This window comes from Heterodontus francisci, chromosome 29, assembly GCF_036365525.1.
Source record: "Heterodontus francisci isolate sHetFra1 chromosome 29, sHetFra1.hap1, whole genome shotgun sequence".
NCBI classification, from domain to species: domain Eukaryota; kingdom Metazoa; phylum Chordata; class Chondrichthyes; order Heterodontiformes; family Heterodontidae; genus Heterodontus; species Heterodontus francisci.
In genome coordinates, this window is record NC_090399.1 from 63,942,777 (window position 1) to 64,192,723 (window position 249,947).

At 46.2% G+C, this 249,947-nt stretch overlaps 1 protein-coding gene and 1 long non-coding RNA gene across 7 annotated transcripts; both read left to right on the plus strand.

Annotated features, from left to right (window-relative positions):
* Nucleotides 1-19,314: 19,314 nt before the first annotated feature.
* Nucleotides 19,315-175,706, plus strand: LOC137345661 (uncharacterized). Of its 6 annotated transcripts, XM_068008914.1 has the most exons (9): nt 66,427-66,571; nt 84,483-84,584; nt 89,464-89,714; nt 106,343-106,460; nt 107,731-107,783; nt 114,647-114,760; nt 120,365-120,421; nt 137,632-137,718; nt 142,284-148,582. In XM_068008914.1, exons 3-9 carry the CDS (start codon nt 89,478-89,480, stop codon nt 142,398-142,400), a joined length of 783 nt encoding a protein of 260 aa, XP_067865015.1. In that variant the 5' UTR covers nt 66,427-66,571; nt 84,483-84,584; nt 89,464-89,477; the 3' UTR covers nt 142,401-148,582. The 6 variants fall into 6 exon arrangements, with proteins under 6 accessions (XP_067865016.1, XP_067865015.1, XP_067865020.1 ...); XM_068008915.1 differs by lacking the exons at nt 66,427-66,571; nt 84,483-84,584 and adding an exon at nt 19,315-19,373; XM_068008919.1 differs by lacking the exons at nt 84,483-84,584; nt 142,284-148,582 and adding an exon at nt 175,461-175,706.
* A 6,956-nt stretch (nt 175,707-182,662) lies between these two features.
* Nucleotides 182,663-222,924, plus strand: LOC137346053 (uncharacterized). Its single transcript, XR_010968648.1, has 3 exons — nt 182,663-182,843; nt 184,412-184,484; nt 220,513-222,924. It is a non-coding gene; the product is annotated as an uncharacterized lncRNA (long non-coding RNA).
* Nucleotides 222,925-249,947: the final 27,023 nt, after the last annotated feature.

Genomic DNA, 249,947 nt, shown 5'->3' on the forward strand with positions numbered 1-249,947 from the left:
TTTGAACCAGGTCTCTGTAATCACCACAAACATCATATTTTCACATGGCAATCTGCGGATGCAGCTCACCAATCTTACCACACTCCGCGCAGTCACATACGTGCACAGTAACCCTAATTTAGACTTTATTACGTTCCCTCTTACTCTGACCCCATCTAATATTTTACTATTTCTTAGTGCAATCTGCCTCTCCCAATTCTCTGTGCACCTTGTTGTTCCTCTATTGTATTATCTCCTGGTTCCCACACCCCTGCCAGGTTAGTTTAACCCCTCCCCAATAGCACTAGCAAATTGCCCCACAAGGAACATTGTCCCAGCTCTGTTCAGGTGCAACCTGTCCCACCTGTATAGGTCCCATCACCCCAGAACTAATCCCAGTGTTCCAGGAATGTAAAGTCCCCTGCCCAACCCCGGCCGGCTCCTGCACTATCTTTCCAGCCACATAATCATCTGCTTTATCCTCCTATTTCTATACACACTTGCGTGTGATACCAGGATATCTGGAGATTACTACTTTTGAGGTCCTGCTTGCCAATTTCTCACCTACTTCCCTAAATTCTGACTGCAGGTCCACATCTCTTTTCCTACCTGTGCCATTGGTATCAATGTGGACCATGACCACTAACTTTCACCCTCCCCTTTGGGGTGCTGTGCAGCCATTCAGTGACATCCTTGACCCTGGCACCAGCGAGGCAACACACCATCCTTGATTCCCATCTGTGGCCACAGAAGCGCCTGTCTATTCCTCTAACTATTGAATCTCCGACCACTATTGCTCTTCCAGTCTTTGTGCCCCCCCTGTGCAGCTGAGCCTGCTGTGGTGCCATGGACTTCGCTCTGACCGCACTCCCCAGATATACCATCACTTTCCTCAGTATTCAGAACTGTCCACTCCAGGGACACCTGCCCTACCTGTTTCTTCTTGGCTGCCTGACAGTCACCTATTGTGTCTCTCCCTTCATACTCTTAAGCTGTGGGGTGATCACATCTATAAATGTGCTACACACGAAATTCTCAAACTCACGGATGCACTGCAGTGATGCCAGCTGCTGCTCAAGTTCTGAAACCCGAAGCTCAAGCTGCAGCAACTGATGACACTTACTGCTCATATGGTTTTCCAGGACACGGGAAATATCCTAGAGATCCCATACAGCACAGGATGTGCATTCCAGAGGATGGAGCAGCACTGCCATTCCTCTATCTATTAGATAACAAACCTTGCTACTACTAATAAACCTTACCACTACTAATAAACATTGCTACCACTAATAAATGCCTGGGTTTCGAGAGAGAAAGGAGAAAAAAGTTGGAAAAAAGAGAAGCTTTTATTAGTAGGGGGATCGAGTTTCGGAGCCACGAGGTCATGCTGCAACGGTACAAAACTCTGGTGCGGCCGCACCTGGAGTATTGCGTGCAGTTCTGGTCACCGCATTATAGGAAGGATGTGGAAGCTTTGGAAAGGGTGCAGAGGAGATTTACTAGGATGTTGCCTGGTATGGAGGGAAGGTCTTACGAGGAAAGGCTGAGGGACTTGAGGTTGTTTTCGTTAGAGAGAAGGAGGAGGAGAGGTGACTTAATAGAGACATATAAGATAATCAGAGGATTAGATAGGGTGGATAGTGAGAGTCTTTTTCCTCGGATGGTGATGGCAAACACGAGGGGACATAGCTTTAAGTTAAGGGGTGATAGATGTAGGACAGATGTCAGAGGTAGTTTCTTTACTCAGAGAGTAGTAGGGACGTGGAACGCCCTGCCTACAACAGTAGTAGACTCGCCAACTTTAAGGGCATTTAAGTGGTCATTGGAGAGACATATGGATGAAAATGGAATAGTTTAGGTTAGATGGTTTCACAGGTCGGCGCAACTTCAAGGGCCAAAGGGCCTGTACTGTGCTGTAATGTTCTATGAAACAAAAAACTCATAAGCAGTCATTTACCTGCTTCTCAGTAATGCCACACTTGATTTTCTTTAGATTGCTGTGGCCAGTTCCGAACCCAAACAGTGTCCTGCACAGGCCCCACGCTGTTAAACTCCATTGCTCTGGCTCTGCTCCCTCACAGGCCCCACTCTGTTAAACCCCACTGCTCTGGCTCTGCTCCCTCGCAGGCCCCACTCTGTTAAACCCCACTGCTTTGGCTCTGTTCCCGCACAGGCCCCACTCTGTCAAACCCCATGGCTCTGGCTCTGCTCCTGCACAGGCCTCACTCTTTTAAACTCCACCGCCCTGGCCCTGTTGCCTCACAGGCCCCACTCTTTTAAACTCCACCACCCTGGCTCTGCTCCCTCACAGGCCCCTGCTCTTTTAAACTCCACCGCCCTGGCTCTGCTCCCTCACAGGCCTCAGGCTTTCAAACTCCACTGCCCTGGCTCTGCTCCCTCACAGGCCCTGCTCTTTTAAACGTCACCGCCCTGGCTCTGCTCCCTCACAGGCCCTGCTCTTTTAAACTCCACTGCCCTGGCTCAGCTCCCTCACAGGCCCCGCTCTTTTAAACTCCACTACCCTGGCTCTGCTCCCTCACAGGCCCCGCTCTTTTAAACTCCACCGCTCTGGCTCTGCTCCCTCACAGGCCCCAGGCTTTTAAACTCCACTGCCCTGACTCAATTCCCACACAGGCCCCGCTCTTTTAAACTCCACAGCCCTGGCTCGGCTCCCTCACAGGCTCCAGGCTTTCAAACTCCACTACCCTGACTCTGCTCCCTCACAGGCCCTGCTCTTTTAAACTCCACAGCCCTGGCTCGGCTCCCTCACAGGCCCCAGGCTTTTAAACTCCACAGCCCTGGCTCGGCTCCCTCACAGGCCCCTCTCTTTTAAACTCCACTACCCTGGCTCTGCTCCCTCACAGGCCTCAGGCTTTTAAACTCCACTGCCCTGTCTCTGCTCCCTCACAGGCCCCGCTCTTTTAAACTCCACCGCTCTGGCTCTGCTCCCTCACAGGCCCTGCTCTTTTAAACTCCACCACCCTGTCTCTGCTCCCTCACAGGCACCGCTGTTTTAAACTCCACCACCTGGGCCCTGCTGCCTCACAGGCCCCAGGCTTTTAAACTCCACTGCCCTGACTCTGCTCCCTCACAGGCCCCGCTCTTTTAAACTCCACTACCCTGACTCTGCTCCCTCACAGGCCTCAGGGTTTTAAACTCCACTGCCCTGTCTCTGCTCCCTCACAGGCCCCGCTCTTTTAAACTCCACCGCTCTGGCTCTGCTCCCTCACAGGCCCCGCTGTTTTAAACTCCACCGCCTGGGCCCTGCTACCTCACAGGCCCCAGGCTTTTAAACTCTACGGCCCTGACTCTGCTCCCTCACAGGCCCCGCTCTTTTAAACTCCACAGCCCTGGCCTGGCTCCCTCACAGGCCTCAGGCTTTTAAACACCACTGCCCTGTCTCTGCTCCCTCACAGGCCCCGCTCTTTTATACTCCACTGCCCTGGCTCTGCTCCCTCACAGACCCCAAGCTTCTAAACTCCACTGCCTTGGCTCTGTTCCCTCACAGGCCCTGCTCTTTTAAACTCCACAGCCCTGGCCTGGCTCCCTCACAGGCCCCAGGCTTTTAAACTCCACAGCCCTGGCTCGGCTCCCTCACAGGCCCCAGGCTTTTAAACTCCATTACCCTGGCTCTTCTCCCTCACAGGCCTCAGGCTTTTAAACACCACTGCCCTGTCGCTGCTCCCTCACGGCCCCGCTCTTTTATACTCCACTGCCCTGGCTCTGCTCCCTCACAGACCCCAGGCTTCTAAACACCACTGCCCTGTCTCTGCTCCCTCACAGGCCCCGCTCTTTTATACTCCACAGCCCTGGCTCGGCTCCCTCACAGGCTCCAGGCTTTCAAACTCCACTACCCTGACTCTGCTCCCTCACAGGCTCTGCTCTTTTAAACTCCACAGCCCTGGCCTGGCTCCCTCACAGGCCCCAGGCTTTTAAACTCCACTGCCCTGACTCTGCTCCCTCACAGGCCCCGCTCTTTTAAACTCCACTACCCTGGCTCTGCTCCCTCACAGGCCTCAGGGTTTTAAACTCCACTGCCCTGTCTCTGCTCCCTCACAGGCCCCGCTCTTTTAAACTCCACCGCTCTGGCTCTGCTCCCTCACAGGCCCCGCTGTTTTAAACTCCACCGCCTGGGCCCTGCTGCCTCACAGGCCCCAGGCTTTTAAACTCCACTGCCCTGACTCTGCTCCCTCACAGGCCCCGCTCTTTTATACTCCACTGCCCTGGCTCTGCTCCCTCACAGACCCCGCTCTTTTATACTCCACTGCCCTGGCTCTGCTCCCTCACAGACCCCAGGCTTCCAAACTCCACTGCCTTGGCTCTGTTCCCTCACAGGCCCCATTCCTTTAAACTCTACTGCCCTGGCTCTGCTCCCTCACAGGCCCCACTCTTTTAAACTCCACAGCCCTGGCTCGGCTCCCTCACAGACTCCAGGCTTTCAAACTCCACCACCCTGACTCTGCTCCCTCACAGGACCTGCTCTTTTAAACTCCACAGCCCTGGCTTGGCTCCCTCACAGGCCTCAGGCTTTTAAACTCCACTGCCCTGTCTCTGCTCCCTCACAGGCCCCGCTCTTTTATACTCCACTGCCCTGGCTCTGCTCCCTCACAGACCCCAGGCTTCTAAACGCCACAGCCTTGGCTCTGCTCCCCCACAGGCCTTGCTCTTTTAAACTCCACTCCCCTGGCTCTGCTCCCTCACAGGCTCCAGGCTTTCAAACTCCACTACCCTGACTCTGCTCCCTCACAGGCCCTGCTCTTTTAAACTCCACAGCCCTGGCTCGGCTCCCTCACAGGCCCCAGGCTTTTAAACTCCACTGCCCTGTCTCTGCTCCCTCACAGGCCCCGCTCTTTTATACTCCACTGCCCTGGCTCTGCTCCCTCACAGACCCCGTTCCTTTAAACTCTACTGCCCTGGCTCTGCTCCCTCACAGGCCCCACTCTTTTAAACTCCACTGCCCTGACTCTGTTCCCTCATAGGCCCCATTCCTTTAAACTCTACTGCCTTGGCTCTGCTCCCTCACAGGCCCTGCTCTTTTAAGCCCCACCATCCAGGCTCGTGCTCAGCCGCACTCTCACGCTGGTCCTTGGTTTGTAGCTCCGAGATGTTTGCTGGATGTGCTGCCATGCCATGTTTAAATTATGTTGAAGATGCCATTGGTCATGCGTGTCTTTGCACATACCATGGAGGAGTCCATGCAAGCCATGATGTCTGCCATGTCCCAGGCGTTTGCACGTAATGCTTCCTCAGCAGTGAGTTTTGGCGAGCTCTGTTCGTCTGTCTGATAGACCACTCAACCAGATACGATCTGAACTGCAGAGTCTAAGCGAGAGGGGATGAGGAACCTGGATCTTCCACCAGGTGCTCCTTCCCCTCAGGGAGACAGGCAGGTGCCATCGTGGACACAGATGGAGGAGGAGCACGTGCCAGCTACCCCAGGGCCTTCCTCTCAGGACACCCCCAGGGTAAGCGCCGTCTCGTCCATCCACCCGATATTGAGCCCCTTACCTCAAGCTAGCGAGCACATGGCGGGTACTCAATCACCATTGCTGCAGACCCCCAGGAGGATGGAGCCATCAAGGCCCCGTTCCTCCTGAGGACACCTGCCATGGTCATCCACAGCAATGGGGCAGCACACTGAGCAGACTGTCTGCAACTCAGCTACTATTGTCGGGGTAGCACCTCGACCTAGTGGGAGAGGAAGGAAATTGAAACAGTTTTGATCATGAAGGTGGCATGGGTGCAGTACAAATTGTGACAATTGTAAAGATTTATTCATACATTTTCAGCTCATGCAAAATTTGATCCACTCTCTCTGTAATGTTTTGCTCGGTTACAGTTGGATCCAGAAAGATTTTTTGTAGGCCTAAGGCAGGAATCCGATGACGTTTGCCAAGAATCTCAGGAAATTTCCAGTGTCCATATCTCATTGGAATTTGAGCCTTCAATCTTCAGTGATGGCTGTTTTCCTGTTGATAATTAATACATTTTACCAATACTGTCATGCCTTACTTTTGTTTTCTAAGGTCATAACTTAGCAGTGATGTCTCATTCATCGTAGCCCATGGATGATTTCAAATGCCAATCACATGAAAGTGCAGCCAATCTTCGCTAATTTACAGCGATGAATAAGACCTCATACAAAAGGGAATTTCTGTGGGAATTGTTACGTTTCTCCTCCCAATGTTCCTTGATGACGTGGCTTATTGTTGGCTGAAACGCGCATAAATAGGGTTCTCCCTGATGTCCCCTGCCCGTCTCTTCATGGCCCTCATACTTATGATGGTGTCATTGTCATTGCTGTCCTCCTCCTCACCCTCTTCATTGTCATCCTCATCTGAGGAGGACTGGTGTTCCTCCTGTTCCTCTGCCTGTAGAATATTGTCATGTCTAATTGCAAGGTTGTGCAAGGCACAGCAGACAATGATTAGTTGTGACACCCTCTGTGCTGCATACTGAAGAGCCCCTCCAGACTGGTCAAGGCAATGGGATCGCATTTTCTGTATGCCAATGGTGTGTTCAGTGATGGCTCTGGTGGATGTGTGAGCAACATTGTACCTCTCTTCAGCAGAACTTTGCAAATGATGTACTGGTGTCATCAACCAGGTAAAAAGGGGGTAGCCCTCGTCACTCAGGATTCATCCATCCGCATTGGCTGGTTCCCCAAAAGCTGCTGGCAGCTGGGAGTTCTTCGAAATGTAGGAGTTATGAGAGCTCCCTGGAAAACACGCACAAACATGCATGATTCATCTCCTGTGGTCACAAACCAGTTACACATTTAAAGAGTGGTCGTATTTACAATTAACAAAGATAGCAGGCTGGTCCCAGCGAGCTCTAATGGCCACATGAGTACAGTCAATCACCACTTGCACTGTAGGGTACCCAGCGATGGTGCCGCAGGTGGCAGACCTTGCTGCCTGTCTGTCCTCATCTACAGATAAGTAGATGAAATCATTGGCAGGCCGAAAAAGGGCATTGGCCACCCCTTTGATGCACCTGTGGATCGCAGACTGTGAGATACATATCACCCGTGGATCCCTGGAAGAAGCCGCTGGAGAAAAAAGTCAATGCAGACGTCAACTTGAGGGCAACTGGCATGGGATTCCCACCGAAGCCCAGCGGCTGCAGGTCATGCTGCAGGATACTACAAATTTCTGTGACCATTTCATGTGACATCTCTTAGGCATCTCTGACATTGGCTCTCTGACATTTGGAGGTAATTCGTCCTTGCCCTGAGGATGCGATGATGTGCCAGTGCCCGTCTTCGATAAGGCTGTTTCTGGATGTTATCATTCCGAGCATTCTCACCTTCCTGTTCTGCCTTTTTCTGGCACTCAGGCATCATGAGTTGAAGGAAAAGAGCACTCCTTAGTGTCTCTTTTTGTTCTTCCCGTGGTACTGGACAAATTTGGGTGTCTGAGACCCATGTCGCTGCGGCTTTTCTGAACAATAAATAGGCAGAGCATGGCGATTCAGCCCTCTGTTGCTAGTGAGCTGAAACATCGAGGCAATGAACAGCTCCCTTGTATCTGGCCTCAAATTGCAGCCAGGTAGAACAAGTAAAATGGGAAAGATAGCCAAACTATGGCTGACAAGGAAATTAGAGATAGCATTAGATCCAAGGAAGAGGCATATAAATTAGCCAGAAATAACAACAGACCTGAGGATTGGGAGCAGTTTAGAATTCAGCAAAGGAGGACCAAGGGATTGATTAAGAAGGGGAAAACAGAGTACGAGGGCAAGCTTGCGGGGAACATAAAAACTGACTGTAAACGTTTCTATAGGTATGTGAAGAGAAAAAGATTGGTGAAGACAGTCAGAAACAGTTGAATTTATGATGGGAATAAAGAAATGGCTAACCAACTAAATGCATACTTTGGTTCTGTCTTCACAAAGGAGGACACAAATATCAGACAAGAAACGTTGGGGAACACAGGGCTTAGGGAGAGAGAGGAACTGAAGGAAATCAGCATTAGTAGAGAAATGGTGTTGGGGAAATTGATGGGATTGAAGGCTGATAAATCCCCAGGGCCTGATGGTGTGCATCCCAGAGTACTTAAGGAAGTGACCCTAGAAATAGTGCATTGGTGGTCATCTTCCAAGATTCTATAGACTCTGGAACAGTTCCTACAGATTGGAGGGTAGCTAATGTAACCCCACTATTTAAAAAGGGAGGTAGAAAGAAAGCAGGGAATTATAGACCAGTCAGCCTGACGTTGGTAGTGGGAAAATTCTAGAGTCCATTATCAAAGATTTTATAGCAGAGCACTTGGAGAACTGTGGTAGAAATGGGCAGAGTTAGCATGGATTTAGGAAAGGGAAATCATGCTTGACAAATCCACTAGAATTCTTCGAGGATGTAACTAGTAGAGTTGATGAGGGGGAGCCAGTGGATGTGGTTTATTTGGACTTTCAGAAGGCTTCCGACAAAGTCCCACAGAAGAGATTAGCATGTAAAATTAAAGCGCATGGGATTGGGGGTAGTGTATTGCGAGGGATAGAAAATTGGTTGGCAGACAGGAAACAAAGAGTAGGGATAAATGGGTCTTTTTCCGAATGGCAGACAGTGACTAGTGGGGTACCGCAGGGATCGGTGCTAGGACCCCAGCTACTCACAATATATACTAATGATTTAGATGAGGGAACTAAATGTAATATCTCCAAATTTTCAGATGACACCAAACTGGGTGGGACAGTGAGTTGCGAGGAGGATGCAGAGAGGCTTCAGGGTGATTTGGACAAGTTGAGTGAGTGGGCTAATGCATGGCAGATGCAGTATAATGTGGATAAATGTGAGGTTATCCACTTTGGTAGCAAAAACAGGAAGGCTTATTATTATCTGAATGGCTATAAACTGAGAGAGGGGAATATGCAACGAGACGTGGGTGTTCTCATACACCAGTCGCTGAAGGTAAGCGTGCAGGTGCAACAGGCAGTAAAAAAGGCGAATGGTATGTTGGCCTTCATAGCGAGAGGATTCAAGTACAGGAGCAGGGATGTCTTGCTGCAATTATACAGGGCCTTGGTGAGGCCACACCTGAAATATTGTGTGCAGTTTTGGTCTCCTTATCCGAGGAAGGATGTTCTTGCTATAGAAGGAGTGCAGCAAAGGTTTACCAGACTGATTCCTGGGATGGTGGGACTGACGTATGAGGAGAGATTGAGTCAGTTAGGATTATATTCGCTGGAGTTCAGAAGAGTGAGGGGGGATCTCATAGAAACCTATTAAATTCTAACAGGACTTGACAGAGTAAATGCAGGAAGGATGTTCCCGATGGTGGGGGAGTCCAGAACCAGGGGTCATAGTCTAAGGATACGGGGTAAAGCTTTCAGGACTGAGATGAGGAGAAATTACTTCACTCAGAGAGTGGTGAGCCTGTGGAATTCGCTACCACAGAAAGCAGTTGAGGCCAAAACATTGTATGTTTTCAAGAAGGAGTTAGATGTAGCTCTTGGGTGCAAAAGGATCAAAGGGTATGGGGTGAAAGCGGGAACAGGTTACTGAGTTGGCTGATCAGCCATGATCATAATGAATGGCGGAGCAGACTTGAAAGGCCGAACGGCCTACTCCTGCTCCTATTTTCGATGTTTCTATGTTTCTAGCCACTGTCGTTTGCCTCCTGCCACTCTCCTTACAATCTGTGAGTGTCCATGTTGTTTCCATTATCATTGGAGAAGATGGTGCATGTGGAATTTAGGGCAAGTCTCCCACCTTCCAGCCTCCTCCTGCAACCTTCCAGCTTGATCCCATCACCCTTGACCCACCCAATGTTACCGTTACCCTTCCCTCCATTACTATTGATCCTCCACACATTACCATGCACAGTGTAATCTTCAATGTATTCATGCCATCCCTCCCCTCATTCCTCGTCCCATTACTATCAAAATGCTGACTCTTACCCTTGACCATTATCACATTGAGCTGATCATTGTTGCCGAGTCCCGTTCTCCTCTATATGAAGCTGTCGAATACCCACCCATTAGTCTTGACCATCCCCCCTGCAGAATCCATTTGCCCCCATTGACTGTGATCATTCCCTCTGAGAGCTAATACCCTCAATTTGCCCCACAGCTCCCCGATGTCAACAGTACTCGTCGCTCCCTTTAGGCCCTTGCCAAATATCTTCACACAAATACTAAAATAATACACCCAGCACCCCCAAAACCGACATCATGTGTCTTAACCATCAACATCAGCCATTCAACAACCTTGTGCTCCACTCCACCCTCCTCTCTTCCTCGGTGCATCGATCAGCACTACCCTTCCCTCCCCGACCACCCTCCCTTGCTCCTCCATGTTGCCTCCGCCCATGCCTTCTTCACCACCCCCCGAGAAGATTCACCCTTGCTGGTGCCGAACCAGGAGGCAAACATCCATTCCAATGCTGGCGTTACTTTAGCGGATGAGTTAAAGAGAGAAGAGCACAGACGTGAGACTCATTGACGCAAATCCAACTGCTGCACACAACTTTGAAACGTTCCTGAATCTGGTGGCATGGGAATGTTGCTCGTCCTTAGTATAAATGGGTGGTTGTTGGTCGGCACAGACTTGGTGGGTCGAAGGGCCTGTTTCAGTGCTGTATCTCTAAATAAAAATAAATAAAATTGGCTTAATGCCAGAAACAGCGAGTCACAATAAATGATTGCTTGTCAGACTGGAAGATTGTAGTGGGGTTCCCCAAGGGTCAGTGCTGGGACGAGTGGCTTTTTCTGCGATGTCTCAATGGTGTGGATCTTGGAATACAGAGTAGAATCTCAAAATTTTCTGATGACACCAAACTTGGAGGTGTGGCGAATAGGGAGGACGATATGAACCGCCTGCAACAGGACACAGATAGGCTAGCAGAATGGATGGAGGTAGCAGATGGAATTTAATATTGACAAGTGTGAGGTGATGCATTTTGGCAGAAGGAATAAGGGGAGTCAATATATACATAATGACACAGTTCAAAAGAGTGTGCAGGAGCAGAGGGACCTAGGAGTGCATGTGCATCGATCTTTGAAGTGGCAGAACATATTGAGCGAGTAGTTAGTAAAGCATATGGGATCTTGGGCTTCATAAATAGAGGCATTGAGTACAAAAGCAGGGATGTTATACTGAACCTTTATAAAGCTCTGGTTAGGCCCCAACTGGAGAATTGCATCCAGTTCTGGTCACCACACTTCAGGAAGGATGTGAGGGTCCTTGAGAAGGTGCAGAGGAGATTTACCAGAATGGTTCCAGGGATAGAGGAATTTAGTTGCAAGGTTAGGTTGGAAAAGCTGGGTTTGTTCTCCTTAGAGCAAAGGAGATTGAGGGGAGATTTAATAGAGGTGTACAAGATTATGACAGGTTTAGATAAGTTAGACGAGGAAAATCTTCCCATTGGCAAATAGTACTAAGACAAGGGGATACAGATTGAAAGTTTTGGGCAAAAGATGCAGAGGGAATATGAGGAAGCTCTTTTTTACACAATGGGTGGTAAAGATCTGGAACTCACTGCCCATGAGGGTGATGGAAGTGAAAACAATCAATGACTTCAAGAGGAGGTTGGATGGCCACTGAGAGAAAGATGCTTATAGGGCTATGGGGATCAATACTCCCTTCCTTGGGAAAGTGCAGGAGAGAAATGAAGGTTGCTGGGAAGCAGAAATTTTAGTCGAGAAAATAAAACCAACTTCAAGTTAGATACAGGAAGAGCACTTTCTACGCTATCCAACAAAGCATCATAGCTGAGGAAGGAAAGGCTTAGGAAAACCAACAAGAAATTATGCAGGCCGGGAGAAATTCAATTGAGGGATGTAGGAGAAATATAAACAGCCTGAACACACAAGAATAACACCATTACAGAAACTCTAGATGTTATAAAGAACCAAGCCTGTTCGCGAATTAGTAAGAAAATTTGTCTGGCTTAACAGTTGTCGTACAGGGTGAAAGAGATCAAGGGACAAGAGAAACAGCTCAATGATTTTAGAGCTGATTCCCCAAATTATTTCCGAAGAAGGGTCACTGACCCGAAACGTTAACTCTGCTTCTCTTTCCACAGATGCTGCCAGACCTGCTGAGTGGTTCCAGCATTTCTTGTTTTTATTCCCCAAATTATTTGAAGGATTGGGAAAATTAAAAACAGGGCATCACATTACTGTTAACAAAGAGACGGAACTGATATGTTTGTTCACACCGAGAAAGCTTCCACACCCACTCCTGGGAAAGGTTCAGAAGGAAATTGATACCCTGCTAAACCAAGGAGTTATTTCTGCAGTAACTAAACCCACTAGATGGTGCTCTGGAATGGTTGCAGTAAAGAAACCAAATGGGTCTATTTGGACTTATGTGGACCTTACCCAAGTCAATAAAGCTGTAGAGAGGGAAAGAGAGAGATTCATCCGATAGCCAAATTGGGAAAAAGCTTCATATTCACTAAATTTGGCGTAAATAATGGATTTTGGCAGTTGCCTTTAGACGAAGAGTTGAAATTGTTAACTACCTTTATTACACCCTTTGGAAGATTCTATTTCTACAGAATGTCATTTGGTATTGTGCTAACACCAGAGATATTCCGGCCAACGATGTCAAGAATCCTGGAAGGCTTAGAAGGGATCATCTGCCACATGGAACAAAGAACAAGAACAAAGAAAATTACAGCACAGGAACAGGCCCTTCGGCCCTCCAAGCCTGCGCCGATCCAGATCCTCTACCTAAACATGTCGCCTATTTTCTAAGGGTCTGTATCTCTTTGCTTCCTGCCCATTCATGTATCTGTCTAGATACATCTTAAAAGACGCTATCGTGTTCGCATCTACCACCTCCGCTGGCAACGCGTTCCAGGCACCCACCACCCTCTGCGTAAAGAACTTTCCACGCATATCCCCCCTAAACATTTCCCCTCTCACTTTGAACTCGTGACCCCAAGTATTTGAATCCCCCACTCTGGGAAAAAGCTTCTTGCTATCCACCCTGTCTATACCTCTCATATTTTGTACACCTCAATCAGGTCCCCCCTCAACCTCCGCCTTTCTAATGAAAATAATCCTAATCTACTCAACCTCTCTTCATAGCTAGTGCCCTCCATTCCAGGCAACATCCTGGTGAACCTCTTCTGCACCCTCTCCAAAGCATCCACATCCTTTTGGTAATGTGGCGACCAGAACTGCACGCAGTATTCCAAATGTGGCCGAACCAAAGTCCTATACAACTGTAACAAGACCTGCCAACTCTTGTACTCAATACCCCGTCCGATGAAGGAAAGCATGCCGTATGCCTTCTTGACCACTCTATTGACCTGCGTTGCCACCTTCAGGGAACAATGGACCTGAACACCCAAATCTCTCTGGACATCAATTTTCCCCAGGACTTTTCCATTTACTGTATAGTTCACTCTTGAATTGGATCTTCCAAAATGCATCACCTCGCATTTACCCTGATTGAACTCCATCTGCCATTTCTCTGCCCAACTCTCCAATCTATCTATATTCTGCTGTATTCTCTGACAGTCCCCTTCACTATCTGCTACTCCACCAATCTTAGTGTCGTCTGCAAACTTGCTAATCAGACCACCTATACTTTCCTCCAAATCATTTATGTATATCACAAACAACAGTGGTCCCAGCACGGATCCCTGTGGAACACCACTGGTCACACGTCTCCATTTTGAGAAACTCCCTTCCACTGCTACTCTCTGTCTCCTGTTGCCCAGCCAGTTCTTTATCCATCTAGCTAGTACACCCTGGACCCCATGCGACTTCACTTTCTCCATCAGCCTACCATGGGGAACCTTATCAAACGCCTTACTGAAGTCCACGTATATGACATCTACAGCCCTTCCCTCATCAATCAACTTTGTCACTTCCTCAAAGAATTCTATTAAGTTGGTAAGACATGACCTTCCCTGCACAAAACCATGTTGCCTATTACTGATAAGCCCATTTTCTTCCAAATGGGAATAGATCCTATCCCTCAGTATCTTCTCCAGAAGCTTCCCTACCACTGACGTCAGGCTCACCGGTCTATAATTACCTGGATTATCCCTGCTACCCTTCTTAAACAAGGGGACAACATTAGCAATTCTCCAGTCCTCCGGGACCTCACCCGTGTTTAAGGATGCTGCAAAGATATCTGTTGAGGCCCCAGCTATTTCCTCTCTCACTTCCCTCAGTAACCTGGGATAGATCCCATCCGGACCTGGGGACCGATCCACCTTAATGCCTTTTAGAATACCCAACACTTCCTCCTTCCTTATGCCGACTTGACCTAGAGTAATCAAACATCTGTCCCTAACCTCAACATCCGTCATGTCCCTCTCCTCGGTGAATACCGATGCAAAGTACTCGTTCAGAATCTCACCCATTTTCTCTGACTCCATGCATAATTTTCCTCCTTTGTCCTTGAGTGGGCCAATCCTTTCTCTAGTTACCCTCTTGCTCCTTATATATGAATAAAAGGCTTTGGGATTTTCCTTAACCCTGTTTGCTGAAGATATTTCATGACCCCTTTTAGCCCTCTTAATACCTCGTTTCAGATTGGTCCTACATTCCCGATATTCTTCCAAAGCTTCGTCTTTCTTCAGCCGCCTAGACCTTATGTATGCTTCCTTTTTCCTCTTAGCTAGTCTCACAATTTCACCTGTCATCCATGGTTCCCTAATCTTGCCATTTCTATCCCTCATTTTCACAGGAACATGTCTCTCCTGCACGCTAATCAACCTCTCTTTAAAAGCCTCCCACATATCAAATGTGGATTTACCTTCAAACCACTGCTCCCAATCTACATTCCCCAGCTCCTGCCGAATTTTGGTATAGTTGGCCTTCCCCCAATTTAGCACTCTTCCTTTAGGACCACTCTCGTCTTTGACCATGAGTATTCTAAAACTTACGGAATTGTGATCACTATTCCCAAAAGTAGTCCCCTACTGAAACTTCAACCACCTGGCTGGGCTCATTCCCCAACACCAGGTCCAGTATGGCCCCTTCCCGAGTTGGACTATTTACATACTGCTCTAGAAAACCCTCCTGGATGCTCCTTACAAATTCTGCTCCATCTAGACCTCGAACATTCAGTGAATCCCAGTCAATGTTGGGAAAATTAAAATCTCCTATCACCACCACCCTGTTGCTCCTACATCTTTCCATAATCTGTTTACATATTTGTACCTCTATCTCACGCTCACTGTTGGGAGGCCTGTAGTACAGCCCCAACATTGTTACCGCACCCTTCCTACTTCTGAGTTCTGCCCATATTGCCTCACAGCTCGAGTCCTCCATAGTGCCCTCCTTCAGCACAGCTGTGATATCCTCTTTGACCAGTAATGCAACTCCTCCACCCCTTTTACCTCCCTCTCTATCCCGCCTGAAGCATCAATATCCTGGGATATTTAGTTGCCAATCTTGCCCTTCCCTTAACCAAGTTTCAGTAATAGCAATAACATCATACTCCCAGGTACTAATCCAAGCCCTAAGTTCATCTGCCTTACCTACTACACTTCTTGCATTAAAACAAATGCACCTCAGACCACCAGTCCCTTTGCTTTCATCATCTGCCTACTCTTTCCCTTAGTCACGCTGACTTCATTTTCTAGTTCCTTACAGGCTTTAGTTACTACCTCCTTACTGTCCACTGACCTCCTCATTTGGTTCCCAACCCCCTGCCACATTAGTTTAAACCCTCCCCAACAGCGTTAGCAAAAGCACCCCCAAGGACATTGGTTCCAGTCCGGCCCAGGTGTAGACCGTCCAATTTGTAATAGTCCCACCTCCCCCAGAACCGGTCCCAATGTCCCAAAAATCTGAACCCCTCCCTCCTGCACTATCTCTCAAGCCACACATTCATCCTGACTATTCTTTCATTTCTACTCTGACTATCACGTGGCACTGGTAGCAATCCTGAGATTACTACCTCTGAGGTCCTACTTTTTAACTTGGCTCCTAACTCCCTAAATTCTGCTTGTAGGACCTCATCCCATTTTTTACCTATATCATTGGTACCTATGTGCACAACAACAACTGGCTGTTCACCCTCCCCCTTCAGAATGTTCTGCAGCCGATCTGAGACATCCCTGACCCGTGCACCTGGGAGGCAACATACCATTCGGGAGTCTCGTTTTCGACCACAGAACCACCTATCTACTCCCCTTACAATCGAATCCCCTATGACTATAGCCCTTCCACTCTTTTTGCCACCCTTCTGAACAGCAGACCCAGCCACGGTGCCATGAATCTGGCTACTGCTGCCTTCCCCTGGTGAGCCATCTCCCTCAACAGTATCCAAAACGGTATACCTGTTGTGGAGGGAGATGACCGCAGGGGACACCTGCGCTGCCTTCCTGCTCTTTCTCTGCCTTTTGGTCACCCATTCCCTTTCTCCCTCAGCAATCCTAATCTGCGGTGTGACCAATTCGCTAAACGTGCTATCCACGACCTCCTCAGCATCGCGGATGCTCCAAAGTGAGTCCATCCGCAGCTCCAGAGCCGTCATGTGGTCTAACAAGAGCTGCAGCTGGACACACTTCCTGCACGTGAAGGAGTCAGGGACATCAGCCGTGTCCCTGAGCTCCCACATTGAGCAAGAAGAGCATAACACGGGTCTGAGATCTCCTGCCATTTTTAATTTTAAGCTTAACTTAGTCTGAAACTTAGATAAATGAAAAAGGAATGAAAAGTATTTACCAATCACACGATAAAAAAAAAGTAGAAAAAGCCTTACCTTATCTACACACCACTGAGTCCTTTTTTTTTTGGTTAGAGGAGGAGGGCGGGTGGGAGATACTACCTGTGTAGCTTCTCAGGTTCAGAAAAGGCCCAAATATATCGGGTTTTACTTACCCAGCAGCCCCTTGGTCCGCTGAAAACAAAAGGGAATTAAGTTTAAGCTGAAACTGACCTTCCCAGCTGCTCACTCGCTCGCACTCTCTGCTCCCGAATAAGCTGCTGCAATGAAAACAATGGATGATGTTCTGATTCATGGAGCAATCCACGAAGACAATACAAGATTTCCCAGAGCCAAAGAACATAACGGATTCACAGTGATTCATGGGTATAGTTCACCAGGTAGGGAAATTCCTACCAAATCTAACCACTATTAATGAGCCTTCACAACAACTGCTAAAGAGAAGCAATGACTGATGCTGGGGAGACAGCCAGAATATTTCTTTTGAGAAGATCAGGAAATGTTAACTTCATCAGAAGTATTAGCACATTATAATCCAGAGTTAATGACCATTATTACAGCAGACGCATCGGCAACAGGATTAGGTGCAGACCTGTTTCAGATTCAAAAAGATGGATGACGCAGGCCTGTGTACTTTGTCTCTCATTCATTGAAACGGAACAAAGGTACGCAGTGATTGAAAAGGAAGCATTGGCAGCAACATGGGCATGCGAGAAATGTTCGGACTACGTTCTGGGCCTCAAGGTCAAGATCGAAACTGACCACAAGACAGTCGTGACGTTGCTTAATTCAAAGGAATTAGCAAATTTACCGCCAAGGGTGCAGAGATTTCGACTACAACTGATGAGATATGACACAACAACTGAATATGTGCCAGGGAAACGTCAGGTGATGCTGATGTGCTATTAAAAGCATCAATTGCTAGAGCCGAAGTGGGAGATGTCTCATTCCTGGAGGAAGTGGAAGTCTTTGGTTTAGCTCGAATCAAAGATTTGTTGGCAGCTGCTCAAAGAATTAGAATTAGAATTAGAACATTACAGCGCAGTACAGGCCCTTTGGCCCTCGATGTTGCGCCGACCTGTGAAACCATCTGACCTACACTATTCCATTTTCATCCATATGTCTATCCAATGACCACTGAAATGCCCTTAAAGTTGGCGAGTCTACTACTGTTGCAGGCAGGGCGTTCCACGCCCCTACTACTCTCTGAGTAAAGAAACTACCTCTAACATCTGTCCTATATCTATCACCCCTCAACTTAAAGCTATGTCCCCTCGTGTTTGCCATCACCATCCGAGGAAAAAGACTCTCACTATCCACCCTATCTAATCCTCTGATTATCTTATATGTCTCTATTAAGTCACCTCTCCTCCTCCTTCTCTCCAATGAAAACAACCTCAAGTCCCTCAGCCTTTCCTCGTAAGACCTTCCCTCCATACCAGGCAACATCCTAGTAAATCTCCTCTGCACCCTTTCCATAGCTTCCACAAAGATTACAGCAAATTAGAAACCTACAGGAAGAGGACGAAGTCTGCAAAAAAGTGAAATGGTTTTGCCAAGAAGGATGGCCAGAATGTATGCCTAATAACCCATTTTTAAGAAAATATCATGTGCAAAGGCGCCATCTTACTATTATAGATGACTTACTAGCCTACGATTAAAGGCCTGTTAGTCCAAGGGCTTTAAGGTTGGACATTCAAGAGAAACTACACCAACGGCACTTAGGAATCACCAAGTGCAGATCAAGAGTGAAAAACTCATTATAGTGCCCGAGGGTTTCCAAGGAGATCGAAGAGATAATTTCCAGGTGTATCACATGATCTACTACCAGACAAGGCACGAGAGAGCCACTGATGTTGTCTTCATTTCCATCCAGGCCATGGGAGTGCCTGGCAATGGGCCTATTTGAACATAATGGGAAGATTTCCCTAATTGTCGTCGACTATTACTCCAGATGGGTTGAAGTCGAATCAATACATGGTCAGAATTCTGAAGCCATAATCAAATCAGTAAAAGAAATGCTCGCCACACATGGCATTCCGGACCTAGTGATCAATGTTAATGGTCCACAATATGGGGTGGCACAGTGGTGCACTGGTTCACACCACAGCCTCACAGCTCCAGTGACCTGGGTTCAGTTCTGGGTACTGCCTGTGTGGAGTTTGCAAGTTCTCCCTATGACTGCGTGGGTTTCTACTCGGTGCTCTGGTTTCCTCCCACAGCCAAAGACTTGCAGGTTGATAGGCAAATTGGCCATTGTAAATTGCTCCTAGTGTAGGTAGGTGGAAGGAGAATTGTGGGGATGTGGTAAGGAATATGGGATCAATGTAGGATTAGTATAAATGGGTGGTTGATGGTCAGCACAGACTCGGTGGGCCAAAGGGCCTGTTTCAGTGCTGTCTCTCTCTATGACTCTAATTCACGAATGAAGCCTTCAAAGATTTCACAGAAACATATGGGTTTGGCCATGTTACAAGTTCACCGAGGTAACCCCAGGGTAATGGAGAAGTGGAGAGAGGCGTTCGAGCCATGAAAATACTATCGAAGCAGAATGAGGATTTTCAGCAGGCACAAAAGCAGACAGTCTGAGTCATCTGGTAGTTCCACTCACCCACAGGAAAGTGAGGAAGCAGAACCGAAAGACCCAACAGCCCAAACAAGAACATGCTGTGACAGAGTTGTGAGAACCTCCCAATGTTACAGACCTGAAGAATGAAGTCAGAGACTTGAGGGGAGATGTAGTATACTGTAGGTAAGCTGTTGCTGGGTAGATTAAGTATATAGCCCTTAAGCATCATCACAGGGTTGTGATGTCACAAGTCTGAACCAGGTGTGGCTCAGTGTTACCATAGATGCCTTAAAGATAAGCATACTGTAAAACTTTGACCCAAAGTCTACTATCCACAATTAATACTGACGGCACACTGACCAATTTGGTACACGATCACAGGTTCAGTACTGAGGCAGTGCTGCACTATCACAGGTTCACTATGAGGTTGTTCTGCACTATCACAGGTTCAGTACTCGGGGGATTTAAGATAAAAGTTTACTTTCAATTTTGATGGATATTCTAAGATATTTTGCTGTAACATTAGCAAGTTTAAACTTTGGATTCTATGTTAGAAATAAGATTATGTTACATCTTTTAGTAATATTTGATATTGTGATATACTTATCCACTTCGAAGTCCATTGCATGCTAAATTCTTTAAAAATCTAAAAATGTTAATGAATCGTCTCATGTAGTATTCTGTATACAACTACAAGAATCCCCCCTCTGTGTCTCTTTAAGTGGAGAGATAGGTATTGAAGAGAGTTCCCAGCCCCTTGCTTCGGTGCAAAGGGATCTAGGTGTCCTCATGCATGAATCGCAGAAAACTAGTTTGCAGGTACAGCAGATGATAAGGAAGGCAGATGTAATTTTGGCATTTATTGCTAAAGGAATAGAATCTCAAAGTAGGGAAGAGTTGCTGCAACTGTACAAGGCATTAGTGAGATCGCACCTGGAGTATTGCATACAGTTTTGGTCCCCTTACTTGAGGAGGGATGTAGTTGCATTTGAGGCAGTTCAGAGGAGGTTCACTAGATTGATTCTAGAGATGAGGGGTTTGTCTTATGAAGAGAGAAGAATGAGAGGAGATTTAATTGAGGTATTGTTGGAGAATATTCTGAGCTTTGCTAATTATTACTTAACTTTGTAGAAATAGAAAAACAGGACGCAGCTTGTAGCTAACCTAACCAATGGTCAGGAAATGTAGACAGAGCAACTGACCACAATCATCTGGCTTAGGAAGGGACAGAGCTCATGATGGATTTTGGGGAAGTGAACGCAGACTGTTCGTTACTGACTCGTCCGCTTTTATCATGTTTGTGCAACCTAGCCAGAAGTAACGGCCAAATATAGTACCTGGAGTGTGTACGTTAAATAGGGAACAAGAGCTTGTTATGCTCGAACTAATGCTCTACTGACCTCGGACTTTGCAAAGGGCACAGAGCTGCAGGTGGTCTTGTGGTTATCCTGTGGTTTATGCTTAATTGTGAAACTGCTAGCTCTGCTTCTTTTATACTATATAAGTCCACGGCAATTTGTAGCTCGGGGGGGGAGCACTGGACTGCCTTTAGGTAAGGTGTGCTCCCCCATGATATCATGCAATAAAGTGTTTGTTCTCAACGTCTGAGTCCGGAGAATTTGTTCAACAATTGGGCACAATCTGGATTTTCTCCAACAGGTATATAAGATGATTAAGGGGATTGACAAAGTAGACGTAGAGAGGATGTTTCCTCTGGTGTGGCAATCTCGAACGAGAGGTCATAGTTTTAGGATAAGGGGTAGCAGATTTAAAACAGAGGTGAGGAGAAATTACTTCTCTCAAAGGGTGGTGAGTCTGTGGAATTCACTATCCCAGAGTGCGGTGGATGCCGGGACGTTGAGTAAATTTAAGGAGGAGATAGACAGATTTTTAATCAGTAATGGGTTGAAGGGTTATGGAGAACGGGCAGGAAAGTGGAGTTGAGGCTGAGATGAGATCAGTCATGATCGTATTGAATGGCGGAGCAGGCTTGAAGGGCTGAATTGCCTACTCCTGCTCCTAGTTCTTTTGTGCTTATAATATCTGGGATAGTTATGACTTAGCCATAATATTAATAACAGGCTATCCGAAAGATGATAGTATTCTCTGTTGGTTTCCTTTCTTTGAGGGAAAGCTCATTCATTCTTTGAACCCAAATAAGAGTCTATTAGAATTTGTCTGGTTTGAACTTGATTAAATGTGATTCATAGGGATGTGCTCCTGATTTGGTTTCGTCCCGATAAGGGGTTAAAGTCATAAATCACTTCAGTTGGTTCCCAAAAATGTGGTCTTGTTGTTAACAGAATCCTGTACTGATATGTTAGTCTTGAGTATATTTTAGATTTGTAAATACAGAAGGAGTGTTTACTGTCAGTGGTATTAAGCCCCTGATTTAAGAATCTAGAGATGGCAAACGCTTGATCACGGTTTGTGGATCTTAAATCAGAACTCCCTCATTCTACTTTTGAGGATTGGAAATTTCCTTTAAAAGTTCCCTTTAAATCCCAGTTGAGATTAGGTCCTGACACAGTTTAAGTACGCTGAAGCTGCAACATGATGGTATGCTTGAGAAAAGGCGGAAACTATTCAGCCCGCATTAATTTGTACAGATAGTGACTATTGTAAACGGGCTTACAACCAAGACCTTGTGTTCTGGGAAGAAACTGGTTTTGCCAATCATAAAGATAAACCCATAAAACACACACCATTTTGGGAAGATTTTTGAAAGGAGAAACATAATTGTAAGGTAATTCATGGACTTGGGAATCCCACTGGTTCAGTACATTCAAAGGGCAACATGACAGGCAAAACATTAACACTGGGAGTGCATGACACCCCCTCGAGAGGGGCCTGACACAGTTAATGTAATCACTAGGGCAGAATAGGCAGCTAATCAGGATGAGGAACTGATTCAGCTGTTAGACCCGATGAAAGAGAATCCAAAAGAATATCCATCAAAGTGCTTCTATTCAGCGACCCCGACTGGTATTGTACTGGTTAAGTTGCACAAGGGTGCCTCAGTACTGCCCCTCCGATAGTGCAGCATTGCTTCAGTACTGCCCCTCCGATAGTGCAGCATTGCTTCAGTACTGCCCCTCCGATAGTGCAGCATTGCTTCAGTACTGAACCTTTGATAGTGCAGCATTGCTTCAGTACTGAACCTTTGATAGTGCAGCATTGCTTCAGTACTGAACCTTTGATAGTGCAGCATTGCTTCAGTACTGAACCTTCGATAGTGCAGCATTGCTTCAGTACTGAACCTTTGATAGTGCAGCACTGCCTCAGTACTGAACCTTCGATAGTGCAGCATTGCTTCAGTACTGAACCTTTGATAGTGCAGCATTGCTTCAGGACTGAACCTTCTATAGTGCAGCATTACTTCAGGACTGAACCTTCGATAGTGCAGCATTGCTTCAGTACTGAACCTTCGATAGTGCAGCATTGCTTCAGTACTGCCCGTCTGATAGTGCAGCATTGCTTCAGTACTGCCCGTCTGATAGTGCAGCATTGCTTCAGTACTGAACCTTCGATAGTGCAGCATTGCTTCAGGACTGAACCTTCGATAGTGCAGCATTACTTCAGGACTGAACCTTCGATAGTGCAGCATTGCTTCAGTACTGAACCTTCGATAGTGCAGCACTGCTTCAGTACTGAACCTTCGATAGTGCAGCATTGCTTCAGTACTGAACCTTTGATAGTGCAGCACTGCTTCAGTACTGAACCTTCGATAGTGCAGCATTGCCTCAGTACTGAACCTGCGATAGTGCAGCATTGCTTCAGTACTGAACCTTCGATAGTGCAGCATTGCTTCAGTACTGCTCCTCTGATAGTGCAGCACTGCTTCAGTACTGAACCTTCGATAGTGCAGCATTGCTTCAGTACTGAACCTTCGATAGTGCAGCATGGCCTCAGTACTGAACCTTCGATAGTGCAGCATTGCTTCAGTACTGAACCTTCGATAGTGCAGCATTGCTTCAGTACTGAACCTTCGATAGTGCAGCATTGCTTCAGTACTGAACCTTCGATAGTGCAGCATTGCCTCAGTACTGAACCTTCGATAGTGCAGCATTGCTTCAGTACTGAACCTTTGATCGTGCAGCATTGCTTCAGTACTGCTCCTCTGATAGTGCAGCATTGCTTCAGTACTGAACCTTCGATAGTGCAGCATTGCTTCAGTACTGAACCTTCGATAGTGCAGCATGGCCTCAGTACTGAACCTTCGATAGTGCAGCATTGCTTCAGTACTGAACCTTCGATAGTGCAGCATTGCTTCAGTACTGAACCTTCGATAGTGCAGCATTGCTTCAGTACTGAACCTTCGATAGTGCAGCATTGCCTCAGTACTGAACCTTCGATAGTGCAGCATTGCTTCAGTACTGAACCTTTGATCGTGCAGCATTGCTTCAGTACTGCTCCTCTGATAGTGCAGCATTGCTTCAGTACTGCTCCTCTGATAGTGCAGCATTGCTTCAGTACTGCTCCTCTGATAGTGCAGCACTGCTTCAGTACTGAACCTTCGATAGTGCAGCATTGCTTCAGTACTGCTCCTCTGATAGTGCAGCATTGCTTCAGTACTGAACCTTCGATAGTGCAGCATTGCCTCAGTACTGAACCTGCGATAGTGCAGCATTGCTTCAGTACTGAACCTTCGATAGTGCAGCATTGCTTCAGTACTGCTCCTCTGATAGTGCAGCACTGCTTCAGTACTGAACCTTCGATAGTGCAGCATTGCTTCAGTACTGCTCCTCTGATAGTGCAGCATTGCTTCAGTACTGAACCTTCGATAGTGCAGCATTGCTTCAGTACTGAACCTACGATAGTGCAGCATTGCCTCAGTACTGAACCTTCGATAGTGCAGCATTGCTTCAGTACTGAACCTTCGATAGTGCAGCATTGCTTCAGTACTGAACCTTCGATAGTGCAGCATTGCCTCAGTACTGAACCTTCGATAGTGCAGCATTGCTTCAGTACTGAACCTTTGATCGTGCAGCATTGCTTCAGTACTGCTCCTCTGATAGTGCAGCATTGCTTCAGTACTGCTCCTCTGATAGTGCAGCATTGCTTCAGTACTGCTACTCTGATAGTGCAGCACTGCTTCAGTACTGAACGTTCGATAGTGCAGCATTGCTTCAGTACTGCTCCTCTGATAGTGCAGCATTGCTTCAGTACTGAACCTTCGATAGTGCAGCATTGCTTCAGTACTGAACCTTCGATAGTGCAGTATTTCTTCAGTACTGAACCTTCGATAGTGCAGCATTGCTTCAGTACTGAACCTTCGATAGTGCAGCATTTCTGCAGTACTGAACCTTTGATAGTGCAGCATTGCTTCAGTACTGAACCTTCGAGAGTGCAGCATTGCTTCAGGACTGAACCTTCAATAGTGCAGCATTTCTTCAGTGCTGAACCTTCGATAGTGCAGCATTGCTTCAGTACTGAACCTTCGATAGTGCAGCACTGCTTCAGTACTGAACCTTCGATAGTGCAGCACTGCTTCAGTACTGAACCTTCGAAAGTGCAGCATTGCTTCAGTACTGAACCTTCGATAGTGCAGCATTGCTTCAGTACTGCCCGTCTGATAGTGCAGCATTGCTTCAGTACTGAACCTTTGATAGTGCAGCATTGCTTCAGTACTGAACCTTCGATAGTGCAGCATTGCTTCAGTACTGAACCTTCGATAGTGCAGCACTGCTTCAGTGCTGAATCTTCGATAGTGCAGCATTGCTTCAGTACTGAACCTTTGATAGTGCAGCATTGCTTCAGTACTGAACCTTTGATCGTGCAGCATTGCTTCAGTACTGAACCTTCGATAGTGCAGCATTGCTTCGGTACTGAACCTTTGATAGTGCAGCACTGCTTCAGTACTGCCCCTCCGATAGTGCAGCATTGCTTCAGTACTGAAACTTTGATAGTGCAGCATTGCTTCAGTACTGAACCTTTGATCGTGCAGCATTGCTTCAGTACTGAACCTTCGATAGTGCAGCATTGCTTCAGTACTGAACCTTTGATCGTGCAGCATTGCTTCGGTACTGAACCTTTGATCGTGCAGCATTGCTTCAGTACTGAACCTTCGATAGTGCAGCACCGCTTCAGTACTGAACCTTTGATAGTGCAGCATTGCTTCAGTACTGAACCTTTGATCGTGCAGCATTGCTTCAGTACTGAACCTTCGATAGTGCAGCATTGCTTCAGTACTGAACCTTTGATAGTGCAGCACTGCTTCAGTACTGCCCCTCCGATAGTGCAGCATTGCTTCAGTACTGAAACTTTGATAGTGCAGCATTGCTTCAGTACTGAACCTTTGATCGTGCAGCATTGCTTCAGTACTGAACCTTCGATAGTGCAGCATTGCTTCAGTACTGAACCTTTGATCGTGCAGCATTGCTTCAGTACTGAACCTTTGATAGTGCAGCACTGCTTCAGTACTGCCCCTCCGATAGTGCAGCATTGCTTCAGTACTGAACCTTTGATCGTGCAGCATTGCTTCAGTACTGAACCTTTGATAGTGCAGCATTGCTTCAGTACTGAACCTTTCATCGTGCAGCATTTCTTCAGTACTGCCTGTTTGATAGTGCAGCATTGCTTCAGTACTGAACCTTCGATAGTGCAGCATTGCTTCAGTACTGAACCTTTGATCGTGCAGCACTGCCTCAGTACTGCCTGTCTGATAGTGCAGCATTGCTTCAGTACTGAACCTTCGATAGTGCAGCACTGCCTCAGTACTGCTCCTCTGATAGTGCAGCATTTCTTCAGTACTGAACCTTTGATAGTGCAGCATTGCTTCAGTACTGAACCTTTGATCGTGCAGCACTGCTTCAGTACTGAACCTTCGATAGTGCAGCACTGCCTCAGTACTGAACCTTTGATAGTGCAGCATTGCTTCAGTACTGAACCTTTGATCGTGCAGCATTGCTTCAGTACTGAACCTTTGAGAGTGCAGCATTGCTTCAGTACTGAACCTTTGATCGTGCAGCACTGCCTCAGTACTGAACCTTTGATAGTGCAGCATTGCTTCAGTACTGAACCTTTGATCGTGCAGCATTGCTTCAGTACTGAACCTTCGATAGTGCAGCATTGCTTCAGTACTGAACCTTTGATCGTGCAGCATTGCTTCGGTACTGAACCTTTGATCGTGCAGCATTGCTTCAGTACTGAACCTTTGATAGTGCAGCATTGCTTCAGTACTGAACCTTTCATCGTGCAGCATTTCTTCAGTACTGCCTGTCTGATAGTGCAGCATTGCTTCAGTACTGAACCTTCGATAGTGCAGCATTGCTTCAGTACTGAACCTTTGATCGTGCAGCACTGCCTCAGTACTGCCTGTCTGATAGTGCAGCATTGCTTCAGTACTGAACCTTCGATAGTGCAGCACTGCCTCAGTACTGCTCCTCTGATAGTGCAGCATTTCTTCAGTACTGAACCTTTGATAGTGCAGCATTGCTTCAGTACTGAACCTTTGATCGTGCAGCACTGCTTCAGTACTGAACCTTCGATAGTGCAGCACTGCCTCAGTACTGAACCTTTGATAGTGCAGCATTGCTTCAGTACTGAACCTTTGATCGTGCAGCATTGCTTCAGTACTGAACCTTTGAGAGTGCAGCATTGCTTCAGTACTGAACCTTTGATCGTGCAGCACTGCCTCAGTACTGCCTGTCTGATAGTGCAGCATTGCTTCAGTACTGAACCTTCGATAGTGCAGCACTGCCTCAGTACTGCTCCTCTGATAGTGCAGCATTGCTTCAGTACTGAACCTTTGATCGTGCAGCACTGCCTCAGTACTGCCTGTCTGATAGTGCAGCATTGCTTCAGTACTGAACCTTCGATAGTGCAGCACTGCCTCAGTACTGCTCCTCTGATAGTGCAGCATTTCTTCAGTACTGAACCTTTGATAGTGCAGCATTGCTTCAGTACTGAACCTTTGATCGTGCAGCATTGCTTCAGTACTGAACCTTTGATAGTGCAGCATTGCTTCAGTACTGAACCTTTGATCGTGCAGCACTGCTTCAGTACTGAACCTTCGATAGTGCAGCACTGCCTCAGTACTGCTCCTCTGATAGTGCAGCATTTCTTCAGTACTGAACCTTTGATAGTGCAGCATTGCTTCAGTACTGAACCTTTGATCGTGCAGCACTGCTTCAGTACTGAACCTTTGATAGTGCAGCATTGCTTCAGTACTGAACCTTTGATCGTGCAGCATTGCTTCAGTACTGAACCTTTGAGAGTGCAGCATTGCTTCAGTACTGCCCGTCTTATAGTGCAGCATTGCTTCAGTACTGAACCTTTGATAGTGCAGCATTGCTTCAGTACTGAACCTTTGATCGTGCAGCATTGCTTCAGTACTGAACCTTTGAGAGTGCAGCATTGCTTCAGTACTGCCCGTCTTATAGTGCAGCATTGCTTCAGTACTGAACCTTTGATAGTGCAGCATTGCTTCAGTACTGAACCTTTGATAGTTCAGCATTGCTTCAGGACTGAACCTTCGATAGTGCAGCATTGCTTCAGTACTGAACCTTTGATAGTGCAGCATTGCTTCAGTACTGAACCTTGAATCGTGCAGCATTGCTTCAGTACTGCCCGTCTGATAGTGCAGCATTGCTTCAGTACTGAACCTTCGATAGTGCAGCATTGCTTCAGTACTGAACCTTCGATAGTGCAGCATTGCTTCAGGACTGAACCTTCAATAGTGCAGCACTGCTTCAGTACTGAACCTCTGATAGTGCAGCATTGCTTCAGGACTGAACCTTCAATAGTGCAGCACTGCTTCAGTACTGAACCGTCAATAGTGCAGCATTGCTTCAGTACTGCTCCTCTGATAGTGCAGCATTGCTTCAGTACTGAACCATCGATAGTGCAGCATTGCTTCAGTACTGAACCTTCGATAGTGCAGCATTGCTTCAGAACTGAACCTTCGATAGTGCAGCATTGCTTCAGGACTGAACCTTCAATAGTGCAGCATTGGTTCAGTACTGAACCTTCGATAGTGCAGCATTGCTTCAGTACTGAACCTTCGATAGTGCAGCATTTCTTCAGTACTGAACCTTCGATAGTGCAGCACTGCCTCAGTACTGAACCTTCGATAGTGCAGCGTTGCTTCAGTGCTGAACCTTTGATAGTGCAGCATTGCTTCAGTACTGCCCGTCTGATAGTGCAGCACTGCCTCAGTACTGAACCTTCGATAGTGCAGCATTTCTTCAGTACTTAACCTTTGATAGTGCAGCATTGCTTCAGTACTGAACCTTTGATAGTGCAGCATTGCTTCAGTACTGAACCTTCGATAGTGCAGCATTTCTTCAGTACTGCCCATCTGATAGTGCAGCATTGCTTCAGTACTGCTCCTCTGATAGTGCAGCACTGCCTCAGTACTGAACCTTCGATAGTGCAGCATTTCTTCAGTACTGAACCTTCGATAGTGCAGCATTGCTTCAGTACTGAACCTTCGATAGTGCAGCATTGCTTCAGTACTGCTCCTCTGATAGAGCAGCATTGCTTCAGTACTGAACCTTCGATGGTGCAGCACTGCCTCAGTACTGAACCTTCGATTGTGCAGCATTGCTTCAGTACTGAACCTTCGATAGTGCAGCATTGCTTCAGTACTGCTCCTCTGATAGTGCAGCATTGCTTCAGTACTGAACCTTCGATGGTGCAGCACTGCCTCAGTACTGAACCTTCGATTGTGCAGCATTGCTTCAGTACTGAACCTTCGATAGTGCAGCATTGCTTCAGTACTGAACCTTCGATAGTGCAGCATTGCTTCAGTACTGAACCTTCGATAGTGCAGCATTGCTTCAGTACTGCTCCTCTGATAGTGCAGCATTGCTTCAGTACTGAACCTTCGATAGTGCAGCATTGCTTCCGTACTGAACCTTCGATAGTGCGGCATTGCTTCAGTACTGAACCTTCGATAGTGCAGCATTTCTTCAGTACTGAACCTTCGATAGTGCTGCATTGCCTCAGTACTGAACCTTTGATAGTGCAGCACTGATTCAGTACTGAACCTTCGATAGTGCAGCATTTCTTCAGTACTGAACCTTCGATAGTGCAGCATTGCTTCAGTACTGAACCTTCGATAGTGCAGCACTGCTTCAGTACTGAACCTTCGATAGTGCAGCATTTCTTCAGTACTGAACCTTCGATAGTGCAGCATTGCTTCAGTACTGAACCTTTGATAGTGCAGCACTGATTCAGTACTGAACCTTCGATAGTGCAGCATTTCTTCAGTACTGAACCTTCGATAGTGCAGCATTGCTTCAGTACTGAACCTTCGATAGTGCAGCATTTCTTCAGTACTGAACCTTCGATAGTGCAGCATTGCTTCAGTACTGAACCTTTGATAGTGCAGCACTGCTTCAGTACTGAACCTTCGATAGTGCAGCATTGCTTCAGTACTGAACCTTCGATAGTGCAGCACTGCCTCAGTACTGCTCCTCTGATAGTGCAGCATTGCTTCAGTACTGAACCTTCGATAGTGCAGCATTGCTTCAGTACTGCTCCTCTGATAGTGCAGCACTGCCTCAGTACTGAACCTTCGATAGTGCAGCATTGCTTCAGTACTGAACCTTCGATAGTGCAGCACTGCCTCAGTACTGAACCTTCGATAGTGCTGCATTGCTTCAGTACTGAACCTTTGATCGTGCAGCATTGCTTCAGTACTGAACCTTTGATAGTGCAGCACTGCCTCAGTACTGAACCTTCGATAGTGCAGCATTGCCTCAGTACTGCTCCTTTGATATTGCAGCACTGCTTCAGTACTGAACCTTCGATAGTGCAGCACTGCCTCAGTACTGCTCCTCTGATAGTGCAGCATTGCTTCAGTACTGAACCTTCGATAGTGCAGCACCTCCTCAGTACTGAACCTTCGATAGTGCAGCATTGCTTCAGTACTGAACCTTTGATAGTGCAGCATTGCTTCAGTACTGAACCTTTGATAGTGCAGCACTGCTTCAGTACTGAACCTCTGATAGTGCAGCACTGCTTCAGTACTGAACCTTCGATAGTGCAGCATTGCTTCAGTACTGAACCTTCGATAGTGCAGCATTGCTTCAGTACTGAACCTTCGATAGTGCAGCATTGCTTCAGTACTGAACCTTCGATAGTGCAGCATTGCTTCAGTACTGAACCTTCGATAGTGCAGCATTGCTTCAGTACTGAACCTTTGATAGTGCAGCACTGCTTCAGTACTGAACCTTTGATAGTGCAGCATTGCTTCAGTACTGAACCTTCGATAGTGCAGCATTGCTTCAGTACTGAACCTTCGATAGTGCAGCATTGCTTCAGTACTGAACCTTTGATAGTGCAGCACTGCTTCAGTACTGAACCTTTGATAGTGCAGCATTGCTTCAGTACTGAACCTTCGATAGTGCAGCATTGCTTCAGTACTGAACCTTCGATAGTGCAGCATTGCTTCAGTACTGAACCTTTGATAGTGCAGCACTGCTTCAGTACTGAACCTTCGATAGTGCAGCATTGCTTCAGTACTGAACCTCTGATAGTGCAGCATTGCTTCAGTACTGAACCTTTGATAGTGCAGCACTGCTTCAGTACTGAACCTTCGATAGTGCAGCACTGCCTCAGTACTGCTCCTCTCATAGTGCAGCATTGCTTCAGTACTGAACCTTCGATAGTGCAGCACTGCCTCAGTACTGAACCTTCGATAGTGCAGCATTGCTTCAGTACTGAACCTTTGATCGTGCAGCATTGCTTCAGTACTGAACCTTCGATAGTGCAGCATTGCTTCAGTACTGAACCTTTGATAGTGCAGCACAGCTTCAGTACTGAACCTTTGATAGTGCAGCACTGCCTCAGTACTGAACCTTCGATAGTGCAGCATTGCTTCAGTACTGAACCTCTGATAGTGCAGCACTGCCTCAGTACTGAACCTTCGATAGTGCAGCATTGCTTCAGTACTGAACCTCTGATAGTGCAGCACTGCCTCAGTACTGAACCTTCGATAGTGCAGCATTTCTTCAGTACTGAACCTTCGATAGTGCAGCATTGCCTCAGTACTGCTCCTTTGATAGTGCAGCACTGCTTCAGTACTGAACCTTTGATAGTGCAGCACTGCCTCAGTCCTGAACCTTCGATAGTGCAGCATTGCTTCAGTACTGCTCCTCTGATAGAGCAGCATTGCTTCAGTACTGAACCTTCGATGGTGCAGCACTGCCTCAGTACTGAACCTTCGATTGTGCAGCATTGCTTCAGTACTGAACCTTTGATAGTGCAGCATTGCTTCAGTACTGCTCCTCTGATAGTGCAGCATTGCTTCAGTACTGAACCTTCGATGGTGCAGCACTGCCTCAGTACTGAACCTTCGATTGTGCAGCATTGCTTCAGTACTGAACCTTCGATAGTGCAGCATTGCTTCAGTACTGCTCCTCTGATAGTGCAGCATTGCTTCAGTACTGAACCTTCGATGGTGCAGCACTGCCTCAGTACTGAACCTTCGATTGTGCAGCATTGCTTCAGTACTGAACCTTCGATAGTGCAGCATTGCTTCAGTACTGAACCTTCGATAGTGCAGCATTGCTTCAGTACTGAACCTTCGATAGTGCAGCATTGCTTCAGTACTGCTCCTCTGATAGTGCAGCATTGCTTCAGTACTGAACCTTCGATAGTGCAGCATTGCTTCCGTACTGAACCTTCGATAGTGCGGCATTGCTTCAGTACTGAACCTTCGATAGTGCAGCATTTCTTCAGTACTGAACCTTCGATAGTGCTGCATTGCCTCAGTACTGAACCTTTGATAGTGCAGCACTGATTCAGTACTGAACCTTCGATAGTGCAGCATTTCTTCAGTACTGAACCTTCGATAGTGCAGCATTGCTTCAGTACTGAACCTTCGATAGTGCAGCACTGCTTCAGTACTGAACCTTCGATAGTGCAGCATTTCTTCAGTACTGAACCTTCGATAGTGCAGCATTGCTTCAGTACTGAACCTTTGATAGTGCAGCACTGATTCAGTACTGAACCTTCGATAGTGCAGCATTGCTTCAGTACTGAACCTTCGATAGTGCAGCATTGCTTCAGTACTGAACCTTCGATAGTGCAGCATTTCTTCAGTACTGAACCTTCGATAGTGCAGCATTGCTTCAGTACTGAACCTTTGATAGTGCAGCACTGCTTCAGTACTGAACCTTCGATAGTGCAGCATTGCTTCAGTACTGAACCTTCGATAGTGCAGCACTGCCTCAGTACTGCTCCTCTGATAGTGCAGCATTGCTTCAGTACTGAACCTTCGATAGTGCAGCATTGCTTCAGTACTGCTCCTCTGATAGTGCAGCACTGCCTCAGTACTGAACCTTCAATAGTGCAGCATTGCTTCAGTACTGAACCTTCGATAGTGCAGCACTGCCTCAGTACTGCTCCTCTGATAGTGCAGCATTGCTTCAGTACTGAACCTTCGATAGTGCAGCACTGCCTCAGTACTGAACCTTCGATAGTGCAGCATTGCTTCAGTACTGAACCTTTGATCGTGCAGCATTGCTTCAGTACTGAACCTTTGATAGTGCAGCACTGCCTCAGTACTGAACCTTCGATAGTGCAGCATTGCTTCAGTACTGAACCTTTGATAGTGCAGCATTGCTTCAGTACTGAACCTTTGATAGTGCAGCACTGCTTCAGTACTGAACCTCTGATAGTGCAGCACTGCTTCAGTACTGAACCTTCGATAGTGCAGCACTGCCTCAGTACTGAACCTTCGATAGTGCAGCATTGCTTCAGTACTGAACCTTTGATAGTGCAGCATTGCTTCAGTACTGAACCTTTGATAGTGCAGCACTGCTTCAGTACTGAACCTCTGATAGTGCAGCACTGCTTCAGTACTGAACCTTCGATAGTGCAGCATTGCTTCAGTACTGAACCTTTGATAGTGCAGCATTGCTTCAGTACTGAACCTTTGATAGTGCAGCATTGCTTCAGTACTGCTCCTCTGATAGTGCAGCATTGCTTCAGTACTGAACCTTCGATAGTGCAGCATTGCTTCAGTACTGAACCTTCGATATTGCAGCATTGCTTCAGTACTGAACCTTCGATAGTGCAGCATTGCTTCAGTACTGAACCTTCGATAGTGCAGCATTGCTTCAGTACTGAACCTTCGATAGTGCAGCATTGCTTCAGTACTGAACCTTTGATAGTGCAGCACTGCTTCAGTACTGAACCTTTGATAGTGCAGCATTGCTTCAGTACTGAACCTTCGATAGTGCAGCATTGCTTCAGTACTGAACCTTCGATAGTGCAGCATTGCTTCAGTACTGAACCTTTGATAGTGCAGCACTGCTTCAGTACTGAACCTTTGATAGTGCAGCATTGCTTCAGTACTGAACCTTCGATAGTGCAGCATTGCTTCAGTACTGAACCTTCGATAGTGCAGCATTGCTTCAGTATCTGAACCTTTGATAGTGCAGCACTGCTTCAGTACTGAACCTTCGATAGTGCAGCATTGCTTCAGTACTGAACCTCTGATAGTGCAGCACTGCCTCAGTACTGAACCTTCGATAGTGCAGCATTTCTTCAGTACTGAACCTTCGATAGTGCAGCATTGCCTCAGTACTGCTCCTTTGATAGTGCAGCACTGCTTCAGTACTGAACCTTTGATAGTGCAGCACTGCCTCAGTACTGAACCTTCGATAGTGCAGCATTGCTTCAGTACTGCTCCTCTGATAGTGCAGCATTGCTTCAGTACTGAACCTTCGATAGTGCAGCACTGCCTCAGTACTGAACCTTCGATAGTGCAGCATTGCTTCAGTACTGAACCTTTGATCGTGCAGCATTGCTTCAGTACTGAACCTTTGATAGTGCAGCACTGCCTCAGTACTGAACCTTCGATAGTGCAGCATTGCCTCAGTACTGCTCCTTTGATAGTGCAGCACTGCTTCAGTACTGAACCTTCGATAGTGCAGCACTGCCTCAGTACTGCTCCTCTGATAGTGCAGCATTGCTTCAGTACTGAACCTTCGATAGTGCAGCACTGCCTCAGTACTGAACCTTCGATAGTGCAGCATTGCTTCAGTACTGAACCTTTGATAGTGCAGCATTGCTTCAGTACTGAACCTTCGATAGTGCAGCATTGCTTCAGTACTGCCCGTCTGATAGTGCAGCATTGCTTCAGTACTGAACCTCTGATAGTGCAGCATTGCTTCAGTACTGCTCCTCTGATAGTGCAGCATTGCTTCAGTACTGCTCCTCTGATAGTGCAGCATTGCTTCAGTACTGAACCTTTGATAGTGCAGCACTGCTTCAGTACTGAACCGCTGATAGTGCAGCACTGCTTCAGTACTGAACCTTCGATAGTGCAGCATTGCTTCAGTACTGAACCTTTGATAGTGCAGCATTGCTTCAGTACTGAACCTTCGATAGTGCAGCATTGCTTCAGTACTGAACCTTCGATAGTGCAGCATTGCTTCAGTACTGAACCTTTGATAGTGCAGCATTGCTTCAGTACTGAACCTTCGATAGTGCAGCATTGCTTCAGTACTGCTCCTCTGATAGTGCAGCATTGCTTCAGTACTGAACCATCGATAGTGCAGCATTGCTTCAGTACTGAACCTTCGATAGTGCAGCATTGCTTCAGTACTGAACCTTCGATAGTGCAGCATTGCTTCAGGACTGAACCTTCAATAGTGCAGCATTGGTTCAGTACTGAACCTTCGATAGTGCAGCATTGCTTCATTACTGAACCTTCGATAGTGCAGCATTTCTTCAGTACTGAACCTTCGATAGTGCAGCACTGCCTCAGTACTGAACCTTCGATATTGCAGCGTTGCTTCAGTGCTGAACCTTTGATAGTGCAGCATTGCTTCAGTACTGCCCGTCTGATAGTGCAGCACTGCCTCAGTACTGAACCTTCGATAGTGCAGCATTTCTTCAGTACTTAACCTTTGATAGTGCAGCATTGCTTCAGTACTGAACCTTCGATAGTGCAGCATTGCTTCAGTACTGAACCTTCGATAGTGCAGCATTGCTTCAGTACTTCTCCTCTGATAGTGCAGCATTGCTTCAGTACTGAACCTTCGATGGTGCAGCACTGCCTCAGTACTGAACCTTCGATTGTGCAGCATTGCTTCAGTACTGAACCTTCGATAGTGCAGCATTGCTTCAGTACTGCTCCTCTGATAGTGCAGCATTGCTTCAGTACTGAACCTTCGATGGTGCAGCACTGCCTCAGTACTGAACCTTCGATTGTGCAGCATTGCTTCAGTACTGAACCTTCGATAGTGCAGCATTGCTTCAGTACTGAACCTTCGATAGTGCAGCATTGCTTCAGTACTGAACCTTCGATAGTGCAGCATTGCTTCAGTACTGCTCCTCTGATAGTGCAGCATTGCTTCAGTACTGAACCTTCGATAGTGCAGCATTGCTTCAGTACTGAACCTTCGATAGTGCGGCATTGCTTCAGTACTGAACCTTCGATAGTGCAGCATTTCTTCAGTACTGAACCTTCGATAGTGCTGCATTGCCTCAGTACTGAACCTTTGATAGTGCAGCACTGATTCAGTACTGAACCTTCGATAGTGCAGCATTTCTTCAGTACTGAACCTTCGATAGTGCAGCATTGCTTCAGTACTGAACCTTCGATAGTGCAGCACTGCTTCAGTACTGAACCTTCGATAGTGCAGCATTTCTTCAGTACTGAACCTTCGATAGTGCAGCATTGCTTCAGTACTGAACCTTTGATAGTGCAGCACTGATTCAGTACTGAACCTTCGATAGTGCAGCATTTCTTCAGTACTGAACCTTCGATAGTGCAGCATTGCTTCAGTACTGAACCTTCGATAGTGCAGCATTTCTTCAGTACTGAACCTTCGATAGTGCAGCATTGCTTCAGTACTGAACCTTTGATAGTGCAGCACTGATTCAGTACTGAACCTTCGATAGTGCAGCATTTCTTCAGTACTGAACCTTCGATAGTGCAGCATTGCTTCAGTACTGAACCTTCGATAGTGCAGCATTGCTTCAGTACTGAACCTTTGATAGTGCAGCACTGCTTCAGTACTGAACCTTCGATAGTGCAGCATTGCTTCAGTACTGAACCTTTGATAGTGCAGCACTGCTTCAGTACTGAACCTTTGATAGTGCAGCATTGCTTCAGTACTGAACCTTCGATAGTGCAGCATTGCTTCAGTACTGAACCTTCGATAGTGCAGCATTGCTTCAGTACTGAACCTTTGATAGTGCAGCACTGCTTCAGTACTGAACCTTCGATAGTGCAGCACTGCCTCAGTACTGAACCTTCGATAGTGCAGCATTGCTTCAGTACTGCTCCTCTGATAGTGCAGCATTGCTTCAGTACTGAACCTTCGATAGTGCAGCACTGCCTCAGTACTGAACCTTCGATAGTGCAGCATTGCTTCAGTACTGAACCTTCGATAGTGCAGCACTGCCTCAGTACTGAACCTTCGATAGTGCAGCATTGCTTCAGTACTGAACCTTTGATCGTGCAGCATTGCTTCAGTACTGAACCTTCGATAGTGCAGCATTGCTTCAGTACTGAACCTTTGATAGTGCAGCACTGCTTCAGTACTGAACCTTTGATAGTGCAGCACTGCCTCAGTACTGAACCTTCGATAGTGCAGCATTGCTTCAGTACTGAACCTCTGATAGTGCAGCACTGCCTCAGTACTGAACCTTCGATAGTGCAGCATTGCTTCAGTACTGAACCTCTGATAGTGCAGCACTGCCTCAGTACTGAACCTTCGATAGTGCAGCATTGCTTCAGTACTGAACCTTCGATAGTGCAGAATTTCTTCAGTACTGAACCTTCAATAGTGCAGCATTGCTTCAGTACTGCCCGTCTGATAGTGCTGCACTGCCTCAGTACTGAACCTTCGATAGTGCAGCATTGCTTCAGTACTGCTCCTCTGATAGTGCAGCATTGCTTCAGTACTGAACCTTCGATAGTGCAGCACTGCCTCAGTACTGAACCTTCGATAGTGCAGCATTGCTTCAGCACTGAACCTTTGATCGTGCAGCATTGCTTCAGTACTGAACCTTTGATAGTGCAGCACTGCCTCAGTACTGAACCTTCGATAGTGCAGCATTGCCTCAGTACTGCTCCTTTGATAGTGCAGCACTGCTTCAGTACTGAACCTTCGATAGTGCAGCACTGCCTCAGTACTGCTCCTCTGATAGTGCAGCATTGCTTCAGTACTGAACCTTCGATAGTGCAGCACTGCCTCAGTACTGAACCTTCGATAGTGCAGCATTGCTTCAGTACTGAACCTTTGATAGTGCAGCATTGCTTCAGTACTGAACCTTCGATAGTGCAGCATTGCTTCAGTACTGCCCGTCTGATAGTGCAGCATTGCTTCAGTACTGAACCTCTGATAGTGCAGCATTGCTTCAGTACTGCTCCTCTGATAGTGCAGCATTGCTTCAGTACTGCTCCTCTGATAGTGCAGCATTGCTTCAGTACTGAACCTTCGATAGTGCAGCATTTCTTCAGTACTGAACCTTCGATAGTGCAGCATTGCTTCAGTACTGAACCTTCGATAGTGCAGCATTGCTTCAGTACTTCTCCTCTGATAGTGCAGCATTGCTTCAGTACTGAACCTTCGATGGTGCAGCACTGCCTCAGTACTGAACCTTCGATTGTGCAGCATTGCTTCAGTACTGAACCTTTGATAGTGCAGCATTGCTTCAGTACTGCTCCTCTGATAGTGCAGCATTGCTTCAGTACTGAACCTTCGATGGTGCAGCACTGCCTCAGTACTGAACCTTCGATTGTGCAGCATTGCTTCAGTACTGAACCTTCGATAGTGCAGCATTGCTTCAGTACTGCTCCTCTGATAGTGCAGCATTGCTTCAGTACTGAACCTTCGATGGTGCAGCACTGCCTCAGTACTGAACCTTCGATTGTGCAGCATTGCTTTAGTACTGAACCTTCGATAGTGCAGCATTGCTTCAGTACTGAACCTTCGATAGTGCAGCATTGCTTCAGTACTGAACCTTCGATAGTGCAGCATTGCTTCAGTACTGCTCCTCTGATAGTGCAGCATTGCTTCAGTACTGAACCTTCGATAGTGCAGCATTGCTTCAGTACTGAACCTTCGATAGTGCGGCATTGCTTCAGTACTGAACCTTCGATAGTGCAGCATTTCTTCAGTACTGAACCTTCGATAGTGCTGCATTGCCTCAGTACTGAACCTTTGATAGTGCAGCACTGATTCAGTACTGAACCTTCGATAGTGCAGCATTTCTTCAGTACTGAACCTTCGATAGTGCAGCATTGCTTCAGTACTGAACCTTCGATAGTGCAGCACTGCTTCAGTACTGAACCTTCGATAGTGCAGCATTTCTTCAGTACTGAACCTTCGATAGTGCAGCATTGCTTCAGTACTGAACCTTTGATAGTGCAGCACTGATTCAGTACTGAACCTTCGATAGTGCAGCATTTCTTCAGTACTGAACCTTCGATAGTGCAGCATTGCTTCAGTACTGAACCTTCGATAGTGCAGCATTTCTTCAGTACTGAACCTTCGATAGTGCAGCATTGCTTCAGTACTGAACCTTCGATAGTGCAGCATTGCTTCAGTACTGAACCTTCGATAGTGCAGCATTGCTTCAGTACTGAACCTTCGATAGTGCAGCATTGCTTCAGTACTGAACCTTTGATAGTGCAGCACTGCTTCAGTACTGAACCTTCGATAGTGCAGCATTGCTTCAGTACTGAACCTTTGATAGTGCAGCACTGCTTCAGTACTGAACCTTTGATAGTGCAGCATTGCTTCAGTACTGAACCTTCGATAGTGCAGCATTGCTTCAGTACTGAACCTTCGATAGTGCAGCATTGCTTCAGTACTGAACCTTTGATAGTGCAGCACTGCTTCAGTACTGAACCTTCGATAGTGCAGCACTGCCTCAGTACTGCTCCTCTGATAGTGCAGCATTGCTTCAGTACTGAACCTTCGATAGTGCAGCACTGCCTCAGTACTGCCCGTCTGATAGTGCAGCATTGCTTCAGTACTGAACCTTCGATAGTGCAGCATTGCTTCAGTACTGAACCTTTGATCGTGCAGCATTGCTTCAGTACTGAACCTTCGATAGTGCAGCATTGCTTCAGTACTGAACCTTTGATAGTGCAGCACTGCTTCAGTACTGAACCTTTGATAGTGCAGCACTGCCTCAGTACTGAACCTTCGATAGTGCAGCATTGCTTCAGTACTGAACCTCTGATAGTGCAGCACTGCCTCAGTACTGAACCTTCGATAGTGCAGCATTGCTTCAGTACTGAACCTCTGATAGTGCAGCACTGCCTCAGTACTGAACCTTCGATAGTGCAGAATTTCTTCAGTACTGAACCTTCAATAGTGCAGCATTGCTTCAGTACTGCCCGTCTGATAGTGCTGCACTGCCTCAGTACTGAACCTTCGATAGTGCAGCATTGCCTCAGTACTGCTCCTTTGATAGTGCAGCACTGCTTCAGTACTGAACCTTTGATAGTGCAGCACTGCCTCAGTACTGAACCTTCGATAGTGCAGCATTGCTTCAGTACTGCTCCTCTGATAGTGCAGCATTGCTTCAGTACTGAACCTTCGATAGTGCAGCACTTCCTCAGTACTGAACCTTCGATAGTGCAGCATTGCTTCAGTACTGAACCTTTGATCGTGCAGCATTGCTTCAGTACTGAACCTTTGATAGTGCAGCACTGCCTCAGTACTGAACCTTCGATAGTGCAGCATTGCCTCAGTACTGCTCCTTTGATAGTGCAGCACTGCTTCAGTACTGAACCTTCGATAGTGCAGCACTGCCTCAGTACTGCTCCTCTGATAGTGCAGCATTGCTTCAGTACTGAACCTTCGATAGTGCAGCACTGCCTCAGTACTGAACCTTCGATAGTGCAGCATTGCTTCAGTACTGAACCTTTGATAGTGCAGCATTGCTTTAGTACTGAACCTTCGATAGTGCAGCATTGCTTCAGTACTGCCCGTCTGATAGTGCAGCATTGCTTCAGTACTGAACCTCTGATAGTGCAGCATTGCTTCAGTACTGCTCCTCTGATAGTGCAGCATTGCTTCAGTACTGCTCCTCTGATAGTGCAGCATTGCTTCAGTACTGAACCTTTGATAGTGCAGCACTGCTTCAGTACTGAACCGCTGATAGTGCAGCACTGCTTCAGTACTGAACCTTCGATAGTGCAGCATTGCTTCAGTACTGAACCTTTGATAGTGCAGCATTGCTTCAGTACTGAACCTTTGATAGTGCAGCATTGCTTCAGTACTGAACCTTCGATAGTGCAGCATTGCTTCAGTACTGAACCTTCGATAGTGCAGCATTGCTTCAGTACTGAACCTTTGATAGTGCAGCATTGCTTCAGTACTGAACCTTTGATAGTGCAGCATTGCTTCAGTACTGAACCTTCGATAGTGCAGCATTGCTTCAGTACTGAACCTTCGATAGTGCAGCATTGCTTCAGTACTGAACCTTCGATAGTGCAGCATTGCTTCAGTACTGAACCTTTGATAGTGCAGCATTGCTTCAGTACTGAACCTTCGATAGTGCAGCATTGCTTCAGTACTGAACCGCTGATAGTGCAGCACTGCTTCAGTACTGAACCTTCGATAGTGCAGCATTGCTTCAGTACTGAACCTTTGATAGTGCAGCATTGCTTCAGTACTGAACCTTCGATAGTGCAGCACTGCCTCAGTACTGAACCTTTGATAGTGCAGCATTGCTTCAGTACTGAACCTTCGATAGTGCAGCATTGCTTCAGTACTGAGCCTTCGATAGTGCAGCATTGCTTCAGTACTGAACCTTTGATAGTGCAGCACTGCTTCAGTACTGAACCTTCGATAGTGCAGCATTTCTTCAGTACTGAACCTTTGATAGTGCAGCACTGCCTCAGTACTGAACCTTCGATAGTGCAGCATTGCTTCAGTACTGAACCTTAGATAGTGCAGCATTTCTTCAGTACTGAACCTTCGAAAGTGCAGCATTGCTTCAGTACTGCCCGTCTGATAGTGCAGCATTGCTTCAGAACTGAACCTTCGATAGTGCAGCATTGCTTCAGTACTGAACCTTTGATAGTGCAGCATTGCTTCAGTACTGAACCTTCGATAGTGCAGCATTGCTTCAGTACTGAACCTTCGATAGTGCAGCATTGCTTCAGTACTGAACCTTTGATAGTGCAGCACTGCTTCAGTACTGAACCTTCGATAGTGCAGCATTGCTTCAGTACTGAACCTTCGATAGTGCAGCACTGCCTCAGTACTGCTCCTCTGATAGTGCAGCATTGCTTCAGTACTGAACCTTCGATAGTGCAGCATTGCTTCAGTACTGCTCCTCCGATAGTGCAGCACTGCCTCAGTACTGAACCTTCGATAGTGCAGCATTGCTTCAGTACTGAACCTTCGATAGTGCAGCACTGCCTCAGTACTGCTCCTCTGATAGTGCAGCATTGCTTCAGTACTGAACCTTCGATAGTGCAGCACTGCCTCAGTACTGAACCTTCGATAGTGCAGCATTGCTTCAGTACTGCTCCTCCGATAGTGCAGCACTGCCTCAGTACTGAACCTTCGATAGTGCAGCATTGCTACAGTACTGAACCTTCGATAGTGCAGCATTGCTTCAGTACTGCCCGTCTGATAGTGCAGCATTGCTTCAGTACTGAACCTCTGATAGTGCAGCATTGCTTCAGTACTGCTCCTCTGATAGTGCAGCATTGCTTCAGTACTGCTCCTCTGATAGTGCAGCATTGCTTCAGTACTGAACCTTTGATAGTGCAGCACTGCTTCAGTACTGAACCGCTGATAGTGCAGCACTGCTTCAGTACTGAACCTTCGATAGTGCAGCATTGCTTCAGTACTGAACCTTTGATAGTGCAGCATTGCTTCAGTACTGAACCTTCGATAGTGCAGCATTGCTTCAGTACTGAACCTTCGATAGTGCAGCATGGCTTCAGTACTGAACCTTTGATAGTGCAGCATTGCTTCAGTACTGAACCTTCGATAGTGCAGCATTGCTTCAGTACTGAACCGCTGATAGTGCAGCACTGCTTCAGTACTGAACCTTCGATAGTGCAGCATTGCTTCAGTACTGAACCTTTGATAGTGCAGCATTGCTTCAGTACTGAACCTTCGATAGTGCAGCATTGCTTCAGTACTGAACCTTTGATAGTGCAGCACTGCTTCAGTACTGAACCTTCAATAGTGCAGCATTTCTTCAGTACTGAACCTTCGATAGTGCAGCACTGCCTCAGTACTGAACCTTTGATAGTGCAGCATTGCTTCAGTACTGAACCTTCGATAGTGCAGCATTGCTTCAGTACTGAGCCTTCGATAGTGCAGCATTGCTTCAGTACTGAACCTTTGATAGTGCAGCACTGCTTCAGTACTGAACCTTCGATAGTGCAGCATTTCTTCAGTACTGAACCTTTGATAGTGCAGCACTGCCTCAGTACTGAACCTTCGATAGTGCAGCATTGCTTCAGTACTGAACCTTAGATAGTGCAGCATTTCTTCAGTACTGAACCTTCGAAAGTGCAGCATTGCTTCAGTACTGCCCGTCTGATAGTGCAGCATTGCTTCAGAACTGAACCTTCGATAGTGCAGCATTGCTTCAGTACTGAACCTTTGATAGTGCAGCATTGCTTCAGTACTGAACCTTCGATAGTGCAGCATTGCTTCAGTACTGAACCTTCGATAGTGCAGCATTGCTTCAGTACTGAACCTTTGATAGTGCAGCACTGCTTCAGTACTGAACCTTCGATAGTGCAGCATTGCTTCAGTACTGAACCTTCGATAGTGCAGCACTGCCTCAGTACTGCTCCTCTGATAGTGCAGCATTGCTTCAGTACTGAACCTTCGATAGTGCAGCATTGCTTCAGTACTGCTCCTCCGATAGTGCAGCACTGCCTCAGTACTGAACCTTCGATAGTGCAGCATTGCTTCAGTACTGAACCTTCGATAGTGCAGCACTGCCTCAGTACTGCTCCTCTGATAGTGCAGCATTGCTTCAGTACTGAACCTTCGATAGTGCAGCACTGCCTCAGTACTGAACCTTCGATAGTGCAGCATTGCTTCAGTACTGCTCCTCCGATAGTGCAGCACTGCCTCAGTACTGAACCTTCGATAGTGCAGCATTGCTTCAGTACTGAACCTTCGATAGTGCAGCACTGCCTCAGTACTGCTCCTCTGATAGTGCAGCATTGCTTCAGTACTGAACCTTTGATCGTGCAGCATTGCTTCAGTACTGAACCTTTGATAGTGCAGCACTGCCTCAGTACTGAACCTTCGATAGTGCAGTATTGCCTCAGTACTGCTCCTTTGATAGTGCAGCACTGCTTCAGTACTGAACCTTCGATAGTGCAGCAATGCCTCAGTACTGCTCCTCTGATAGTGCAGCATTGCTTCAGTACTGAACCTTCGATAGTGCAGCACTGCCTCAGTACTGAACCTTCGATAGTGCAGCATTGCTTCAGTACTGAACCTTTGATAGTGCAGCATTGCTTCAGTACTGAACCTTTGATAGTGCAGCACTGCTTCAGTACTGAACCTCTGATAGTGCAGCACTGCTTCAGTACTGAACCTTCGATAGTGCAGCATTGCTTCAGTACTGAACCTTCGATAGTGCAGCATTGCTTCAGTACTGAACCTTCGATAGTGCAGCATTGCTTCAGTACTGAACCTTCGATAGTGCAGCATTGCTTCAGTACTGAACCTTTGATAGTGCAGCATTGCTTCAATACTGAACCTTCGATAGTGCAGCATTGCTTCAGTACTGCCCGTCTGATAGTGCAGCATTGCTTCAGTACTGCTCCTCTGATAGTGCAGCATTTCTTCAGTACTGAACCTTCGATAGTGCAGCATTGCTTCAGTACTGAACCTTCGATAGTGCAGCATTGCTTCAGTACTGAACCTTTGATAGTGCAGCACTGCTTCAGTACTGAACCTTTGATAGTGCAGCACTGCTTCAGTACTGAACCTTTGATAGTGCAGCATTGCTTCAGTACTGAACCTTCGATAGTGCAGCACTGCCTCAGTACTGCTCCTCTGATAGTGCAGCATTGCTTCAGTACTGAACCTTCGATAGTGCAGCACTGCCTCAGTACTGCTCCTCTGATAGTGCAGCATTGCTTCAGTACTGAACCTTCGATAGTGCAGCATTGCTTCAGTACTGCTCCTCCGATAGTGCAGCACTGCCTCAGTACTGAACCTTCGATAGTGCAGCATTGCTTCAGTACTGAACCTTCGATAGTGCAGCACTGCCTCAGTACTGCTCCTCTGATAGTGCAGCATTGCTTCAGTACTGAACCTTCGATAGTGCAGCACTGCCTCAGTACTGAACCTTCGATAGTGCAGCATTGCTTCAGTACTGAACCTTTGATAGTGCAGCATTGCTTCAGTACTGAACCTTCGATAGTGCAGCATTGCTTCAGTACTGCCCGTCTGATAGTGCAGCATTGCTTCAGTACTGAACCTCTGATAGTGCAGCATTGCTTCAGTACTGCTCCTCTGATAGTGCAGCATTGCTTCAGTACTGAACCTTCGATAGTGCAGCATTGCTTCAGTACTGAACCTCTGATAGTGCAGCATTGCTTCAGTATCTGAACCTTTGATAGTGCAGCACTGCTTCAGTACTGAACCGCTGATAGTGCAGCATTTCTTCAGTACTGAACATTCGATAGTGCAGCATTGCTTCAGTACTGAACCTCTGATAGTGCAGCACTGCCTCAGTACTGAACCTTCGATAGTGCAGCATTGCTTCAGTACTGAACCTTAGATAGTGCAGCATTTCTTCAGTACTGAACCTTCGAAAGTGCAGCATTGCTTCAGTACTGCCCGTCTGATAGTGCAGCATTGCTTCAGAACTGAACCTTCGATAGTGCAGCATTGCTTCAGTACTGAACCTTTGATAGTGCAGCATTGCTTCAGTACTGAACCTTCGATAGTGCAGCATTGCTTCAGTACTGAACCTTCGATAGTGCAGCATTGCTTCAGTACTGAACCTTTGATAGTGCAGCATTGCTTCAGTACTGAACCTTCGATTGTGCAGCATTGCTTCAGTACTGAACCTTCGATAGTGCAGCATTTCTTCAGTACTGAACCTTTGATAGTGCAGCATTGCTTCAGTACTGAACCTTCGATAGTGCAGCATTTCTTCAGTACTGAACCTTCGATAGTGCAGCATTTCTTCAGTACTGAACCTTCGATAGTGCAGCATTTCTTCAGTACTGAACCTCTGATAGTGCAGCATTGCTTCAGTACTGAACCTTCGATAGTGCAGCACTGCCTCAGTACTGAACCTTTGATAGTGCAGCATTGCTTCAGTACTGAACCTTTGATAGTGCAGCATTGCTTCAGTACTGAACCTTCGATAGTGCAGCATTGCTTCAGTACTGAACCTCTGATAGTGCAGCACTGCCTCAGTACTGAACCTTCGATAGTGCAGCATTTCTTCAGTACTGAACCTTCAATAGTGCAGCATTGCTTCAGTACTGCTCCTCTGATAGTGCAGCACTGCCTCAGTACTGAACCTTCGATAGTGCAGCATTGCCTCAGTACTGCTCCTTTGATAGTGCAGCACTGCTTCAGTACTGAACCTTCGATAGTGCAGCACTGCCTCAGTACTGCTCCTCTGATAGTGCAGCATTGCTTCAGTACTGAACCTTCGATAGTGCAGCACTGCCTCAGTACTGAACCTTCGATAGTGCAGCATTGCTTCAGTACTGAACCTTTGATCGTGCAGCATTGCTTCAGTACTGAACCTTTGATAGTGCAGCACTGCCTCAGTACTGAACCTTCGATAGTGCAGCATTGCCTCAGTACTGCTCCTTTGATAGTGCAGCACTGCTTCAGTACTGAACCTTCGATAGTGCAGCACTGCCTCAGTACTGAACCTTTGATAGTGCAGCATTGCTTCAGTACTGAACCTTCGATAGTGCAGCACTGCCTCAGTACTGCTCCTCTGATAGTGCAGCATTGCTTCAGTACTGAACCTTCGATAGTGCAGCACTGCCTCAGTACTGAACCTTCGATAGTGCAGCATTGCTTCAGTACTGAACCTTTGATCGTGCAGCATTGCTTCAATACTGAACCTTCGATAGTGCAGCATTGCTTCAGTACTGAACCTCTGATAGTGCAGCATTGCTTCAGTACTGCTCCTCTGATAGTGCAGCATTGCTTCAGTACTGAACCTTTGATACTGCAGCACTGCTTCAGTACTGAACCGCTGATAGTGCAGCATTTCTTCAGTACTGAACCTTCGATAGTGCAGCATTGCTTCAGTACTGAACCTTCGATAGTGCAGCATTGCTTCAGTACTGAACCTTTGATAGTGCAGCATTGCTTCAGTACTGAACCTTCGATTGTGCAGCATTGCTTCAGTACTGAACCTTCGATAGTGCAGCATTTCTTCAGTACTGAACCTTTGATAGTGCAGCATTGCTTCAGTACTGAACCTTCGATAGTGCAGCATTTCTTCAGTACTGAACCTTCGATAGTGCAGCATTTCTTCAGTACTGAACCTTCGATAGTGCAGCATTTCTTCAGTACTGAACCTCTGATAGTGCAGCATTGCTTCAGTACTGAACCTTCGATAGTGCAGCACTGCCTCAGTACTGAACCTTTGATAGTGCAGCATTGCTTCAGTACTGAACCTTTGATAGTGCAGCATTGCTTCAGTACTGAACCTTTGATAGTGCAGCACTGCTTCAGTACTGAACCTTCGATAGTGCAGCATTGCTTCAGTTCTGAACCTCTGATAGTGCAGCACTGCCTCAGTACTGAACCTTCGATAGTGCAGCATTTCTTCAGTACTGAACCTTCAATAGTGCAGCATTGCTTCAGTACTGCTCCTCTGATAGTGCAGCACTGCCTCAGTACTGAACCTTCGATAGTGCAGCATTGCCTCAGTACTGCTCCTTTGATAGTGCAGCACTGCTTCAGTACTGAACCTTCGATAGTGCAGCACTGCCTCAGTACTGCTCCTCTGATAGTGCAGCATTGCTTCAGTACTGAACCTTCGATAGTGCAGCACTGCCTCAGTACTGAACCTTCGATAGTGCAGCATTGCTTCAGTACTGAACCTTTGATCGTGCAGCATTGCTTCAGTACTGAACCTTTGATAGTGCAGCACTGCCTCAGTACTGAACCTTCGATAGTGCAGCATTGCCTCAGTACTGCTCCTTTGATAGTGCAGCACTGCTTCAGTACTGAACCTTCGATAGTGCAGCACTGCCTCAGTACTGAACCTTTGATAGTGCAGCATTGCTTCAGTACTGAACCTTCGATAGTGCAGCACTGCCTCAGTACTGCTCCTCTGATAGTGCAGCATTGCTTCAGTACTGAACCTTCGATAGTGCAGCACTGCCTCAGTACTGAACCTTCGATAGTGCAGCATTGCTTCAGTACTGAACCTTTGATCGTGCAGCATTGCTTCAATACTGAACCTTCGATAGTGCAGCATTGCTTCAGTACTGAACCTCTGATAGTGCAGCATTGCTTCAGTACTGCTCCTCTGATAGTGCAGCATTGCTTCAGTACTGAACCTTTGATACTGCAGCACTGCTTCAGTACTGAACCGCTGATAGTGCAGCATTTCTTCAGTACTGAACCTTCGATAGTGCAGCATTGCTTCAGTCCTAAACCTTCGATAGTGCAGCATTGCTTCAGTACTGAACCTTTGATAGTGCAGCACTGCTTCAGTACTGAACCTTCGATAGTGCAGCATTTCTTCAGTACTGAACCTTCGATAGTGCAGCACTGCCTCAGTACTGAACCTTTGATAGTGCAGCATTGCTTCAGTACTGAACCTTCGATAGTGCAGCATTGCTTCAGTACTGAACCTTTGATAGTGCAGCACTGCTTCAGTACTGAACCTTTGATAGTGCAGCACTGCTTCAGTACTGAACCTTTGATAGTGCAGCACTGCTTCAGTACTGAACCTTCGATAGTGCAGCATTGCTTCAGTACTGAACCTCTGATAGTGCAGCATTGCTTCAGTACTGAACCTTCGATAGTGCAGCACTGCCTCAGTACTGAACCTTCGATAGTGCAGCATTGCTTCAGTACTGAACCTTTGATAGTGCAGCACTGCTTCAGTACTGAACCTCTGATAGTGCAGCACTGCTTCAGTACTGAACCTTCGATAGTGCAGCATTGCTTCAGTACTGAACCTTTGATAGTGCAGCACTGCCTCAGTACTGAACCTTCGATAGTGCAGCATTGCTTCAGTACTGAACCTCTGATAGTGCAGCACTGCCTCAGTACTGAACCTTCGATAGTGCAGCATTGCTTCAGTACTGAACCTTCGATAGTGCAGCATTTCTTCAGTACTGAACCTTCGATAGTGCAGCATTGCTTCAGTACTGCCCGTCTGATAGTGCAGCATTGCTTCAGTACTGAACCTTCAATAGTGCAGCATTGCTTCAGTACTGCTCCTCTGATAGTGCAGCACTGCCTCAGTACTGAACCTTCGATAGTGCAGCATTGCCTCAGTCCTGCTCCTTTGATAGTGCAGCACTGCTTCAGTACTGAACCTTCGATAGTGCAGCACTGCCTCAGTACTGCTCCTCTGATAGTGCAGCATTGCTTCAGTACTGAACCTTCGATAGTGCAGCACTGCCTCAGTACTGAACCTTCGATAGTGCAGCATTGCTTCAGTACTGAACCTTTGATCGTGCAGCATTGCTTCAGTACTGAACCTTTGATAGTGCAGCACTGCCTCAGTACTGAACCTTCGATAGTGCAGCATTGCCTCAGTACTGCTCCTTTGATAGTGCAGCACTGCTTCAGTACTGAACCTTCGATAGTGCAGCACTGCTTCAGTACTGAACCTTTGATAGTGCAGCATTGCTTCAGTACTGAACCTTCGATAGTGCAGCACTGCCTCAGTACTGCTCCTCTGATAGTGCAGCATTGCTTCAGTACTGAACCTTCGATAGTGCAGCACTGCCTCAGTACTGAACCTTCGATAGTGCAGCATTGCTTCAGTACTGAACCTTTGATAGTGCAGCATTGCTTCAGTACTGAACCTTCGATAGTGCAGCATTGCTTCAGTACTGCCCGTCTGATAGTGCAGCATTGCTTCAGTACTGAACCTCTGATAGTGCAGCATTGCTTCAGTACTGCTCCTCTGATAGTGCAGCATTGCTTCAGTACTGAACCTTCGATAGTGCAGCATTGCTTCAGTACTGAACCTCTGATAGTGCAGCATTGCTTCAGTACTGCTCCTCTGATAGTGCAGCATTGCTTCAGTACTGAACCTTCGATAGTGCAGCATTGCTTCAGTACTGAACCTTCGATAGTGCAGCATTGCTTCAGTACTGAACCTTCGATAGTGCAGCATTGCTTCAGTACTGAACCTTTGATAGTGCAGCATTGCTACAGTACTGAACCTTCGATAGTGCAGCACTGCCTCAGTACTGAACCTTCGATAGTGCAGCATTGCTTCAGTCCTGAACCTTTGATAGTGCAGCACTGCTTCAGTACTGAACCTCTGATAGTGCAGCACTGCTTCAGTACTGAACCTTCGATAGTGCAGCATTGCTTCAGTACTGAACCTTTGATAGTGCAGCACTGCTTCAGTACTGAACCTTCGATAGTGCAGCATTGCTTCAGTACTGAACCTCTGATAGTGCAGCACTGCCTCAGTACTGAACCTTCGATAGTGCAGCATTGCTTCAGTACTGAACATTCGATAGTGCAGCATTTCTTCAGTACTGAACCTTCGATAGTGCAGCATTGCTTCAGTACTGAACCTCTGATAGTGCAGCATTGCTTCAGTACTGAACCTTCAATAGTGCAGCATTGCTTCAGTACTGCTCCTCTGATAGTGCAGCACTGCCTCAGTACTGAACCTTCGATAGTGCAGCATTGCCTCAGTACTGCTCCTTTGATAGTGCAGCACTGCTTCAGTACTGAACCTTCGATAGCGCAGCACTGCCTCAGTACTGCTCCTCTGATAGTGCAGCATTGCTTCAGTACTGAACCTTCGATATTGCAGCACTGCCTCAGTACTGAACCTTCGATAGTGCAGCATTGCTTCAGTACTGAACCTTTGATCGTGCAGCATTGCTTCAGTACTGAACCTTTGATAGTGCAGCACTGCCTCAGTACTGAACCTTCGATAGTGCAGCATTGCCTCAGTACTGCTCCTTTGATAGTGCAGCACTGCTTCAGTACTGAACCTTCGATAGTGCAGCACTGCCTCAGTACTGAACCTTTGATAGTGCAGCACTGCTTCAGTACTGAACCTTTGATAGTGCAGCATTGCTTCAGTACTGAACCTTCGATAGTGCAGCACTGCCTCAGTACTGCTCCTCTGATAGTGCAGCATTGCTTCAGTACTGAACCTTCGATAGTGCAGCACTGCCTCAGTACTGAACCTTCGATAGTGCAGCATTGCTTCAGTACTGAACCTTTGATAGTGCAGCATTGCTTCAGTACTGAACCTTCGATAGTGCAGCATTGCTTCAGTACTGCCCGTCTGATAGTGCAGCATTGCTTCAGTACTGAACCTCTGATAGTGCAGCATTGCTTCAGTACTGCTCCTCTGATAGTGCAGCATTGCTTCAGTACTGAACCTTCGATAGTGCAGCATTGCTTCAGTACTGCCCGTCTGATAGTGCAGCATTGCTTCAGTACTGAACCTTTGATAGTGCAGCACTGCTTCAGTACTGAACCGCTGATAGTGCAGCATTTCTTCAGTACTGAACATTCGATAGTGCAGCATTGCTTCAGTACTGAACCTCTGATAGTGCAGCACTGCCTCAGTACTGAACCTTCGATAGTGCAGCATTGCTTCAGTACTGAACCTTAGATAGTGCAGCATTTCTTCAGTACTGAACCTTCGAAAGTGCAGCATTGCTTCAGTACTGCCCGTCTGATAGTGCAGCATTGCTTCAGAACTGAACCTTCGATAGTGCAGCATTGCTTCAGTACTGAACCTTTGATAGTGCAGCATTGCTTCAGTACTGAACCTTCGATAGTGCAGCATTGCTTCAGTACTGAACCTTCGATAGTGCAGCATTGCTTCAGTACTGAACCTTTGATAGTGCAGCATTGCTTCAGTACTGAACCTTCGATTGTGCAGCATTGCTTCAGTACTGAACCTTCGATAGTGCAGCATTTCTTCAGTACTGAACCTTTGATAGTGCAGCATTGCTTCAGTACTGAACCTTCGATAGTGCAGCATTTCTTCAGTACTGAACCTTCGATAGTGCAGCATTTCTTCAGTACTGAACCTTCGATAGTGCAGCATTTCTTCAGTACTGAACCTCTGATAGTGCAGCATTGCTTCAGTACTGAACCTTCGATAGTGCAGCACTGCCTCAGTACTGAACCTTTGATAGTGCAGCATTGCTTCAGTACTGAACCTTTGATAGTGCAGCATTGCTTCAGTACTGAACCTTTGATAGTGCAGCACTGCTTCAGTACTGAACCTTCGATAGTGCAGCATTGCTTCAGTACTGAACCTCTGATAGTGCAGCACTGCCTCAGTACTGAACCTTCGATAGTGCAGCATTTCTTCAGTACTGAACCTTCAATAGTGCAGCATTGCTTCAGTACTGCTCCTCTGATAGTGCAGCACTGCCTCAGTACTGAACCTTCGATAGTGCAGCATTGCCTCAGTACTGCTCCTTTGATAGTGCAGCACTGCTTCAGTACTGAACCTTCGATAGTGCAGCACTGCCTCAGTACTGCTCCTCTGATAGTGCAGCATTGCTTCAGTACTGAACCTTCGATAGTGCAGCACTGCCTCAGTACTGAACCTTCGATAGTGCAGCATTGCTTCAGTACTGAACCTTTGATCGTGCAGCATTGCTTCAGTACTGAACCTTTGATAGTGCAGCACTGCCTCAGTACTGAACCTTCGATAGTGCAGCATTGCCTCAGTACTGCTCCTTTGATAGTGCAGCACTGCTTCATTACTGAACCTTCGATAGTGCAGCACTGCCTCAGTACTGAACCTTTGATAGTGCAGCATTGCTTCAGTACTGAACCTTCGATAGTGCAGCACTGCCTCAGTACTGCTCCTCTGATAGTGCAGCATTGCTTCAGTACTGAACCTTCGATAGTGCAGCACTGCCTCAGTACTGAACCTTCGATAGTGCAGCATTGCTTCAGTACTGAACCTTTGATCGTGCAGCATTGCTTCAATACTGAACCTTCGATAGTGCAGCATTGCTTCAGTACTGAACCTCTGATAGTGCAGCATTGCTTCAGTACTGCTCCTCTGATAGTGCAGCATTGCTTCAGTACTGAACCTTTGATACTGCAGCACTGCTTCAGTACTGAACCGCTGATAGTGCAGCATTTCTTCAGTACTGAACCTTCGATAGAGCAGCATTGCTTCAGTCCTAAACCTTCGATAGTGCAGCATTGCTTCAGTACTGAACCTTTGATAGTGCAGCACTGCTTCAGTACTGAACCTTCGATAGTGCAGCATTTCTTCAGTACTGAACCTTCGATAGTGCAGCACTGCCTCAGTACTGAACCTTTGATAGTGCAGCATTGCTTCAGTACTGAACCTTCGATAGTGCAGCATTGCTTCAGTACTGAACCTTTGATAGTGCAGCACTGCTTCAGTACTGAACCTTTGATAGTGCAGCACTGCTTCAGTACTGAACCTTTGATAGTGCAGCACTGCTTCAGTACTGAACCTTCGATAGTGCAGCATTGCTTCAGTACTGAACCTCTGATAGTGCAGCATTGCTTCAGTACTGAACCTTCGATAGTGCAGCACTGCCTCAGTACTGAACCTTCGATAGTGCAGCATTGCTTCAGTACTGAACCTTTGATAGTGCAGCACTGCTTCAGTACTGAACCTCTGATAGTGCAGCACTGCTTCAGTACTGAACCTTCGATAGTGCAGCATTGCTTCAGTACTGAACCTTTGATAGTGCAGCACTGCCTCAGTACTGAACCTTCGATAGTGCAGCATTGCTTCAGTACTGAACCTCTGATAGTGCAGCACTGCCTCAGTACTGAACCTTCGATAGTGCAGCATTGCTTCAGTACTGAACCTTCGATAGTGCAGCATTTCTTCAGTACTGAACCTTCGATAGTGCAGCATTGCTTCAGTACTGCCCGTCTGATAGTGCAGCATTGCTTCAGTACTGAACCTTCAATAGTGCAGCATTGCTTCAGTACTGCTCCTCTGATAGTGCAGCACTGCCTCAGTACTGAACCTTCGATAGTGCAGCATTGCCTCAGTCCTGCTCCTTTGATAGTGCAGCACTGCTTCAGTACTGAACCTTCGATAGTGCAGCACTGCCTCAGTACTGCTCCTCTGATAGTGCAGCATTGCTTCAGTACTGAACCTTCGATAGTGCAGCACTGCCTCAGTACTGAACCTTCGATAGTGCAGCATTGCTTCAGTACTGAACCTTTGATCGTGCAGCATTGCTTCAGTACTGAACCTTTGATAGTGCAGCACTGCCTCAGTACTGAACCTTCGATAGTGCAGCATTGCCTCAGTACTGCTCCTTTGATAGTGCAGCACTGCTTCAGTACTGAACCTTCGATAGTGCAGCACTGCTTCAGTACTGAACCTTTGATAGTGCAGCATTGCTTCAGTACTGAACCTTCGATAGTGCAGCACTGCCTCAGTACTGCTCCTCTGATAGTGCAGCATTGCTTCAGTACTGAACCTTCGATAGTGCAGCACTGCCTCAGTACTGAACCTTCGATAGTGCAGCATTGCTTCAGTACTGAACCTTTGATAGTGCAGCATTGCTTCAGTACTGAACCTTCGATAGTGCAGCATTGCTTCAGTACTGCCCGTCTGATAGTGCAGCATTGCTTCAGTACTGAACCTCTGATAGTGCAGCATTGCTTCAGTACTGCTCCTCTGATAGTGCAGCATTGCTTCAGTACTGAACCTTCGATAGTGCAGCATTGCTTCAGTACTGAACCTCTGATAGTGCAGCATTGCTTCAGTACTGCTCCTCTGATAGTGCAGCATTGCTTCAGTACTGAACCTTCGATAGTGCAGCATTGCTTCAGTACTGAACCTTCGATAGTGCAGCATTGCTTCAGTACTGAACCTTCGATAGTGCAGCATTGCTTCAGTACTGAACCTTTGATAGTGCAGCACTGCTTCAGTACTGAACCTTTGATAGTGCAGCACTGCTTCAGTACTGAACCTTCGATAGTGCAGCATTGCTTCAGTACTGAACCTCTGATAGTGCTGCATTTATTCAGTACTGAACCTTCGATAGTGCAGCACTGCCTCAGTACTGAACCTTCGATAGTGCAGCATTGCTTCAGTACTGAACCTTTGATAGTGCAGCACTGCTTCAGTACTGAACCTCTGATAGTGCAGCACTGCTTCAGTACTGAACCTTCGATAGTGCAGCATTGCTTCAGTACTGAACCTTTGATAGTGCAGCACTGCTTCAGTACTGAACCTTCGATAGTGCAGCATTTCTTCAGTACTGAACCTTCGATAGTGCAGCACTGCCTCAGTACTGAACCTTCGATAGTGCAGCATTGCTTCAGTACTGAACCTCTGATAGTGCAGCACTGCCTCAGTACTGAACCTTCGATAGTGCAGCATTGCTTCTGTACTGAACCTTCGATAGTGCAGCATTTCTTCAGTACTGAACCTTCGATAGTGCAGCATTGCTTCAGTACTGCCCGTCTGATAGTGCAGCATTGCTTCAGTACTGAACCTTCAATAATGCAGCATTGCTTCAGTACTGCTCCTCTGATAGTGCAGCACTGCCTCAGTACTGAACCTTCGATAGTGCAGCATTGCCTCAGTACTGCTCCTTTGATAGTGCAGCACTGCTTCAGTACTGAACCTTCGATAGTGCAGCACTGCCTCAGTACTGCTCCTCTGATAGTGCAGCATTGCTTCAGTACTGAACCTTCGATAGTGCAGCACTGCCTCAGTACTGAACCTTCGATAGTGCAGCATTGCTTCAGTACTGAACCTTTGATAGTGCAGCACTGCCTCAGTACTGAACCTTCGATAGTGCAGCATTGCCTCAGTACTGCTCCTTTGATAGTGCAGCACTGCTTCAGTACTGAACCTTCGATAGTGCAGCACTGCCTCAGTACTGAACCTTTGATAGTGCAGCACTGCTTCAGTACTGAACCTTTGATAGTGCAGCATTGCTTCAGTACTGAACCTTCGATAGTGCAGCACTGCCTCAGTACTGCTCCTCTGATAGTGCAGCATTGCTTCAGTACTGAACCTTCGATAGTGCAGCACTGCCTCAGAACTGAACCTTCGATAGTGCAGCATTGCTTCAGTACTGAACCTTTGTTAGTGCAGCATTGCTTCAATACTGAACCTTCGATAGTGCAGCATTGCTTCAGTACTGCCCGTCTGATACTGCAGCATTGCTTCAGTACTGAACCTCTGATAGTGCAGCATTGCTTCAGTACTGAACCTTCGATAGTGCAGCATTGCTTCAGTACTGCCCGTCTGATAGTGCAGCATTGCGTCAGTACTGAACCTTCGATAGTGCAGCACTGCCTCAGTACTGCTCCTCTGATAGTGCAGCATTGCTTCAGTACTGAACCTTCGATAGTGCAGCACTGCCTCAGTACTGAACCTTCGATAGTGCAGCATTGCTTCAGTACTGAACCTTTGATAGTGCAGCATTGCTTCAAGACTGAACCTTCGATAGTGCAGCATTACTTCAGTACTGCCCGTCTGATAGTGCAGCATTGCTTCAGTACTGAACCTTTGATAGTGCAGCATTGCTTCAGTACTGAACCTCTGATAGTGCAGCATTGCTTCAGTACTGTTCCTCTGATAGTGCAGCATTGCTTCAGTACTGAACCTTTGATAGTGCAGCACTGCTTCAGTACTGAACCGCTGATAGTGCAGCATTTCTTCAGTACTGAACCTTCGATAGTGCAGCATTGCTTCAGTACTGAACCTTCGATAGTGCAGCATTGCTTCAGTACTGAACCTTTGATAGTGCAGCACTGCTTCAGTACTGAACCTTCGATAGTGCAGCATTTCTTCAGTACTGAACCTTCGATAGTGCAGCACTGCCTCAGTACTGAACCTTTGATAGTGCAGCATTGCTTCAGTACTGAACCTTCGATAGTGCAGCATTGCTTCAGTACTGAACCTTCGATAGTGCAGCATTGCTTCAGTACTGAACCTTTGATAGTGCAGCACTGCTTCAGTACTGAACCTTTGATAGTGCAGCACTGCTTCAGTACTGAACCTTTGATAGTGCAGCACTGCTTCAGTACTGAACCTTCGATAGTGCAGCATTGCTTCAGTACTGAACCTCTGATAGTGCAGCATTGCTTCAGTACTGAACCTTCGATAGTGCAGCACTGCCTCAGTACTGAACCTTCGATAGTGCAGCATTGCTTCAGTACTGAACCTTTGATAGTGCAGCACTGCTTCAGTACTGAACCTCTGATAGTGCAGCACTGCTTCAGTACTGAACCTTCGATAGTGCAGCATTGCTTCAGTACTGAACCTTTGATAGTGCAGCACTGCCTCAGTACTGAACCTTCGATAGTGCAGCATTGCTTCAGTACTGAACCTCTGATAGTGCAGCACTGCCTCAGTACTGAACCTTCGATAGTGCAGCATTGCTTCAGTACTGAACCTTCGATAGTGCAGCATTTCTTCAGTACTGAACCTTCGATAGTGCAGCATTGCTTCAGTACTGCCCGTCTGATAGTGCAGCATTGCTTCAGTACTGAACCTTCGATAGTGCAGCATTGCTTCAGTACTGCTCCTCTGATAGTGCAGCACTACCTCAGTACTGAACCTTCGATAGTGCAGCATTGCCTCAGTTCTGCTCCTTTGATAGTGCAGCACTGCTTCAGTACTGAACCTTCGATAGTGCAGCACTGCCTCAGTACTGCTCCTCTGATAGTGCAGCATTGCTTCTGTACTGAACCTTCGATAGTGCAGCACTGCCTCAGTACTGAACCTTCGATAGTGCAGCATTGCTTCAGTACTGAACCTTTGATCGTGCAGCATTGCTTCAGTACTGAACCTTTGATAGTGCAGCACTGCCTCAGTACTGAACCTTCGATAGTGCAGCATTGCCTCAGTACTGCTCCTTTGATAGTGCAGCACTGCTTCAGTACTGAACCTTCGATAGTGCAGCACTGCCTCAGTACTGAACCGTTGATAGTGCAGCACTGCTTCAGTACTGAACCTTTGATAGTGCAGCATTGCTTCAGTACTGAACCTTCGATAGTGCAGCACTGCCTCAGTACTGCTCCTCTGATAGTGCAGCATTGCTTCAGTACTGAACCTTCGATAGTGCAGCACTGCCTCAGTACTGAACCTTCGATAGTGCAGCATTGCTTCAGTACTGAACCTTTGATAGTGCAGCATTGCTTCAGTACTGAACCTTCGATAGTGCAGCATTGCTTCAGTACTGCCCGTCTGATAGTGCAGCATTGCTTCAGTACTGAACCTCTGATAGTGCAGCATTGCTTCAGTACTGCTCCTCTGATAGTGCAGCATTGCTTCAGTACTGAACCTTCGATAGTGCAGCATTGCTTCAGTACTGAACCTCTGATAGTGCAGCATTGCTTCAGTACTCCTCCTCTGATAGTGCAGCATTGCTTCAGTACTGAACCTTCGATAGTGCAGCATTGCTTCAGTACTGAACCTTCGATAGTGCAGCATTGCTTCAGTACTGAACCTTCGATAGTGCAGCATTGCTTCAGTACTGAACCTTTGATAGTGCAGCACTGCTTCAGTACTGAACCTTTGATAGTGCAGCACTGCTTCAGTACTGAACCTTCGATAGTGCAGCATTGCTTCAGTACTGAACCTCTGATAGTGCTGCATTGCTTCAGTACTGAACCTTCGATAGTGCAGCACTGCCTCAGTACTGAACCTTCGATAGTGCAGCATTGCTTCAGTACTGAACCTTTGATAGTGCAGCACTGCTTCAGTACTGAACCTCTGATAGTGCAGCACTGCTTCAGTACTGAACCTTCGATAGTGCAGCATTGCTTCAGTACTGAACCTTTGATAGTGCAGCACTGCTTCAGTACTGAACCTTCGATAGTGCAGCATTTCTTCAGTACTGAACCTTCGATAGTGCAGCACTGCCTCAGTACTGAACCTTCGATAGTGCAGCATTGCTTCAGTACTGAACCTCTGATAGTGCAGCACTGCCTCAGTACTGAACCTTCGATAGTGCAGCATTGCTTCTGTACTGAACCTTCGATAGTGCAGCATTTCTTCAGTACTGAACCTTCGATAGTGCAGCATTGCTTCAGTACTGCCCGTCTGATAGTGCAGCATTGCTTCAGTACTGAACCTTCAATAGTGCAGCATTGCTTCAGTACTGCTCCTCTGATAGTGCAGCACTGCCTCAGTACTGAACCTTCGATAGTGCAGCATTGCCTCAGTACTGATCCTTTGATAGTGCAGCACTGCTTCAGTACTGAACCTTCGATAGTGCAGCACTGCCTCAGTACTGCTCCTCTGATAGTGCAGCATTGCTTCAGTACTGAACCTTCGATAGTGCAGCACTGCCTCAGTACTGAACCTTCGATAGTGCAGCATTGCTTCAGTACTGAACCTTTGATCGTGCAGCATTGCTTCAGTACTGAACCTTTGATAGTGCAGCATTGCTTCAGTACTGAACCTTCGATAGTGCAGCATTGCTTCAGTACTGAACCTTTGATCGTGCAGCATTGCTTCAGTACTGAACCTTTGATCGTGCAGCATTGCTTCAGTACTGAACCTTCGATAGTGCAGCATTGCCTCAGTACTGCTCCTTTGATAGTGCAGCACTGCTTCAGTACTGAACCTTCGATAGTGCAGCACTGCCTCAGTACTGAACCTTTGATAGTGCAGCACTGCTTCAGTACTGAACCTTTGATAGTGCAGCATTGCTTCAGTACTGAACCTTCGATAGTGCAGCATTGCTTCAGTACTGAACCTTCGATAGTGCAGCATTGCTTCAGTACTGAACCTTCGATAGTGCAGCATTGCTTCAGTACTGAACCTTTGATAGTGCAGCACTGCTTCAGTACTGAACCTTTGATAGTGCAGCACTGCTTCAGTACTGAACCTTCGATAGTGCAGCATTGCTTCAGTACTGAACCTCTGATAGTGCTGCATTGCTTCAGTACTGAACCTTCGATAGTGCAGCACTGCCTCAGTACTGAACCTTCGATAGTGCAGCATTGCTTCAGTACTGAACCTTTGATAGTGCAGCACTGCTTCAGTACTGAACCTCTGATAGTGCAGCACTGCTTCAGTACTGAACCTTCGATAGTGCAGCATTGCTTCAGTACTGAACCTTTGATAGTGCAGCACTGCTTCAGTACTGAACCTTCGATAGTGCAGCATTTCTTCAGTACTGAACCTTCGATAGTGCAGCACTGCCTCAGTACTGAACCTTCGATAGTGCAGCATTGCTTCAGTACTGAACCTCTGATAGTGCAGCACTGCCTCAGTACTGAACCTTCGATAGTGCAGCATTGCTTCTGTACTGAACCTTCGATAGTGCAGCATTTCTTCAGTACTGAACCTTCGATAGTGCAGCATTGCTTCAGTACTGCCCGTCTGATAGTGCAGCATTGCTTCAGTACTGAACCTTCAATAGTGCAGCATTGCTTCAGTACTGCTCCTCTGATAGTGCAGCACTGCCTCAGTACTGAACCTTCGATAGTGCAGCATTGCCTCAGTACTGCTCCTTTGATAGTGCAGCACTGCTTCAGTACTGAACCTTCGATAGTGCAGCACTGCCTCAGTACTGCTCCTCTGATAGTGCAGCATTGCTTCAGTACTGAACCTTCGATAGTGCAGCACTGCCTCAGTACTGAACCTTCGATAGTGCAGCATTGCTTCAGTACTGCACCTTTGATCGTGCAGCATTGCTTCAGTACTGAACCTTTGATAGTGCAGCATTGCTTCAGTACTGAACCTTCGATAGTGCAGCATTGCTTCAGTACTGAACCTTTGATCGTGCAGCATTGCTTCAGTACTGAACCTTTGATCGTGCAGCATTGCTTCAGTACTGCTCCTTTGATAGTGCAGCATTGCTTCAGTACTGAACCTTCGATAGTGCAGCATTGCCTCAGTACTGCTCCTTTGATAGTGCAGCACTGCTTCAGTACTGAACCTTCGATAGTGCAGCACTGCCTCAGTACTGAACCTTTGATAGTGCAGCACTGCTTCAGTACTGAACCTTTGATAGTGCAGCATTGCTTCAGTACTGCTCCTCTGATAGTGCAGCATTGCTTCAGTACTGAACCTTCGATAGTGCAGCATTGCTTCAGTACTGAACCTCTGATAGTGCAGCATTGCTTCAGTACTCCTCCTCTGATAGTGCAGCATTGCTTCAGTACTGAACCTTCGATAGTGCAGCATTGCTTCAGTACTGAACCTTCGATAGTGCAGCATTGCTTCAGTACTGAACCTTCGATAGTGCAGCATTGCTTCAGTACTGAACCTTTGATAGTGCAGCACTGCTTCAGTACTGAACCTTTGATAGTGCAGCACTGCTTCAGTACTGAACCTTCGATAGTGCAGCATTGCTTCAGTACTGAACCTCTGATAGTGCTGCATTGCTTCAGTACTGAACCTTCGATAGTGCAGCACTGCCTCAGTACTGAACCTTCGATAGTGCAGCATTGCTTCAGTACTGAACCTTTGATAGTGCAGCACTGCTTCAGTACTGAACCTCTGATAGTGCAGCACTGCTTCAGTACTGAACCTTCGATAGTGCAGCATTGCTTCAGTACTGAACCTTTGATAGTGCAGCACTGCTTCAGTACTGAACCTTCGATAGTGCAGCATTTCTTCAGTACTGAACCTTCGATAGTGCAGCACTGCCTCAGTACTGAACCTTCGATAGTGCAGCATTGCTTCAGTACTGAACCTCTGATAGTGCAGCACTGCCTCAGTACTGAACCTTCGATAGTGCAGCATTGCTTCTGTACTGAACCTTCGATAGTGCAGCATTGCTTCAGTACTGAACCTTCAATAGTGCAGCATTGCTTCAGTACTGCTCCTCTGATAGTGCAGCACTGCCTCAGTACTGAACCTTCGATAGTGCAGCATTGCCTCAGTACTGATCCTTTGATAGTGCAGCACTGCTTCAGTACTGAACCTTCGATAGTGCAGCACTGCCTCAGTACTGCTCCTCTGATAGTGCAGCATTGCTTCAGTACTGAACCTTCGATAGTGCAGCACTGCCTCAGTACTGAACCTTCGATAGTGCAGCATTGCTTCAGTACTGAACCTTTGATCGTGCAGCATTGCTTCAGTACTGAACCTTTGATAGTGCAGCATTGCTTCAGTACTGAACCTTCGATAGTGCAGCATTGCTTCAGTACTGAACCTTTGATCGTGCAGCATTGCTTCAGTACTGAACCTTTGATCGTGCAGCATTGCTTCAGTACTGCTCCTTTGATAGTGCAGCATTGCTTCAGTACTGAACCTTCGATAGTGCAGCATTGCCTCAGTACTGCTCCTTTGATAGTGCAGCACTGCTTCAGTACTGAACCTTCGATAGTGCAGCACTGCCTCAGTACTGAACCTTTGATAGTGCAGCACTGCTTCAGTACTGAACCTTTGATAGTGCAGCATTGCTTCAGTACTGAACCTTCGATAGTGCAGCATTGCTTCAGTACTGAACCTTCGATAGTGCAGCATTGCTTCAGTACTGAACCTTCGATAGTGCAGCATTGCTTCAGTACTGAACCTTTGATAGTGCAGCACTGCTTCAGTACTGAACCTTTGATAGTGCAGCACTGCTTCAGTACTGAACCTTCGATAGTGCAGCATTGCTTCAGTACTGAACCTCTGATAGTGCTGCATTGCTTCAGTACTGAACCTTCGATAGTGCAGCACTGCCTCAGTACTGAACCTTCGATAGTGCAGCATTGCTTCAGTACTGAACCTTTGATAGTGCAGCACTGCTTCAGTACTGAACCTCTGATAGTGCAGCACTGCTTCAGTACTGAACCTTCGATAGTGCAGCATTGCTTCAGTACTGAACCTTTGATAGTGCAGCACTGCTTCAGTACTGAACCTTCGATAGTGCAGCATTTCTTCAGTACTGAACCTTCGATAGTGCAGCACTGCCTCAGTACTGAACCTTCGATAGTGCAGCATTGCTTCAGTACTGAACCTCTGATAGTGCAGCACTGCCTCAGTACTGAACCTTCGATAGTGCAGCATTGCTTCTGTACTGAACCTTCGATAGTGCAGCATTTCTTCAGTACTGAACCTTCGATAGTGCAGCATTGCTTCAGTACTGCCCGTCTGATAGTGCAGCATTGCTTCAGTACTGAACCTTCAATAGTGCAGCATTGCTTCAGTACTGCTCCTCTGATAGTGCAGCACTGCCTCAGTACTGAACCTTCGATAGTGCAGCATTGCCTCAGTACTGCTCCTTTGATAGTGCAGCACTGCTTCAGTACTGAACCTTCGATAGTGCAGCACTGCCTCAGTACTGCTCCTCTGATAGTGCAGCATTGCTTCAGTACTGAACCTTCGATAGTGCAGCACTGCCTCAGTACTGAACCTTCGATAGTGCAGCATTGCTTCAGTACTGCACCTTTGATCGTGCAGCATTGCTTCAGTACTGAACCTTTGATAGTGCAGCATTGCTTCAGTACTGAACCTTCGATAGTGCAGCATTGCTTCAGTACTGAACCTTTGATCGTGCAGCATTGCTTCAGTACTGAACCTTTGATCGTGCAGCATTGCTTCAGTACTGCTCCTTTGATAGTGCAGCATTGCTTCAGTACTGAACCTTCGATAGTGCAGCATTGCCTCAGTACTGCTCCTTTGATAGTGCAGCACTGCTTCAGTACTGAACCTTCGATAGTGCAGCACTGCCTCAGTACTGAACCTTTGATAGTGCAGCACTGCTTCAGTACTGAACCTTTGATAGTGCAGCATTGCTTCAGTACTGAACCTTCGATAGTGCAGCACTGCCTCAGTACTGCTCCTCTGATAGTGCAGCATTGCTTCAGTACTGAACCTTCGATAGTGCAGCACTGCCTCAGTACTGAACCTTCGATAGTGCAGCATTGCTTCAGTACTGAACCTTTGATAGTGCAGCATTGCTTCAATACTGAACCTTCGATAGTGCAGCATTGCTTCAGTACTGCCCGTCTGATAGTGCAGCATTGCTTCAGTACTGAACCTCTGATAGTGCAGCATTGCTTCAGTACTGCTCCTCTGATAGTGCAGCATTGCTTCAGTACTGAACCTTTGATAGTGCAGCACTGCTTCAGTACTGAACCTTCGATAGTGCAGCATTTCTTCAGTACTGAACCTTCGATAGTGCAGCACTGCCTCAGTACTGAACCTTTGATAGTGCAGCATTGCTTCAGTACTGAACCTTTGATAGTGCAGCACTGCTTCAGTACTGAACCTTCGATAGTGCAGCATTTCTTCAGTACTGAACCTTCGATAGTGCAGCACTGCCTCAGTACTGAACCTTTGATAGTGCAGCATTGCTTCAGTACTGAACCTTCGATAGTGCAGCACTGCCTCAGTACTGAACCTTCGATAGTGCAGCATTGCTTCAGTACTGAACCTTTGATAGTGCAGCACAGCTTCAGTACTGAACCTTTGATAGTGCAGCACCGCTTCAGTACTGAACCTTCGATAGTGCAGCATTTCTTCAGTACTGAACCTCTGATAGTGCAGCACTGCCTCAGTACTGAACCTTTGATAGTGCAGCATTGCTTCAGTACTGAACCTTCGATAGTGCAGCATTGCTTCAGTACTGAACCTTCGATAGTGCAGCATTGCTTCAGTACTGAACCTTCGATAGTGCAGCATTGCTTCAGTACTGAACCTTTGATAGTGCAGCACTGCTTCAGTACTGAACCTTTGATAGTGCAGCACTGCTTCAGTACTGAACCTTTGATAGTGCAGCACTGCCTCAGTACTGAACCTTCGATAGTGCAGCATTGCTTCAGTACTGAACCTTCGATAGTGCAGCATTTCTTCAGTACTGAACCTTCGATAGTGCAGCATTGCTTCAGTACTGCCCGTCTGATAGTGCAGCATTGCTTCAGAACTGAACCTTCGATAGTGCAGCATTGCTTCAGTACTGAACCTTTGATAGTGCAGCATTGCTTCAGTACTGAACCTTCGATAGTGCAGCATTGCTTCAGTACTGAACCTTCGATAGTGCAGCATTGCTTCAGTACTGAACCTTTGATAGTGCAGCATTGCTTCAGTACTGAACCTTCGATTGTGCAGCATTGCTTCAGTACTGAACCTTCGATAGTGCAGCATTTCTTCAGTACTGAACCTTCGATAGTGCAGCATTTCTTCAGTACTGAACCTTTGATAGTGCAGCATTGCTTCAGTACTGAACCTTCGATTGTGCAGCATTGCTTCAGTACTGAACCTTCGATAGTGCAGCATTTCTTCAGTACTGAACCTTCGATAGTGCAGCATTGCTTCAGTACTGCCCATCTGATAGTGCAGCATTGCTTCAGAACTGAACCTTCGATAGTGCAGCACTGCCTCAGTACTGAACCTTCGATAATGCAGCATTGCTTCAGTACTGCCCCTCCGATAGTGCAGCATTGCTTCAGTACTGCCCCTCCGATAGTGCAGCACTGCATCAGTACGGCCCCTCCGACAGTGCAGCACTACCTCAGTATTGCCCCTCCGATAGTCCAGCACTGCTTCAGTACTGCTCCTCTTATGGTGCAGCACTGCCTTATTACTGCCCCTCGAACAGTGCAGCAGTCCCTCAGTGTTCATACTGGGAGTGCAGGCTTAGATTTTGTGCTCAAGTATACAGGTCAGACTGGAAAAGACAACCTGAGTCAGAGGTGATAATACTGCCATAGTACTTTCATATGCAAATAATGACACTCTGTATGCAATAAGCATATGCATGAAGGGATGATTTGATGTTCAAACTGCTGCAGATCAGGCCTACATCCTTCTCTACAGAAGACTCGTGCTCTAAGCTATCCAGGGTTTAAAACCTTAATTGAATTTTTTGTTCTTGAGCCATAAATCCACTCAATGTTGATCATTGCATTTCTTTGAACTATACAATGATACAGTGAAGGAGGCCATTCAGCCCATTGTGCCTGTGCTGTCTCTCTGAAAGAGCTATCTAATTAGTCCTTTCTCTTAAGCCCTGCAAATTAATTCCCTTCAAGTATTTAATTTGATTTGAAAGTAATTGTTGATTGTGTTTCAAGCACCCTTTCAGGCAGCCCATACCAGAACGTGACAACTCACTGCATAAAAATAAAATCCTCATGTTGCATCTGGTTCTTTTGCCAATCACCTTGGATCAGTGTTCCTTGGTTATTGTAACTTCTGCAAGAAGAAACACTTATTTCCTTATTTACTTGATCAAAAACATCCATGATTTTGAACACGGGCATCAAATCTCCTCTTAACCCTCTCTCCACCAAAGACAGCAACACTAGCTTCTTCACTCTATTCACATAACTGAGGTCTCTCACCCTGGTACCAATCTGGTAAATTTACTCTGATCCCTGTCCAACGCCTTATCCTGCATCCTGGAATTGAACACAATTCTCCAGCTGAGGCCGCACCAATGTTTCTGAAGGTTTAGCATATTTGCTTGCGCACTCAGTTCCTCTGTTATTAAAGCCATGCACCTTACATGCTTTTCCAGCAGCTTTCTAAACTTCACCGCCAGATTGCTCTTTTCCTACTCCTCCTTTGAAACGGCACCGTTTAGTTTATGTTGTCGTTCCTCATTCTTCCCACCAAAATGTGCGACTTAACACTTCACTGCATTCAATTTCATCTGCTACGTGTCAGCCCAATTGACCAATCTTACTTTCTCCTGAAGTATCTTCCTGCCCTCCTGTTGGTTAACTACATTCCCACATTCGTGTCATCAGCAAACAGTGAAATTGTGTCCTGTATACTGAAGCTTATTTCATTAATATAGATCACAAACAGCAGTGGTCCCATCATTATTATTTGTCGGCACCACCGTGTGCTCCCTGAAGTCTGAAAAAAAATCACCATTTATGCCATGGGCTTTACTTACAAATCTATTGTGTGGTACATTGTCAAACGTCTTTTGAAAGTCTATGTGCACAACATCAAGCACGCTGCCCTTATCAACTTTCTATGTTGCTTCATCAAAGAAGTCGAGCAAGTTAGTCTAACACAGTTTTCCTTTAATAAAATGTGCTGAATTTCATTTATTAGCCCACAATTCTCCAAGTGCCAATTCATTTTATCCGGGATCTTTAAAGGTTTCTCCACCACCGACATAAAATTGACTGAATTCTGATTGGTGAGTTTATCCCTCTCCTCTTTTTTTTAACAGTGGTGTAACATTTGCAATCGTCCAGTCACTTCAGAGAATAGCATAGACTTTGTTTCTAAATGACTGAGACTGTGCGACTTCTCACTTCACCCACAGCTGGATTGTTCAATGCATTTTGCAAGCTTGTAAAACAACTTTCCCCCTTTTCACCAGCTGAAGAAGTTTTGTTCTCCGGGTTGAGGTAAGAATCTGCCTTCATTTTGGTGCTGTTATAGCAAATTTCAATTCGGAAGCTTTGGAAAGAACAAAATGCAACCAAACAATGCGTAATTTATTTTTGTAAAAAAATTTTGGAATTGAATGGTTTCTCTGTCTGGGCAGCACACTTTAGGAAGGATATCGAGGCTTTAGAGAGGGTACAAAGGAGATTTACTCAAATGGTACCGGGGTTGAAGCACTTCACTTACATGGGGAGACAAGAGAAACTGGAGTTGTTCTCCTTACAGCACAGACCATGAAGGGAAGTTTTAACAGACTGTTCAAAACATTGAGCAGTTTTGATAGGGCAAATAAGGAAAAACTGTTTTCAATGTCTGAAGGTCAGTAACCAGAGCACATAGATTTAAAAGAAATGACAAAAGAACCAGAGGCAAAATGATGAGTTTTTTTTTGTTGTTACTCAGTGAGTTGCCATTCTCTGGAATGGACTGTCTGAAAGGTTTGTGGCAGCAGATTCAATAATAACTTTCAAAAGACAATTGCACAGCAAGTTGAAGCAGAATAAAGTCACTGTTGTGCGGAAAGCGAAGAGGAGTGGAACTAATTGGATGACCCTTTCAAAGAGCCAGCACAGAAGCGATGAATATAATTGCCTCCTTCTGCGCTGTATGTTTCCATGATTCTATGGTCTGTAACTTGGCTCCTCCTCACGGGAATGATGTCCTGAATTTGACACAGAGGGCAAATATCCTCTCGACTAACACCTCTACTTCAGCACAACCCAAACTGGCCGTTGCTTATTTTGTCAGACTCACATTTGCATCCGTTCCATTTTGGCTCTCCTTGCCAGTGAAAACACTTTTTTTTTTGTTGTCATTCCTCATTAATTGTTCGTGACCCTTTAACTGCTGTTTAGCAGAATGTTTCTCTCCCTGCCCCCACAACAGTCTTGGATTTGCAGCTGTAGTTCTGAAATTTACATTTAAAGGGAGATTGAGAATGATTTTAACTTTGAGCTCTGATGTTCCTTTCCATTGACTTTATAAATCCATATCGCCCAATTAATGTAATCAGCTGAACTTAAAATGAGCCCCATTGAGATAGATTTTGCCTTTGTGCAATGCTGTAAAAATAAAAATAAAAACCTGCATTTGTAATGCATATTTGATGAGGACAAGACTTCCCAAAGCACTCTATAGCCAATAAAGAGCCGAAGTCAATTGTTTAGAAACAGCAGGATTCATTTGGAGGGGAACAAAATCAAACCAACTTGAGTTAGAATGCATGTGTGTAAATGTGAGGAGTGTTGCAAAAATGCTGATAAGTTGCAGACATCAACTACCACATGGGGTTATGAATGATTGGCTATAACGAAGAACTGGTTTATCTATGGGCAGGAATGGGAACTAAACATTCCTGACTGTAATCTATTCAGGAGAGGCCGGGAAGAAAAAAAGACAGGATGATGTGGTGACCCTGATCAATTTTACAATTCTACAGAGGCACAATATACCAGAGAGATCAAAGACTGAATTTATTGGCTGCAAGTTAAAGAAAAGAAAATCAGCTGTTGTATTATTGGGTGCTTATTATAGACGCCCAAATAGTAAGAAGAGATAGAGGAGCAAATATGCAGTCAAAGTTTTAGCGAAATATAGAAAAAATAGTTCAGTAATGACAGGGGACTTCAGTTGATCTAATAAACTTTGGTTAAAACCAGAGTAAAGGACAAGGAGAGCGAATAATTCTGAAAAAGTGCAGAGGCAAAACTACCTTCATCAGTATTGTGATGGAGTCTGCAGTCAATGAGACCAGTGGAGGAGTGTGTGCAGTCTGTTGTCAGAACAGATGACATGTTGAATTCTGTTAGGTGCACTGGCTCTGGCTTCAAAGTTTGTTTGTTTTGAGAATGAACTTAACGTAAACGTGAAACTAAAATCTTCAGGTTGCAGGGGAATTTGAATCCACAAGGTCTATCTTTGTTGAATCTGATAATTGACATGTAATCTGTAAACTGTATATATTGACAGTGATTTATTTGTTATTTCATGCTTAATTTATGCTATTTTTAGTTTGATTGTTAGAGAGGTGAAAGTGACTGCCCTTGACATCAAGGCAGCATTTGGCTAAGTATGGCATCAAAGAGCCCTAGCAAAACTGAAGTCAATGGACATCGGTGGGGGGGGGGGGGGTGGGGATCTCTCCGCTGGTTGGAGTCATACCTAGCTTAAAGGAAGATGGTTGTGGTTGTTACAGGGCAATCATCTCAGCTCCGGGTCATCACTGCAGGAGTTCCTCAGGGTCGTACCCTAGGCTCAACCATCTTCAGCTGCTTCATCAATGACCTTCCCTCCATCATAAGGTCAGAAGTGGGGATGTTCACTGAGGATTGCACAATGTTCAGCACCATTCATGACACATAGAAACATAGAAAATAGGAGCAGGAGTAGGCCATTCGGCCCTTCAGGCCTGTTCCACCATTCAAAAAATATCATGGCTGATCGTCTAATTCAGTACCCTGTTCTACTTTCTCCCCATATCCCTTGATCCCTTTGGCATTAAGACATATATCTCTCTCCTTCTTGAATATATTTAGTGATTTGGCCTCCACTGCCTTCTGCGGTAGAGAATTCTACAGGTTCACCACCCTCTGAGTGAAGAAATTTCTCCTCATCTCGGTTCTAAATGGCATACTCCATATCCCGAGACTGTGACCCCTGGTTCTGGACTCCTCAGCCATCAGGAACATCCTCCCTGTAGCTAGTCTGTCTAGTCCTGATAGAAAGTTATAGGTTTCTATGAGAGCCCCTCTCATTCTTCTAAACGCTAGTGAACGTTGGCCTAGTTGACCCAATCTCTCCTTATATGTCAATCCTGCCATCCCTGGAATCAGCCTAGTAAATCATCTTTGTACTCTCTCCACGGCAAGAACATCCTTCTTTAGACAAGGAGCCCAAAACTGCGCACACTACTCCAAATGTGGTTTCACCAAGGCCCTGTATAACTGCAGTAAGACATCCTTGCTCCTGTACTCAAATCCTCTTGCAATGAAGGCCAACATACCATTAGCCTTCCTAACTGCATGCTGCACCTGAATGCTTGCTTTCAGTGACTGGTGTACAAGGACACCCAGGTCTCGTTGTACCTCCCCCTTTCCCAATTTATCACCATTCAGATAATAATCTGCCTTTCTGTTTTTACAAAGTGGATAACCTCACATTTATCCACGTTATACTGTATCTGCCATGCATTTGCCCACTCACCCAACTTGTCCAATTCACATTGGGTGATACTGATACAGATGCTGAAGTTATCCGTGTAGAAATGCAGCAAGTCCTGGACAATATTCAGCCTTGAGTTGATAAATGGCAAGTAACATTTGCGCCACACAAGTGCCAGGTAATGACTATCTAAAACAAGGGAGAATCTAACCATCTCCTCTTGACTTTCAATGGCATGACGACCACTGAATCCCCCACTATCAACATCCTAGAGGTGACCATTTACCAGAAACTGAACTGGAGTAGCCATATAAATACCATGGCTACAAGAGCATTGTTCCCTGTTACCTAACCAATCATCTATCGCTGCCAAAATGTTATCCCCTACAACATGAGCTTTTATTTTCCACAATAACGTTTGATGTGCCACCTTATCAAATGCCTTCTGGAAATCTAAGTACAGTGCATCCACCGGTTCCTCTTTATCCACAGCACATGTTACTTCAAGTAAAACTTGAATAAATTGGTTAAACATGATTTCCCTTCCACAAAACCATATTGACTCTGCCGGATTACCTTGAATTTTTCTAAGTGCCCTGCTATAAAATCTTTTTTAATAGCTTCTAACATTTTCCCTGCGACAGATGTTAAGCTAGCTGGCCTGTGGTTTCCTGCCTTCTGTCTCCCTCCCTTTTTGAATAAAAGAGTTAAATCGTCTATTTTACAATCTAATGGAACCCTCCCCCATTTTAGGGAATTTTGGAAAATCAAAAGCAACGCGCCAACTATGAACTATTATCAATTATATTGAAGTGCAATGCTGAGAAATGTGAAGTGCTCCATTTTGGTAGTAAGGGCATGGAGAGATGATATAAAATAAAGGGTACAATTCTAAAGGAGGTGCAGGAGTATACGTACATAAGCCATTAAAGATGGCAGGACAGGTTGAGCGAGTGGTTAATAAAGCAGACTTTATTAATAGGAGCAGAGAGTACAAGAACAAGGAGGTTCTGTTGAACTTGTGTTTTATTTTATTCATTCATGGGATGTGGGCGTCGCTGGCCAGGCATCCCCACTTCTGACCTTATGATTGAAGGAAGGTCATTGATGAAGCAGCTGAAGATGGTTGGGCCTAGGACACTACCCTGAGGAACTCCTGCACTGATGTCCTGGAGCTCAGATGGTTGACCTCCACAACCACAACCATCTTCCTTTGCACTAGGTATGACTCCAACCAGCGGAGGGTTTTCCCCCTGATTCCCATTGACCTCAGTTTTGCTAGGGCACCTTGATGCCATACTCGGTCAAATGCTGCCTTGATGTCAAGGGCAGTCACTCTCACCTCACCTGTAATACCAGTGCTTAGCTGGAATAATGTTCCCAGTTCTGGGCGCCACATTTCAGGAAAGACTTGAGGGCATTGGAGAGACTACAGAAAATATTCATGAAAATGGTTCCAGGGATGAGGAATTTCAGTGATGAAGATGGATTGGAAAAGTTGGGACTGTTTTCCTTGGAGAAGAGAAGGATGAGACTTGGTTTGATAGAGGTACCTAAAATCATGAGGCGTCTGGACAGAGTAGATAGAGAGAAACTGTTCTACTCGTGAAAGGATTGTGAACAAAATGGCACAGATTGGGGCATTAATTAATCAGGGCATTCAGGAGGGAATTGGGTTATTATGTGAAAAAGAAAATGTGCACGGCCACGGGGTGAAGGCAGGGGAGTGGCACGAGATGAATTGCTTATTCATTGAGCTCGTGCAAACACAATGGGCCAAATGGCTTCCTTCTGTGCTGTGACAATTCCATGATTCTGTGATCTTTCATTTTAGTGTACGGTATTCATCATTAATGTAGCAGTCTGCTCTGCACTGGGAAGACTGAATGCAGCTGGGGTGACCACGTGCGGAATATCTCCATGTACTGTGTTAAGGTGACCCCGATCTCTTGGCTGCCTGTAATTTTAATTCGCCACCTTGCTGTCATGCTGACCACTCTGTTCTCGGCCTCCTGTAATATTCCAATGAAGCGCAGTGCAGTTTCGAGTACCAGCACCTCATCTTCGATTCGCCAATTTACAGTCTTCTGGGCTCAACATTGAGTTGAACAATTTCACACTGTAACCTTTTCCCCCATCTTGTTTCCTTTTTTGTTCCCCTCCACCACCGCGCAGAGTGGCAGCAGTGTGTAACATCTACAGGGTGCACTGCAGCAAGGCACCAAGGCTCCTTAGACAGCACCTTCCAATGCTGTGACCTCTGCCACCTAGAAAGACAAGGGCAGCAGATGTATGGGAGCACCCTTCTTCTTTGGCCTCCTTATCTCGAGAGACAATGGGTAAGTGCCTGGAGGTGGTCAGTGGTTTGTGAAGCAGCGCCTGGTGTGGCTATAAAGGCCAATTCTAGAGTGACAGACTCTTCCACAGGTGCTGCAGAGAAATTTGTTTGTCGGGGCTGTTGCACAGTTGGCTCTCCCCTTGCGCCTCTGTCTTTTTTCCTGCCAACTACTAAGTCTCTTTGACTCGCCACATTTTAGCCCCGTCTTTATGGTTGCCCACCAGCTCTGGCGAATGCTGGCAACTGACTCCCAACACGTGTGATCAATGTCACAGGATTTCATGTCGCGTTTACAGACGTCTTTAAAGCGGAGACATGGACGGCCAGTGGGTCTGATACCAGTGGCGAGCTCGCTGCACAATGTGTCTTTGGGGATCCTGCCATCTTCCATACGGCTCACATGGCCAAGCCATCTCAAGCGCCGCTGACTCAGTAGTGTGTACAAGCTGGGGATGTTGGCCGCCTCGAGGACTTCTGTGTTGGAGATACGGTCCTGCCACCTGATGCCAAGGATTCTCCGGAGGCAGCGAAGATGGAATGAATTGAGACGTCGCTCTTGGCTGACATACGTTGTCCAGGCCTCGCTGCCATAGAGCAAGGTACTGAGGACACAGGCCTGATACGCTCAGACTTTTGTGTTCCGTGTCAGTGCGCCATTTTCCCACACTCTCTTGGTCAGTCTGGACATAGCAGTGGAAGCCTTTCCCATGTGCTTGTTGATTTCTGCATCTAGAGACAGGTTACTGGTGATAGTTGAGCCTAGGTAGGTGAACTCTTGAACCACTTCCAGAGCGTGGTCGCCAATATTGATGGATGGAGCATTTCTGACATCCTGCCCCATGATGTTTGTTTTCTTGAAGCTGATGGTTAGGACAAATTCATTGCAGGCAGCTGCAAACCTGTCAATGAGACTCTGCAGGCACTCTTCAGTGTGAGATGTTAAAGCAGCATCGTCAGCAAAGAGGAGTTCCCTGATGAGGACTTTCCATACTTTGGACTTCGCTCTTAGACGGGCAAGGTTGAACAACCTGCCCCCTGATCTTTTGTGGAGGAAAATTCCTTCTTCAGAGGACTTGAACACATGTGAAAGCAGCAAGGAGAAGAAAATCCCAAAAAGTGTGGGTGCGAGAACACAGCCCTGTTTCACGCCACTCAGGATAGGAAAGGGCTCTGATGAGGAGCCACCATGTTGAATTGTGCCTTTCATATTGTCATGGAATGAGGTGGTGATACTTAGTAGCTTTGGTGGGCATCCAATCTTTTCAAGTAATCTGAAGAGACCACGTCTGCTGACGAGGTTTGGCGAGATCAATGAAAGCAATGCAGAGGGGCATCTGTTGTTCACGGCATTTCTCCTGTATCTGATGAAGGGAGAACAGCATGTCAACGGTCGATCTCTCTGCACGAAAGCCACACTGTGCCTCAGGGTAGACGCCCTCGGCCAGCTTCTGGAGCCTGTTCAGAGCGACTCGAGCAAAGACTTTCCCCACTATGCTGAGCAGGGAGATTCCACGGTAATTGTTGCAGTCACCACCTGCAATTTCCCCTCCAAGCCACACACCATCCTGACTCGGAACTATATCACCGTTCCTTCACTGTCGCTGGGTCAAAATCCTAGAACTCCCTTCTGAACAGAGCTGTGTTGTAACTAGCCACATGGACTGCAGCAGTTCGAGAAGGCAGCTCACCACCACCTTATCAAGGGCAACTAAGATGGGCAATAAATGCTGACCTAGTCAGCGTTGCCCACATCTCACATATGAATAAAAAAGTAAAAGTTATAAAAGTGAAATCTTGTCTCTTTGGATTTTTTATTGGGGTTGTTCAGTAAATTCTGTTATCTTTGTTTGTTGACCTTCACGGAGATCATAACAAAATTGGGAACTCGTCTAGAATTGATCCAAATTATGTTGTGAAACTGGTTCACTGATATTTTTCAGATTTTAAACAATCAAAGATTTCACATTTACACTAGCTGTATTCAATGGGAAAACAACGTGAATACTATTATAAGATCATAATAAATAGGAGCTACAGTAGGCCATTCGCCCCTTCGAACCTTCTCCAACATTCAATAAAATCATGGTTGACCTGATTTTGGCTTTAACTCCACTTTCCTGCCTGCCCCCATAACCGATGACTCCCTTGGCAATCAAAAATGTGTTTCACCCAGCCTGGAATATACTCAGTGACCCAGCCTCCACTGCTCTCTGTGGAAGAGAATTCCAAAGGTTAACAACACTCTGAGAGAAGAAATCCTTCTGCATTCCTGTCTTAAAAGGAAAACCCCTTATTGTGAAACTGTGCCACCTGGATCTGGATTCCTCCACGAGGGCAAATATCCTCTCAGCCTCTACCCTGACAAGCCCCCTCAGGATCTTATATGTTTCAATAAGACCACCTCTCATTTTGATAACCTCCCGTGAGTATAGGCCCAACCTGATCAACCTTTCCTTATAAAACAAATCTTCATCCCAAGAATCAGCCTAGCAACCCTTCCCTGAACTGCTTCTAATGCAAGTATATCCCTTCTTAAGTAAGGAGACCAAAACTGTACACAGTACTCTAGGTGTGGTATTACCAATGCCCTATACAGTTGTAGCAAGACATCCCTACTTTTGTACTTCACCCTCCCTTGTAAGAAACACTAACATTCTATTTGCCTTCTTAATTACTTGTCGTACTTGCATACTAACGTTTTCCGACTCATGTACAAGTACACCCAGATCCCTGTGTACCACAGCATTCTGCAGTCTCTCTCCAGAATGATGTTTATGCATTTGTTAAGAGAGATTTGTCTCTCAGTACACTGCAACAGTTGAAAATTTTGATTTGACTCTTAAAGCAAAGCCTGTGGTGTTCGTGTTAGCTCACGTGCTCGGGAAGCAGAGATCGTCCAGGAATTAGCTCCTCGCTTGAAGCTGGACAGGGAAAATCATTTTTCTGCCAGTGCTCAGGTGGAACTATCCAAAATTGCATCCGAAAGAGTAGAGAAAAAGAATGAGAAATGTGAGAATTTGATTAAAGAGTTAGAAAGAGATAGGATGAAATACAAATGAGAAAGAGAAATGGAGAAGTTGGAAAGAAAAAGAGTAATCAAAAGCCTTGATTTAGAAAGAGAAATTAAAAAAAACATGAATTAGAAAGTGAAAAGGAGAATTTAGAAAGGGAGATATTAGAATTAGAGAGAGAAATTTGCAAAGTTTGCACATGTGCATGGGAGGTGAAAGGTGAGGATGACACAGAGCAAATGCTCGCAGTTTTGATTTGGCAAAGAATATTCGCTTGGCACCTAAATTTAGCAAACAGGGTGTCGAAAAGTATTTTGTATCATTTGAGAAAAGTGCCGTGAATCTGGTTTGCCCGAAATCATCTTGGCCACTGCTCCTACAGAGTGTTTTCATAGGGAATGTTTTGGAGGTGTATTCATCTCTTTCAGATGTTCACTCACGTTACTATGACAGAGTAAAGACTACTGTTCTCAATGCCTATGACTTGGCACCAGAGACCCACAGACAGAAATTCAGAACTGTAAAAAGAAAACAGGGCAATATATATGTGGAATTCGCTAGAGAGAAGGAAATTGTGTTTGATAGGTGGTATAGATTGATGAATGTCGCACAAGACTTTGAGAGCCTTAGGGAAATGATTCTGCCGGAAAATACCAAAAATAGTGTTCCTTCGGGAATAAGGTCCCACTCGGAAGAACATAAAGTTTATAAATTAAGGAAGTCACAGGAGTGACAGATGCTTATGAATAAATTCACAAGAACAGGAGTAGCAGGTCACAATTCGGAAACTTTCAGAGAAATTGGAGAGTTCGGAAGTTTGATAATGAAAAGAGATCTGGTGCTATTGAAAAGATCGCAAAGGTAAGTCATAGAGTCATAGAGTTATACAGCACAGAAACAAGTACTTCGGCCCATCGTGTCCATGCCAGCTATCAAGCACCTATCTATTCTCATCCCATTTTCCAGCCCTTGGCCCATAGCCCTGTATGCTATAGCGTTTCAAGTGCTCATCTAAATACTTCTTAAATGTTGTGAGGGTCCCTGCCTCTACCATCCCTTCAGGCAGTGTGTTCCAGATTCCGACCATCCTCTGGGTGAAATTTTTTTCCTCAAATCCCCTCTAAACCTCCTGCCCCTTACCTTAACTCTACACCCCTTGGTTATTGACACCTCTGCTAAGGGAAAAAGTTTCTTCCTATCTACCCTATCTATTCCCCTCATAATTTTGTATACCTCAATCAGGTCCCCCCTCAGCCTTCTCTGCTCTAAGGAAAACAACCCTAGCCTATCCAGTCTCTCTTCATAGCTGAAATGCTCCAGCCCAGGCAACATCCTGGTGAATCTCCTCTGCACCCTCTCCAGTGCAATCACATCCTTCCTAGAATGTGGCGACCAGAAATGTACGGACACACATCAGGTTTGTAAAAGAGAAAGTCTGGAGGACAAGTTTCGTTTGAGGGGACCAACAAGCTATTTATGTCAAAAAAGGGCATGTGAAGGCTGAGTGTTGGAAGTGGAAAATAAAGTCTATTGCATGTGTACAGTCACATGGTGTGGCCTCAGAAAGTACTGTCCTAATGGGTAATGTTCATGACAAGCAGGTAGTTACTCCCATGTTCACTGATAGAGTGAACCAGGTTGCAGAAAACTAGAAGTTTTCTATTTGACGGCGAAATGTCCCCACTTTTGTCGGGTGAGGCAGCCAGCCAGTTATCCTTGGAGATACAGGAACAGCATAGTCACTGATGTTGGTTGGTGACATGAACGTTTTCCCTGGTAGTTTGCTAAATGTGAAGGTGTTAATTCAGGGTATTGATGGAACCTATTTACTCATTCCCTTATGTAAGGTTGATGTTTTCATTTGAATTAGTGACCCTTGGTGTCATTCCTAGTTTGTCTATTGAGGGTGTAGATTTTCTGCTAGGAAATGACTTGACTGGCGATAAGGTATTAGTGTCTCCAGTGATTTCGGAGAAGCCAACTGAGGCTGCTGAAACAGGTTTTGCAGGAAGAATTTCCTGGAATATTCCCAGATTGTACTGTGACTAGATCCCAGACTGATAGGGTTAAACTAGATGAGATAGATGCAGGTGTTGTGGAGGAATATTCAGGTGTTTGGTTGTCTGAAACCTTTTACAAGGATTTGGATAGGGATGTTGATGGTAAAGACTCGAAGGTTAACAATGGTGGATTGTTTAGCAGACCTTTCTTGACTGAGGCATAACAGGCAGACTCTGATTTGTGAAACTTGGCTCAGATGGCGTGTTCTGAGGCACAAGCTGACACAGTCTCTGAGTGTTATTATGTCAAGAATGACATTGTGATGAGGAAGTGGAGACCTCCTCAGAGGCCTGTTGATGAGGATCGGGCTGTAGTGCATAAAATGGTTTTCTCTCCTTGCTACCACAGTGACATTTTGAGAATTCCCCATAGAATTCCAATCACAGGTCATTTGAGTATTCGAAGGACTCAGACTAGGGTAATGGTGCATTTTTACTGGCTGAAACTGCACAGGGATGTGGTTGATTTCTGTATGACATGTCACACATTTTTAAAATAAAAAATAAAATAAAAAAAGTATGATAAGGGCATATTGTTTTGAGTATCCCCAGGATAAAGGGATATCATGTTTTTATTCACAACAAGTGTTACGACCGAGGTGGGGGGAGTGCACTGTTTATTCTCGTTCCACTTCTCCGTGGGTCACACCATATAATTATTTTTTCCCCACTTACAGATACGGTCAATCATGGACTCTATTTTTATCCCAGAATATAACACACAAACAAGGTATCTTTAATAAACAACAAGATTATCAGTTTATTATAAAACAGGTCTTAACCAGAAATCAAGTAAAGCATAAACACACAGATTGAAAAATTAAAGTTCCCTCTTTACCTTTGCACCTCACACTCACACACACACATATACCAGTTAACTGGAAAACTGAAGGGGATTTTTGTTTTTAGAGCTCTATTACAGAAATAAAAAAAACACTTGGGCTGAATTCTTGGAGAAACTGTAGATGAAATATGTTGTGTTCCAAAACTGGCATACAATCAGGCCTCCAAGTACACTTAGGTGGGTCACTTGGATCTTTTAGAACAGTTAATTTCAGGCGGCATTGAAAATTAATTTAACAGGCTTTCCTTCAGGACAGCAGACGATGTGAGTTGACAGTATGGACTTCTCAGGGTCTTTTACAGAGGTGATTGAAAGGTGAGCTGGGTTGTGGTCTTCTCTACTTGGATGTTCTCCTCTCTTGATACAGTTCAACCCCAATTCAAAACAATTCAAAAGTGAAACTGACAACTGGCGGTCAACCTTTTAACCTCCATCAATCTTGGCCAGTCACTTCTTTATAAACAACTTCTCCAGGTGTCCAAAGTTCTCTGTTGTTTACTGAGCTGGAAGTCAGGTGGTTTCCTGGAAAGGCTTGATTTCCTCACAAGACCTCGCAGTACCCCTTTTAAAAACATTTCCAGGGACCGTTTTTCAAAGTCAAGTAGCCTTTACATGACCCCCTTTGAAAACCCCAAAGTTTAACATTTCTTCAATCTTTCAAAAAGGAATCCTCAAAAATATATTTAACAAAACACAGAGGCACTTTCATAACATGAGGGACACACCACTGGTTTCAGTCCCTTCATATTGGTATATGGGCATGAGATTAGAACCCGCCCCACTATAACACATTAAAGAGAGAATTGTTGCATAGGAGGAAGAAACTACTCTCTTAGACTATGTGTCAAAGTTCTGAGAAAGGTTCAGAAATACATCAGCAGATTGAACAGCTAAGACATGTAGATTTCAACCAGGAGGATAAGGTGCTAGACTTGTTTCCTTTGCCTGGTGAACCACTGAAAGCTAGGCTACTGTATCAAAAGGAAAATCAGTGATGTGAACTATGTCATTAGTACCCCAGACAGACGATAGAGTCAAAGGGTGTGTCATGTGAATATAGTGAAGATGTACTATGATTGTGAGCATAGTCAGCCAGTAGGTGCAGCACAAGTGGAAGAGAATGTAGATAGTGAACCTGGTGTACGTGTTGAACCCGATGATGAGTTTGAGGCTGAGTGTTCCTAGATTGATCCTCCTGCAGTGAAGCTGGTGAGCGCTGAGGTTTTGGAGGGTCTGGGGGAGGTGCTACAATATCTAACTGAACAACAGAGGAAAGACATAGCTGACCTATTGAGGGAATATAAGCCGATATGCACAGATAAGCCAGGTTGCACTTCTCTAGATATTCATGGGATTGATGTAGGGGAAGCTAAACCAATTAAAAACAAAACCCCTACAGTCTCAATCCCAGTAAATTGGCCAAAGACAGGGAGGAGGTTCCATACATGTTAATTAATTATAATTAACTCAGTCAAAATAGATAGAGTTCTCCTGTAGTACTGGTAACAAAACCAGGCAGTTCTCAAAGATTCTGCATTGATTATTGAAAGGTTAATGCAGTAACTAAGACAGACTCCTATCCGATCCCAAGGTTTGAGGATTGTATTGATAGGGTGGGGAGCTTGGCCTTTGTTAGCAAGATTGATTAGCTTAAAGGATATTGGCAAATCCCCTTTGACCAACCAAGACAAAGAAATTTCTGCTTTTCTGACACCAGATGGTCTGTCCAAATGTAAAGTCATGCCATTTGATATGATATGCCTTTTCAAAGATTAACCAATCAATTGATTGCCAGGTTGAGCAATTGTGTTCGATGTCCTTTTAGTGTATAGCGACACTTGGAGTGATCATGTAAGGCATTTGAGTGCTCTATTTGACAGGTTGGACAAAGCTAAATTTGTCAGAAACCTGGCAAAGAGCGAGTTTGCTTAAGGCCAAAATTACTTATTTAGGACATATTGCGGACCAAGGTCAAGTGTTACTGTGAGAGATCAAGGTTCAGGTGATAATAGACTTTATTGTACCCAAGACAAAGGAAGAAGTGTTACAATTTCTGGGCATGTGTGGGTTCGACAGGAAATTTGTCCCGAATTTCAGCACAGTAATTACCCCATTGACAATATGTAGATAGTCCAACGAGGGATGGGGCCGTACTGGAGCTGGTATTGGGGAATGAGCCCGGCCAGGTGGTCAAAGTTTCAGTCGGGGTGCATTTCGGGAACAGTGACTATAATTCCGTAAGTTTTAAGGTACTTGTGGATAAGGATAAGAGTAGTCCTCGGGTGAAGGTGCTAAACTGGGGGAAGGCTAATTATAACTATATTAGGCAGGAACTGAAGAATTTAGATTGGGGGCGGCTGTTTGAGGGAAAATCAACATCCGACATGTGGGAGTCTTTCAAACGTCAGTTGATTAGAATCCAGGTCCGGCATGTTCCTGTGAGGAAGAAGGATAAGTTTGGCAAGTTTCGGGAACCTTGGATAACGAGGGATATTGTGAGCCTCGTCAAAAAGAGAAAGGAAGCATTCATAAGGGCTAGAAGGCTGGGAACAGACGAAGCCCTTGAGGAATATAAAGACAGTAGGAAGGAACATCAGCAAGGAGTCAGGAGGGCTAAAAGGGGTCATGAAAAGTCATTGGCAAACAGGATTAAGGAGAATCCCAAGGCTTTTTATCCGTATATAAAGAGCAAGAGGGCAACCAGGGAAAGGGTTGGCCCACTCAAGGACAGAGGAGGGAATCTATGTGTGCAGCCACAGGAAATCGACGAGGTACTAAATGAGCACTTTGCATCAGTATTCACCAAAGAGAAGGACTTGGTGGATGATGAGTCTAGGGAAGGGAGTGTAGATAGTCTGGGTCATGTCGTTACCAAAAAGGAGGAAATGTTGGGTGTCTTGCAAAGCATTAAGGTAGATAAGACCCCAGGGTCTGATGGGATCTACCCCAGAATACTGATGGAGGCAAGGGAAGAAATTGCTGGGGCCTTGACAGAAATCTTTGTATCCTCATTGGCTACAGGTGAGGTCCCAGAGGACTGGAGAATAACCAATGTTGTTCCTTTGTTTAAGAAGGGTAGCAAGGATAATCTAGGAAATTATAGGCCGGTGAGCCTGATGTCAGTGGTTGGGAAATTATTAGAGAGGATTCTTCGGGACAGGATTTACTGCCATTTGGAAACAAATGAACTTATTAGTGAGAGGCAGCATGGTTTTGTGAAGGGGAGGTCGTGTCTCACTAACTTGATTGAGTTTTTTGAGGAAGTGACGAAGATGATTGATGAAGGAAGGGCAGTGGATGTTGTCTATATGGACTTCAGTAAAGCCTTTGACAAGATCCCTCATGGCAGACTGGTACAAAAGGTGAAGTCACATGTGATCAGAGGTGAGCTGGCAAGGTGGATACAGAACTGGCTTGGTCATAGAAGACAGAGGGTAGCAGTGGAAGGGTGCTTTTCTGAATGGAGGGCTGTGACTAGTGGTGTTCCGCAGGGATGAGTGCTGGGACCTTTGCTGTTTGTAGTATATATAAATGATTTGGAGGAAAATGTAGCTGGTCTGATTAGTAAGTTTGCGGACGACACAAAGATTGGTGGAGTTGCGGATAGTGATGAGGATTGTCAGAGGATACAGCAGGATATAGATCGGTTGGAGATTTGGGCGGAAAAATGGCAGATGGAGTTTAATCCGGACAAATGTGAGGTAATGCATTTTGGAAGATCTAATACAGGTGGGAAGTATATACTAAATGGCAGAACCCTTAGGAGTATTGATAGGCAGAGAGATCTGGCTGTACAGGTCCACAGGTCACTGAAAGTGGCAACGCAGGTGGATCAGGTAGTCAAGAAGGCATACGGCATGCTTGCCTTCATCAGTCAGGGCATAGAGTATCAAAATTGGCAAGTCATTCTGCAGCTGTACACAACTTTAGTGAGGCCACACTGAGAATATTGCGTGCAATTCTGGTCGCCACACTACCAGAAGGACGTGGAGGCTTTGGAGAGGGTACAGAAGAGGTTTACCGGGATGTTGCCTGGTCTGGAGGGCATTAGCTATGAGGAGAGGTTGGATAAACTCGGATTGTTTTCACTGGAACGACGGAGGTGGGGTGGCGACATGATAGAGGTTTACAAAGTTATGAGTGGCATGGACAGAGTGGATAGTCAGAAGCTTTTTCCCAGAGTGGAAGTCCGTTACTAGGGGACATAGGTTTATGGTGCGAAGGGCAAAGTTTAGAGGGGATGTGCGAGGCAAGTTCTTTGCACAGAGGGTGGTGAGTGCCTGGAGCTTGCTGCCGGGGGAGGTAGTGGAAGCAGGTACGATAGCGACGTTTAAGAGGCATCTTGACAAATACATGAATAGGATGGGAAAAGAGGGATACGGACCCCGGAAGTGCAGAAGGTTTTAGTTTAGACAGGCATCAAGATCGGCGCAGGCTTGGAGGGCCAAATGGCCTGTTCCTGTGCTGTACTGTTCTTTGTTCTTTGACTAATTTGTCAAAGAAAAACGTGAATTTCGAATGGTCAGGTTCATGCCAAACGGTATTTCAGAAGTGGAAGGCTGTTTTGATTAAGGAATCAGTTCTTGCAGCTCTAGATTTTAGTAAGTCATTCAAGCTGGCTATTAACACGAGTGATGTCGAGGTAGGGATGGGCCTGCTCCAGGATGATGATGAAACAGCCCAGTAAGTACTTCTCTTGGAGGCTAAATATACATCATAGGAAGTACTCAAACATCAAGAAAGAGGCCTCTACAACAGTTTGAGGGATGTGTAACCAAGTCAGGGAAAAATACTACTCTTTGCAGACGACAACCCACTTGTGCTTCTAGAAAAGTTTGGAACAAAGAACCTCAGGCTTTCTCGCTGCAGTTTGTTGTTGCAGCCATTTCCACTAAAAATTCTGTATGCTGCAAGAAAAAGCTATGTAATTGCTGATGCTCTACCCTGAGTTAAAAGGGGTTTAAGAGAGAAAGAAAGCTGTGAATTATCATTTTATGATGTTTGAAACCCTGCTAATCCTAACTGTTGCATTTATTTAGTTTTGTTAGTGGTTCCGCCCTTATAATTTTATAAACATATGTATAATAGTGGAACGTGAAAATGTTACGTGTGGCAGTATGTACTGAGGTATTTATTAAAATCTTTATCATGTTAATAACCTGCCATATGTCTGAACTATTGTAAAGAAAATTGTACTACAGATAACCTTTATTTTTCCCAAGTGTTAGGACAGCACAGGACAAAGCCCCCAGTTAAAGTATATGACTCTAATCATGAGCAACACACTGTTAATTCAGTCCTGCCTCTCCACAGCTCACAACATATTTCTTTAAGCTTTCAAAATCGGAAAAATTGAACACTCCAGTAACCCCCCCAATGAAGGTATCTTTAGGTAACAGCAAATTAACAATTTATTTTAAAAAACTAAAATCTTAAACACTACCAAGATAAACCAATGTCTAAAGACCTTATAACTTTTTATTTTAAAAGGTCTACCTCCTGCATCCGTATATATATGCTCAAATTAACAATAATTCAGTTTTCAATTAGCTGACCTAAAACATAAACATAAAGTCTTTGCAAGTTACGTTCCTGAGGAATGGAGTCTTCCAATGTAGAAACAGTCTTCATAGTCGTCTGATGGAAAAAAAGGTCCTTCAAAGATAAGAATTAAGCAGTTCAGCTGTTCTGGCATAAACTGCCCCTTCAGTGATAAACACAGCAATACCGATACTTTGTTAAGAAAGTAAAGCTTTTCTTATTTTTCCTTAGGAATTAATTTGGCTTGTTGCTTGGTAGAATCTTGAGAGAGAAAACACAGCTTTGATTTGGATCTCAGAACTCTGTCTGCTCCAGCCAGTCTGTGCCAGAAAGTTTTCAAAAGTCAAATTGCCATTGAATCATGTAACCTCTTGCTTGCTGCTTTTGCTTGGCAACCGGAATGCACTCTCTGAAACTTTCTATCTTAAAGGTGCACTGATCTTTTTACAGTCTTAAAGGCACACACAATATTTTCGTGGCAGAAAAAAACAAGACTGTGACATTTCTGTCCCCGCGAAATGAAAAGCCATTTCTGAAATGCATTTTATTACAAGGCAAAAAAAAATAGAAATTGGAAAAACACAAGCAACTTTGCCCCGCATGTACGCACCATTCACTCTACTAATAATTTACAGTGTTTTCTTTATACCATCGCCATCTATATGAGTTAACATGGTTAAATCCGTGACAAAGCATTGGCGATAACATTATTTTTCCCCAAAATATGTACAACCCTTAGAGGATAAGGCTGTAACAACAAACTCCATCTAAAGATTCTAGCATTTCGGTTTTTAAACTTTTTCACAGACATTAATGGGTTATGGTCAGTGTATATTAATATTTGTTTACAGTCCTGGCAGACATATATCTGAAAATGTTTGAGAGCCAGCAAAAGTCCCAATATTTCTTTTTCCACAGAGGAAAACTGTTTTTGATGACAACTTAGTTTTCTGGAAAAGTACCCTACTGGCTTCTCTGTGCCCGATTCGTCAACTTGCAAGAGGACTGCACCAAACCCAGGTCATTAGCATCAATCGCTATTTTAAGGGGTTGAGCGAAATTTGAAGCAGCCAACACTGCTTCATTAGTTCGGAGTATCTAGCTTTTCAAATGCTGTCTGGCATTCGTCTGACCATGCTACTTTGTTTTTCTTTTTATGTCGCAAGTCGGTTAACGGAGCAGCCACAGTACGAAAATCTTGTACAAATATCTGATAAAACCTGCACATCCCTAAAAACCTCATTATTTCCCATTTAGATTTATGGATAGGGAACTTCAGTAACGCTTGTACCTTTGCCGTTTTTGGCAATACCTGACCTTGCCCCACTATGTGTCCGAGGTAAGTTACTCTTGCTTTTCCGAATTCGCTTTTTTCCAGAGTTATCACTAAGTCTACTGCTTGCAGATTTTTAAACAAAACTTTCAGCTGGTTTAAGTGTTCTTGCCAAGTGCTACTGTATATTAGTATATCATCAAGATACACTACACAGTTGGGAACACTGGCTACCATCTGATTCATTAATCTTTGAAACGTGGCTGGGGCATTTTTTAGCCCAAATGGCATCTCCCGACACTGATAAAGACCATCAGTTGTTACAAAAGCTGATATCTCTTTGGCTCGAGGAGTCAAAAGAAATTGCCAGTATCCCTTTAACAAGTCAATCTTGGTAAGATCTGCTGTCATTATCCCCTTCCTCAAAAAAAGCAAGATTGACCCGATGTGCTTGCTCACTATCACCTCAAATCCAACCTACCATTCCCCTCCAAAGTTCAGGGATGCGATGCTAATACAAAAGTAAAATACTGCAGATACTGGAAATCTGAAATCAAAACCGAAAATTCTGGAAATACACAGCAGGTCTGACAGTGAAGAGAGAAAAACAAATTTAATGTTTCAGGTCGATGACTTTTCATCAGACTCTGTTTCTCTCTTCACAGATGCTGCCAGACATGCTGCGTATTTCCAGCATTTCTGTTTTTATCTCACGGATGTGCTGTTGTCTCCCAAATCTACGCCCATCTTTCCAGCAGCATTATGATTGAACTGCGTCAATCAGGTGTCTCTCCCTGTAATGGCACTGAAACGGCCCTAATTAAGGTCACAACTGGAAACCTATGTGACTTTCCTTGTGGTAAACTGTCCTTTCTCGTCTTTTCCAACCTGTTTTCAGCTTTCAGCACGGTTGACCGCGGCATTCTCTTCCATCTTCTCTCCTCCATCATCCAGCTGCTTGGGACTACTCATGCCTCATAATTTTCTTATCTATTCAGTCGCACCCAGAGAATCATCGACAAGGACTACAACACCGTTACCGCTGAGGGACCCAAAGATCTATCCTTGACCCACTCCTATTTTTTTTTTTATTCATTCATGGGATGTGGGCGTCAGTGACAGCGACAGTGAAGGAACGCCAATATAGTTCCAAGTCAGGATGGTGTGTGACTTGGAGGGGAACTTGCAGGTGGTGGTGTTCCCATGTATTTGCTGCCCTTGTCCTTCTAGTTGGTAGAGGTCGTGGGTTTGGAAGGTGCTGTCTAAGGAGCCTTGGTGCGTTGCTGCAGTGCATCTTGTAGATGGTACACACTGCTGCCACTGTGCGTCGGTGTTGGAGAGAGTGAATGTTTGTAGTGGGGTGCCAATCAAGCGGGCTGCTTTGTCCTGGATGGTGTCGAGCTTCTTGAGTGTTGTTGGAGCTGCACCCATCCAGGTAAGTGGAGAGTATTCCATCACACACCCGACCTGTGCCTTGTAGATGGTGGATAGGCTTTGGGGAGTCAGGAGGTGAGTTACCTGCCTCGGGATTCCTAGCCTCTGACCTGCTCTTGTAGCCAGGGTATTTATATGGCTACTCCAGTTCAGTTTCTGGTCAATGGTAGCCCCTAGGATGTTGATAGTGGGGGATTCAGTGATGGTAATGCCATTGAATGTCAAGGGGAGATGGTGAGATTCTCTCTTGTTGGAGATGGTTATTGCCTGGCACTTGTGTGGCGCGAATGTTACTTGCCACTCATCAGCCCAAGCCTGGATATTGTCCAGGTCTTGCTGCATTTCAACATGGACTGCTTCAGTATCTGAGGAGTCACTAATGGTGCTGAACATTGTGCAATCATCAGCGAACATCCCCACTTCTGACCTTATGATTGTAGGAAGGTCATTGATGAAGCAGCTGAAGATGTTTGGGCCCAGGACACTACCCTGAGGAACTCCTGCAGTGATGTCCTGGAGTTCAGATAATTGACCTCCAACAACCACAACCATCTTCCTTTGCGCTAGGTATGACTCCAGCCAGCGGAGGGTATTCCCCCTGATTCCCATTGACCTCAGTTTTGCTAGGGCTCCTTGATGCCATACTCGGTAAAATTCTGCCTTGATGTCAAGGGCAGTCACTCTCACCTCACCTCTTGAGTTCAACTCTTTTGTCCATGTTTGAACCAAGGCTGTAATGAGGTCAGGAGCTGAGTGGCCCTGGCGGAACCCAAACTGAGCGTCAGTGAGCAGGTTATTGCTAAGCAAGTGCCGCTTGATGGCACTGTTGATGACACTTTACATCACTTTACTGATGATTGAAAGTAGGCTGATGGGCTAGTAATTGGATGGGTTGGACTTGTCCTGCTTTTTGTGTACAGGACATACCTGGGTAATTTTCCACATTGCAGGGTAGATGCCAGTGTTGTAGCTGTACTGGAACAGTTTGGCTAGGGGCGCGGCAAGTTCTGGAGCACAGGTCTTCAGTACTGTTGCCGGAATATTGTCAGGGCCCATAGCTTTTGCAGTATCCAGTGCCTTCAGTCATTTCTTGATATCACGCAGAGTGAATCGAATTGGCTGAAGTCTGGCATCTGTGATGCTGGGGACTTCAGGAGGAGGCCGAGATGGATCATCAACTCGGCACATCTGGCTGAAGACTGTTGCAAATGCTTCAGCCTTATCTTTCGCACTGATGTGCTGGATCATTGAGGATGGGGATATTTGTGGAGCCCCCCCCCCCAGTTAGTTGTTTAATTGTCCACCACCATTCACGGCTGGATGTGGCAGGACTGCAGAGCTTAGATCTGATCCGTTGGTTATGGGATCGCTTAGCTCTGTCTATCGCATGCTGCTTACGCAGTTTGGCATACAGGTAGTCCTGGGTTGTAGCTTCACCAGGTTGACACCTCATTTTGAGGTATCCCTGGTGCTGCTACTGGCATGCTCTCCTGCACTCTTCATTGAACCAGGGTTGGTCTCCTGGATTGATGGTAATGATAGAGTGGGGGATATGCCGGGCCACGAGGTTACAGATTGTGGTTGAGTACAATTCTGCTGCTGCTGATGGCCCACAGCGCCTCATGGATGCCCAATTTTGCATTGCTAGATGTGTTCGAAATCTCTCCCATTTAGCACGGTGATAGTGCCACACAACACGATGGACGGTATCCTCAATGTGAAGACAGGACTTCGTCTCCACAAGGACTGTGTGGTGATCACTCCTACCAATGCAGTCATGGACAGAAGCATCTGCGACAGGCAGATTGGTGAGGACGAGGTCAATTATGTTTTTCCTGCTTGTTGGTTCCCCCACCACCTGCCGCAGACCCAATCTAGCAGATATGTCCTATGGGACTCGACCAGCTTTTGAAGTATCCAGTGCCTTCAGTCGTTTCTTGATGTCACGCGGAGTGAATCGAATTGGCTGAAGTCCCCCCACCCAGAGTACATTTTGTGCCCTTGCCACCCTCAGTGCTTCATCCAAGTGGTGTTCAACATGGAGGAGTACTGAGTCATCAGCTGAGGGTGGGCGGTCGGTGGTAATCAGCAGGAGGTTACCTTGCCCATGTTTGACTTGATGCCATGAGACTTCATGAGGTCCGGAGTCGATGTTGAGGACTACCAGGGCAACTCCCTCCCTACTGTATACCACTGTGCCACCACCTCTGGTGGGTCTGCCCTGCCGGTGGGACAGGACATACCCGGGGATGGTGATGGTAATGTCTGGGACATTGTCTGTAAGGTATGATTCCGTGAGTATGACTATGTCAGGCTGTTGCTTGACTAGTCTGTGGGACAGCTCTCCCAACTTTGGCACAAGCCCCCGGATGTTAGTAAGGAGGGCTTTGCAGGGTCGACAGGGCTGGGTTTGCCGTTGTCGTTTCCGGTGCCTAGGTCGATGCCGGTTGGTCCGTCCGGTTTCATTTCTTTTTCATCCCCATGCAGAGTTTTTCCTGCTTCCACACTCAGTCCCCATCAGAAGGAGGATCCTATTATCCTCTCTGTCTCCAGATCTCAAAGGGTGAAGTTAGATTGTTTGAGTCATCCAGCCTCCCATCCGAGAGAGGAGCACTTCATTTCCTCCACCTGGTGCTTGATCCGACCCCAGGTCTCAGAGGATGAAAAGTCAAGTTCTGATCCACCTAGTCTTTGTTCATGTAATGCAGATTTCCACGATTAATGAGTGTTCACAATGCAACACAGCCGAGGGCTGTAACTGAGCATTTCTACTGTATGAAGTACAAAATGTGAACTGCTAATTACAGTCTCAAAGTCTCAGGTTGAATTGTTGACCATTTAGGATGGAGAGGAGGTGAAATTCCTTCATTCTGGGGGTTGAGAAACTTTGGAATTATCAACCACTGTGGTTGGGAACTGTGGTTGCTCGCTCCATAGAACTCATTGAATATATTCAGTACTGAGATTGATAGCTTTTAGAAACAAAAGTAATGAAGAGATAGGAGGAGACGGAGTTAAAGTAGAGCGGAGGAAGAAGATCAGCCATGATCTCACTGAATGGCGGAGGAGGAGCCACAAGTTCTACTCCCGCTCCTAGGTTTTAACCTTATTTATGAAAATGCCACTGTATCATATACCAGAAACATAATGAGGCAGCACAACACATCACTATTTCTTTTGCATTTCCACTAGATTATCAGGAAGTTATGGATAAAGTTGAATTCATTCTCGAGGAGCTGTCAGTGGATGATCTGAAAAAGTTCAAGCACATATTGCAAGATAACGGAATCCCGGCTGGGAAACTCGAGAACGCTGACACTTGCACAGTGGTGGATCTGATCAAGAAAAAATTTCTGCATGAAGCAGAAGGTTTAAAAGTGGTTCAGACTGCTCTGGAGAACATTCCGCGCATGGATTTAGTGAGGAGGTTGAATAATCTTAAGGTATTTTGCATCTTCATCTTTGCCAATTCTTTCACTGTCTTCGTATCACAACAAAGAATTGAGAATTCCAAATCCTAGGCTTTGGAATGGTTAACTGTATAGGATAACAAGTTTCGCAAGGTTGAGTTAAAATGTAAGAATAATACCAAATTTCATGTTTATAAATAGAATTCTCATGATATGAGCATCGTTAGCAAGATCTTTATTTATTGACACTCCCTAATTTCCCTTGAGAAGTTGGTAGTTTGCCCACTTCTTGTATCGCTGCAGTTCATGTGGTATAGGTACACACCCAATGCTGTCAGAAGGGGGAGTTGCAGGATTTGAACTAGTCTCTTGGCACTTCTTCAATGGATGAAAATTTTGGGAAGGTTGTACTCATTGTTTGCAGGCCCGCTGGTGGCTAGTCAGGCCTCTCCATGAGCGGCAGATTCTCCCACAGCAAGTGTAAGTGCAGGTGTAGTCACTGCTGGGGGCAATTGGATCTATCCTTCTCTTCCTTTTCTCTTTCATGCTGGTTCTTCACTCAGTCTCAAAGGTGTCTGTCACTCTCCTGATGTAACACCTCCAGGCATCACGATCTATGGCCTGTGCTTCCCACTGGTGATGGTCGATGTGGTACACAGGAGAGGGACTTCTTCAGGGAGTCCTTGAAACATTTGCATGGGGTCCCTCTGTTCCTTTTACCCCTAGTCAGCTCTCCATATAACACGATCTTGGGCAGGTGACAGTCATCCATCCAGGCAACGAGACCCGCCCAACGCAGTTGGCTTTACAGGAGGATGGCCTCAATGCTGGTGGTGTTGGCTGTTTCCAGGACTTCAATGTATGTGATGTGGTCCTGCCAGCAGATCTTGAGGATGCTGGGGAGGCAGCGCTGATGGAAGTGTGCTAGAAGGCGTACATGACGGCGGTACAGGACCCATGACTCGGCATCATACAGAAGGATGGTGAGGACTATGGTTTTGTACATTTTGAGTTTGATCTGTGCTCTGAGTTTGTAGTTGCTCCACACACGTTTGTAGAGTCTGCCGAATATACTGTTTATTTTTGAGAGCCTGTTGTCCACTTCCTTGTCTATGATGTCATCAAACGAGATGATGCTCCCCAAATGAGTAAATTGCTTGACAGCATTCAGCTCGGTTCTCCCGGTGACCATGCTTGGTGGTCTATATTCTTCTTGGGGTGCATGCTGATGCAAGACTTCAGTTTTCTTTAAACTGATTTTTAGTCTGAAGTGATAATGAAGGAACAGCGATATAGTCCCAAGTCAGGATGGTTTGCAACTTGAAGGGGAACTTGGAGGTGATAGTACCCGTGTGTCTGCTGCCCTTACCATTTGAATTGGTAGTGTTTGTAGATTTTTTGGATGCTGTCGAAGAGTCCTTCGCGATTTAATGCACTGCATCTTGCAGATGATAAAAACAGGTGGTGAAGATAGTGAATGGTTAAGGTGGTGGATGAGGCACCTATCAAACAGACTATTCTGTTCTTAGTGCTGTCAAGCTTCTTAAGTTGTTGATACAGCTGCACCCATCCAGGCAAGTGGAGAATATTCCATCACCTTCCTGACTTGTGCTTTTTAGATGGTGGACAGGCTTTGGGGAGTCAGGATTTGAGGCACTCCCCACTGAATGAACAGCTGCTGGCCTGCCCTAGCAACATGGCATTTATGTGTCTGGTGAAGTCGAGTTTCTGGCCAACATTGACCGCAGAGTTTTGAAGGTGGGGAAATTGGGCAGTGGTAAAACCATTGAATGTCAAGGACAGTTGGCTTGGCTCTCGATTATTGGAGATGGCCATTGCCCGGCATTTATGCTGTGCCACCAAATGATGCTTGGCATGGCTTGTTGCTGGCAATGCCAGTATTAGAATCATAAGGCCCTCTGGGCAGTTAGGAATTGGTAATAACTACTGCCCCTCCAATGTCACCACATTTCAAGAGCAAATAAAACCAATGACCTTGAGTAACCACCAGGCATTCATAGGCTAAGACCTCTCACCAAAAAAAATCAAGTTGGTTGCTCTGAAAGGCTTGTCTGAACAAATTGGATTCCCCTAAAATTACTGAGTGAATCCCAGAGGTATTTCTTAAAGCAAAGAAGTCTAAGAGAAGGTTAACATATTTGAACAGAGGTGTTCAAAATTATGATGGGCTTTGATGAAGTAAAAAAAGCAACGCTTTCAGTTATGTGCTGTCATTCACAACCTCTGGGCATCCCAATGTGCTTGGTAGGCAATGAAGTATTTATGAAGTGCAGTCACTGTTGTTGGGATGTAGGGCATGTGGCAGACATTTTGCGCATCAGAAGGACAAGAACGCAAAAATTAGGAGTGGGAGTAGGCCATTCGGCCCCTTGAGACTGCTTAGCCATTCGATAAGATTATGGCTGAATGATAGTGGTCATAACTCCACTTTCCTGTCTGACCCCCATATCCCTTGACTCCCTCGTTGATTAAAAATCTATCTCACTCAGCCTTGAATAAATTCAATGACCCAGCCTCCACTGATCTCTGGGGAAGAGAATTCCATAGACTAAAGACCCTCTGGGAGAAAAAAAAATCCTCATCTCCATCTTAAATGGGAGACCCTAACTTTTAAACTGTGTCCCTTAGTTCCAGAGTCCCCATTACAGGAAACATCCTCTCAGCATCTATCCAGCATCAAGCAGAGATTGACAGATTACTAAATACCAATGACATAAGGGGATATGACGATAATGTGGGAAAAAGGCACTGAAGTGGACTATCAGCCATGATCATATTGAATGGTGGGGCAGGCTCGATGGGCTGAATGGCCTACTCCTGCTTCTATGTTCCTATGTCAAGTCCCCTCAGGATCGTATATATTTCAATAAGATCACATTTCATTCTTCTACACTCCAATGGATACAGGCCCAACCTGCTCAACCTTTACTCATAAGATAATGCCTACATTCATGATTCATTTAATCATACATTAATGATTTAGATGTGAATTTAGGAGGTATGATCAGTAAGTTCGCAGATGACACGAAAAATGGTGGTGTTGTAAATAGTGAGGAGGAAATCCTTAGATTACGGGACGATATAGTTGGGCTGGTAAGATGGGCGGAGCAGTGGCAAATGGAATTTAATGCTGAGAAGTGTGAGGTAATGCATTTTGGGAGGACTAACAAGGCAAGGGAATATACAATGGATGGTAGGACCCTAGGAAGTACAGAAAGTCAGAAGTACCTTGGTGTACTTGTCCATAGATCACTGAAGGCAGCAGCACGGGTAGATAAGGTGGTTAGGAAGGCATATGGAATACTTGCCTTTATCAGCCAAGGGATAGAATATAAGAGCAGGGAGGTTATGATGGAGCTGAATAAAATGTTAGTTAGGCCACAGCTGGAGTACAGTGTACAGTTCTGGTCACCACACTATAGGAAGGATGTGATTGCACTGGAGAGGGTGCAGAGGAGATTCACTAGGATGTTGCCTGGGCTGGAGCATTTCAGCTATGAAGAGAGACTGAAAAGGCTAGGGTTGTTTTCCTTGGGGCAGAGAAGGCTGAGTGGGGACATGATTGATGTGTACAAGATTATGAGGGGCATTGATAGGTTAGATAGGAGGAAACTTTTTCCCTGAGCGGAGGGGTCAAGAACGAGGGGGCATAGATTTAGGATAAGGGGCAGGAGGTTTGGGGAGATTTGAGGAAACATTTTTTTACCTGGAGGGTGGTTGGAATCTGGAACGCACAGCCTGAAGAGGTGGTGGAGGCAGGAAACCTCACAACATTTAAGAAGTATCTAGATGAGCACTTGAAACGCCATAGCATACAGGGCTACGGGCCAAGTGCAGGAAAATGTGATTAGAATAGTTGGGTGCTGTATGGCCGGCACAAACACGATGGGCCGAAGGGCCTGTTTCTGTGCTGTATAACTCTATGACTCTATGACATTCCAGGAATCAGTCGAGTGAAAGTTCTCTGAATTGATTCAAATGCAATTGTATCTTTCCTTAGGTAAGGAGACCAAAACGAGCACAGTACTCCATAAAAGGTCTAACAAGGCTCTGTACAGCTGTAGCAACACTTCTTGACATTTATACTTAATTCCCCTTGCAATAAACGACAATAATTCATTTGCCTTCCTGATCACTTGCTGTAGCTGCATACTAATTTTTTGTGATTCTTGTCCCAGTACACCCAGATACCTCTGTACCATAGAGTTCTGCAATCTCGCTCCATTCAAGTAATATGCTGCTTCTCTATTTTTCCTGCAAAAGTGGACAAGTTCACATTTTTCCACATTATACTCCATCTGCCAATTTTTTGCCCACTCACTTAACCTATCTAACTCTCTTTGTAGACTCTTTATGTCTCTTGACAGCTTATTTTCCTTCCTATCTTTGTGTCATCAGCAAATTTAGCAACCATTCATTCGGTCCCTTCATCCAAGTAACTGATGTAGATAATAAATAGTTGAGGCACCAGCACTGATCCCTGTGGCACTCCACTAGCGACAGCTTGACAACCTGAAAATGTCCCATTTATCCTTACTCTGTCCTTCCTGTTAGCTAAACAATCCTGTGCTCTTATTTTGTGTCGTAACCTTTGATGTGGCACATTAACGAATACCTTTTGGAAATCCAAGTACACCACATCTACAGTTCCCCTCTATCCCCCTTGCTTGTTACATCCTCAAAGAACTCTACTAAATTAGTTAAACACGATTTCCCTTTCACAAAACCATGTTGATTTTGCCAGGATGAATTATGATTTCCAGATGTCCTATTACCTCCTAAATAATGAATTCCAGCATTTTCTCTATGACAGATGTTAGGCTAGCTGACCTATAGCTTCCTGCTTTCTGTCTCCCACCTTTTTTGAAAGCAAATGTTACATTTGTGATTTTTTCAATCCACTGGGACCTTTGCAGAATCTAGAGAATTTTGGAAGATCACAACCTACATCTACTACCTTTGCAGCCACTTCTTTTAAGACCCTAGGATGCAGGCTATCAGGTCCAGTGGACTTGCTAGCCTTTAGTCCCATTAGTTTTCCCTAGAGATTGTGATTATTTCAAGTTCCTCCCTCCTTTTTAACTCTTGGGTTTCAAGTATTCTGGGATTTTAGATTTCGGTGGAGATGGATAAAAAAACCTGTTCAGTGCTTTCCCCTATTTTCTTGTTTCCCATTATTAATTCCCCAGACTCACCCTCCAAGGGATCAACTCTCACTTTGGTTACTCTTTTCCTTTTTAAATACTTGTAGAAATGCTTACTATCTGTTTTTTTAATATTTCCAGCTAGCTTTCTCTCATATTTTAATTTCTATCTTATTATTTTAGTCGTTCTTTGCTGATTTCTGAAATTTGTCCAATTTTCTGACTAATCACTAACCTTTGCAATATTGTATGCTTTTCTTTAAACTATCCTTAACTTCCATAGCTAGCCACGCATGGTACATCCTTCTCATAGAGTCTTTCTTTCTCAATGCAATATATCTTTGTTGAGTTATGAACTATCTCTCTAAATGTCTGCCACTGCTTCTCTATCATCTTACCTTTTAACCTATTTTCACATTTCACTTTAGCCAACTCTGTCCTCATACCCTTGTAATTGCCTTTATTTAAGTTTAAGACTTAGACCCACATTTCTCACCCTCAAACTGAATGTGAAATTCTATCATGTTATGATCACTGTTGCCTAGATGCTCCTTTACTATGAGGCCATTAATTAATCCTGTCTCATTGCACATTACCAGGTCTAAAATAACCCGCTCCCTGGTTGGCACTAGAAAGTAATGTTCTATGAAATTGTCCTGAATACCACTCTATCAACTCATCTTCCGGGTACCTTTGCCAATCTGATTCGTCCAGTTTATATGAAGATGAAAATCAGCCATGCTTATTGTAGTACCTTTCTTACAAGCTCCCATTATTCCTTCTTGCATACTCTGTCCTACAGTGTAGCTACTGTTACGGAGCCTATAAACTACTCCCAAAAGTGACTTCTTAAGTTTGTTATTTCTTGTCTCTACCCAAACTGATTCACATATTGATCTTCTGAACTAAGGTCAGCTCTCACTACTGTGCTAATGACATCCTTAATTAACAGAGCTACCACAACACCTTTTTTTCAAATTTAGCTCCTAGCAGCTCATATTCCCTAAGCAAAAGATCTTTCCTAGTCCTGTGTATGTCAGTGATACCCACCTCCAAGGAACCAAAGTTTTCTTTAGCTACTCTCCTCATTTTCATATTCTTATAAAAGCACTTAAAATCTATTTTTATTTTCATGGCTAGTTTACTCTCATATTCTACTCTTTCCCTTTTAATCAACATTTTGCTCTCCCTTTGCTGGTTTCTAAAACTCTCCCAATCCTCAGGCTTACAACTTCACAACTTTTAATCTAATGCTATCCCTAACTTCCCTCGTGAGCCACGGATGCAACTTTCTCCTTGAGTTTCTTTTTTTTTTGTTATTTTTATTGGAACAATTTTTTTTCGACATTTCAAAATATTTCTTTAAATGTTTTCTACTGTTTGCTGACTACTGTAGTCCACAAACCCGTTCAACCTTAGCCAACTCTCTTCTCATACCTATGGAATTGTTTTTGTTTAAGCATACATATATTGTTTTGGACTCGAGTATGTCACTATTGAATTTAATATGTAATTCAGTTGTATTATGATCACTGTTTCCCAGAGGATCATTTACTATGAGATTACTAATTGATCCTGCCTTACTACACAATACTGGATCCAATATAGCTTGATCCTTAAGTAGTTCCACAATGTATTGTTCCATGAAACTGTCGCAAAAGCATTCTACAAATCTACTTTCCAGAATACCTTTGCCCATTTGATTTGAAATTGCATACAATGCTCCAAGTCTGGCATCACCAATGCCCGTATAACTGTTGGAAGATTTATTTACTCTTAAACTACATTAAACCTTTGTCAAAAAAAAAGCTTTCACCATTCGCTTTCTTCATTGCTTGCTGTACCTGCATGTTAACCTTTTCTTATTCATGTACAATGAAACCCATGTCCTTCTAAATGCAAGCATTTCCCCGTCTCTCCCATTCAAAAAAAATACTATTTTTATTTTTCCCTCCCAAAGTGGATTACTTCACAATTCGTCACATTGTATTCCAGCTGGAATATTCTTGCCCACTCACCCAACCCATGTATATCCCTTTACAACCTCTTTGCTTCCTCCTTGACAGCTTACAGTCCCAGTAACTTTGTATCATCAGTAAAGCTGGACAGGTTGCATGCAGTTGCCATCATCTAAGTCATTAATATAGATTGTAAAGAGCTGAAACCCAAGTATAAATGTTTTTGGGACGTCATTAGTTACAGCGAGCCAACCCGAAACTGCCAGTTATTCCTACTCTTTTTCTTCTGTCCATTACCCAATACACAATTCAATAAGTCCAGTTTTGTCAACTAACCCTCTCATGTGGCACCTTATCAAATGTTTTTTTGTTTCAAAATCTAAATACCATACATCCATACTGATTTCCCCCCTCCCCATCCATGCCAATAGTTACATCCTCAAAAAGCTCTAATAGATTTTTCAAACACATTTTCCCTTGCATAAATTCGTGCTGAATGTGCTTTATCATATCATCATTTTCTAAGTGCCCTGTTACCACATCCCTAGGAATAGATTTTAACATTTTCCCAGAAACTGATGTTGGGCTAACTCGGCTACAGGTCCACATTTTCTCATTTCCTCTTTTCTTAAATATCAGGGCCGATTTGTTGCCACATAGTCCCATTAATTTCTCCATGACTATATCAATCCTTACACTCATTCCTTTAAGTTCTCTATTCTCGCTAGATTCTTTGTTCCCCGTTATTTGCAGAAAACATTTTGTGTCTTCCGCCACAAAGACAGTGATGAAGTAGTTGTTTAATGTCTCTGCCAATTCCTCACTTCCCATTATAGCTTCAACTTAGGGGAGGGTAACATACCGGCAATCTTAGGTGTTGAGTAATCCAGAGACCTGCACTGACGCACCGGAAACCTGAGAAATTGCTTTCAACTAATTAATGTGAAATAAAAAGCTGGTCTCAGTCATGACAAACATGAAACTGCCAGATTGTCGTAAAAACCCAACTTCTTCACGAATGTCCTTTCGGGAAGGAAATCAGCTGTCCTCGCTGGTTTGGCCTTCATGTGACTCCAGACCTTTAAGAATCTAGTCGACTCATACCTGTCCTCTGAAGTGCCCTAGCAAGCCACTCAGCTGTATCAAACAACTACAAACATCGATCTAGGCACCCAAAATCTTTGCTAACATCTGTGGAATTGTGCCAAAATTTACAGAGCTTGATATACCCACTGAATACTTCACAGCCAAATCCCAGACTGCTGCATCGCAATCTCTGGGTATGCACTGAGGGTATCAAAGGCACAAAATGTACTCTGGGTGTGAGACTCCAATGTCCATCATCAAGAGTGGCTAGCGAGTTCAATTTCTGACAGAGTTGGCCTGCGGCAGAATGGGCCTGCGGCAGGTATTGAGAGAACCAATAAGAGAAAACCTTCCTGACCTGGTTGTCACCCATTTGTGCATGACAGTATTGGTCGGGGTCACCACTGCAGAATCCTTGTGGAGACGAATTCCAGTCTCCACACCAAGGGCGCCCTTCATCGTGTTGCATGGTATTCCTACTATATGAAATGGAATAGATTCAGAACAGATCTAGCAGTTCAATACTGGGCAGCCACGAGGCACTGTAGGCCATCAGCAACAACAGAATTGTATTCAACAACAATCTGTAACCCTATTGCCTGGCATATCCCTCACTCTACAGTTACCATCAAGCTACGGAACGAACCCTGACTCAATGAGGAGTATGGGAGAGCAGGCCAGGGGCAGCAGCAGTCATAACTAAAAATCAGACATTTGACAGCATTACCATCCTTGAATCCCCCACCAGCAACATCCTGGGGGATGGGAGGGGTGGGGTACCATGACCAGAAACTTAACCAGATCTGCCATAGAAATACTAAAGCTGCAGTAGTCAATGATCAGAGGCTGGGAATGCTCCGGCGAGTTAACTCACCTCTTGGGCTGAATTAAGTCGAGCCAGCGGGGGTCCCAATGACGGGTCAAAAAGGTGAGGGGATCACAGCCTCAGCCCTTTGAACATACATATATACAAATTAAGAACAGGAGTAGGCCAATTGGTCCCTTGAGGCTGCTCCACCATTCAACAAGATCATGGCGAGTCTGATTGTGGCCTTAACTCCATTTTCCAGTCTGCCCCCATAACATTTGACTTCCTTGTCGATCAAGAATCAATCTAATTCAGCCTTGAATATATTCAATAACTACTGTTCTCTGAGGAAGCAATTCCACAAACTAATGACTCTCTGAGAGATAAAAAAGCTCCTCATCTCCATCTTACATGGGAGACCCCTTACTTTTAAACTGTGTCACTTAGTTCTCGTCCAACCCATAAGTGGAAACGTCCTTTCAACATCCTCCCTGTCAAGTCCCCTCAGGATCTTAGATGTTTGAATAAGACCACCTCTCATTCTTCGAAACTGCAATGAGTATCGGCCCAACCTTTTAAACCTTTCTTCATAAGATAACCCCTTCATCCCAGGAATCAGTCAAGTGAACCTTGTCTGAACTACTTCTAATGCAATTATATCTTTCTTAAGTAAGGAGACCAAAAGTGTACGCAGTACTCCAGATGTGGTCTCACCAAGGCCCTGTACCAAGCTGCAGCAATAGTTACTCCGTCTCAATTTAACAGCACCCGGGCAATTAACTGCCCCATGCCACGGTCCCTGTCCTATTCAGGGTGGGGACCCTGCTTCCCAGAGCTGCCAGCCAATCAGAGGGCTGGCAGCTCAGTAGTATCGGCAGCAACAATGGGAGTGAAGGCCACTGCTGGTACTACAGGAGGCCTGGGACCAGACCCATTGCTGGAGCCCCAGACCTCAGGTATGTGAGGCGGGGTTGATGGGCCCTGCCCAGCAGGCCCAAGCGAGTAGGTTGTCTTTATGAGCAGGGGTAGTTAGTGGAGGGGCATTAGCGATAGCTCCCGTAAGCCACAAAATACTGCCTTGTTTGACCAGTGACCTCCCTCCTTCCCCCAACTTCCCCTACCCCCTGTTCCCCCCTTGCTCCCACTGGTTAAATTCCAATGCCATGGGAAGAAGACCTTAAGTGGTTATTAATTGGTCCCTTAAGGGCCTCAATTAGCCTCAGGGTGGGAAGGCCATCCTCGGCCTTTCCCATCCCCGGCTTAATTGTGGGGCGAGGGGAAGGTGATGGGTACTCTGCCCCCATCCTCTGTTACTGTGTTGTGGGTCTCCCCACCTCCCCTCCGGTCTCCCAGGGGCCCATAAAATTCTGCCCCTTATCTCCTTAAGGCCTGTCCACCTTCTACAAGGCAAATGTCAGGACTGTACTGGAATAGGTGCAACTTTCCCAGATGAGTATTGCTCCATCACCACTCAATACGTTTGATACCATCCAGGTCAAAGCAATCTGCATGATCAGCATTCACTTCCTTCACCACCGACACACAGTGGCTGCACTGTGTACCATATACCAAGATGCACCGCAGCAACTCACCAAGGCTCTTTAACAGTGTGTTCTAAATCTGTGACCTCTACCATGCAATAGAATGAGAGCAACAAACACAGGGCAACATCACCACCTGCAAGTTCCCCTCCAAGCCACACACCATCCTGACTTGGAACGATATCGCTGTTCCTTCACTGTCACTCGGTCAAAATCCTGGAAATCCCTCCAAAACTGCACTGTGGGTGTACCTACCCCACATGGACTGCATTGGGTAAAGAATGGCTATGAGGGATGGGCAATAAATGCTGGCCTTGCCAATGATGCTCACATCCCATGAAAAAAAACTGTCTCTGCTTCTACTGACCCCACATTACTTTCACTAACATCTTCCCTTTTACCTACAGGTAGAAATGTTTATAATATGTTTTCTATCTCTTGCTAATCGACTCTCAAATTCCCACCTCACCTCCCATATCAATTTTTTTGGTCTTCCTTTGGTGAATTGTAAAATCCTTCAAAGTTTTAGGCTAACTACTTATTTCGTCAGAAGTGTCAACGTTGTCATTTAATCTACTCGTAACCTTTACTCCTCTTGTTAGCTACCATTGGGCCACTTTCCAGTGGTGTTTTGTGCTTCAATGGAATGTACAATTTTTGTAACTTATATATGAATTCTTTAGATGCTAGCCATTGTTTGTCTAATGTGATATCTTTTAATGTCGTTTCCCAATCTACCGGAGCCAACTCGCCCAACATTCCTACTTACTTTGGTTAGATTTAAGACCCCAGTTTCAGACTTAACTAAACAGTTTGTGAACTCATTATAAAATTCTGAGCCATGGCTGACCATTGGAGTGAATATAGAGAAACTTTTGTAACCGAAAGTGACAGATTTAAGGTAATTGGTAAAAGACCCAGAGGGGGAGGTGAGGAGGTGGGTGGGGGGGGTGTTGTTTTTACACGGTGAGTTGTTACCTCCGAGAATGCACTACCTGAAAGGATGGTGGGAATATACTTAAGAGTAACTTTCGGAAGGGGATTGGATAAATACTTCAAAATGAAAAAAGCAGTAAGTGCTGGTCCCGCATGGCAGACTGGTACAAAAGGTGAAGTCACATGGGATCAGAGGTGAGCTGGCAAGATGGATACACAACTGGCTCGGTCATAGAAGACAGAGGGTAACAGTGGATGGGTGTTTTTCTGAATGGAGGGATGTGACTAGTGGTGTTCCGCAGGGATCAGTGCTGGGACCTTTGCTGTTTGTAGTATATATAAATGATTTGGAGGAAAATGTAGCTGGTCTGATTAGTAAGTTTGCGGACGACACAAAGGTTGGTGGAGTTGCGGATAGTGATGAGGATTGTCAGAGGATACAGCAGGATTTAGATCGGTTGGAGACTTGGGCAGAAAAATGGCAGATGGAGTTTAATCCGGACAAATGTGAGGTAATGCATTTTGGAAGGTCTAATACAGGTGGGAGGTATATCGGGAAAGAGGCAGGGGAATAGGTCTAATTGGACAGCTCTTTCAAATGGCCTCCTTATGTCCTGTATTCTATGATGACCCTCGATGTTCTGATTTGTCAATTGAGAATATTGTTTTGCTGTAATAAATTTCTAACAGTTTTTTTAAAACATCAATGAAATGTGATTTAAATTATCCTGATTCTAGTCCAGGATACGGCCCTGTCATTCCTTCAGTCTTACAAATCGGGATAAGTGAAAACAATGGGATAGGTTGTAGTTTTGGTGCTGGGAATTGGCCATCACTGAGCTGAAAAGGTTGATGCTGCAAAGAACAAGCTCACTGGGACACACCGCATGCAGGGAATAGGCTGGTTGCAGTTTCGCCCTTGCTTAACCCTTGCAGGTTGACTTCCCATTGCACAGAATGAGTCCACAACTCAGCAGAGAGCAGCAGGTCCGGGAGTTAGGATAGTGCAAGCAATGAGGTCAGTACATGGGTTTTGGTCCAGTTTACTGTGTGCATTGACAAGGGAGGTTAGTTAATCGGGTCTGTTCGCTACTTAGCTGGACCTCTGAAACAAACAGTGCTGAATGTGTAAATTCCTGGCAAAATAGACTTCTCAGCATGGTAGGTATTTTCAATTGCGACATCCTCCCAAGTGCTTGGTGGCGGGGATGGATTTTACTGTGAGCAACGATGTAAAATGGGTGATATCGTATTAACGATCTTCCTATGGAAAGGAAAATCCAGCGAGGCCATAACTTGTGGCCAATCGTACATCACCCACTTTGTACAATCCGCCTAAAGTCAGAATGAGCCTGTTTTGTTCATGAGAAGGTGTGGAGGGTGAATGGGCCTCCTTTGCTTTGCCTCAGTCTTGGGGCTCTGCTTACACTAATCTTATTTAGCATTGGGCAGAGAATGATTATCGTGGGGTGCTGACTGATTCACTGCTCTGTTTGTTTAGCTATCTCCAGTGCTCCTTCAAGCAGTCTCCAATAGTGTGTTTTATTATTTGCAATCATTTGATATTCTAGTGCTAAGCGCACAACCCAGAGGTTATATATGCTGAACACAAGCAAAATGCTTGTGGTGCTGCAAATCAGAAATAAAAACAGAAAATAGTGGAAGTGCTCAGTCAGTCAAGCAGTGTTTGTGGGGAGGGAAACAGAGTTCAATTTTTTCAGGTCAATAATGATCGCCAGAACGAGAAGTTGTTATATATTTAACAACCTTTAACCAAGTACAGCGGCAGCTAAGAGGAGACAAGAGCACAAGAATTAGGAGAAAGAGTGGGCCATTCGGCTCCTCACGCCTGCTCTGCCATTCGATAAGATCATGGTTGATCTGATTGTGGCCTCAACTCCACTTTCCTGTCTGACTCCACCCCCCCATCCCCAACCCTTGACCATCAAAAATCTATCAAACTCATCCTTGAATATATTCAATGACCCAGATTCCACTAATCTCTGTGGAAGAGAGTTCCACAGACTAACAACCCTCTGAGAGAAAAAAAATTCTCCTCATCTCAGTCTTAAACAGGAGACCCCTTTATAAATGGCTGTGTTTGCGCATGTGCTATTACTGCACCACCTAGTGCTTGCATTGTCAGCAAACACAGCCTCTTCCACTGAAATCTCATTGTCTGCCTCATTTCAGTCAGTTGCCAGGATTAAAGATGGCGCTGCTCAATTTATCACAAAAAACAAATTCATCCCAAACTCCCCTCAACGGCTACCATCTCCGCCTCCATCCCACCCCCTGGAGTCCCCCACTCCCTCCTGCTATTGCACTTCTCTTTGCTGTTCCCTCCTGAGCCTGTCTTCTCGTCGCTGGCTACTCGCTACCTTCCCTTAGCCACTCGCTCCAGGCCTCCCAGCTTCCTCCGTCTCAGCCATTTACTCCCGCCCGTGACGCTTTCTCCCTTCCCCCCCTCCTCCCCACCGGTCGTTCACCCCCCCACACCAGCCGCTCACTCCAGACCTCGCCACTGCCCCCCCCACCGTCAGCCGATCATAGCCTGCTCCCCGTTTCCACTCCCCCCATCCAGCCATTGGCTCCGATCGATCTTTCTCTGCTGCACTGCCTGAAGAAGTAAGGTGGGCCGCAAGGGGTGATGGGGCAACATAGGAGCAAGAGGCCCAAAGAAGGGAAGCAATGCGACCTGGAGCTAGCGGCTGGAGGGGGGAAGTAGGGAGCGAGCGACCGGAGAGGGGAGTTGTGGTGGTGGGGGGGGGGGGGGGTGAAAAGCAAGGAGCGGGGAAGCAATGAGTGGGGAACCATCGGCCCAGGGGAGAGGGGAGCAGTGACGAGGTCTGGAGTGAACGGCTGAGGGGGGGAATGGCCAGTGGGGAGGAGCGGGGTGGAGAAAGTATCAAGGACGGGAGTGAATGGCTGAGAGGGGGGAAGCTGGGAGGCCTGGAGCAAGTGGCCGAGGGTAGAGTGGCCAGTGGGGAGGGAGCAAGTAGCTGAGGGGGTGAAGCGGGAGGGAGGAGCGAGTGGCTGAAGGAAGGCAGCAGCATGGCAGGTGGAGCAGGGTACTGTTCGGATGAATGGAGATAGGTGAATATTGACGGGTGAATGACATCATTGCGTGATGATGTCATTGCATGGTGACGTCATGCGTGCGCCTGCGCACATTCATACTGACAAGTTGGCAAATGTTCACACGCATTGATGACATCCGTGATCGCTCTGTTCATGTTCTGCGTTGTCAGGAGTCACTTTGTTTATAAACTGTATCGCCTCGTTCTAGACTCTCCCACAAGGGGAAATATTCTTTCAGTATCCACCCTGTCAAGCCCCCTCAGGATCTTCTATGTTTCAATAAGATCACCTCTCATTCTTCGAAACTCCAGTGGATACACGCCCAACCTGCTCAACCTTTTCTCGTAAGATAACCCCTGCATCCCAGGAATCAGTCAAGTTAACCTTATCTGAACTGCTTCTAATGCAATGATATCCTTTCTTAAGAAAGGAGATCAAAACAGTACACAGTGTATTCCAGATGTAGTCTCACCAAGGCCCTGTACAGCTGTAGCAAAACTTCCCTACTTTTATACTCGATTCCCCTGACAATAAACAACAACATTCCATTTTCCTTCCTAATCACTTGCTGTATCTGCATCCTAAAATTTTTGTGATTCATGTCCCAGGAAACCGGCTGTACCATAGAGTTCTGCAGTCGCTCTCCTTCCAAATAAAATGCTGCTTTTCTACTCTTTCGGCCAAAGTGGACAAGTACACAAATTCTCACACTTTCATCTGCCAAATTTTAATCACTCATTTAACCTATCTAAATCCCTTTGTAGACTCTTTATGTCCTCTTGACAACTTACTTCCCGACTGATCTTTGTGTCATCAGCAAATTTAGCAACCACACATATTTCCCTTCATCCAAATCATTGATATTGATTGAAATTAGTTCATGTCCCAGCACTGATCCCTGTGACACTCCACTTGTAACAGCTTGCCAATGCAAAAATGACCCATTTATCCTACTCCCTGCTCCTGTTTGCGAACCAATCCTCTAGCCATGCTCATCACCTTGCTTGTTAATTCCTCTTAATTGTTTAAGTTCCCCGCCCCCCTCCCCTTCCTTTAACATCTTTATTTCAAGTATTCTTGGGATGCTTTTTGTGTATTCTACAGTGAAGGATCGTTGCTCTTTGAAAGTTCTATGTCTGAGTCTGACTCTTAATCTAAATTTAAATTGGGAAGAACTTACCACGTGAACCAAATTCCTGACTTCGCACTCAATCTATGTCAATCAGGCTTTGTAATCTCTCCTTGCGTCCCCTCACAATGAATAGAATGAAGTATGAACAATGCTGATCTGACATCTACCAGTGCTGACGAAAGGCCATCGACTTGAACCATTGACACTGTGTCTCTCTCCACAGAGGCTGCTTCACCTGCTGAGTATCTCCAGCAATTTCTCTTTTTATGCCATGAGTTCGGTAACCCACCACGAAAAGTTGTGATAAGAATAAGAAAAATCAGCAAAAACACTATTTCAAAGCAAAGTAACTGACAATCTCACCTGTATTGACCCTTCCAGTGTCTTCTGCACAACATCTGGGATGTGTAAACTTATAATCAGTTCAAACTCTCCGTTCCTTCAAATCTGACCTCTTGTGCACCCCCACTACCTTTTCCCTATAATTGGCAGCTAGGCCTTCTACTGCCTTGGTCCCAGGCTCTGAAATTCCCTCAGTTATCCTCTCCACATATCTCTTACTTCCTCCTCCTTTAACACACTCCTTTTCTCCTTCTGAGATCAGTGTTCTTGATGGACGCTTCTTTGGCTATGAGCCATTTTTGGTTCGGTCCACTTCTGTGAAGCCTGTTGGGCTCTTTATAGGAGGTTGAAGGTGCAATACAAATGAAAGTTGTTGCTACTCCAAGTTGGAAGAGTTGATGCTCAGATGTGTCAAGGAAGCGCCTGAGATAATGGTACTCAGCGAGCCAACATCATAGATTCTATCCCCGCGACGGGATAGAATAACTACAGGTGGAGGAAAAATGGATTACAGTCTGGGAATCTCAGCATTGGTTCAGAAACTTACACTGTGCAGATGTCACAATCCCCGAGGCACTTTGCAGAGCTTTACCATTAGCGTTATCTTTGCAGGTTCATGATGTGCCTGATGGAAATGAAATCCGAATTGCAGGCTTCAGGGCCGAAGCAGACCCAGCATTGATACAGCCAACGGTGGTGGAAAATTCAACAGAGAATTACCCTCGTTCAGGTGAGTACTCCAAGATTATGTTGAATCCTCCTCTACTAGAACTTTCACGCACTCAGAACTCAGTCATTACCTAGTACACATTAAAGCCAAGTGGAGGCAGAGATAGAGCGAGAGGATGTTCACCGTGGTGGCTGGGCTGCTGATCAAGTGGATTGCTGTGTCTGAGACCGTGCTGAGTTGCAGCAGCACCAATCCAGGCAAGTGGAAATGTTTCCATCAAACTCCTGATTTGTTTCCTGGAGTTGGTGGTGAGGCATCTGGTGATTCAGGGATAAGCTACTCACTGCATAATAACCAGCATCTGACCTACTCTCATAACCACAGCATGTATGTGGCTGGTGCAGCTTAGTTTCTGGTAAATGGGAATCTCTTCCAAAGTGATGACGAGGGATTCAGTGATTGTAATGCCGTTATTTTTCGCGAGCTGGTGGTTATGGTCTCTTATGTTGGTAAAAGGCCAGCATTACACCCTTAAAGCCCTTGTGGCATCAAGGGGGAGGCAATAAATACTGCCCTTCCAATATTGTCACACACAAAGAGCAAATAAAAATAAGGATCATGAGTTGCATTCCTTCTCATGGATAGATAGATAGCTGGACATACAGACAGATAGACAGATAGATGATGGATGGATGGACAGCGAGACAGATAGATAGATAGTTGGTTAGACTAACAGACAGGTGGACCGATAGATAGATAGATAGATAGATAGATAGATAGATAGATAGATAGATAGATAGATAGGCAGATGGACGGACAGAAAGACACAGAGGAATGGATGGATGGATGGCTATATGGATGGGGGGGTTTGATAAATCTGTGATATAAATAAAAGCTAAACACTGCGGATACTGGAAATCTGAAATAAAAGCAGAAAGTGCGGGAAACACTCAGCAGGTCTGGCAGCATCTGTGAAGAGAGAAGCAGAGTTAACGTTTCAGGTCAGTGACCCTTCATCAGATCTGTTCTGATGAGATGTCACCAACCTGAAACATTAACTCTGCTTTTCTCTCCACACATGCTGCCTGACCTGCTGATAAATCGGTGGTTTGACGGTTTATGGATTAATGGATATGTGGATGGATAGATCAGATAAATAGATCACTAGATAATAATTCAGATATATTATGTTAATATTCTAGTTCTTCACACACTGGAAAGGTTTTGAATAAAACCACATGCATCATTGCTGATAGAAATATTACTGCCCTAATCAACCTTTTTGTGGTGAAATGCGGAATTATTTTCAATTCTTTGAAAATTTGTTTAGGTAAAAGAAAATCCAAAGACTATGGTCTTGATGGAAAGCTACGGTATTCCTCTGTGAGTATTCCAAAAAATCATGTTCTGTTGTGGCTCAGTGAGTATTTAGAGACATTGTGTTTCGATGTTCCATTTGTTTACATTATTTCACAAGGAATTGAGACAACAGTACAAAATCAACACATCAGGAGCTTAATTGGTGTCATAAACATCTGACATGTCATAAATTTTAATATTTTCTGGAAAGCAAGCAGGTTTATGTGAAGATATGAGAGAGGACACAATCTCTGGAATTCCCTCTATAAGCTATTCTGCCACTCTACCCATTACACAGTTCATTATAATCCATCTCTTTGACCAAGCTCGTGCTGACAGACTGCGAAAATCACTTTCTTTAGCTTGTGTCTATTTCTTTTCACTGTGCCTGGTGAAATATTTTGGAACAAATATTTTATACTAAAGACATTTTATCATCACAAGTTGCTGTTCTTCCTTACTCTGAATATTTAATATTACACAATGTACTGCATATTTCAGTATCCATTCATATATCAGCACTATAAATTAATGGTATGTTGCTGTGTCCATTCTTAGTAATAAAGCACTGAAACAGGCCCTTCAACCCACTGAGTCTGTGCTGACGAACAACTACCCATTTATACTAATCCTACAGTAATCCCATATTCCCTACCACCTCCCTACGCTAGGGGGAATTTACCTATCAACCTGCAAGTATTTGGCTGGGAGAGGAAACCAGAGCACCTGGTGGAAACTCACATGGTCACAGGGAGAACTTGCAAACTCCACACAGGCAGTACCCAGAATCGAACCTGGGTCACTGGAGCTGTGAGGCTGTGGTGCTAACCACTGTGCCACTGTGCTGTCTGTTAGTGTTATTTTGGTTCATACTAATACTTTGTGTCTGTTTTCACAAAAGCGAGGGATGTTACAGACATTGCAGTTAGGGAGGAGGCGTGTGAAATATTAGATGAAAAGGAAGGATTAAGCGGTTTAACATCTTTGAAAGGGCACCTTGCAAACCCGAACCACTAGCACCTAGAAGGACAAGGGCAGCAGATGCATGGGACCACCACCACCTGCACGTTCCCCTTTAAGCCACACACCAGCCTGACTTGGAACTATATCTCCGTTCCTTCACCGTTGCTGGGTCAAATTCCTGGAACTCCCTCATAACAGCATTGTTGGTGCACCTACACCCCAAGGACTGTAGTGGTTCAAGAAGGCAACTGACTACCACTGTCTCAAGGGCAATTAGGGATTGGCGATAAATGTCGGTCTAGCCAGTGACACCAACATCCCATGAATGAATAAAAAGAAATTCGTCTTGAATGTACACAGTCTGGATAAGAAATTTGCAGACAATACAAACATTGGCCATGGAGTTGAGAATGTAGAAGGAAGCTGTAGATTGCAGGAAGATATCAATGGACTGGTCAGGTGGGCTAAATAGTTGTAAATGGAGTTCAGTCTGGAGAAGTGGGAGGTAAAGGATTTGGGGAAGGTCAACAGGCAAGGAATACCCAATAAATGGTAGGATACTGAGAGGTTTGGAGGAACTGAAGGATCTTGGAGTGCATGTCCACAGACCCCTGAAGGCATTGGACAGGTAGATAAGGCATATGGGATATTTTCCTTATAAGACCAGGCACAGAATATGGGAGCAGGTAGGTTCTGCTGGAACTGTATAAAACACTAATTAGACCACAAATGGTGTACTGAGCGCAGTCCTGGTCACTTCATTATCGAAAAAAATGTGATTGCACTAGAGAGTACAGAGGAGATTTATGAAGATGTTGGCTGAGGAAAGATTGGATAGGTTAGGTTTGTTTTCTGTAGAGTGGAACAGGCTGAAAGGACACAAATTGAGTTGTTGAAATTATTTAGGATCTGAACAGACTGGATATGAAGGCCCAAATCCCCTTGGTTGAGGGGTCCCTAACTAGGGAGCACAGACTTAGGATAAGAGGTATGAAGTTTAGAGGGGGTTAGAGGGGAAATGTTTTGCCTTGAGGGTGTTAGGGATCTGGAACTGACTACTTGAAGGATGGTCGAGGCAGAAACCTTCTTAGCATTTAAAAAAAATTCTTTCGATAAGTACATGAAGTGTCTTAACCTACAAGGATACGGATCAAGAGCTGGAAAGTGAGATTAGACTGAGTGGCAACTTGTTGACTGGGACAGACACAATGGAATGAATGCCATTCTTCAATGCTGTAAATTTCTATGATTCTATGATTACCATGCAAACATTATCAATCCATTTTATCAGTAAATGTTCATTCCGATATAAACATTATCAATGCATTCTACATTTTGGTTTCTACACCTACACAAATGCTGTCAATATATCGTAGATTTCAGTGCCCATTCATACATACCAGTTATCAATTTAATTGTATATTTCAGTGCCATTCCTTAACAAATGCTAGCAGGCCATTGTATATTTCGTTGTCCACTCTTACATGAACGTTATCAATCATTTGTGAATTAAATCTCCATTCCTATTTAAGTTAACTCATTACAAAATAAAGAGACTTCAGCACAGGAGAAGCATCTGATTGATGAGTAGCTGGTGAGTCTTCATTTATTTAAGTAGTAAGTTTAATCATTTAATAAATAGAGGCATGGCAGGGCATCTCAGACCCATGGAGTTCACGTCCTCTTCCATGTGGGAACTCCAGATCGCTTCTCGTGTCCTGGACAACCACGTGCGCAGGAAGCGGCATCAGTTTTGGAGCTTTAGCAGCTTTTGGAGTCATTACAGTGTATCCACGAGGCTCAGAGCTACGTTGATAGCATATTTTTCGAAGGAAGGTAGTGAAAGAGTCGCTGGAGGGTATCTCACTTAACAATCAATATTCAATTCTGAATATTTGTGAGAGTGATGGTTCTCTGGGCAATTCAGCCAGGCATCATGGCTGGTTCAGCTATACAGGAGGATAAGATGATAATTAGAAAAACAATATTGAGAGGGGTTTCGATAGTTCGGCGAATGGACATGTGTTTCTTCAGCCACAAACGTGAATTCAGGCTGGTATGTTTCCTCCCCAGAGCCAGGATCAAGGATGCCATTGAGCAGCTGCAGAGAGCAATGTCCAGCTTTCTTTCAGCCATTTCATCTGTTTAGCTATTTTTTCAAAAGATATGAAAAATGCCTCTACATACCTTTCCTCGAACTTAGGAAGAGCCTGTATAAATTTAAACAACTTCTCATTGGGTCCTGATCTAAATTCAGATTCATCCTGACCCTTTTGTCTTAGTTCTATCTCTTTTAGCCTAAATTCCCTCTCTTTCTCCCTGTCTTCCAATTCAAGTATTTAAAATTCTTTTTCTGCCTCACGTTTTTTGATTTCTAACTGAATCCTAGCCAATTCCACTGCATAACTCTGGGACCTACTACCTTCATGTCTCTCATATTCCCTTTCTTGTTCCTCATGTTGCCCTTCATCTGTATCATCATCATCATCTTCTTCTAATTCCAGATGTTCGGCTATTATGTCAATTATCTCTGCTTTTTTGTCTCCTGATTTCAATTCCAACCCCAAATTTGCTGCCAATTCTTTTAATTTGTCCTTAGTTAAAGTTATCAAGTCACTCAGGGAAACATTCTGCTTTCCCAAAAACGCTGCCGCCATAACACTTATGCCATAACAATGGTATCGACTGTACCTTATTATACAAGAATCCTGGTTCTTTTAATTTCTTTGTAATTGGCTTTAGATTTAGATCCCAACAATCAAGTTTCCAATGGATATGATTCCAGACTTGAGAGCAATTAATATGATGCCAAACACAGGAGCCCAATTTAAATATGTTACCCCAGATAGAGGTAATTACTATGATTCCAACTGCGAGCCCTCCAAATTAGTCTGATTCTGATCCCATATGTGAGCCACTGAATTAAATATCATCCAACTGCGAGCGAGCCCCCAATTAAGATATGATTCAAAACCATGAAAACCAATTAATATATGATTCAAATCCTGGACGAGCCCCCAATTAATATGTTACGACCAACCACTCCAGTCAAAGCCGCCAATCAAAATATACGATTCTGATTGTGGTGGGAGAAATGCACTTTTAATTCAATCCTGTCCCTCCGCAGATTGCCTTACATATCATTTTAAACTTTCCAAATTTAAGAAAGACCCAGCCGGATTGTACCATCTATTAACCCCTGAATGAGGCTGACCAAACCAGGTGTCTTTAAATCAACAAATTAACTGTTTAATTTGGAAAACTCAACACGACTGAGACATAAACAACATTTAAAATAGAAAAAATAGCGACCTTGCAGGTTTATGCTCCTGCCGGATGTGGAACAGTCCAATGTTGCTTGAAGTCCTCACAGCTGTCCGATGGGGAAAATAGGTTCTTCAACAGTAGAATAGTCTGCAATCTAATTCCGGCTGGAAGTGATGCTTTCCTTCTCCAGTGATGAATCTCAACAATTAACAACTTGCAAACATTTTCTAAATGAATCAATTTGGCTTTAGAGTTTTTGAGGGATAGAAGATTGTCACAGTCTAACTTCCCTTCCTTCGATTTAAATTATCAGAGATCTCTGTTTTGGCTTTATTTTTTTTAGAATTTTGAGAATTAATAATAAATAAAGACTACATTGCCTTCCTTCAGTTGAAATGATCTGAGAGCTCTCCTTTCAGGTGCTAACACACAGCTGCCTGTCTGTGTCCCCTGTTAGAACAGGCTGTTTGCACTATAAGCCAGTTCAAAATTAAATTGTAACAAATGTATCTCTCGATGTTCAGTCTGAGTGGCTGTATCCAAGGTAACGAGAATGCACCTTTTGAATTGCAGTCTCCGAATGGCTGTATCCAAGGCATTTATATATGAATGGAGATTTTATGATTCATTCTTTAGAGCTTGTTGCCTTAAAGCAGTATGGCTCTTTTTCCAGCCTTAAAGGCACACCGCATTCTTCCCGGAAAAAAAAGACAGAATCATAACACTATTTCAATGTCCATTCCTGTATAAATGTCAGCAATCCATTGTATATTTCAGTGTCGACTACTGTATAAATTGTAGTTTTCACTTTCCATTCCATTTAAACGTTATCAATCCATGGCAGATTACAGTGTCCATTCCTATAGAAACACTATCAATCCATTTCATATTTCAGTATACATTCTTATATAAACGTCAGCAATCCGTCGTATATTTCAGTATCAATTCCAATCTAAACATTATCAATCCGTTGCAGTTTGCAGTGTCCATTCCTATATCAACCCTCTCAATGTATTTAGAATTAATGTCCATTCCTATATCAAAGTTACCAATCCATTTTCAAGTGTAGGTTCCATTCTTATCTGAACATTATCAATCCATTATTGTGTTCAGTGTCCATTCTGATATAAACACTATAACTCCATTGTATATTTCAGTGCCCATTCCCAAATAAACACTATCAATACATTACACATTTCACAGTCCATACTTTCATAAACACTCGCAACTAATTGTAGAATTTCATGACCATTCCTGTATAAACTACATGAATCCATTGTAAATTTCAGAATCTATTCCTATATAAATGCTTTCAATCCATTGTAGTTTTCAGTGTCTGTTGCTATATCAAACCTACAAATCCACTGAACAAGTAAATCTCTATTTCTCTCTAAACGCTATCAAGCCATGGTATATTCCAGTGTCCCTTACTATATAAAAGTATTAATACATTCTAGAATTAAATGTCTATTTCTATATGGATGCTATCACTCCATGGTATATTTTAGTTTAAACGCTAGCTATCCATTGTAGATCTCGATGTCCATTTCGATATAACTGCTATAAATCCATTGAAGATTTAAATGTCTATTTCTATAGAAAGACCAGCAATCCATTATAGATTTACATTTTCATTCCTATCGGATATATTTCAATCTTTTGTAGATGTATATATCCATCTCTTTCTGCTTATTGTCAATCCACTGTAAACTAATGTCCATTCCTTTATAATTGTTATTAATTCATTGTTGATTTCAGAGCCCGTTCCTTGTAGACCTTATCAATTCGTTGTAGATTTAGTTGTCCATTCCTATGTCAATATTATCAATGCATTGTAATTTAATGGACTAATTTCTATATGAATTATATGAATTCATGGCCGATTTATGTGTCTTTTCCTGGATAATTGTTATCAATCCATTGTATCTTATGTGTCGCTTCCTAAATAAATTGTGTTAATCCATTGTAGATGTATGTGTTGGTTTCAATATAATTGTTATCAATCCATTGAAGATTTATTTGTGGTTTCCAAGATAAATAGAATTGATCAATGGTAGATTTATATATAGATTGGTCGATAAATGCTGTCAACCCATTGTAGGCTTACCTATAGATTCCAAGATATATGCTATTAATCCATTACTGATTAACATGTAGATTCCTGTATAAATGTCATAAACACATTGTACATTTCTGCATTTATTGCTAGATAAATGTTATCAACCCATTGTACATTGATGTGTCCATCATATATAATTATAATCTAATTTCCCATTCCTGTGTAAATGTTTTCAATCCATTGTAGATTTCAATGCTAATTCCTATATAAACATTTCCAATCCACTGCAGATTTAATTTCCATTCACTAAGGTTTAGAGAGCAAGATTCCTTGCTGCAATCAATTCATCACGTGATTAGTTTTCATCTCCCATTTTTGGAGGGAGTCCGGTTTATGTTAATCCACCGCACATTCACCGTGCACTCAACCACAACAGTTTCTCCCCGCCACTGACTCCCACCCTGCCCTCGATTCCTGCAAGCGGATGCCCACTTCAGCTGCCCAATGCCCTCTTTAACCATTGAGAGTCTGTTATTCAACTCAACTCTTGGCCCGTTCATTATTGATTCTCCTGATTAGTTTTGTTTCTCATCCGCAGATTTTGCAAATTGTTTTAGGTTTGGTGATCATCATCTTGGCCACGACCTCAGCGATCATTGAGCCCCATCAACGGTTCTTACCATTACGCATTCCGTGGTGGTCAGGGCTTCTGGTAAGATTCTTCAATGTGGCTTAGAGTTGCCTTAAACACAAGCAAGAAATGCTGGAAATACTCAGCAGGTCTGGCAGCATCTGTGGAGAGAGAAACAGAGTTAACGTTTCAGTTCAGAACTGTTCTGATGAAGGGTCACTGACCTGAAACATTAACTCTGCTTCTCTCTCCACAGATCCTGCCAGACCTGCTGAGTATTTCCAGCATTTCTTGTTTGTGTTTCAGATTTCCAGCATCTGCAGTATTTTGCTTTTATTCTAGAGTTGCCTTAGTTGTGTTTGCTTACAATGATGATGGATGCTGTTCGTCTTTGCCTTTTAAATCCTATATCAGTAAGATTAGCGGACACCGCAATGAAAAATATTAACAAACATTGCAAGTTCCAAAACAGTTTACTTCATCCTCCGGGGCAGCCCAACATTTCAGAAAACACAAGAGTTTACTAATCCTCGAGATCGACAGCAGGAGAGACAGAGAGAGAGAGAGAGGAAGTGGAATTAATTTGGAATCAATACAGAGTATAGGAAAAACGTGTCATTGGGATTTATTAGCAATTGATACAGGGCTGTGGGGAGAGAGCAGGGATAGTGTTATTAGTTAGGGATTGTTACAGGCCTATGGGAAGTGCAGGGCAGTGGGATTACTTTGAGTTTGATAGAGGGCTATTGGGAGAGCTGAGGCAGTGGCTTTACTTTGGGACTGGTAAAGCGCTGTGAGGACAGAGTGCAGCAGCGGGATTAGTTAATGACTGATACAGGGTGATGGGAGAGAGCGAAGAAATGGGATTCGGTTCACCTTGATACAGGAATAGGGGAGGGAACAGGACAGTGGCTTTAATTTGGGATTGACTCAGAGCTAATGGGAGAGAGTGGGACACTGGGTTCAGTTTGGGATTGACTCGGAGCTCATGGGAGATGGTGGGAGATGGGGTATATTTGAGATGATTCAGAGCTAATGGGAGAAAGCGGGACAGTGTTTCTTGCCTGGGATTGATATAGGGATAATGGGAGGGAGCGGAACAGTTGATTTAGTTAGGGATTGATTCAGAGCTAATGAGAGAGAGTGGGATAGTGGGTTTATTCTGGGATTGATAAAGGGATGTTGGAAAGAGTGGGGCCGAGGGTTTAGTTAGGGATTGATTCAGAGCTAATGAGAGAGAGTGGGATAGTGGGTTTATTCTGGGATTGATAAAGGGATGTTGGAAAGAGTGGGGCCGAGGGTTTAGTTTGGGATTGATTCAAGGCTTATGCGAGAGAGTGGGAGAGTGGACATATTTGAGATGTTTCAGAACTAATGGGAGACAGTGGGACAGTGGGTTTATTTTGGGATTCATTCAGAGATAAAGGGAGAGAGTGGAACGGTGGGTTTACTTTGGGATTGATTCAGGGCTAAAGGGAAAGAGTGGGACAGTAGGTTTAGTTTGGGATTGATTCAGAGCTAATAGGAGAGAGTGGGACAGTAGGTTTAGTTTGGGATTGATTCAGAGCTAATAGGAGAGAGTGGGACAGTAGGTTTAGTTTGGGATTGATTCAGGGCTATGAGTCGAAGAGACTTAGCAGTTGGCAGGATAAAAGACAAAAGCGCAAGGGGAGAGCCAAATGTGTAACAGCCCCGACAAACAAATTTTTCTGCAGCACCTGTGACCACCAGACAGAGTAGTAGGTGCAGGCAGGTAGTGCAGGAGTCCCCTGTGGCCATCCCCCTCTCAAACAGATATACTGCTTTGAATACTGTTGGGGGGGAATGGCCTCCCAGGGGAAAGCAGCAACAGCCAAGCTCGTGGCACCAGCAGGGGGGAAAAGGACTGGAAGAGCCATCGTGATAGGAGATTCAGTTGGAAAGGGAATAGGCAGGAGTTTCTGTGGCCGCAAACGAGATGACAGGATAGTATGTTGCCTCCCTGGTGCTAGGGTCAAGGATGTCTTGGAGCAGTTGCAGGACATTCTGAAGGTAAAGGGAGAACAGCCAGTGATAGTGGTACATGTCGGTACAACGACATAGGTAGAAAAAGGGATGAGGTCCTGCAAGATGAATTTAAGGAGTTAGGAGCTAAATTAAAAAGCAGGACCTCAAAGGTAGTAATCTCAGGATTACTTCCTGTGCCATGTGTTAGTGAGTACTGGAACAGGAGAACAGACCAGATGAATGCGTGGCTGGAGAAATGGTGCAGGAGGGAGGGATTTCGAATCCTGGGACATCGGGACCCGTTCTGGGGAAGGTGGGACCTGTACAAGCGAGATGGGTTACACCCAGACAGGACCAAGGATGGGAACAGAACATCCAAGGATATTCAATATTTAGAAAGGACAGGCAAAAAGGGAAAGGAGGTGGAGTAGCTTTGTTAGTAAAAGACGAAAACAATACAATAGTGAGGAAAGATATTAGCTCAGAGAATCCTGATGCGGAATCTGTATGGGTAGAGCTAAGAAACAACAAGGGGCAGAAAACCTTGGTGGGGGATGTGTATAGACCCCCATACAGCAGTGGTGATGTAAAGGATGGAATTAAACAGGAAATTAGTGATGCATGCAATAAGGGGGCAACTGTAATTATGGGTGACCTTAATCTACACATAGATTGGGCAAACCAAATTAGCAATAATACTGTAGAGGAGGAATTCCTGGAGTGTGTATGTGATGGTTTTTTTGGACCAATACATTGAGGAGCCAACTGGAGAACGGGCCATCCTAGACTGGGTATTGTATAATGAGAAATGATTAGTTAACAATCTTATTGTGCTGGGTTCCTTGGGGAAGAGGGACCATAACGTGATAGAAATCTTCATTAAGATGGAGAGTGAGAGAGTCGATTCTGAGACTAGGGTCCTGAATCTAAATAAAGGAAACTATGAAAGTATGATGCGTGAGTTGGCTATGATAGATTGGGGAACGATACTTAAAGGGTTGGCAATGGATAGGCAATGGCTAGCATTGAAAGAGCACACGGATGAATTACAACAATTGTTCATTCCTATCTGGCACAAAAATAAAACAGGAAGTGTGGCTCAACCTTGGCTTACAAAAGAAACTCGGGATAGTATTAGATCCAAGGAGGAGAAATATAAAATGGCCAGAACAAGCAGCAAACTTGAGGATTGGGAGCAGTTTAGAATTCAGCAAAGGAGGACAAAGGGATTGATTAAGAAGGGGAAATAGAGTATGAGAGTAAGCCTGCAGAGAACATAATAACTGACTGTAAGAGCTTCTATCGATATGTGAAGAGAAAAAGATTAGTGAAGACAAATGTGGGTCCCTTACAATCAGAAGCGGGGGAATTTATAATGGGGAACAAAGAAATGGCAGACCAATTAAATACATACTTTGGTTCTGTCTTCGCAAAGGAGGACACAAATTACCTCCCAGAAATGTTGGGGAACATAGGGTCTTGTGAGAAGGAGGAACTGTATGGAATCAGTATTTGTAGGGAAATGGTGTTAGGGAAATTGATGGGATTGAAGGCCGATAAATCCCCAAGGCCTGATAATCTACATTCCAGAGTACTTAAGAAAGTGGCCCTCGAAATAGTAGATGCATTACTGGTCATTTTGCAAAATTCTATAGACTCTGGAACAGTTCCAACAGATTGGAGGGTAGCTAATGTAACCCCGCTATTTAAAAAACATCCTTCCTGCATCTAGTCTGACCAGTCCTGTTAGAATTTTGTAGGTTTCTCTGAGATCCCCTCTCATTCTTCGAAACTCTCGTGAATACAATCCTAATCCACCCAACCTCTCTTCATACGTCAATCCTGCCATCCCAGGAATCAGTCTGGTGAACCTGTCATAGTAGAGAGAAAACAGGGAATTATAGACCGGTTAGCTTGACATCATTCGAGGCGAATGGAGAGAGTGGGAGAGTGCAAATATTTGAGATGATACAGAGCGAATGGGAGGGAGTGGGACAGTGGATGTTGTCTAGGACTGATATAGGGATAATGGGAGAAAATGGAACTGTGGGCTTTGTTAAGGGTTGATTCGGGGCTATTGGCAGAGTGTGAGACAATGGGCTTCATTTGGGATTGATTCAGAGCTAATGGCAGAGAATTGGGTAATGAGTTTAGTTTGGGATTGATTCAAAGCTAACGGGAGAAAGTGGGACAGTGGGTTTAGTTTGGTATTGATTTAGAGCTAATTGGAGAAAGTGGGATAATGGGTTTAGTTTTTGATTGATTCAGAGGAGTGGGAGTGAGTGGGATCGTGGCTTCATTCTGGGATTGATAAAGGGTATTAGTAAAGAGTGGGTTTCGTTTGGGATTGATTCAGAGCGAATGGGAGATAGTGAGACAGTGACTTTAATCTGGGATTGATAAAGGGTTATTAGAAAAGAATGGGACAGTGGGTTTAGTTTGGGATTGATTCAAGGCGAATGGGAGAGAGTGGGACAATGGGTTTCATTTGGGATTGATTCAGGGATAACAGGAGTGCGGAACAGTGTGTTTACTTTGGGTTTGATTCAGGACTAAAGGGAAAGTGTGGGACAGTATGATTTTTTTGTGATTGATTCAGGACTAATGGGAAAGAGTGAGACAGTGGATTTAGTTTGGTATTGACTCAGGGCTCATGGGAGAGAGTAGGATAATGGATTTAGTTTGGGAATGATTCAGAGCTAATGGGAGAGAGTGGGATGGTGAATTTATTCTGGGATTGATAAAGGGCTGTTCGGAAACAGTAGGACAGTAGGTATAGTTTAGAATTGGTACAAAGGAGAGCAGGAGGGACAGTCTGTTTACTCCGGGATTGCTTCAAGGCTAATGGGAGAAAGTGGGACAGTGGGTTTAGTTTGGGATTGATTCAGGGCTAATGCGAGAGACTGGGACAGTGGTTTTTTTCTGGAATTGATTTTTGGCTCATGGGAGAGTTCAGGACAGTTGGTTTCGTATGGGATTAATTCATAGCTAATGGGGGAGTGCAGGACAGAGGCTTTATTCCCGAATTGATACAGGGCGAATGTTAAAGAGTGCGACATCGGGTTTTGTTTGGAATTGATACAGGATGATGGGAGGCAGCAGGATTGTGGGTTTATTCTGGGATTGATGTATGGATAATGGGAGAGATTGGGACATTGGTTTTAGTTTTGGATTGATAAAGGACAATGGGAGACAGCAGGACTGTTGGTTTATTGTGGGTTGATTCAGGGGCAGAGAGAATGGGCAGTGGGATATGTTTGGTCTTTATACAGGACTATGGGAGTGAGCAGGGCAGTGGGTTTAGTCTGGCTTTGGGTTACGGTGAATGGAAGAAAGCGAGGTGATAGGATTTTTTTGGGTTTGTGCTGGTAAAGAGCTGCCATAAGCAACAGCAGCTGAATGACTTCCATCTGTGCAGTTCTCTTCTATAACTGTGTAATGGACTGGAATATCCTGCGAAACTGGAAACTTCACCTTAGCTCTACATTCAGCTCCTGATGCAGGAGGCTTAATTCGGGAACTCTAAATGGGAAGAGGTTTCTGTTTTCGGAAATGTCATACCTCCATCAGAATAGCGCAAAATAATGGAACAACCTCCATAGCTTTATCAACTGATATTGTTTGAACTGGATCGTGTTTTAATCTGATACACAGGAGATCACGGAATGAATTTATCATTTTCTTTCTGCTTTTTTGCAGTTTTCTGTTGTCGGAATTATTCCCTTATTGCCTCTCAAGAAGTCTGAAAAATGCAAGGTACAGTATCCTTGATGTTGGGCTGGCTACTATTATTTTATACAAATCCCATGCATGAAAATGGAAATTTGTAAAGGTTAAAATCTCCTTTCAACGTATTAGTTGTCATTGTGGATCCATCCCGTCCAGTCCTGGTGGCTGAAAAACATTAATTACCTCTTCATCAATTTTTAGCCTATCCAGTATCTGAACGAGCTCCTCTTTCACTATGACTTTGGAAGCATCTTCTTCCATGGTAAAAGCAGATGTAAAATACTCATTTAGTGCTCAGCCATGCCTTCTGACTCGATGTATTGGTAGGAGTGACCACCGCACAGTCCTTGTGGAGATGAAGTCCCACCTTCACATTGAGGATACCCTCCATTGTGTTGTGGGGCACGACCACCATGCTAAATTGGATAGATTTCGAACAGATCTAGCAATGCAAAACTGGGCATCCATGAGGCGCTGTGGGCCATCAGCAACAGCAGAATTGTACTCAAGCACTGTAACTTCATGGCCCGGCATATCCCCCACTCTACCATTACCATCAAGCCGGGGGACCAACCCTGGTTCAATGAAGAGTGCTGGAGGATATGCCAGGAGCAGCACCAGGCATACCTCAAAATGAGGTGTCAAGCTGGTGAAGCAACAACACAGGACTACTGACCTGCCAAACTGTATAAGCAGCATACGATAGAGCTAAGCGATCCCATAACCAATGGATCAGATCTAAGCTCTGCAGTCCTGCCACATCCAGCTGTGAATGGTGGTGGACAATTACACAACTAACTGGAGGAGGTGGCTCCATAAATATCCCCATCCTCAATGATGGGGGAGCCCAGCACATCAGTGCAAAAGATAAGGCTGAAGCATTTGCAACAATCTTCAGCCAGAAGTGCCGAGTTGATGATCCATCTCGGCCTCCTCCTGAAGTCCCCAGCATTACAGATGCCAGATTTCAGCCAATTCGATTCACTCTGCGTGAAATCAAGAAATGACTGAAGGCACTGGATACTGCAAAGGCTATGGGTCCTGACAATATTCCAGCAATAGTACTGAAGACCTGTGCTCCAGAACTTGCCATGCCCCTAGCCAAGCTGTTCCAGTACAGCTACAACATTGGCATCTACCCTGCAATATGGAAATTTGCCCAGGTATATCCAACCCGGCCAAATACCACTCCATCAATCTATTCTCAATTATCAGTAAAGTGATGGAAGGTGTCATCAACAGTGTCAAGCGGCACTTGCTTAGCAATAACCTGCTCAGTGATGCTCAGTTTGGGTTCCACCAGGGCCACTCAGCTCCTGACCTCATTACAGCCTTGGTTTAAAGATGGACAAAAGAGCTGAACTCAAGAGGTGAGGTGAGAGTGATTGCCCTTGACATCAAGACAGCATTTTACCGAGTATGGCATCAAGGAGCCCTAGCAAAACTGAAGTCAATGGGAATCAAGGGGAAAACTCTTCGCTGGTTGAAGTCATACCGAGGGCAAAGGAAGATGGTTGTGGTTGTTGGAAGCAATCATCTCAGTTCCAGGCCATCACTGCAGGAGTTCCTCAGGGTAGTGTTCTAGGCCCAACCATCTTCAGCTGCTTCATCAATGACCTTCCTTCAGTCATAAGGTCAGAAGTGGGGATGTTCGCTGATGATTGCACAATGTTCAGCACCCATTCACAACTCCTCAGATACTGAAGCAGTCCATGTAGAAATGCAGCAAGACCTGGACAATATCCAGGCTTGGGCTGATAAATGGCAAGTTACATTCGCATCACACAATTGCCGGGCAATGACCATCTCCAACTAGAGAGAATCTAACCATCTCCACTTGACAGTCAATGGCATTACCATCGCTGAATCGCTTACTATCAACATCCAAGGAGTGGCCATTGACCAGAAACTGAACTGGAGGAGCCATATAAATACCGTGGCTAAAAGAGCCAGCCAGAGGTTAGGAATCCTGTGGCAGGTAACTCACCTCCTGACTCCCCAAAGCATGTACACAATCTACAAGGCACAAGTCAGGAGTGTGATGGAATACTCTCCACTTGCCTGGATGGGTGCAGCTCCAACAACACTCAAGAAGCTCAACACCATCCAGGATAAAGCAGCACGCTTGATTGGCACCCCATCCACAACCATTCACTCCCTCCACCACCGATGCACAGTGGCAGGAGTGTGTAACATCGACAAGATGCACTGCAGCAATGCACCAAGGCTCCTTAGACAGCACCTTCCAAACCCATGACCTCTACCAACTGGAAGGACAAGGGCAGCAAATGCATGGGAACACCACCACCTGCAAGTTCCCCTCCAAGTCACACATCATCCTGACTTGGAACTATATCACTGTTCCTTCACTGTCACTGCGTCAAAATCCTGGAACTCCCTTCCTAACAGCACTGTGGGTGTCCCTACCCCACATGTACTGCAGCGGTTCAAGAAGGCAGCTCATCACCACCTTCTCAAGGGCAATTAGGGGTGGGCAATAAATGCTGGCCTGGCCAGCGACGCCCACATCCCGTGAATGAATTTTTAAAAAATGCATTGGTCTGCTTTTTCCTCCCTAATCTACTGCATCCCTCCTCTTAATACCATTATACTATTTATATGCCTTTCGAAGATATTTACATTTCCTTTTATGTTCGCTGCCAGTCTCATCTCATGCTTTCTCCTTTTCTCTCTGATTGCCTTTTTCACTGTCTCTGCAAACTCTCTCTATTCTGCCTGGTTCTCTCTTGCATTATCAACCTGACATCTGTCATAGCACCCCTTTTCTCTGGTTCATCTTACTCTATCTCTTTCTTCATCCAGAAAACTCCTGATTTGGTTGCCCTACTTTTTCCCCTTGTTAAGATTCCTTGATTGTACCCGAACCATCTCCTCTTTAAAGGCAGTTCATTGTTGGATTACAGTTTTGTCAATCTTTAATTCTTATTAACCCGGGACAGATCCATTCTCAACCCACTGAAATTGGTGCTCCACTTTTCCCTAAATGTTCCCCTACTAACACTTGATCCACTTCACCCACTTGACCCACCTTATTCCCAGAACAGGATTCAGCAATGCTTCCAGTCTCATTGGCCGGAAGCAACTGATCAAGAAAATTCTCCTGGGCACACTTCAGAAACTCTTCATCATTTCTTCCCTTTACACTATTACTACCCAATCTATATTAGCATAATTCAAGTCCCCCATTATCATTCCTCTGTAGTTCTTGCATTTCTCTGCAGTTTCCCTGCAGATTTGGTCCTCTGTACCTTTCCCACTCGATGTTGGCCTTTAGAATACAGCCAGTAATGTAATGGTATATCTTGTTGTTTCTTCATTCGAACTAAATATATTCAAACCATGATCCATCCAGGACATCTCTCTTTGGCACTGTAATATTCTCCTTAATCATTACAGCCACCCCTCTTCCTTTCTTTCCTTCCCTATCATTCCTGAATACCTTGTATCCAGGAATATTTAGTACTCAGACTCGCCATTACTTGAGCCATGTTTACATGATCATCGTGACATCATATTCCTATGAGGCTATTTGCACATGCAGCTCACCAATATGAATTGCCAAGGTTCATGTTTACATACATGCTCTGTAAATAAATGCAGACCTTGTTGTATTCCCTCCTAGTTTGTTGCCACCTGACTATTTCTTAGTCTAGTGCTGTCTGCTTCTCTCAGTCCTTTGTGTGCATTGTTTATCCTTCCTTATGCTGTAAACGGGTTCCCTTCTCCCTGCCAGGTTGGTTTCAGTTTTAAATTATTTCAATACTTACTCTCGATCGCAGTCTTATTTCTTTCAGGTTCTGCCACTCCTTCCTGTCTGTCCTGATTTTGACCTCACTCTGACACCCACTCCTTGGTGCCTCTGTGGAGTTGCTGTCACTCAGCTGTGTCTCCTCTGCTCCAGATGAGTTCTCCCCAATGCCCTGTATAACTGAAGCATAACCTCCCTACTTTTGTATTCAATTCCGCTTGCAATAACCACTAACATTCTCGGAGCTTTCCTAATTACTTGCTGTTCCTGCAGACGAATCTTTTGTGATTCATGCACTAGGACACCCAAATCCCTCTGCATCTCAGAGCTCTGCAATCTCTCACCGTTTAGATAATATGCTTCTTTTTTATTCTTCCTGCCAAAATGGACAATTTCACATTTTCCCACATTATATTCCATTTGCTAGATCTTTGCCCATCACTTAACCTATCTATAGCCCTTTGTAGCCACCTTATGTCCTCTTCACAACTTACTTTCCTACCTATCTTTGTGTCATCAGCAAATTTAGCAACCATACCTTCGGTCCCTTCATCCAAGTCATTTATATAAATTGTAAAACGTTGAGGCCCCAGCACTGGTCCCTGTGGCACACCACTTGTTACATCTTGCCAACTAGAAAATTGCCCATTTATGCCTACTCTCTGTTTACTGTTTGCTAACCAATCTTCTATCCATGCCAATATGTTACCCCTGACATCATGAGCTTTTATTTTCCACAATAACCTTTGATGTGGCAACTTATCAAATGCCTTCTGGAAATCTAAGTACAGTAGATCCACTGGTTCCCCTTTATCCACGGCAGATGTCTCTTCTTCAAAGAACGACAATAATTTGGTTAAACATGATTTCCCTTGCACAAAACCATGTTGACTCTGCCTGATTACCTTGAATTTGTCTAAGTGTCCTGCTATGACATCTCTAATAATAGCTGCTCCAGCTCAGACTTCTACTCAGCGAGTGTTTAACAACAAAGACCTCCACAAGTCAACAAATGTCCTCGTGTACAGAGCAGTTGTCACCACACTCCGATACTGCAGTGAGACCTGGACTGTGAATCAGCGATACATAAGAACGCTAGAGAAATTTCATCAGCAATGTCTCCGTCACATCTCCGGATTCAATGGGAGGGATGTCGAAAAACTCTAGTATCCTTCTTGAAGCCATCTCCACAAGCATTCAGGCAAATCTCTAAGCAAAACCAACTTTGATGGACTGGACACAGTATCCAGATGGCCAAGCCTCCCCCGCCAAGTCCTGTTTTCCTGACTCTCAGATGGCTGGCGTTCCAAGGGAGGACAAGGAAAACAGTTCAAAGACACTCTGAAACTCTCTCTGAAGTGCGGCAACATTGAAATTGATGACTAGGAAGAGCTTGTTACCATTCATTCTAATTGGTGACAAGTTGTCCATCAGCTGCATCATGCTTTGAGTCCAAATGCCTTAATGATGAGGCAGAGCGGCAGCAGAGAAGGAAAGAAAAGGAAGAAAATCCTGCACACCGGATCCCACTGCCTCGTGGGACGTCCTGCTCCGTGTGTCCAAAGATCTGCAGGTCGAGAATCAGCCGGTTCACTCACCTGAAGATACACAGCAGAAACATGCGACCTTGAGTAGACGTCATCCTCAAATCGAGGGACAGCCAACAGATGACAATGGCATGACTGCAACAGAGTCATAAAGATACATGAGGCGATTCTACCCATCGAGTCCATACTGGCTCTCTGCAGAGCAATCCAATCAGACCCATTCGCCGGCTCCACCCCCACAGTGGATGTGGTTTATTTGGACTTTCAGAAGGCTTTCGACAAAGTCCCACTTAAGAGATTAGCGTGTAAAATTAAATGCATTGGATTGGGGGTAGTGTATTGTGATGGATAGAAAATTGGTTGGCAGACAGGAAACAAAGAGCAGGGAGAAATGGGTCTTTTTCCGAATGGCAGACAGTGACTAGTGGGGTACCGCAGGGATCGATGCGTGGACCCCAGCCATTCACAATATATATCAATGATATAGATAAGGGAACTAAATGTAATCTCTCCAAATTTGCAGATGACACAAAACTGAGTGGGAGGGTGAGTTGTGAGGAGGATGCAGAGAGGCTTCAGGGTGATTTGGACAAGTTGAGTGAGTGGGCTAATGCATGGCTGATGCAGTATAATGTGGATAAATGTGAGGTTATCCACTTTGGTAGCAAAAGCAGGAAGGCAGATTATTATCTGAATGGCTATAAACTGAGAGAGGGGAATATGCAACGAAACCCAGGTATTCTCGTACACCAGTCGCTGAAGGGAAGCATGCAGGTGCAACAGGCGGTAAAAAAGACAAATGGTATGTTGGCCTTCATAGCGAGAGGATTCGAGTACAGGAGCAGGGATAACTTGCTGCAATTATACAGGGCCTTGGTGAGGCCACACCTGGTATGCAGTTTTGGTCTCCTTATCTGAGGAAGGAGGTTCTTGCTATAGAGGGAGTGCAGCGAAGGTTTACCAGACTGATTCCTGGGATGGCAGGACTGACGGATGAGGAGAAATTGAGTCAATTAGGATTATATTCGCTGGAGTTCAGGAGAGTGAGGGGGGATCTCATAGAAACCTATAAAATTCTAACAGGACTTGATAGGGTAGATGCAGGAAGGATGTTCCCGATGGTGGGGGAGTCCAGAACCAGGGGTCATAGTCTAAGGATATGGGGTAAACCTTTCAGGACTGAGATGAGGAGAAATTTCTTCACCCAGAGAGTGGTGAGCCTGTGGAATTCGCTGCCACAGAAAGCAGTTGACGCCAAAACATTGTATGTTTTCAAGAAGGATATAGCTCTTGGGTCTGAAGGGATCAAAGGGTATGGGGCGAAAGCGGGAACAGGTTACTGAGTTGGATGATCAGCCATGATCATAATGAATGGCGGAGCAGGCTCAAAGGGCCGAATGGCCTACTCCTGCTCCTATTTTCTATGTTGCTATGTTTCTGTGTTCTGTAACTTTATTTCCCGAACACACCCATCTAATTTCCTTTTGAAATCATTCACCATAACAATTTCCGTCATTCTGGTCGGCAGCGAGTTCCAGGTCAATATCATTTACTGTGTAAAAAGTTCTTCACATCGAACAGGTTTGCGAGAGAGAGGACTGCATGGTGGATGAGCAAACTTAGCATAGCACTGTGGGACAGGGAGCAACTCCAGGAGATAGTACAGTCAGGAGGATAGACACCATTCTCTGCAGCCAAGAGCAAGAGTCCAGAGCCTTGTGTTGCCTGCCCGGTGCCAGGATTTGGGTCACATGCTCAGGGCTGGAGAGGAACTTTCAGTGGGAGGGATACCAACGACATAGATAGGACTAGGAAAGTGGTTCTGCATAGAGCATATGAGCAGCTATTGGCTAAATTATAAAAGCAGAACCTCTCTGGATTATTACCTGATCCACGAGCAAATTGGTGTAGGGTAATTAAGATCAGAGAGTTAAATGCATAGCTCAAAGATTAGTGTGGGTGAAGTGGGTTTTGATTCAAAGGGCTCTGGTGCCAGTAATGGAGAAAGTGGGAACTGTACCATTGGGACGCTCTTCACCTGAACTGTGCTGGGCCCAGTATTCTGCCAAGTCGTATAACTAGGACAGTGAGAGGTCTTCAAGCTAAATAGTGGGATGAGTGATCAAGTGAGGGAAGATGTGATAATTTAGAGAGAGAGGAGAAGGCAAGATAGCAATAAGAGAATTAATAATCTGATTGTGGGAGGAAAGGAAGATTGGAGGGAAGCAAAATGGGTAAGATGAAATAGAATAGTAAGTGACATGAGAAGACAGACAAAGAGAAAGCAAGCATCAAATAGGATCAGAATGTGGAATAATGTTAAAAAAGACAAAGTTAAGGGCGCTCTATCTGAATGCATGCAGCATTTGCAACAAGGTAGATTATTTGAAGACACACATAGAGGTCAATGGTTCTGATTTAATTGCCATTACACAGACATGGTTACAGGGTGACCAAGAATGGGAACTGAATATTCAACGATATTCGTCATTCCGGAAGGATAGGCAAGAAGGAAAAGGAGATGAGGTAGCATTCTTAATCAGGGTCGAGATCAGTACATTCATGAGAGAGCATCTTAGACCAAAGGATCAAGACACAGAATCAATTTGGTTGAAGCTAAGAAACATCAAGGGGCAGCAATCATTGGTGGGAATCGGCTTCAGTTGGAGTATTGCATCCAATTCTGGGCACCGCACTTGAGGAAAGATATGCGGGCATTTAAGAGAGTACAAAAAAGATTCACGAGAATGGTTCCAAGGATGAGGAATTTCAGTTATGAAGATAGATTGGAGAAGTTAGGACTGTCTTCCTTGGAGAAGAGAAGGCTGAGAGGTGATTTGATAGAGGTATTCAAAATCATGAGGGGTCTGGACAGAGTACATAAAGAGAAACTATTCCCACTTGTGAAAGGATTGAGAACAAGAGGGTACAGGTTAAAAGTATTTGGTAAGAGAAGCAAAATTGACTTGAGGAAAAACTTTTTTACACAGCGAGTGTTTCAGGTCTGGAATGCGCTGCCTAAGAATGTGGTGGAGGCAGGTTCAACTGAAGCATTCAAAAGGGAATTAGAGAGTTATATGAAAAGGAAGAAGGTGCATGGTTATGGGGAGAAGGCAGGGGAATGGAACTGAGGGAATTGTTCTTTCAGAGAGCCGGTGCGGACGCGATGGTCTGAATGGCCTCCTTCTGCACTGTAATGATTCTGGAATAGTTTATAGGCCACCAAACAGTAGTGGTAATGTTGAGCATGGTACAAATCAGGAAATTAGAGTTGCATGAATAATACAGAATGAATGGGCGGCTTCAATTTACAGATAGGCTGGACAAATGTAATAAGCACCAATGCTGTGGAGGATGAATTCCTGGAGTGTGTATGAGATGGGTTTCTGGAGCAGTACATTGTAGAGTCAACTAGGAATCGCAATATTTTAGATTTCGTATAATATAATGAGAAAGGGCTAATTAATAACCTTGCTGTAAATGAGACTTTGGGAAATAGTGATCATAATATGCAGGAATTTTACATTAAGTTTGAAAGTGATATAGTTCATTCTGAAACTAGGGTATTAAATCTGAACAAAGGAAACTATGAAGGTATGAGGGGCAAGTTGGCTATGGTGGATTGGGGCAATGCATGAAAAGATTTGATGGTAGACAGGCAATGGCTAGTACTTAAAGAAATATTAGGTGGTCAACAACAAATATAGATTCTTCTAAGGCACAAAATCCCAACAGGAATGATGAATCAACCGTGGCTGACAAAAGAAGTTAAAGATTGCAGTAGATCAAAGGAAGTGGTTCAGAAGGTTGCCAGAAAAAATGGTAAGCCCGAGGATTGGGAGCAATTTGGAATCCAGCCAAGGATGACCAAGGGAAAAGCGAATATGAATGCAAGCAAACGGGAAACATAAAGGTGGACTGTAAAACATTCTTGTGGTATCTGAAAAGGAAATGATGAGCAAGGACAAATGTGAGTCCATTACAGCTGGAGACAGAGAATTTATATTGGAGAATAGGGAAATGGCGGAGAAACTAAACAATTATGTTCTGCCTGTCTTCACAGAGGAAGATGCAGAAAATCTGCCAAAAATACTAGGGAGCCAAGGAACTTGTGAAAACGTGAAACTGAAAGAAATTAGTATTAATAAAGATGTATGTGAAAGACTTGTGAAATTAACTGGATTGAAGGTTGAGAAATCCCCTGGACCACATGAACTGCATCCCAGAGTGTTGAAGGAGGTGGCTATAGAGATAATGGATGCAATGGTGGTTATCTTTCAAAAATTCAGGATTCCTAGCCTCTGACCTGCTCTTTATTTATATGGCTAATCCAGTTCAGTTTCTGGTCAATCGTAGCCCCTAGGATGTTGACAGTGAGAGATTCAGTGATAAGAATGCCATTGAATGTCAGGGGGATATGGTTAGATTCTCTCTTGTTGGAGATGGTCATTGCCTGGCACTTGTGTGGCGCGAATGTTACTTGCCACTTATCAGCCCATGCCTGGATTTTGTAAGCATGCTGCTTACAAAGTTTGGCACACAGGTAGTCCTGTGTTGAGGTATGCCTGGTACTGCTCCTGGCATGCCCTCCTGCACTCTTCATTGAACCAGGGTTGGTCTCCTGGCTTGATGGTAGTGGTGGCGTGGGCAATATGCCAGGCCATGAGGTTACAGCTTGTGGTTGAGTACAATTCTGCTGCTGCTGATGGCCCACAGCACCTCATGGATGTCCAGTTTTGCATTGCGAGATCTGTTCGAAATCTATCCCATTTAGCATGGTGGTACTGCCACACCACACGATGGAGGGTATCCTCAATGTGAAGGCGGGATCTCCTCTCCACAAGGACTGTGTGGTGGACACTCCTACCAATACTGTGATGGACAGATGCATCTGTGGCAGGCAGATTGGTGAGGACAAGGTCAGGTATGTTCTTCCCTCTTGTTGGTTCCCTCACCACCTGCCGCATACCCAGTCGAGCAGATATGTCCTTTGGGACTCGTCCAGCTCGGTCAGTAGTGGTGCTGCTGAGCCACTCTTGGTGATAGACATTGAAGTCTCCCACCCAGAGTACATTCTGCGCCCTTGAGAAAGTAGCTAATGAAGCTGATGGGATCCTGGGCTTTATAGATAAGGGCATCGAGAACAAAAACAAGGAAGTTATGGTAATCCTAAATAAAACACTGGTTCGACCTCAATTGGAGTATTGTGTCCAGTTCTGGGCACCACACTTCCATCAGGATGTTAAGACATTAGAGAGGGTGCAGAATAGATGCATGAGAATGGTTCCTGGGATGAGGAACTTCAGTTACATGGATAGGTTGGAGAAGCTTAGCCTGTTTTCCTCGGAGAAGAGAAGGTTAAGAGGAGATTTGATAGAGGTGTTCAAAATCATGAGGAATCTGGACAGAGTAGATGTGGAGAAGCTGTTCCCATTGGTCAAATGATCTGGAACCAGAGGATACCAATTGAAGGTGATTGACAAAAGAAGCAACAGCAACATGAGGAAAACTTTCTTTTTTACACAGTAAGTGTTTCGAATCTGGAATGCACTGCCTGACAGTGTGGTGGAGGGAGATTCAACTGAGGCCTTCAAATGAGAATTGGATAACTATCCGAAGAGGAAAAAGTGCAGGGCTATGGGAAAAAGGCAGGGATGTGGGACTAGGTGAGTTGCTCTTGCAGAGAGCCAGCACAGGCACGACAGGCCGAATGTCCTCCTTCTGTACTGTAACTATTCTATGATTCATTCTACAATTCTAAAAAAACAAAATATATGTTCATCAATTCTACGATTCTAAAAAAACAAAATATATGTTCGACTTGATGGCCTCGGGTTCGAAAAGATGTGGCTGCAAAGATAGTGAATGCATTCAGTGTATTCTTCCAAAACTTCACAGATGCTGAATGGCCCCAGTGGATTGGAAGTTCACAAATTTAACATTGAAATTCAAGCAAGAGGGGAGAGATAAAACAAGAAATTACAGACTAGTTCGTGTGACCTCTGTCGTCGGGCAATTGTGGAGTTCCATTAAGGAAGTGTTAACACTTAGAAAATCAAATTATGATTCGGCAGAGTCAAAAATGTTTTACAAAAGGAAAATTGTATCTGATCTGATTGTTAGTGTTTTGGAGGATGTAACTAACAAGGTAGATTAAGGGGAACTGCTGAATATAGTATATTTGGATTTCCAAAAGGCGTTCATCAAGGTTCGAAATCAAAGATTATTACTCAAAACAAGGACTCATGGGGTTGATGTATTATATTAACCTGGATAGAGGATTGGTTCATGGACAGAAAGCAGAGAGTAGGGATAAACGGGGCATTTTCAAGGTATTGCAAGGATTAGTGCTGGAGTCTCAGCTATTTCCGATTTATATTAAAGGCTTAAATGAGGGTAGCGGGAGCAAGTGTTCAGGTTTACTGATGATACAAAGCTCGGTGGGAATATAAACTGTGAGGATGAGACGAAGTGGATGCAAGATGAAATAGACAGATTAACTGAGCGGGCAACAAGGTGACAGAGGAAGTGTCATGTGATATGTGAGGTTATTCACTTTGGTAGTTCAGAATAGAAAAGCAGAATATTTTAAACGGTGAGGAATTTCTAAAACAAAATCAGAATGTTCTGGAATACTCAGGTCTGCCAGCATCTGTGGAGAGAGAAACAAAGTTAACGTTTCAGGCCCGTGACCTTTCATCAGAACTTCTCAATATTGACATTCAGAAAGATTTGCATGTTCTTGTACAAGAAGCACAGAAAGTTAACATGCAGGTGCTGCAAGCAATTAGGATGTCAAATGGCATACTGGCCTTTAATGCAAGGAGGTCGGATTGGAAGAGTAAGGAAAGCGTGCTACAATTCTACAGGTTTGTGGGGAGACCATACCTCATGTACTGTGTACTATAATGATCTCCATATCTAAGGAAGGATATAATTTCCTTGGAGGTGGTGCAGTGAAGGTACACTCGATTGGTTCCAGTGATGAGAGGGCTGTCCCAAATTGATAGGTTGAGTAGAATGGGACATATACTCTCTGGAGCTTAAAGAAATGAGAGTGGATCTCATTGAAATATCTAAGGTTTGGGAAGAGGTTGACAGGGTAGATGCTGAGAGGCTGTTTCCCTTGGCTGGAAAGTCTATATCTAGGGGCCATACTCTCAGAATAAGGGGTCAGCTATTTTGAACTGAGATATGAAGAAACGTCTTCACTCAGAGGCTTGAGAATCTTTGGAATTCTCTACCCAGGGAAATGTGAATGCTTAGTCATTGAATATATTCAAGGCTGAGATAGGTAAACGTGTGGGGGTAGAAAATCATCTCTGGAGGTGCCAGGAAATGGGCAGTATTGGATTAGCCATCTGTTATATGCAGTGCCCGATAGTCAGTTCGTCAACTCCATCCGATATTCAGTTCCTCAACTCCATCCGATATTCAGTTCCTCAATTCCATCCGATATTCAGTTCCTCAATTCCATCCGATATTCAGTTCCTCAATTCCATCCGATATTCAGTTCCTCAACTCCATCCGATATTCAGTTCCTCAACTCCATCCGATATTCAGTTCCTCAACTCCATCCGATATTCAGTTCCTCAATTCCATCCGATATTCAGTTCCTGAACTCCATCTGATATTCAGTTCCTCAACTCCATCCGATATTCAGTTCCTCAACTCCATCCGATATTCAGTTCCTCAATTCCATCCGATATTCAGTTCCTCAATTCCATCCGATATTCAGTCCCTCAATTCCATCCGATATTCAGTTCCTCAATTCCATCCGATATTCAGTTCGTCAATTCCATCCGATATTCAGTTCCTCAACTCCATCCGATATTCAGTTCCTCAATTCCATCCGATATTCAGTTCCTCAATTGCATCCGATATTCAGTTCCTCAATTCCATCCGATATTCAGTTCCTCAATTCCATCCGATATTCAATTCCTCAATTCCATCCGATATTCAGTTCCTCAACTCCATCCGATATTCAGTTCCTCAACTCCATCCGATATTCAGTTCCTCAACTCCATCCGATATTCAGTTCCTCAATTCCATCCGATATTCAGTTCCTCAATTCCATCCGATATTCAATTCCTCAATTCCATCCGATATTCAGTTCCTCAACTCCATCCGATATTCAGTTCCTCAACTCCATCCGATATTCCGTTCCTCAATTCCATCCGATATTCAGTTCCTCAACTCCATCCGATATTCAGTTCCTCAACTCCATCCGATATTCAGTTCCTCAATTCCATCCGATATTCAGTTCCTCAACTCCATCCGATATTCAGTTCCTCAACTCCATCCGATATTCCGTTCCTCAATTCCATCCGATATTCAATTCCTCAACTCCATCCGATATTCAGTTCCTCAACTCCATCCGATATTCAGTCCCTCAACTCCATCCGATATTCAGTCCCTCAACTCCATCCGATATTCAGTTCCTCAACTCCATCCGATATTCAGTTCCTCAACTCCATCCGATATTCAGTTCCTCAACTCCATCCGATATTCAGTTCCTCAACTCCATCCGATATTCAGTTCCTCAATTCCATCCGATATTCAGTTCCTCAATTCCATCCGATATTCAGTTCCTCAATTCCATCCGATATTCAGTTCCTCAACTCCATCCGATATTCAGTTCCTCAACTCCATCCGATATTCAGTCCCTCAATTCCATCCGATATTCAGTTCCTCAATTCCATCCGATATTCAGTTCCTCAATTCCATCCGATATTCAGTTCCTCAACTCCATCCGATATTCAGTTCCTCAACTCCATCCGATATTCAGTTCCTCAATTACATCCGATATTCAGTTCCTCAACTCCATCCGATATTCAGTTCCTCAACTCCATCCGATATTCAGTTCCTCAATTCCATCCGATATTCAGTTCCTCAATTCCATCCGATATTCAGTTCCTCAACTCCATCCGATATTCAGTTCCTCAATTCCATCCGATATTCAGTTCCTCAATTCCATCCGATATTCAGTTCCTCAACTCCATCCGATATTCAGTCCCTCAACTCCATCCGATATTCAGTTCCTCAATTCCATCCGATATTCAGTTCCTCAACTCCATCCGATATTCAGTTCCTCAATTCCATCCGATATTCAGTTCCTCAACTCCATCCGATATTCAGTTCCTCAATTCCATCTGATATTCAGTTCCTCAATTCCATCCGATATTCAGTTCCTCAATTCCATCCGATATTCATTTCCTCAACTCCATCCGATGTTCAGTTCCTCAACTCCATCCGATATTCAGTTCCTCAACTCCATCCGATATTCAGTTCCTCAACTCCATCCGATATTCAGTTCCTCAATTCCATCCGATATTCAGTTCCTCAATTCCATCCGATATTCAGTTCCTCAACTCCATCCGATATTCAGTTCCTCAATTCCATCCGATATTCAGTTCCTCAATTCCATCCGATATTCAGTTCCTCAACTCCATCCGATATTCAGTTCCTCAATTCCATCCGATATTCAGTTCCTCAATTCCATCCGATATTCAGTTCCTCAATTCCATCCGATATTCAGTTCCTCAACTCCATCCGATATTCAGTTCCTCAACTCCATCCGATATTCAGTTCCTCAATTCCATCCGATATTCAGTTCCTCAATTCCATCCGATATTCAGTTCCTCAATTCCATCCGATATTCAGTTCCTCAATTCCATCCGATATTCAGTTCCTCAACTCCATCCGATATTCAGTTCCTCAATTCCATCCGATATTCAGTTCCTCAATTCCATCCGATATTCAGTTCCTCAATTCCATCCGATATTCAGTTCCTCAACTCCATCCGATATTCAATTCCTCAACTCCATCCGATATTCAGTTCCTCAACTCCATCCGATATTCAGTTCCTCAACTCCATCCGATATTCAATTCCTCAACTCCATCCGATATTCAGTTCCTCAACTCCATCCGATATTCAATTCCTCAACTCCATCCGATATTCAGTTCCTCAACTCCATCCGATATTCAGTTCCTCAACTCCATCCGATATTCAGTTCCTCAACTCCATCCGATATTCAATTCCACAACTCCATCCGATATTCAGTTCCTCAACTCCATCCGATATTCAGTTCCTCAACTCCATCCGATATTCAGTTCCTCAACTCCATCCGATATTCAATTCCTCAACTCCATCGGATATTCAGTTCCTCAATTCCATCCGATATTCAGTTCCTCAATTCCATCCGATATTCAGTTCCTCAACTCCATCCGATATTCAGTTCCTCAATTCCATCCGATATTCAGTTCCTCAATTCCATCCGATATTCAGTTCCTCAATTCCATCCGATATTCAGTTCCTCAATTCCATCCGATATTCAGTTCCTCAACTCCATCCGATATTCAGTTCCTCAACTCCATCCGATATTCAATTCCTCAACTCCATCCGATATTCAGTTCCTCAACTCCATCCGATATTCAGTTCCTCAACTCCATCCGATATTCAGTTCCTCAACTCCATCCGATATTCAGTTCCTCAACTCCATCCGATATTCAATTCCTCAACTCCATCCGATATTCAGTTCCTCAATTCCATCCGATATTCAGTTCCTCAATTCCATCCGATATTCAGTTCCTCAACTCCATCCGATATTCAGTTCCTCAATTCCATCCGATATTCAGTTCCTCAATCCCATCCGATATTCAGTTCCTCAATTCCATCCGATATTCAGTTCCTCAATTCCATCCGATATTCAGTTCCTCAATTCCATCCGATATTCAGTTCCTCAATTCCATCCGATATTCAATTCCTCAACTCCATCCGATATTCAGTTCCTCAATTCCATCCGATATTCAGTTCCTCAACTCCATCCGATATTCAGTTCCTCAACTCCATCCGATATTCAGTTCCTCAACTCCATCCGATATTCAGTTCCTCAACTCCATCCGATATTCAGTTCCTCAATTCCATCCGATATTCAGTTCCTCAACTCCATCCGATATTCAGTTCCTCAATTCCATCCGATATTCAGTTCCTCAACTCCATCCGATATTCAATTCCTCAACTCCATCCGATATTCAATTCCTCAACTCCATCCGATATTCAGTTCCTCAATTCCATCCGATATTCAATTCCTCAACTCCATCCGATATTCAGTTCCTCAACTCCATCCGATATTCAATTCCTCAACTCCATCCGATTTTCAATTCCTCAACTCCATCCGATATTCAGTTCCTCAAATCCATTGCAGTCTATTGCGGTCAATGTAACTAAATATCAGGCACTGTGGATAATAGGCAGCCAATATTATACCACTTGTTTTCTGCCACCACCAGGTAAAGGCCTGTTACCCAACCCGAACCTGACGGGACCTGACGACATGTGTCAGGTTCAGGTTGGGTCGGGTCACTGTTCCGGGTCCAGCCTTCGGGCTGGTCTCGGGTCCGGCCCGGGTCCGGGTCAGACACACAGCAATGTGAGTGTTAAAAGCTAAAAACTTGCCTGAGCTGCGAGTCCAGGACATTAAGCAGAGAAACTCTGAATCTGCGCAGTGTGAGCGTTTCTATGATGTCATCACACTCATGCTGCAGCTTCCTGAAGATTGGGAGTCGGGAGGTAAGTGAAGGGAACATTGTGGCGGTCGGGTTGGGCTCGGATCGGGCTCGGGGGGAAAATGGAGGGACTCAGGCCGGGTTGGGCTCTGGTCCCATTGGTTCCATTGGGTTCAGGTCAGGGTTTCTTTTTATCACTTGAGCATACCTTTACAATCAGGGACTAATTTTTACCTTTCGGACTGTAACGGACACAAGGGATATGGTGATCAGGCAAAAACATAAAATTGAAGGCAAAAATCATCCGTGATCGTAATGAGTGGCAGAAGAGGGGCTCTGGAGCCTATTCCTCCACAGATTTTTCATGTTATTTTCCTCTTGTGTTAACCAATGATTAACCATCTCTTTTTCAGTTGATTGTTGTACTTGTCTCAAACGGACTTGGTGGGCTCTTTGCTCTAACAGCTTCGGGATTATCAATCTGGAATGATAATCTTCAGGTGAGTAAAGTCTGTTTCCTCATTGATTGAATTTACCCAAAGTGGGAATTTCAGTTTTTATTTGTTTTTGATTGAACAAATAAACATAATTTAAAATCATTTAATTGACTGCTTTAGACAGTAATGGCAGATATTTTTAAGGAATTAATTTGTGACAGGAAATATATTAAATGACCTCCATTGACTCCTGGTATACCAATACCTTGAATCTAAAATTGTCAATCTCGGCCTTCAAACCCTCCATTAGCCTCACTGTCCCTATATCAATAACCTCCTCTAGCCCGACAAACCTCTGAAATCTCTGCACCCTTTCAACACTGCTAGCTCTGATCACCTCACCATTAACCCGGGTGTGTTCAGCTGTCCAGGCCCCGAGATTCCCTCCTTAAACCTCTCCACCTCTCCCTTTTGCATGAAGATTCTCTTTACCATTGTTGACAAAGTTTATCTTCCCCTCTCCGAATATCTCCTTATGTTTCTTGGTGCCAGCTTCTTTCTGATATCTGCTACATTGGAAGACCTGGCAAAGTTTTCCTTTGTTGAAGGTGCTATGTAAAGGCAGGCTGTTGTTATTGTCCAATCACATTAATCGGATGATAGCGAGTCTGCAGCCCAGTTTCTGAGCTGAATTTTCGCCATGGAGGTGGGAAACAGGAGCCCCGTCTGCCTGATGAGGGAGAAAAACTGATTAAATACGGATTGTAGGGTGTGGGGGGAGGCACTTAATTGGTATGGAGACGGGCTTCCTGCCTGCTTAGAGCCAATGGGAATAGGAATGGGGTGGGGGAAGGGGGGGGTGTCACATTATTTTTTTGGGTCTCATTAAGACTCCCATGGCAGAGGCTGCTGGTTGTCCTGAGGGAGAGATCTGCAGTTTGTGCTAAAGCTTCCATAGTACCTGAGGGAAGCGAGATGTCACAGGGAAGACAGAGGCCTGGCATGCAGGGGAAAGGCAGACCCTCACTTCATCAATATCGACCTGGATATAATGCTGAAAGCCATGAGGGGGAGGAGGAAGGTCCTCTTCCTGGAAGGTGGCAGGAAGAGGCCATCTCGTCGAGGAGCAGGGACACCTCTCCATTCAGCATCATCTCCTTCCAACTCCAAAACCTCCTCCTCTCTTACCTCAGCTCCTGCTCATCCCCCAGTGAGCTGTCTCCTTCCAGGGCCTAATTCTCCTCAAGGTCCATGCCTCTCTGGAGAGCCATGTTACTGAGAGCATAGAAGACCACCAGGATAACCTAGAATCTTGCAGGAGGGTATTGGAAGGTGCTATCTGGCTGGTCCAGGCACCAGATTCACATCTTCAGAACTCTTTGGCCTGCTCAAGTTGTCACAGGGGACTGAGCTTGTGGCATTGGTTGTGTTGCCTTGTGCCTTTGGTCAGGAGTTCCTGCTGAGAGGTCAGTAGCCAACTCTTCAAGGGATATCCCTTGTCCCCCAGGATCCATTCACGAACCTTGGGGCCAGGAGTGAAGATCTGAGGCAGCCTGGACTGGCAGAGGATGAAGGATTCATGGCAGCCACCAGGAAAGAAAGCGCACACATGGAGGAAACTCTTGATGTGGTCGCAGACCAGTTAGACGTTGAATCAGTTTCAATGCCCTCTGTCCGTGCAAGGTTGGTCTGACGTGAAATGAATGTGCTGCCCAGCTCTGACAAGGAGGGTATCCATGACCAGCGAGATGCAGTGGTGTCCAGGCAGTTTATGAGATGCCACTAAGGCCTGCAGCTTATCCTTGGAAGGAGCCAAAATCAAAGACATTCAAGGCCACAGTGACCTTGACAGCCACCGGCAGGGTGTGGTGACCAGTGTTGTGAGGTGCGAGGTCTGTGGTGACGAGGGAACAGATGTCTGTGACCATCTGTCTGGAGAGTCCCAGTCTCCCTCAACATTGGTTCTCGGTCATCTCAAGGTACCTCTGTCTTCGGTGGTAGATCCTGTGCTGAGGATTTCACCTCCGTGTCCATCCTGTCCCTCTTTCATCTACCATGCCCTTCTGATGCCCAGGGGTCTGCCATTCCTGTGGAAGGTATTGCCCTTTATCACCAATGGGCCTAAAATCTGACAGTCGTGCCACCATTGCCAGCCTGAGCCTTCCTTCTGTGCACGCAGTTGCCCAATTGTCCTTGGCAGCCTTGGTGCCTGCCCTTCTGCTCCCATGATGCTGGGACGGAGGGTGTGGCAATCCCATCTAAATCCGAGGAGATGATTGATCACTTTCCCTGTCATCTGTGCAGTGCCAAGGTCATCCTGTTGCCCAGTGACAGTCCCCATTTGCCCTGCTGGCCCTCTTATGGGGCTGTGGTGATGCGCTAACACTGTCCCTACTCTGTACCCACCTCCCTTCAAATGATCTCTTCCTGAAGGTGCTGGTAACCTATCTGCTCCTTTTAAAATTTGGCCTCAATTGGAAGGACAGTGGGATTCGTACCCTGACCCCCACCTGCCCTGCTGATTATTGCCAGCACCGGAAACCATTGAAATTGGCACACTGCCCAGCACTGTGATATTTGGGCCCTTCTGTCTCTGTTCCTACCTTTTGAGGCCTGAAAATTCAGCGCAACATCTGTCTCCATGTTGGTTTCCATTGAAGTCAGGGAGAGAAGAAAAAGGGATAGTTGACTCGCTATCACTTGTCTTACAACATGACATAATGTCAAGAATATAAGAACAGAAGAAATAGAAGTAGGAAGATTCCATTCGGCCCCTCGAGCCTGCTACATCATTCCGTAAGATCATGGTCGATCTTATCATGGCCTCAATTCCACTTTGCTGCCTGCTCCTCTGAACCCTTGACCCCATATAGTAATCTGTCTATCTCACCCGTGACTATATTCAGTGACCCAGCCTCCACAGCTCTCTGAGGTAGAGAATTCCCAAGATTTATGACGCTCTGAGAGAATCGATTCCTCATCATTGCCATCTTAAATAGATGACCCATTTTTGTGAAACTATAGCCCCTGGTTCTAGATTCCTCCACAAGGATAAACATCCTATCAGTATCTTCCATGTCAGCCCCCTTCAGAATATATGTTTCAATCAGCAAACCCCTCATTCTTCGAAATTCCAAAGAAAATGGTCCTAACCTGCTCAACCTTTCCCCATAAGACAAGTCCCTTATTCCAGGAATCAAAGTAATGAAACTTCTCTTAACTGCCTCCAATGCTGGTAAAGTCACTGGACTAGTAACCCAGAGACCCATCTGGGGACATGGGTTCGAAACCCACCACAGCAGAAGGTGGAATTTGAATTCAATTAATAAATCTGGAATTTAAAGCTAGTCTAGTGATGGCCATGAAATCTTTGTCGATTGTTGTAAAAACCCATCTGGTTCACTAATGTCCTTTAGGAAAGGAAATCTGCTGTCCTTACCTGGTCTGGCCTACATGTGACTCCTGATCCACAGCAATGTGGTTAACTCTTACATGCCCTCTGAAATGGCCCAGCAAGCCACTCAGTTCAAGGGCAATTAGGGATGGGCAATAAATGCTGGCCAGGCCTGCGACGCCCACATCCCATGAATGAATTTTTAAAAATCCCTCCTTAAATAAGGAGATCAAAACCATATGCAGTACTCCAGGTGCATTATCACCAATGCCCTGGACAGATGTAGGAAGGCTTCCCTACCTTTATACTCCAATTCCTTTACAAAAAAGGCCAATGTTCAATTTGTCTTCCTAATTATTCCTAGTACCTGCATGCTAACTTATTGTGTTCCATGTACGACACACCCAGATCCCTCTGTACCACACCATTCTGTCATCTTTCTCTATTTAAATATCTGCTTTTCTGTCCTTTCCACCAAAGTGGATAAATTCGCATTTTCCCACATTATGTCCCATCTGCCATTTTTTTGCCCACTCTCTTAATCTACCTATGTCCCTTTACAGACTCTTGGTGTCCTTCTCAGGACTTGTTTTCCCACCTATCTTTGTATTGTCAGCAAATTTGGCTACAATGCACCTGGACCCTTCATCCAAATCATTCCTATAGACTGTAAATAGTTGAGGCCCCAGCACTCATCCCTGTGCCACTCCATGACTTGCAGTTCGTTAAGGTAAAAATGACCATTTATCCAAACTCGCTGTTATCTGTTAATTGGCCAATCATGTATCGATGCTAATATATTGCCTCTAACACCATGAGCTCTTAGCTTGTGCAGTAACCTTATATGTGATCTATTCCACTGTAAATTAACAATGTAGGGTGGCGAAAATGACTAGCACACAAAAGAACTGGCGGAGGTTGATCCCCAGTGTTGTCTAAAGCTCTATCTAAAACCATCGCCCAATTTTCCCTTAATCAAAGTCAACCGAAAGAAAAATCGAGATTCGTGTACAGACGATGGCCGATCTGATATAGTCTGCTGTAAAACATCAACAAATGTAAAACTCTTCCCTTTCTCGGCAGTTGTTCCCCAATGAAGACAGTCATTCAGCCTTGTATATCAGTGGTTTTCCCCACTAAGTTCATATTAAACAGGTCTAATTTTACTGACTTAACTTGTTTTCTAGTGGGAAATACTCAGCCCATTCAGGGCAATATTTCTGCTCCCTTACAGAAAGCCGACTGCAGCTATCATTGGCTGATACTTTTATTCAATATCCTGGAACTGATTTTCTCTCTCTGGAACATCTGCATCACGAGCTTCTGGTTGAAAAAGGAATGCAGGGCTTGAACTTGTCTGCATCAGCGAGTCACTGGAAGTGCTCCAATAACATAACTTTGCAACGAATGTGCTTCAAGATATACTTGTTCTCCCGAAAAGTCATCAGCCTGAAATGTTATCTCTGTTTCTATCTCCAGAGATGTTGCCTGACCTTCTGATTATTATCCAGAATGTCCTCTTTTTATTTCAGGTTTCCAGGATCAGCAGTATTATGCAATGAAGTATCTCATTGATTAACATTGAGACTCCACTGCTCCAATAACTCAGTTACAGTCTGGTCCCATGAGCCATATCTGTTGTCAGATCTTCTGTTGAAATCAGGGACTCTCTTTTTGCACTATAACATCCCCTGTCTCGTCAATTATAGAGTCATAGAGTCCTACAGCAGAGAAACAGGCCCTTTGGCCCACTGCGTCCATGCCGACCATAATGCCTATCCATACTAATCCCACCTGCCTGCATTAATTCCATATCCCTCTATGCCTTGCTCATTCAAGTACCTGTCCAGATGCCTCTTAAATGTTGCTACTGTTCCTGCATCCACCACCTCCTCAGGCAGCTCATTCCAGATACTCACTATTCTTTGTGTGAAAAATTTACTCCTTTGATCCCCTTTAAACCTCCTCCCTCTTACCTTAAATCTATGCTCTCTAGTTTTAGTCACCCCTACCATGGGAAACAGACTCTGGCTATCTATCCTATCTATGCCTTTCATAATTTTATATACCTCTATCATGTCCCCTCTCAGCCTCCTTCGCTCCAGGGAAAACAGACCCAGCCTATCCAATCTCTCTTTATAACTCAAGCCCTCCATACCAGGCAACATCCTTGTGAATCTTTTCTGCACCCTCCCCAGCTTAATCACATCTTTCCTGTCGTGTGGCGACCAGAACCGCACACAGTACTCCAAATGCGGCCTAACCAACATTATGTACAACTGTAACATGACGTCCCAACTCTTGTACTCAATGCCTCGGCCGATGAAGGCAAGCATGCCATACACCTTCTTCACCACCCTGTCTACCTGTGTTGCCACTTTCAGGGAGCTATGTACTTGCATGCCAAGGTCTCTCTGCTCAAGAACACTCCCCAGGGCCCTGCCATTCACTGTATATGTCCTGCCCTAGTTTAACTTCCCAAAATGCATCACTTCACACTTCTCTGCGTTAAATTCCATTTGCCACTCCCTTTGTTATCCTTTGTTACTTTCAGACTTGTTCCAATGGCCTTCTAATCGGCCTCTTATTGGCACTCTTCATAAAGTTGAGATCATCCGAACCTCTATTGCCTGTATCCTAACTCTCAACAAGTCTTGTTGGCGCATCAACTTGTGCTGGTTGCCCTACATTGCCTTCTGGTCCAGCAATGCCTCGATTCTCATTTTCAAATCTCTCCATGGCCTCACCCTCCCTATCTCTGTACACTCTTCCACCCCTGCCTCACTCCGAGATCTCTGCACTCCTTCAATTCTGGCCTCTTGTAATCCCTGATTTCAATTACTTCGCCATTGACCATGCACTCAACTGCCTAGTCACTAAACTGTGGAATTGTCTCCCTACCGTTCGCTTCTCGATCTTTCTCTCCTTCTTGATAATGTATCTATTTGTCCAAGCTTTTCATCACCTATTCTAATATCCCTCCTCATCCTTCTCAACCTGACTGCAGCCTTTGACACAGTCGATCACAGTATCTTCCTCCAGAACCTTTCCACCATCATACAGCTAAGTGGACTGTACTCACCTGGTTCCATTTTTATTTTTCTTATCGTAGCCAGACAATGCCCATCAGTGGCTCCCCTTCCCACCTCTGGTGTCTCCCAAGCAGATATCCTTGGCCCCCTCCTATTTCTCATCCCTTTGTTGACATCATCCTGAAAACACAGCGTCAGTTTCCATATTTCTGTTAACAACACCCAGGTTTCCCCATTACCACAAACTTCACGGTCTCAGGCTGCTTGTCTGACATCCAGTACTGGATAAGCAGGAATGTCCTCCAATTAAACATTGGGAAGACTGAAGCCATTGCCTTCAGTTCCCACCACAAACTCTGCTCCCGAACCACTGATTCCATCCCTCTCCCTGCTAACTGTCTGAGGCTGAACCACACTGTTCGCAAGCTCAGTGTCATTTTGAACCCTGAGACCAGCTTTAACCCATATATCCATGTTGTCACTAAGATGGCCTATTTCAATCTCCATATCATCAGCCAACCTGCCCTGTCTCAGTTCATCTGCGACTGAAATCCTTATCCATGTCTTTGTTACCTCTAGACTTGAGTATTCTCATGTCCTTCTGGCTGACCTCCCTCTTTCTACTCTCCATAAATTTGAGGTCATTCAAAACACTGCTGCCCATGTCCCAACCCGCACCAAATCCCGTTCACCTTTCAGCTCTGTGATCACTGACCTTTCTCCTGATTAAACAATGCCTCGAGTCGAAAATTTTCACTCTTGTTTTCAAATTCTTCCATGGCCTGATCACTTGCTATCTCTGTAATCTCCTCCAGTCCTACAAGCCTTCAAGATACCTCCACTCCTCTATCTCTGGCACCTTGATCATACTGGATTTTAATCCGTCCACCATTGGTGGTGGTCGAGTCTTCAGATGCCTCGTCCTGAAGCTCTGGAATATCTGCCCTTCCCCTCTCTGCCTCTCTGCCTTGCTTCCCTCCTTTAAGACACTATTTAAAACCAACTTCTTTGACCCAGCTTTTGGTCATGTGACCTAATATTTCTTTATGTGCCCTTGTGTCATATTTTGTTGCCTAGTTCCCCTGTGAAGCACCTTGGGACTTTTTATTGCTTGTAAGACCCTATATATCTATGCAAGTTGTTGTTTTTGTTATTAGAGCTCCCTTTAATCTTCACTGCTATGAGGAGTCATTCATTTCTGTGTGGTGCAAAAATAAAACTAGAAAGGTGGCTCAACCATGGCCTACAAAATAAATTAGGGATAGTATTAGATCCAAAGAGGATTGTCTGAGGATTGGGAGCAGTTTAGAATTCAGCAAAGGAGGACAAAGAGTTTGATTAAGCAGGGGAAAATAGAGTATGAGAGTAAACTTGCGGGGAACATAAAAACTGACAGGGAACAAAGAAATGGCAGAACAATTCAACACATACGTTGGTTCTGTCTTCACAAGCGAGGACACAAATAACCTCCCAGAAATGTTAGGGAACCAAGGGTCTAATGAGAGGGAGGAACCCAAGGAAATCAGTATTGGTATAAAAAATAGTGCTAGGGAAATTAATGGGGTTAAAGGCTGACAAATCCCCAGGGCCTGATAATCTATATCCCAGAGTACTAAAGGAAATGGCCCTGGAAATAGTGGATGCATTGGTGGTCATCTTCCAAATTTCTATAGACTCGAGAGTAGTTCCTGCAGATTGGAGGGTGGCAAATGTAACCCCACTATTTAAAAAAGGAGGGAGAGAAAAAACAGGTAATTACAGACCAGTGAGACTTACATCAGTGGTGGGGAAAATGCTAGAGTCTATTATAAAGGATGTGATAGCAGAACACCTGGAAAGCATAAACGGGATTGGGCAAAGTCAGCATGGGTTTACGAAAGGGAAACATGCTTAACAAATCTACTGGAGTTTTTTGAGGATGTAACTAGTAGAATAGATAAGGGAGAACCAGTGGATGTGGTGTATTTGGATTTTCAGAAGGTTTTTGATAAGGTCCCACATAAGAGGTTAGCGTACCAAATTAAAGCACATGCCATATACTGGCATGGATTGAGAACTGGTTGACAGACAAGAAACAGAGAGTAGGAATAAAAGGGTCTTTTTCCGGGTGGCAGGCAGTGACAGGTAGGGTACCACAGGGAACAGTGCTTGGGCCCCAGATATTCACAATGTATATTAATGACTTGGGTGAGGGAACGAAATGTAACATTTCCAAGTTTGCAGCTGGTACAAAGCTGGGGAGGAATATGAGCTGTGAGGAGGATACGAAGAGGCTGCAATGTGATTTGGACAAGTTGGGTGAGTGGGCAAATGCAAGGCAGATGTAGTATAACGTGGAATGGTGATAGATTGGGAAAAGGGGAGGTGCAAAGAGACCTGGGTGTCCTTGTGTACACAAGTCACTGAAAGCAAGCATTCGGGTGCAGCAAGCAGTTAGGAACGTGAATGGTATGTTGGCCTTCATTGCAAGAGGATTTGAGTACAGGAGCAAGGATGTCTTACTGCAGTTATACAGGGCCTTGGTGAGACCATATCTGGAGTATTGCGTGCAGTTTTGGTCTCTTTATCTGAGGAAGGATGTTCTTGCCATGGAAGGAGTGCAAAGAAGATTTACTAGGCTGATTCCTGGGATGGCAGGATTGACGTATGAGGAGAGATTGGGTCGACTAGGCCAATATTCACTGGATTTTAGAAGAATGAGAACTGAGATGAGGAGAAATTTCTCACTAAGAGGGTGGTGAACCTATGGAATTCTCTACCACAGAAGGCAGTGGAGGCCAAGTCATTAAAGATAGGCAAGAAGAAGATAGATATATTTCTCAATGCCAAAGGGATCAAGGGATATGGGGAGAAAGTGGGAACAGGGTACTGAATTAGACAATCAGCCATGATCTTTTTTGAATGTTGGAGCAGGGCCGAATGGGCTACTCCTGCTCCTATTTTTATATGTTTCTGAGTCCACTCCACACATACTGCCTCCGAGATCAATTGGTCTCCAATGTGTCTGTTGAATGATTGCATCAGTAAATTTAAGCCACTAACCTTTTTGGAGGCTGCTGTGAGTTATTTTAGTGTATAGCAGCTGTCTGCCTAATTACACCTTTAATTGATCACAATTTGTTTCAGTATGTTTCCACATAATCCAGTCGGTCTAGAGATCTTCCCAAATTGCAATCAGTAAAATTATGTACCATTTCTCTTAGCATTGCATGATAAAACTCTATACACGTTTGATTAAATATATTGGAAGGCAAGGATACAGTTTAAAGATTGAACAATGTAGGACATATCTCAGTGTGCAGTTCATTATACAAAGAGTCCAGCTCCAGCTGGACATTTACAGCTCATTCCAGACAATTGGCCATTGAACCTAGTTTCCTTTTCGGTCTCCCAGATCAGAATTTCATTGGAGCCCCCATCTGTCACCTGTGGCATAACCTGCCTCAAAAGTGTACAGTAACTACTTTCAGAATGGCTAAAGCATCACAAGGATGAGTCGGAATCACTTCTCCCTCAGGCAACATTCACAATGCAGAAGATGGTACTCAGGGTACTCCTGTACCACCGCCAATGGCACGTTCCTGAAAACCAGGGTCACCTGTAATAAAGAACAGATCATCTATAGTGACGCTTCTGGAGAGCTCAGCATAGGTCAAGCTGCATGACAGCATTTATCAATATTTATAGTACATATCACATATAATTAGATAGAATTTAGAGCAGGGTAACATTCAGCTCAACTTGTCTTTGCTGGTGTTTCTTCTGCACACAGGCTTTCTCCCATTCCACTTCATCGAACATTATCAGCTAACCTTCTGAGCATTTCTCCCCATGCACGTACCCAGCTTCCCTTTGAATGCTATTTTCTTAGCTACTCCTTATGCGAGTGAGTCCCACATTGTCACTGTCCTGATACTGTTTTTTGGGGGGAAATATGCCATATGTCTAAGACAGCAAAGGATCGGTACTCCTTTAAGACAGCCAGCAAGGAAAGTGCATCTTGGTTGCCCCAGATACAGCTAATCAGAGACCAGAGCAGGATATACAATGTTGCCATTGACATTTTGAAACTCGATGAAAAACTGGCTTTTGAGAGAAACAGACAGACTATTCTGCCAGCATGTACTGCAGGAAATAGGAGAGCTCTCCCTCAGTTTATTTAAACCCTATTATACTCTCAGAATTCTGAAACGTCAAGCCAGATTAATTATTTTTTAAAGAAAAAACAAATTGTTAATTGGTGTTCATCATTGGAAACGGAAGAGTGACACTTCGGCTGCTGAACTGGACTGCTGGGTTTCCAATGGTTGGGGAACTTCTTTTTTTTCCCATCGGATGGCTACAAGGACTTCAAGCGACCTTGGACTGTTCCACATTGGAAGATTCCACTTCAGTAGGAGTGTAAATCTGCAAGGAATTTGTTACTTTAAAAAAAAATGTTTATATCTTAATGTTTAAGAATTTAATTTTCTTCAATAAACAGTTAATTTGTTGATCTAAAGATACCTGGTTTGGTTAGCCTCATTCAGGGTTTAATTCGGCTGTGGCTTCCTTTAATTTGGAAAGTTTAAAGTGATATGTTAGGTGACCTGCGGAGTGATGGAATTGAATTGACAGTGCGTTGCTCCCACCACAATCAGAATCATATAATTTGATTGGGGGATTTGTCTTGAGCTGTTATGTCATAACATATTAATTGGGGGCTCAACTGGGATTGAATCATATTAATTTCTCGTCTTTGGGATAACATATTTAAATTGGGGTCTTATGTCTGCTATCATGTTTAATTTCTCTCGCATTTGGTATCATATCAATTGGAAACTCAATTGTTGGGATCTAAATCTAACGCCAACGACAAAGAAATAAAAAGAACCAGGTCTCTTGTAGAATAAGGTACAGTCTGTACAATTATAATGGCATTAGCGGTTGCAGCAAAGTTTTTGGGAAAGCAGAATGTTTCCCTGAGTGGCCTGATAACTTTAACTTAGAACAAATTCAAAGGATTGGCAGCAAAATTGGGGTTGGAATTGAAATCAGGTGCCAAAAAGCAGAAATAATTAACATACTAGCCAAACATCTGGAATTAGTAGAAGATGATGATGATGATAATGATGAAGGGGAATATGAGGAAAAAGAAAGTAGTAGGCACGAGAGTGATAGAACAAAGAACAAAGAACAAAGAAAATTACAGCACAGGAACAGGCCCTTCGGCCCTCCAAGCCTACGCCGATCCAAATCCTCTATCTAAACCTGTCGCCTATTTTCTAAGGGTCTGTATCTCTCTGCTTCCTGCCCATTCATGTATCTGTCTAGATACATCTTAAAAGACGCTATCGTGCCCGCATCTACCACCTGCGCTGGTAATGCGTTTCATGCACCCACCACCCTCTGCGTAAAGAACTTTCCACGCATATCCCCCCTAAACATTTCCCCTTTCACTTTGAACTCATGTCCCCTTGTAATTGAATCCCCCACTCTGGGAAAAAGCTTCTTGCTATCCACCCTGTCTATACCTCTCATGATTTTGTACACCTCAATCAGGTCCCCCCTCAACCTCCGTCTTTCTAATGAAAATAATCCTAATCTACTCAACCTCTCTTCATAGCTAGCGCCCTCCATACCAGGCAACATCCTGGTGAACCTCCTCTGCACCCTCTCCAAAACATCCACATCCTTTTGGTAATGTGGCGACCAGAACTGCACGCAGTATTCCAATTGTGGCTGAACCAAAGTCTTATACAACAGTAACATGACCTGCCAACCCTGATACTCAATGAAGGAAAGCATGCCGTATGCCTTCTTGACCACTCTATTGACCTGCGTTGCCACCTTCAGGGAACAATGGACCTGAAAACCCAAATCTCTCTGTACATCAATTTTCCCCAGGACTTTTCCAGTGGTGGTATTGCAGTGGTATTGGCTAGGATTCAGTTAGAACCAGAAAAAACTTGATGTGGAAAAAGAAGTAAGAATACTTGAATTGGAAAAAAAGAGGAAAGGGAGAAAGAGAGGGAATTTAAGTTAAAAGAAATGGAACCAAGACAAAAAGGTAGTCTTCAATCCAGGGAAAATTCAGGTCAGGAAGAATCTCAATTTAGCTCAGGTCCCAGCGCAAAGTTGTTTAAATTTATACAGGCTCTTCCTAAGTTTGAGGAAAGGGATTTAGAGGCATTTATCATATCTTTTGAAAAATAGCTGAACAGATGAAATGGCAGAAAGAAAGTTGGACACTGATTATGCAGGGCCCGTTGGTGGGCAGAGCTCATGAAGCTTATGCCATGCTTCCTGAGGTTGCTTCTGCAGATTGAGATGGCAAAAAAGGCTATTCTCACTGTGTATGAGTTAGTCCCGGAAGCTTACCGTCAGAAGTTTAGGAATTTACGGAGATTGACTGGGCAGACATATTTAGAATTTGAGAGGGTGAAGCAAGTTACTTTTAACCGTTGGATATGGGCATTAAAGTTAGAAACTACATATGAGAACCTTCCAGAATTAACTCACTTACAAGTGTTTAAAAACTCCATTGCTTCAGTAGTGAGAGACTACCTTTTTGTCTTCAGTAGTGACAGGGAGAGCACGAAGGTGCTGTGCTCACCATAGAGTGTACCACCAAAGAATCAACTTCCTGGACAAGTCGGAGCACTGGTGGCACCAGAAGTCACATTTTCTTCTTTCATGGGATGTGGGCGGCACTGGCAAGGCCAGCATTTGTTGCCCATCCCTAATTGTCCTTGACAACTGGGTGGCTTGCTAGGCCATTTCAGAGGGCAGTTAAGAGGCAACAACATTGCTGTGGGTCAGGAGTCACATGTAGGCCAGACCAGATAAGGACAGCAGATTTCCTTCGCTAAAGGGCATTAGTGAACCTGATGGTTTTTTTGTGACAATCAATGTTAGTTTGATGGCACCATTCCTGAGACTCCAGATTTCAATTCAAGATTTTATTAATTTATTGAATTTATTAATTAACCTTAAATTCCACCAGCTGTTTTCTAGAGGTGTGATCAAGGTTTCCTGGCAGTTGCCAGGGCGGCACAGTGGCGCAGTGGTTAGCACTGCAGCCTCACAGCTCCAGGGACCCGGGTTCGATTCTGGGTACTGCCTGTGTGGAGTTTGCAAGTTCTCCCTGTGTCTGCGTGGGTTTCCTCCGGGTGCTCCGGTTTCCTCCCACAAGCCAAAAGACTTGCAGGTTGGTAGGTAAATTGACCATTATAAATTGTCACTAGTATAGGTAGGAGGTAGGGAAATGTAGGGACAGGTGGGGATGTTTGGTAGGAATATGGGATTAGTGTAGGATTAGTATAAATGGGTGGTTGATGTTCGGCACAGACTCGGTGGGCCGAAGGGCCTGTTTCAGTGCTGTATCTCTAATCTAATCTAAACTAATCTAATCTAATCTTGCCATGACAGCTTCATCCTGAGGCATTTGCAGGTGCCACAACTATTCATGTTACCAGAGAGACGATGTGAATGGATCCGAGGGGACTAGGGCTTTCCATTGAGAAAATGGCTGTTGACACCTGTGCACAATGTTACAATGGAGGGACAGTGCTGTTAGAGCCACTGCCACCTCAGCACAAGGGCTAGCATCGAACAGGCCATCAAACTCCTGAAGATGTGGTTGTAGTGACAACTGGTCAGGGGCTCCCTCCAGTACACTCCCTCAAGAATTTCTCACATGAGGGTGGTATGCTGCTGTCTGTTCAACATGCCCCCAGCCCTCCAGAGATGGATCAATTTTGAGGAGGAAGACGTAAGGGAACAGCACCACATCTTCAGAGAAGGAGGATGAGGAGGAGATGGAGGAAGACGTGGTGGAGCACGATGATCCTACATTGTAAGACCTTCCAGAGGTTCGGCTGAGCTGTTAGACCACTGACCAGGATCACAGAGAAACTCAGGCTGCACGAATCCAGGCATGCTTCTTCTGAAGAGAGCTCATCCTGCATGGCATTTGGCCCAATATTACACTCTTCCCACAAGGTGCGGCCACATCCAGGATGTGTACCACACTGAGACTATTCCCACTATTGAAAGGATTGAAAATTAGATTTAAAGTAATTGGCAAAAGAAACAAAAGTGACACGAGGAAAATCTTTTTCACGCAGCGAGTGGTCAAGGTCTGGAATGCACTGCCTGAGAGTATGTTGGAGGCAGATACAATCGAGGCATTCAAAAGAGAATTGGATAATTATCTGAAAAGGAATAATCTGCAGAGTTATGGAGAGAAGGCAGGAAAATTGCAAAGATGAATTGCTCATTCAGAGAGCTGGTGCAGACACGATGGGCCGAATGGTCTCCTTCTGTGCTGTAACAATTATTTGATTCTGTAATCTCCTGTTTCCCTGCAATGCCTGGAAGATACATTGCCACTGGCCACACAGTGTCCCTGAGCATCCACCTTTGCCTCACTCAGACACTTCAACCTGCTGGTGCCTTAATGCCCTCAAAACAATGGGATCACCCAATTCAGGGTGCGATCACTAACCATTTCATTACATTGATGCTTAATCAATGAACAAAGCATTACAAAAGACACCCAGGTGACCCACAAAGTGAAACTACCAACATGGCACCATCCTCATGTGGCCACTCCTAAGGGGTGCTCCCCCTGTGGCTGAGGAAGATGTTTTTGCCTGTAGCTGAGATGCCTGTGGTAACTTCCTCAGTGTTGTGGTGTGAGAGGGGGCACTACCCCAGGCTGTCATGTCTGTACTGATACAGAGGCAGCCTCGATCATGGGGGCTTGTTCTATCGATGGTGCCTCAGACAGAGGGCCAAGGGGACGGTCAATGATGAAGATGCCCAGTGAAGGATGGCCCCTCGACATCATTCCTGCCTGTCCCAGCACTTTTTTGGTCCACGTGCACGTCAGAGGGAGTCAGCAGCTGGAGCACATCTAATATCCCATCCATGCATTTTTGTGCCATCAGTGCAACTTGTTTCATGGATCCAAGCCAAACAGTGAAGAATGAAGATAGAGGCATATCATTTATTTGGTAGTCAGCTTATTCACAGAAAGCAGCATTACACACCTCTGCCTCTATTCACCAACAGCATGTGCCAGCAGGCACTTAAATCCTTCATTAAACAATGTACTTCAGCTGTTTACCTTGAACAACTTTTTTTATTCGTTCATGGGATATGGGCATCGTTGGCCAGGACAACATTTTTTGCCCATCCCTAATTGCCCTTGAGAAGGTGGGGGTGAGCTACCTTCTTGCGCTTGTGTCACACAAATGTTACTTTCCACTTCTTAGCCCAAGCATCGATGTTGTCCAGATCTTGCTGCATATGGACAGGGGCTGCTTCTGTATCTGAGGAGTAGCGAATGGTGTTCAACATTGTGCAATCATCAGCAAACATCCCCACTTCTGACCTTATGATTGAAGGAAGGTCATTGATGAAGATGGTTGGGCCTCGGACTCTACCCTAAGGGACTCCTGCTGGAATGTCCTGAGATGATTGACCTCCAACAACCACAACCATTTTCCTTTGTGCTAGGTATGACTCCAACCAGCAGAGATCTTTTCCCCTGATTCCCATTGACTTCAGTTTTTGCTCGGGCTCCTTGATGCCATACTCTGTCAAATGCTGCCTTGATATCAAGGGCAGTCACTCTCACCTCACATCTGGAGTTCAGCTCTTTTGTCCATGTTTGGATGAAGGCTTAATTAGGTCAGCAGCTGAGTGGTCCTGGTGGAACCCAAACTGAGCGCAAGTGAGCAGGTTATTTCAGAGCAAGTGCCACTTGATAGCACTGTCGATGACTCCTTCCATCACCTTGCTGATGATCGAGAATAGACTGGTATTTGGTATTTGGTCAGGTTGGATTTGTCCTGCTTTTTGTGCAAAGGACATACCTGGAAAACTTTCTACATTGCAGGGTAGATGCTCGTGTTGTAGCTGTACTGGAACAGCTTGGGTAGGGGCATGACCTGGAGCACAGGTCTTCAGTATGATTGCTGGAATATTGTCAGGGCCCATAGCCTTTGCAGTATCCAGTGCCTTCAGCCTTTTCTTGATATCACGTGGAGTGAATTGAATTGGCTGAAGTCTGGCATCTGTCTTGCTGGGGAGTTCAGGAGAAGGCTGAGATGGATCATTAACTCGGCACTTCTGGCTGAAGATTGTTGCAAATGCTTCAGCCTTGTCTTTCGCACTGATGCTCTGGGCTCCTCCATCATTGAGGATGGGTATATTTGTGGATCTTCTTATTTCTGTTGGTTGTTTAATTGTCCACCTCAATTCACAACTGGATGTGACAGGACTGCAGAGCTTTGATCTGATCTGTTGCTTATGGGATCGCTTAGCCCTGTCTATTGCATTCTGCTTCCGCTGTTTGGCACGTAGATAGTCCTGGGTTGTCGCTTCACCAGGCTGATACCTCATTTTGAGGTATGCCTTGTGCTGCTCCTGACATGTCCTACTGCACTCTTCGTTGAACCAGGGTTGATCCCTGGTTAAATATTCACCCTTTCTTTAAAACAAACTTAAATATTACAAAGCAAAAAAAATGATTTTCTATTTTTTGCGCAACTCATATTACAAGGTGTCCCTCTTCTAGAACCTCCAACAACTTGTTGGAACAAGCATTCCTTTTTGTAAACAATCCAATAATTGGTGACTTGTGTCAACACATTTTATCGTTGAGATTTCTTTAGATAAGTAAATTCCATATCTTTTGTATCTCGAGAACGAGAGTGCACAGATTTAAAGTATTTGGTAAGAGAAGCAAAAGTGACATGAGGAAAAACGTTTTCACGCAGCGAGTAGTTAAGGTCTGGAATGCGCTGCCTGAGAATGTGGTGGAGGCAAGTTCAAAAGGGAACCAGACAGTTTTATGAAAAGAAAGAATGTGCAGGGTTATGGGGAGAAGGCAGGGGAATGGAACTGAGGGAATTCCTCTTTCAGAGAGCCAGTGCGGACATGATGGGCTGAATAGCCTCCTCCTGTGCTATAACAATTCTGTGATACTATCCCAGGTGTTTCTCCAGCTAGAGTGCTTTTAACTCATTTTGATTTATTTTCTTTGCTTCCCAAGCCAAGGGACAACGCTTTCCATTTTTCTCACGCAAATATGATAAACCCTGCTCTACTTGAAAAAAACATCTGGAAGATTGGCATGAGAATCGTGACGAAAAATGACTAATTTCATGTCTTTGGATTACCCACTATGCATCTCTCCAAAGTTAATTTTTTTGATTTTTTATTTGCCCTCAAAACCTCCTCAATTGTAGCGTGTTTCGTCATATGGGTACTAAGTTCCAATACGTCATAACTGGCTTCAGGCCTTGTCTGAGTATTAAACTAGCTGAACAGTCCAATCAGGCTTCTTATCAGCTCTGTTGATCCTTTGGACACAAGATAATCTTTCTTTGATGACCTTGTCTGATTTCCTGGAATACGATTAACACTTTCCAGGTTTGATTGCTGATTCAAGGTTATTCCTGACCTTTTCAGGTCAATGTCTAACCCTATATACTTAAAAGCCCCCGAAGTCTGGCTTCCAATATAAAACTTCCTTTTTAATGTATCTACAACCTACTGCTCAAATTCCACAGAACATCCACATAGAAAATCATCGACATGTATCACAAAGATATCTGTGAATTTCTCTTTGTGATACCAAGATCTGCTTTCAGCTGAATATAGCCTACGTTCAGCAAGGCAAGCTTAACCAAACATACCATACTCTCGACACATCATTCAATCTACAAACACATTTGCTTCATTTTCAGTTTCCCTTCTACAAAAGAACATCAGAACACAACAAATAAGAACAGGAATAGGCAATTCAGCCCCTCGAGCCTGCTCCACCATTCAATACGATCATGGCTGATCTCATCTCGACCTCAACTCCACATTCCTGCCCATTCTCCATAACCCTTCAACCCATTACGAATTAAAAATCTGTCTATCTCCTCCTTAAATTTACTCAATGTCCCGGTATCCACCGCACTCTGGGGTAGTGAATTCTATAGACTCACGACCCTTTGAGAGAAGTAATTTCTCCTCATCTCTGTTTTAAATCTGCTACCCCTTATCCTCTTGTTCCAGATTGCCCCACCAGAGTAAACATCCTGCCTACGTCTACTTTGTCAATCCCCTTAATCATCTTATATACCTCAATTAGATCTCCTCTCATTCTTCTAACATTACCCGCTTCTTTAGATAGTTTCAAGAACACTTGTCTTTGAGATGTTTCACCCTGTAAAAATGCTGCTTTTGTATCATTTGACATGAGTATTTGCAGTATTTCGCGAAAGAGCTGAGAAAATTTTCAAGATCACTTTTCTTGCAGTGGGGGAGTCGACTCTAAAATCTTGATCACTAAGTCTCTCTTTGAAACCCCTAATCTTGCTTTAGCCTTATATGCTGGATCTGGGAGTAAATTTCCCATGCACAACCATCTGTGTGATAAGACTGGCTGCCCCTATCTTGCACTTCAGAATAGACATCAAATTCTTTCCAACTTTCCAACTCTTTTTGTTTTGCCTCTCATCAATTTTTCTTCTAATTTATTTGCAGGCACCACATCTTTCCAATCATAACGACTTCTACTTCCAGTAGAGTTCCTAAATTGTTCGATTGTCCTTGTTCTAGTTCAAGCTTTGGCCTCTACTTGGTGTCTTACCTCTTTCTGGACTCCTGCTACAGGATCTTTTCCTCCCATGATCAAAGATTCTGTCACCAGTACGTGACCATTTCCTCGTGCTGTAGTCACTTCCAGATCCACTATATAAACCTGTTCTGTATTTACTTGCTGTTCACCTTTTCACCTCATTTTGCCAATCCATAGATTATACCTCTTATTCCTCATCTTTGATGTAAAAACAAGAAATGCTGGAAATACTCAGCAGGTCTGGCAGCATCTGTGGAGGGAGAAGCAGAGTTAACGTTTCAGGTCAGTGACCCTTCATCAGACTAATGCTGTACCTACAATGGTCACATCCTTCCATTCAGTGAACCCTTCTGGTATGTTTGTTACCATAGGCTGTGTCCTTTGGGGAAAATAGCCCTATCCTGTCCACTACTATAACTTTGTCTTTCATTCAACCCCTTATCTACCATATTCTGCCCCTCATAACTGTCAAACATGTGTATGTGAGATACAGGCTGTCTCATCACATTCCATGAATTGTTCAGATTCTGCAGGTTTATAATCAATCCCTATTAACCTAGATGAATGGGCCCTAATAGTTTGACTACCATGTTGGAGAATCACTGTCTTCTTGTCACACCCTATCACTTTAACCAGACCTTTCCTCTACTTCGGACCCTCTCTTTCATATGATATGAAATCCCCAGGATTAAAGTTTATCTCTGATGGTCTTATGCAATGTTGTAAGGATTGCAAATTCTCTCTGAAACTTCTGCCTTAATGAATGTCCTTCTCCCTGCATGTAGGCCATTCAAGTGCTCAGAGAAGATGGAATGAATTGTAGTCCCTTCTAAAGCCAGGGAATGATCACACTGCAGTATTTTGGGATTCCTCCCAAAGATCAACCGATAGGGAATATAGCCGCCAACCAATTGGAGAAGATACTTCACATGGACATCGCAAGCCGGGGCAGATGTTAGCTTGCAGTTTAGTTGATCTGTTATGATTTTATGGAGCATCACATCAATCACTGCATGATTTCTTTCACAAAGTCCATTACTGAGAGGATGTGTGGCTGAAGTGTTCATCACTACAAAATATTTTTGCACATGTTTCTAAACTTGTCATTGGAAAATCCCCCCTCCCCCCAACCCCCCCATTGCCAGTCAGGAATTTCGCCAGTGCCCCCCAGTACAGTAGGTATCCATTTTTTCCATGACTTTATCTACAATTATCTTTTTGTCTTTATCACGTGTTACTGTAAGAAGACCGAATCTTGTTGCCATGTCTATAAAATGCAAAATGAAAATGTTCTTGTCCATATCCCACAACTTTAAGTCCATAGCTACTACTTTATTAACATCCCTTGCTAATGGAAGACATACAATAGTCCGTGATGGCATCTCCTGATACTTTTTGTACATCATTTATTTCACTAATCCCTTCAATAAGCTTTGTGTACACATCATCAACCAGCCCTGCATCCTTTAGTAGGATTCTTAATCTGTGACAAGACGGATGAGCAAATTGTCGATGCAACTTTAAGACAATTTGCTTTTTGTCTCTCAAACTCCGATCACCTGATGCCATTATAACTCTTTAACATTCAGATTAGAGATGCTAGTTTCTGTTAAAGGGATGCAATAACGTCCTGATTGGCTAAATTTCAAATCTACTGACTTTGCAAAGAAAATTGCTTTATCATGTTCCATGTCCAATTTCATTTGTGCTTTTTCATGGAAGGCTTGCTCTGCAGCAAGGGTATCTCACTAGATACCACATCGGTGCTAATAAAGTGGCTTACTCCAGCTATTTTTGAAAGGAATCACCACCCTTCTCAGTGACTTTAATGTGTTGTCAGCCCTGAACCTGAGGCAAGTAGAACTTTCATATTCCATGACCTTACTTCAATCCTTACTACTTAGTGAATCGAAATGAAATTTCAACCAATCTGTTCCACATACCATGGATGCGCAATCACTGTCCAACACAGCACACTTAAATGAATCCATTACTGGTGCACTCATTACCAGACTGAAGCTTCTTGTGACCAGTACAATTCCCTCAGACTGATCAATATTATTGTCTTCCACTTCCAAACCTTCCATATCAAGCGTCACCTCAAAAACCTCGTTGTTCCATTTTGGACAGTTTACCGCACAATGATATTTTGAATTACATCTGAAAATCATGTTAATAATTCCCTGGGTATTCCTGAGCTTCATTTGTCTGTTGTTGTCACTCCATTCCTGTCGTCTGCCAGACCTGCTTAAAAAAATCCCCATCTTCATTTATTTTGTCCATGATTCTCCTGCTGCCTGTGTCCCATGCCTGAATGATATCGAAATACTGCGACATAGAGTCCTCTATTCTCAGACACCGTCGAATGTCCCATTTGTGCCACAAAGGATGCTGGAAGTGTCTGCTTTTCCAGGATTTTTTAAAAGAATCAGATGTCTGATTTAAACGTGTGTCTCCTTCTGAGAATCTAACTCCAATTAAGACCAGGAGCCTATTCATGTGCAACACTTTCGCACCAATGTAAATTGGCCATTGTAAAAATTGCCCCTAGTGTAGGTAGGTGGTAGGAGAATTGAGGGAAGCTGGGGATGTGAGAGGGAAAATGGGATTAATGTAGGATTAATATAAATGGGTAGTTGATGGTCGGCGCGGACTCGGTGGGCCGAAGGGCCTGTTTCGGTGCTGGATGACTCGATAACTATGATTCTATGACTCTATGAATGTAGTAGTGCTAGGGGACAATATAGTCATGGGAATAGATACTGTTCTCTGCAGCCATAACTGGGAGTTACAAAGGTCATGTTACCTGTCCCACAGTACGATTGGAGAGGAACTTGGAAAGGTGGAGGAAAAGAGACATATCAAGGTCCACATAGGAACTAACAACCTAGTTAGAACTAGATATTATGTTCTGCTGTGACAGTTTGAGAAGTTAGGGTTCAAAGTAAAACCATATCAAAGATAATAGATAGAGTTACCAGAGCCACACACCAATTGACATAGGGTCAAGCAGATTTGACAAGTTAATGCATGGTTCAAAGACTGGTGTGTGAAGAATGGGTTTGATTGATGGGGCACTGGCACCGGTACTGGGAATGAGATGTTCCATTGAGATGGGCTCCACTTAAACTGGGGTGACATCAGCATCTTGGTGAATCATATAACTAAGGATTTGAATCGGGCTTTAAACTAAAAGGGCGGTGGGGGGAGGGGGTTATGTGAAGGGACATTTAGAAGTCTAAAGAAAAATATCAAGGTAATAACGCAAGGCAGCAATCTGGGTAAAAACAAGTAGAGTGTGATAGGAAGGGGGCAAAAAGTTTTACACTAATGGTGCATTAGCAAATAAGGTCCATACAAATAATAATGACTAAAAAATAAAATTAAAGTTTCTCAAGAATACATGAAGCATTCGAAACAAGGTAGATGAACTCACAGCACAAATAGAGATTTGATATCAATTTCATTGCAGAGAGATGGTTGCAAAGTAATCAAGTTTGAGAAATAAATATTACGAGGTGCTTAACATTTCGATAAAAAAGGAAGAATGCAAAAAGAGGAGGTTATTAAAAGACGACATAATGACAGTAGTAAGAAAGGATCGTGGCTCAGAAAATCAGGAAGTAGAATCAGTATGGATGGAGATTAGGAATAACAAGGGCCAGAAAACCCTGATGGGAGTAACTTAGAAGGTCCCGAATAGTAGCTGTACCATTAAGCAAGAAACAATTGAAGCTTGTAACAAACGCAATGTCAGTTTATAGAATGCTGTTGTGACATTTTCCTGGAATAATATATTTTGGTACCAATTCAGGAAGAAGCTCTTTGAGATTTTTGTATTGTACAATGAGACAGGGTTAATTATTGATCTCATAGTAAAAGATCCTCTGGCAAAAAGTGATCATAATACAAAGGAATTCCATATAGTATAAAAGCAAAATACTGCAGATGTTAAAAATCTGAAATAAAAACAAGAAATGCTGGAAATACTCAGCAGGTCTGACAGCATCAGTGGAGAGAGAAGGAGGAATTCCATATTAAATTTCAGAACGACATACTCGATTTCAAATCTTAAACACAAACAAAGCCAACTACATGGGTATGAGGGGAACGCTGGCTCAGATTGATTGGTTAAATGTATTAAAAGGTTGGTGGTAAATAAACAGTAGGAGACAGTTAAATAAATGACTCAAAATTTACAACAAAAATACGTTCCATTAAAAAACAAAAAACACTAGGAGAAAGATCCATCCAGGCTTACGAGGGAAATTAAGGATAATATTAGATTAAAAGAAGAACTCCCTTCCAAACATCACTGTGGGTGTCCCTACCCCACATGGACTGCAGCGGCTCATGAAGGCAGCTCATCTCCACCTTCTCAAAGGCAATTAGGGATGGGCAATACATTCTGGTCTAGCCAGCGATGCCCACATCTCATGAATGAATAAAACAAAGAGCCTGAACACTTTGCAATGAATAACTGCAAGCCTAAGGGGAGGTGATGGCGTACTGGTGTTGCCACTGGACTAATAACCCAGAAACCCAAGTTTTTCTCTGGGGACATTGGTTTGAATCCCACCACAGCAGAAGGTGGAATTTGAATTCAATTAATAAACAAAAAAATCTGGAATTAAAAGCTAGTCTAATGATGGCCATGAAACCTTTGTCAATTGTTGTAAAAACCCATCTGGTTCACTAATGTCCTTTAGGGAAGGAAATCTGCTGTCCTTACCTGGTCTGGCCTACATGTGACTGCAGACCCACAGCAATGTGGTTGACTCTTACATGCCCTTGAAATGGCCTAGCAAACCACTCAGTTCAAAGGCAATTTGGGATGGACAATAAAATGCTGGCCTAGCCTGCGACGCCCACGTCTCATGAAAGAATAAAAAAAAGGATTGGGAAAGTTTTCGAAATCAGTAAAAGAAAGCCAAAGAGTTGCTAAAAAGGGAGAAAGTGGCATATTTGAGCAAACTAGCCAGGAATATATCAGCCGATTGTAAGAGCTTTGCAGATATATAAAAAGGAGTAGAGTAGATAACGTAAATGTCAGCTTCTTCGAGGCAGGGACAGAAGCAATTACCATGGGGAATGAGGAAATGACAGACATTGAACAAATATGTTTTATATGTCTTCACAGTCGAAGGCAGAAATTATATTCCAGAAATAGAGGATAACCAAGGTGATAGTAAGAGTGAGGAACTGAAAGTAATGAATAGCATCTGATAAAAAATATTAGATGAGCTTAAAGGACTAAAAGCTGACACATCCTGAGGACCCGATAGCCTCGATCCTCGTGTTCTAAAAGAGGTGGCTGAAGAGATAGACGAGATGCTGATTAAGATCTTTCAATATTTTCTAGATTCCAGAATTGAATTGAAAATTAGAAAATGTAACAGTACTATTCAAGAAAGCAGAGAGAGAGAATTCAGGGAATAGGCCAGTTCACCTGAGATCAGTCATCGGGAAAATGCTGGAATCTATTATTTATGAAGTCTTAACAATATACTTAGAAAATTATAGTATGATCAGACAGATTCAACTCGGTTTTGATGAAGGGAAATCGTGTTTGACAAATTTATGAGAGTTTTTTGAGATTGTAACGAGTAGGGAAGATAAAGGAGAGCTAGGAGATGTAGTATTGGTGGATTTCCAAAAAAACATTCAATAAGGAGCCACACAACAGGTTAATACGCAAGAAAAGATCTTGTGACATTGGGGTAATCTATTTGCATGGATGGAAAATTGGTTAACAGATAGGAAGCAGGAAGTAGGGTTAATTGGGCAGTTTCAAGTTGGCATGCTGTGACTAGTGTGGTACCACAAGGATCAGTACTGGGGCCCTAGATATTTACAATCTATATTAATGATAAACAGACCGAGAGCAATGTATCCAACTATGCTGATGACACAAAGCTAGATGGGAATGTCAGCTGTAAAGAGCACAAAGTGCGATTTCAGGGCTAAAGACGGGTTATGTGAATGGGCAAAAAGTTGACAGATGGAGTAAAACGTGGGGAAGTGTGAAGATATTCACTTCCTTCGGAGGAATAGAAAAGGAGAATATGTTTTAAGAGGCATGACACTTTTAAATGTTGACATTAAGAGAGACTTGGTGTACTTGTACAAGGAACAGCGAAAGCATAAAGGGACCACAAACAATTTGGAAGGCAAATGACATGTTGGCCTTTATTTCAAGGGTTCTGAAGTATATGAATAAGGAAGTCTTGCTACTATGATATAATGCTTTGATAAGGCTGGAGTACCGTACACAAGTTGTAGTGTCCATATCAAATGAAGGATATACTTGCCTTGGAGGTGGTTCACTAGATTGATTCTTGGGATGAGAGGGTTGCCTTCTGATGAGTGGCTGAGTAAATTGAGTCTATATGTTCTGTAGTTCAGAAGAATGAGAGATAATATCATTGAAACGTGCAAGATGCAAAGGAGCTGAGGGGGAATTACTGTGAGATTGTGATCCCTGGCTGGGGAATCTGGAATCCAGGAGGACAATGTAAGGATAAGGGGCTCATTATTTAGGACTGAGATTTGAAGAAATGTTTTCCCCAAAGGGTTGTATATCTTTGAAATTGTCCACCCCATGAGTCTGTGGATGCTCCATCCATGAATATATTCAAGGCTGTGAAACATCAATTTTTGATCTGTCAGGGAATAAAGGGATATGGAGAGTGGATTAGAAAGTGGTGTTGAGGCAGTCAAGATCAACTACCATCATAATGAATGCAGGAGCAGGGTCAAGGAGCCAAATTCTCTACTCCGGTTCCTATTTCTTATATTATTATGTGAACAGTGGACAATAGCAGCAGCAAGGTTCACCAATTGAACCATAGAGACAAAATGTGACCATGGTAAATGTTCATGCCATCACCATGTGTCCTCTGCTGCAATGTGCATTCAAGAATAAGAACACGAGACATAATAGCAGGAGTAGACCATTCGGCCCATCAATCCTGCTCCGCCATTCAATACAATCATGGCTGATCTTCGGCTTCAATTCCACTTTCCCGCTCGCTCCCCATATCCCTCGATTCCCTGAGAGGCCAAATGTCTGTCTATCCCAGCCTTAAATGTATTCAGCGAACATTTACAACCCTCTGGGGGAGAGAATTCCAAAGAGTCACAACCCTATGAGTGAAGTAATTTCTCCTCATCTCAGGCCTGAATGATTGGCCCCTCATCCTGAGACTGTGCGTCCCCCTTGTTTTTAGATTCTTCAACCAGCAGAAATAATCTCTCAGTGTCTACCTGATCCAGCCCCTTCAGAATCTTGTGTGTTTCAATGAGATCACCTCTTATTCTTCTAAACTCCAGAGAGTATAGGCAAAATTAACTCAACCGTTCATCATAGGACATACCCCTAATCCCAGGGACCAATTTAGTGAACCTTCACTGTATCACCTCCAATGCAAGTATCTCCTTTCTTAAATGATGGGACTCACCATGCTAACATCCACGATCTAAAACCGTGCCAGCATTTACGGGACCAAACAGAAGAGGGTGATTTGAACTTTGAGGATAGGGTTAAACAGACAAATTGAAATTAGCTGCTCATTATTGAAGTTGATCAAAAGGAAAATCAGGCAGTGCTTATAATAAGCAGCCATATCGATATCACCCACTGTACAACATCCACCAAGGTTACAATCATCCCCAATCAACAGCTACAATGCCCCATGTTACAAAATCATGGGTAATGCTGAAAGATCCACCACAGCATGTGTTGCTGTTTCAGAGAAGGGCAGACATTAGAGAGAAACATGTTAATTCTTCCTGCTTTCTCCTGATGGTCATATAAATTACAGCTGCACGCAGCAGTCTGAACTTCACTGTTTGGATCAGGATGTGGTTTTAAACTGCAAATAGGGGAAATTAACAGCATAAATTACTCGCTATTGTCTGGCACGTTCATTCCCACACAATATCAGCCTTTGTGGTTTCTAAACATGACTATGATATACTGTGTTTTTAACAACTGAATGTAAAGTGACAGCGAACGTTTGCAACAGCCGATCCAGTCATGTTATATTTCTGTTTTAAAGGCCTTATTCTGTGAATTCATGTACAGTGAACTTCTTTGCCAGAATATCACCCGTGTTTTTAACTGCTAGTTTAAAAACAAAATCCACACCGTGGTTAACATTAACACTGGAGCTCACCCAACCCTTTGTTACCATCATTACTCATCACTGCCACTAAACCATTTCAGTCCCAGTTGTCGAGTCCAGCAACCCTGCTGGTTACAGAATTTTGCAGAAACGAAAGGGCAACAGCACATGTTTAAATTCCATTTTATCAACAGAGCGTTCTGGAATTGGCTATTGCAAAGCAGGAGATATTGATCCTTGATCAATCATTCTAGCTTCAGCGAGAGTATTCTGTTCAATTCTAGGCACTACAATCAGGAAGGATATCGAGGTGTTAGAAATGGTGCAAAGGAGATTTATAAAATTGTATCAGGCATGAGGGGCTTCTGTTATGCAATGTGGCTGGAGAAACTCGAATATTCTCCTTAGAGCAGACGTCTATGGGCATTTAGTCAAGTTGTTCAAATTAATAATCGGTTTGATCGGGTGAATAAGGAGAAACTTTTCACTGGCAGAAGATTTGGCAACAAAAGACACAGATTCTAAGAATACGACTGGAGTATATTCTAATAGTTGAGCAATTTATTACACTGCCCTCTTTGCTGCCGTCTCTGTTGGGAGGGTGCAAATACAGTTTGTTCAATAATAATAATAATAATGCTGCTTACTGTGAGAGCACAAGTTAGACTTACTCAGTGCAATCCACAACAGAAAGATAAAGACAAGATAGGATTGAATTCTCTATTACATTTCATTTGAGAAAATAAGGTCTGAAGAACATTGTGACACTCTTTTTGGAACACCCAAGTTGATTTTGAGGAGGTTTGAGGTGATTTGAACGATTACTCCTTGTGTCTGCACATTGTGCTCAGGTAAACCGCAGTTAGGTAGCACGATATGTAATTGAAAAGAAAATGGCACTGAAGATATATTTTGGGACACTGAGGAAATTCAACCCGAACAAAGATAACTGGTGTAATTACAAAGGAAGGTTACACATTTGGACACTACTGCTTGCAGGTGGCTGCCCAGCGTCTACTTCACTTTCCTATGGCACTTCAGCTAGGTGAGGCATCTCCTCACTTTTGGCTTACCTGCTTGGGAATTTTCCTTGTCGCTATTTAAATATTTAAAGAAGTTCTTTGCTAATCATTCCTCTGGTGTTTTACCGTCAACCGATGCTACTTTTATCTCAATCCTTTACTTTCTTCTGGTTCTGTCTCGCCCTCTTTTAATTCCATGAGCTTCATCTTGGCCTCTTTAAATTCTACTGACTTTCCTTTAGCCTCTTTAATCTTTACCAGCCCTATCACCCCTCCCACCACACCCCCCACCCCCCATGGGGTTTTTGTGACTTCTTCAGCCCTCTGCAGCTGTGCAGAATTTTATTTGTTTCCTTCAGTTTCCCCATTCTCTGTGGATTGCTCTGGACCCTCTGACAATAATACCATGCTTAGGACGATCCCCTGCATTGGTAAGCTCAGCATGATCCCAGACGTCACGACTCCGTTGATCAACTTACACTGGTAACTAAGGAAACCTACAAGCATTTGCCAATGAGCCCTTTTACCAATACCATGGTATTTTTTTTTCGGGTGGCATTTCTTCAACCTTGCTACAAATAGTGTTTAAAAACATCCCATATCTCTGAGGATGGTTATTTGTTGCCTGGTGCCTGGAATACAAAGGAAGTCATTTTTCCTTTTTTCCCAAAAGGCTCTTGTAGCTATTCTGATCCGGTGCTACATTAACTCACATGCACACTACCTTCATAGCTATGGACCACGTCTTGACTGCGGCACTCCTTGTTGCTTTTTTGGAATACCAACAGTCTGCCATAATATGCCCAGATTTTCCACACGAAAACACATTGGCTATGCCCCTACCGCTTTATCGTTTTGGTTCCTTCTTTTAAAAGTTGGAGACTGATCTGTTTTTATTTTCTTGGTCTCCTTTTTTCTCTGGACTATTTCCGCTTCATTGGTAACCCTCCTATCTCTCCAGGGCTGTAAAGTTACTAGACCCAAACATATTTTGAATTAAAGGTCTGTGCGATAATTCATAGCCATCAGCCATTGCTGCTGCCTTTCTTATCCTTGTAACTCTCTGCCCTTCAATGTGGGTTCTTATATGAACTGTGCTACTATTTTTAATTTCTTCCAGCACATTACCTCTCTCAAATCTTCATATGAGAGTTCTAGCTTGAGAGATCATATCCTGCGATCGAATGCTATCTGTTAAATTCTGCTAAATTCAATGTAAGTTTGGGTGGGTCTTTTCCTGGTGTGTCTGAATTTCTGTTGATAGGATTGAGGTACGAACTCATATTCATTTATAATGCTGTTTTAGTTAGTTCATACTCAGAGGAAATCTCTTCTGATAACAGAGTAAAGCTTTGTGAGCCCCACCCACTAACTCACTTTGTAAAAGGCGAGTCCAGTGTTCTTTTGGCTATTTTAGCCTGGTAGTTATTTTCTAAAAGGAGATAACATATGAATCAACGTCTTCTTCAGTAAATTTTGGCACTAATTATGAGTGTCTCAGTACATCAAAGTTTTGCTCCGAATTGGGGTTAAAGTTTGAGTGACTGGTGGTATTTTCATCTTGAACCCAAAGCCTTTCTACTTCATACTGTTTCACCGCTCTTTCCTCCTTTTCCTTCTGAAACTGCATCTCCTTTTCCTTTCAACTGAAACTACATGTCCTCTCTTTTCAGCTGAATTTTAGCTGGGGTTATTTTTTCAGACTCAGATTCCATGCTTTCCTCTTCTGATTCCGGGTTAATTTTTAAATAATTAGCTAGACTCTTCACTATTTTGTTGGCCTTTTGCTTGAATGTGACTCCTACCTGGGTAGCTGGGCATATTACATTTTCAATATTTAATTTATTTACACTATCATGGGATATGTCTCCCTGCTCGAGAAATTCCTCAGCATTCAGCATGTTGTTTCCAGGACAGTAAAGAAAAAATGACTGATGTGAGAAAATTCAATTTTCCACAGTTTTTAGAGTAAATTTCCCTCCCTTTTCCAAATGTCTTGTTTAATCCGTTGGTTGAGGATCCCGGATGAGCCCCCATTTTTTGTGGACAAGTGGGTGATGGCGTGGCTTGTTCCGACTGCTGACATCCCAACTGACCAGTGCAACTGTTTTTGTTCCAAGTATTTTTAACCCCTTTTATGTCATTTGCCAAGTAAATAGAGAGAGTCAGGTTTCTTGTAGGTAGAAAAACCTTTTTTTTAACAAATCTTGAAATGATTGCAACAGCACTCAGGCATGCATTCACTCTCATACACTCTCAAGAGAAGATAGATAGAAAACGTGAAGGGTAAGAGGTGTTCAGAGTTCAGGTTGTAAAGGTCTGTTATTTCAGGAATACCCTATGGGATCCACTTGGAAGGTGAATTTTTTAAAGTTGCAGTCCTGTTTGCTAGTTGTCTGATATTCATTAGGCTGCTGCAGTCTCCTGGCAGTTCAATTTGGGTTGAAGATAATGCTGATGTTAAGGTCGATTCGCACCATAGAAAAGTTGTTTTTGCAAAGGCACTCTCGTTGCTGTAGCTAGCTTCTAACTTGGCTCAGCAGGTTACAATTGTATTGACTGGAAATTATCTCTTGCTCTTTCTCTCTCGTTCTCTCTTTTTCTCTCTCTCTCTGCCTTGCTTGAATTCAAGATGGCTTTTAGTTGCACTGTGTGGCTGAAGAATTTATTATTAAGAAGGTTATAGCAGGTCATTGAGAAAATCTGAATGCAGTCAGGCAGAGTCTACATGGTTTTGTGAAAGGGAAATCATGTTTGACTAATTTATTAAAGTCCTTTGAGGAAGTAACAGGTAACCTGGATAAAGGGACCTTGTGGATCTGGTGGACTTGGATTTACAGAAGGTATTTGACAAGGTGTCACATCAAAGGTTACTGAACAAAGTAAGAGCACATAGTCTAGGGGGGTAGCATATTAACATGGATAGAGGATTGGTTAGCAAACAGAAAACAGAGAGTAGACATCAATGGGTTTTCATTTTCAGGTTGGCAAGCTGTAACTAGTGGAGTGCTACAGGGATCAGTGCTGGGTCCTAAACTATTTACAATCTATATCAATGACTTGGATGAAGGGACAGAAATATCCTGTCTCATTGTGTTTGAGTATTGTCTGTTGCATTTCTATGCAAACAGGGCTTAATTAGGGTAGGCGGTCGCTTAGTGGTATTATCACTGGACTAGTAACTCAGAGACCCAGGGTATTCCTCTGGGGACATGGGTTGAAATCCCACCACAGCAGAAGGTGGAATTTGAACTTAATAAAAATCTGGAATTAAAACTGGTCTAATGATGGCCATGAAACCATTGCCGATTGTTGTAAAAACCCATCTGGTCCACTAATGTCCTTTAGGGAAGGAAATCTGCTGTCCTTACCTGGTCTGGCCTACATGTGACTCCAGACCCACAGCAATGTGGTTAACTCTTACATGCCCTCTGAAATGGCCTAGCAAGCCACTCAGTTGTACCTAACCGCTACAAAGTCTATAAAAAGGAATGAAACCGGACGGACCACCCGGCATCGACCTAGGCACCGGAAACGACAACGGCAAACCCAGCCCTGTCGACCCTGCAAAGTCCTCCTTACTAACATCTGGGAGCTTGTGCCAAAGTTGGGAGAGCTGTCCCACAGACTAGTCAAGTAACAGCCTGATATTGTCATACTCACGGTATCATACCTTGCAGACAATGTCCCAGACACTGCCATCACCATCCCCAGGTACGTCCTGTCCCACCGGCAAGACAGACCCAGCAGAGGTGGTGGCACAGTGGTATACAGTAGGGAGGGAGTTGCCCTGGGAGTCCTCAACATCGACTCCGGATCTCATGAAGTCTCATGGCATCAGGTCAAATATGGGCAAGGTAACCTCCTACTGATTACCATCTACTGCCCTCCCTCAGCTGATGACTCAGTACTCCTCCATGTTGAACACCACTTGGAGGATGTACTGAGGGTGGCAAGGGCACAAAATGTACTCTGGGTGGGGGACTTCAATGTCCAACACCATGAGTGGCACGGTAGCACCACTACTGACCGAGCTGGCCGAGTCCTAAAGGACATGGCTGCTAGACTGGGTCTGCGGTAGGTGGTGGGGGAACCTACACGAGGGAAGAACATACTCGACCTCGTCCTCACCAATCTGCCTGCCGCGGATGCATCTGTCCATGACTGTATTGGTAGGAGTGACCACCGCACAGTCCTTGTGGAGAAGAAGTCCCGCCTTCACATTGAGGATACCGTCCATCGTGTTGTGTGGCACTATCACCGTGCTGAATGGGATAGATTTCGAATGGATCGAGCAATGCAAAACTGGGCATCCATGAGGCGCTGTGGGCCATCAGCAGCAGCAGAATTGTACTCAACCACAATCTGTAACTTCATGGCCCGGCATATCCCCCACTCTACCATTACCATCAAGCCAGAAGACCAACCCTGGTTCAATGAAGAGTGCAGGAGGGCATGCCAGGAGCAGCACCAGGCAGACCTCAAAATGAGGTGTCAACCTGGTGAAGTTACAACCCAGGACTACTTGCATGCCAAACTGCGTAAGCAGCATGCGATAGACAGAGCTACGTGATCCCATAACCAACGGATCAGATCTAAGCTCTGCAGTCCTGCCACTTCCAGCCGTGAATGGTGGTGGACAATTAAACAACTAACTGGAGAAGGTGGCTCCACAAATATCCCCATCCTCAATGATGGGGGAGCCCAGCACATTAGTGCGAAAGATAAGGCTGAAGCATTTGCAACAATCTTCAGCCAGAAGTGCCGAGTTGATGATCCATCTCGGCCTCCTCCTGAAGTCCCCAGCATCACAGATGCCAAACCTCAGCCAATTTGATTCACTCCACGTGATATCAAGAAATGACTGAAGGCACTGGATACTGCAAAAGCTATGGGCCCTGACAATATTCCGGCAATAGTACTGAAGACCTGTGCTCCAGAACTTGCCGCGCCCCTAGCCAAGCTGTTCCAGTACAGCTACAACACTGGCATCTACCCTGCAATGTGGAAAATTGCCCAGGTATGTCCTGTACACAAAAAGCAGGACAAATCCAACCCGGCCAACTACCGCCCCATTAGCCTACTCTCAATCATCAGTAAAGTGATGGAAGGTGTCATTAACAGTGCCATGAAGCAGCACTTGCTTAGCAATAACCTGCTCAGTGATGCTCAGTTTGGGTTCTGCCAGGGCCACTCAGCTCCTGACCTCATTCCAGCCTTGGTTCAAACATGGACAAAAGAGCTGAACTCAAGAGGTAAGGTGAGAGTGACTGCCCTTGACATCAAGGCAGCATTTGACCGAGTATGGCATCAAGGAGCCCTAGCAAAACTGAGGTCAATGGGAATCAGGGGGAAAAGCCTCCGCTGGCTGGAGTCATACCTAGCACAAAGGAAGATGGTTGTGGTTGTTGGAGGTCAATCATCTGAGCTCCAGGACATCACTGCAGGAGTTCCTCAGGGTAGTGTCCTAGGCCCAACCATCTTCAGCTGCTTCATCAATGACCTTCCTTCAATCATAAGGTCAGAAGTGGGGATGTTCGCTGATGATTGCACAATGTTCAGCACCATTCGCAACTCCTCAGATACTGAAGCAGTCCGTGTAGAAATGCAGCAAGACCTGGACAATATCCAGGCTTGGGTTGATAAGTGACAAGTAACATTTGCGCCACACAATGACCATCTCCAACAAAAGAGTATCTAACCATCTCCCCTTGACATTCAACGGTATTACCATCGCTGAATCGCCCACTATCAACATCCTCGGGGCTACCATTGACCGAAAACTGAACTGGAGTAGCCTTATAAATACCGTGGCTACAAGAGCAGGTCAGAGACTAGGAATCCTGAGACGAGTAACTCACCTCCTGACTCCCCAAAGCCTGTCCACAATCTACAAGGCACAAGTCAGGAGTGTGATGGAATACTCTCCACTTGCCTGGATGGGTGCAGCTCCAACAACACTCAAGAAGCTCGACACCATCCAGGACAAAGCAGTCCGCTTGATTGGCACCCCATCTACAAACATTCACTCCCTCCACCACCGACGCACAGTGGCAGCAGTGTGTACCATCTACAAGATGCCCTGCAGCAACGCACCAAGGCTCCTTCGACAGCACCTTCCAAACCCGCGACCTCTACCAACTAGAAGGACAAGGGCAGCAAATACATGGGAACACCACCACCTGCAAGTTCCTCTCCAAGTGACACACCATCCTAACTTGGAACTATATCACCTTTCCTTCACTATCACTGGGTCAAAATCCTGGAACTCCCTTCCTAACAGCACTGTGGGTGTACCTACCCCAAATGGACTGCAGCGGTTCAAGAAGGCAGCTCACCACCACCTTCTCAAGGGCAATTAGGGATGGGCAACAAATGCTGGCCTGGCCAGTGACGCCCACATCCCGTGAATGAATCAAAAAAAAAATTGGTTTTCAGTCTTAGTAGACGTGGATGTGGATTTAAGTGTAAGAGATGCTGATGTCATGTGTCTTGCTCTCCATTTTGTTGACATCACAAGTACCAGTCTCTTTAAAGTTGTACCAATGTTTATGAATTCTTCAGTTTGGTTCTGTATTTGCATCGCTGCACTTCTCCTGAGCCTGACAGCAGCATGAGACACTGTGGGCCCTGAGCAACTGTGGAATTGTGTTCCACTATAATCAGTAACTTCATGGCCCGGCATTAATAACCTCCATTACAATGCGATGAGAACCATTCCCATCTCCTCAGAATGAGGTCAGTACCAAGGCTATTATACAGCCCAGCTCAGCCTGAATCCTGAAGTCACATGGCTGAAGGCTACCCTTGTAAAATTCACCTGAAAAGGTAATCATATGGAAGAACAAATGGGGAATCCTTTCAGGACAGAACTAGAGACAACAACATCAGTCTGGTCTATCCTCAGCCACACAGTGCAACAACACTCAGGAAGCTCGACACCATCCAACAGCCTGCTTAATCAGAGCCCCATCCACCACCTTAAATATCCACTCACTCCACCACCGACGCACAGTGGCAGTAGTGTGTACCTTTTACTAGAAGCACTGCAGCAATTCACCATGCCTCCTACGACAGCACCTTCCAAACTCACGACCTCTTCCACCCAGAGGTACAAGGACAGAGGGCTCATGGGAACACCCCTCCAGGTCACACACCATCCTGACTTGGAAATGTATCACCGTTCCTTCACTTCGCTGGATCAAAATCCTGGAAATCCCTTCCTAGCTTCACTATGGCTGGGTGGATTTCTGTATTTTAACATATTTTGTATTTTAACATATCGCAATAAATTAACAAACTCTTAAAAGTGCTGGTCATGCTTTTTAAGGAACTAAAAGATATATAACAAGGAAAAGAGGCTTGCCTGTTTAGAATGATTAGATAATGTCTAACTAGAACTATCCGAGGTTAAAAGTGCATCCTGTTATCATGTCAGGAGCAATGGTACTTCTGTTCAAACTTGCTTATGCGACATAAAGAAAGAAACTATGTATTAACCTTAAGTTGTGTCCGTGCAGATTTGAAGAGTTACAAAGCCGCCTGATATTTTAGGAATAAGCAACTACTGCTTTTTATATGTATAAAACAACGTACTGAAATCTTGTTCGGGGAGTCAGTCTGACCAGGAACCGAGTGTGGTATCCTGAGCTGCCTACTCCCAAGCATTCTTGAATAAAATACTGCTTTGCTTCTAACAATCAGTGTATTTGAGTTATTGATAACATTGTTAGATTCAACAGTCTTTTCTTGGAGGTCCCACCGAAATGGCAAGCGTTACTACCTAAGCGAGACCGAAGGGTAGTGCCCTGGCAACGGACGACTTAACCGGTATATAAATAAGGTAAGAATTTACTTACCCCAGTCCGTCGGCTGCCGGTACGCATGCAGGTGCTCGATATGAGTAGTACACCTCTGCCATAGCCTGACTGTTAGAGAGCAAAAGGCTACAAGGGAGAGAGAGAGTGCGCCGGGCGCCTCCGCAAGCGGCTGCCTACCTAGGGTTCGAGTCTCTGAGGTCATAAGGAAGAAAGGTGCAGCCTGAAAGCGCGCTATAGGGGAATCAGCTGCCTGTCAGGAATCCGCGGCCTGTCTGTGAGTGTGTTTGAAGGTACAGGAGAAAAGAGAGAGTGCGCCGGGCGCCTCAAGGGAACTAAGGAGACAGGTACGACGTAGGAATCAGTATGGGTGCAGCAAAGCCGGCACATTACATGCATCAAAATTATGGTCAAGGAACTTGCAAGTTTTTGAATAACTGGAATCAGATTACCCGAGATGACCCAAAGAAGCAATTCTCATTGGAAGGCTCTTGGGATCTCGATAAATTAGTGCACGTAAGGGAAGCTCTAGAATTTAAAAAAAGGGTAGGATGAAACAACCCCAGTGGGATGCCTATTATAATTGGTATTTAGAAGCGTCAAAACGACAGTCGGACTCTAAGGTAAGGGGACTGCAGTACTCGCATGACAAACTTAAGGAAATTTTGTGAAAATGCCATAACCCCACTAAAGAGGATATTAAAGTATTAATGGATGCTTGCTTAGGAACAAACAAATGGAAACAGGTAAAGGATAAGAGTGAATGGCCGTCAGGACTCACCCAAGGGGCCAAGCTTGGTGCCCTTTGTGACCGAATCTTGACAGCCATTAGGAATTGCTACCCCCAGGTAATAGACTGGTATAAAATTAATGCGACACAACAGAAACCAAGCGAAGACGTGAGCGATTATGTTGAACGGGTACGAAGTACAACTAACGAAGTGTCCCGAGTACAAAACACTGCTGATGTTGAGGAAAAGAGGATTTAGCTTGCCACTGGCTGCCACCAACAGCCTGATGGTCTTTGGATCTCCCACGATGGCCGCGTGGTATCTCCAAAGAGCCTGCTCCCCTGGCTTGCACATGTGTGTCATTCTTTCACGCATGGTGCAAAAGGGGGGATGAATTAGATTATGCAAAAATCCTGGTATGCACCTGGATTTGCTTCTATTGCTGAAAATGTTGTGACTAAATGTACGATTTGTCAAAAATATAATGCGGGGAAAACGCCTTGTGTTAAGCCTGCTTCGCAACCCCAACCTTGGGGCCCCTTTATACATATGCAAATGGACTTTATACAAATGCCCAAATGTATGGGACTACAATATGTGTTAGTAATAATGGACTTATTCTCTAGATGGGTGGAGGCGTTCCCCACCAGGAAAAATGATGATCACAGTAGCCAAATTACTTTTAAGGGAAGTTATTCCTAGATTTGGAATACCGGAACGGATTTCTAGTGACAACGGACCACACTTTACAGGTCAAGTGGTAAAAGAAATAATGAAAGGATTACAATGTAAGCCACACCTATCCTGTATCTACCAATCACAATCAGCTGGAGCAGTAGAGAGACAGAACGGGATCCTTAAGACAAAAATCGCTAAACTTTGCTCGGAAACAGGATTAAAATGGCCAGAAGCACTCCCTTTGGCACTTGTGCTGATGCGGTCTAGCCCCAACAGAACAACGGGATTATCTCCCCACTAAATAATAATGGGCCGCCCCTGCACAGTGTGAGCGAAAATATGTTGGCTTATGGCATAGCATTAACCAAAACTTTGAGAAGCTTCCATTCACAGGTAGCTGAGGCGCAGAAGGAAGCAACCGCTGAGGTTTGCCATACGTACGAACCAGGAGATTACGTCTTCGTCAAGACCTTCCGAAGAAAAAATTGCCTGGAGCCCCGTTGGGAAGGGCCATACTTGGTACTCTTGACCACCTACACGGCCTTGAAGCTTGAAGGAAAACCGACATGGATCCACGTCTCACACTGTAAAAAGGCTCCGACCACTAAAGAACCGGTCAACTTCAACACGACGTGATTGTCCATATATGAACTGTTATGAACTATTCCAGAGTGCTAAAACTAGAATATTAAGTGATAAGATTATCGAACTGTAATTGTCTAAGATTAAGGGACTAAGCTGATAAGTGCCCGAAAATGCACAAAACGAAATAGAAATTGTCACGCTAGAAAATGGCACCACAATGCTTTGTGAAAATTGTGGTTCTGTTGTTCGCAGGAGCTGGTCTAGTAAAAGGTGGCCCAAAGGCGGGAGAGCCAAATTGCACTCAGAGAGAGACAACTGGCCAAAAGGAAACAGGCACCAACGGAAAGCAAGGATACGATCCTTCAGAGGACGTAAAATGTGTTGAAAAGAGTTTAAGGTGCTACAACTACCTAGACAAGCTCGTAAATTTAAAAGCTAAGCCATGCGGACCATGTACGAACTCTAATTATAGCTTAGGCTGCCAATTGTGGTACAGTATCGGAACAGGATATGTTATGAAATGTAATGACCAGATACTGAGGTGGGAAGCTTTCTATGGTAATACAACCACCGTAGCGCCCACAACCGCTCCCGTGCCAAAGACGGTTGGCCAATATTATGATCATCACTGCAACTACTACTACTACGGCAACCACCCTGGGGCCTGCAGAGTACCTCAGAAACAACACAGACACAGCACCCTTAAATACGGGATTAGTCGCAATACCAGAGAGAGAGAGAGAGAGAGTAGTGCTAATACTGGGGTACACTCATGTAAAAATAATAGTAAATCTGACCAAGCTCAATATGCCCTTATGAACAAGAAGACGTGTGGGCTGCACCATTGGAGGGATTGAAGGATACACGTTGACCCCACTAAACATAGCGGGTCGCACTTTATCAAGACACAAAACGCAACTCATTACTATGTAGTGACTACAAATTTGACTTACCTAGTACGAAATAAGACGTGTGTTCTGCCAAGTTACAATGTGATTATTAAAAACCCTAAGGAACGGTTGACCTTTGGGAGCAATAGCATAGAACCCCTAACAGAGGATACAGATATGGAAATAGAAGCCAACATTGTGAGAATGGATAATGATGCTGAAATGTATGAATTTGTGCCAAAACCACTGCCCATCATCCCACCCTTGAATGCAGATTGGGGACAATTGATAAGAGAAGCAAAAAAATATAAGTCACCAGTGGAGTGAATTGGAACACAAAATTAAGTCAGAGCAGGACAGGGCAGAGGAACTTTTGTTGGAAGAACCATGGTGGAAAAGGATATGGAACTGGGGTATGAATGTGAATGTGCAACCTTGGTTGAGAATATTTTCTCATGTATTAGTAATCCTTCAAACATTGATTATAGTCATCTTCATCATCCTGGTGATTGTCTTAAAGAAAAAGATTAATACTTGGATAGTAAATCGACTTAAGAAGGACTTGGCCTTATTAGAGGTTAACAATCATCGGTCTGAATATGACAAATTGTAAGGATTGTCCAATACAGGACAAAAGGGGGGAAATGTGGATTTCTGTATTTTAACATATTTTGTATTTTAACATATCGCAATGAATTAACAAACTCTTAAAAGTGCTGGTCATGCTTTTTAAGGAACTAAAAGATATATAACAAGGAAAAGAGGCTTGCCTGTTTAGAATGATTAGATAATGCCTAACTAGAACAGTCCGAGGTTAAAGGTGCATCCTGTTATCATGTAAAGAGCAATGGTACTTCTGTTAAAACTTGCTTATGCGACATAAAGAAAGAAACTATGTATTAACCTCGAGTTGTGTACGTGCAGATTTGAAGAGTTACAAAGCCGCCTGATATTTTAGGAATAAGCAACTACTGCTTTTTATATGGATAAAATGACGTACTGAAATCTTGTTCGGGGAGTCAGTCTGACCAGGAACCGAGTGTGGTATCCTGAGCTGCCTACTCCCAAGCATGCTTGAATAAAATACTGCTTTGTTTCTAACAATCAGTGTATTTGAGTTATTGATAAAGTTGTTAGGTTCGATAGGTGTACCTACCCCACATGTGGTTCAGGAAGGCAGCTCACCACCACCTTCTCAAGGGCAATGAGGGATGGGCAATAAACGCTGGCCTTGCCAGCGACACCCACATCCCTTGTAAGAATTTTATAAAACCCTCACTGTCCTGTAACTATCAAGCCAGGGAACTAATCCTGGTTCAGTGAGGAGGTTAGAAGAGCATCCCAGGAGCAGCATCAGATGTTCCTCAAAATGGTGACGCTCCAACAGAAAACCTCAAGCATGCTAAAGAGTGGAAGCAGCGTGCTATAGATCGAGCCAAGCGATTCCAAAATCATTGCCTCAATTCTGTTGTGGGACAAATCCACCACCAAAAGAGGAGACTCAGGTACAGCTTCAATCGATTTATTCAAGTGTGCGGAGGGAGAAACACCACCTCGGGAATTCCCAGGTCATTCCCTAACTTTACATTCAGGAGCAGAAATTTATATACCGCTCTTATCACACAATGTGTTCAACAAACGGATGATTGATATGATTGACTATAAACTTTAATTAAAACAATGGTGGTTGATTATGCATTCTGATGAGCACACTTCCTCAGCCTTATCAATACACATACCAGATGGCTCCAAACTGTTGTCAACTCTTTGTCTTTTATCTCTTTGTTTCCCCTTATGTCAATCTTCCAGAGAAACAGTGGCCTCGAGCACTCGGCTCTAACTTTCGCTCCCTAATCTTGTCCTTTACCCGAGCAGCATGTTTTGTTTCTTTTCTCAACCCTACAGTTAAATTCTGCTGAGATGCTTCTCTAAAGCTCAACTTGTTTCTACATAACCCCTTCAGTAGGAAGAACATAGAGACACAATATAACATAAAGGGGACAACTCCAAAGTGGATGCAAGAGCACAAGGACCTGGGGTACATGTGCATAAGTCTTTGAAGTTGGCAGGACAGGTTGAGAACATGGTTAATAAAGCATACAGTATCCTGAGCTTTATTAATAGGAGCATAGAGTGCAAGAGCAAGGAAGTTATGTTAAACTTATATAAGACACTAGTTCAGCCTCAGCTGGAGTATTGCATCCACTGCTGGGCACCGCACATTCGGAAAGATGTGAGGGCTTTGGAGAGAGTACAGAAAAGATTCACGAGAATGGTTCCAGGGATGAGGAACTTCATATATGAAGACAGATTGGAGAAGTTGGGACTGTTTTCCTTGGAGAAGAGAAGGCTGAAAGGAGATCTGATGGAGGTATTCAAAATCATGAGGCGTACGGACAAAGTGGATAGGGAAGAACTGTTCCACCTCGTGAAAGGATCAGGAACGAGAGGGCAGAAGGAAAAGTGACGTGAGGAAGAATGCAGCGAATGGTTAGGATCTGGAATGCAGTGCCTGAGAGGGTGGTGGAGGCAGGTTCATCGAGGCATTCAGAAGGGAATTAGACTGTTAACTGAAAAGGAAGAATGTGCAGGGTTGTGGGGAGAAGGCAGGGGAATGGTATTAGATGAATTACTCATTCGGAGAGCAGGTGCAGACATGATGGGCCGAATGGCCTCCTTCTGCGCTGTAACGATTCTGTGAGGCAATATAAAATAAATGATACAATTCTAAACAGGGTGCAGGAACAGAGAGACCTGGGGGTATATGTACATAAATGGTTGAAGGTGGCAGGACAGATTGAGAAAGAGGTTAAAAAACATATGGAACCAGGGCTTTATAAATAGAGGCATGGAGTACAAAGGCAAGGATGTTACGATGAACCTTTATAAAATACTGGTTCGGCCTCAACTGGAGTATTATGTCCAATTCTGGGCACAGCACTTCAGGAAGAGGGTGCAGAAAAGATTGACAAAAATGGTTTAAGGGGTGAGGGAATTCAGTTACGTGGATAGATTGGAGAAGCTGGGGCTGTTCTCCTTGTGGGAGAGAAGGTTGAGAGGAGATTTGATGGAGGTGTTCAAGATCATGAGAGGTCTAGGCAGAGTAGATAGAGAGAAACTGGTCCTGTTGGTGGAAGAGAACAAGAGGACCCTGGCAAAAGAACCAACTGCGAGTTGAGGGAAAACTTTTTTCCACGCTTCGAGTGGTTAGGAAGTGGAATTCACTGCCTGAGAGTGGTGGTGGCAGGTGCAGTCAGGACTTTCAAAAGGGAATTGGATAAGAACCTGAAGGGGAAAAACATGCAGAGCTATGGGGACAGGACAGTGGAATGGAACCAGCTGAGTTGTTCTTACAGAGAGCTGGCATGGACATGACAGACCAAATGGCCTCCTTCTGTGCTGCAACCATTCTATGATGGGAGTGGGGTTGGAGACGGGACTGATTGATGCACATGTCCAGTGAGATTGCACACCAGGAGCAGAACCTGGTCATGTGATCCTGTGACACCTCGAGTGGGAGGGGCTCTGGCTGCTCATCACTGGATGCTGTAAGATTGGCTCCTGACAGGTTCCTGCTCCTGGTTACAGGCAGAGTTAACATGGTTTTTGAAAGGGAAATCATGTTTAACTACTTTATTGAAGTTCTTTGAAGAAGTAACACATGCTTGAATAAAGGGGAACCGGTGGATGTACTGTACTTAGATTTTCAGATGGCATTTGATAAGATGCCACATCAAAGGTTATTGCAGAAAATAAAAGCTCATGGTGTAGGGGGTAACATATTGGCATGGATAGAAGATTGGCTAGCTAACAGGAAACAGAGAGTAGGCATAAATGGGTAATTTTTGGGTTGGCAAGATGTAACGAGTGGTGTGCAACACGGATCTGTGCTGGGACCTCAACTTTTTACAATTTATATAAATGCCGTGGATAAAGGGACCAAAGGTATGGTTGCTAAATTTGCAGATGACACAGAGATAGGTAGGAAAGTAAGTTGGGAAGAGGACATAAGGAGGCTACAAAGGGACATAGATAAGTTAAGTGAGTGGACACAGATCTGGCAAATGGAGTATAATGTGGTATAATGTGAAATTCCATTTTGGCAGGAAGAATAAAAAAGTATGTTATCTAAATGGTGAGAGATTGCAGAGCTCTGAGATACAGAGGGATCTTGGTGTCCTAGTGCATGAATCGCAAAAGTTTGTATGCAGGTACAGCACGTAAGTAGCAAAGCGAATACAATGTTATTGTTTATCGCGAGGGGAATTGAATACAAAAGTAGGGAGGTTATGCTTCAGCTATTCAGGGTATTGGTGAGACCACATCTGGAGTACTGTGTACAGTATTGGTCTCCTTATTTCAGGAAGGATGGAAATGCGTTGGAAACAGTTCAGAGAAGGTTTACTAGACTAATACCTGGAATGGGCAGGTTGTCTTACGAGGAAAGATTGGTTGGCTAGGTTTGTATCCTCTGGAGTTTAGAAGAGTAAGAGGTGACTTGATTGAAACATATAAGATCCTGAGGGATCTTGACAGGGTGGATGTGGAAAGGATGTTTCCCCTTGTGGGAGAATCTAGAACTAGGGGTCACTGATTAAAAATAAGGGGTCGCCCATTTAAGACAGAGATGAGGAGAAATATTTTCTCTCAGGGTCGTGAGTCTTTGGAATTCTCTTCCTCAAAAGGTGATGGAAGCAGAGTCTATGAATATTTTTAAGGCAGAGGTAGATTGGTTCTTGATAAGCAAGGGGGGGCGATGAAAGGTTATCGGGGGTAGGTGGAAATGTGGAGTCGAGGTTACAATCCGATCAGTCATGATCTTATTGAATGGCAGAGCAGACTCGAGGGGCCGAGTGGCCTATTCCTGCTCTTAATTTGTATGTCTATATACCCCATCAGTGGGATGTCGGTGTGACAGCTGACAGTGCGAGTGAGTTCAGTCCTGATAAACAGGGGTTCTTATCTTCCTCAGCCCTGGGTCACTGTCCCTCAGTCCCCAGCCCCAGTACCCAGGCTGACACTGAGACCCTCTCAGTCCCCATTACCCACTGACCGAGGGTTAACACCCCAGTACCCAGCCTGGCACTGAGACCCTCTCAGTCCCCATTACCCCCTGACCGAGGGTTAACACCCCAGTACCCAGCCTGGCACTGAGACCCCCTCAGTTCCCATTACCCACTGACTGAGTGTTAATATTCCAGTAACCAGTCTGACACTGAGACCCTCTCAGTACCCATTACCCACTGACCGAGGGTTAACACCCCAGTACCCAGCCTGGCACTGAAACCCTCTCAGTACCCATTACCCACTGACTGAGTGTTAATATTCCAGTAACCAGTCTGGCACTGAGACCTTCTCAGTACCCATTACCCAATGACTGAGGGTTAATACCCCAATACCCAGGCCGGCACTGAGACCCTCTTAGTTCCCATTACCCACTGACCGAGGGTTAATGCACCAGTACCCAGCCTGGCACTGAGACCCTCTCAGTCCCCATTACCCACTGACTGAGTGTTAATATTCCAGTATCCAGTCTGGCACTGAGACTCTCTCAGTCCCCATTACCCTCCTGCGGAGCCCCCTCCTCACAGAAGGACCAGTGATATCTGTCCAATCATTGCTACCTCCCTTAACAGGCTGTGATGAACAGATTGTGGGGAATCCTGTCCCAAAACTCTCTGCTAATCGATGAGTTGTGCCTTGTAATGAATGTAGTAAAACGTTTTAAACCAGGAAATGCTCCTGTTTCCACAGCCACCTCCAAAATAATTGGACACAAATACATCATCAGAATAAAGATCTTGCTGTGAGTCAAGCAGTCTCCGGGTAGAAGAGAGGCTGATATTGTGAAACAAAAATGGAAGGAGCTGGCAATACTCAGCAGGTCTGGTAGTTTGTGTTGAGAGAGAAATAGTTAATGTTTCAGGTCAGTCACCTTTCATCAGACATTTTCAGTTGATGTCACAATAAACTTTTTAAATATTGTGAACTGTGCAATTGGAGAAATGCTGTGAGCTGCATCATCGGTTGCCAAGGAGACTGAACAGAATAAGGTTTGACAAACAAGAAAGTGAAAGTGTTAGAAATAAAATCAATTCTGATGAAAGGTCACAGGCCTGAAACATTAACCCTGTTTCCGTTTCTCTCTCCACAGATACTTCCAAACCTGTTGAGTATTTCCAGCATCCCAGTATCTTGCTTTTATGAAAGTCGTTTGAGTCGTAAAATTGATGGAGAACATTACAGAGGGAAGAACATTTTGGAACAGGAGGTCATTCACTCCCTCGGGTTTGTTCTGCTCTTCACCCCCTGGGGCCTGCTCCTCCATTCACCCCCTTGGGCCCGCTTCACCATTCACCCCCTCGGGCCCGCTTCACGATTCACCCCCTCGGGTCCACTCCTCCATTCACCCCCTCAGGTCCACTCCCCCATTCACCCCCTTGGGCCTGCTCCTCCAGTCACCCCCTCGGGCCTGCTCCTTAATTCACCCCCTCAGGCCCACTCTCCATTCACCCCTTTGGGCCTGCTCCTTAATTCACCCCCTCAGGCCCACACCTCCATTCACCCCCTCAGGCCGGCTCCGCCATTCAATCCCTCGGGCCTGCTGCACCATTAATCCCCTTGGGCCTGCTGCACCATTCACCCCCTCGGGCCAACTGCACAATTCACCCCCTTGGGCCTGCTGCACCATTCACCCCCTTGGGCCTGCTGCACCATTCAGCACCTCGGGCCTGCTGCACTATTCACCCCCTTGGGCCTGCTGCACCATTCACCCCCTTGGGCCTGCTGCACCATTCAGCACCTCAGTCCCATTCCCCATCACCCTGTGTCCTCTCTCTGAAAGACCTCTCCCCTCACTCCCATTCCCCGTCACCCTGTGTCCTCTCTCTGAAAGAGCTGTCCCCTCATTCCCATTCCCCGTCACCCTGTGTCCTCTCTCTGAAAGAGCTCTCCCCTCACTCCCATTCCCCATCGCCCTGTGTTCTCTCTCTGAAAGAGCTCTCCTCTCACTCCCATTCCCCATCACCCTGTGTCCTCTCTCTGAAAGAGCTCTCCCCTCACTCCCATTCCCCATCACTCTGTGTACTCTCTGAAAGAGCTCTCCCCTCACTCCCATTCCCCATCGCCCTGTATCCTCTCTCTAAAAGAGCTCTCCTCTCACTCCCATTCCCCGTCACCCTGTGTCCTCTCTCTGAAAGAGCTCTCCTCTCACTCCCATTCCCCATCACTCTGTGTACTCTCTGAAAGAGCTCTCCCCTCACTCCCATTCCCCATTACCCTGTGTCCTCTCTCTGAAAGAGCTCTCCCCTCACTCCCATTCCCCATCGCCCTGTGTCCTCTCTCTGAAAGAGCTCTCCTCTCACTCCCATTCCCCTTCACCCTGTGTCCCCTCTCTGAAAGAGCTCTCCTCTCACTCCAATTCCCCATCTCCCTGTGTCCTCTCTCTGAAGGAGCTCTCCTCTCACTCCCATTCCCCTTCACCCTGTGTCCCCTCTCTGAAAGAGCTCTCCTCTCACTCCAATTCCCCATCTCCCTGTGTCCTCTCTCTGAAGGAGCTCTCCTCTCACTCCCATTCCCCTTCACCCTGTGTCCCCTCTCTGAAAGAGCTCTCCTCTCACTCCAATTCCCCATCACCCTGTGTCCTCTCTCTGAAAGAGCTCTCCCCTCACTCCCATTCCCCATCACTCTGTGTACTCTCTGAAAGCGCTCTCCCCACACTCCCATTCCCCATCACCCTGTGTCCCCTCTCTGAAAGAGCTCTCCTCTCACTCCCATTCCCCATCACCCTGTGTCCTCTCTCTGAAAGAGCTCTCCCCACACTCCCATTCCCCATCGCCCTGTGTTCTCTCTTTCAGGTGAGTTGGATAACTGCTGTGACTGAATGGAGGTGCTGCCGTTGGATAGGAAAGAAGACGAAAGACCTGGCTGGTGAGGACGAATGACGCCATGTCGATCCCACGCGCAGGCCAAATTCATGAGACTCCCTCCCAGCCTCTCTCCCTCTTAGCTGATTCACTTTAACTCCCTCCCAGCCTCACTCCCTCTGACCTGCTGCACTTTAACTCCCTCCCAGCCTCACTCCCTCTGACCTGCTGCACTTTAACTCCCTCCCAGCCTCACTCCCTCTGACCTGCTGCACTTTAACTCCCTCCCAGCCTCACTCCCTCTGACCTGCTGCACTTTAACCCCCTCCCAGCCTCACTCCCTCTGACCTGCTGAACTTTAACTCCCTCCCAGCCTCACTCCCTCTGACCTGCTGCACTTTAACTCCCCCCCCAGCCTCACTCCCTCTGACCTGCTGCACTTTAACTCCCTCCCAGCCTCACTCCCTCTGACCTGCTGCATTTTAACTACCTCCCAGCCTCACTCCCTCTGACCTGCTGCACTTTAACTCACTCCCAACCTCACTCCCTCAGACCTGCTGAACTTTAACTCCCCTACAGCCTCACTCCCTCTGACCTGCTGAACTTTAACTCCCCTACAGCCTCACTCCCTCTGACCTGCTGCACTTTAACTCCCTCCCAGCCTCACTCCCTCAGACCTGTTGAACTTTAACTCCCCTACAGCCTCACTCCTTCTGACCTGCTGAACTTTAACTCCCCGACAGCCTCACTCCTTCTGACCTGCTGCACTTGAACTCCCTCCCAGACTCACTCCCTCTGACCTGCTGCACTTTAACTCCCTCCCAGACTCACACCATTGGACCTGCTGCACTTAAACACCCTCCCAGACTCACTCCCTCTGACCTGCTGCAATTTACCTACCTCCCAGCCTCACTCCCTCTGACCAGCTGCATTTTAACCCCCTCCCTGACTCACTCCCTCTGACCTGCTGCACTTTAACTCCCTCCCAGACTCACTACCTCTGACCTGATGCACTTTACCTCCCTCCCAGCCTCACTCCCTCTGACCTGCTGAACTTTAACCCCCTCCCAGAGTCACTCCCTCTGACATGCTGCAATTTACCTCCCTCCCAGCCTCACTCCCTCTGACCTGCTGCACTTTAACTCCCTCCCGGTCTCACTTCTTCAGACAAGCTGCACTTTATCTCCCTCCCAGCCTCACTCCCTCTGACCTGCTGCACTTTAACTCCCTCCCAGCCTCACTCCCTCTGACCTGCTGCACTTTAACTCCTTCCCAATCTCACTCCCTCAGACCTGCTGCCATTTATCTCCCTCCCAGCCTCACTCCCTCTGACCTGCTGCACTTTAACTCCCTCCCAATCTCACTCCCTCAGACCTGCTGCACTTTAACTCCCTCCCAGCCTCACTCCCTCTGACCTGCTGCACTTTAACTCCCTCCCAGCCTCACTCCCTCTGACCTGCTGCACTTTAACTCCCTCCCAATCTCACACCCTCAGACCTGCTGCACTTTATCTCCCTACCAGCCTCACTCCCTCTGACCTGCTGCACTTTAACTCCCTCCCAGTCTCACTCCCTCAGACCTACTGCACTTTAACTCCCCCTCAGCCTCACTCCCTCTGACCTGCTGCACTTTAACTCCCTCCCAGTCTCACTCCCTCAGACCTGCTGCACTTTAACTCCCCCTCAGCCTCACTCCCTCTGACCTGCTGCACTTTAACTCCCTCCCAATCTCACTCCCTCAGACCTGCTGCACTTTAACTCCCTCCCAGCCTCACTCCCTCTGACCTGCTGCACTTTAACTCCCTCCCAGCCTCACTCCCTCTGACCTGCTGCACTTTAACTCCCTCCCAATCTCACACCCTCAGACCTGCTGCACTTTATCTCCCTCCCAGCCTCACTCCCTCTGACCTGCTGCACTTTAACTCCCTCCCAGTCTCACTCCCTCAGACCTACTGCACTTTAACTCCCCCTCAGCCTCACTCCCTCTGACCTGCTGCACTTTAACTCCCTCCCAGTCTCACTCCCTCAGACCTGCTGCACTTTAACTCCCCCTCAGCCTCACTCCCTCTGACCTGCTGCACTTTAACTCCCTCCCAGCCTCACTCCCTCTGACCTGCTGCACTTTAACCCCCTCCCAGCCTCACTCCCTCTGACCTGCTGAACTTTAACTCCCTCCCAGCCTCACTCCCTCTGACCTGCTGCACTTTAACTCCCCCCCCAGCCTCACTCCCTCTGACCTGCTGCACTTTAACTCCCTCCCAGCCTCACTCCCTCTGACCTGCTGCATTTTAACTACCTCCCAGCCTCACTCCCTCTGACCTGCTGCACTTTAACTCACTCCCAACCTCACTCCCTCAGACCTGCTGAACTTTAACTCCCCTACAGCCTCACTCCCTCTGACCTGCTGAACTTTAACTCCCCTACAGCCTCACTCCCTCTGACCTGCTGCACTTTAACTCCCTCCCAGCCTCACTCCCTCAGACCTGTTGAACTTTAACTCCCCTACAGCCTCACTCCTTCTGACCTGCTGAACTTTAACTCCCCGACAGCCTCACTCCTTCTGACCTGCTGCACTTGAACTCCCTCCCAGACTCACTCCCTCTGACCTGCTGCACTTTAACTCCCTCCCAGACTCACACCATTGGACCTGCTGCACTTAAACACCCTCCCAGACTCACTCCCTCTGACCTGCTGCAATTTACCTACCTCCCAGCCTCACTCCCTCTGACCAGCTGCATTTTAACCCCCTCCCTGACTCACTCCCTCTGACCTGCTGCACTTTAACTCCCTCCCAGACTCACTACCTCTGACCTGCTGCACTTTACCTCCCTCCCAGCCTCACTCCCTCTGACCTGCTGAACTTTAACCCCCTCCCAGAGTCACTCCCTCTGACATGCTGCAATTTACCTCCCTCCCAGCCTCACTCCCTCTGACCTGCTGCACTTTAACCCCCTCCCAGACTCACTCCCTCTGACTTGCTGCAATTTACCTCCCTCCCAGCCTCACTCCCTCTGACCTGCTGCACTTTACCTCCCTCCCAGCCTCACTCCCTCTGACCTGCTGCACTTTAACTCCCTCCCAGACTCACTCCCTCTGACCTGCTGCACTTTACCTCCCTCCCAGCCTCACTCCCTCTGACCTGCTGAACTTTAACCCCCTCCCAGAGTCACTCACTCTGACATGCTGCAATTTACCTCCCTCCCAGCCTCACTCCCTCTGACCTGCTGCACTTTAACACCCTCCCAGACTCACTCCCTCTGACCTGCTGCAATTTAACTCCCTCCCAGCCTCACTCCCTCTGACCTGCTGCACTTTACCTCCCTCCCAGCCTCACTCCCTCTGACCTGCTGCACTTTAACTCCCTCCCAGTCTCACTTCCTCAGACCAGCTGCACTTTAACTCCCTCCCAGCCTCACTCCCTCTGACCTGCTGCACTTTAACCCCCTCCCAGCCTCACTCCCTCTGACCTGCTGCACTTTAACTCCCTCCCAGTCTCACTTCCTCTGACCTGCTGCACTTTAACTCCCTCCCAGTCTCACTTCCTCAGACCAGATGCACTTTAACTCCCTCCCAGCCTCACTCCCTCTGACCAGCTGCACTTTAACTCCCACCCAATCTCACTCCCTCAGACCTGCTGCACTTTATCTCCCTCCCAGCCTCACTCCCTCTGACCTGCTGCACTTTAACTCCCTCCCAATCTCACTCCCTCAGACCTGCTGCACTTTATCTCCCTCCCAGCCTCACTCCCTCTGACCTGCTGCACTTTAACTCCCTCCCAATCTCACTCCCTCAGACCTGCTGCACTTTAACTCCCCCTCAGCCTCACTCCCTCTGACCTGCTGCACTTTAACTCCCTCCCAGTCTCACTTCCTCAGACCAGCTGCACTTTAACTCCCTCCCAGCCTCACTCCCTCTGACCTGCTGCACTTTAACCCCCTCCCAGCCTCACTCCCTCTGACGTGCTGCACTTTAACTCCCTCTCAATCTCACTCCCTCTGACCTGCTGCACTTTAACTCCCTCCCAGACTCACTCCATTGGACCTGCTGCACTTTAACACCCCCCCCGCCTCACTCCCTCTGACCTGCTGCACTTTATCTCCCTCCCAATCTCACTCCCTCAGACCTGCTGCACTTTATCTCCCTCCCAGCCTCACTCCCTCTGACCAGCTGCACTTTAACTCCCTCCCAGTCTCACTCCCTCAGACCTGCTGCACTTTAACTCCCCCTCAATCTCACTCCCTCTGACCTGCTGCACTTTAACTCCCTCCCAATCTCACTCCCTCAGACCTGCTGCACTTTATCTCCCTCCCAATCTCACTCCCTCTGACCTGCTGCACTTTAACTCCCTCCCAGTCTCACTTCCTCAGACCAGCTGCACTTTAACTCCCTCCCAGCCTCACTCCCTCTGACCAGCTGCACTTTAACTCCCACCCAATCTCACTCCCTCAGACCTGCTGCACTTTGTCTCCCTCCCAGCCTCACTCCCTCTGACCTGCTGCTCTTTAACTCCCTCCCAATCTCACTCCCTCAGACCTGCTGCACTTTATCTCCCTCCCAGCCTCACTCCCTCTGACCTGCTGCACTTTAACTCCCTCCCAATCTCACTCCCTCAGACCAGCTGCACTTTAACTCCCCCTCAGCCTCACTCCCTCTGACCTGCTGCACTTTAACTCCCTCCCAGTCTCACTTCCTCAGACCAGCTGCACTTTAACTCCCTCCAGCCTCACTCCCTCTGACCTGCTGCACTTTAACCCCCTCCCAGCCTCACTCCCTCTGACGTGCTGCACTTTAACTCCCCCTCAATCTCACTCCCTCTGACCTGCTGCACTTTAACTCCCTCCCAATCTCACTCCCTCAGACCTGCTGCACTTTATCTCCCTCCCAGCCTCACTCCCTCTAACCTGCTGCACTTTAACGCCCCCCCCCCGCCTCACTCCCTCTGACCTGCTGCACTTTATCTCCCTCCCAATCTCACTCCCTCAGACCTGCTGCACGTTATCTCGCTCCCAGCCTCACTCCCTCTGACCAGCTGCACTTTAACTCCCTCCCAGTCTCACTCCCTCAGACCTGCTGCACTTTAACTCCCCCTCAGCCTCACTCCCTCTGACCTGCTGCACTTTAACTCCCTCCCAATCTCACTCCCTCAGACCTGCTGCACTTTATCTCCCTCCCAATCTCACTCCCTCAGACCTGCAGCACTTTAACTCCCTCCCAGTCTCACTCCCTCAGACCTGCTGCACTTTCACTCCCCCTCAGCCTCACTCCCTCTGACCTGCTGCACTTTAACTCCCTCCCAGCCTCACTCCCTCTGACCTGCTGCACTTTAATTCCCTCCCAGTCTCACTCCCTCAGATCTGCTGTACTTTATCTCCCCCTCAGCCTCACTCCCTCTCACCTGCTGCACTTTAACTCCCTCCCAGCCTCACTCCCTCTGACCTGCTGCACTTTAACTCCCTCCCAGTCTCACTCCCTCAGATCTGCTGTACTTTAACTCCCCCTCAGCCTCACTCCCTCTAACCTGCTGCACTTTAACTCCCTCCCAGCCTCACTCCCTCAGATCTGCTGTACTTTAACTCCCCCTCAGCCTCACTCCCTCTAACCTGCTGCACTTTAACTCCCTCCCAGTCTCACTCCCTCAGATCTGCTGCACTTTAACTCCCCCTCAGCCTCACTCCCTCTAACCTGCTGCACTTTAACTCCCTCCCAGACTCACTCCATTGGACCTGCTGCCCTTACACTCCCTCCCAGACTCACTCCCTCTGACCTGCTGCACTGTAACTCCCTCCCAATCTCACTCCCTCAGACCTGCTGCACTTGAACTCCCCCTCAGCCTCACTCCCTCTGACCTGCTGCACTTTAACTCCCTCCCAGCCTCACTCCCTCTGACCAGCTGCACTTTAACTCCCTCCCAGCCTCACTCCCTCTGACCTGCTGCACTTCAACTCCCTCCCAGTCTCACTTCTTCAGACCAGCTGCACTTTAACTCCCTCCCAGCCTCACTCCCTCTGACCTGCTGCACTTTAACTCCCTCCCAGCCTCACTCCCTCTGACCAGCTGCACTTTAACTCCCTCCCAGCCTCACTCCCTCTGACCTGCTGCACTTTAACCCCCTCCCAGCCTCACTCCCTCTGACCTGCTGCACTTCAACTCCCTCCCAGTCTCACTTCTTCAGACCACCTGCACTTTAACTCCCTCCCAGCCTCACTCCCTCTGACCTGCTGCACTTTAACTCCCTCCCAGCCTCACTCCCTCTGACCAGCTGCACTGCAACTCCCCCTCAGCCTCACTCCCTCTGACCTGCTGCACTTTAACTCCCTCCCAGACTCACTCCCTCTGACCTGCTGCAATTTAACTCCCTCCCAGTCTCACTCCCTCAGACCTGCTGCACTTTAAGTCCCCCTCAGCCTCACTCCCTCTGACCTGCTGCACTTTAACTCCCCCTCAGCCTCACTCCCTCTATCCTGCTGCACTTTAACTCCCTCCCAGACTCACTCCCTCTGACCTGCTGCACTTTAACTCCCTCCCAGACTCACTCCATTGGACCTGCTGCACTTTAACTCCCTCCCAGCCTCACTCCCTCAGACCTGTTGCACTTTAACCCCCTCCCAGACTCACTCCCTCTGACCTGCAGCAATTTACCTCCCTCCCAGCCTCACTCCCTCTGACCTGCTGCAATTTACCTCCCTCCCAGCCTCACTCCCTCTGACCTGCTGCACTTTACCTCCCTCCCAGCCTCACTCCCTCTGACCTGCTGCACTTTAACTCCCTCCCAGACTCACTCCCTCTGACCTGCTGCAATTTAACTCCCTCCCAGCTTCACTCCCTCTGACCTGCTGCACTTTAACTCCCTCCCAGCCTCACTCCCCCATTCCTGCTGCACTTGAACTCCCCCTCAGCCTCACTCCCTCTGACCTGCTGCACTTTAACTCCCTCCCAGCCTCACTCCCTCTGACCAGCTGCACTTTAACTCCCTCCCAGCCTCACTCCCTCTGACCTGCTGCACTTTAACCCCCTCCCAGCATCACTCCCTCTGACCTGCTGCACTTTAACTCCCTCCCGGTCTCACTTCTTCAGACAAGCTGCACTTTATCTCCCTCCCAGCCTCACTCCCTCTGACCTGCTGCACTTTAACTCCCTCCCAGCCTCACTCCCTCTGACCTGCTGCACTTTAACTCCCTCCCAATCTCACTCCCTCAGACCTGCTGCCATTTATCTCCCTCCCAGCCTCACTCCCTCTGACCTGCTGCACTTTAACTCCCTCCCAATCTCACTCCCTCAGACCTGCTGCACTTTAACTCCCTCCCAGCCTCACTCCCTCTGACCTGCTGCACTTTAACTCCCTCCCAGCCTCACTCCCTCTGACCTGCTGCACTTTAACTCCCTCCCAATCTCACACCCTCAGACCTGCTGCACTTTATCTCCCTCCCAGCCTCACTCCCTCTGACCTGCTGCACTTTAACTCCCTCCCAGTCTCACTCCCTCAGACCTACTGCACTTTAACTCCCCCTCAGCCTCACTCCCTCTGACCTGCTGCACTTTAACTCCCTCCCAGTCTCACTCCCTCAGACCTGCTGCACTTTAACTCCCCCTCAGCCTCACTCCCTCTGACCTGCTGCACTTTAACTCCCTCCCAGTCTCACTCCCTCAGACCTGCTGCACTTTAACTCCCTCCCAGTCTCACTCTCTCTGACCTGCTGCACTTTAACTCCCTCCCAGTCTCACTCCCTCAGACCTGCTGCACTTTAACTCCCCCTCAGCCTCACTCCCTCTGACCTGCTGCACTTTAACTCCCTCCCAGTCTCACTCCCTCAGACCTGCTGCACTTTAACTCCCTCCCAGTCTCACTCCCTCAGACCTGCTGTACTTTAACTCCCCCTCAGCCTCACTCCCTCTGACCTGCTGCACTTTAACTCCCTCCCAGTCTCACTCCCTCAGACCTGCTGCACTTTAACACCCCCTCAGCCTCACTCCCTCTGACCTGCTGCACTTTAACTCCCTCCCAGCCTCACTCCCTCTGACCTGCTGCACTTTAACTCCCTCCCAGCCTCACTCCGTCTGACTTGCTGCACTTTAACTCCCTCCCAGACTCACTCCCTCTAACCTGCTGCACTTTAACTCCCCCTCAGTCTCACTCACTCAGACCTGCTGCACTTTAACTCCCTCCCAGACTCACTCCCTCTGACCTGCTGCAATTTACCTCCCTCCCAGCCTCACTCCCTCTGACCTGCTGCACTTTAACTCCCTCCCAGCCTCACTTCCCCTTTCCTGCTGCACTTGAACTCCCCCTCAGCCTCACTGACTCTGACCTGCTGCACTTTAACTCCCTCCCAGCCTCACTCCCTCTGACCTGCTGCACTTTAACTCCCTCCCAGCCTCACTCCCTCTGACCAGCTGCACTTTAACTCCCTCCCAGCCTCACTCCCTCTGACCAGCTGCACTTTAACTTGCTCCCAATCTCACTCCCTCAGACCTGCTGAACTTTATCTCCCTCCCAGCCTCACTCCCTCTGACCTGCTAGAATTTAACTCCCTCCCAATCTCACTCCCTCAGACCAGCTGCACTTTAACTTCCTCCCAATCTCACTCCCTCAGACCAGCTGCACTTTAACTTCCTCCCAATCTCACTCCCTCAGACCTGCTGAACTTTATCTCCCTCCCAGCCTCACTCCCTCTGACCTGCTAGAATTTAACTCCCTCCCAGTCTCACTTCCTCAGACCAGCTGCACTTTACTCCCTCCCAGCCTCACTCCCTCTGACCTGCTGCCCTTTAACTCCCCCTCAGCCTCACTCCCTCAGACCTGCTGCTCTTTAACTCCCTCCCAGTCTCACTCCCTCAGACCTGCTGCCCTTTAACTCCCCCTCAGCCTCACTCCCTCTGACCAGCTGCTCTACAACTCCCTCCCAATCTCACTCCCTCAGACCTGCTGCACTTTATCTCCCTCCCAGCCTCACTCCCTCTGACCTGCTGCACTTTAACTCCCTCCCAATCTCACTCCCTCAGACCTGCTGCACTTTAACTCCCTCCCAGTCTCACTCCCTCAGACCTGCTGCACTTTAACTCCCCCTCAGCCTCACTCCCTCAGACCTGCTGCACTTTAACTCCCCCTCAGCCTCACTCCCTCTAACCTGCTGCACTTTACCTCCCTCTCAGACTCACTCCCTCTAACCTGCTGCACTTTAACTCCCCCTCAGCCTCACTCCCTCTAACCTGCTGCACTTTAACTCCCTCCCAGCCTCACTTCTTCTGACCTGCTGCACTTCAACTCCCTCCCAGTCTGACTCCCTCAGACCTGTTGCACGTTAACCCCCTCCCAGACTCACTCCCTCTGACCTGCTGCAATTTACCTCCCTCCCAGCCTCACTCCCTCTGACCTGCTGCACTTTAACTCCCTTCCAGACTCACTCCCTCTGACCTGCTGCACTTTAACTCCCTCCCAGACTCACTCCATTGGACCTGCTGCACTTCAACTCCCTCCCAGTCTGACTCCCTCAGACCTGTTGCACTTTAACCCCCTCCCAATCTGACTTCCTCAGATCAGCTGCACTTTAACTCCCTCCCAGACTCACTCCCTCAGACCTGCTGCACTTTATCTCCCTCCCAGCTTCACTCCCTCTGACCAGCTGCACTTTAACTCCCTCCCAATCTCACACCCTCAGACCTGCAGCACTTTATCTCCCTCCCAGCCTCACTCCCTCTGACCTGCTGCACTTTAACTCCCTCCCAATCTCACACCCTCAGACCTGCTGCACTTTATCTCCCTCCCAGCCTCACTCCCTCTGACCTGCTGCACTTTAACTCCCTCCCAATCTCACTCCCTCAGACCTGCTGCCATTTATCTCCCTCCCAGCCTCACTCCCTCTGACCTGCTGCACTTTAACTCCCTCCCAATCTCACTCCCTCAGACCTGCTGCACTTTAACTCCCTCCCAGCCTCACTCCCTCTGACCTGCTGCACTTTAACTCCCTCCCAGCCTCACTCCCTCTGACCTGCTGCACTTTAACTCCCTCCCAATCTCACACCCTCAGACCTGCTGCACTTTATCTCCCTCCCAGCCTCACTCCCTCTGACCTGCTGCACTTTAACTCCCTCCCAGTCTCACTCCCTCTGACCTACTGCACTTTAACTCCCCCTCAGCCTCACTCCCTCTGACCTGCTGCACTTTAACTCCCTCCCAGTCTCACTCCCTCAGACCTGCTGCACTTTAACTCCCCCTCAGCCTCACTCCCTCTGACCTGCTGCACTTTAACTCCCTCCCAGTCTCACTCCCTCAGACCTGCTGCACTTTAACTCCCTCCCAGTCTCACTCTCTCTGACCTGCTGCACTTTAACTCCCTCCCAGTCTCACTCCCTCAGACCTGCTGCACTTTAACTCCCCCTCAGCCTCACTCCCTCTGACCTGCTGCACTTTAACTCCCTCCCAGTCTCACTCCCTCAGACCTGCTGCACTTTAACTCCCTCCCAGTCTCACTCCCTCAGACCTGCTGTACTTTAACTCCCCCTCAGCCTCACTCCCTCTGACCTGCTGCACTTTAACTCCCTCCCAGTCTCACTCCCTCAGACCTGCTGCACTTTAACACCCCCTCAGCCTCACTCCCTCTGACCTGCTGCACTTTAACTCCCTCCCAGCCTCACTCCCTCTGACCTGCTGCACTTTAACTCCCTCCCAGCCTCACTCCGTCTGACTTGCTGCACTTTAACTCCCTCCCAGACTCACTCCCTCTAACCTGCTGCACTTTAACTCCCCCTCAGTCTCACTCACTCAGACCTGCTGCACTTTAACTCCCTCCCAGACTCACTCCCTCTGACCTGCTGCAATTTACCTCCCTCCCAGCCTCACTCCCTCTGACCTGCTGCACTTTAACTCCCTCCCAGCCTCACTTCCCCTTTCCTGCTGCACTTGAACTCCCCCTCAGCCTCACTGACTCTGACCTGCTGCACTTTAACTCCCTCCCAGCCTCACTCCCTCTGACCTGCTGCACTTTAACTCCCTCCCAGCCTCACTCCCTCTGACCAGCTGCACTTTAACTCCCTCCCAGCCTCACTCCCTCTGACCAGCTGCACTTTAACTTGCTCCCAATCTCACTCCCTCAGACCTGCTGAACTTTATCTCCCTCCCAGCCTCACTCCCTCTGACCTGCTAGAATTTAACTCCCTCCCAATCTCACTCCCTCAGACCAGCTGCACTTTAACTTCCTCCCAATCTCACTCCCTCAGACCAGCTGCACTTTAACTTCCTCCCAATCTCACTCCCTCAGACCTGCTGAACTTTATCTCCCTCCCAGCCTCACTCCCTCTGACCTGCTAGAATTTAACTCCCTCCCAGTCTCACTTCCTCAGACCAGCTGCACTTTACTCCCTCCCAGCCTCACTCCCTCTGACCTGCTGCCCTTTAACTCCCCCTCAGCCTCACTCCCTCAGACCTGCTGCTCTTTAACTCCCTCCCAGTCTCACTCCCTCAGACCTGCTGCCCTTTAACTCCCCCTCAGCCTCACTCCCTCTGACCAGCTGCTCTACAACTCCCTCCCAATCTCACTCCCTCAGACCTGCTGCACTTTATCTCCCTCCCAGCCTCACTCCCTCTGACCTGCTGCACTTTAACTCCCTCCCAATCTCACTCCCTCAGACCTGCTGCACTTTAACTCCCTCCCAGTCTCACTCCCTCAGACCTGCTGCACTTTAACTCCCCCTCAGCCTCACTCCCTCAGACCTGCTGCACTTTAACTCCCCCTCAGCCTCACTCCCTCTAACCTGCTGCACTTTACCTCCCTCTCAGACTCACTCCCTCTAACCTGCTGCACTTTAACTCCCCCTCAGCCTCACTCCCTCTAACCTGCTGCACTTTAACTCCCTCCCAGCCTCACTTCTTCTGACCTGCTGCACTTCAACTCCCTCCCAGTCTGACTCCCTCAGACCTGTTGCACGTTAACCCCCTCCCAGACTCACTCCCTCTGACCTGCTGCAATTTACCTCCCTCCCAGCCTCACTCCCTCTGACCTGCTGCACTTTAACTCCCTTCCAGACTCACTCCCTCTGACCTGCTGCACTTTAACTCCCTCCCAGACTCACTCCATTGGACCTGCTGCACTTCAACTCCCTCCCAGTCTGACTCCCTCAGACCTGTTGCACTTTAACCCCCTCCCAATCTGACTTCCTCAGATCAGCTGCACTTTAACTCCCTCCCAGACTCACTCCCTCAGACCTGCTGCACTTTATCTCCCTCCCAGCTTCACTCCCTCTGACCAGCTGCACTTTAACTCCCTCCCAATCTCACACCCTCTGACCTGCTGCACTTTAACTCCCTCCCAGCCTCACTCCCTCTGACCTGCTGCACTTTAACTCCCTCCCAGTCTCACTCCCTCTGACCTGCTGCACTTTAACTCCCTCCCAGTCTCACTCCCTCTGACCTGCTGCACTTTAACTCCCTCCCAGCCTCACTCCCTCTGACCTGCTGCACTTTAACTCCCTCCCAGTCTCACTCCCTCTGACCTGCTGCACTTTAACTCCCTCCCAGTCTCACTCCCTCAGACCTGCTGCACTTTAACTCCCCCTCAGCCTCACTCCCTCTGACCTGCTGCACTTTAACTCCCTCCCAGTCTCACTCCCTCTGACCTGCTGCACTTTAACCCCCTCCCAGACTCACTCCCTCTGACCTGCTGCACTTTAACTCCCTCCCAGACTCACTCCCTCTGACCTGCTGCAATTTAACTCCCTCCCAGCCTCACTCCCTCTGACCTGCTGTACTTTAACTCCCCCTCAGCCTCACTCCCTCTGACCAGCTGCACTTTAACCCCCTCCCAGCCTCACTCCCTCTGACCTGCTGCACTTTAACTCCCTCCCAGTCTCACTCCCTCTGACCAGCTGCACTTTATCTCCCTCCCAGCCTCACTCCCTCTGACCTGCTGCACTTTAACTCCCTCCCAATCTCACTCCCTCAGACCTGCTGCACTTTAACTCCCTCCCAGTCTCACTCCCTCAGTCCTGCTGCACTTTAACTCCCTCCCAGCCTCACTCCCTCTGACCTGCTGCACTTTAACTCCCCCCCAGACTCACTCCCTCAGTCCTGCTGCACTTTATCTCCCTCCCAGTCTCAATCCCTCAGTCCTGCTGCACTTTAACTCCCCCTCAGCCTCACTCCCTCTGACCTGCTGCACTTTAACTCCCTCCCAGTCTCACTCCCTCAGACCTGCTGCACTTTAACTCCCTCCCAGTCTCACTCCCTCAGACCTGCTGCATTTTAACTCCCTCCCAGTCTCACTCCCTCAGACCTGCTGCACTTTAACTCCCCCTCAGCCTCACTCCCTCTGACCTGCTGCACTTTAACTCCCTCCCAGTCTCACTTCCTCTGACCTGCTGCACTTTAACTCCCTCCCAGCCTCACTCCCTCTGACCTGCTGCACTTTAACTCCCTCCCAGTCTCACTCCCTCAGACCTGCTGCACTTTAACTCCCCCTCAGCCTCACTCCCTCTGACCTGCTGCACTTTAACTCCCTCCCAGTCTCACTCCCTCTGACCTGCTGCACTTTAACTCCCTCCCAGTCTCACTCCCTCTGACCTGCTGCACTTTACTTCCCTCCCAGCCTCACTCACTCAGACCTGCTGCACTTTAACTCCCCCTCAATCTCACTCCCTCTGACCTTCTGCACTTTAACTCCCTCCCAGACTCACTCCCTCTGACCTGCTGCAATTTACCTCCCTCCCAGTCTCACTCCCTCTGACCTGCTGCACTTTAACTCCCTCCCAGCCTCACTCCCTCTGACCTGCTGCACTTTACCTCCCTCCCAGCCTCACTCCCTCTGACCAGCTGCACTTTAACTCCCTCCAAATCTCACTCCCTCAGACCTGCTGAACTTTATCTCCCTCCCAGTCTCACTCCCCCAGACCTGCTGCACTTTAACTCCCTCCCAGTCTCACTCCCTCTGACCTGCTAGAATTTAACTCCCTCCCAATCTCACTCCCTCAGACCTGCTGCACTTTAACTCCCTCCCAGTCTCACTCCCCCAGACCTGCTGCACTTTAACTCCCTCCCAGCCTCACTCCCTCTGACCTGCTGCATTTTAACTCCCTCCCAGTCTCACTCCCTCTGACCTGCTGCACTTTAACTCCCTCCCAGTCTCACTCCCTCAGACCTGCTGCACTTTAACTCCCTCCCAGTCTCACTCCCTCAGACCTTCTGCACTTCAACTCCCCCTCAGCCTCACTCCCTCTGACCTGCTGCACTTTAACTCCCTCCCAGTCTCACTCCCTCAGACCTGCTGCACTTTATCTCCCTCCCAGCCTCACTCCCTCTGACCTGCTGCACTTTAACTCCCTCCCAATCTCACACCCTCAGACCTGCTGCACTTTATCTCCCTCCCAGTCTCACTCCCTCTAACCTGCTGCACTTTACCTCCCTCCCAGACTCACTCCATTGGACCTGCTGCACTTTAACTCCCTCCCAGCCTCACTTCTTCTGACCTGCTGCACTTTAACCCCCTCCCAGCCTCACTCCCTCGGACCTGCTGCACTTTAACTCCCTCCCAGCCTCACTCCCTCGAAACTGCTGCACTTTAGCTCCCTCCCAGCCTCACTCCCTCTGACCTGCTGCACTTTAGCTCCCTCCCAGCCTCACTCCCTCTGACCTGCTGCACTTTAACTCCCTCCCAGCCTCACTCCCTCTGACCTGCTGCACTTTAATCCCCTCCCAGCCTCACTCCCTCTGACCAGCTGCACTTTAACTCCCTCCCAGCCTCACTCGCTCTGACCTGCTGCACTTTAACCCCCTCCCAGCCTCACTCCCTCTGACCTGCTGCACTTTAGCTCCCTTCCAGACTCACTCCCTCTGACCTGCTGCACTTAAACTCCCTCCCAGACTCACTCCCTCTGACCTGCTGCAATTTACCTCCCTCCCAGCCTCACTCCCTCTGACCAGCTGCACTTTAACCCCCTCCCAGACTCACTCCCTCTGACCTGCTGCAATTTACCTCCCTCCCAGCCTCACTCCCTCTGACCTGCTGCACATTAACTCCCTCCCAGCCTCACTCCCTCTGACCTGCTGCAATTTAACTCCCTCCCAATCTCACTCCCTCAGACCTGCTGCACTTTAACTCCCTCCCAGTCTCACTCCCTCAGACCTGCTGCACTTTAACTCCCCCTCAGCCTCACTCCCTCTGACCTGCTGCACTTTAACTCCCTCCCAGTCTCACTCCCTCAGACCTGCTGCACTTTAACTCCCTCCCAGTCTCAGTCCCTCAGACCTGCTGCACTTTAACTCCCTCCCAGTCTCACTCCCTCAGACCTGCTGCACTTTAACTCCCCCTCAGCCTCACTCCCTCTGACCTGCTGCACTTTAACTCCCTCCCAGCCTCACTCCCTCTGACCTGCTGCACTTTAACTCCCTCCCAGCCTCACTCCCTCTGACCAGCTGCACTTTAACTCCCTCCCAGCCTCACTCCCTCTGACCAGCTGCACTTTAACTTCCTCCCAATCTCACTCCCTCAGACCTGCTGAACTTTATCTCCCTCCCAGCCTCACTCCCTCTGACCTGCTAGAATTTACCTCCCTCCCAATCTCACTCCCTCAGACCAGCTGCACTTTAACTTCCTCCCAATCTCACTCCCTCAGACCAGCTGCACTTTAACTTCCTCCCAATCTCACTCCCTCAGACTTGCTGAACTTTATCTCCCTCCCAGCCTCACTCCCTCTGACCTGCTAGAATTTAACTCCCTCCCAGTCTCACTTCCTCAGACCAGCTGCACTTTACTCCCTCCCAGCCTCACTCCCTCTGACCTACTGCCCTTTAACTCCCCCTCAGCCTCACTCCCTCTGACCTGCTGCTCTTTAACTCCCTCCCAGTCTCACTCCCTCAGACCTGCTGCCCTTTAACTCCCCCTCAGCCTCACTCCCTCTGACCAGCTGCTCTACAACTCCCTCCCAATCTCACTCCCTCAGACCTGCTGCACTTTATCTCCCTCCCAGCCTCACTCCCTCTGACCTGCTGCACTTTAACTCCCTCCCAATCTCACTCCCTCAGACCTGCTGCACTTTAACTCCCTCCCAGTCTCACTCCCTCAGACCTGCTGCACTTTAACTCCCCCTCAGCCTCACTCCCTCTGACCTGCTGCACTTTAACTCCCCCTCAGCCTCACTCCCTCTAACCTGCTGCACTTTACCTCCCTCTCAGACTCACTCCCTCTAACCTGCTGCACTTTAACTCCCCCTCAGCCTCACTCCCTCTAACCTGCTGCACTTTAACTCCCTCCCAGCCTCACTTCTTCTGACCTGCTGCACTTCAACTCCCTCCCAGTCTGACTCCCTGAGACCTGTTGCACGTTAACCCCCTCCCAGACTCACTCCCTCTGACCTGCTGCAATTTACCTCCCTCCCAGCCTCACTCCCTCTGACCTGCTGCACTTTAACTCCCTTCCAGACTCACTCCCTCTGACCTGCTGCACTTTAACTCCCTCCCAGACTCACTCCATTGGACCTGCTGCACTTCAACTCCCTCCCAGTCTGACTCCCTCAGACCTGTTGCACTTTAACCCCCTCCCAATCTGACTTCCTCAGATCTGCTGCACTTTAACTCCCTCCCAGACTCACTCCCTCAGACCTGCTGCACTTTAACTCCCTCCCAGCTTCACTCCCTCTGACCAGCTGCACTTTAACTCCCTCCCAATCTCACACCCTCAGACCTGCTGCACTTTATCTCCCTCCCAGCCTCACTCCCTCTGACCTGCTGCACTTTAACTCCCTCCCAATCTCACACCCTCAGACCTGCTGCACTTTATCTCCCTCCCAGCCTCACTCCCTCTGACCTGCTGCACTTTAACTCCCTCCCAGTCTCACTCCCTCAGACCTGCTGCACTTTAACTCCCCCTCAGCCTCACTCCCTCTGACCTGCTGCACTTTAACTCCCTCCCAGTCTCACTCCCTCAGACCTGCTGCACTTTAACTCCCCCTCAGCCTCACTCCCTCTGACCTGCTGCACTTTAACTCCCTCCCAGCCTCACTCCCTCAGACCTGCTGCACTTTAACTCCCCCTCAGCCTCACTCCCTCTGACCTGCTGCACTTTAACTCCCTCCCAGTCTCACTCCCTCTGACCTGCTGCACTTTAACTCCCTCCCAGCCTCACTCCCTCTGACCTGCTGCACTTTAACTCCCTCCCAGTCTCACTCCCTCTGACCTGCTGCACTTTAACTCCCTCCCAGTCTCACTCCCTCTGACCTGCTGCACTTTAACTCCCTCCCAGCCTCACTCCCTCTGACCTGCTGCACTTTAACTCCCTCCCAGTCTCACTCCCTCTGACCTGCTGCACTTTAACTCCCTCCCAGTCTCACTCCCTCAGACCTGCTGCACTTTAACTCCCCCTCAGCCTCACTCCCTCTGACCTGCTGCACTTTAACTCCCTCCCAGTCTCACTCCCTCTGACCTGCTGCACTTTAACCCCCTCCCAGACTCACTCCCTCTGACCTGCTGCACTTTAACTCCCTCCCAGACTCACTCCCTCTGACCTGCTGCAATTTAACTCCCTCCCAGCCTCACTCCCTTTGACCTGCTGTACTTTAACTCCTCCTCAGCCTCACTCCCTCTGACCTGCTGCACTTTAACCCCCTCCCAGCCTCACTCCCTCTGACCTGCTGCACTTTAACTCCCTCCCAGTCTCACTCCCTCTGACCAGCTGCACTTTATCTCCCTCCCAGCCTCACTCCCTCTGACCTGCTGCACTTTAACTCCCTCTCAATCTCACTCCCTCAGACCTGCTGCACTTTAACTCCCTCCCAGTCTCACTCCCTCAGTCCTGCTGCACTTTAACTCCCTCCCAGCCTCACTCCCTCTGACCTGCTGCACTTTAACTCCCCCCCAGACTCACTCCCTCAGTCCTGCTGCACTTTAACTCCCCCTCAGCCTCACTCCCTCTGACCTGCTGCACTTTAACTCCCCCCCAGACTCACTCCCTCAGTCCTGCTGCACTTTAACTCCCTCCCAGTCTCAATCCCTCAGTCCTGCTGCACTTTAACTCCCCCTCAGCCTCACTCCCTCTGACCTGCTGCACTTTAACTCCCTCCCAGTCTCACTCCCTCAGACCTGCTGCACTTTAACTCCCTCCCAGTCTCACTCCCTCAGACCTGCTGCACTTTAACTCCCTCCCAGTCTCACTCCCTCAGACCTGCTGCACTTTAACTCCCCCTCAGCCTCACTCCCTCTGACCTGCTGCACTTTAACTCCCTCCCAGTCTCACTTCCTCTGACCTGCTGCACTTTAACTCCCTCCCAGCCTCACTCCCTCTGACCTGCTGCACTTTAACTCCCTCCCAGCCTCACTCCCTCTGACCTGCTGCACTTTAACTCCCTCCCAGTCTCACTCCCTCAGACCTGCTGCACTTTAACTCCCTCCCAGTCTCACTCCCTCAGACCTGCTGCACTTTAACTCCCCCTCAGCCTCACTCCCTCTGACCTGCTGCACTTTAACTCCCTCCCAGCCTCACTCCCTCTGACCTGCTGCACTTTAACTCCCTCCCAGCCTCACTCCCTCTGACCAGCTGCACTTTAACTCCCTCCCAGCCTCACTCCCTCTGACCAGCTGCACTTTAACTTGCTCCCAATCTCACTCCCTCAGACCTGCTGAACTTTATCTCCCTCCCAGCCTCACTCCCTCTGACCTGCTAGAATTTACCTCCCTCCCAATCTCACTCCCTCAGACCAGCTGCACTTTAACTTCCTCCCAATCTCACTCCCTCAGACCAGCTGCACTTTAACTTCCTCCCAATCTCACTCCCTCAGACCTGCTGAACTTTATCTCCCTCCCAGCCTCACTCCCTCTGACCTGCTAGAATTTAACTCCCTCCCAGTCTCACTTCCTCAGACCAGCTGCACTTTACTCCCTCCCAGCCTCACTCCCTCTGACCTGCTGCCCTTTAACTCCCCCTCAGCCTCACTCCCTCTGACCTGCTGCTCTTTAACTCCCTCCCAGTCTCACTCCCTCAGACCTGCTGCCATTTAACTCCCCCTCAGCCTCACTCCCTCTGACCAGCTGCTCTACAACTCCCTCCCAATCTCACTCCCTCAGACCTGCTGCACTTTATCTCCCTCCCAGCCTCACTCCCTCTGACCTGCTGCACTTTAACTCCCTCCCAATCTCACTCCCTCAGACCTGCTGCACTTTAACTCCCTCCCAGTCTCACTCCCTCAGACCTGCTGCACTTTAACTCCCCCTCAGCCTCACTCCCTCTGACCTGCTGCACTTTAACTCCCCCTCAGCCTCACTCCCTCTAACCTGCTGCACTTTACCTCCCTCTCAGACTCACTCCCTCTAACCTGCTGCACTTTAACTCCCCCTCAGCCTCACTCCCTCTAACCTGCTGCACTTTAACTCCCTCCCAGCCTCACTTCTTCTGACCTGCTGCACTTCAACTCCCTCCCAGTCTGACTCCCTCAGACCTGTTGCACGTTAACCCCCTCCCAGACTCACTCCCTCTGACCTGCTGCAATTTACCTCCCTCCCAGCCTCACTCCCTCTGACCTGCTGCACTTTAACTCCCTTCCAGACTCACTCCCTCTGACCTGCTGCACTTTAACTCCCTCCCAGACTCACTCCATTGGACCTGCTGCACTTCAACTCCCTCCCAGTCTGACTCCCTCAGACCTGTTGCACTTTAACCCCCTCCCAGACTCACTCCCTCAGACCTGCTGCACTTTAACTCCCTCCCAGCTTCACTCCCTCTGACCAGCTGCACTTTAACTCCCTCCCAATCTCACACCCTCAGACCTGCTGCACTTTATCTCCCTCCCAGCCTCACTCCCTCTGACCTGCTGCACTTTAACTCCCTCCCAATCTCACACCTTCAGACCTGCTGCACTTTATCTCCCTCCCAGCCTCACTCCCTCTGACCTGCTGCACTTTAACTCCCTCCCAGTCTCACTCCCTCAGACCTGCTGCACTTTAACTCCCCCTCAGCCTCACTCCCTCTGACCTGCTGCACTTTAACTCCCTCCCAGTCTCACTCCCTCAGACCTGCTGCACTTTAACTCCCCCTCAGCCTCACTCCCTCTGACCTGCTGCACTTTAACTCCCTCCCAGCCTCACTCCCTCAGACCTGCTGCACTTTAACTCCCCCTCAGCCTCACTCCCTCTGACCTGCTGCACTTTAACTCCCTCCCAGTCTCACTCCCTCTGACCTGCTGCACTTTAACTCCCTCCCAGCCTCACTCCCTCTGACCTGCTGCACTTTAACTCCCTCCCAGTCTCACTCCCTCTGACCTGCTGCACTTTAACTCCCTCCCAGTCTCACTCCCTCTGACCTGCTGCACTTTAACTCCCTCCCAGCCTCACTCCCTCTGACCTGCTGCACTTTAACTCCCTCCCAGTCTCACTCCCTCTGACCTGCTGCACTTTAACTCCCTCCCAGTCTCACTCCCTCAGACCTGCTGCACTTTAACTCCCCCTCAGCCTCACTCCCTCTGACCTGCTGCACTTTAACTCCCTCCCAGTCTCACTCCCTCTGACCTGCTGCACTTTAACCCCCTCCCAGACTCACTCCCTCTGACCTGCTGCACTTTAACTCCCTCCCAGACTCACTCCCTCTGACCTGCTGCAATTTAACTCCCTCCCAGCCTCACTCCCTCTGACCTGCTGTACTTTAACTCCCCCTCAGCCTCACTCCCTCTGACCTGCTGCACTTTAACCCCCTCCCAGCCTCACTCCCTCTGACCTGCTGCACTTTAACTCCCTCCCAGTCTCACTCCCTCTGACCAGCTGCACTTTACTCCCTCCCAGCCTCACTCCCTCTGACCTGCTGCACTTTAACTCCCTCCCAATCTCACTCCCTCAGACCTGCTGCACTTTAACTCCCTCCCAGTCTCACTCCCTCAGTCCTGCTGCACGTTAACTCCCTCCCAGCCTCACTCCCTCTGACCTGCTGCACTTTAACTCCCCCCCAGACTCACTCCCTCAGTCCTGCTGCACTTTATCTCCCTCCCAGTCTCAATCCCTCAGTCCTGCTGCACTTTAACTCCCCCTCAGCCTCACTCCCTCTGACCTGCTGCACTTTAACTCCCTCCCAGTCTCACTCCCTCAGACCAGCTGCACTTTAACTCCCTCCCAGTCTCACTCCCTCAGACCTGCTGCACTTTAACTCCCTCCCAGTCTCACTCCCTCAGACCTGCTGCACTTTAACTCCCCCTCAGCCTCACTCCCTCTGACCTGCTGCACTTTAACTCCCTCCCAGTCTCACTTCCTCTGACCTGCTGCACTTTAACTCCCTCCCAGCCTCACTCCCTCTGACCTGCTGCACTTTAACTCCCTCCCAGTCTCACTCCCTCAGACCTGCTGCACTTTAACTCCCCCTCAGCCTCACTCCCTCTGACCTGCTGCACTTTAACTCCCTCCCAGTCTCACTCCCTCTGACCTGCTGCACTTTAACTCCCTCCCAGTCTCACTCCCTCTGACCTGCTACACTTTACTTCCCTCCCAGCCTCACTCACTCAGACCTGCTGCACTTTAACTCCCTCCCAGTCTCACTCCCTCTGACCTGCTGCACTTTAACTCCCTCCCAGCCTCACTCCCTCTGACCTGCTGCACTTTACCTCCCTCCCAGCCTCACTCCCTCTGACCAGCTGCACTTTAACTCCCTCCCAATCTCACTCCCTCAGACCTGCTGAACTTTATCCCCCTCCCAGTCTCACTCCCCCAGACCTGCTGCACTTTAACTCCCTCCCAGTCTCACTCCCTCTGACCTGCTAGAATTTAACTCCCTCCCAATCTCACTCCCTCAGACCTGCTGCACTTTAACTCCCTCCCAGTCTCACTCCCCCAGACCTGCTGCACTTTAACTCCCTCCCAGCCTCACTCCCTCTGACCTGCTGCATTTTAACTCCCTCCCAGTCTCACTCCCTCTGATCTGCTGCACTTTAACTCCCTCCCAGTCTCACTCCCTCTGACCTGCTGCACTTTAACTCCCTCCCAGTCTCACTCCCTCACACCTGCTGCACTTTATCTCCCTCCCAGCCTCACTCCCTCTGACCTGCTGCACTTTAACTCCCTCCCAATCTCACACCCTCAGACCTGCTGCACTTTATCTCCCTCCCAGTCTCACTCCCTCTAACCTGCTGCACTTTACCTCCCTCCCAGACTCACTCCATTGGACCTGCTGCACTTTAACTCCCTCCCAGCCTCACTTCTTCTGACCTGCTGCACTTTAACCCCCTCCCAGCCTCACTCCCTCGGACCTGCTGCACTTTAACTCCCTCCCAGCCTCACTCCCTCTAAACTGCTGCACTTTAGCGCCCTCCCAGCCTCACTCCCTCTGACCTGCTGCACTTTAACTCCCTCCCAGCATCACTCCCTCTGACCTGCTGCACTTTAATCCCCTCCCAGCCTCACTCCCTCTGACCAGCTGCACTTTAACTCCCTCCCAGCCTCACTCCCTCTGACCTGCTGCACTTTAACCCCCTCCCAGCCTCACTCCCTCTGACCTGCTGCACTTTAGCTCCCTTCCAGACTCACTCCCTCTGACCTGCTGCACTTAAACTCCCTCCCAGACTCACTCCCTCTGACCTGCTGCACTTTAACTCCCTCCCAGACTCACTCCCTCTGACCTGCTGCACTTTAACTCCCTCCCAATCTCACACCCTCAGACCTGCTGCACTTTATCTCCCTCCCAGCCTCACTCCCTCTGACCTGCTGCACTTTAACTCCCTCCCAATCTCACACCTTCAGACCTGCTGCACTTTATCTCCCTCCCAGCCTCACTCCCTCTGACCTGCTGCACTTTAACTCCCTCCCAGTCTCACTCCCTCAGACCTGCTGCACTTTAACTCCCCCTCAGCCTCACTCCCTCTGACCTGCTGCACTTTAACTCCCTCCCAGTCTCACTCCCTCAGACCTGCTGCACTTTAACTCCCCCTCAGCCTCACTCCCTCTGACCTGCTGCACTTTAACTCCCTCCCAGCCTCACTCCCTCAGACCTGCTGCACTTTAACTCCCCCTCAGCCTCACTCCCTCTGACCTGCTGCACTTTAACTCCCTCCCAGTCTCACTCCCTCTGACCTGCTGCACTTTAACTCCCTCCCAGCCTCACTCCCTCTGACCTGCTGCACTTTAACTCCCTCCCAGTCTCACTCCCTCTGACCTGCTGCACTTTAACTCCCTCCCAGTCTCACTCCCTCTGACCTGCTGCACTTTAACTCCCTCCCAGCCTCACTCCCTCTGACCTGCTGCACTTTAACTCCCTCCCAGTCTCACTCCCTCTGACCTGCTGCACTTTAACTCCCTCCCAGTCTCACTCCCTCAGACCTGCTGCACTTTAACTCCCCCTCAGCCTCACTCCCTCTGACCTGCTGCACTTTAACTCCCTCCCAGTCTCACTCCCTCTGACCTGCTGCACTTTAACCCCCTCCCAGACTCACTCCCTCTGACCTGCTGCACTTTAACTCCCTCCCAGACTCACTCCCTCTGACCTGCTGCAATTTAACTCCCTCCCAGCCTCACTCCCTCTGACCTGCTGTACTTTAACTCCCCCTCAGCCTCACTCCCTCTGACCTGCTGCACTTTAACCCCCTCCCAGCCTCACTCCCTCTGACCTGCTGCACTTTAACTCCCTCCCAGTCTCACTCCCTCTGACCAGCTGCACTTTATCTCCCTCCCAGCCTCACTCCCTCTGACCTGCTGCACTTTAACTCCCTCCCAATCTCACTCCCTCAGACCTGCTGCACTTTAACTCCCTCCCAGTCTCACTCCCTCAGTCCTGCTGCACGTTAACTCCCTCCCAGCCTCACTCCCTCTGACCTGCTGCACTTTAACTCCCTCCCAGTCTCACTCCCTCTGACCAGCTGCACTTTATCTCCCTCCCAGCCTCACTCCCTCTGACCTGCTGCACTTTAACTCCCTCCCAATCTCACTCCCTCAGACCTGCTGCACTTTAACTCCCCCTCAGCCTCACTCCCTCTGACCTGCTGCACTTTAACCCCCTCCCAGCCTCACTCCCTCTGACCTGCTGCACTTTAACTCCCTCCCAGTCTCACTCCCTCTGACCAGCTGCACTTTACTCCCTCCCAGCCTCACTCCCTCTGACCTGCTGCACTTTAACTCCCTCCCAATCTCACTCCCTCAGACCTGCTGCACTTTAACTCCCTCCCAGTCTCACTCCCTCAGTCCTGCTGCACGTTAACTCCCTCCCAGCCTCACTCCCTCTGACCTGCTGCACTTTAACTCCCCCCCAGACTCACTCCCTCAGTCCTGCTGCACTTTATCTCCCTCCCAGTCTCAATCCCTCAGTCCTGCTGCACTTTAACTCCCCCTCAGCCTCACTCCCTCTGACCTGCTGCACTTTAACTCCCTCCCAGTCTCACTCCCTCAGACCAGCTGCACTTTAACTCCCTCCCAGTCTCACTCCCTCAGACCTGCTGCACTTTAACTCCCTCCCAGTCTCACTCCCTCAGACCTGCTGCACTTTAACTCCCCCTCAGCCTCACTCCCTCTGACCTGCTGCACTTTAACTCCCTCCCAGTCTCACTTCCTCTGACCTGCTGCACTTTAACTCCCTCCCAGCCTCACTCCCTCTGACCTGCTGCACTTTAACTCCCTCCCAGTCTCACTCCCTCAGACCTGCTGCACTTTAACTCCCCCTCAGCCTCACTCCCTCTGACCTGCTGCACTTTAACTCCCTCCCAGTCTCACTCCCTCTGACCTGCTGCACTTTAACTCCCTCCCAGTCTCACTCCCTCTGACCTGCTACACTTTACTTCCCTCCCAGCCTCACTCACTCAGACCTGCTGCACTTTAACTCCCTCCCAGTCTCACTCCCTCTGACCTGCTGCACTTTAACTCCCTCCCAGCCTCACTCCCTCTGACCTGCTGCACTTTACCTCCCTCCCAGCCTCACTCCCTCTGACCAGCTGCACTTTAACTCCCTCCCAATCTCACTCCCTCAGACCTGCTGAACTTTATCCCCCTCCCAGTCTCACTCCCCCAGACCTGCTGCACTTTAACTCCCTCCCAGTCTCACTCCCTCTGACCTGCTAGAATTTAACTCCCTCCCAATCTCACTCCCTCAGACCTGCTGCACTTTAACTCCCTCCCAGTCTCACTCCCCCAGACCTGCTGCACTTTAACTCCCTCCCAGCCTCACTCCCTCTGACCTGCTGCATTTTAACTCCCTCCCAGTCTCACTCCCTCTGATCTGCTGCACTTTAACTCCCTCCCAGTCTCACTCCCTCTGACCTGCTGCACTTTAACTCCCTCCCAGTCTCACTCCCTCACACCTGCTGCACTTTATCTCCCTCCCAGCCTCACTCCCTCTGACCTGCTGCACTTTAACTCCCTCCCAATCTCACACCCTCAGACCTGCTGCACTTTATCTCCCTCCCAGTCTCACTCCCTCTAACCTGCTGCACTTTACCTCCCTCCCAGACTCACTCCATTGGACCTGCTGCACTTTAACTCCCTCCCAGCCTCACTTCTTCTGACCTGCTGCACTTTAACCCCCTCCCAGCCTCACTCCCTCGGACCTGCTGCACTTTAACTCCCTCCCAGCCTCACTCCCTCTAAACTGCTGCACTTTAGCGCCCTCCCAGCCTCACTCCCTCTGACCTGCTGCACTTTAACTCCCTCCCAGCATCACTCCCTCTGACCTGCTGCACTTTAATCCCCTCCCAGCCTCACTCCCTCTGACCAGCTGCACTTTAACTCCCTCCCAGCCTCACTCCCTCTGACCTGCTGCACTTTAACCCCCTCCCAGCCTCACTCCCTCTGACCTGCTGCACTTTAGCTCCCTTCCAGACTCACTCCCTCTGACCTGCTGCACTTAAACTCCCTCCCAGACTCACTCCCTCTGACCTGCTGCACTTTAACTCCCTCCCAGACTCACTCCCTCTGACCTGCTGCACTTTAACTCCCTCCCAATCTCACACCCTCAGACCTGCTGCACTTTATCTCCCTCCCAGCCTCACTCCCTCTGACCTGCTGCACTTTAACTCCCTCCCAATCTCACACCTTCAGACCTGCTGCACTTTATCTCCCTCCCAGCCTCACTCCCTCTGACCTGCTGCACTTTAACTCCCTCCCAGTCTCACTCCCTCAGACCTGCTGCACTTTAACTCCCCCTCAGCCTCACTCCCTCTGACCTGCTGCACTTTAACTCCCTCCCAGTCTCACTCCCTCAGACCTGCTGCACTTTAACTCCCCCTCAGCCTCACTCCCTCTGACCTGCTGCACTTTAACTCCCTCCCAGCCTCACTCCCTCAGACCTGCTGCACTTTAACTCCCCCTCAGCCTCACTCCCTCTGACCTGCTGCACTTTAACTCCCTCCCAGTCTCACTCCCTCTGACCTGCTGCACTTTAACTCCCTCCCAGCCTCACTCCCTCTGACCTGCTGCACTTTAACTCCCTCCCAGTCTCACTCCCTCTGACCTGCTGCACTTTAACTCCCTCCCAGTCTCACTCCCTCTGACCTGCTGCACTTTAACTCCCTCCCAGCCTCACTCCCTCTGACCTGCTGCACTTTAACTCCCTCCCAGTCTCACTCCCTCTGACCTGCTGCACTTTAACTCCCTCCCAGTCTCACTCCCTCAGACCTGCTGCACTTTAACTCCCCCTCAGCCTCACTCCCTCTGACCTGCTGCACTTTAACTCCCTCCCAGTCTCACTCCCTCTGACCTGCTGCACTTTAACCCCCTCCCAGACTCACTCCCTCTGACCTGCTGCACTTTAACTCCCTCCCAGACTCACTCCCTCTGACCTGCTGCAATTTAACTCCCTCCCAGCCTCACTCCCTCTGACCTGCTGTACTTTAACTCCCCCTCAGCCTCACTCCCTCTGACCTGCTGCACTTTAACCCCCTCCCAGCCTCACTCCCTCTGACCTGCTGCACTTTAACTCCCTCCCAGTCTCACTCCCTCTGACCAGCTGCACTTTATCTCCCTCCCAGCCTCACTCCCTCTGACCTGCTGCACTTTAACTCCCTCCCAATCTCACTCCCTCAGACCTGCTGCACTTTAACTCCCTCCCAGTCTCACTCCCTCAGTCCTGCTGCACGTTAACTCCCTCCCAGCCTCACTCCCTCTGACCTGCTGCACTTTAACTCCCCCCCAGACTCACTCCCTCAGTCCTGCTGCACTTTATCTCCCTCCCAGTCTCAATCCCTCAGTCCTGCTGCACTTTAACTCCCCCTCAGCCTCACTCCCTCTGACCTGCTGCACTTTAACTCCCTCCCAGTCTCACTCCCTCTGACCTGCTACACTTTACTTCCCTCCCAGCCTCACTCACTCAGACCTGCTGCACTTTAACTCCCCCTCAATCTCACTCCCTCTGACCTGCTGCACTTTAACTCCCTCCCAGTCTCACTCCCTCTGACCTGCTGCACTTTAACTCCCTCCCAGCCTCACTCCCTCTGACCTGCTGCACTTTACCTCCCTCCCAGCCTCACTCCCTCTGACCAGCTGCACTTTAACTCCCTCCCAATCTCACTCCCTCAGACCTGCTGAACTTTATCCCCCTCCCAGTCTCACTCCCCCAGACCTGCTGCACTTTAACTCCCTCCCAGTCTCACTCCCTCTGACCTGCTAGAATTTAACTCCCTCCCAATCTCACTCCCTCAGACCTGCTGCACTTTAACTCCCTCCCAGTCTCACTCCCCCAGACCTGCTGCACTTTAACTCCCTCCCAGCCTCACTCCCTCTGACCTGCTGCATTTTAACTCCCTCCCAGTCTCACTCCCTCTGATCTGCTGCACTTTAACTCCCTCCCAGTCTCACTCCCTCAGACCTGCTGCACTTTAACTCCCTCCCAGTCTCACTCCCTCAGACCTGCTGCACTTCAACTCCCCCTCAGCCTCACTCCCTCTGACCTGCTGCACTTTAACTCCCTCCCAGTCTCACTCCCTCACACCTGCTGCACTTTATCTCCCTCCCAGCCTCACTCCCTCTGACCTGCTGCACTTTAACTCCCTCCCAATCTCACACCCTCAGACCTGCTGCACTTTATCTCCCTCCCAGTCTCACTCCCTCTAACCTGCTGCACTTTACCTCCCTCCCAGACTCACTCCATTGGACCTGCTGCACTTTAACTCCCTCCCAGCCTCACTTCTTCTGACCTGCTGCACTTTAACCCCCTCCCAGCCTCACTCCCTCGGACCTGCTGCACTTTAACTCCCTCCCAGCCTCACTCCCTCTAAACTGCTGCACTTTAGCGCCCTCCCAGCCTCACTCCCTCTGACCTGCTGCACTTTAACTCCCTCCCAGCATCACTCCCTCTGACCTGCTGCACTTTAATCCCCTCCCAGCCTCACTCCCTCTGACCAGCTGCACTTTAACTCCCTCCCAGCCTCACTCCCTCTGACCTGCTGCACTTTAACCCCCTCCCAGCCTCACTCCCTCTGACCTGCTGCACTTTAGCTCCCTTCCAGACTCACTCCCTCTGACCTGCTGCACTTAAACTCCCTCCCAGACTCACTCCCTCTGACCTGCTGCACTTTAACTCCCTCCCAGACTCACTCCCTCTGACCTGCTGCACTTTAACTCCCTCCCAGACTGACTCCATTGGACCTGCTGCACTTCAACTCCCTCCCAGTCTGACTCCCTCAGACCTGTTGCACTTTAACCCCCTCCCAGACTCACTCCCTCTGACCTGCTGCAATTTACCTCCCTCCCAGCCTCACTCCCTCTGACCAGCTGCACTTTAACCCCCTCCCAGACTCACTCCCTCTGACCTGCTGCAATTTACCTCCCTCCCAGCCTCACTCCCTCTGACCTGCTGCACTTTAACTCCCTCCCAGCCTCACTCCCTCTGACCTGCTGCAATTTAACTCCCTCCCAATCTCACTCCCTCAGACCTGCTGCACTTTAAATCCCTCCCAGTCTCACTCCCTCAGACCTGCTGCACTTTAACTCCCCCTCAGCCTCACTCCCTCTGACCTGCTGCACTTTAACTCCCTCCCAGTCTCACTCCCTCAGACCTGCTGCACTTTAACTCCCTCCCAGTCTCACTCCCTCAGACCTGCTGCACTTTAACTCCCTCCCAGTCTCACTCCCTCAGACCTGCTGCACTTTAACTCCCCCTCAGCCTCACTCCCTCTGACCTGCTGCACTTTAACTCCCTCCCAGCCTCACTCCCTCTGACCTGCTGCACTTTAACTCCCTCCCAGCCTCACTCCCCCATTCCTGCTGCACTTGAACTCCCCCTCAGCCTGACTCCCTCTGACCTGCTGCACATTAACCCCCTCCCAGCCTCACTCCCTCTGACCTGCTGCACTTTAACTCCCTCCCAATCTCACTCCCTCAGACCTGCTGCACTTTAACTCCCTCCCAGTCTCACTCCCTCAGACGTGCTGCACTTTAACTCCCCCTCAGCCTCACTCCCTCTGACCTGCTGCACTTTAACTCCCTCCCAGTCTCACTCCCTCAGACCTGCTGCACTTTAACTCCCCCTCAGCCTCACTCCCTCTGACCTGCTGCACTTTAACTCCCTCCCAGTCTCACTCCCTCAGACCTGCTGCACTTTAACTCCCTCCCAGTCTCACTCCCTCTGACCTGCTACACTTTACTTCCCTCCCAGCCTCACTCACTCAGACCTGCTGCACTTTAACTCCCTCCCAGTCTCACTCCCTCTGACCTGCTGCACTTTAACTCCCTCCCAGCCTCACTCCCTCTGACCTGCTGCACTTTACCTCCCTCCCAGCCTCACTCCCTCTGACCAGCTGCACTTTAACTCCCTCCCAATCTCACTCCCTCAGACCTGCTGAACTTTATCCCCCTCCCAGTCTCACTCCCCCAGACCTGCTGCACTTTAACTCCCTCCCAGTCTCACTCCCTCTGACCTGCTAGAATTTAACTCCCTCCCAATCTCACTCCCTCAGACCTGCTGCACTTTAACTCCCTCCCAGTCTCACTCCCCCAGACCTGCTGCACTTTAACTCCCTCCCAGCCTCACTCCCTCTGACCTGCTGCATTTTAACTCCCTCCCAGTCTCACTCCCTCTGATCTGCTGCACTTTAACTCCCTCCCAGTCTCACTCCCTCTGACCTGCTGCACTTTAACTCCCTCCCAGTCTCACTCCCTCACACCTGCTGCACTTTATCTCCCTCCCAGCCTCACTCCCTCTGACCTGCTGCACTTTAACTCCCTCCCAATCTCACACCCTCAGACCTGCTGCACTTTATCTCCCTCCCAGTCTCACTCCCTCTAACCTGCTGCACTTTACCTCCCTCCCAGACTCACTCCATTGGACCTGCTGCACTTTAACTCCCTCCCAGCCTCACTTCTTCTGACCTGCTGCACTTTAACCCCCTCCCAGCCTCACTCCCTCGGACCTGCTGCACTTTAACTCCCTCCCAGCCTCACTCCCTCTAAACTGCTGCACTTTAGCGCCCTCCCAGCCTCACTCCCTCTGACCTGCTGCACTTTAACTCCCTCCCAGCATCACTCCCTCTGACCTGCTGCACTTTAATCCCCTCCCAGCCTCACTCCCTCTGACCAGCTGCACTTTAACTCCCTCCCAGCCTCACTCCCTCTGACCTGCTGCACTTTAACCCCCTCCCAGCCTCACTCCCTCTGACCTGCTGCACTTTAGCTCCCTTCCAGACTCACTCCCTCTGACCTGCTGCACTTTAACTCCCTCCCAGCCTCACTCCCTCTGACCTGCTGCACTTTAACTCCCTCCCAGACTCACTCCCTCTGACCTGCTGCACTTTAACTCCCCCTCAGTCTCACTCACTCAGACCTGCTGCACTTTAACTCCCTCCCAATCTCGCTCCCTCTGACTTGCTGCACTTTAACTCCCTCCCAGTCTCACTCCCTCTGACCTGCTGCACTTTAACTCCCTCCCAGTCTCACTCCCTCAGACCTGCTGCACTTTAACTCCCACCCAGCCTCACTTCATCTGACCTGCTGCACTTTAACCCCCTCCCAGCCTCACTCCCTCAGACCAGCTGCACTTTAACTCCCCCCCCGCCTCACTCCCTCTGACCTGCTGCACTTTAACTCCCTCCCAGCCTCACTGCCTCTGAACTGCTGCACTTTAACACCCTCCCAGTCTCACTCCCTCTGACCTGCTGCACTTTAACTCCCTCCCAGTCTCACTCCCTCTGACCTGCTGCACTTTAACTCCCTCCCAGTCTCACTCCCTCTGACCTGCTGCACTTTAACTCCCCCTCAGCCTCACTTCTTCTGACCTGCTGCACTTTAACTCCCTCCCAGCCTCACTTCTTCTGACCTGCTGCACTTTAACTCCCTTCCAGACTCACTCCCTCTAACCTGCTGCACTTTAACTCCCTCCCAGTCTCACTCCCTCAGACCTGCTGCACTTTAACTCCCACCCAGCCTCACTTCATCTGACCTGCTGCACTTTAACCCCCTCCCAGCCTCACTCCCTCAGACCAGCTGCACTTTAACTCCCCCCCCGCCTCACTCCCTCTGACCTGCTGCACTTTAACTCCCTCCCAGCCTCACTCCCTCTGACCTGCTGCACTTTAACTCCCTCCCAGTCTCACTCCCTCAGACCTGCTGCACTTTAACTCCCTCCCAGTCTCACTCCCTCTGACCTGCTGCACTTTAACTCCCCCTCAGCCTCACTTCTTCTGACCTGCTGCACTTTAACTCCCTCCCAGCCTCACTTCTTCTGACCTGCTGCACTTTAACTCCCTTCCAGACTCACTCCCTCTGACCTGCTGCACTTTAACTCCCTCCCAACCTCACTCCCTCTGACCTGCTGCACTGAAACTCCCTCCCAGCCTCACTCCCTCTGACCTGCTGCACTTTAACTCCCTCCCAGTCTCACTCCCTCTGACCTGCTGCACTTTCACTCCCTCCCAGCCTCACTCCCCCTGACTTGCTGCACTTTAACTCACTCCCAGACTCACTCCCTCTAACCTGCCGCACTTTAACTCCCTCCCAGCCTACTCCCTCTGACCTGCTGCACTTTAACTCCCTCCCAGACTCACTCCCTCTAACCTGCCGCACTTTAACTCCCTCCCAGCCTCACTCCCTCTGACCTGCTGCACTTTAACTCCCTCCCAGACTCACTCCCTCTGACCTGCTGCACTTTAACTCCCTCCCAGCCTACTCCCTCTGACCTGCTGCACTTTAACTCCCTCCCAGACTCACTCCCTCTAACCTGCTGCACTTTAACTCCCCCCCCGCCTCACTCCCTCTGACCTGCTGCACTTTAACTCCCTCCCAGACTCACTCCCTCTGACCTGCTGCACTTTAACTCCCTCCCAGCCTCACTCCCTCTGACCTGCTGCACTTTAACTCCCTCCCAGTCTCACTCCCTCTGACCTGCTGCACTTTAACTCCCTCCCAGACTCACTCCCTCTGACCTGCTGCACATTCACTCCCTCCCAGCCTCACTCCCTCTGACCTGCTGCACTTTAACTCCCTCCCAGACTCACGCCCTCTGACTTGCTGCACTTTAACTCCCTCCCAGTCTCACTCCCTCTGACCTGCTGCACTTTAACTCCCCCTCAGCCTCACTCCCTCAGACCTGCTGCACTTTAACTCCCTCCCAGCCTCACTCCCCCTGACTTGCTGCACTTTAACTCACTCCCAGACTCACTCCCTCTAACCTGCCGCACTTTAACTCCCTCCCAGCCTACTCCCTCTGACCTGCTGCACTTTAACTCCCTCCCAGACTCACTCCCTCTAACCTGCCGCACTTTAACTCCCTCCCAGCCTCACTCCCTCTGACCTGCTGCACTTTAACTCCCTCCCAGACTCACTCCCTCTGACCAGCTGCACTTTAACTCCCTCCCAGCCTACTCCCTCTGACCTGCTGCACTTTAACTCCCTCCCAGACTCACTCCCTCTAACCTGCTGCACTTTAACTCCCCCCCCGCCTCACTCCCTCTGACCTGCTGCACTTTAACTCCCTCCCAGACTCACTCCCTCTGACCTGCTGCACTTTAACTCCCTCCCAGCCTCACTCCCTCTGACCTGCTGCACTTTAACTCCCTCCCAGTCTCACTCCCTCTGACCTGCTGCACTTTAACTCCCTCCCAGACTCACTCCCTCTGACCTGCTGCACATTCACTCCCTCCCAGCCTCACTCCCTCTGACCTGCTGCACTTTAACTCCCTCCCAGACTCACGCCCTCTGACTTGCTGCACTTTAACTCCCTCCCAGTCTCACTCCCTCTGACCTGCTGCACTTTAACTCCCCCTCAGCCTCACTCCCTCAGACCTGCTGCACTTTAACTCCCTCCCAGCCTCACTTCTTCTGACCTGCTGCACTTTAACTCCCTCCCAGTCTCACTCCCTCAGACCTGCTGCACTTTAACTCCCTCCCAGCCTCACTCCCTCTGACCTGCTGCACTTTAACTCCCTCCCAGACTCACTCCCTCTGACCTGCTGCACTTTACCTCCCTCCCAGCCTCACTCCCTCTGACCTGCTGCACTTTAACTCCCTCCCAGCCTCACTCCCTCTAACCTGCTGCACTTTATCTCCCTCCCAGACTCACAGCCTCTGACTTGCTGCACTTTAACTCCCCCTCAGCCTCACTCCCTCAGACCTGCTGCACTTTAACTCCCTCCCAGCCTCACTCCCTCTGACCTGCTGCACTTTAACTCCCTCCCAGTATCACTCCCTCTGACCTGCTGCACTTTAACTCCCTCCCAGACTCACTCCCTCTGACCTGCTGCACTTTAACTCCCTCCCAGCCTCACTCCCTCTGACTTGCTGCACTTTAACTCCCTCCCAGTCTCACTCCCTCTGACCTGCTGCACTTTAACTCCCCCTCAGCCTCACTCCCTCTAACCTGCTGCACTTTAACTCCCTCCCAGTCTCACTCCCTCAGACCTGCTGCACTTTAACTCCCTCCCAGCCTCACTTCTTCTGACCTGCTGCACTTTAACTCCCTCCCAGCCTCACTCCCTCTGACCTGCTGCACTTTAACTCCCTCCCATCCTCACTCCCTCTGACTTGCTGCACTTTAACTCCCTCCCAGTCTCACTCCCTCTGACCTGCTGCACTTTAACTCCCTCCCAGCCTCACTCCCTCTAACCTGCTGCACTTTAACTCCCTCCCAGACTCACTCCATTGGACCTGCTGCACTTAAACTCCCTCCCAGACTCACAGCCTCTGACTTGCTGCACTTTAACTCCCCCTCAGCCTCACTCCCTCGAACCTGCTGCACTTTAACTCCCTCCCAGTCTCACTCCCTCAGACCTGCTGCACTTTAACTCCCCCTCAGCCTCACTCCCTCTAACCTGCTGCACTTTAACTCCCTCCCAGCCTCACTTCTTCTGACCTGCTGCACTTTAACCCCCTCCCAGCCTCACTCCCTCTGACCTGCTGCACTTTAACTCCCTCCCAGACTCACTCCATTGGACCTGCTGCACTTAAACTCCCTCCCAGCCTCACTCCCTCTGACCTGCTGCACTTTAACTCCCTCCCAGACTCACTCCATTGGACCTGCTGCACTTAAACTCCCTCCCAGACTCACTCCCTCTGACCTGCTGCACTTTAACTCCCTCCCAACCTCACTCCCTCTGACCTGCTGCACTTAAACTCCCTCCCAGCCTCACTCCCTCTGACCTGCTGCACTTTAACTCCCTCCCAGCCTCACTCCCTCTGACCTGCTGCACTTTAACTCCCTCCCAGCCTCACTCTCTACGACCTGCTGCACTTTAACTCCCTCCCAGCCTCACTCCCTCTGACCTGCTGCACTTTAACTCCCTCCCAGCCTCACTCCCTCTGACCTGCTGCACTTTAACTCCCTCCCAACCTCACTCCCTCTCACCTGCTGCATTTAAACTCCCTCCCAGCCTCACTCCCTCTGACCTGCTGCACGTTAACTCCCTCCCAGACTCACTCCCTCTGACCTGCTGCACTTTACCTCCCTCCCAGCCTCACTACCTCTGACCTGCAGCACTTTAACTCCCTCCCAGCCTCACTCCCTATGACCTGCTGCACTTTAACCCCCTCCCAGCCTCACTCCCTCTGACCTGCTGCAATTTAACTGCCCCACTCTTTCCCCATAGCCCTCTGTCAATCACTAACTAATCCCACTGCCCCACTATTTATATTTGCTGCTCTTCTTTGCCTTCATAATTGTTGGCTTCATTCCTAATCTCTTTGATTTCGCTATTGCCAATGTACATAGCACATGATTTTTACTTTAGTTTCAGTTTTACACTTCTCCCTTTATTCATCCCTAGTGATTCATAAAAGGCCAATCTGTTCTTTTTGAGTGGAATATATTTCTGCTGAAGTTTATAGATCACCTTTTTAATAATTCTCCAGCACTGTTCTCTCTCTTTGTTAATATTCTGTTCCAGTTAATCTTCACCAGTTGCAATTTCAACTCCCAAAGGTCAGCTTTTTCTAATCTATTATTTTTGGCTTTTCTTACTGATATCGATCTGAATCATTGCCTTAAAGCTTATTATGTTGTCATTGATATTTCCTCAATTCTCACCCAAGTTTACTTTTCATATCTGCTCTGGTTTATTTTCAATGACTGGATCCACCCTTGGTGAACTTTGATCTACTGGGTAAGAATTGTGTCCTGAACACACTGTAAATACTCCATTACCTTTTCCTCTTTCTCTCCGTCTTATTCCCAAATCATTGCTGCAGTTGAAATTTCCCATGATTTTTCTGCTATAAATGTTACTTATTTCAGAGCTTTGCTACATAATTTCCACGAATTCCCTTCCACTATTAGGTAGTTTGTACAATGGCCTTTTCCGTGTTTTTTAACCTGACTGTGATCCACACTCCCCGAGGTATTTGTGCCCAATATGTAAGTATGCAGATGTGATTTGGTTACAAATGACAGGAAGGGTGCTGAGACTGTCCAGATATGTTGTCGCAGGTAGTGAGGAAGTAGGACTCGCGAGAGAAAGAGTTAAAAGATTTGTGAAGGAGCTGTGCAGACAACTGCATGAGCTGAGGCAGGAGGTTATATAGAAATGGACATGAAAGAGAAACAGTCAAAGTTGTCCTGTTGTGGGAGGCAAAGTAATGGTAAAGGTAATGCCTGAGAAACCAGGATTTGAGTCTAGGTGGATAGGACACTACGAGGTAATAATGACCAGTGATACCTGTGTCTATGTGGACATTAGATGGAAGGGATGCTGGAAACACTGGACGCAGCTGAAACATATAACTGACTGATTTCTGTTTTGCAGAATATAATCACAGCTGACCAGTAATGACTGGAAGGCCCATTATATCTGACAGAATGTTACCCACAATACTGATGTTCCTGGGACTGGGAATCGGCAAAGACTCAACCTGCTAAGCAACAACTGGATCACACCACAATAGCTCAACCCACCTCAAGACCATAGGGATCAACGAACAGAACACCGATTCCAAGGACACAATTAAAGGACACCCCCCCCCCCCCCACCCCCCCTTCCTTGCCCAACACTAAACCCTGGGGCAGAGAATGTGCTAGTGTTGACAAAAACTAGTAAGACTTTCTATGATAAATTATACCATGAGCTGGTACCCGTTGCCCTAAACATTTCTGACATTAAATTACCTCAGTGGTGTCTGGTGGAAACCTGAACATTGAGGCTTTAGTAAAACAAGTAATAACACAGGCATCTTGGTTCAATGCTGGGGGTTGGGGGGTGGCGACCAAGGGGAGCACCCCTCACTCAGGGGAGGTACTGACCAAAACGTAGTCTACTGAATGATGCTGCCACACTATTTAACATGGGAACTTGACTTCAGTGGACCAAAAGGTCTGGATGCTAAGCAACCAACTTGAAGTAATCCTCAGACATGGACAAATGATCCAGAGCAGACAGCTCGGTGGAGGTCAAACCCTAACACGGACAGTTCAGGATTCGGCTGTAGTACTTGAGAGTCACGCATGGACCATTAACCAACTAATTGGTGACAGGCAGAACATCTCAGAGGATTAGTTAGGAATGATGTCTGCAGCACTTATAGATCTCGGATGCTTGAGCAGACGTGGGAGAGCTTGAGGCAGCTCCATGAGGGTGAAGTTCTCCTGTGGATATCAAATACTCACTGATCTAACTTGTCCTGTCCCCAGAACCAGAACCTGACTGGTTGCCAGCTCAGAGGTTTAACTTATGTGTATAAAACTGATGAGGAATGTATTGTCAATATCAGCCTGTTGATAGGTGTGGTCATGGCAAACCCAGTTATACCAGAATCAATATACAGTAAAACCCTATATGAAGTAGAGAACGTTGGGGTAATAAGGGAAGATTACTGTGTGAGATATCATAGAATACTGCCATACGCTGTAGAAATGGAGGGGGAAATGATAGGTACTACTTTAGATCAATTTAGGACCCTCTGCCATGGTGTATCCATATCTAATATATATAACTGAAGAGGCAAAATGTGGATTTAACACAACAGTCAATTGTACAATGGAAGCTATACAGGCAGTAATGGAACTGACCCACGTTGCATATGTGGGAAAAGGGAGATATTGTCTGACTACGACACAATGAGAATATCAGTACAGATACAATTGAACCTGTCTGATAACTAATCACATGGTGTGTCTGCACCCACAGGTACCAACGAGGGTCGGCAAGGTAGAGTTGGTGGAAATATATAAAAGGGAAACTGACAACCTGCAGGTCACCGAGAGCATAAAAGAAAACCTTACAGTACTTGAGACAGTTCACATACTCTATCCCACCACTGCCCACACACCTCACAGGCATCTGTGAGGGGTTACATCAGGTACATAGGGTGTAGTATACAATACAACAACAAACTAAGGCGCTGGAAGAAGAGGTCGAACAGATCGATGATACCACATGGTGGGAGGATCTGTGGAATTGGGGTTCGAACATACAGATACCCACCTGGGTCAGGATCATTTCCCACATTTTTGTTATTACCCAAGTAGTGATGGTTCTATATTTGACATGCTTAGTCAACAGAGTCAACAGGACACACAAGGAGAAGCCAGTAATATGGGAAGATGGGAACTCGGGGATTAGGAAAGTAGGTTGTGAGTCCTTGCTACAGGGCTGACCCATACAGAGGGTGTGGTCAATTGCCTTTGCAACCCTAAGCTCTATACCTGGCCAGTATCAAAGAGTGACGGCGAGCAATGAGAGTTGAGCACATCACTGTTCAGGTCTGTTGGCCATCTTGGGTTGGGCCAAGGGCCAAAAGGGGGGACTGAAAGGGTTAATTAGAAACAAGTTGAGTTTTAGAAAAGCATCTCAGCAGAATCTAACCATCAGGTTGAGAAAATAAAACATGCTGCTCGGGTAGAGGACAAGATTAGGGAGCGAAAGTTAGAGCCGAGTCCTCAAGGCCACTGTTTCTCTGGAAGGTTGGCATAAGGAGGAAACAAAGAGATAAAAGACAAAGAATTGACAACAGTTTGGAGCCATCTGGTATATGTATTGATAAGGCTGAGGAAGTGTGCTCATCAGAATGCATAATCAACCACCATTGTTTTAATTAAAGTTTATAGTCAATCATATCAATCATCCGTTTGTTGAACACATTGTGTGATAAGAACGGTATATAAGTTTCTGCTCCTGAATGTAAAGTTAGGGAATGACCTGGGAATTCCCGAGGTGGTGTTTCTCCCTCCGCACACTTGAATAAATCGATTGAAGCTGTACCTGAGTCTCCTTTTGTGGTGGTGGATTTGTCCCACAACAGAATTGAGGCAATGATTTTGGAATCGCTTGGCTCTATCTATAGCACGCTGCTTCCACTCTTTAGCATGCTTGAGGTTTTCTGTTGGAGCGTCACCATTTTGAGAAACATCTGATGCTGCTCCTGGGATGCTCTTCTAACCTCCTCACTGAACCAGGATTAGTTCCCTGGCTTGATAGTTACAGGACAGTGAGGGTTTTAAAAATTCTTACAAGGGATGTGGGCGTCGCTGGCAAGGGCAGCGTTTATTGCCCATCCCTCATTGCCCTTGAGAAGGTGGTGGTGAGCTGCCTTCTTGAACCACTGCAGTCCATGTGGGGTGGGTAAACCTGCAGTGCTGTTAGGAAGGGACCTCCAGGATTTTGACCCAGCGACAGTGAAGGAATGCTGATATATTTCCAAGTCAGGATGGTGTGTGACTTGGAGGAGTGTTCCCATGAGCCCTCTGTCCTTGTGCATCTAGGTGGAAAAGGTCGTGGGTTTGGAAGGTGCTGTCGTCGGAGGCATGCTTCTGGTAGATGGTACACACTGCTGCCACTGTGCGTCGGTGGTGGAGTGAGTGGATATTTAAGGTGGTGGATGGGGCTCTGATTAAGCAGGCTGTTGGATGATGTCGAGCTTCCTGAGTGTTGTTGCACTGTGTGGCTGAGGATAGACCAGACTGATGTTGTTGTCTCTAGTTCTGTCCTGAAAGGATTCCCCATTTGTTCTTCCATATGATTACCTTTTCAGGTGAATTTTACAAGGGTAGCCTTCAGCCAGATGACTTCAGGATTCAGACTGAGCTGCGCTATATAATAGCCTTGGTACTGACCTCATTCTGAGGAGATGGGAATGGTTCTCATCGCATTGTAATGGAGGTTATTAATGCCGGGCCATGAAGTTACTGATTATAGTGGAACACAATTCCACAGTTGCTCAGGGCCCACAGTGTCTCATGCTGCTGTCAGGCTCAGGAGAAGTGCAGCGATGCAAATACAGAACCAAACTGAAGAGTTCATAAACATTGGTACAATTTTAAAGAGACTGGTACTTGTGATGTCAACAAAATGGAGAGCAAGACACATGACATCAGCATCTCTTACACTTAAATCCACATCCACGTCTACTAAGGCTGAAAACCAATTCAGCCTGTTTGCATAGAAGTGCAACAGACAATACTCAAACACAATGAGACAGGATCTTTCTGTCCCTTCATCCAAGTCATTGATATAGATTGTAAATAGTTTAGGCCCCAGCACTGATCCCTGTAGCACTCCACTAGTTACAGCTTGCCAACCTGAAAATGAAAACCCATTGATGTCTACTCTCTGTTTTCTGTTTGCTAACCAATCCTCTATCCATGTTAATATGCTACCCCCCTAGACTATGTGCTCTTACTTTGCTCAGTAACCGTTGATGTGACACCTTGTCAAATACCTTCTGTAAATCCAAGTACACCAGATCCACAAGGTCCCCTTTATCCAGGTTGCCTGCTACTTCCTCAAAGGACTTTAATAAATTAGTCAAATATGATTTCCCTTTCACAAAACCATATTGACTCTGCCTGACTGCATTCAGATTTTCTCAATGACCTGCTACAACCTTCTTAATAATAGATTGTTCAGTCACACAGTGAAACTAAAAGCCATCTTGAATTCAAGCAAGGCAGAGAGAGAGAGAAAAAGAGAGAACGAGAGAGAAAGAGCAAGAGATAATTTCCAGTCAATACAATTGTAACCTGCTGAGCCAAGTTAGAAGCTAGCTACAGCAACGAAACTGCCTTTCCAAAAACAACTTTTCTATAGTGCGAATCGACCTAAACATCAGCATCATCCTCAACCCAAATTGAACTGCCAGGAGACTGCAGCAGCCCAATGAATATCAGACAACCAGCAAACAGGACTGTAACTTTAAAAAATTCACCTTCCAAGTGGATCCCATAGGTTCTTCCTGAAATAACAGACCTTTACAACCTGAACTCTGAACACCTTTTACCCTTCATGTTTTCTATCTATCTTCTTTTGAGAGTATGTATGGATGTGAATTCATGCTGGAGTGCTGTTGCAATCATTTCAAGATTTGTGAAAAAAAGTGTTTTTTTTACCTACAAGAAACCTGTCTCTGTCCAGTTACTTGGCAAATAACGTAAAAGGGGTTAAAATACTTGCAACAAAAACAGTTGCACTGGTCAGTTGGGATGTCAACAGTAGGAACAAGCCACGCCATTACCCACTTGGCCATAAAAAATGGGGGCTCGTCCGGGATCCTCAACCAACGTATGAAACAAGACTTTTGGAAAAGGGAGGAAAATTTACTCTAAAACAGTGGGAAATTGAATTTTCTCACATCAGTCATTTTTTTCTTTACTTTGTTGGCAACAAAAGAGATGGATACATTTAATGCTGAGGAATTTGTAGAGCAGGGAGACATATCCCATGATAGTGTAAATAAATTAAATATTGAAAATGTAATATGCCCAGCTACCCAGGTAGGAGTCACATTCAAGCAAAAGGCCAACAAAATAGTGAAGAGTCTAGCTAATTATTTAAAAATTAACCCGGAATCAGAAGAGGAAAGCATGGAATCTGAGTCTGAAAAAATAACCCCAGCTAAAATTCAGCTGAAAAGAGAGGACATGTAGTTTCAGTTGAAAGGAAAAGGAGATGCAGTTTCAGAAGGAAAAGGAGGAAAGAGAGGTAAAACAGTATGAAGTAGAAAGGCTTTGGGTTCAAGATGAAAATACCACCAGTCACTCAAACTTTATCCCCAATTCGGAGCAAAACTTTGATGTACTGAGACACTCATAAGTAGTGCCAAAATTTACTGAAGAAGACATTGATTCATATGTTATCTCCTTTTAGAAAATAACTACCAGGCTAAAATAGCCAAAAGAACACAGGACTCGCCTTTTACAAAGTGAATTAGTGGGTGGGGCTCACAAAGCTTTACTCTGTTATCAGAAGAGATTTCCTCTGACTATGAACTAACTAAAACAGCATTATAAATGCATATGAGTTCATACCTCAAGCCTATCAACAGAAATTCAGACACACCAGGAAAAGACCCACCCAAACTTACATTGAATTTGGCAGAATTTAACAGATAGCATTCGATCGCAGGATATGATTTCTCAAGCTAGAACTCTCATATGAAGATTTGAGAGAGGTAATGTGCTGGAAGAATTTAAAAATAGTAGCACAGTTCATATAAGAACCCACATTGAAGGGCAGAGAGTTACAAGGATAAGAAAGGCAGCAGCAATGGCTGATGGCTATGAATTAACGCACAGACCTTTAATTCAAAATATGTTTGGGTCCAGTAACTTTACAGCCCTGGAGAGATAGGAGGGTTACCAATGAAGTGGAAATAGTCCAGAGAAAAAAGGAGACCAAGAAAATAAAAACAGATCAGTCTCCAACTTTTAAAAGAAGGAACCAAAATGATAAAGCGGTAGGGGCATAGCCAATGTGTTTTCGTGTGGAAAATCTGGGCATATTATGGCAGACTGTTGGTATTCCAAAAAAGCAACAAGGAGTGCCGCAGTCAAGACGTGGTCCATAGCTATGAAGGCAGTGTGCATGTGAGTTAATGTAGCACCGGATCAGAATAGCTACAAGAGCCTTTTGGGAAAAAAGGAAAAATGACTTCCTTTGTATTCCAGGCACCAGGCAACAAATAACCATCCTCAGAGATAAGGAATGTTTTTCAACACTATTTGTAGCAAGGTTTAAGAAATGCCAGCCGAAAAAAAAATACCATGGTATTGGTAAAAGGGCTCATTGGCAAATGCTTGTAGGTTTCCTTAGTTACCAGTGTAAGTTGATCAATGGAGTCGTGACGTCTGGGATCATGCTGAGCTTACCAATGCAGGGGATCGTCCTAAGCATGGTATTATTGCCAGAGGGTCCAGAGCAATCCACAGAGAATGGGGAAACTGAAGGAAACAAATAACATTCTGCACAGCTGCAGAGGGCTGAAGAAGTCACAAAAACCCCATGGGGGGGTGGGGGGTGTGGTGGGAGGGGTGATAGGGCCAGTAAAGATTAAACAGGCTAAAGGAAAGTCAGTAGAATTTAAAGAGGCCAAGATGAAACTCATGGAATTTAAAGAGGGTGAGACAGAACCAGAAGAAAGTAAAGGATTGAGATAAAAGTAGCATCGGTTGACGGTAAAACACCAGAGGAATGATTAGCAAAGAACTTCTTTAAATATTTAAATAGCGACAAGGAAAATTCCCAAGCAGGTAAGCCAAAAGTGAGGAGATGCCTCACCTAGCTGAAGTGCCATAGGAAAGTGAAGTAGACGCTGGGCAGCCACCTGCAAGCAGTAGTGTCCAAATGTGTAACCTTCCTTTGTAATTACACCAGTTATCTTTGTTCGGGTTGAATTTCCTCAGTGTCCCAAAATATATCTTCAGTGCCATTTTCTTTTCAATTACATACCGTGCTACCTAACTGCGGTTTACCTGAGCACAATGTGCAGAAACAAGGAGTAATCGTTCAAATCACCTCAAACCTCCTCAAAATCAACTTGGGTGTTCCAAAAAGAGTGTCACAATGTTCTTCAGACCTTATTTTCTCAAATGAAATGTAATAGAGAATTCAATCCTATCTTGTCTTTATCTTTCTGTTGTGGATTGCACTGAGTAAGTCTAACTTGTGCTCTCACAGTAAGCAGAATTATTATTATTATTATTGAACAAACTGTATTTGCACCCTCCCAACAGAGAGGGCAGCAAAGAGGGCAGTGTAATAAATTGCTCAACTATTAGAATATACTCCAGTCGTATTCTTAGAATCTGTGTCTTTTGTTGCCAAATCTTCTGCCAGTGAAAAGTTTCTCCTTATTCACCCGATCAAACCGATTATTAATTTGAACAACTTGACTAAATGCCCATAGACGTCTGCTCTAAGGAGAATATTCGAGTTTCTCCAGCCACATTGCATAACAGAAGCCCCTCATGCCTGATACAGTTTTATAAATCTCCTTTGCACCATTTCTAACACCTTGATATCCTTCCTGATTGTAGTGCCTAGAATTGAACAGAATACTCTCGCTGAAGCTAGAATGATTGATCAAGGATCAATATCTCCTGCTTTGCAATAGCCAATTCCAGAACGCTCTGTTGATAAAATGGAATTTAAACATGTGCTGTTGCCCTTTTGTTTCTGCAAAATTCTGTAACCAGCAGGGTTGCTGGACTCGACAACTGGGACTGAAATGGTTTAGTGGCAGTGATGAGTAATGATGGTAACAAAGGGTTGGGTGAGCTCCAGTGTTAATGTTAATCACGGTGTGGATTTTGTTTTTAAACTAGCAGTTAAAAACACGGGTGATATTCTGGCAAAGAAGTTCACTGTACATGAATTCACAGAATAAGGCCTTTAAAACAGAAATATAACATGACTGGATCGGCTGTTGCAAACGTTCGCTGTCACTTTACATTCAGTTGTTAAAAACACAGTATATCATAGTCATGTTTAGAAACCACAAAGGCTGATATTGTGTGGGAATGAACATGCCAGACAATAGCGAGTAATTTATGCTGTTAATTTCCCCTATTTGCAGTTTAAAACCACATCCTGATCCAAACAGTGAAGTTCAGACTGCTGCGTGCAGCTGTAATTTATATGACCATCAGGAGAAAGCAGGAAGAATTAACATGTTTCTCTCTAATGTCTGCCCTTCTCTGAAACAGCAACACATGCTGTGGTGGATCTTTCAGCATTACCCATGATTTTGTAACATGGGGCATTGTAGCTGTTGATTGGCAATGATTGTAACCTTGGTGGATGTTGTACAGTGGGTGATATCGATATGGCTGCTTATTATAAGCACTGCCTGATTTTCCTTTTGATCAACTTCAATAATGAGCAGCTAATTTCAATTTGTCTGTTTAACCCTATCCTCAAAGTTCAAATCACCCTCTTCTGTTTGGTCCCGTAAATGCTGGCACGGTTTTAGATCGTGGATGTTAGCATGGTGAGTTCCATCATTTAAGAAAGGAGATACTTGCATTACTTGAGGACGCCGACATCGAGGAGGCTGTGCAGGCGGTGAGCTGGACCGCTCGCCACGGTTGCGACCCCCGCCGGACGCCTCCTCACTCCCCCTCTCGCACCACTTACCCCCTTCCCCCTCCCCCCCTGTACCACCTCCCCCCTCGTACCCCTTCCCCCCACCTCCCCTCGCACCCCCTTCCCCTTTCCCCTCCCCCTCACACCCCCTACCCCTGAACCCCCTCTCCTCCCCCTCACACCCCCCGCACCCCCTCCCCCCCCCTCCCCCCCCCACACCTACTTCCCCCCACCCCCTCCCCCCGGCATCTCCCGCTCCCCCTTTCCCCCGCACCCCATCCCCCCTTCCCTCTCCCTCCATGAAATCGCACAGTTTACTTGTTGGCTCCTATCCCTGAGCAGGGGCCCTAACAACCCCACTGCCTTGTGGGCGTCTCGGGAGAATCCAAGGCTAAGGGAGTAAACCTTAACAAAATCCAGAGCGGAACCCCAAAGGCGGTCATGTGTCACCTTTGGCATGTTTCCGGTAGTACCTTCAGCCATACCTGTGCCAAACGTCATGCTCTGCACTCCTTTGGACCCCACTAGGAAGGCCGAGAGGGGGGTTTGACGCTTGGGCAACTCACAACCTCCATACATCCGCCCAGGCATACGCCATGGAGAGTTCACTCCATAGTCACCTCACAGCGACCAAATCAACATGGAAGGCAGCAGTTATGGGTTCTCAGTCCAGCTCAGTTGGCGTAGAGATTGGGCGCCACGGGTTGCCTTTGTCGGTGGGAGAGGTCATCGCATCTCACTGGACAGCTACCGCCCGCCTCAAACCGGGCAGCCCCCGGTCAGTAAGGTTCTGTCCCGTCACAGTCCACCTGCTTCAATGGGTGCTTGGAGCTCAGGGTCATTGCCCGACAAGTGGACTGTAATACCGCACCAAACAGCACGACCAAAAAAGGAAAGAAGGTACCAGCCCTTCGTTTTGCAAGCTGGAACGTCAGAACTATGTGTCCTGGCCTGTCGGAAGACCTTACACAAATCAACGATTCTCGGAAGACCACCATCATTAACAACGAGCTCAGTAGACTCAATGTAGACATTGCAGCACTTCAGGAGACTCGCCTCCCTGTGAGTGGATCTCTAGCAGAGCAAGACTACACCTTGCTCCCCACCTGAAGCTAAAGACCAGTTCTACCAGGAACTCCATAATATCATTAGCAGCATCCCCAATACAGAACATCTGTTCCTGCTGGGGGACTTTAATGCCAGGGTTGGGGCCAACCATGACTCATGGCCCTCCTGCCTTGGGCGCTATGGCATTGGAAGGATGAATGAGAATGGACAGAGACTGCTGGAGTTGTGTACCTATCATAACCTCTGCATCACCAACTCATTCTTTCACACTAAACCCTGTCACCAGGTTTTTTGACGGCACCCAAGATCGCGTCATTGGCACCAGCTGGACCTCATCGTCACAAGGCGAGCCTCTATAAACAGTGTCCAAATCACACGCAGCTTCCACAGTGCGGACTGTGACACCGACCGCTCCCTGTGACACCGGCCATTCCAAGCAGAAGGGCCACCCGCACATCAACACTAACAGAATTTCTTATCCACAGCTGTTACATAAGTTTCTAAATTCACTTGTAACAGCCCTTCAAAACACTCCCACAGGGGATGCAGAGACCAAGTGGACCCACATCAGAGACACCATCTATGAAACAGCTTTGACCACCTATGACAAACGTGAGAAGCAGAATGCAGACTGGTTTCAATCTCACTTTGAAGAGCTGGAACCTGTCATAGCCGCTAAGCGCATTGCACTGTTGAACTTCAAGAAAGCCCCCAGCGAGTTAACATCCGTAGCACTTAAAGTAGCCAGAAGTGCTGCACAAAGAACAGCTGTGCAAATGACGACTGGCAACACCTATGCAGTCACATTCAGTTGGCCTCTGACACCAGAAACATGAGAGGAATGTATGATGGCATTAAGAGAGTTTTTGGGCCAACCATCAAGAAGATCGCCCCCCTCAAATCTAAATTAGGGGACAAGATCACTGACCAACGCAAGCAAATGGACCGCTGGGTTGAGCACTATCTAGAACTGTACTCCAGGGAGAATGTTGTCACTGAGACCGCCCTCAATGCAGCCCAGTCTCTGCCAGTCATGGATGAGCTGGACATACAGCCAACAAAATTGGAACTCAGTGATGCCATTGATTCGCTAGCCAGTGGAAAAACCCCTGGGAAGGACGGCATTACCCCTGAAATAATCAAGAGTGCCAAGACTGCTATACTCTCAGCACTGTACGAACTGCTTTGCCTGTGCTGGGATGAGCGAGCAGTACCACAGGACATGCGCGATGCCAATATCATCTCCCTCTATAAGAACAAGGGTGACCGCGGTGACTGCAACAACTACCATGGAATCTCCCTGCTCAGCATAGTGGGGAAAGTCTTCGCTCGAGTCGCTTTAAACAGGCTCCAGAAGCTGGCCGAGCGTGTCTACGCTGAGGCACAGTGTGGCTTTCGAGCAGAAGATCAACCATTGACATGCTGTTCTCCCTTCGTCCGCTGCAGGAGAAATGCCGTGAACAACAGATGCCCCTCTACGTTGCTTTCATAGATCTCACCAAAGTCTTTGACCTCGTCAGTAGACGTGGTCTCTTCAGACTACTAGAAAAGATCAGATGTCCACCAAAGCTACTAAGTATCATCACCTCATTCCATGACAATATGAAAGGCACAATTCAGCATAGCGGCGCCTCATCAGACCTCTTTCCTATCCTGAAAGGCATGAAACAGATTTAGATTTTTTTAGATTTAGAGATACAGCACTGAAACAGGCCCTTCGGCCCACCAAGTCTGTGATGACCATTAACCACCCATTTATACTAATCCTACATTCCTACCACATCCCCACCTGTTCCTATATTCCCCTACCACCTACCTAAACTTGGGGCAATTTATAATGGCCAATTTACCTATCAACCTGCAAGTCTTTTGGCTGTGGGAGGAAACCGGAGCACCCGAAGGAAACCCAAGCAGACACAGGGAGAACTTGCAAACTCCGCACAGGCAGTACCCAGAATTGAACCCGGGTCGCTGGAGCTGTGACGCTGCGGTGCTAATCACTGCGCCACTGTGCTGCCCTAAACACAGGGCTCTGTTCTCGCAACTACACTGTTTGGGATCTTCTTCTCACTGCTGCTCTCACATTCATTCAAGTCTTCAGAAGAAGGAATTTTCCTCCACAAAAGATCAGGTGGCAGGTTGTTCAACTTTGCCCGTCTAAGAGCGAAGACCAAAGTACGGAAAGTCTTCATCAGGGAACTCCTCTTTGCTGACGATGCTACATTAACATCTCACACTGAAGAGTGTCCGCAGAGACTCATTGACAGGATTGTGGCTGCCTGCAATGAATTTGGCCTAACCATCAGCCTCAAGAAATCGAACATCATGGGACAGGATGTCAGAAATGCACCATCCATCAATATCGGTGACCACACTCTGGAAGTGGTTCAGGATTTCACCTACCTAGGCTCAACTATCACCAGTAACCTATCTCACGATGCAGAATTCAACAAGCGCATGGAAAGGCATCCACTGCTATGTCCAGACTGGCCAAGAGAGTGTGGGAAAATGGCGCACTGACACAGAACACAAAAGTCCGAGTGTATCAGGCCTGTGTCCTCAGTCCCTTGTTCTACGGCAGCGAGGCCTGGACAGCGTACGTCAGCCAAGAGCGACGTCTCAATTCGTTCCATCTTCGCTATCTCCGGAGAATACTTGGCATCAGGTGGCAGGACCGTATCTCCAACACAGAAGTCCTCGAGGCGGCCAACATCCCCAGCATATACACCCTACTGAGTCAGCGGCGCTTGAGATGGGTTGGCCATGTGAGCTGCATGGAAGATGGCAGGATCCCCAAAGACACATTGTACAGCGAGCTCGTCACTGGTATCAGACCCACCGGCCGTCCATGTCTCCGCTTTAAAGACGTCTGCAAATGCGACATGAAGTCCTGTGACATTGATCACAAGTCGTGGGAGTCAGTTGCCAGCGACCGCCAGAGCTGGCGGGCAATCATAAAGGCGGGGCTAAAACGTGCTGATTCGAAGAGACTTAGCAGTTGGCAGGAAAAAAGACAGAAGCACAAGGAGAGAGCCAACTGTGTAACAGCCCCGACGACCCATTTTATCTGCAGCACCTGTGGAAGAGTCTGTCACTCTAGAATTGGCCTTTATAGCCACTCCAGGCGCTGCTTCACAAACCTCTGACCACTCAGCTGGTCGAAGAATCTAAAAACAAGGGGGACGCACAGTCTCAGGATGAGCAGCCAACCATTCAGGCCTGAGATGAGGAGAAATTACTTCACTCATAGGGTTGTGACTCTTTGGAATTCTCTCCCCCAGAGGGCTGTAGATGTTCGCTGAATACATTTAAGGCTGGGATAGACAGACTTTTGGCCTCTCAGGGAATCGTGGGATATGGGGAGCGAGCGGGAAAGTGGAATTGAAGCCGAAGATCAGCCATGATTGTATTGAATGGTGGAGCAGGATTGATGGGCCGAATGGTCTACTCCTGCTATTATGTCTCGTGTTCTTATTCTTGAATGCACATTGCAGCAGAGGACACATGGTGATGGCATGAACATTTACCATGGTCACATTTTGTCTCTATGGTTCAATTGGTGAACCTTGCTGCTGCTATTGTCCACTGTTCACAGAATAATATAAGAAATAGGAACCGGAGTAGAGTATTTGGCTCCTTGACCCTGCTCCTGCATTCACTATGATGATAGTTGATCTTGACTGCCTCAACACCACTTTCTAATCCACTCTCCATATCCCTTTATTCCCTGACAGATCAAAAATTGATGTTTCACAGCCTTGAATATATTCATGGATGGAGCATCCACAGACTCATGGGGTGGACAATTTCAAAGATATACAACCCTTTGGGGAAAACATTTCTTCAAATCTCAGTCCTAAATAATGAGCCCCTTATCCTTACATTGTCCTCCTGGATTCCAGATTCCCCAGCCAGGGATCACAATCTCACAGTAATTCCCCCTCAGCCGATTTGTATCTTGCACGTTTCAATGATATTATCTCTCATTCTTCTGAACTACAGAACGTATAGACTCAATTTACTCAGCTACTCATCAGAAGACAACCCTCTCATCCCAGGAATCAATCTAGTGAACCACCTCCAAGGCAAGTATATCCTTCATTTGATATGGACACTACAACTTGTGTACGGTACTCCAGCCTTATCAAAGCATTATATCATAGTAGCAAGACTTCCTTATTCATATACTTCAGAACCCTTGAAATAAAGGCCAACATGTCATTTGCCTTCCAAATTGTTTGTGGTCCCTTTATGCTTTCGCTGTTCCTTGCACAAGTACACCAAGTCTCTCTTAATGACAACATTTAAAAGTGTCATGCCTCTCAAAACATATTCTCCTTTTCTATTCCTCCGAAGAAAGTGAATATCTTCACACTTCCTCACGTTTTACTCCATCTGTCAACTTTTTGCCCATTCACATAACCTGTCTTTATCCCTGCAATCGCACTTTGCGCTCTTTACAGCTGACATTCCCATCTAGCTTTGTGTCATCAGCATAGTTGAATACATTGCTCTCGGTCTGTTTATCATTAATATAGATTGTAAATATCTAGGGCCCCAGTACTGATCCTTGTGGTACCACACTAGTCACAGCATGCCAACTTGAAACTGCCCAATTAACCCTACTTCCTGCTTCCTATCTGTTAACCCATTTTCCATCCATGCAAATAGATTACCCTAATGTCACAAGATCTTTTCTTGCGTATTAACCTGTTGTGTGGCTCCTTATTGAATGTTTTTTTGGAAATCCACCAATACTACATCTCCTAGCTCTCCTTTATCTTCCCTACTAGTTACAATCTCAAAAAACTCTCATAAATTTGTCAAACATGATTTCCCTTCATCAAAACCGAGTTGAATCTGTCTGATCATACTATAATTTTCTAAGTATATTGTTAAGACTTCATAAATAATAGATTCCTGCATTTTCCCGATGACTGATCTCAGGTGAACTGGCCTATTCCCTGAATTCTCTCTCTCTCTGCTTTCTTGAATAGTACTGTTACATTTTCTAATTTTCAATTCAATTCTGGAATCTAGAAAATATTGGAAGATCTTAATCAGCATCTCGTTTATCTCTTCAGCCACCTCTTTTAGAACACGAGGATCGAGGCTATCGGGTCCTCAGGATGTGTCGGCTTTTAGTCCTTTAAGCTCATCTAATATTTTTTATCAGATGCTATTCATTACTTTCAGTTCCTCACTCTTACTATCACCTTGGTTATCCTCTATTTCTGGAATATAATTTCTGCCTTCGACTGTGAAGACATATAAAACATATTTGTTCAATGTCTGTCATTTCCTCATTCCCCATGGTAATTGCTTCTGTCCCTGCCTCGAAGAAGCTGACGTTTACGTTATCTACTCTACTCCTTTTTATATATCTGCAAAGCTCTTACAATCGGCTGATATATTCCTGGTTAGTTTGCTCAAATATGCCACTTTCTCCCTTTTTATCAACACTCTGGCTTTCTTTTACTGGTTTCTAAAACTTTCCCAATCCTTAGGCTTACAACTATTCATTTCAACGTGTTCAGGCTCTTTGTTTTATTCATTCATGAGATGTGGGCATCGCTGGCTAGACCAGAATGTATTGCCCATCCCTAATTGCCTTTGAGAAGGTGGAGATGAGCCGCCTTCATGAGCCGCTGCAGTCCATGTGGGGTAGGGACACCCACAGTGTTGTTCGGAGGGGAGTTCTTCTTTTAATCTAATATTATCCTTAATTTCCCTCGTAAGCCTGGATGGATCTTTCTCCTAGTGCTTTTTGTTTTTTAATGGAACGTATTTTTGTTGTAAATTTTGAGTCATTTATTTAACTGTCTCCTACTGTTTATTTACCACCAACCTTTTAATACATTTAACCAATCAATCTGAGCCAGCGTTCCCCTCATACCCATGTAGTTGGCTTTGTTTGTGTTTAAGATTTGAAATCGAGTATGTCGTTCTGAAATTTAATATGGAATTCCTCCTTCTCTCTCCACTGATGCTGCCAGACCTGTTTAGTTTGTTTAGAGATACAGCACTGAAACAGGCCCTTCGGCCCACCGAGTCTGTGCCGACCATCAACCACCCATTTATACTAATCCGACACTAATCCCATATTCCTACCACATCCCCACCTGTCCCTATATTTCCCTACCACCTACCTATACTAGGGGCAATTTATAATGGCCAATTTACCTACCAACCTGCAAGTCTTTTGGCTTGTGGGAGGAAACCGGAGCACCCGGAGAAAACCCACGCAGACACAGGGAGAACTTGCAAACTCCACACAGGCAGTACCCAGAATTGAACCCGGGTCGCTGGAGCTGTGAGGCTGCGGTGCTAACCACTGCGCCACTGTGCCGCCCACCAGCTGAGTATTTCCAGCATTTCTTGTTTTTATTTCAGATTTCCAGCATCTGCAGTATTTTGCTTTTATACTATATGGAATTCCTTTGTATTATGATCACTTTTTGCCAGAGGATCTTTTACTATGAGATCAATAATTAACCCTGTCTCATTGTACAATACAAAATCTCAAAGAGCTTCTTCCTTAATTGGTACCAAAATATATTATTCCAGGAAAATGTCACAACAGCATTCTATAAACTTAGATTGCGTTTGTTACAAGCTTCAATTGTTTCTTGCTTAATGGTATAGCTACTATTCGGGACCTTCTAAGTTACTCCCATCAGGGTTTTCTGGCCCTTGTTATTCCTAATCTCCATCCATACTGATTCTACTTCTTGATTTTCTGAGCCACGTTCCTTTCTTACTACTGTCATTATGTCGTCTTTTAATAACCTCCTCTTTTTACATTCTTCCTTTTTTATCGAAATGTTAAGCACCTCGTAATATTTATTTCTCAAACTTGATTACTTTGCAACCATCTCTCTGCAATGAAATTTGATATCAAATCTCTATTTGTGCTGCAAGTTCATCTACCTTGTTTCGAATGCTTCATGTATTCTTGAGAAACTTTAATTTTATTTTTTAGTCATTATTATTTGTATGGACCTTATTTGCTAATGCACTATTAGTGTAACACTTTTTGCCCCCTTCCTATCACACTCTACTTGATTTTACCCAGATTGCTGCCTTACTCTATTACCTTGATATTTTTCTTTAGACTTCTAAATGTCCCTTCACATAACCCCCTCCCCCCACCGCCCTTTTAGTTTAAAGCCCGATTCAAATCCTTAGTTATATGATTCACCAAGATGCTGATGTCACCCCAGTTTAAGTGGAGCCCATCTCAATGGAACATCTCATTCCCAGTACCGGTGCCAGTGCCCCATGAATCAAACCCATTCTTCACACACCAGTCTTTGAACCATGCATTAACTTGTCAAATCTGCTTGACCCTATGTCAATTGGTGTGTGGCTCTGGTAACTCTATCTATTATCTTTGATATAGTTTTACTTTGAACCCTAACTTCTCAAACTGTTGCAGCAGAACATAATATCTAGTTCTAACTAGGTTGTTAGTTCCTATGTGGACCTTGATATGTCTCTTTTCCTCCACCTTTTCTAGTTCCTCTCCAATCGTACTATGGAACAGGTAACATGACCGTTGTAACTCCCAGTCATGGCTGCAGAGAACAGTATCTATTCCCATGACTATATTGTCCCCTAGCACTACTACATTCATAGAGTCATAGAGTCATAGTCATACTGTCATACAGCACCGAAACAGGCCCTTCGGCCCACTGAGTCCGCGCCGACCATCAATTGCCCATTTATACTAATCCTACATTAATCTCATCATCCCTCTCACATCCCCACCTTCCCTCAATTCTCCTACCACCTACCTACACTCGGGGCAATTTTTACACTGGCCAATTTACCTATCAACCCGCAAGTCTTTGTCATGTGGGAGGAAACCTGAGCACTTCATTTCCCCAAATTAAATGTCTTCCTGCATCATGGTGTCATGGTCAGTTTGCCCATCTACCCAGCAGTCTTTGTTCTCATCTACACAGGTAACAAATACCTGGTACCTATTGGTCAAAGTCAAGGAACCCCATATCTGCTTGATTCACAGTCACACCTTCTTCTCTCTGAACATTGCCTAAGTCTAAAGTTCTACTTAATCTAAGCATTGTGACTGCCTCCTGAAACAAAATGTCCACATAACTCTCCCCTTCCCTGATGCAATGTCAACAACTCAACTGAAAGTTGCTCAAGCTGCAGACAGTTACCACAAATATGATTGTCCAGAATAGTAATGCTATCCACAAACTCCCATATATTGCAGCCATGGCATACCACATGCCTTGCCATGTCCATTTAACCAGATTTATTTGTTTGTTTGCTTAATTATTTACTAATTTCCGAAACTAATGTAATAACTCCAAGCTTGGAATGTAATGGAACAATGGTTTTTGGGACCAGTGGCCATGTGCTTGTCTAAGCAGTTGTCTGAACAGATGACTTGTCAAATGTTCTATTAGGTGCAAAAACTCTGGTCTCAAAGCTTGTTGTTTGGAGACAGGTGCTAACTGTAAAGGAAACTAAAACTTCAGGTTTCTGGGGAAACAGAAACTGAAACTAAAACTTCAGGCTTCCGGGGAAACAGAAATTGGTTGGAACCAGATTAAAAGACAGATCCATCTAAGCTCAGATCATGCAAAGATGGAATGCTATCAGGCAGATGAAGGTGATGGCTGGATCCACACAATAAAGACTGTCATGAACAGATCTGAGGAGATTTTGGAGACGTGCACCTCGCTTGATGAAGACTCTACTCATAGAATTCAGATTGAAGGGGAACTGCTGTCAAAGGACAATTGGTGGTTGCACCTTGGAAGAAAGGTGCTGCAAATCTACCTGAGGAAATTCAAAACATTGAGGAACATTGTTGATGGAATGCACTGATAATTCTTCTTCGCCACAGGTCACAGCATATCAATAAATTTTCCCAGTTACTGAAACAGCCAATTAGATTCTCTATTTGTCCCCAGAATAAAGTATACTAACCAGGTTTCTTTAATCAACAACCAAAATGTCACTGTTTATTATAAAACCAAGTCTAAACCAATAATGAAGTAAATCGATATTCAAATTGAGATATTAAAGCTCCTTATTTTCCCTAGCCTCAGGCACACACATATGTATCCAAAAACCGGTAAACTGGGAATAAAAGGATTGTTGCTGACAGCTATTTCCTAGGAATAGAAGGAATAATAAAAACCTTAGACTGTCATGATCTGGAAGGACGAAGTCGAATTGTTGGATGCCACTCGAAGTCCTTCCAGATGAGGTTGATGAACAGTCTGTGATGGGTGGATGTTCAGAGAACTTCAATAGTATAAGGCTTTACATAAAGTCTTCCATCAAGTGTGCAGAAACAAGGATCTTCTTAGGTCTTACAGCAGCAGTACAGCAATAAAAGGTTTCTTGCAATATTCAGGATTTGTTAAACCCAGGAGGCAGCAGGAGCCACACTTGATTCAGGGATTCTTCACAGACAGGTAATACTTTTTTTCTGGGTCTTCGTCTGATGTCCAGGCAGGTCAAAATCAAATTTCAAATGCACATGTCCAAACCCACAGATTTTTAAAGTTCAAAACTTAAACCCCACTTAAAACTTGAAATGGAAGGTTTGGAAGTGGAAGGCAATAATATTGATCAGTCTGAGGGAATTGTACTGGTCACGAGAAGCTTCAGTCTGGTAATGAGTGCACCAGTAATGGATTCATTTAAGTGTGCTGTATTGGACAGTGATTGCGCATCCATGGTATGTGGAACAGATTGGTTGAAATTTCATTTCGATTCACTAAGTAGTAAGGATTGAAATAAGGTCATGGAATATGAAAGTTCTACTTGCCTCAGGTTCAGGGATAACAACACATTAAAGTCACTGAGAAGGGTGGTGATTCCTTTCAAAAATAGCTGGAGTAAGCCACTTTATCAGCACCGATGTGGTATCTAGTGAGATACCCTTGCTGCAGAGCAAGCCTTCCATGAAAAAGCACAAATGAAATTGGACATGGAACATGATAAAGCAATTTTCTTTGCAAAGTCAGTAGATTTGAAATTTAGCCAATCAGGACGTTATTGCATCCCTTTAACAGAAACTAGCATCTCTAATCTGAATGTTAAAGAGTTATAATGGCATCAGGTGATCGGAGTTTGAGAGACAAAAAGCAAATTGTCTTAAAGTTGCATCGACAATTTGCTCATCCGTCTTGTCACAGATTAAGAATCCTACTAAAGGATGCAGGGCTGGTTGATGATGTGGACACAAAGCTGATTGAAGGGATTAGTGAAATAAATGATGTACAAAAAGTATCAGAAGATGCCATCACGGACTATTGTATGTCTTCCATTAGCAAGGGATGTTAATAAAGTAGTAGCTATGGACTTAAAGTTGTGGGATATGGACAAGAACATTTTCATTTTGCATTTTATAGACATGGCAACAAGATTCGGTCTTCTTACAGTAACACGTGATAAAGACAAAAAGATAATTGTAGATAAAGTCATGGAAAAAATGGATACAGACTGTACTGGGGGGCACTGGCGAAATTCCTGACTGGCAATGGGGGGTTGGGGGGAGGGGGGATTTTCCAATGACAAGTTTAGAAACATGTGCAAAAATATTTTGTAGTGATGAACACTTCAGCCACAGATCCTCTCAGTAATGGACTTTGTGAAAGAAATCATGCAGTGATTGATGTGATGCTCCATAAGATCATAACAGATCAACTAAACTGCAAGCTAACATCTGCCCCGGCTTGCGATGTCCATGTGAAGTATCTTCTCCAATTGGTTGGCGGCTATATTCCCTATCGGTTGGTCTTTGGGAGGAATCCCAAAATACTGCACTGTGTGATCATTCCCTGGCTTTAGAAGGGACTACAATTCATTCCATCTTCTCTGAGCACTTGAATGGCCTACATGCAGGGAGAAGGACATTCATTAAGGCACAGAGACAATTTGGAATCCTTACAACATTGCATAAGACCATCAGAGATAAACTTTAATCCTGGGGATTTCATATCATATGAAAGAGAGGGTCCGAAGTAGAGGAAAGGTCTGGTTAAAGTGATAGGGTGTGACAAGAAGACAGCAATTCTCCAACATGGTAGTCAAACTATTAGGGTCCATTCATCTAGGTTAATAGGGATTGATTATAAACCTGTAGAATCTGAACAATTCATGGAATGTGATGAGACAGCCTGTATCTCACATACACATGTTTGACAGTTATGAGGGGCAGAATATGGTAGATAAGGGGTTGAATGAAAGACAAAGTTATAGTAGTGGACAGGATAGGGCTATTTTCCCCAAAGGACACAGCCTATGGTAACAAACATACCAGAAGGGTTCACTGAATGGAAGGATGTGACCATTGTAGGTACAGCATTATTCTGATGAAGGGTCACTGACCTGAAACATTAACTCTGCTTCTCCCTCCACAGATGCTGCCAGACCTGCTGAGTAGTTCCAGCATTTCTTGTTTTTACATCAAAGATGAGGAATAAGAGGTATAATCTATGGATTGGCAAAATGAGGTGAAAAGGTGAACAGCAAGTAAATACAGAACAGGTTTATATAGTGGATCTGGAAGTGACTACAGCACGAGGAAATGGTCACGTACTGGTGACAGAATCTTTGATCATGGGAGGAAAAGATCCTGTAGCAGGAGTCCAGAAAGAGGTAAGACACCAAGTAGAGGCCAAAGCTTGAACTAGAACAAGGACAATCGAACAATTTAGGAACTCTACTGGAAGTAGAAGTCGTTATGATTGGAAAGATGTGGTGGCTGCAAATAAATTAGAAGAAAAATTGATGAGAGGCAAAACAAAAAGAGTTGGAAAGTTGGAAAGAATTTGATGTCTATTCTGAAGTGCAAGATAGGGGCAGCCAGTCTTATCACACAGATGGTTGTGCATGGGAAATTTACTCCCAGATCCAGCATATAAGGCTAAAGCAAGATTAGGGGTTTCAAAGAGAAACTTAATGATCAAGATTTTAGAGTCGACTCCCCCACTGCAAGGAAAGTGATCTTGAAAATTTTCTCAGCTCTTTCGCGAAATACTGCAAATACTCATGTCGAATGATACAAAAGCAGCATTATTGCAGGGTGAAACATCTCAAAGACAAGTGTTCTTGAAACTATCTAAAGAAGCGGGTAATGTTAGAAGAATGAGAGGAGGTCTAATTGAGGTATATAAGATGACAAAGTAGACGTAGACAGGATGTTTACTCTGGTGGGGCAATCTGGAACAAGAGGTCATTGTTTTAGGATAAGGGGCAGATTTAAAACAGAGATGAGGAGAAATTACTTCTCTCAAAGGGTCGTGAGTCTGTGGAATTCACTACCTCAGAGTGCGGTGGATGCCGGGACATTGAGTAAATTTAAGGAGGAGATAGACAGATTTTTAATTCGTAATGGGTTGAAGGGTTATGGAGAACAGGCAGGAAAGTGGAGTTGAGGCTGAGATGAGATCAGCCATGATCGTATTGAATGGTGGAGCAGGCTCGGGGGGCTGAATTGCCTACTCCTGCTCTTATTTGTTGTGTTTTTATGTTCTTTTGTAGAAGGGAAACTGAAAATGAAGCAAATGTGTTTGTAGATTGAATGATGTGTCGAGAGTATGGTATTTTTGGTTAAGCTTGCCTTGCTGAACGTAGGCTATATTCAGCTGAAAGCAGATCTTGGTATCACAAAGAGAAATTCACAGATATCTTTGTGATACATGTCGATGATTTTCTATGTGGATGTTCTGTGGAATTTGAGCAGTAGGTTGTAGATAAATTAAAAAGGAAGTTTTATATTGGAAGCCAGACTTCGGGGGCTTTTAAGTATATAGGGTTAGACATTGACCTGAATAGGTCAGGAATAACCTTGAATCAGCAATCAAACCTGGAAAGTGTTAATCGTATTCCAGGAAATCAGACAAGGTCATCAAAGAAAGTTTATCTTGTGTCCAAAGGATAAACAGAGCTAATAAGAAGCCTGATTGGACTGTTAAGCTAGTTTAATACTCAGACAAGGCCTAAGGCCAGTTATGACGTATTGGAACTTAGTACCCATATGACGAAACACGCTACAATTGAGGAGGTTTTGAGGGCAAATAAAAAATTAAAGAAATTAACTTCGGAGAGATGCATAGTGGGTAATCCAAAGACATGAAATTAGTCATTTTTCGTGATGATTCTCATGCCAATCTTCCAGATGTTTTTTTCAAGTAGAGCAGGGTTTATCATATTTGCGTGAGAAAAATGGAAAGCGTTGTCCCTTGGCTTGGGAAGCAAAGAAAATAAATCAAAATGAGTTAAAAGCACTCTAGCTGGAGAAACACCTGCGTTAGTATCACAGAATTGTTACAGCACAGAAGGAGGCTATTCAGCCCATCATGTCCGCACTGACTCTCTGAAAGAGGAATTCCCTCAGTTCCATTCCCCTGCCTTCTCCCCATAACCCTGCACATTCTTCCTTTTCACAAAACTGTCTGGTTCCCTTTTGAACCTGCCTCCACCACATTCTCAGGCAGCGCATTCCAGACCTTAACTACTCGCTGCGTGAAAACGTTTTTCCTCATGTCACTTTTGCTTCTCTTACCAAATACTTTAAATCTGTGCACTCTCGTTCTCGAGATACAAAAGATATGGAATTTACTTATCTAAAGAAATCTCAAAGATAAAATGTGTTGACACAAGTCACCAATTATTGGATTGTTTACGAAAAGGAATACTTGTTCCAAGAAATTGTTGGAGGTTCTAGAAGAGGCACACCTTGTAATATGAGTTGTGCAAAAAATAGAAAATCATTTTTTTTGCTTTGTAATATTTAAGTTTATTTTAAAGAAAGGGTGAATATTTACCCAGGGACCAACCCTGGTTCAACGAAGAGTGCAGTAGGACATGTCAGGAGCAGCACAAGGCATACCTCAAAATGAGGTATCAGCCTGGTGAAGCGACAACCCAGGACTATCTACGTGCCAAACAGCGGAAGCAGAATGCAATAGACAGGGCTAAGCGATCCCATAAGCAACGGATCAGATCAAAGCTCTGCAGTCCTGTCACATCCAGTTGTTAATTGAGGTGGACAATTAAACAACCAACAGGAATAAGAAGATCCACATATATCCCCATCCTCAATGAGGGAGGAGCCGAGCACATCAGTGCAAAAGACAAGGCTGAAGCATTTGCAACAATCTTCAGCCAGAAGTGCCGAGTGGATGATCCATCTCGGCCTCCTCCTGAGGTCCCCAGCATCACAGATGCCAATTCGATTCACTCCACGTGATATCAAGAAAAGGCTGAAGGCACTGGATACTGCAAAGGCTGAGAGCCCTGACAACATTCTGGCAGTCGTACTGAAGACCTGTGCTGCAGAACTTACCCCACACCTAGCCAAGCTGTTCCAGTACAGCTACAACACTGGCATCTACCCTGCAATGTAGAAAGTTTTCCAGGGATGTCCTTTGCACAAAAAGCAGGACAAATCCAACCTGACCAAATACCAAATACCAGTCTATTCTCGATCATCAGCAAGGTGATGGAAGGAGTCATCGACAGTGCTATCAAGTGGCACTTGCTCTGAAATAACCTGCTCACCGGCGCTCAGTTTGGGTTCCACCAGGACCACTCAGCTGCTGACCTAATTAAGCCTTCATCCAAACATGGACAAAAGAGCTGAACTCTAGATGTGAGGTGAAAGTGACTGCCCTTGATATCAAGGCAGCATTTGACAGAGTATGGCATCAAGGAGCCCTAGCAAAAACTGAAGTCAATGGGAATCAGGGGAAAAGATCTCTGCTGGCTGGAGTCATACCTGGCACAAAGGAAGATGGTTGTGGTTGTTGGAGGTCAATCATCTCAGGACATTCCGGCAGGAGTCCCTTAGGGTAGAGTCCGAGGCCCAACCATCTTCATCAATGACCTTCCTTCAATCATAAGGTCAGAAGTGGGGATGTTTGCTGATGATTGCACAATGTTCAGCACCATTTGCTACTCCTCAGATACAGAAGCAGCCCCTGTCCATATGCAGCAAGATCTGGACAACATCGATGCTTGGGCTAAGAAGTGGAAAGTAACATTTGTGTGACAGAAGTGCAAGAAGGTAGCTCACCCCCACCTTCTCAAGGGCAATTAGGGATGGGCAATAAATGTTGTCCTCGCCAACGATGCCCATATCCCATGAACGAATAAAAAAAGTTGTTCAAGGTAAACAGCTGAAGTACATTGTTTAATGAAGGATTTAAGTGCCTGCTGGCACATGCTGTTGGTGAATAGAGGCAGAGGTGTGTAATGCTGCTTTCTGTGAATAAGCTGACTACCAAATAAATGATATGCCTCTATCTTCATTCTTCACTGTTTGGCTTGGATCCATGAAACAAGTTGCACTGATGGCACGAAAATGCATGGATGGGATATTAGATGTGCTCCAGCTGCTGACTCCCTCTGACGTGCATGTGGACCATAAAAGTGCTGGGACAGGCAGGAATGATGTCGAGGGGCCATCCGTCACTGGGCATCTTCGTCATTGACCGTCCCCTTGGCCCTCTGTCTGAGGCACCATCGATAGAACAAGCCCCCATGATCGAGGCTGCCCCTGTATCAGTACAGACATGACAGCCTGGGGTAGTGCCCCCTCTCACACCACAACACTGAAGAAGTTACCACGGGCATCTCAGCTACAGGCAAAAACATCTTCCTCAGCCACAGGGGGAGCACCCCTTAGGAGTGGCCACATGAGGATGGTGCCATGTTGGTAGTTTCACTTTGTGGTTCACTTGGGTGACTTTTGTAATGCTTTGCTCACTGATTAAGCATCAATGTAATGAAATGGTTAGTGATCGCACCCTGAATTGTGTGATCCCATTGTTTTGAGGGCATTAAGGCACCAGCAGGTTGAAGTGTCTGAGTGAGGCAAAGGTGGATGCTCAGGGACACTGTGTGGCCAGTGGCAATGTATCTTCCAGGCATTGCAGGAAAACAGGAGATTACAGAATCAAACAATTGTTACAGCACAGAAGGAGACCATTCGGCCCATCGTGTCTGCACCAGCTCTCTGAATGAGCAATTCATCTTTGCAATTTTCCTGCCTTCTCTCCATAACTCTGCAGATTATTCCTTTTCAGATAATTATCCAATTCTCTTTTGAATGCCTCGATTGTATCTGCCTCCAACATACTCTCAGGCAGTGCATTCCAGACCTTAACCACTCGCTGCGTGAAAAAGATTTTCCTCGTGTCACTTTTGTTTCTTTTGCCAATTACTTTAAATCTAATTTTCAATCCTTTCAATAGTGGGAATAGTCTCAGTGTGGTACACATCCTGGATGTGGCCGCACCTTGTGGGAAGAGTGTAATATTGGGCCAAATGCCATGCAGGATGAGCTCTCTTCAGAAGAAGCATGCCTGGATTCGTGCAGCCTGAGTTTCTCTGTGATCCTGGTCAGTGGTCTAACAGCTCAGCCAAACCTCTGGAAGGTCTTACAATGTAGGATCATCGTGCTCCACCACGTCTTTCTCCATCTCCTCCTCATCCTTCTTCTCTGAAGATGTGGTGCTGTTCCCTTACATCTTCCTCCTCAAAATTGATCCATCTCTGGGGGGCAGGGGGGCATGTTGAACAGACAGCAGCATACCACCCTCATGTGAGAAATTCTTGAGGGAGTGTACTGGAGGGAGCCCCTGACCAGTTGTCACTACAACCACATCTTCAGGAGTTTGATGGCCTGTTCTATGCTAGCCCTTGTGCTGAGAAGGCAGTGGCTCTAACGGCACTGTCCCTCCATTGTAACGTTGTGCACAGGTGTCAACAGCCATTTTCTCAATATAAAGCCCTAGTCCCCTCGGATCCATTCACATAGTCTCTCTGGTAACATGAACAGTTGTGGAACCTTGTGCAAATGCCTCAGGATGAAGCTGTCATGGCAACTGCCAGGAAACATTGATCACACCTCTAGAAAACAGTTGTGGTAGTCGGACACGAGCTACTTTGAGGAAGTGGAATCCATGCTATTGACAAATACCTCTGGCTACATTTCCGGGGCTTTGATGGCTACATGGGTGCTGTCAATCACCCCCTGCAACGTAGGGATATCCGGCCATGGAAGCAAAGTGACTGTGTCGCCCCATCAGTCTGGAACTCAATCTGCTCTGATGCCCTCACATACAGGACATCCATCACCTACCTGATGCTATGATCAGTGGCAGCTGGAGATATGCTACATAGGTCCACTGCTGTCCTTTGAAACAACTCAGAGGCAAAGAGGTTCAGCACCACTGTCACTTTCACAGGGCATGCCCACTTGACTGGGGAGGCCTGAGGCCTTCTCAATTAGGGCACACAAGTCAGCAACCAATTGCTTTACTGGTGGGGGGGGTGGTGTGGAGATATGGTGGTGCAGTCGTAAAGTCACTGAGCTGCCAGCCAGAAGTCCATGATAGTGCCCTGGGGTCAAATCCAACCAAGGCAGCTGGTGGAATTTAAGTTTAATTAATAAATTCAATAAATTAATAAAAACTGGAATTGAAATCTGGAGTCTCAGGAATGGTGCCATGAAACTAACATTGATTGTCACAAAAAAACCATCGGGTTCACTAATGTCCTTTAGCGAAGGAAATCTGCTGTCCTTATCTGGTCTGGCCTGCATGTGACTCCTGACCCACAGCAATGTTGTTGCCTCTTAACTGCCCTCTGAAATGGCCTAGCAAGCCACCCAGTTGTCAAGGACAATTAGGGATGGGCAACAAATGCTGGCCTTGCCAGTGCGTCCCACATCCCATGAAAGAAAAAAATGTGGCTTCTGGTGCCACCAGTGCTCCGACTTGTCCAGGAAGTTGATTCTTTGGTGGTACACTCTATGGTGAGCACAGCACCTTCGTGCTCTCCCTGTCACTACTGAAGACAAAAAGGTAGTCTCTCACTACTGAAGCAATGGAGTTTTTAAACACTTGTAAGTGAATTAATTCTGGAAGGTTCTCATATGTAGTTTCTAACTTTAATGCCCATATCCAACAGTTAAAAGTAACTTGCTTCACCCTCTCAAATTCTAAATATGTCTGCCCAGTCAATCTCCGTAAATTCCTAAACTTCTGATGGTAAGCTTCCGGGACTTACTCATACGCAGTGAGAATAGCCTTTTTTGCCATCTCAATCTGCAGAAGCAACCTCAGGAAGCATGGCATAAGCTTCATAAGCTCTGCCTACCAACGGGCCCTGCATAAGCAGTGTCCAGCTTTCTTTCGGCCATTTCATCTGTTTGGCTATTTTTCAAAAGATATAGTAAATGCCTCGATGTCCCTTTCCTCAAACTTAGGAAGAGCCTGTATATATTTAAACTACTTTGCGCTGGCTCCTGAGCTAAATTCAGATTCTTCCTGACCTGAATTTTCCCTGGATTGAAGACTACCTTTTTGTCTTGGTTCCATTTCTTTTAACTTAAATTCCCTCTCTTTCTCCCTTTCCTCTTTTTTTCCAATTCAAGAATTCTTAATTCTTTTTCCACATCAAGTTTTTTCTGGTTCTAACTGAATCCTAGCCAATACCACTGCATCAATCTCGTGCCTACTGCTTTCTTTTTCCTCATATTCCCCTTCATCATCATCATCATCTTCTACTAATTCCAGATGTTCGGCTGGTATGTTAATTATTTCTGCTTTTTGGCACCTGATTTCAATTCCAACCCCAATTTCGCTGCCAATTCTTTTAGTTTGTTCTTAGTTAAAGTTATCAAGTCACTCAGGGAAACATTCTGCTTTCCCAAAAACTTTGCTGCAACCGTTAATGCCATTATAATGGTACAGACTGTATCTTATTCTACAAGAGACCTGGTTCTTTTTATTTCTTTGTAATTGGCGTTGGATTTAGATCCCAACAATTGAGTTTCCAATTGCTATGATACCAAATACGAGAGAAATTAAATATGATAGCAGACACAAAACCCCAATTTAAATATGTTATCCCAAAGACGAGAAATTAATATGATTCAATCCCTGTTGAGCCCCCAATTAATATATTATGACACAAAAACTCAAGACAAATCCCCCAATCAAAGTATATGATCCTGATTGTGGTGAGAGCAACACACTGTCAATTCAATTCCATCACTCCACAGGTCACCCAACATAGCACTTTGAACTTTCCAAATTAAAGGGAGCCACAGCCGAATTAAACCCTGAATGAGGCGAACCAAACCAGGTATCTTTAGATCAACAAATTAACTGTTTATTGGAGAAAATTAAATTCTTAAACACTGAGATATAAACAACATTTTTTAAAAAAAAGTAACAAATGCCTTGCAGATTTACGCTCCTACTGAAGTGGAATCTTCCAATGTGGAACAGTCCAAGGTCGCTTGAAGTCCTTGCAGCCATCCGATGGGAAAAAAAAGAAGTTCCTCAACTATTGGAAACCCAGCGGTCCAGTTCAGCAGCCGAAGTGTCACTCTTCCTTTTCCAATGATGAACACCAATTAACAATTTGTTTTTTCTTTAAAAAATAATTAATCTGGCTTGACTTTTCTGAATTCTGAGAGTATAATAGGGTTTAAATAAACTGAGGGAGAGCTCTCCTATTTCCTGCAGTACATGCTGGCAGAATAGTCTGTCTGTTTCTCTCAAAAGCCAGTTTTTCAGCTAGTTTCAAAAAGTCAATGGCTACATTGTATATCCTGCTCTGGTCTCTGATTAGCTGTATCTGGGGCAACCAAGATGCACTTTCCTTGCTGGCTGTCTTAAAGCAGTACCGATCCTTTGCTGTCTTCCTTTGCTATTTCCCCCCAAAAAACAATATCAGGACAGTGACAATGTGGGAATCACTCGCATAAGGAGTAGCTAAGAAAATAGCATTCAAAGGGAAGCTGGGTACGT

What these genes read in the sequence shown, in the direction of transcription:
- LOC137345661 (XM_068008915.1), top strand. Translation starts at nt 89,478, where the DNA reads ATGGATAAAGTTGAATTCATTCTCGAGGAGCTGTCAGTGGATGATCTG. An exon ending in AGAGAATTACCCTCGTTCAG is followed by an intron (nt 106,461 to 107,730) that starts GTGAGTACTCCA and finishes AAATTTGTTTAG; the next exon opens with GTAAAAGAAAATCCAAAGAC. An exon ending in AGAAGTCTGAAAAATGCAAG is followed by an intron (nt 120,422 to 137,631) that starts GTACAGTATCCT and finishes TCTCTTTTTCAG; the next exon opens with TTGATTGTTGTACTTGTCTC.